Genomic DNA, 288,358 nt, shown 5'->3' on the forward strand with positions numbered 1-288,358 from the left:
CACTGCCCTGGGAGCTGCGAAGGCGCTTGCCCCAGAACAAACCTGGACTGATAAAAGTTGTCAGCCAAAAGAGAAGAGGGACCTGTGGGCTACTCTGTGGGGTCTGCCTGCTGTTCGGGGTGGTCGAGGGGTCCCGGCTCAGCCAATACTCTCGCAATCCGATCTGCGGCGGGAGTTGGAAACTTTACCCTCCTCAAACAAAGAACCGGAAGTTTCCCCGTCTGAGTCTCTGGGGCAATGTGAGAAGAAAGCGGAAGTGCAACTAGGGGACTGTCCGGATGTGGGAGGCCCTGAGTGCCGCCCTCCTCCTACAGCTCCGCCTCTGCCCTATCCCGAGTCAGACACGCCCCCCTCTGAGACTATCGCGTCAGCCAGGCTGGGCCCGACCGGGCCACGGCACCAGGGGCCACCCCCCAAAAGAACCTCCAAAAATACATGTGGAGGGATCCTGTGAGCCTCCTTCTACATCATTGGGCTCATCACAAGGAGTAGAGCAGTTACTGCAAGTCATTACCAGTAAGCTTGAACAACTTGACTTGCGAATGTCAGATGTAGAGAAAAATAAGAGACAAATCAAGTATCAAAAACCAGGTTGCCTTCCGCAAACAATGCAACCAAAGGTACCCATAGAACCTACTGACCGGCCACCACCCCGATCTGGCAGATGGTCAGGGGTCATCAAAGATGCCATTCTAGAAGGTGATTGGTCTCCAGCAAAATTAGCCCTACCGGTAATTCAAAATATGAACACCCAGACAGCGGTATGGGAACCACATGAATGGAAAATTTTACAGCAAGCCAAACAAACAATCACGAACTATGGGATACATTCAGAAGCTACCAGACAAATACTGCATTGGATTTTTACTGCTGACTTATTGTGTCCCATGGACTGCCAAAATTTAATGTGCTTATTACTAACTCCAGCACAATTCCTCCTGTGGGAATCGGCCTGGTATCAACGAGCGCAGCAAGAAACAGCCAAACACACCAGTCCAAATGACCCATTAACCAATGTGGTACCCGACACCTATACGGGTCGCGGACAGTACGCTACAATAGAAGTTCAACTGCGATTTATTGCTGAAGTTCACCGGAAAGCTGCACAACTTGCCCTAGATGCTTTCTTAACTTTACCAGGACCCTTAGCTCCCTCATTCAGCGGAATACGCCAAGGCACTACAGAAAATTTCACGCATTTTATTGACTGGCTACATGAAGGAATAATGCAAAACCCAGATTTATCAGAAGAAATGAAAAATCAAATGTTTCGGTTGCTGGCTTTCGATAATGCAAATTCAAAGACTAAACAAATACTAGCAACCCTGCCACCAGGATCTTCAGTAGAAGAAATGCTGACACGAGTAGCCAGGACAGAAGAACAGTGAAATGCAGAAGTGATGCCTGTCGCTTTCGAAGGGGTCATGCAGAGATCTCTTCAACAAGTTAGCCAGCAAGTCTCATCTACAATCCAACCAGTAGTGGTAGCAGTTCAGCGACCCCACCACTAGAATGTGGAAGGGACCGGCACCTGTTATTGTTAATGGTAGAGGGTATGTGTGTCTCTCCACAGATCAAGGTCCGTTGTGGGTTCCAAGCCAAGCAGTAAAGCCGGAGTTGAAGCAAATTCAACCGAATCAACTTCCTGCAACAGAACCTTTGGAGGACACAGAGTGAGGTGTAACCTTCGCATTAATTTAGCTGTGACATGTATGTGTAATATAGTTATATAACTAGGTCTTAATGATAAAGTGTTAAGCATGTGGAAAGTTTGTATCTTTTTCATTCTCTTGAGAAGCAGTCTAGTTCCTGGGTTTTTGTTAAGAACTGCTTTTGATCCTCGACAAAATGTATGGTAATGTTAGGAAGGTCTTTAAACACCACTACCTTCTGGGCAGGTTGATCAACACCCAGCACACTGTTTGTTACATGTTGAGTAGGAGTACCATTAAATAAAAGTTCTTGGAATTTGTTTAATCAATCCATTGCAATATTAAAACAGCAATGGAGTACCTCAAGTTTACTAAGAGGAAAAATATTAGCGCATGGTTTGACAACTATGACAATTGTGATGATCGCCTTCCCGTAGGGCCAGAGCCGTAGGAAATCGAACCAACTGATTTTTTTGTTTAGAAAGTTTAACAAATTGACTTGACCTAAGGGGGTGGATTAAGGGTTTATTGCAAAGTGCATTGTTTATGTTGATTGTTGTTGTAATTGATATGTTATGTATAAGTTGTTCTTCATCACGTATCAAAGATGGGTTAGAACGCATAGATAATCAAGCCTGGCTTGTCCAAAAAGAAAAAAGGAGGAACTGTGGAGAGTTTTTGGAAGAAAGAGGACATGGGCTGTGTGCTGTGAACAAGCCAGAGTTTGATGTGGCTGTGGTGCAGGCTAGGACCTACACGGAAGGTTTTTCTGGAGACACCAAAGACAGAACGGAAGTAAACAGAAGCTGGTCTATCCTCGACCCAGGCTGCAGGAGGGGCGCTGTCGTCACTGCGCATGAACAGTTCGTGGACAGTGACCTGCAGCTAATCACCATAGCGGGGGGGGGGAAGAGTGACTGCAGAGAGTAATCAATCATAGCCTGCACTTGCCACGTGACCACTGGGTAAAGACTATATAAGGGTTTCAAAAACGTGCACTGGCAGACATTGATATTCAGTGTTGTTAAAGGTTCATTAAAGGGCATTGATGTTAAACTCATATTGAGCCCGATTCTTTGTCTTCGCCAGTCCGCCCGTCGCACTCAAAGAGTTCTACAAGTTTTTCATTCTCCAACATAAGGATAGATTGGATTTGTTGGTGGCCTGATCTCAAGGTACCTTTATAGTAGATGGATCACAGTATGTATCACAGTATGTTTGGGATTGGAAGGGACCTCAAAAGATCATCTAGTCCAATCCCCCTGCTGGAGCAGGAACGCCTACGTGAGATCACACAGGAACATGTCCAGGCGGGTTTTGAATGTCTCCAGAGTAGGAGACTCCACAACCTCCCTGGGCAGCCTGTTCCAGGGCTCTGTCACCCTCACTGAGAAGTTTTTTTCTCAAATTTAAGTGGAACCTCTTGTGTTCCAGCTTGATTCCATTATCCCTTGTCCTATCATTGTTTGCCACTGAGAAGAGCCTGGCTCCATCCTCATGGCACTCACCCTTTATATATTTATAAACATTAATGAGGTCACCCCTCAGTCTCCTCTTCTCCAAACTAAAGAGACCCAGCTCCCTCAGCCTTTCTTCATAAGGGAGGTGCTCCACTCCCTTAATCATCTTTGTTGCCCTACGCTGGACCCTCTCCAGCAGTTCCCTGTCCTTCTTGAACTGAGGGGCCCAGAACTGGACACAATATTCCAGATGGGGTCTCACCAGGGCGGAGTAGAGGGGAAGGAGAACCTCTCTCGATCTACTGACCACCCCCCTTGTAATACACCCGAGGATGCCATTGGCCTTCCTGGCCACAAGGGCACAGTGCTGGCTCATGGTCATCCTGTTGTCCACCAGGACCCCCAGGTCCCTTTCCCCTACACTGCTCTCTAATCGGTCGTTCCCCAACTTATACTGGAACCTGGGATTCTTCCTGCCCAGATGCAGGACTCTACACTTTCCCTTGTTAAATTTCATCAGGTTATTCCCCGCCCAACTCTCCAGCCTGTCCAGGTCCCGCTGGATGGCAGCACAGCCTTCTGGCGTGTCAGCCACTCCTCCCAGCTTAGTGTCATCAGCAAACTTGCTGATAGTACACTCCATTCCCTCGTCCAAATCGTTAATGAATATATTGAATAATATTGGCCCCAGTACTGACCCCTGAGGCACTCCACTAGATACTGGCCTCCAACTAGACTCCGCACCATTGACTACCACTCTCTGGCTTCTCTCCTTAAGCCAGTTTGCAACCCACCTCACTACTCTATTGTCTAGACCACACCTCCTCAACTTAGCTGTGAGGATGCTGTGGGAGACTGTGTCAAAGACTTTACTGAAGTCAAGGTAGACCACATCCACCGCTCTGCCATCATCCATCCACCTTGTTGCATTCTCATAAAAGGCTATGAGGTTGGTCAAGCATGACTTACCCTTGGTAAAGCCATGTTGACTGCCCCTAATAACCCTCTTATCCTTGATATGCCTTGAGGTGGCACCAAGATGGATGCTGGTAGCTAAGTCAGAGACATCCTATGAAAGCAATTTGTGCATGCACGAGTGTGTGTATGTGTACATAGAGCTGAGTTGGCAAAGTGACACGCTCTAGCCTGCTTCCTCAAGATACTGTACAGATACAACCTGATCCAGTCAGCTTTCAGTTCAACTTTTTGATGAGAGATATCAGACAGATCAGGCAGGTGGTGTCAAGATAACTTCTGGGTGTGCAAGAGATAGCCATGTGATCATTTTTTTTGCTATACTGAAAACATGACAGAGATGGATTTTAATGTCTATGGTAAACAAAATGGTGATCTTAGTTTAGTTCCTTATGGCTGTCACGGAGGCACCCCAAAGTCAGTTTTAGGTGGACAACAAGTTCCAAAACAGATTTTATTCTGGCTGGAAAAGTGCAGCCAATAAACTGATCAAAACAGGGTTTATACAATTAGTTAGCACTCTGACAACATAAAATACAGGTTCATATATCAGTTGAAGAGATTATTGGGGTGCAGCAAAATAAGAGTAATGAGGATCCACAGCGTGCATGCACACACTCACAAGAAACAAACCAGAGCCCTCCGACTCCAGGGTACCCACAAGAAATAATCACTCGCCTGGGTTAGGCAAGGACTCATTTAAGGATATATCCAGTAAATAACCACTCACCCAAACGAGGAGGTGAGGCACTCTCAATTCCAAGAAGTCTCTGTGCTGCCACCCGGGTCCACCCATCCCATTTCACGCCCGTAGGTGACTAAATTGTGCAGGATTTCAGCCCAGGTTAATACATGTGCAGGCAGATTTCCAGGGTTCTGCTTGTTACAGTCAATAGCCTCCTGAATTCTCTCCCTGAGGGACTGGACATGTATCTTTAAAGCGTCCGGCAGCCCTCTGATAAGCAGCCGAAGGTGGGTCAGGTTTACTGGTGCAGCCATGGCAATTCCTTGCCGCCCTCTTTCGTACATTGTCTGTATACAAGCAGCCTTTTGAACGCCCTCAACCAGCTCCAGCAAGCCTCTTATCCTAATGGTGATGGGCTCCCCACGTTCCTTGGGATCCACACCACCAGCCCAGTAAGCCACACAAGATGTTATGGGCTGATCACCATTCGGACCATCACTTGAAAACACACCAGGTCCCCAAAAGCCTGCAGCTTCCTCATTACTCAATAGTATCCGATCACACCCCGTAAGGGAAAGATATTCAGTTTCTGTTTCGCCCGGCTAACGTGAGAATTTAGATTGCAAGTCGCCAAGTTCAGGTCCCGTCCATGGGGTAGTACAAACAGCAGTACAGGAGTTTCCACCCTGTGGACCTGTACATGTCTCAGTTTTAATGAGAGGGCCTACATCCTTTGTCTCTACCTCCTCTTCATCAACACTGTTTTCAGAATCTCCCCAGATATCTCCATCCCAGTCCTCAGGTTCTGTGTCCACAATCAATTTCCGAATTTGGGCAATACTAGGGGAAATTTTGCTTGGGTTAACATGAGTTCAATCCTTTGTCCTAAAAATGCACTCACTTTCTCTCTCACCGTAACTCTGCTTTCAAACAATATATTTCCAGCTCTTTTCTAGAATCATGCCTCTCCAACTGGCTACAGCATTTGTGCTGGTCTCGGGCTTGCTTTAAGCAGGTGCACAGAACAACACCAAGAACAGCATCGACAGCAACACAAACAGAAGCACAGAAAACAGCACACGCAGCTACGGTCACTCTGGGACCACATCAGCTTGCTTCTGCCCGATGTGTGCAGGTTGCCACAGAAGGATTATTACAGCTGTAGCCCCATAATAATTTCTCCATTTCTGATATCCTGCCGACTACACCATTTTAAATGTCATGGAGGTACCCCAAAGTCAGTTTTAGGTGGACAACGAGTTCCAAAACAGACTTTATTCTGGCTGGAAAAGTGCAACCAATAAACTGACCAAAACAGGGTTTATACAATTAGTTAGCACTCTGACAACATAAAATACAGGTTCGGATATCAGTTGAGATTATTGGGGTGCAGCAAAATAAGAATAATGAGGATCCACAGCATGCATGCACACACTCACAAGAAACCAACCAGAGCCCTCCGACTCCAGGGTACCCACAAGAAATAATCACTTGCCTGGGTTAGGCAAGGACTCATTCAAGGATGTATCCAGTAAATAACCACTCACCCAAACAACGAGGTGAGGCACTCTCAATCCTGGGAAGTCTCCTTAGACGGCATCCCAGTCTAAGGAGAGGGTTCCAGTTCACAGACCCGCTACTCCAAGGCCACTCCAAAGAGGGTCTTCAGTGGGAGCCCCATTTATAGTCTGGTCAGATCTGGCTGTGGGCATTGAAACACGGTCCAGAAGCTTTGCAGCTACTCTGGGCACCTCCTCTGCTAACGACCCTGTCAACTGACTCAGGGTCCCATTAAGGTGCTAAAAGAGCCATTAACTGCCCCATTGAAGGATCCAGATCTCAGGGGGATGTGCAACTGCCACAATGGCCAAAGCTATCAATAAGAACTAGTGCTTTTGGTTGTAATTCCAGAAGTGAAATGGAGACCTAAAAGGAAGTGACACTTTGGAGATTAGACTTAAAGAACTTTGTTTGATCAGTTTGCACTTATGCTATATGTCCTGTGTATAGTGGTTATGTACTTTTTTTAGATAGAGTCAATCTGATGCAGTTAGAAAACATTAATTCAGTGTTTGAACAATGTTGTCAAAGAGTAAGGATTGCATATTTACCCTGGGCTAGTGCCAAAGATGTTGAGATTTGAAAGGTAGATGCTACAGTGCCCTGCATCTTTGTCTTACTAAGCCCTCTACCACACTAGTTTCAAAAGGAGAAGATGAAAATCTACTGGTCAGCCTGGTAGTGAAAGAAAAATATGCACTGAAGTGCAACCTGTGTTCCATCAGTTCCACTAACCTGTTCTCTGCTGATTTAGATGTGTTGCTTCCCCATACAGTGCCTTGTAAACTAACCTCCTAGGTGCAAAGGGAACTCATTAAAGGTAGCCAGTAACTAACTGACAACCAGGCATGTTTTCAGCTTGTCTCTTCTCCAGATCTTGAGGCAGTAAGCAGGAAACTATCCATTTGAGATCTACAGCTCAAAGCCTCTCAAGAATGGGCCAGGGAAGTAGGGTCCACTTTTCTCTTCCTAACCTGTTTTTTCCCAAAGTGTGTGAGCCAACGCAGGCACATTGCTAGAAGCAACCAGAGGCCATAAACGCAATTGCAAAGAGCAAATTTATTATAGTTACCTCACTTCCAGGGGATATCCAAAGCAGCACCTAAGCTCCTGGGCAGAGGCGACACAAGTAGAGATGCAGACACTGCAGAATTCAACCCTGGTAGAAGATCACGGGCCTGCTGCATTTGCCTGTATTTCAAGGTTTCAAGCAGGCACAGCCTTGCACTCTTTCTCACAACAAAGCAGGAATCTCAGGCATAATGATAAGGTGCCTTAAGAGTTTCTCACAGGCCTATGTTTTTTAACACAGAGGTTCTACCTGTCAAGCACAGAAGGTCAGTAAAACAATTAGTGTGATGTATGTGCTTTTTCTACATCCCAGGTGCAGTTGCTTGAGCGTATTTACAATGAGCCTTCTTGCCATTCTTGCACAATTCCCATACACAAAGCATACCAGACCTGCTGTTTCCATCAGTCAGGAGAATCCTCTTTTTTTTTTGAAAGTCTGCCTCTATGCAATAAAGTCAATGTCTGGGGTATTTCCCACAGAAGGAAGAAACTTGTTTTCTAACTCTTGATCTGTATCTATGTGATGCCTGAAGAGAGTTTAATGCAAAATGGCCATTAGAGTGCCCAAAATCTGGGTCTTCCTTGTCTCCCTAGAATATTCTAAATACCTGGCTGTGGAGCTAGGTTACTTCTTCCTCACTCTCTTTGTATTTTGAACTCCTTGTTGGGTAACAGCAGAGATTCAGTTGTGAAGATAAAGTGTGTCCCGCTGACAGCAAACAGAAGGAGATGCTCTTGGGACACGTATATTTGTCTCCCATCTGACTGAGGTGATAATCTTGCTTTCTTGATTCTTGGATTAATGCTTTAGCTTTACAGATGTTTTATCAAAGAATCAGGGCAGAGGACAAGTACTGCTGCTGCATTTGGAAAGAAAGCTGAAATAACTGCATTTTATCAGAGCCTGAGCCTACTTGCACATGAAATAAACTAAGAACAAAACCTACCAAATTCGGTTCTCTGGGAGACACAAGCTAGTTTTTAAATTTCACTCAGGTTCAGGTGAGAGAGGTGGAAAAACAGGACTTGGGTAGAAACACTACATCCAAAAGTAATGTGCTTTGTTCACCTAAGCTCATTACCCACTGCCCTACTCAACTCAGTGCCAAGACCCCCATTCTGTAACACGTGCTTAAAACGTGCTATGCAAAAGCTACCTACCACTTACTCAAGCAGCAAATTCATAAAAAACTGTACTTCATTGTCAATAGTTGCTGCGTGCCACTTTGTTTTTCAAAAAGACTAAGATTGTTCTTCTACACTATAGAACATGGATAATCTGTAAGTACAAAGTGTAGTTACTATCCACTGCAGGTATAATTCATCGTGCCATGCATAAAGCAAAAAAGTTGAATAATTATTGATCACACTTTATTTAAGAATCCAAATAGGCCATCTAGGAACTATATATCATAGTGTTTCATTTCTACTAAAAACTCTATACTGTGCTGGAATTTCTAGTGCTGTGTGATTCAATAGTATATGTGAAAGACAGGGCCACATAGATCTCTATCTCAGATAGCTAGACTAGGAAAGTGCTTACCCACCTCTGCTGTTCTACAAAGTCTCACACAGAGTAAAATTCAGCAGGTTTTAGTGATGGCATTGAACCAGCTTGCTCTAGTTATGTGTTGGTCTAAGTGTCAAATTATGAACGAAAACAAAAAGTTCCACATTTGTCATGGTTCTCTGGAGTTAACTACAAACAATTAGTTATGCCCCACAAGTTAATAAGTATTCTAGTAACTGTGGTTTCTGAAAAGTGGTTTCTGTAAATTCTTTGCATTCCTGTTTTTGAAAAGACTGAGTAACTTAGGATTTTGATTGTCATTTCACATTTTTGACAGTTTAAATGCTCGTCATGAGTTTACTTCCCTGAAGTAGGTACACCAAATACCATGTTTCTGCTGAGCCTGTTGTGAATCAAATTAGTAACCTTCACTTCTTAATCTTCACATGGTCCTTCAATTCTTTTTGTCACAGAGATTATTGAAGTTCAGCCATGAAATTATGTTAACAAGTATACTTTTTTCAGCTTAAAACAAAGATTTTTGGACAATGATTTATTCAGAAAGCAGCCTACTCCTCTGCCCTTTATCCAGTCTCTTTTACGCACAGCACTTATTTCTAAATGGTTTAAAACCAAAGTAACAAGAAAAAGTCCTCAGATTCTTCCTGCAGACACAGATGTAGAGATACGAAAATAAAATCTCACCACTGTACTAAGTACTGAGGTGGTCATAATGCCTCTCTGTTATCAAGTCAGTCACGTTCATATATCACAAAAATCTGCAAACTCAAAGTGTTTGTCAAAACAGTTTTATTAGTTATATCTGCCCATATTGAAGAAAAATAACATAAAATTCTATGAATCTCAGTAGAAAAATGGGTCATTTCTAAAATAACCTTGAGCAGAGAGTCCTATTTGTGTTTGGATGTAAATAAGTTTGATTCAGAAGCCCTTGCCTGGAAAACTCTTATTACTGAAAGAGAACAGAAACTGGCAAGATTTGAGTGATAATTCTGGGTTTCTGTGGATGCAACTGTAGGACAGATTTGGAAGGGAAACAATTTAGCACTGTATGTTTTTCAAAATATGAATGGCAACATGCTGAAAGCAGTCAATTTTTTTTTCTTCCTCTGCACTTGCTTCATGCAGAGTAGAGGAAAGGTGTTGCCACTGGTTAGGAATGCTGTTTTGCAGAGGAATTTTTGCTGATCTGCATGCCCTAGAGAAATCATACTTTTAAACAAAACAAGCATTGCTGAAAAATAGGTAAACTTATTTATCTGGATTCACCGCTGTTGATTTTAGCTAGGTTGGATAAAAAACCCTGCCTTTTACTTGAGGAGGTGTTTGCCATAAATACCAGATGATAAGGTTCCTATGCTACGATCATGCTTTAAAACTGAGATGTTGCTATGCAATTTTCTGTATGAAACAACATGACAACTGTGAGCCTTCACTCTTTGTTTTCACTTAGTCATTAGTAGTGTTAAAGTTAGTAGTGTTAAAAATGCTGCTTTGATACCACTGCAACTCCCAGTCTTTAGCTGAGGGTTGCTTGAGGGTTAGGCTATGATTTAAAGTGTTATGCACTGTTACTGCTTGATTCAGTTTACTCCCAGCTGGCAGAGATCAGCCTTTAGAGTGCTTTGAGGTTCTGAAGTGCTAGCAGAAATTGCTCGTATTCTTGCAAAGCAGCCTACTGAAATGAGAAGCTGCATGGCTTAAGCCTGATTCTGTGATGTTTGGCTTTTATACCTTGGTTTTGGTTCTCAGCCCTTCCATGACACAAGCAAACATGGGTATAGAGGTATCTCGTTCATTTCCGGGACATACCTAAAGTTAACTCTGTGTTTCACTGTAAATTTGCCTGAGTTCAGTTAGCCACAATGAATGATAGATTAAAAATACATATTGTCAGGAAGTAAATGCCTTGACATGTATTTGAACAGTTAGAAAAAAGTTGATACCTGAGACACCTGAGTCTTTGAAAAGAAGGGGGTTCATAGCTGTGTTGCTTTCCCATGGGCCATGAATAGTCTAGACCAGGAGTTTCAAACTCATTTTCACTGGAGGGGGGCACATCAGCCTCGTGGTTGCCTTCAAAGGGCAAAATGCAATTTTAGGACTGGATAAATGTAACTACTCCTACATTTACCCAGTCCTAAAATTACATTCGGCCCTTTGAAGGTAATGGCAAGGCTGATGTGGCCTGCGATGAAAATGAGCTTGACACCTCTGCTCTAGATGGAGTGGTGACCTCGTGGTTAAAAAAAAAAAAAAGGCAACAACAAAGAAATAGTCAATATATGTGGGAATTTCAGAAGATTCTTTCTGTTTTTCTTTTTACTTTCTACTTCCATATTCTGACTCTTTTCCTTTTCTTGACTCTTGTGTTATATCCGCAGTTACTTTCTCAGTACAAATGCAAAAGCTGATGATTTCAAAGAATAATATATTAAATTTCTAATACAAATGTGTATATAACATTTCTGACACATTTGGCTTCCTAGCATAGAAAAAATGACAAAATATACTATTTTAAACTTGAATATGGCAGACATGAGAGACCCAATCTGAAACATAGCCTGTCTTCAGGCACTCTGTCTCTGCAAGTCTGTACCAAAAATGATCTGAAGAGATTTAACTTCCATAAGTACAAAATAGCACTTAACCTCCAGGTTTTTTCCCAGTCTTTTTTTCTAGGATATCAGAAATTACTGATTCTCTTTCCCTCTGCTTTGCACCACTGAGATGTGTACAGGACCAAGTGAGAAATAAACAGTTTGTAAACTTTATAAATATTTATGACATACATGTATACTGGCTGGAGGGCTAGGCCCAAAGAGTTGTGGTGAATGGAGTCAAATCCAGTTGGCAGCCGGTCATGAGTGGTGTTCCCCAGGGCTCAGTATTTGGGCCAGTTCTGTTTAATCTCTTTATCAATGATCTGGATGAAGGGATTGAGTGCACCCTTAGTAAGTTTGCAGATGACACCAAATTGGGTGGGAGTGTTGATCTGCTGGAGGGTAGAAAGGCCATACAGAGGAATCTGGACCAGCTGTATCGTTGGGCTGAGGCCAATTGTATGAGGTATAATAAGGCCACGTGCCGGGTCCTGTACTTGGATCATAACAAGCCCAGGCAGCGCTACTGACTTAGGAAAGAGTGGCTGGAAAGCTCCCTGGCAGAGAGTGATCTGGGCGTGTTGAATGACAGCCAGCTGAATATGACCCAGCAGTGTGCCCAGGTGGCCAAAAAGGCCAACAGCATCTGTGGGGGACTACGGTGGGTCTGTGGATTCCCTGACGGAGGGCATAGGAACAGAAATTAGCCTTGAAGATACGAAGGCCTACCCGTGAGAATGATGGGAGTAAAGGAGTATCCGGAGAAGTTAAGGATGTACCCGTGAGAGAGAAGGAAGTAGAAGAGTAAAATTAGCCAATGAGATGTTACTGCTGTACCTTGTAACCAATAGTGAAGACACACATGAATTGGTAAAACTGTATAAAAATGCACTTGTGGCAATAAATGGCATCTACTACTTTCATCTTGGAAGAACTTGGTCTATGTCGTTTGTCCGTCTCAACCATGACAAGCATCCTGGTTTGTATCAGGAATAGTGTGGCCAACAGGACTAGAGAAGTGATTGTGCCACTGTACTCGGCGCTAGTGAGGCCACTGTGTACACATACACAGGTACGTTGCAAGAAGAGCCAGAAGCCACAAATACATTGCAAAGAACAAATTTTATTTTAGTTACCTCTCTACTGGGGAATCTCCAAAGTCGCACCTAAGCTCCCAGGCAGAGATGACACAAGCGAGGATGCAGGCACTGGTAAGTTCAGCCCTGCTGGAAGATCACTGGGCCTACTGAGCTCGCCTGTATTTCAAGGTTTCAAGCAGGCACAGCCTTGCACTCTTTCTCACAACAAAGCAGAAATCTCAGACTTAGTGATAAGGTGCCTAGAGTTTCTCACAGGCCTATGTTATCTAACACAGAGGTTCTACTCATCAAGCACACAAGGTCAGTAAAACAATTAGTGTGATGTATGTGCTTTTTGTACAGACAGTTGCAAGTCACTTGAGCGGATTTACATTTAAACAACCTCCTCACCAAATCTTCCACTACATTCCCATACAGCTGCACCTTGAATACTATGTTCAGTTTTGGACCCCTCATCATAAGAAGAACATTGAAATACTAGAGTGAGTGCAGAGGAGGGTGACAAAGCTGGTGAGGGGCTTGGAGCACAAGTCTTATGAGGAGCAGTTGAGGGGACTGGGGCTGTTTAGCCATGAGAAAAGTAGGCTGAGGGGAGACCTTATCACTGACTACAACTACCTGAAAGGAAGTTGTAGCATGGAGGGTGTTGGCCTCTTCTCCCAAGTAGCAAGTGATAGGACAAGAAGAAATGGCCTCAAGTTGTGCCAGGGGAGGTTTAGATTGGATATTAGGAAAAAATTCTTCACGGAAAGGGTTGTCAGGCATTGGAACAGGCTGCCCAGGGAAGTGGTAGAGTCATCATCCCTGGAGGTGTTTAAAAGGTGTTTCGACGAGGTTCTTAGGGACATGGTTTAGTGCTAGAGTTACGTTAGGTTATGGTTGGACTCAATGATCATGAGGGTCTCTTCCAACCGAAACGATTCTCTCATTCTATGATTCGAAGTCATGCAAAAGAAAGACTTTCCCTTGGTTGAGAAAGAACAGGTTAGAGATCATTTACAGAAACTGGACATCCACAAATCCATGAGCCCCGATGGGATGCACCCACAAGTGCTGAGAGAGTTGGCAAATGTTACTGCAAAGCCACTCTCCATCATCTTTGAAAGGTCTTGGAGAACAGGAGAGGTGCTGGAGGACTGGAAGAAAGCCAGTGTCACTCCAGTCTTCAAAAAAGGCAAGAAGGATGACCCAGGAAACTACAGGCTAGTCACCCTCACCTCCATCGCTGAAAAGGTGATGGAACAGCTCATTCTGGATGTCATCTCTAAGCATGTGGAGGAAAAGAAGGTTATCAGGAGTAATCGGCACGGGTTCACCAAAGGGAAATAATGTTTGACAAATCTGATAGCTTCTGTGATGGTATGACTGGCTGGGTAGATGAGGGAAGAGCAGTGAATATCGTCTACTTTGACTTCAGCAAGGCTTTTGAGACCATCTCTCACAACCTCCTCATAGGTGAGCTCAAGAAGTGTGGGCTGGATGAATGCACGGTGAGATGGATCATGAACTGGCTGTATGGGCAGGGCTCAGAAGGTTGTGATCAATGGTGCAAAGTCTGGTTGGAAACCTGCAGTTAGTGGGGTTCCCCAGGGGTCAGTGTTAGGTCCAGTCTTGTTCAACCTGTTCATCAGTGACCTGGATGAAGAGACTGAGTGCACCCTCAGCAAGTTTGCTGGTGATACCACACTGGGTGGAAGGGCTGACACACCAGAAGGCTGTGCTACCATTCAGCGAGGCCTGGACAGGCTGGAGGACTGGGCAGAGAAGAACCTAATGAAGTTTAACAAGGGCAAGTGTAGGGTCTCGCACCTGGGGAGGAATATCCCCCGGCACCAGTAAAGGTTGGGGACGGACTTGCTGTAAAGCAACACTGCAGAAAAGGACTTGGGAGTTCTGGTCGACAACAGGTTGACCATGAGTCAACAATGTGCCCTTATGGCCAAGAAGGTCAATGGTACCTGGGGTGCATTAAGAAGAGCGTGACCAGCAGGTCGAGGGTTATCCTCCTCTACTCTGCCCTGGTGAGGATGCATCTGGAGTACTACGTCCAGATCTGGGCTTCCCAGTTTAAGAAGGATAAGGAATTACTGGAGGGAGTCCAGCGATGGACTATGGAGATGATATGAGGCCTAGAGCACTTTTCTTATGAGGAGAGACTGAGAGAGCTGGGTCTGTTCAGCCTGGAGAAGAGAAGGCTGAGAGGCAATCTCATCAATATTTCTAAATATCTGAAGGGTGGATGTCAAGAGGATGGGACCAGACTACTTTCAGTGGTGCCCAACAATAGGATGAGGGGCAATGGGCACAGGCTGACGCATAGAAGGTTCCATCTGAATATGAGGAGAACCTTTTTTCCTTTGAGGGTGACAGAGCACTGGAACAGGTTGCCCAGAGAGGTTGTGGAGTCTCCTCTGGAGACATTCAAGACCTGCCTAGACACATTCCTGTGCAATCTGCTCTAGGTGTACCTGCTTTAGAAAGTGGGTTGAACTAGATGATCTCCAGAGGTCCCTTCCAACTGCAACCATTCTGTGATTCTGTGAGTTTGCATTATCTGGGCTACTGTAAGAGTTGGTCTGAAGATGGAGCAGTATTTACTTGAAACATAGTCATCAGGAACTGAGAGAACTGAGGCCCTGACAGAAAGAACGCATGGACAATGACTTGGAGAGAGCCCTGAGGAGAAGAACTGTGTTGCACAGGTCTCTCCGACCCGGAGGGCTACTGCTAACAATGGCTGCTGTATGGACTTCGCCTGCTGCCTCAGCCAAGCTAGCCCCTGCTTCCTAAAAGGGATTGTTATGTGGGTCTCTCTGACCCAGGGACAATAGCTGCCATCCAGAAGATGGATTCTCACCTGCAGCCTCAGTCACACCTGTCCGCCACCTCCTCCCTCAAACAAAGGCCAATGAAGAAGAGCATGCCCAGAACCTCACCAAGGGTCCTGAGGTCACTCAATGGACCAGAAAGAGACCCCTGAACTTGAGGCCATGCAAGCACAGATGGGTCCTGGCAAGAGAAGCGAGGACTTTTCAAGCCTGTGCAGTTTAAGCCTGGGTTGCAAAACAAAGGCGGAGTCTGGCCTTGAACGATGGGAGCGACGGGGGGTGAAGAAGCAGAAGAGATGACTCCCAAATGGACATTGTTAAGATCTTCCCACCAGAGGATCCTGAACCACAACAGAGGACCGGCAAAACTCTACAGGACCGGAGACCAGAGGGACACCTTTGGAACTCATCTGGTGGTAAACAAATCCTCATTCCCATCTTCTTATTTTTCTTTCCCTTTTTTCTTTTTTTTTCCTTTCCCTTTTTCTTACTCTCTCGCTATCGCATGCCGCTTTATGGGCAAAATAATTAAGTAACACTGTTTGATTGAATTATAACCCCTCGGCATTTTGGTTGCCATAATTTTGCATTTCAAGATCAAGGTAAACGAACCATCATGAGTCCATCACCGAATGCACCGTGACAGCTACATATAAAGATAATGGTGGCTTAATAGCAGGATAATTTCCTTGTGGAAAATAATTATGACTTTGACCCTCCTGGAGTCAGAATAAAATGCTGCAGGGGTAAGACAACTTATTATTGTTATTTCCTAAATCTTACCGTAACAGATGAAATACCTTATATGCCTTGGGTAAATTTTTCATTCAACAAATTACCATGGCACAGATTTTAGAGATACATACATATTATCCTTTCCAAGACTTCTTTAGCTTTTATGTCATTGCAATTTTTTTTTTCCACTGGATCAAGAATTTAGTAATTTTATTTGTTTGGAATTTCATTTTAGAAGTCTTTACTAAATCCATCAGAACCCAAAACTGTGTTAGAATGATTTAATACCCTTATAAAGTTCCCCTATACTTGCTAACAGTTCTAATTATCACATTAAAAGCACTGCAATGGTAGAAAAAAAATGTAACACATTAAAATCACAGAATCACAGAATCGACTGGGTTGGAAAAGACCTCAGAGATCATCAAGTCCAACCCTTGGTCCAACTTCAGTCCATTTACTAGATCATGGCACTAAGTGCCATGTCCAATCTCAGCTTAAAAACCTCCAGGGACGGTGAGTCCACCACCTCCCTGGGCAGTCCATTCCAATGCTTGATCACTCTCTCCATAAAGAATTTCTTTCTAATATCCAGCCTAAATTTCCCCTGGCAGAGTTTAAACCCATGCCCCCTTGTCCTATTGCTAACTGCCTGGGAGAAGAGACCAATCCCCACCTGGCTATAACTTCCCTTCAGGTAGTTATAGAGACTGATGAGGTCACCTCTAAGCCTCCTCTTCTCCAGACTAAACAACCCCAGCTCCCTCAGCCTCTCCCCATAGGTCTTGTGTTCAAGTCCCTTCACCAGTCTTGTTACTCTTCTCTGGACCTGCTCCAGCACTTCAATCTCTTTCCTGAGGGGAAGACATTTCCTGAGGGGCCCAGAACTGAACACAATACTCCAGGTGTGGCCTCACCAATGCAGAGTACAGGGGAAGGATCACTTCCCTTGTCCTGCTGACCATGCTCTTTTTGATACAGGACAGGATACCATTGGCCTTCTTGGCCACCTGGGCACACTGTTGGTTCATGTTGAGCTTCCTGTCAATTAGTACCCCCAGGTCCCTTTCTGCCTGACTGCTCTCCAGCCACTCTGTGCCCAGCTTGTAGCGCTGCAGGGGGTTGTTGTGGCCAAAGTGCAGGACCTGGCACTTGGCCTCGTTGAATTTCATCCCATTGGAATCGGTCCATTTTTCCAGTCTATCCAGATCCCTCTGCAGAGCCCTCCTGCCTTCCAGCAGGTCGACACTCCCTCCCAACTTTGCTGATGATGGTCTCAATCCCTTCATCTAAATCATCAATAAAGCTGTTAAACAGGACTGGACCCAACACTGACCCCTGGGGGACACCACTAGTGACTGGCCACCAGCTAGATGCAGCCCCATTCACCAGCACTCTCTGGGCCCAGCCCTCCAGCCAGTTCTTAACCCAGCAGAGAGTACACTTGTCCAAGCCATGGGCTACCAGCTTTTGCAGGAGTATATTATGGGAGACAGTGTCAAAGGCTTTGTTGAAGTCTAGATAGACCATGTCTACAGCTTTCCCCTCATCCACCAGGGGGTCACCTGATCATAAAAGGAGATCAGGTTGGTCAGACAGGACCTGCCCCTCCTAAACCCATGCTGGCTGGGTCTGATCCCTTGTCCATCCTGAAGGTGCTTTGAAAACTGGAAAACATTCTTTTTGAAAGGGGAAAGTGTGGCTGTTGAAAGAACCTTTTAAATTCCTATTTAAGAAGCTATTTAATCTCTTTTTGTTCAGTTGTTGATTGCATTATTGGAAATAACTGCTTATTTTTGTTTTAAAGGGATGGTTAAAACAGATTACTCACTTTAGCATCTCATAAGCTTACTTCAGAATATATTGTGTTGTATACCTACAATGTTAGAAGGACTTTAAAATCACTAAATAAAGTAATTAATTTTGAATAGGTTGGAATAATGATTTCCTGAGTAACTGTATGCAATCATATGCATTATGATAGTATTAAAAAACAGACTCATGTTATAGGTTACATGTGAAGTCCTCTTTGAGTGGATATCTTTTTTATATTTCTTTATATTCAGTTGCCTCATGGGTGACCTCAGGCCTGACATACCTCATAAAACCCAGTCTTTATAATGAACATAGAATTATTAATTTTTGCCTTCTGTTTTCTGTGACATTCATTGCAGTAATACAAGAGTGTTTTGTAAATGAATTAATTGCTTACTGCAACAGTTCTGTGAGGGAAATAGAGTTTATTCGGGAAGAACAGGAGTTTCAACTTCTAGAGACACACTGATTTGGTGAGTTTTGATGAAGATGCAACAGGCAAATTTTTCAAAGTGCTTGGGAAGGCTTATTTAAAATTTTCCAGTGGATTTTTCCAATTAAATTCCTTTTTAACAGTATTGATTGAAATTAAACTTTGTCTTTGGGAAAGAAAAAAAAAAAAAGACTATCCTGACATTTCTCCAGGGTATTCTGATTCAGTTTTTAATTTTGCAATTACTTTGTTTCGAGGTATCTTTTTAAAGTTGTATTTGAATTGTTTTTAAATACCTTCATGGTATTAAAGCATAGTAATAAAGCAAAGTATAGATTTTTATAGTTTAAGTAACACAAAGCAGTCAAGGAGCAGAAAGCTCCATATTTACATTTTAATTGTTGCATGGGAATTTCTGTTCTTTTCCTTCTGCATGGTTGCAGTTCTTGCCCAGCTCTAAGAGTTTTAATTAGACAGCTTTAGTGACTGCTTGCTTTCTGTCTAGCACACTTTTTCGCAGTCCACTTATCATTCAGTAAACATTTTCCAGCTTCTGTTACAGTTCCAAGACACCTATGTGATTGTCTCATTCCCCACCCAAATCCAATTAATTCCTGGATTATTGTCTTGCAGTGCATTGAATGGGGCTGAGTCTTTTTGAAAAGACCGGATATGTAAGATTTTTGGGACTGCCAAAAAGGGAAGGGTTGTGAAGCAGTGGAACAGGCTGCCCAGGGAAGTGGTTGAGTCACCATTCCTGGAGGTGTTTAAAAGATGTATATATGAGGTTCTTAGGGACATGGTTCAGTGCTAGAGTTAGGTTATGGTTGGACTCAATGTTCTTAAAAGTCTCTTCCAAACAAAGTGATTCTATGATTCTATGTTGAATACATCCTTAAAGATCACAGTAAAGCACACGCATACTGACAGAGGCAAGCTAAGGTTACCAGGGAAATCTCAACTTAGATATTTCCTAAATTTGGGATGCTTAACTATGCAACCATACTGCTCTTCTGTACAGGTTGCATTGTAGAAAACCAACACAACCTGCACCTGCCATGAAAACCTTGCTTTCTCCCTTTTCAACCTCCATCTCAATGGCTTCTTGTTGAGCTACTTTGCCCATTGTCACGCTCCACAATACAGTCTTCACTCACTTGAATTCATATGGTAACTAAAACCAGTAGGGTACTGAGTGTGGGTGGCACAGGGTTGGTAGCAGAGGGCTGCAGGGGTGGTGTCAGTGAGAGGAGGCTGCAGCTGCTCTGTGCCAAAACCAGCTGATTCCAGCCGGCTCCACACCACAAGACACAACTGAGCCCACCAGCCGTGCTGGTGGTGCCTCTGGGAAAAGGTACTTAAGAAAGGGTAGAAAATGCTATATAGGCAAAGGAGGAGGAAAAATAGAGTGAGAAACAGCAGAAGGAACACAGAGGTCAGAGGAGGAAGAAATGTGTTTTCCCCTAGTGTTTTAATGTTTGCTTCATTACTCTTTTTGTTTCCCAATACCCAAATCAGTAATTAACTATTTATATTAATTGGCAATAAATTAAATTACCCAAAGTGGGGTCTATTTTGCCCATGACAGCAATTGGCAAAGTGATCTCCTTGCCTGCATCTTGACCCACAAGCTTTTTCCTATTCTTTCTGTTTTCTTTCCTGTCCTGCTGTGAGGAAGGAAGGGGGAAGCTAGCTGCCAGCCAGGGCCAACCTACCACAAGCATGTTACCTTTTATGTGAATGAACCACTAGCAGGGAAGAAATGTACTCCTTACACAAAGGATTTGCTACAGCTGTTTGGTCTCAACCCAATTGTAAGGTTTCACACCAATTATTTGACAGAATTATTAACAGAGAGTGGGAGATTTTGGGCTTGCCTGCAGGTGCCAGTGCAGTTTACGCCCAATGGAGTCTCAATTCCCCTGTCCTTGTCTCCTATGGCCTGTAGCATTTTTGACCTAGTACTTCTCTTCTTGCCTGACATCCTGTTTTTCCTTCTTTCCAATAGTTTCTGCACATATTCATTGCACCTGCCACACTTACTTCCATGTTTTTGCTCTGACCCACTTTCTACTCTTCTCCTTCCTGTTTCTGGTGTCTCATCTCCATTCTTCCTGTGCTCCTGCTCTTCTCGCTTCACTCCAGTTTGGCTCTTCATGCCCCTTGCTATGCAGATTCAGCAGCAAAGGCAATGAAAGAACAGGAAAGACAACCTGCAACAATTTTTGGAATTTTAAAAAGCAATGTCAGTAAAAGCCTCTCTCAGGCTTTGTGACTCTCTTATACATGGGTGAATAGCAGACAAATGATGATTTATCTGTCATACACAAAGATGTTTCTAATGGTCTGTATGAACTAAGAGAGGTCTATCATCAAACTTGGCTAGATTCTCATAGAGATGGTAAAATCACATCCCTGACAGCAAGGTGATCCTTCCATCAAATTTTGGTTCTGGTTCTAAAGCATAAAAACACAAGATATTTGTATTGAATGGCTCTGAGAATTTTATAGTGAATGAACAGTGTATTTACTCTGATGTTATTCTTGGAAATGGCTGAATTGTTTTGGTTGAAAATTCCACAAATTAAAAAAAAAAGGGGAGGGAGGGGCATAATAAAATAGCCACAACAATAACAACAGAAAAAAAACCCAAACCAAAATAAAACATATGGGTGATCATAACCTCATCTAAATTCTCATCATAGAAAACTTTGGTCTGAATGGGTGAAATTGTGCATAATTATAAGCAGCCCAACATGGAAAGTGTCCACTACCACATTTTGATCTCATATGAAGAGTGGATCACACTTTCAATACATGTCCTTAACTTTGATATACTTCTTAAATTGTTTGTGTTGGCAAAGCCTAGGCTGAGACAGCGATTCATACAGGCAGCTTTTCTATTAATGTGTATGACTATATTTTTCAATCTGAATATTTTTACCGTATCTCTGAGGTCTGGGAATCAGTGCATCCCCTATCATACTCATTAGTTACAACAGAGAAAAGCTATCATTGGAGCAGTATAATCTCTCTACACTTAATAAATGAAGACGTTTGCTTAAGCACTTGAACTTTATTACATTGTTGCCATAAGCAGGATAAAAAAATGAAATGTCACATGCAAAGACAATTTGGAACATAAAAAACCAATATTTAGAAAGAGTTGCTTAGAAAAGAGAGTAAGACATTGAGAAGGTGCAAATTTGTTCTGCTGAATTATGAAATTAACTATAGAAAATTGCGTTTATATATAAAAATCTTATATTATTTCAGAATACTTTTAAAATTCTTGTTATTAATCTCATTTTGAAGCTCTTGTTCATTTTTGCCTGGGAGAAAAAACTTGTTTCCTTAATGCATTTGACAGCCTGTGTGTATTTCCAGAATCTAGAATGATCTCCTTGGCTAGGAAGCCATCTAGCACTTGCCCTTAATCTTTTCCACAATTCATATTGGCCAAATGAGCAACAATTTCTAATAGTTTCACATCTAGTTGCCTCAAATTAGCTCCCTACACAAAATTAACCTGGTTTCAGATTTCTAAGTGGCCTTTAAGCATCCTTTGTAGGTGTTTAGGAATCTGACTTTAAGTATATCCTTTTTAAAGTATTGATCGTTACTTTCAATCTGAAACATAAAAATGAAATGTTTGAATTGTAAACATGCAGTATTTGGATAAGTTGAGAGTTTCCTACATCCCTGTTAAGTGGAGTTTTTCTTTTAAACTGGCAGTTACCAATATAAATAGTACTGAAATTTTGGCAGTAAGTGAATCTAATATCTATTTGTCAACTTCAGCTCCCAAAACTATACTTTAAAATACTTATTTTTAGAACTAACTGTCCTAATATGAAACTGCCAAGCAGGCAAATACAACAAAGACTAAAAGCTGAAAAATATATGCTTCAGGTAATATTTTCAGCAAACTATGCTAATGATCACAGCATAGTACTAGATTTTGATCTAGAATCTACTGAGTTAGTACTTACTGTTATCTCATGCCATGCATAAAGCCTGGGCAAAGATACACAAGATCTGGAGACCAAGCATCCCTCTTGACAGGAACAAGTTTCCAGTGGAGATAAGGTAAATGGAGAATTCAATTATTTTTAGATAACCATCCTCTCACAGAAGTGTTTATATCATAGTGAGAATGATGGTTACAACAAGTAATTTCCTTCCTGCTCTGTCTCCCCATGGAAATATATAACTCAGTTTTGAATATGGTAGGACACAGATATAATCAACCAAAAATAAGAATAATAGAATAAAGAAAACGAAATCCCTGTGTCATATAGTTTAATTTGAAAATGGGAAGTAGGCCACAAAGGACGTCATTTTTGCTATTAAGATCTTAGGGAGAAAAAAAAAAGTAAAGCAATACTTTGAAAAAAACAAACAAACAAAACAACAAAAAGCCAACAGCAACAAAAAAACCCTACCTGCTTTCTAATTCTGTTAGACCGAACAAGTAAAAATTAGCTTTTAAATATTTTACTTTATGTATAAAGTATATACACCAAAAGTTGAATACATCTTCTTAAGCATGTAATGTCTTCCTAGCTTTAGAGTCATGACATTTTGAGTTTGAAAGAAGATTACCCTAGTTATTAATGGGAAAGAGAACAGAACAGACTGAAACTCAGAATATTCATCCTATGTACATGTACAATGAGGACTTAGTTTTTACTATTTCTATGAGCAAGAATGCTTGAACAAACAAAACCATAGTGTGTACATACCATGGCACCATTTTTAGGGCTCCCACACAATGGTTGATTTCTCAGAGAAAATCACAGCTTTTCCCCAAACACTCTGCCGGTTCTATTTAGGAATTGTGAGGTCTGGGATGAGGGCAGGCAGAGCTTACAAAAACCTTGGGGGCTGACTAAAGATGTTTTGGCCTCAGTTATTGCCATGGATCTTTGGAGAGTTTGACAAATCAGGGCAATCACTGAATCTTATATTTGTTCCCCACTTTCCTGTTGTTTTTCAGAGAGGCTCTGGCTAAACATTTGCTGAGGATAAGTTCTCTCCACAAACTTCACAGCCTATACAAACACTGTCAGCTAAGGCCTTGACATTTAAGGAAGGGATGCTGTGTAGCCAACTGACGACATCTAAACCTGCCCTGGGAATTCTACCACACCCCGGAGCCTGGAAAAAAATGTAGCATTTCTCAGGTTGCAGGTGTAAATTTGGTTTATTTTATCAAGCTAAAGCTTAAAACATAGAATCATAGACTCATTTCAGTTGGAAAAGACCCTCAGGATTATCAAGTCCAACCATAACCTAACTTTAGCACTAAACCATGTCCCTAAGAACCTCATCTAAATGCGTTTTAAACACCTCCAGAGATGGTGATTCCACCACTTCCCTGGGCAGACTTTTCCGATGCCTGACAATCCTTTCCATGAAGACTTTTTTCCTAATGTCCAATCTAAACCTCCCCTGGCACAACTTGAGGCCATTTCCTTTTGTTCTATCACTTACTACTTGGGAGAAGAGGCCAACACCCTCCATGCTACAACCTCCTTTCAGGTAGTTGTACAGAGTGATAAGGTCTTACCTCAGCCTACTTTTCTCATGGCTGAACAGCCCCAGTCCCCTCAACTGCTCCTCATAAGACTTGTGCTCCAGGCCCCTCACCAGCTTCGTTGCCCTCCTCTTCACTCTCTCTAGTACTTCAATGACCTTCTTATGATGAGGGGCCCAAAACTGAACACAGTATTCAAGGTGCGGTCTCACAAGTGCCGAGTACAGGGGACAATCACTTCTCTAGTCCTGCTGGCCACACTATTCCTGATAAAAGCCAGGATGCTGTTGGCCTTTTTGGCCACCTGGGCACACTGCTGGGTCATATTCAGCTGACTGTCATTCAACACGCCCAGATCACTCTCTGCCAGGTAGCTTTCCAGCCACTCTTCTCTGAGCCTGTAGTGTTGCCTGGGCTTGTTATGACCCAAGTGCAGGACCCGGCATTTGGTCTTGTTAAACTTCATACAGTTGGCCTCAGTCCAACGATCCAGCTGGTCCAGAACCCTCTGTATGGCCATCCTACCCTCCAGCAGATCAACACTCCCACCCAATTTGGTGTCATCTGCAAACTTACTCAATACCTTCATCCAGATCATTGATAAAGAGATTAAACAGAACTGGCCCCAGTACTGAGCCCTGGGAGACACCACTCATGACCGGCTGCCAACTGGATTTGGCTCCATTGACCACAACTCTTTGGGCCTGGCCCTCCAGCCAGTTCTTTATTCATTGCAGAATATACCCATCCAGGCCACGAGCTGCCAACTTCTCCAGGAGAATGCTGTGGGATACAGTGTCAAAGGCCTTACAGAAGTCTGAGTACACAACATTCACAGCCTTTCCCTCATCTACTAGTTGGGTCACCTTGTCATAGAAGGAGATCAGGTTGGTCAAACAGGACCTGCCTTTCATAAACCCATGTTGACTGGACCTGATAATACGGTTCTCTTGAATGTGCCATGTGATATCACTCAGTATCATCTGCTCCATGACCTCACCCAGCACTGAGGTAAGACTGACAGGTCTGTAGTTCCCCAGATCGTCCTTCCGGCCCTTCTTGTAGATGGGTGTCACGTTTGCCAACTTCCAGTCAACCAGGACTTCCCCAGTTAGCTAAGATTGCTGACCGAAAATGGAAAGTGGTTTAGTGATCACCTCCACCAGCTCCCTCAGACCCTTTGGATGGATCCCATCTGGCCCAATAGACTTGTGCATGTCCAAGTGGTGTAGCAGGTTTCTAACCATTTCCCCTTGGATTAATGGGGCTTCATTCTGCTCCCCATCCCTTTCTTCTGTCTCAGGGGGCTGGGTACCTGGAGCACAACTGTTCTGACTATTAAAGACTGAGGCAAAGAAGGCATTTAATACCTTAGCCTTTCCCTCATCTTCTGTCACTATATTTCCCTCTGCATCCATCAGGGGATGGAGATTCTCCTTAACCCTCCTCTTGTTGCTAATATATTTATAGAAACATTTCTTATTGCCTTTCACAGCAGTAGCCAGGTTCAGCTCTAGTTCATCTTTGGCCCTCCTATTTTTCTCCCTGCACAACCTCACAGAATTCTTGTATTCCTCTTGAGTGGCCTGCCCCTCCTTCCAAAGGTTATAAATTCTCTTTTTATTCCTATGTTCCAGACACAGCTCTCTATTCAGCCAGGCCGGCCTTCTTCCTTGCTGGCTTGCCTTCCGGCACATGGGGATGGTCTGCTCCTGAACCTCTAAGATTACCTTCTTGAAGAGAGACCAGCCTTCCTGGACTCCTTTGTCCTTCAGGACTGCCTCCCAAGGGACTCTGCCAACCAGCCTTCTGAAGAGGTCAAAGTCTGCCCTTCAGAAGTCCAAAGTGGCAGTTCTGCTGACCACCCTCCTAACTTCTCCAAGGATAGTGAACTCAATCATTTCATGATCACTATACCCAAGGCAATCTCCAACTGACACATTTCCCATGAGTCCTTTTCTGTTAACAAAAAACAGATCCATTGGGGTTCCATCCCTGGTAGGCTCACTAACCAGCTGTGTCAGGAAGTTGTCTTCCATGCACTGAAGGAACCTCCTAGACTGCTTCCTCTCTGCTGCGTTGTATTTCCAGCAGACATCTGGTAGGTTGAAGTCCCCCATAAGAACAAGGGCTAGTGATCAGGAGACTTCTCCCAGCTGCCTGCAAAATATTTCATCTGCCTCTTCATCCTGGTTGGGTGGTCTGTAACAGACCCCAACCAGGATGTCCGCCTTGTTGCCCTTCCCCTTGATTCTCACCCATAGACACTCAACCCTATAATTACCCTCTTCAAATTCCACACAGTCAAAACCTTTCCTAACACACATGGCTACCCCATCTCTTCTCCTTCCTTGCCTATCCCTTCTGAAGAGTTTATAGCCATCCACTGCAGTGCTCCAGTTATGAGAGTCATCGCACCATGTTTCACAGTTTTTCTGCCTCACAAGGGCTTCCAGTTCCTCCTGCTTGTTGCCCATGCTGCGTGCATTTGTATAGATGCACTTCAGCTGAGCCATTGATTCCAGACCAAAGGGCCCCGTTAGCACTACCCTCAGATGCCAGCCTGTCACCCTTGGATGTGTCTCTGCCACACCTGGTTTCCTCCCCCTTCAAAGCTAGTTTGAAGCCCTCTCAATAGTTCCTGCTAACTCCTGCTCCAGGATCTTTTTCCCTTTTGAGACAGGTCCATCCCATTTGTTGCTAGCAGATCAGGTGCTATGTAAGCCGGCCCATGATTTGGAAACTCTGAACACAGTGAGCGGAATACACCACAGGATGCAGCCATGGAGGTCTAGATTATATTTAGCAGTCCATAGCTGACTATGTGTCACGGTTTGATTGCAGGGGGAAAATAAACTGTGGCAGATGCTTTGTTAACCCCCTCTTCTTCCCCCCAGCCCCCTTAGCCCTCCCTCCCCACTAAATACAGGCGACTGGAAGGCAAAGAAGGACAGAGAGAGAGAGAGTTGGAAAAAATTAAAAGTGTTTTACTAATGCTGCTTAATAAAACAGATAAAATAATACAAAATATACAAAACTGATCTTGAAAATCCTGGCAAAGAACTGCTCCGGCAGCAGCAGCAGGCACCCGGAAGTCCTGGGCTGGTCTCTGCAGCAAACTGGAACTGGATTCAGTCTGTCACTAGGCCTCAGTTCACAGGGACAACTCGCAGGGTCCTTCCCAAATGCCGGCCATAATCAAAGAGCGAAAAAAGGGACGAGATCCTTGTGATCTCCCACTTTTATATAAAGTATCACGTGAATGGGATGGAATATTTAATTGGTCAGTTTTAGTCACCTGTTCAGTTCCCTCCTTCTTGCCCCTCTCACTTACGGGACGTGCATCCTTATTAGTGACCTTGCATTCCATTGCTATGTCTACCAAAACATGTATCCTACTTTAGAAAAGTTCAGTTACTAAGAAGACTTTAGCTGAAAGGAAAATTCACTAAAAGAGAAACTTGTCTTGTTTTTAAAAAAAACAGGACACTATGCCTTCCAGCAAGATCATGACACTGGCTACATAAACACAGCACAGGAAGGGTCTCAAGAGCTCTTCTCCCTGCTGAGGCGATTAGGGACAACGCATACTGGGATGCAGACAGAGATGCATGTACAGTCAGAGATCTTGTTCAGGAAGGAGCGCAGAGCCGGGTCAAGCAGAGAGCTGAGCCAGGCTGAGACCCTCTCTTTATTAGCCACTGACAATTAATAGGATTTACAGATAGGGGCCTGGACTAAGATGTTACATGTTTTTCCAGTAATTGTTATTAAAAACACACCACACTCATGTTATCTTTGTTTCAGTTATGTTCCCACTCATTCACAGACCAGGCCCAAGGACATTCACACATCACATACACTTGGGGGCGGTTATCCGGCCTGAGATACCATTCTTGCAAGTCTGGGCTATAACTTTTTATAATTATGAGAAACTCACTTCAAAATAATCTGTCCAAGGCCCTTTATATATTATTATGTTAGTATTATGCCTTTGACCATCCAGATGGTCATGTTAGTGTTGCTCTTCCTTTATCATACAGGTGGCTGGAACCACACATCTTGCTTTCTCACATTTTACTTTCCAACATTTCCCCCTTTTTTGTTTTAAACATCAGGTTCTCAATGAGCACAGTAAGGACCCGGCTTTGTTCTTCTTTGCATTCTGTATCATTCTCCAGATTATTTGAAGGACTACAAGAAAAAACATCACACAAGCATATCCAGTTCCCACAGAAACCCATATATGCAGATTGAGAGCTGAAAATGAAGTTTTAGGATCTAATCACTTTATGCTATTAGATAATGTTAGCCATTTTGTCTTACAGTCCTAATTCTTACAAACTGTGTAATTATTTTGCAGGGTACTGGCTAAATCCTAAATCAGGCCTTGCACATTAGCTAAGACTGTTATTTTACTTCATATCACTCATAAACACCATAATTCAATTTCAGTGGTGTTGAGGGTTAGATTGCGGGGTGACAATAAAACCCTGGCAGATGTATTTTTAGCCTCCTCTCCCCCCCACTTCCCCATTTTGCCCCTCCCTCTCCCCCCTTCCCAGTAAGGACAGGTGATCGGGAGGGAAAGAAGGACAGAGAGAAGAGAGTTGGAAAAATTAAAAAGGTTTTACTAACGCTACTAATAAGAATAGAGAAAATAATACAAAATATACAAAAGCAATCTTGAAAGTCTCAGCAACTGCAGAGCCAGCATCCGAAGTCCTGGATTGGACTCTGCAGCCAACCGGAGCTGGATTCAGTCTCTCACTAGGCCTCAGTTCGCAGGGACAACTAGCAAGGTCCTCTCCTAATGTCGGTCATAAGCAGAAGGGAAAAGGAAAAGAGGGACAAGATCCTCCTGATCTCCCACTTTATATGACGTATTCACGTGAATGGAATGTTATACATAGTTGGTCAGTTTCTTGGTCACCGGTTTCTCGTTGCCCCTCTCACGAGATGTTCATCCGTGCTTATCAATAAGTTTGCATTCCATTGCTAGGTTTACCAAAACATGTATCTGGTTCTCCAGGAAAATGCAGCTAATATGAAGGCTTTAGCTGCCAGGCAAAATTCACTAAAAGAGAAACTTGTTTTTTAACAATACCAGGACAAATGGTATTAGACATATTTAGCACTCCGATAACAGAAAATACACATTCAGATATCAGCTAAGGAGATTATTTAAATACAATATCATAAGAATAATGAGGATCCACAACGTGCATGTAGTCACTCACAAGAAACAAAACTAGAAGCCTTTTACTTCAGGGTACTCACAAGAAATAGTCACTCACTCAAATAAATAAGTGAGGTGTCATTAATCCCAGGAAGTTTCCTTAGATGGTGTTCCTGTCTAAGGAAAGCACTCCAGTTTACAGACCAGCAGCTCTGAGAAGACCACTCAAAGGGGGTCTTCGGCGTTTCATTGTTTGGCCAGATGTGGCTGTGGGCATTACAACATAATCCAGAAGCTTCTCAGCTAGTCTGGGCACCTCCTTTGTTAAGGACCCTGTCAACTGACTGAAGGTCCCACCCCTCCTGACCCACCAGTTGGTAGAGGTGAATCTGATTGACAACACCTTGGTACCATTCTAGGTGTATATATGTGGGGACAGGCACAGTGGGGCACAGAAGGTACTAAAGAGCCATCAATCTCCTCATTGAAAGCTCCAGATTTCAGGGGAATGTGTACTGCCTCACAATCCAGCCTGTGACCACAGTCATCTGACAAACTACTCTGGAGTGGTGGTGCAGTCACCCCTTGTCTCCAAAGTCAAAAGGGGGCATTCTGTTGGTGAGTTCGAATGCCCACTGTGGATCATCATACCTAATGTGTCATTTATGTGTCATTTTCCTGTTATACATTATCATTACAAATCAACCTACAATAGAACAGAATAATACAAATTACAGCAATTACAGTTATTAACAAATATTGGAGAAAGTTGGTTAGCCATACTAATAAGGAAAACAAATGCATTGAAATTTTTTTCACCAGTTAGTCCCTAGTCCAAATAATGTAAATCTGTATCATTCTGATATGCTAGTGACTCTTCCTTTGGTCTCTTCTGTTTCTTTGTTGCCCTCTGCTGCAGGGACAGATGCTGCATCTTTGGTACTGAGTCCTGCATCATGTTTGTCCAACTCATAGAAAGGTTTAACATAGTTCGCAGGAAACCACTTTGGTCCTGTTGGAAGAAGAACACAAGCATACCCCCTCCCCCAGGTGATTAGTTCTACAGGCCCTTGCCACTGACTGTTGTGCAGGGGATCCCGGTATAAAACCTTTGGTCTCTGAGACAGTGAATCTGGAACACGGAAATGTTTTTCCACTGCTGTGATAGAGGAGGGAGGCACTGTACAAATCAAAAAATTTAAAGCATATATTGCATTGTCTAATTGTTCCTGAGGCATCATATTCCCCCTTTTTGGTTTTAATAACATCTGTTTCAGTGTGGAATGTACTCGTTCAATGACAGTCTGTCCAGTGGGAGAATGTGAAATACCTGTGACATGCGAAATACCCCATTGCTGTAAAAAATATTGCGTGGATCTAGCAGTGTATCCAGGACCGTTGTCAGTTTTAATCTGTTGTGGCACTCCCAGCATAGCAAAATAGTGGGTCCAGTGACACTGAACATCTCTGCTTTACTCACTTGTATGCGCAGATGCACAAAGCATACCTGAAACATATACATATTTCAAACGGCCAAAGGATGAAACGTGTAACATCAGACTGCCAAATGTCATTAGCTGAGAGTCCGTGAGGGATAACTCCAAGGGAGGGCGAGCTTGTAATCACGCCTTGACATTCCGGGCAAGAGCGCACTATGTCTCTCACTTGCTCGAGAGTGAGACCAAACATCTTTTTTAAGGCAGCAGCATTCTGATGGAAGAAAGCATGTGAAACCCTGGCAGACTGGAAACAGCCTGTAGCTACAGTATAAGAATCTGCAACTGTGGAGGGGTTTCTGTTAGACGGAGATTGATTACTGAACTAGCCAGGCCTAAAGGAATTTCAAGGTCAACTTGGAAAGCTGAAAACAGGACCTGCTGTGGGAGAGAATCAGTTCTACAATAACAAGGCCTCAACATGACGTAAATCAATGGACCTATCAGCAGTGAGACTTCGGTGCGTGGACAGCTCGTGAACATAGATGCTTGGAGCGTGGACGCGCGATCAGAGAATAGTTGCATATATAAGGAGGCTTGTTTCTGTAACAAATGGCTTTGCGTGATTCACATTGAATCGGAATGCTGAGTCCGTTATCACTCCAACCAATGGTGACCCTGACATGATACTCTGAACGGCGTATCAGTACGATTGGGGAAAAGCCTGGAGTGGCCCAGCTGGAGGCGGATCAGCTGGACTGAGAACCGGGTGGAGGCGTATGGACGTTCCGCAGACAATTTTGTCGAAGAAATCACCGGAAAAGGTGAGCAGCTGGGGCAGGAGGAGGGAAGAGTGAAGCTCCTCCTGATATTTTCTCTGTGAGAGAACTTAAATATGAAGAAAGTAACATACGTAGACTGTTAGTTTGGTGTAGAACTAACGGCTACCTGGCAGAAACCAAGAAGGCTTTTAAACTTGAACTTTGGGACGATATAGGGCAGAAATTATGGGATATGGTCAGCAATGGAGATAAAGAAGCTAAATCATTAGTAACTACATGGAAGCTTATAATTACCACCTTAAAAGATCTTAAGCCTGAATGCTCTGTTGCTGCTGGAATTTTTGTAGCGTTCCAGCCTGATAAGAATCCTGAAAATCGCTGTGAAGTTTACCCAGTTTGTGTCTTTGATACCTTCCCTACTCCAGCCCCTGCTGTGCCTTCAGCACCCCCGAGGGTTCAGCAGTCCGGGGCAGGGGGAGGAAAAATGCCGAGCGGGTGTCCTGCTACACTATTACCCAACTCTGATGAGAATAGCAAGGATTGGAGTCACACAACTTGCCTAAAGAACCTGTGAAAGCTGAGAATGCTAAACTCATAAACAAGTGTACTATCAGTCCTTTTACCAATTTGTATCCGCCTTTACCAGCTTTTAACCCTCCAGCTTCCATGAGAGAGCAGAAGGAGTCGCCGGATAAGAACTGGGCAAAAGAACTGCGTGAAGGATTAGATCAGCTAACAGTGAGTGAATCCAGTAGTCGGCAATGTGATGATGCTGTTCACGACGGGAAAGGGGATGCACCTGGGGACTCAGGTTATACTAATAATTATGATGCTAGAAACTATTGGCGAGAATGTGCACTGTTCTGAACGCCCCTGTTACTAATGTTTCTCCAGCACCATTCTAGTCCACATTATCTGATGACTTGGATGAGAATGGGGGTTTGCAGCATTTTCTTCAAAAGTTAACAGGAAAAGGAGTATGTGTACATGTTGCCCTGTGATCAGATAAAAACCATGAAAGACTCAAGCAAAATTAGACCTATGCAATGTAACAGCTATAGATCATTTAGGTCAGAAAGATGGGGATCCGTTGAAAGCGGCGGGTATCCCCCAGCTCTTGGAAGAGACACTAATTGGCGCACCGCAATTACAGGTGTGATTAGTTTCTGAAATCCTGAGGCAGTCAGCAGACCTTGCTTATTAAGCTATGATAAAGATGCCTGAAACCAACAAAGCAGCCAAATCATTTCCAACTATTAATCAGGGTCCCAATGAGAATTACATGCAATTTATTGACCATCTTCAAGAGACCATCAATAAGCAGGTTGAAAACTTAGAAGTTAAGGAAGCACTGGTGTTGAAATTAGCAGTAGAGAATGCTAATGTTTGCTATCAGCATGTTATTTGCGAGTTTTACAGTACATATTATGTGCTCCTGTGTATTGCCTCTCTGAAAATCAAGCAGCTTGTCAGGAATGTGAGTTAATTGTTTTACTAGTTGTTTTTAAGTGCGCCACAAAACCTTCTCCCCGCTTTTCCCACTCATGCTGCAAGCAGCCCTCTGCTTCCCCCCTCACTCCTCTTCTCAAGGTTTTTACTTGCAAGATGGGATCAGGAATGATCGTTTTCAGTTGTGTTCCTAAGAAATCAGTATTGGGAGGTGTTTTAAAACATAGGAAAGCACTCTGACAATAAATCATTAAATCTTTTCAGACAGTTTTACAGGCAGGGCGATTTGAACTTCAACAAGCTGAGAGAGACTTAACTGATAACACACAGGTCAGAAAACTTGTTAAAGTCTGCAAGATGCTTTCCTTATTAACCTGTTTTCTTTGTGGGTATCTGTTTAAGCATGTTGCAATTTTAGTAGGTCTTTGTTATATTGTACTATAAGTTCACAGTCTGTTAAATCATGAGAATCCATGGACTCAAAAAGTGCGTTTTGTGATAATACAGAAGATCGTGAGTCATTTAGTTCATTACTGCGTGAATGTGATGGTAAAATTTTGAGTGTAGTAGCTGTTATTTCTCTTTCTAGCACGCTAGCTTTATTTCGGTATCCAGACTTGCGCAACTCTGTGATAGGCTCTGTCTCATCTCAATGTGCTGGATTTGGCTCTTTTGTATGCACACCAAGTAAAGAATCCTGATTTTGGGATAACAGTTGTAGCGCACCAGATGAGACACTAATAAAAGCCTTGCCCGATCCAGCTTGCTGCGGCAGCGGGGGTGCAGGTGCCGATGGGGCTCCAGCGCGCACTGACCTGTTTTGTCAGGGAGACCCAGTGGTGCCTCCACCTGGCTGAGCAGTAAGCAGTTCAAAGGTGCAATGCAAAAATTGAGAGATTGTCTTAAATTAGTGTAACTGTGATCCACCTGCATATTTGAACTTGGTATTTGGTTTTCATATCTGAGCTCAGTATTTTAATTTGCATATTTGTATTTGGTACCAAACAAATTTTGTTTGGGGAGATAATTACAAAATGGGAACCCGTTCCACTGCTAAAATGTCACTGCTGAAATTCCAAATTGCTCCCCCTTAGGATGCATCCTTGCGCATTAGAGTAATTGCTTATATTGTCATCTAGTAATTTTGAGACCAGAAAATAATTTAAAATGTTAAACTCTGCTTTGCACTGAAAAAAAAAAAAAAAGAAACAAACAAACACCTAAATGCTATGAGGGATGTGAACTTGGTATTTTATGAAGTTGTATTTAAAAGTTGCTGGAATGTGAACTGATTTGGATCTAGGAAAATGGAATAATGGATTGATGTTTAATATACTGTATTTGACATCTGTAAATTGTGGAAGGTAAATGGGGCTGAGGAATGTAACAACTGTTGAGCTAATTGGAATGGTATATAAAACTCAGCTCATTGTAACCGAGGAGTTTGCCAGAGCCTCCCACTTCGTACCAGCAGTTACGCCAGCTGCGTGGCCTTGGCTATATCTGAACTGCAGCAAGAAGAGAAAGAAGAAAAAAAAAATGGAAAAACCTGGTTGCCCGCTGCTAAGTGGAGAAAGGGGGGCTTTATTCCCCCTGCTCTGTCTTTTTTTTTCCTGGAGTATTGTCATCCATCCTTGTTGTGGCACTGTGTTGCTTTCTCAGCTTTGAATCAGGGGTTGCTGGTGATGTTTCTTTTTCCTTCTGTCTTGTTCCTAGGTTTTGGCACATCTGGGGAAAGAGCTCATAATTTTACCTCCTTGCTGAAGTCAGTCTTTTCATACTGGTCAGCTTTTGGAGGTCAGAGTGCTCAATGCTTCTCTGGGTCAGACTGGTACTGATTTGGGTGTGGAGTGCAGCCAGGTTGGTTTAATGTGGAGTTCGAACCGATCTGTTTTCATGCTGGGCTGGATGTCTTGTCATCCCAGATGGGGGCGAGAGGGAGGTTTTATTCTCCCTCCAAGCAATGCTATTGCTAGAGAACTGTAATACTGCATCAAGGAGTCTGAGGGATGAAATTTAAAGGCATTGCCAGTGGGTCCATAGTTCTAATGAAGCTGGGAAATTAAACAAATTTTTTTTTTTTTTAATACACTTATTCTGTGGTAACTGGTTGTAAGAGACTTCTTAGTAAATTCACCATGCTAGTTTTTGAGATCATGGAAGAGAATGAAAGAGAGGCTGTTTTTTGAAATCAATAGAATGCCAAATTTGGAACAAAGTTTTAATACATGAATTCTTGTATTTGCCATAAAGCTCTATACCTCTCTTGGGTCAGGATTTGTTAAGTAAATTGTAAGCTCAAATAACGTTTTCTGAGAACTCTGTTTAGTTGCATGTCCCACAAGAAGCTGCTTGTATGGCGCAGATCTGCTTGCTGCAAGTGAGAAATCTCCAAGGAAATTTCAAATGCTGTATTTCCACTAGTATTAACAGCCAATGTTTCGATAAAGCAAATACTACACTGATAGATCTGAAACAGGACTTCGATCCGGTAAGGGAAAACAATATCCAATAAAGATGACAGCCAAAATGGAGTTAGAAACTTTGAGGAATAAATTTATGAAAACCTTACAGGCTGACTGCATTCGATTGGACTTGCAGATTTGTCTATTTATAGCTACAACATAGAAACAACCTGTGGCTAGTATGAGACAGTATGATGAGATTGCTAACAGGCTGATATATCAATTGTCACTCTGATCAAGAAAATGCAGGGAATGAATTTAAGTCTTAATAGGCCATGATCCTTTTGTCATATATGTACCAGTTGTGAAATATAATTATGATTTTTTTTTTATTTGTAATCTATGTCTTTGTAAATTGCACTAGCTGATTTTCTTAACAGCACGGCTTTTGGCATGCATAAATGTAAATTTTTGCAGAACCTGCAAGTCTTTAACATCAGGTCATAGGCCATATTTGTATTTGGTCTGATCCTACATACTTGCACAGTTTTTGTTGATGGTTCTGGGAAGTCTCATAAAGCTGTAGTAGTTTGGTGTGAAGATAACGATTGGCATCATTCTGTAAAAACTATTGAAGGTTCAACCCAATTAGCAGAACTTGGCACAGCTTTACATTACTTAGAGCTTTTTAAGGAGGAACCTCTAAATTTGATTTGTGATTTTGAGTACGTAGTCAAGATGCAATGCACGTATGTGATTCCAAACTTTCTTTCTTTGTTGGTTTTAAAAAAAAGGGGGGGAAAGTAGGGGAAACACCACAAAACCAGTTGTCAAAACCATTGTATGTGATGAAATACTTTGCAAGTATGACCCAAAACCGTGCTAAATCAGAAAGAACCTACATTAGTTATGGTCAAATCACTAGTCAGTGGAAAAAGCCACATCAATTGATAACCTGGGGAAAAGGTTATGTTTGTGTCATTACAGGCCAAGAACTGAAGTGGATTCCCACGAAATGGGTCAAGCCATGGCTGAACAAAGACAACAAAGATTCAGTGGATGCAGCTGGACAGGAGGGAGATAAGTTGTGAGGACTGTTTCAGATGTAAACCATGGATCCTAATTCAGTGTTATAGATGCTCACAGACCTGGTGGTCTAGAAGCCTATTAGCAAGCAGGTGCTGTACCTTCTGTGGAGAATGGCAATTTGAACAATCAGCAGGAGAGCCAAAAGGGTGATATTATACTTAAATAGTCAATGCAAAAATGAGGTAAAATTATGAGACATTCCTACAAAATCCACAAAACACGCAGTTACAAATATTCTACTTTTAACATTAGGATTAGGGACAGTCAGCATGGCTTTACCAAGGGTAAGTCATGCTTGACCAACCTCATAGCCTTTTATGAGAATGTAACAAGGTGGATGGATGATGGCAGAGCGGTGGATGTGGTCTACCTTGACTTCAGTAAAGCCTTTGACACAGTCCCTCACAGCATCCTCACAGCTAAATTGAGGAGGTGTGGTCTAGACAATAGAGTAGTGAGGTGGGTTGGAAACCGGCTTAAAGAGAGAAGCCAGAGAGTGGTGGTCAATGGTGCGGAGTCCAGTTGGAGGCCAGTATCTAGTGGAGTGCCTCAGGGGTCAGTACTGGGGCCAATATTATTCAATATATTCATTAATTATTTAGACGAGGGAATTGAGTGTACTATCAGCAAGTTTGCTGATGACACTAAACTGGGAGGAGTGGCTGACACGCCAAAAGGCTGTGCTGCCATCCAGCGGGACCTGGACAGGCTGGAGAGTTGGGCGGGGGATAACCTGATGGAATTTAACAAGGGAAAGTGTAGAGTCCTGCATCTGGGCAGGAACAATCCCAAGTTCCAGTATAGGTTGGGGAATGACCTATTAGAGAGCAGTGTAGGGGAAAGGGACCTGGGGGTCCTGGTGGACAACAGGATGACCATGAGCCAGCACTGTGCCCTTGTGGCCAGGAAGGCTAATGGCATCCTTGGGTGTATTACAAGGGGGGTGGTCAGTAGATCGAGAGAGGTCCTCCTTCCCCTCTACTCCACCCTGTTGAGACCCCATCTGGAATATTGTGTCCAGTTCTGGGCCCCTCAGTTCAAGAAGGACAGGGAACTGCTGGAGAGGGTCCAGCGTAGGGCTACAAAGATGATTAAGGGAGTGGAGCACCTCCCTTATGAAGAAAGGCTGAGGGAGTTGGGTCTCTTTAGTTTGGAGAAGAGGAGACTGAGGGGTGACCTTATTAATGTTTATAAATATATAAAGGGTGAGTGCCACGAGGATGGAGCCAGGCTCTTCTCAGTGGCAAACAATGATAGGACAAGGGGCAATGGGATCAAGCTGGAACACAAGCAGTTCCACTTAAATTTGAGAAAGAACTTCTTCTCAGTGAGGGTAACAGAGCACTGGAACAGGCTGCCCAGGGAGGTTGTGGAGTCTCCTTCCCTGGAGACATTCAAAGCCCGCCTGGAGACATTCCTGTGCGACCTCACCTAGGCGTTCCTGCTCCAGCAGGGCGATTGGACTAGATGATCTTTTGAGGTCCCTTCCAATCCCAAACATACTGTGATACTGTGATACTGTGATACTGTGATTATGGTTGTGTTGTATTAACTTGTTTGATTGTTCTGAATCTATTAATAAGTGGTTTAGGCAAACTAGAACAGTACATTAATAAGATTGCCATGGTAAAGTTAAGGTTTGACATTGTCCTGGTTTTGTTAAAAAACAAGTTTCTCTTTTAGTGAATTTTTGCCTGTCAGCTAAAGCCTTCACGTTAGCTGCATTTTCCTGGAGAACCCAACACATGTTTTGGTTAAACCTAGCAATGGAATGCAAACTTATTGATAAGCACGGATGGACATCTCGCGAGAGGGACAACGAGAAACTGATGTCCGAGAGACTGACCAACGGTGTATAACATTCCATTCACGTGAATACTTCATATAAAAGTGGGAGATCACGAGGATCTCGTCCCTTTTTGCCTTTTTCCCTTTTTTTTCCTCATGGCTGACATTAGGAGAGGACCTTGCTGGTCATCCCTGCGAACTGACGCCTAGTGAGAGACTGAATCCAGCTCCGGTTGGCTACAGAGTCTAATCCAGGACTTTGGGTGCTGGCTCTGCAGTTGCTGAGACTTTCAAGATTGGTTTTGTATATTTTGTATTATTTTCTCTATTCTTATCAGTAGCGTTAGTAAAACATCTTTAACTTTTCCAACTCTCTTCTCTCTGTCCTTCTTTCCCTCCCGATCGCCTGTCCTGAGTGGGAAGGGGGGAGAGGGAGGGGCAAAAGGGGGAAGTGGGGGGGAGAGGAGGTTAACAATACATCTGCCAGGGTTTGATTGTCACCCCGCAATCTTAACCCTCGACAGATAATTGGCGCCCAACGTGGGGCAAGAGAAAGGGGTAAATTTGGAGATTTTTGGCTTTTCTACTGCTCTGACATACCTTTCAATTTTCTTGGCACGGTGCCAACTCATAGAGTTGTGATACTCGCGCGTCTGTTTGCTTCAGATATTATTTAGTGGTATTAAGGCAAAGTGAATTACATTGATTTAAAGATGTTATGGCAAAAGTTGTATCAGTTATTTTCTACATTGTGCTCGCTGATCCCATATCTGTGTTGGTGTTTCTTTCTGAATCGAAGTATTCATTATATAACAACAAGAAACTGGACAGCGGTCATGATGATTCTGTGTGGTTTGGCATTGGTTTATTTCATTATACTGCAGCTGCTAATGAATTTCTACTCGATTTTGCTTTACCTTGAAAAACCTCCAGGAGAGATTAAAGAGCAGAATGGCTCTATATTTGCTAATTGGTCAAGCGAATCTTTAGAAAGGCTGACTAACAATACTTTTGTGATTTCACTAGGACAGTTTGCAAATGTTTTAGAGAACTTTGAATATCCTTGGAGCTTTGATAGAACTGTGATGGTGTTATCTGGTTTGCTGAATGTGTGTCAGTTTGTGTTACTGTTAAGAGAAATGAGGTTCAATAGGAGGTTTGCGTCTCTTCTTAGTCCTGAGATTTGCAGTGCGTCTTCGGAAGCTTTAGCAAAAAGCACTCCTAGCCGCTCGAGAAAAGGCAAAACAGCCAAAGCTGCTGCTGCAGCCACTGCCCCCCCAGCCGCGGCTTCACAGGCTGAAGATACAGCTCCTCCGCAGAGCTCCTCTGCCAAGGTCGCTGCAGATAACGTTACTTCTCCAGCCTCAAAGGCTAACAAGGCAGCCCCCACGTCTTGACACACTGGGCACTGTTGCTGCTGTAACCACAGCAAACACTGTGACAGTCATTCAGACTCTGAAAATGAATCAAATGATGGTGAACCCATATCAGCATCAGTTGCTGGTTGTAAGAAAGTCACTAGAAAGACTACCCGTGCAGCAGGTGATGGCACAGGGCCAACATCAACCCAAGAGGCATCATCATCAGGACAGGGTGGAGATGAAGTGACCACCACTCGGTCCTTTTCTCCAGGTGAGCTGAGAGATCTGCGAAAAGACTTTAGTCGTCGTGAAGGCGAGAATATTTTAACCTGGCTGCTGCGATGCTGGGACAATGGGGCAGAAACAATTGAATTAGAAGGTGGTGAAGCCAGGCAGCTGGGATCTCTGTCAAAAGATTCCACCATTGATAGGGCAATTTCAAGAGAGTCTAATGCCGCTACTCTCTGGACCCGACTCCTGGCAGCTATGAAAGTCAGATTTCCCTACAAGGAAGATTGTATATCCAAGTTAGGGAAATGGAATACTATGGAGAGAGGTATCCAGTTCCTGAGAGAATTAGCTGTGTGAGAGATCATCTATCTAGGACCAAACAGCCAAGAGGGGACAGACCCAGATAGAATCAATTGTACAAAATCTATGTGGCGCAGATTTGTACAAAGTGCACCACCTGCATATGCTAAGTCATTGGCAGGAATGGTCTGGTCAGCTAGAGGTATACAAGAAATTAATGAAGTGATTGAGCAGCTCCGGTACTTTGAGGACAGCCTTGCTGGTTCTCTACGGGCTTGTGTATCCGCTGTGGAGAAACTGTGTGAAAAATCTGATGACCGGTTTGAAAAGCTGTTGCAAGAAATCAAAGAGCTCAGAGAAGACTCGTACCGTTCACGACCTGCACAAACCTATGTTTCAGCTGTTAGGAGAAGGTGTTTCCAATCTCGAGAGAGAGGGCAGAGACAGCCCACAAAAAGAGGTTCACTGTGGTTCTTCCTACATGAGCAGGGAGAAAACATGAATAAGTGGCATGGAAGGCCTACCTCAGAACTTCAGGAACGAGTACGTGAGATAAAAGGAAAAACTCCTAGGAAGGTGGCTGCTCCAGTTTACAAAAGGAGCAGAAGAGATTCTGATGCTCTTGAAGGAACCTCTAATTCACACCCAGAGACTGTGCAAAACAGGAATTAGAGGTGCCCTGCCTCCAACCAGGTGGAGGAAAGGGATAACAGAGTTTATTGGACTGTACAAATACTATGGCCTGGTACAACACAACCCCAGGAGTACAAAGCTTTAGTGGACACTGGTGCTCAGTGCACAATAATTCCTTCTAATTATAAAGGGACGCAATCCATCAATATTGTTGGAGTGACTGGGGGATCCCAGGAGCTGACTGTTGTAGAGGCTGAAATGAGCCTAACTGGAAAAAACTGGCAAAAGCATCCCATTGTGACTGGTCCAGATGCTCCGTGCATCCTTGGTATAGACTACCTCAGGAGAGGGTATTTTAAGGACCCAAAAGGGTATAGGTGGGCATTTGGTATAGCAGCTGTGGACACTGAGAAAATTGAACAGCTGTCTGATTTGCCTGGTCTTTCAGATGACCCTTCTGTTGTAGGACTGCTGATGGTTGACGATCAGCAGGTGCCAATTGCTACCACGACGGTGCATCGCCGGCAATATCGCACCAATCGAGACTCTTTGATTCCTATCCAGAAGCTGATCCGTCAATTGGAAAGCCAGGGTGTGATCAGTAAGACTCGCTCACCTTTTAACAGCCCAATCTGGCCAGTGCGTAAGTCTAGTGACGAGTGGAGACTAACTGTAGACTGTCGTGGCCTGAATGAAGTTACACCACCACTGAGTGCTGCTGTGCCTGACATGCTAGAACTGCAATTTGAACTGGAGTCAAAGGCAGCCAAGTGGTATGCTACAATTGACATTGCTAATGCATTTTTCTCTATTCCTGTAGCAGCAGAGTGCAGGGCGCAGTTTGCTTTCACCTGGAGGGGCATCCAGTATACATGGAATCGCTTGCCCCAGGGGTGGAAACACAGTCCTATCATCTACCATGGACTGATCCAGACCACGCTGGAGCAAGGTGAAGCTCCAGAACACTTGCAATATATTGATGACATCATCGTATGGGGCGACACAGCGAAAGAAGTCTTCGAGAAAGGTGAGAGAATAATTCATATTCTTTTGGATGCTGGTTTTGCCATAAAACGGAGCAAGGTCAAGGGACCTGCACGAGAGATCCAGTTTTTAGGAATAAAATGGCAAGATGGCCGTCGTCAGATCCCAATGGATGTGATCAACAAAATTGCAGCAATGTCTCCACCTACTCATAAAAAGGAGACACAGACTTTCTTGGGCGTTGTAGGTTTTTGGAGAATGCATATTCCTGACTACAGCCACATTGTGAGTGACTCGTAAAAAGAAGCAATTCGAGTGGGGCCCTGAACAACGACAAGCCTTTGAACAAATTAAGCGTGAGATAACTCATGCGGTGGCCCTTGGACCAGTCCGAACTGGACTAGATGTTAAAAATGTGCTCTACACCGCAGCCGGAGATAATGGACTTACCTGTAGCCTCTGGCAGAAAGCACCAGGAGAAACCCGAGGTCGACCCTTAGGTTTTTGGAGTCGAGGATACAAAGGATCTGAGGCCAACTATACTCCAACTGAAAAGGAGATACTAGCAGCATATGAAGGAGTTTGAGCTGCTTCAGAAGTGATCGGCACTGAAGCACAGCTCCTCCTGGCACCTCGACTGCCGGTGCTGAGCTGGATGTTCAAAGGGACGGTTCCCTCTCCACATCATGCAACCGAAGTTACGTGGAGTAAATGGATTGCACTGATCACGTAACGAGCTCGAATTGGAAGTCCCAACCGTCCAGGGATATTAGAAGTTATTACAGACTGGCCAGAAAGTAAAGACTTTGGGATGTCTCCAGATGAGGAGGAAGTAAAACGTGCTGAAGAAGCACCACCGTATAATACGCTTTCAGAGACTGATAAGCAGTATGCACTGTTCACAGATGGATCCTGTCGTCTTGTAGGAAAACATCGAAGGTGGAAAGCTGCTGTGTGGAGTCCCACACGACAAGTTACAGAAGCCACTGAAGGACAAGGTGAATCCAGTCAGTTTGCAGAAGTGAAAGCCATCCAGCTGGCTTTGGACATTGCTGAACGAGAGAAGTGGCCAATACTTTATCTCTATACTGACTCATGGATGGTAGCAAATGCCTTGTGGGGGTGGCTACAGCAATGGAAGAAAAGCAACTGGCAGCGCAGAGGTAAACCCATTTGGGCTGCCACACTGTGGCAAGACATTGCTGCTCAGCTAGAGAGCCTGCCTGTGAAAGTTCGGCATGTAGATGCTCATGTACCTAAACGTCGAGCCACCGAGGAACATCTAAACAACCAACAAGTGGATCAAGCTGCTAAGATTAAAGTAGCTGAGGTGGACTTGGACTGGCAACATAAAGGTGAACTTTTCCTAGCTCGGGGGGCCCATGATGCTTCAGGGCATCAAGGTAGAGATGCAACATACAAATGGGCTCGTGATCGAGGGGTGGATTTAACTATGGACACTATTTCACAGGTTATTCATGAATGTGAAACTTGCGTCGAAATCAAACAAGCGAAACGGTTAAAGCCTGTATGGTATGGGGGGCGATGGTTAAAGTATAAGTATGGAGAAGCTTGGCAGATTGATTATATTACACTTCCACAAACACGTCAAGGTAAGCGTTATGTACTTACAATGGTGGAAGCAACCACTGGATGGTTGGAAACATATGCCGTACCTCATGCTACAGCCCGACATATAGCTTATAAGTTTTGGAATAAGTGGGTATTTGTTTGATCTTAATTACATTATATGTAATTGTAATTATGTTGTTAATCACGTGTTCTATGTTGCAGTATATTTCAAAGACGATTCAGCATGCTGTTTAAGGGGTCTGACTAATTCAAGAACAAAAAGGGGGAATTGTGGAGTGGTTTTGTTAGATGGAGATATGTTGTTGAATTAGTCAGGTCCAAAGGAATCTCAAGGCCACTTCGAGAAGCTGAGAACAGAATCTGCTGTGAGAAAGAGGGGCGTTTCTTCATTAACAGGGCCTCAGCATGGCGTGAGTCGTCGGACCTATCATCGGTGGGGTTCCAGCGTGTGGACTGCCCATGATACTCATTTAGCGAATCCATGCTTGGAGCGTGGATGCGTGATTAGAGAATAGTTGCGTATATAAGGAGGCTTGTTTCTGTAATAAATGGCTTTGCGTGATTCACATTGAATCAGAATGCTGAGTCCTTTATCGCTCCAACACCAAAAGAATTTTGTTTGGGGGAGATAATTAAAAAATGGGAAACGGTTCCATTGCTAAAATACCACCTTTCTCCCCCTTAGGATGCATCCTTATACATTAGAGTAATTGCTCTTATTGTTATCTAATAATTTTGAGATGAGAAAATAACTGAAGTTGTTAAACTCTGATTCGCATTGAATTTATGTGTTTGTTGGAGGTATGGGAACTAAAACTAAATGCAATGATAGATGTGAATTTGGAAGAGGTTGTATTTAAAAGTTGCTAGAATATGAACTGATTTGGATTTAGGAAAATGGAATAATGGATTGATGTTTAATATGCTGGTTTTTGACATATGTAAATTTTTAAAGGTAAATGGAGCTAAGGAATGTAACTATTGCTGAGCTACTTGGAATTGCGTAAGAAGTGTATTATGGTTGTAATGAAATGGTAAAACAAAAAAGCAAAATATCCCAGGCCTGTATTTGAACATAAATGTCAGGCCTGTGTCAAGCTGCAAGATAAACTCAGCTCATTGTAACTGAGGAGTTTGCCAAAGCCTCCTACTTCATACCAGTGATTATGCTAGCTGCATGGCCTTCGCCATATCTAAACCGTAGCAAGAAGAGAAAGGAAAAAAAAAAAGGAAAAACCTGGCTGCCCGCTTTCAGGGCTGTGAAAGGGAGGTTTTCTGTCCCCCCCACTGCAGTGATGTTGTAATACTGAATAGAGCAGTCTGGAGGGTGAAGTTTAAAGGCATCCTTAGCAGATCCACAGTTCTAATGAAACTGGGAAATTAAACTAAAAAAAAAATATTTTTTTTTTTTTAACAGACTTATTCTGTGGTAACTTGTTGTGAAAGACTTCTTAGTAAATTCACTGTGATAGTCTTTGAGATCATGGGAGAGAATGAAAGAAAGGCCATTTTTTGAGACAAATGGAATGTCAAATTTGGAACAAAGTTTTACCATATGAATTCTTGTACTTGACAGAAAGCCCTATACCTCTCTTGGGTCAAGGTTTGTTAAGTAATTGTAACCTCAAATAACGTTTTCTGAGAATTCTGTTTAGTTGCATGTCCTACAAGAAGCTGCTTGGATGGTGCAGATCTGCTTGCTTCAAGTGAGAAAGCTCCAAGGAAATTTTGAATGCTGTATTTCCACTAGTATTAACAGCCAATGTTTCGATAAATCAAACACTACACTGATAGAACTGAAACAGGACTTCGATCCGGTAAGGGAAAACAATATCCAATAAATATGACAGCCAAAATGGAGTTAGAAACTTCGATGAATAAATTTATGACAGCCTTACAAGCTAACTACATTCGATTGGACTTGCGATTTGTCTATTTATAGCTACAACATAGAAACAACTTGTGGCTATTGTGGGACAGTATAATGAGAATGCAAACAGACAGATATACTTGGAATGGATTTTTTTGCCCAATTCTTTTCGTAAAACTATTACTGCGCCCCTGGAATTGATTGTTACTCTGATCAAAAAAGGCAGAGAACGGATTCAGGCTTTAGTAGGTCGCGATCTGTCTGTCATATAAGTACCTTTTGTGAAAGCAGATTTTGATTTTTTTATTCACAATCTCTGTCCTTGCAAATTGCACTAGCTGATTTTCTTAACAGCATAGCTTTTGGCATGCCTAAATGTAAATTGCTTCAAAATCTGCATGTCTTTGATATCAGACCATAGACCGTACTTGTATTCGGTCTTATTCAAAATGCTCACACAGTTTTTGTTGATGGTTGTTGATGAACCAAATTTAGAGGTTCCTCCCTAAAAAACTCTAAGGCATGCAAAACTGTGCCAAGTTCCACTAATTGGGTTGAACCTTCAACAATTTTAACAAAATGATGCCAATTGTTATCTTCACACCAGACCACTACAGCTTTATGAGACTTTCCTGAACCATCAATAAAAACTGTGCAAGTATGTAGGATCAGACCAAATACAAGTATGGCCTATGACCTGATGTTAAAGACTTGCAGGTTCTGCAGAAATTTACATTTATGCGTGCCAAAAGTTGTGCTATTAAGAAAATCAGCTAGTGCAAATTACAAGGATATAGATTGCAGATAAAAAAATATCAGAATTAATTTGACAAATGGTACATATATGACAAAAGGATCATGGCCTATTAAGACTTAAATTCATTCCCTGCATTTTCTTGATCAGAGTAACAGTTGGTATATCAGTCTAGTAGCATTCTCATCATACTGTCCAACCATAGCCACAGGTTATTTCTATGTTGTAGCTTTCCTGGTTGATCTGTTTTTGCTGGTTTCCACATCTTTACAAGCAGCTGTAAATTGGGGAGGGGCAAACCATCCATCAGTTCTCGGGGAATACCTTTATCCAGACCTAATTTCCAACACTGATGCCTTTAACCTACCCCTGTAAAATTCTTAGATCGGGGGCAAGGGAATTTTGCCTCTACTTCAGTTCGGCACACTGCTACTTGAGACTTAACGTCTTTACCGACGAACCCCATACGCTGGCCATAATTAATCAACTCCCGTGCAATCTCTCCCCAAGAGAGACCCGGTCCAGCCTGAGGCCCCCCTGCTGTGGTGGCTCTCAGACGATCTTGGATTTGTATGGCATAGACTTTTAACGAGTCAGGTAACCCTCTAATTAAGGGGGTCATCCTGTCAGGGTCAGCAAACAGCAACATTGGAGAGGGCTGGTGAGGAACCAAATGCCTATCATGCATCAGCTGAAGACAAGCTGCTTTCTGAATGCTCTCAGTAAGCTGGCTTACCCCAGAGGTAGGAATAGCAAGTGGGTCTCCCCTCTCCAAAGGGTCTAAACCACCGGCCCAATACACAGCTCTCTGGGTCAGGGACCAAGGCTCCCTGTCATCTTCTACTGTTAGAAATACGCCAGGACCCCAATATCCTCGAGATTCTTCCTCAGAAAGCCTTATTCTGCCACCACCAGTCAGAGAAACTCTCCACACGTATTCCGTCTCAGTCTCCGTAGCCAGCCTGCTATATTTTTCCTGTAACTTTACTAGCTCAGTGACTGTATACGGTATTTCTTTAGTGACAATGGTGGGCTCGGCTTCCCCACCGTCATGTACAATTTCAGTTTTAACAAGTGGCCGAAGCTTGGGAGTAGGATCGCATTTTGACACAACCTCCAATTCTCTCCACGGGTAAAGAGGAGCTACATCCCTTGCTGTAAGAGAAGTTTCTTTTACTGGGTTGGAAAACCCCGGATCACTTTCCAAATCTTCATAATTAGCCAATTTCAAGCTTATCTGCCTTTCTCTTGAAAAGGCATCTCGTTAATTGTTCTGCAAATTTTCTATGATTCGTTTGTTATCAGCCAACTCTTTTTCTGCTTGTTGCCACTTAGAACACTCTACTGCCAATTCTGTCTGCAATGACTTAATCACCGCCTGGTCAGTTTCTTTATCTTTCTGACCAGCTATCAATGCTGCACCTAATACAGCACACACAATTGCTTTACCTTTTCCGAGCTTAAACCTATTTTCTTTTGCCAAGTTCCTTATTCGCTGAGTTACAATATCTGGACACGACCAGAATCCAGAGGCCCACTTAAGACCCTCAGGACTCGGGCAAGCCTTATAATCTTTTAGTAAATTCAACAACAGGGAACAATCCAGGTATGGGTTCTTATCACACTTCTGACACCAAATAAGGGTACCAACGGTATGCAGAAGAGGCCCAGGTTTAGATTTATTGCTATAGCAGCTAAGGTTAGTGATAAAATTTTGCATGTCCTGTGAGAGGGGAATGGCAGGGGTGATATTATTGTGGGTGTCTATTACAGGCCACCAGATCAGGGTGAGGAAGTTGATGAGGCATTCTACAGGCAGCTGAGAACAGCCTCACAATTAGAGGTCCTGGTTGTTGCAGGGGATTTTAACTACCCTGATGTTTGCTGGAAGGACTACTCGGCCAGCCAGCCACAGTCCAGGAGGTTCCTCCAGTGCATCGATGATAATTTCCTGATGCAAATGGTGGATGAGCCAACTAGGAGAGGAGTGCTACTGGACCTCATCCTCACTAACAAGGAGGGTTTGGTTGAAGCAGTAAAGGTTGAGGGCTGCCTTGGCTGCAGCAACCATGAGATGGTGGAGTTCAGGATCTCATGTGGCAGGAACAGAATAGCAAGCAGAATTGCAACCCTGGACTTCAGCAGGGCAAACTTTGGCCTTTTCAAACAATTGCTAGGAGAAATCCCATGGGCAAGGCTGCTTGAAGGTAAAGGGGCCCAAGATAGTCGGTTAGCATTCAGGAACTGCTTCTACCAAACTCAAGATCAGAGCATCCTGACAGGTAGGAAGTCAAGGAAGGGAGCCAGGAGACATGCTTGGTTAAACAGGGAATTGCTGGGCAAACTGAAGTGGAAGAGAAGAGTTTACAGATCATGGAAGGAGGGGCTGGCCACTTGGGAAGAATATAAGGCTGTTGTCAGAGGATGTAGGGAAGCAACAAGAAATGCTAAGGCCTCCTTAGAATTAAACCTTACAAGAGCAGTCAAGGACAACAGAAAGAGCTTCTTCAAATACATGGGAGATAAAACTAACACCAAAGGCAATGTAGGCCCACTGATGAATGAGGTGGGTGCCCTGGTGACAGAAGATACAGAGAAGGCAGAGTTACTGAATGCCTTCTTTGTTTCTGTTTACACTGCTGGAGGCTGTCCTGCGGAGCCCCGTACCCCTGAGGCCCCAGAGGAAGTCAGGACAATGGAGGAGTCTGCCTTAGTTGTTGAGGACTCGGTTAGGGAGCAGTTAAGCAATCTGGACATTCATAAATCCATGGGTCCAGATGGGGTGCACCCACGGGTGCTGAGGGAGGTGGCTGAGGTCATTGCTAGGTCACTCTCAATCATCATTGCCAAGTCTTGGGAAATGGGAGAGGTGTCTGAGGACTGGAGGAAAGCCTCACCTCCATCTCTGGGAAAGTGATGGAACGACTTATCCTTGGTGCCATCTCAAGGCATATCAAGAATAAGAGAGTCATTAGGGCCAGTCAACATGGCTTCACCAAGGGAAAGTCATACTTGACCAACCTGATAGACTTTTATGAGGACATAACGAGGTGGCTAGATGATGGCAAAGCAGTGGATGTGGTCTGTCTTGATTTCAGCAAAATATTTGACACAGTCTCCCACAGCATCCTCGCTGCTAAACTGAGGAAGTGTGGACTGGATGATCAAGTTGTGAGGTGGACTGGGAACTGGCTGAAGGAAAGAAGCCAGAGACTCGTGGTCAATGGGGCGGAGTCTAGCTGGAGGCCTGTATCTAGTGGAGTGCCTCAAGGGTCAGTACTGGGAACAGTACTATTCAATATATTAATCAATGACTTGGTTGAGGAACTAGAGTGTACTATCAGCAAGTTTGCTGATGACACCAAACTGGGAGGAATAGCTGACACGCCAGAAGGCTGTGCTGCCATCCAGAGAGACCTGGACAGGCTGGAGAGTTGGGTGGGGAAAAATTTAATGAAATATAACAAGGGCAAGTGTAGAGTCTTGCATCTGAGTTGGAACAATCCCAGGTTCCAGTATAAGTTGGGGAACGACCGATTAGAGAACAGTGTAGAGGAAAGGGACCTGGGGGTCCTGGTGGAGAGCAGGATGACCATGAGCCAGCACTGTGCCCTTGTGGCCAGGAAGGTCAACAGCATCCTGGGGTGTATTAGAAGGGGGGTGGTTAGTAGGTTGAGAGAGGTTCTCCTTCCCCTCTGCTCTGCCCTGGTGAGAGCACATCTGGAATATTGTGTCCAGTTCTGAGCCCCTCAGTTCATGAAGGACAGGGAACTGCTTGAAAGAGTCCAGCACAGAGCCAGAAAGATGATTAAGGGAGTGGAGCATCTCCCTTATAAGGAAAGGCGGAAGGAGCTGGGGTCTCTTTAGCTTGGAGGAGACTGAGGGGCGACCTTATTAATGTTTACAAATATACAACGAGTGAGTGTCACAAGGATGGAGCCAGGCTCTTCTTGGTGACAACCAATGATAGGACAAGGGGTAATGGGTTCAAACTGGAACACAAGAGGTTCCACTTAGATTTGAGAAGAAACTTCTTCACAGTGAGGGTGACAGAGCACTGGAACAGGCTGCTCAGGGAGGTTGTGGAGTCTCCTTCTCTGGAAACATTCAAAACCCACCTGGACGCCTTCCTGTGTAACCTCATCTAGGTGTTCCTGCTCTGGCAGGGGGATTGGACTAGATGATCTTGCGGGATCCCTTCCAGTTCCTAACATTCTGTGATTCTGTATTTGCAAAGAGGGGCAAACAGGGCAGGTGACTAAAATCGACCAACTGAGTATTCCATCCCATACACGTCATACACCCTGTATAAGTGGGAGATCACAAGGGTCTCGCTCTCTTCGACCATGGCTGGCATCTGAAGAGGACCCTGCCTTTCACACCTGTGATCCAAGGCCTGATTCCAGACCTTGCATTCCTGAATCTCATTCTGGTTTACTGTGGATTCCAGCCCAGGACTTCTGGGTGCCTGTCCTGCAGCCGCTGGAGCCACACCAGCTCCACCATGGGCAATGCTGCACTACCCTGGGAAATTCAAGATTGGTTTTGTATATTTTGTATTAGTAAAGCATTTAAAACATTTCCAACTTGTAAGTCTCTCTCCCTTTTCCTCCCGTTACCTTTCCTTAGAAGGGAGGGCAGGGGGTTAACAGAGAGCATCTGCCATGGTTTATTGTCACCCTGCAGTAAATGGTGATACTGAGCATGCTTAAAATTGCACTGGAGGTAGGTATCCTTTGAGATGGAGGTGTGTTTTGGTATTGTAGTGAGATTATAATGAGCAAAGTTCATCCACCAGACAAATTTTTCGCTCAGTAACTAGCACTTTGGATGAACATTTATTCTTTTTAACTGACAGCAGCTATACCTTATCTTAAAAATTGGCAGCAGCTATACCATCTGGTTCCTGTACCTGCCTTTTTACACAGGCTGCAGTATCTTCACACCAATCCACTCCCCCATACTTCTTAACTGCCAGTACATTGGGCTTCCCCATGCACTACCATCTAAGAATGCAGGCCAGGTGGGGGAGTGAAACCATACAGAGCAGATTTATTTCTTCCCTGCCGTGCAGCTGCCTTATATGCTGAAGATGTGGATATAACTTCTCAATAAGTGGATCCTTCATAATTAGTTTCTGTAATTTACTCCCTCAGTAATTATTCCACAACCTGTAAGAGCTCTAAGTTCAGATGATCAAAAATCATGGAAGATCAGACTTTCAGGAAAACCATACCCGTATTTACTAAGTTCATCTATCCAGGGAGAAGTCAGGATGATGTTGGTCTTTTTGGCCACCTGGGAACACTGCTGGCTTATATTCAGCCTGCTGTCAATCAACATCCCCAGATCCCTTTCTGCCAAGTAGCTTTCCAGCCACTCTTCCCCGAGACTGTAGCGTTGCATGGGGTTGTTGTGACCCAAGTGCAGGATCTGGCACTTGGCCTTGTTAAACTTCATAAAACTGGCCTCAGCCCAATGTTCCAGCTGGTCCAGATCCCTCTGTAGAGCCTTCCTACCATCCAACAGATCAACACTCCCACCCAACCTGGTGTCATCTGCAAACTTAGCAAGGGTGCACTCAATACCCTCATCCAGATCACTGATAAAGAGATTAAACAGAACTGGCCCCATTAATAAGCCCTGGGGAACACCACTTGTGATTGGCCACCAACTGGATTTGACTCCATTCACAACAGCTCTTTGGGTCTGGTCCTCCAACCAGTTCTTTACCCATCAAAGAGTGCACCCATCCAGGCCATCCAGGCCAGCTTCTCCAGGAGAATGCTGTGGGATACGGTGTCAAAGGCCTTACAGAAGCCTGAGTACACAACATTCACAGCCTTTCCCTCATCTACTAGTTGGGTCACCTTGTCATAGAAGGAGATCAGATTGGTCAAACAGGACCTGCCTTTCATAAACCCATGTTGACTGGACCTGATAATATGGTTCTCTTGTATGTGCCATGTGATGCCCCTCAGGATGATCTGCTCCAGGACCTTCCCTGGCACCGAGGTTAGACTGACAGGTCTCCAGTTGCCCAGATCCTCCTTTCGACCCTTCTTGTAGATAGGCATCACGTTTGCCAACTTCTAGTCAACTGGGACCTCCTCAGTTAGCCAAGATTGCTGACCGAAAATGGAAAGTGGTTTAGTGATCACCTCCACCAGCTCCCTCAGCACCCTTGGGTGTATCCCATCTGGCCCCATAGACTTGTGCGTGTCCAAGTGGTGTAGCTGGTCGCTAACAATTTCCTCTTTAATTATTAGGGCTTCATCTTACTACCCATCCCTGTCTTCTGGCTCAGGGGGCTGGGTACCTGAAGCACAACTGTTCTGACTGTTAAAGACTGAGGCAAAGAAGGTATTTAGTACCTCAGCCTTTCACTCATCCTCTGTCACTGTTTCCCTCTGCATCCATCAGGGGATGGAGATTCTCCTTAGCCCTCTTCTTGTTCACAGAAACACAGAATGTTAGGAATTGGAAGGGACCTCAAAAGATCATCTAGTCCAATGCCCCTGCTGGAGCAGGAACACTTACATGAAGCTACACAGGAATGTGTCCAGGCGGGTTTTGAATGTCTCCAGAGTAGGAGACTCCACAACCTCCCTGGGCAGCCTGTTCCAGTGTTCTGCTACCCTCACTGTGAAGAAGTTTCTTCTCAAATTTAAGTGGAACCTCTTGTGTTCCAGTTTGAACCCATTACCCCTTGTCTTACCATTGGTTGTCACTGAGAAGAGCCTGGGTCCACCCTCATGACACTCACCCTTTATATATCTGTAAACATTAATAAGGTCACCCCTCAGTCTCCTCTTCTCCAAGCTAAAGAGACCCAGTTCCCTCAGCCTTTCCTCATAAAGGAGATGTTCCACTCCCTTTGTGGGACTACGGTGGGTCCTTGGATTCCCTGACGGAGGGCATGGGAACAGAAATTAGCCTTGAAGATATTAAGGCCTACCCGTGAGAAAGATGGGAGTAAAGGAGTATCCGGAGATGTTAAGGATGTACCCTTGAGAGAGAAGGGAGTAGAAGAGTAACATGGATGATAGCAAAATTAGCCAATGAGATGTTACTGCTGTACCTTGTAACCAATAGTGAAGAGACACATGACTTGGTAAAACTGTATAAAAATGCACTTGTGGCAATAAATGGTATCTTCTACTTTCATCCTGGAAGAAACTGGTCTATGTCATTTGTCCATCTCAGCCGTGACATCCCTTAATCATCTTTGTTGCCCTGCGCTGGACTCTCTCCAGCAGTTCCCTGTCCTTCTTGAACTGAGGGGCCCAGAACTGGACACAATATTCCACGTGTGGTCTCACCAAGGCAGAGTAGAGGTGAAGGAGAACCTCTCCCGACCTAATGAATTTATAGAAACATTTCTTGTTGCCTTTCACAGTGGTGGCCAGGCTTAGCTCTAGTTGGGCTTTGGCCCTTCTGATTTTCTCCCTGCATAGCCTCACAGAATTCTTGTATTCCTCTTGAGTGGCCCGCCCCTCCTTCCAAAGGTCATAAATTCTCTTTTTATTCCTAAGTTCCAGACGCAGCTCTCTATTCAGCCAGATTGACCTCCTTCCCCACCGGCTTGCCTTCCAGCACACTGGGACTATCTGCTCCTGAGCCTCTAAGATTACCTTCTTGAAGGGAGATCAGACTTCCTGGAGTCCTTTGTCCTTCAGGACTGTCTCCCAAGGGACTCTGTCAACCAGCCTTCTGAAGAGGTCGAAGTCTGCCCTTCGGAAGCCTAAAGTAGCAGTTCTGCTAACTACCCTTCTAACTCCTCCAAGGATAACTAACTCAATCATTTCACGATCACTGTGCCTAAGGTGACCTCCAACCAACATGTTGCCCACGAACCCTTCTCTATTTACAAACAAGAGATCCAGTGGGGCTCCTTCCCTAGTTGGCTCACTAACCAGCTCTGTCAGGAAGTTGTCTTCCATGCACTGCAGGAGCCTCCTAGACTGCTTCCTCTCTGCTGTGTTTTTTTTCCAGCAGACATCTGGTAGGTTGATCTCCCCCATAAGAACAAGGGCTAGTGATCAGGAGACTTCTCCCAGCTGCCTGCAAAATATTTTGTCTGCCTCTTTATCCTGGTCTGTAAGAGACCCCCACCAGGATGTCTGCCTTGTTGCCCTTCCCCTTTATTCTCACCCATAGACACTCAACCCTATCATCACCCTCCTCAAGTTCCAGACAATCAAAACCCTCCCTAACATACATGGCTACCCCACCTCCTCTCCTTCCTCGCCTACCCCTTCTGAAGAGTTTATAGCCATCCACTGCAGTGCTCCTGTTATGAGACTCATCCCACTATGTTTCTGAGATGTCAATTAAATCATAGTTTCTCTGCCTCACAAGGGCTTCCAGTTCTTCCTGTTTGTTGCCCATGCTGTGTGCATTCATATAGATGCAGTTCAGCTGAGCCATTGATTCCACGGGGTCAGCAGACCCAAGGGCCTCATTAGCACTACCCTCAGATGCTGGCATGTCACCCTTGGGTTTGCCTCTGCCACACCTGGTTTCCTCCCCCTTCAAATCTAGTTTAAAGCCCTCTCAATAAGTCCTGCTAACTCCTGCCCCAGGATCCTTTTCCCCTTTTGAGACAAGTGCATCCCATTTGTCATTTGCAGGCCAGGTGCCATGTAAGCTGGCCCATGATCAAAAAACCCAAAATTCTGTCAGTGACACCAGTCCTGTAGCCAGGTATTAATCTGCTGTCTCTTCCTGTATCTTTCCTTGATGTACCCTGCAAGCTGGCCCATGATCAAAAAACCCAAAATTCTGTCAGTGACACCAGTCCTGTAGCCAGGTATTAATCTGCTGTCTCTTCCTGTATCTTTCCTTGTTGTACCCTGCAACTGTTGGGACAGTGCTCCTGATACCTTGACCAGTCATCCCAAGGCCCTGAAGTCTCTCTTGATTGTCTTTAGTTTTCATCACTGCCTACCTGAAAAATTATTAATGGATAGTAGTCTGAGGGCCTAACCAGGGCAGGAAGTTTCCTTTTTACATCTTTGACCCTGGCCCCAGGGAGACAGCAGACTTTCCTAAGAAGTGGGCCTGCATATAGGACATCTCCTACAACCACAACCCACCTTTTTTTCTTTGTGGGAGCTGTTTTAATGGAGGGTGCAGGGTGACTTATCCTCTGCAGCACCTCCAACTTAATGGAACCACCTCCCTCAATGTTGTTGTTTAGTTCCACTTACAAGGCCTCATACCTGCTTTGCAAGGGAACCTGGAGGGGTGGAGTGGTCACAGTAGGAACCCTCCTCTTTCTGCCCCGGGGCAGGAACTCACTGCTATTTCCCCTTATTCCTCATGTTGCTGCATTCCACATCCTGAGCCTCATGCCTGTTGGACAGCAGCACCTAGGAAGGTGGGGAGGGTGTTTTTCCTGCCACCCTGTGTGTGGACTTTCTTCCATTCATCCCTTTCCCTTGACCTGCTTTCTTCAGTCAGGCAAGGGGAGGACACAGGAATCCCTTGATCTTTGTTTCTTGCTGGTGGTCTTACCCGCCCCTGGGCAGCCAGGGCTTGATCCCACCGGTCAATTTTCTTTTTCAGCTCCCTGATACTTCTCAACCTTTCCACCTCTTCTCTCAGCTCCACTACCAGACTGAGCAGGTCATCCACCTGCTCACACCTCACACAACTGTTTTCTGTATTACCACTCCATACCAGTGAAAGGCTCTGGCATTCTCTGCAGCCTGAGATCTGGGTAGCTGCATGTTCCCATAGCAGCTCTGTCTGAGTTGCTGCCTCTTTCCTGTTGAGTGCAGAGTACTCACCTTTGCCCCAAGTGGATACCATAGTCAGCTCCTTCTGTGAGGGTGACAACAACCAAGTGAGATAAATCACTTGAGCTTGCCTTGCCTGCTTAAACTGCCTGCACGAACTGCTTCTGCCCTGTTCACTAGACCTGGTTACCTGTGCTCCCTAGGAGGACATTTAAATCTTCCCCGGTTGCTCTTGGCAACGCCCCTTCCGGGTCAGCCCCTCTCTCGAGATCAGCACTTTCACTGCGACTCTTTTGGCAGGATCGGAATCTCCCCCTCCTCTCTCCAATCCATGCCCAGCCTCAGTTCTTACCATAGCCACTGCTGTGCACGTCGGTTCACCGCGTTTAAACCTCCCGTGGTTCCTCTGCAGTCACTGCTGTGCTCATCACTTGCTGGAGACTATCGTCTTTGTGGGTTCCTTGACCAGTGCTGTTATGTTACCGCTTATTTGTTCTTTCTTTTCTCCTTGCTGCCTGATTAAACCCACGAGATTTTTGCCTTTATTGCTTTTTTTTTTTTAAATCCTCCTCTCCATCCCACTGGGGGCAGGGGAGGGGTGAGTGAGCAGCATGTGGTTCTAGCTGCTGGCTGGGAAAACCAGGGCTAAACAATGACATACAGGCACGCAGCATTTCCCACCTTCCCTAGTCTCAACAACCAGTTCATTTCTGCACACCACTTTTATTTGAAATTAATACTCCCAGAAAATGCTTTTATTGCCTCTTTGCCTGATAATAAAGAAAATGGTTATGTGTCATTTTTTGGCAGGTGACAGTTTTTTCTAGTTATCTCTACAAACACGTTCACTTCTATTTCATTGATCTTTCTCCTCCTCAACTGCATGATCACATATGCATACCAAAATAAAGTGTGAACTAACTGTCTTCACTTTATATTGTATACAAGTTAAAAGTTGGTTTACCAAATCACTGTTTCTGTAGAGACTGACCACAAAATGAAATAACTCAACCCCCTGTTTCCCAGTTCAGGAGAAAGTCTTTTACTATTGCTAACATTATAGTCTCACACATGCAGATGCCTTCTGTCCTGGTTTTGTTTAAACCAAGACCAGTTCTCTTTCAGTGAATTTTCCTTTTGGCTAAGTTCTTCTAAGTAACTGCACTTTTCTGAAGTTGGCTGCATGTTTTCCAGACACTGTTTGCTCCAGACCTGATAATGGTAACAATGGTATGCAGAAGAGGTCCAGCCAAGGTTGCTGATAATTTTTGCACGTTCCATAAATGAGAGGGGTGTACCTGCAAGGAGGGGCAGACAGAACAGGTGACCGGCATCTGAAGAGGACCCTGCCTGTCATGACTGTGATCCTAGCCCTAGTGTGGGGGACTACGGTGGGTACGTGGATTCCCTGACGGAGGGCATGGTAAGAGAAATTAGCCTTGAAGATATGAAGGCCTACCCATGAGAAAGATGGGAGTAAAGGAGTATCCGGAGATATTAAGGATGTACCCGTGAGAGAGAAGGGGATAGAAGAGTAACACTGATGATAGCAAAATTAGCCAATGAGATGTTACTGCTGTAACTTGTAAACAATAGTGAAGAGACACATGAATTGGTAAAACTGTATAAAAATGCACTTGTGGCAATAAATGGCATCTACTACTTTCATCCTGGAAGAACTTGGTCTATGTCGTTTGTCCGTCTCAGCCGTGACATATGGTGACCCCTACGTGATCCTGTATGAAGAAGGATCTCGCATGAAGAAGAGACAGCGGTGAAGCTGTGACAGCTGAAGACGAGCTGTGGAGACGGAGCCCGGTACAGCTGATAGAGCAGCCGAGGAGAGCTACCGAAGATCCGGATCGTTGAAAAGACACCACACTAAGAGTTGGTGAGCTACCGGGAACGGGGGGGGTATTATATTATCTACATGAAAGTTGCTTCTGAAGAAGCAGGGTATTAGCCCTCTGGAACTGACTTTACGAAGGAAGGACTGTGTTACTATGGGGCAAAGCACTAGTGAAAGATGCAAAGAAACAACTGAACTGTTAACAACATGTCACTTGTTGCTAGAGACTTTCAGAGGATTAAAAGAGCAACGGAAACATGCAGAGACAGTGGGGAGGGATGGTCTTCCTGGCTCTCCTGGGCCAGATTCGGAGGAAAAGGCGAGATTAAGTACTACTCCGACCCCCCCTGTTACTAAAGGTTCGTCAACACCGCCCAAGTCCATATGATCTGATACGGATAAGGATCCGCGACACTTTCTTGGAAAGTTAAAAGGAATAGAGGAGGAGCGTACGTATGTGTGGCCCCGAAATCAGATAAAAGCTATGAAAGACTCACATGAAAAAACAGCGTTGGGTTATATACGATCTCGGGAGGGGCCCCCGGAGCACCGGTCAGAGCAGTGCGTTCAACCGACTGCTCCGCTGTCATCAATCACGGCTCAAACGTCTGCTCCACCATCATCAGTCGCGGTTCCGCCATCTGCGTCACCACCATTAATCACAGTTCAACCTTCTGCCCCGCCGCTATCAGTCGCAGAAGGAAAAAGTGGACATTTTTTTTTCCTATCCCCCCTTGCCTGGAGATTTAGGTGGGGAGGATCCTCCTGTGGTGAGCCAGACTGAGCTAAATAACGTAATTCCTATAAATTTAGGTCCCCCCAGTCTGCCCCCGCCCCCCTCCCACGCTGCTGCAGAGCAAATTCCTGAGGGTGGGGGTAGAGTTTCAGAGCGTAAACCGAACTTACCAAAAAGCTGGGATTTACCCCCCAGCTCTTGGAAGAGACACTAATTGGCACACCACAACTACAGGCACGATAAATTCCTGAAATCCTGAGGCAGTCAAGAGACCTCGCATATCAAGCTATGATAAAGGTGCCTGAAAGCGACAAAGCAGCCAAATCATTTGCAACTTGGTCTATGTCGTTTGTCCGTCTCAACCGCAACACACTCATGTCTCTCTCCCTGCTACAGAAGTTGAATCTGGTTTGACTTCATTAAAAAAATGGTATTTATTTAAATTCCACCTGAAGTTCACTATGTAAGCAGACCTTGTATTAGAGATTTACAACATATTCTTTAGGAACAGGATCCAGTCTTTAGAAGGAGGACCTGAAACAGGATGATAAAGTAATAATTAATTAGAAAAAAACACAGGTGTGGCTCAAATAATAGCTTATATAAGTAGGTATATACTGCACTTGATCGAGGAGTTGCCAACGAGGAGAGGTCATTTGCCAGACACGATGGGAAGACCCTTGAAGAGGAAAATGCGACCAGGCTGTAAGAGTCTGCAATACAAGCTGAAGAATGCTAGATGGCAGCAAAGACCGCAAAATAACTAGATGTTTATGTAATCATTTCTTGGTATAGGTGCACTCTATGTTAAAAATTTCCAAGAACTGTAATGAATATGTAATTTTTCTGTCAATATAAGCAAAGCAAAAATGATCAGTTGTTGGTGCACTCATGGTGGAATATCCCCAGTGGGGTCCCAGTGTGGAATAAAGGAATGCTACTTTTAAAACCTTAAAAGTGGTTTTAAGAGTTATTAATTTGCTGAGTTTACAATATCACCTCAGTCAGTGTGGAGGGTAAGTTCAACTCTTGAAGATGGGGAAAATAAGAGTCTGCCAGCTGACACATTAAAAGACTTAAAATTATGAATCTTGCCACGTGGTGGTGGAATATTATAATATGCATTTACTTAGCTAAATGATTTATATGAAATTTATATGGAGCTCATCCAGTGATCTGTGAGTAGTAAAATATCATCTCCATACAGCCACACTTGTTGAGCAGAGAGAGCTCAAAGTAGGCTGACCCAGGCTGTTATATTTATGGAATAAAGTGGTTGGCTCGTAGTCAAATTGCATACAGTGGGAAAGACTCCTTGCACCCATAACTTACTGGTGTTCACTATGTCATTCTGTTCCTTTGTGGGTTTCCTCAAAGGAATTCTTGGCCTAGTTGCAGCTCAGGCCTTTACCTCCTTTGGAGCCTGTAGCAAACTGCTGCTGGTTTGGTTGGGGGAGGGTCAAGTGCATCTGTCACATTCCACCCCCTGACTACAGTGAATCCACTTTATCAGCTCATAGAGTGGTAGTGCAGTTACCTCTTGCCTCTGTGTCATAAATATGCAGTGTGTTGTAGATCAGCGGTTTAAGTGTTAAATTAATATTATATATATGCAATGATAATGTGTGCAAGCTTTTTTTAAGCAAATAGCTTTAGTAATATTAAATGTCATTGCAGCATTGAAGAATTCCTCGTGATGAACAGGGAGTATTTTTTTAGTCATGTACCAGACTCTTATACATAAAATGTTCTTAACTCTCTCACTTGTGCATTCCCTTCACCTTCTTCTATTACTTGTTCACCAGTGGTAATACTGAATGCAGCAGCCTTGTATTGCCATTTACCATTTATCCTTTTTGCTGAGGCATTGGTAAACCAAACGCCTTCTGTTGGTGTTTCTTCAGTGAGTGGGGGCACATTCAAAACTGGTGAGGGTTTGAAAGTTTGTTGTAATGCTAATGGATCTGCATTTACATGCATTTGTAATTTGGAAACTGTAGCCTGTAACAAACTGCTGCTGGTTTGGTTGGGGGGAGGTCAAGTGCATCCATCACACAGTAGCCCAGGAGGAAGCTAAATGCTCCAAGGAGAACTGTGCCAGCCCCCAGCCTGCACTGGCTTTGCCCAGCTGTGTCCCTGCGGTACTGCTGCTGGCTGCAGGTGCTTATCAAAAGCTGCAGGGAGCCCCCTGGCACATCCGGTCTCCCACATTCAGCCAGAAGCATCTCTTCACCCAGAAAGAGAATCACAGACTCACAGAATCACAGAATGTTAGGGACTGAAAGAGACCTCGAAAGATCATCTAGTTCAATCTCCCTGCCAGAGCAGGAACACCTAGATGAGGATACACAGGAAGGCATCCAGACAGGTCTTGAATGTCTCCAGAGAAGGAGACTCTACAACTTCCCTGGGCAGCCTGTTCCAGTGCTCTGTCACCTTCACGGTGAAAAAATTCCTTCTCATATTTGAGTGGAACCTCCTGTGTTCCAGTTTGTACCCACTGCCCCTTGTCCTATCATTGATTGTCATCGAGAAGAGCCTGGCTCCATCCTCATGACACTCACCCTTTACATATTTATAAACATTAATGAGGTCACCCTTCAGTCTTCTTCTCTTCTCTTCTCTTCTCTTCTCTTCTCTTCTCTTCTCTTCTCTATCTTTTCTCTTCTCTTCTCTTCTCTTCTCTTCTCTTCTCTTCTCTTCTCTTCTCTTCTCTTCTCTTCTCTAAGCTAGAGAGACCCAGCTCCCTCAGCCTTTCCTCATAAGGGAGATGCTCCACTCCCTTAAACATCTTTGTGGCTCTGCGCTGGACTCTCTCAAGCAGTTCCCTGTCCTTCTTGAACTGAGGACTCCAGAACTGGACACAATATTCCACATGTGGTCTCACCAGGGCAGAGTAGAGGGGGAGGAGAACCTCTCTCGATCTACTAACCACACCCCTTCTAATACACCCCAGGATGCCATTGGCCTTCCTGGCCACAAGGGCACAGTGCTGGCTTATGATCATCCTGCTGTCCACCAGGACCCCCAGGTCCCTTTTCCCTACACTGCTCTCTAACAGGTCGTTTCCCAACTTATACTGGAACCTGGGGTTGTTCCTGCCCAGATGCAAGACTCTACACTTGCCCTTGTTATATTTCATTAAATTTTTTCCTGCCCAACTCTCCAGACTGTTCAGGTCTCGCTGGATGGCAGCACAGCCTTCTGGCGTGTCAACCACTCCTCCCAGTTTAGTGTCATCAGCAAATTTGCTGACAGTGCACTCTATTCCTTCATCCAAGTCGTTGATGCATATATTGAATAATACAGGCCCCAGTATTAACCCTTGAGGTACTCCACTAGATACTGGCCTCCAACTAGACTCCGCCCCATTGGCCACAACTCTCTGGCTTCTTTCCTTCAGCCAGTTCACAGTCCACCTCACTACCTGATTGTCCAGATCACACTTCCTCAGTTTAGCTGTGAGGATGCTGTGAGAGACTGTGTCAAAGGCTTTACTGAAGTCAAGGTAGACCACATCCACTGCTCTGCCATCATCTATCCATCTCATTATGTCCTCATAAAAGGCTATGAGGTTGGTTAAGCATGACTTCCCCTTGGTGAAGCCATGTTGACTGCCCCTTATGACCCTCTATCCTCTATATGCCTTGAGATGGCACCAAGGATAAGTTGTTCCATCGCCTTTCCAGGGATGGAGGTGAGGCTGACCGGTCTATAGTTCCCCGGGTCCTCCTTCTTGCCCTTTTTGAAGACTGGAGTGACATTTGCTTTCCTCCAGTCCTCAGGCACCTCTGGGGGTGCCAGTGATCTCCAGCACCCTGCACAGGCAGGCATGCTAGCGGCTGCGCCAGACCGTGCAGGAAGGGGGTTGCATCCAGTGCTGGGAGCCCCCAGCCCTGCCACAGACCCCGGAGCTGGCAGGGGGTCCGGTCCCCCTGAGCACCTGTCTGACGGCAGCCTGGTTCAGGGACTGGAGGCAGTGGTGGGAAGAAAAGACGAGCTTCAACCTGGCTCAGAGGCAGTGGGCGCTGCAGGAGAGGCAGCAGAAGCAAGCCCGGGGTCGTCACAGCCTTTCAGCCAGCTTCACCCCCTCCCTCACCCACCAGTCCGAGTTGTTGGAGCTGAGCTGTCACCGCCGCTCTTCCCCGGCCAGACCCCATGTTCTCCCGGGAAGGTTCTCCGCGGGCGCGGGGCGAGGCAGTCCCCCGGCATTGCTGGCACCCGACGAAGCTCTGTTCTCCTCCCAGAGCCTGCGCTGAGCGGCAGAAGGCACTGCGGGACTACCTGGTAGTGGGGGCCGAATTTCACCCCCCCCGGCAGCCAGGCTAGCCAGCTCTCCATCCTCTCCTCCCAGAGTCAGCTCTTCTCCGCTTCCCAGCCCCGCCACAAACGTCCCTGCATGGGCTTCTGAAGCACCCAATAAACCCCGTCTGGCCCAGCCTTCGCCCCAGGGTCTTTGAGGGGGCACTGGCGGCGGGGAGGGTCGAGTGGGAACTCGAGCTCGGCGAGTTCCTCTCCGGCAGAGGTTCAGCGGGCCGGTGCGTAGGTGATGCCTACATAGTGCTCAGAGGTGTCGACCCTGGGGGCGTGCGGACCCTTTAAGGCGCCGAGGGTCCAGGCATGGGAGTGACAGAGGCGAATAGGTGGTGAGGTGGGCAGGCGCGTGGCTGGGCGATGCGGGGGACTCTGCGTGCAGGGAAGCCGGGGGTTTGGTCGTGCCTTTGCCCTGTGTCTCACTCGCCGCTGCTCTCACCTCGGGGCAAGGTCTGCGGCGGGCATGAGCCCTGCAGTGAGCACCCACACGGCACTGCACTGGGCCTCTGAGCACCCGTGTGTGTCCACCCTCACCTCCACGTGCATCCCCCATAACTCCCATGCATATCACCTCCATGTAAATCGCCCCCATGTGCCTACTGCACCCCACATCACCCTGGCCTGTGTATCTCCCTGTGCCTCCCGCATTCCCCCACCACCCTAGGCCACAGGGTCCACATCCCTATGGGGGGAGGTCGTAAGGCCCGCGTGCCCCTCCGCCTCAGTGGTGCTTAGCGGTGCCCAGCGGGCAGGACGAGGAGGTGGGCAAGGCGCAGCAGGCAGCAGCATGCCTGCCAGAATCCTCTATGACAGGGGTGTCAAACTCATTTTCACTGGGGACCACATCAGCCTTGCGGTTGCCTACAAAGGGCCGAATGTAATTTTAGGACTGTATAGATGTACTCCTGTAGGAGTCCCCGGTGAAAATGAGTTTGACACCCTTGCTCTATGAAGTCGACAAGATAACCAGGACAGCAGAGCACATGTCTGTACGGGGGAGAGGGGGGGGGTGGGCAACACCCATGGGTGCGGGGCTCACCCTGCTCCCCCCAGCAGTGCCTGGTCTTCTGCGACGTGGCTCCTCAAAACCCCGTCCACTTCCTGGTGATCCCCAAGCACCCCATCTCCCGGATCAGTTGAATGGATACCCAGGATGCCGAGGTGAGTCCAGAGTTGTCTCTGGGACGTGGAGGAGATGCACGGTGCTGACCCTCCTGCTCTCTCCCCCCAGCTCCTTGGGCAATTGCTGGTTGTTGGTGGCATGCATGGTACAAGCGGAGGGGCTGGCCAATGGCTACTGCCTCAGTGAGTTGGTGTCCCCTCCACTACTCTGCCATGCTGTGGGATAGGACCCTCACTGGTGGTCCCGCAGGAGCAGAGCTGTGGGGGTTTGTTGGAGTGAATAAAGGACTCAGCATTCCAATTCAACGTGAATCACGCAAAGCCATTTATTACAGAAACAAGCCTCCTTATATATGCAACTATTCTCTGATCATGCGTCCACGCTCCAATCATGCATTCACTAATTGGATATCATCTATGTTCATGAGCTGTCCACACGCTGGAGTCTCACTGCTCATAGGTCCGTTGATTTACATCACATTGAGGTCTTGTTATTGTAGAGCTGCTTCTCTCCCACGGCAGGTCCTGCTCTCAGCTTTTGAGTTGGCCTTGAAATTCCTGGCTGGTTCAGTAACAAATCTCCATCTAACAGAAACCCCTCCACAATTCCCCTCTTTTTGTTCTTGAACCAGCCAGACCCCATTTACAGCGCGCTGAATCATCTTTGAAATACACTGCAATATACAGCACATGATTAACACAACAATCACAGTTACATATAATGCAACTAAGCCTTATTTAATAAGATCAAACAACTACCCACTTATTCCAAAACATTTAAGCTATGTGTCAAACCTTAATTTTACTACGGCAATCTTATTAATGTACTGTTCTACTTTGTCTAAAGCACTTATTAATAGATCCAGAATAATCAAACAAGTTAATACAGCACAACCAGAATCCTGATGTTAAAAGCAGAAAACCTATAACTGCGTGATTTTGTAGAGCAACATGTCCAATACCATCAACATCTATTATTAATTGAGTTAGTACTTCAGAAGTTAGATTAACCTATTTAAAAGACCAATAGCTTAACTTTGATATGTCTCCTAAGGTTTTACCAGCTGCTAGATCAGTGAGAAAGAGTGCATTGACTATCTAAGCGTAATATTGCCTTTTTGACTCTCCTGCTGTTTGTTCAAATTGTCATTCTCCACAGAAGGCACACCACGAGCTTGCTAATAGGCTTCTAGATCACCAGGTCTGTGAGCATCCACAACACCGAACCAGGATTCATGGTCTACATCTGAAACAGTCCTCACAACTTATCTCCCTCCTGTCCATTCGCATTCACCGAATCCTTGCCATCTCCACTCAGCCACGGCCTGACCCACCTCGCAGGAATCCACCCCGATCCCCGCCCTGCAATGCCACAAACACAACCCCCTCCCCAGGCCTTCAATCGATGTGGCCCTCTCCATTGACCAGCAACCTGACCACAACCAATGTAGGTTCCCTCTGACCTACCATGGCCTTGGGTCATACTTGCAAATTATTTCATCACATACAATGACTCCGACAACTGGCCCTGTGGTGGTGTTTCCCCTACTTCTCCTCCCCCCCCCCCTTTTTTTTTTGTTTTGTTTGTTTGTTTGTTTTTTGTTTGTTTGTTTTTAAATAAACAAGCAAACAGCTTCGGAATCAGATACATGCGTTGGACCTTGACTACGTACTCAAAATCACAAATCAAATATAGAGGTTCCTCCTTAAAAAGCTCTAAGTAATTTAAAGCTGTGCCAAGTTCTGCTAATTGGGTTGAACCTTCAATAATTTTTACAGAATAATGCCAATTTTTATCTTCATGCCAGACCACTACAGCTTTATGAGACTTCTCAAAACCATCAACAAAAACTTTGCAAGTATGTAGGATCAGACCAAAACCAAGTATGGCCTGTGACCTGATGTTAAAGACTTGAAGGTTCTGCAGCAATTTACATTTATGAATGCCAACAGCTGTGCTGTTAAGAAAACCAGCTAGTTCAATTTACAAGGACATAGATTACAAATAAAAAAAATCAGAATTAAATTTCACAAATGGTACGTATATAATAAAAGGATCATGGCCTATTAAGACTTAAATTCATTCCCTGCATTTTCTTGATCAGAGTGACAATTGATCTATCAGTCTGTTAGCAATCTCATCATACTGTCCCATAATAGCCACAGGTTGTTTCTTAGACAAATCTGCAAGTCCAATCGAATGCAGTTAGCTTCTAAGGTTGTCAGAAATTTATTCATCAAAGTCTCTAATTCCATTTTGGTTGTCATATTTATTGGATATTGTTTTCCCTTACCGGATTGAAGTCCTGTTTCAGTTCTATCAGTGTAGTGTTTTCTTTATCAAAACATTGGCTGTTAATACTAGTGGAAATACAGCATTCCAAATTTCCTTGGACATGTCTCACTTGCAGCAAGCATATCTTCACCATCCAAGTAGCTTCTTGTGGGCCATGCAACTAAACAGAATTCTCAGAAAATGTTATTTGAACTTACAATTTACTTAACAAATCTTGACCCAAGAGATGTACAGGGCTTTCTGGCAGCTACAAGAATTCATATGGTAAAACTTTGTTTCAAATTTGGCATTCCATTGGTCTCAAAAAAAAAAAAAAAGGTCTTTCTTTCTTTCTTTCCCACAATCTCAAAAACTATCATGGTGAATTTACGAAGAAGTCTTTCACAATTAGTTACCACAGAATAAGTCTATTAACAAATTTTTGGTTTAATTTCCCAGTTTCATTAGAACTACAGATATGCTAGGGATGCCTTTAAATTTCACCCCCAGACTGCTCCATTCAGTATTACATCGCTGCAGTGGGGGGGAGAGAAAACCCCCCTTTCACCGCCTTGAAAGTGGGCAGCCAGGTTTTTCCAATTTTTTTTTTTTTTTTCTCTCTCTTCTTGCTGCAGTTCAGATGTACCAAGGCCACGCAGCTGGCATAATTGCTGGTACGAAGTAGGAGGCCCTGGCAAAATCCTCAGTTACAATGAGCTGAGTTTATCTTGCAACTTGACACAGACCTGGGATATTTTGCTTTTTTTGTTTTCCCATTTCATTCCAACCATAATACACTTTATATGCAATTCCGAGTAGCTCAGCAATAGTTACATTACTTAGCTCCATTTACCTTTTACAATTTACAGATGTCAAAAAACAGTATAATAAACACAAATCCATTATTCTGTTTTCCTAGATCCAAATCAGTCCATATTCTAGCAACTTTTAAATACAACCTCTTCCAAATTCACATCTATCATAGCATTTAGTTTTAGTTCCCATACCTCCAACAAATGCATAAATTCAATGCGAATCAAAGTTTAACAACTTAAATTCTTTTCTGGTCTCAAAATTATTAGGTAACAACATAAGCAATTACTCTAATTTGTAAGGATACATCCTAAGGGGGAGCAAGGTAGTACTTGAGTAGCAGAATCGGTTCCCATTTTGTAATTATCTCCCCAAATAAAATTATTTTGGTACTAAATATATATATATCTGCAAATTAAAATACTGAGCTCAGATATAAAAACCAAATACCAAGTTCAAATATGCAGATGGATCACAGTTACACTAATTCAAGACAATATCTCAATTTTTGCATTGCACCTTTGAACTTGTCCTGGTTTTGTTGAAAAACAAGTTTCTCTTTTAGTGAATTTTGCCTGTCAGCTAAAGCCTTCATATTAGCTGCATTTTCCTGGAGAACCAGACACATGTTTTGGTAAACCTAGCAACTGAATGCAAACTTATTGATAAGCACGGATGGACATCTCGTGAGAGGGGCAACGAGAAACTGGTGACCCAGAGACTGACCAGTGGTGTATAACATTCCATTCACGTGAATACTTCATATAAAAGTGGGAGATCACAAGGATCTCACCCTTTTCCTTTTCCCTTCTGCTTATGGTTGACATTAGGAGAGGACCTTGCTAGTCGTCCCTGCGAACTGAGACCTAGTGAGAGACTGAATCCAGCTCCGGTTGGCTACAGAGTCTAATCCAGGACTTTGGGTGCTGGCTCTGCAGTTGCTGAGACTTACAAGATTGGTTTTGTATATTTTGTATTATTTTCTCTATTCTTATTAGTAGCATTAGTAAAACATCTTTAATTTTTCCAACTCTCTTCTCTCTGTCCTTCTTTCCCTCCCGATCGCCTGTCCTTAGTGGGAAGGGGGGAGAGGGAGGGGCAAAAGGGGGAAGTGGGGGGGAGAGGAGGTTAACAATACATCTGCCAGGGTTTTTGTTGTCACCCTGCAATCTAAACCCTCGACAGAACTGCTTACTACTCAGCCAGATGGAGGTACCTCTGGGTCTCCCTGACAAAACAGGGCAGTGCACGCTGGCGCCCAATTGGCACCCGCTCCCCCGCCGCCGCAGCAAGCTGGACTGGGCAAGGCTTTTATTAGTGTCTCATCTGGTACGCTACAACTGTTATCCCAAAACCAGGATTCTTTACATGGTGCGCATACAAAAGAGCCAAATCAAGCACATCGAGATGAGACACAGCCTATCATAGAGTTGTGCAAGTCTGGATACTGGAATAAAGCTAGCATGCTAGAAAGAAAAATAACAGTTGCTACACACGAAAATTTTACCATCACATTCACTCAGTAAAGAACTAAATTACTCATGGTCTTCTGTATTATCACAAAACGCACATTTTGAGTCAACAGATTCTCATGATTTAACAGTTTGTGAACTCATCGTACCATATAACAAAGACCTACCAAAACTGCATCATGGTTAAACAGATACCCACAAAGAAAACAGGTTAATAAGGAAATCATCTTGCAGACTTTAACAAGTTTACTGTGACCTGTGTGTTGTCAGTTAATTCTCTCTCAGCTTGTTGAAGTTCAAATCGCTCCGCCTGTAAAACTGTCTGAAATGATTTAATGATCTCTTGTAGAGTTTTTTTTTGTCCTGCTCTTCTCGCCTTAAAAACAACATTAATTGCAACACAGAGTTTTACTTCAAGATTCTATTCTCTGGGCGCTTTTCCCATTCATCTAACTTACACAGCAGTTAACACTAATTTCAATACTTAACAAGATCCTATTTTCTCCTATTTCCAAGTGCTTTCCTATGTTGTAAAACACCTCCCAATACCGATTTCTTAGGAACACAACTGAAAACAGTAATTTCTGACCCCATCTTGTAAGTAAAGACCTTGAGAAGAGGGAGGGAGGGAGGGAAACACAGGGCTGCTTGCAGCGTGAGTCGGAAAAATGGGGAGAAGGTTTTACGGCACAAAACAATTAACTCACATTCCTGACAAGCTGCTTGATTTTCAGAGAGGCAATACACAGAAGCATGTAATATGTACTGTAAAACTCGCAAATAACATGTTGATAGCAAACATTAGTATTCTCTACTGCTAATTTCAAGGCCAGTGCTTCCTTAGCTTCTAAGTTTTCAACCTGCTTATTGATGACATCTTGAAGGTGGTCAATAAATTGCATGTAATTCTCATTGGGACCCTGATTAATATCTGTAAATAATTTGGCTGCTTTGTTGGTTTCAGGCACCTCTGTCATAGCTTGATATGCGAGGTCTGCTGACTGCCTCAGGATTTCAGAAACTAATCACGCCTGTTATTGTGATGTGTCAATTAGTGTCTCTTCCAAGAGTTGGGGGATACCCGCCCCTTTCAACGAATCCCCATCGTTCCATCCTAAATGATCTATAGCTGTTACATTACATAGGTCTAATTTTGCTTTAGTCTTTCATGGTTTTTATCTGATCTCGGGGAAACATGTACACATACTCTTTTTCCTGTTAACTTTTCAAAAAAAAAAAATGCTGCAAACCCTCATCTTCATCCAAGTCATCAGATAACGCGGACTTGAATGGTGCTGTAGAATCATTACTAACAGGGGGGTTCGGAAGAGTGCACATTCTCGCCAGTAGTTTCTAGAATCATAATTATTCGTAAAACCTGAGTCCCCAGGCACATCCCCTTTCCCATCACGATCACCATGACCGCATTGCCGACTGCTGGATTCACTCGCTATTAGCTGATCTAATCTTCCACACAGTTCTTTTGCCCAGTTCTTATCCGGCAACTCCTTCTGCTCTCTCGTGGAAGTTGGAGGGTTAAAAGACAATAAAGGCAGATACAAATTGGTAAAAGGATTGATAGTACACTTGTTTACAACTTTAGCATTCTCACCTTTCACAGGTTCTTTGGGCAAAGTTGTCTGACTCCAATCCTTTGGACTTGCTATTCTCATCAGGGTTGGGTAATAGTGTAGGAGACCACCTGCTCGGCATTTTTCCTCCCCCCTGCCCTGGACTGCTGAGCTATAGGGGATGCCAAAAGCACAGTAGGGGATGGAATAGGGACGGTATCAAAGACATGAACCGGGTAAACTTCACAGCGACTTTCAGGATTCTTATCAGGCTGCAACGCTACAAAAATTCCAGCAGCAGCAGACCATTCAACCTTAAGATCTTTTAAGGTGGTAATTATAAACTTCGATGTAGTTACTAATGATTTAGCTTCTTTATCTCCATTGCTGACCTTATCCCATAATTTCTGCCCTATATCGTCCCAAAGTTCAAGTTTAAAAGCCTTCTCGGTTTCTCCCAGGTAGCCGTTAGTTCTACACCAAACTAACAGTCTATGTATGTTACTTTCTTAATATTTAAGTCCTCTCACAGAGAGAATATCAGGAGGAGCTTCACTCTTCCCTCCTCCTGCCCCAGCCGCTCACCTTTTCCGGCGATTTCTTTGACAAATTTGTCTGCGGAATGTCCGTACGCCTCCTCCCGGTTCTCAGTCCAGCTGATCCACCTCCAGCTGGACCACTCCAGGCTTTTCCCCGATCGTAGTGATACACCGTTCAGAGTATCACGTCGGGGTCACCATTTGTTGGAGTGAATAAAGGACTCAGCATTCCAATTCAATGTGAATCACGCAAAGCCATTTATTACAGAAACAAACCTCCTTATATATGCAACTATTCTCTGATCACCCGTCCACGCTCCGATCATGCATTCACTGATTGGATATCATCTATGTTCACGAAATGTCCATGCACTGGAGTCTCACCGCTGATAGGTCCATTGATTTACGTCACGTTGAGGCCTTGTTATTGTAGAGCTGCCTCTCTCAGCAGGTCCTGCTCTCAACTTTTGAGCTGCCCTTGAAATTCCTGGCTGGTTCAGTAACAAATCTCCATCTAACAGAAACCCCTCCACAGGGGTTGGCCTGATCTCTGTCCCTCTCCCAGCAGTGATGAATGATGGTGATACCAAAAATCTGAAATTAGTAATAAAATAATTTAATAAAATTAAGGTTCATATATGTTAGGTGTTAGGCACTTACTAGGCATTAAGTAAAAAGAATGGTATTCATTAAGATAAGCAGGAGAAGGCTACCCTGTTTCCCCAAAAATAAGACAGGGTCTTATATTAATTTTTGCTCCAAAACTTATTACTTTTTTATATGTATAGCTACCTAGACACTATTTAAATTGACATTTTTTAATGAACTGTAACTAGGGCTTATTTTTGGCGTAGGGCTTATATTTCAAGCATCCTCAAAAATCCTGAAAAATCATGCTAGCGTTTATTTTCTGGGTAGGTCTTATTTTGGGGGAAACAGGGTAAGACACAATGCGCTTGCTCTTAGAAGACAAGGTGATGAGACCAGCACAAGGACCAGTTCAGACTGTCTTTGCGGTTACAAGCCAAATAACAAAGGAACTGTGCCTGCCCAGGACTTGAGGTCAAACAGCAGGGCGGCTGAGAAAGACTTACTTCCTCCCAGGACTCTCGCAAGACCCCTGACTCATTGAACTGCGCATGTGCTGGGGACATTTACATATAGAATCATATAATCATTTCATTTGCAAGAGATCCTCAGGTTCACTGAGTCCAACAATAACGTAACTCTAGCACTAAACCATATGTGAAGTGGTTCCAAGAAATGTAATGCATATGTAAAGGATTTCCTGGAAATGTAATGAATATGCATGATTGTGGCAGATGCACTCGACCCCCCCTCAGCCAAACCAGCAGCAGTTTGGTCCAGGCTCCAGAGGAGGTAAGGGCCTGAGCCATAGCCAGGCCAAGAACTCCTTCCAGGAGACCCACAAGGAAGCAGGATGGCACACTGAATGCCAGTAACTTGTGAGCGCAGTGAGTCTTTTGCATACTTTTCCTACTGCATGCAATTTGACTACGAGTCAACCACTTCATTCTATGAATATGACAGCCTAGATGAGCCCACTTTGAGCTCTCCCTGCTAAATAAGTGAGCTGTATGGCAATGGTTTTACTACTCACAGGTCAGTGGATGAGCCCAATTCAAGTTCAGTATTAATCATTTAGTTTAAGTAGATGCACACCAAATGTAATGAATCATTTAGCGGTATAAAGTAGTATGTTTTTTAATATACTCTTTTCTTTATGTTACTTGGTAAGCTGGATTTGCTAAAATTTTAAGCTGTAAAGTTGAAGAGAAACTGCCAAATTCATGTATACCGTGATTAAGTTACAAAAGATGTACCCATCATTAACCAATTGACGTGATAAATGCTTTCTGACCATCTGCAAAACGAGGGGATATTTTTCAAGTTTTAGATCCTTCTGCATGACAAGAGAGAGACAGGAGATTAAGTAATACATTGATTAGAAGCAGAGTTTATATTTAAATAATAATTAATAGATGTATTGTAAGAAACTAAACAATTATAACTAACTTCATCAGTTATTTTTTAGTATAGATGTATGTCAAAATTTTCAAAAATTGTAATACATATGTAATAATTATGTGAATATAAGCAATGCAAGAGCATCCAGTCTTTGGAGCACTTATGGAGGATGATCCCCAGTGTTCCCCAGCACTGATAAAATAAAAGAATGCTGCTTAACAGTATAACTGACTCTGTCGTTAAGTTTATTTCTCCATTTCAAAGTTCTGCTCATATTTACCAAAAGCAACTACAGACTACACTGAACACTTGAAAGATAAGGTCTAGTTTGCACTTTGCTTGGAAAAACAGAACTAATGGGAAAAACGACGATCCAAGGCTAACACGGAGACATTACAGACATCTGCAAAACAGGGCCTATTTTGCACTTTGCTGAGAAGAAAGGATTTATTCAGACAAAACAGTACCTGCAAGGCTATGGACCATAAATAATGTCTAAGCTGAACAAAATAAAGGCCGACATGGAATCAGAGAAAAAGATCCAATGAGAAGCAAGAAGACCTCAAAATGAAATATTGCTATTGGACTGAATCATGGTACGAATGATTTGCAAAGATATAAAAGTCTATGGTTTTCTATGCTCAGGTCGGAACCTCTGTGCAGGTACCCAGCTTGAGCCAGTCCTCCTGCTATTCTACTCCATTAAATTTTTTTTTTCTGAGAATTTGTTTCCTGAAAGTCTGCTCTGCATACGGTTATCAGACCTCGCCTGAAAGTTTGCCTCTGGAGTTCTAAAATACAGACTCCGGAGTGAACGGTTATCAGGGAGAGAAGAATCTTAAGAATTTTAAACTCAAATAACATTTTCTGAGAACTCTGTTCAGCTGCATATCCCACAAGAAAATGCTTGGAAAGCACAGATCTGCTTGCTGCAATCAGAACAGCAAAGTGAGCAAGAAATCTCCAAGGAAATTTTGGATACTGTATTTTCACTAGTATGGGCAGCTAAAGTACCTGGTAAAGCCAACACTACACTAACAGAACTGAGACAGAACTGAAACAGGACTTCAATTCGGTAAGGAAAAACAACATCCAATAAACATGGAAGCCAAAGTGGGGTTAGAGACTTTGATTAACAAGTTTATGCACTATGGACTTTTGCAGGAATGTCAATCAGAATATGTATGTATGTATGTATGTATGTATGTCTGTCTGTCTGTCTGTTTGGGATTGGAAGGGACCTCAAAAGATCATCTAGTCCAATCCCCCTGCTGGAGCAGGAACGCCTAGGTGAGGTCGCACAGGAATGTGTCCAGGCAGGCTTTGAATGTCTCCAGGGAAGGAGACTCCACAACCTCCCTGGGTAGCCTGTTCCAGTGCTCTGTTACCCTCACTGAGAAGAAGTTCTTTCTCAAATTTAAGTGGAACCTCTTGTGTTCCAGCTTGATCCCATTGCCCCTTGTCCTATCATTGTTTGCCACTGAGAAGAGCCTGACTCCATCCTCGTGGCACTCACCCTTTATATATTTATAAACATTAATAAGGTTACCCCTCAGTCTCCTCTTCTCCAAACTAAAGAGACCCAGCTCCCTCAGCCTTTCTTCATAAGGGAGAAATAATACTCATAAGGGAGAAATAATACTCCAATTTTGCCAGTAAAGAAACCACATTCTATGGAATACTGGTTGATACAATATTTGAGAGCCATTAATCCTATTGTGATAAATGTGCACCTGGTAGTGCCAAAGCCCATACACTCTTCGACTAATATAGCAGGAAATAACATTTATTTTACTGTTTTAGACTTGAAAGATGCATTTTCTGTATACGATGGGATTTAGAGAGCCAGAAGCTTTTCACCTTTGAATGGGAAAGACCTACCACTGGAAGAAAGATGCAGCTTGCTAGACTGTTTGCCAAAAGGACTTAAGAACAATCCTGCTTTGTTTGGTGACATACTGGTAAAATAATTAGAAGCTTGGCAGGTATCTGTGACTGTGTTGCTGATTCAGGAGGCAGGGAAATTAACTTTGGGACAGCAGATTACTGCATTTGCACCATATGCTGTGGCCTCAGTGCTGGAACAACAAGGACACCGTTGGCTGTCACCTGGTACAGTACCAAGCAGCATTACTGGAACAGGATGATGTAGGTTTAAAAACAACAACATTTTGAATCCTGCTATTCTATTGCTTATATTTAATCATAACCAACTACTGAACAAGTTTTTTCTAGCAGACCAGACTTAAAGGATTCTCCACTGGAAGATGCAGAGTAGACTCTGTTCATGGGAGCAGTTTTGCTCTGAGTGAAGAACGACCATCTGGATATGCTGTGGTAACTAGAGAATATAACTGAATCACAATCATTGCCATCAAATATGTCAGCACAGAAAGCTGAGCTGATTGCTTTGATTAGAGCCTAAGAACTGTAACAAGGCGAGTGGGTTAATATATAGAGACTCTGCATATGCTTTTGGAATTGTGCATGCACATGAGACAATGTGGAAAGAAAGAGGACTTCTGACTTTACAAGTATCACCAGAGGTGTCAGTAATGCATTGTAAGGCTCACCAATTTGGACAATCTGAAGTTAAACTGCAAAGAAAGTGGCCAATGAAGCGATAATGTGTGCCTTGATCCTACAAAACCTATATGAGAGTAGATGCTATGATAGTAAGTGTTAAAAGATATGCAATTTGACCTAAAATGCAAAGTTGTAAGATCGGGTTAAAGCCTCCACCTGGAGAGGTAAAAAGAGGGAATTTTCTGGGACAATTTTGGTAAATTGATTTTTCTGAATTTTCCAGATGACCTGAAACTTTCCCATGACGGACCAACAAAACTAGGGAAGTAGCAAAGAAATTATTGAATAAAATCATACCAAGGTTTGGCCGTTCCACATTTTATAGTAGAAATAATACAGACCATTTCTACTCTTCTAGGGGTAAGATGGGATTTACATACCCCTTAGAGACTTCATTGTAGTGGGAAGGTAGAAATAATGAATCAATCTATAAAAAGACAATTAGCTAAATTGTGACAGGAATCTCATGCAAAATGGATAGATGTATTGTAAATTGTTTTCCTGAGAATTCACATTACTTCAAGAATAAGAGAAAAAGTAAGCCCTTCTGAAATATTGTATGGGAGACCCTATTCAGTAAACTTGTGTCCTGGTTTTGTTAAAAACAAGACCAGTTCTCTTTTAGTGATTTTTCCTTTCAGCTAAGTTCAGCTAAGTGCCTTCTAAGTAACTGCATATTTTTCCTAGACACTGTACTGGTGCTGATAAGAGGACCAACGGAATGCTGAAGAAGCTCATGCTTAGATTTATTACTATGGTAACCAAGGTTAACGGATAATGGGACATATTTGGAAGGAGGAGTGGATGGAACAACTGACTAAAATTGACCAACTGAGTATTCCATCCCATAATCATCATGTACCCTATATAAGAGCAGAGATCACAAGGGTCTCGCCTCTTCGACCGTGGCTAGAATCTGGAGAAAACCTTGTCTGTCTGCCTGTGATCTATAGGCCTCAGGCCCTGCATCCTTGAAATCCATTTTCTGGTTTGCTGTGAAGTCCCGCCCATGACTTCCGGGTGCCTGCCCTACACCTGCTGGAGCCAAGCTCCTAGCTCCGCCGCTGCTGGAGTGATGCCAACTCCATATCGGACATTCAAGATTGCTTTTGTATATTTTGTATATATATTTATTCTCTATTTATTAGTAGCATTAGTAAAACCTTTAAAATTTTTCCAACTTGTAAGACTCTTTCTAACTTGAAGTCCTTCTTCCTTATCTTTCTATCACCTTTTATGGTGGTGGGGATTAACAGAGGGCATCTGCCATTGTTTATTGTTGCCTTGCTTTAAACCTTGACAGATTTAATTTGTGACCCATACAGGGAGAGATGAACGTATGGGGAAAGAGAAAGTATGGATAGAGAGAGCCATACGGGGATAAGATAAGAAAAAAACTGTAACAGGTTTTGTTTAAAGGATGCTGTTGCAAATTTGGTTGGATTTAATAATGTCTTTTTTGGGATTAATTCTTATTGTTAATATTTTTGTGTGGAATGTCATCTCTGGAAGTCAGAATAAAGTTGTTATAAAAGTTTTGTTCATGGGTTGTGTAGAAGTGATTTATTTAATCCTAATTAAGCCAATGATGTATTTCTATTAATTGTTATCATACTTCAGGAGTATGCATTTTTGGAATTCTTTGGTAGAAGCAGAAGAAATTAAAGAGACCTGTGCCTTTTGTTTTCTCAGTTTCAGGAGTGATATTTTAGGACAGCTATTTAACTATTCTCTGCCTGTGGCATTAGAGCAAATTATAGATGCTTTGGGGAATTTTGAATATCCCTGGACATTTGAGTGAAGAGTCTCTGGAATGTGTGTCAGTCTTTGCTAGTGACAGGAATTGCCGCTCTTAAAGCTACAAGCACTTCAGCCACTGAAATGCCCATGCCAGCTACTGTACCCCCCTAGACAGATTCTGCAACTACGTCAGTTCTTATAACAGATACAATAGCTACTGCACCCCCCTCAACAGACTCTGCAGCAACTCCAGTTCCTGACTTGGATACTGCAGCCACTACAACTGCAACATCAGTTACTGCATCCACTCAAACCCCCACAACATGTGATGTGGCCATTCAGACTTGAACAGTATTAGTTCACAGAATCACAGAATGTTAGGGATTGGAAGGGACCTCAAAAGATCATCTAGTCCAATCCCCCTGCTGGAGCAGGAACACCTAGATGAGGCTACACAGGAATGTGTCCAGGCCTTAATTTTGCTCTTCGAGATCAAGGTAAATGAACCATTGATACAGGGAATTAACAATTAACTAATTAACACTTAAAGAACTAACACTTAAAGACTTAAAGAACTAACAGAGAGCTAACCCTTTAACCCACATCACTATTGCCTAACCTTGCTTAGCTTTGTGTAACTTATTGTATGAGAAAAAGGAGTTCTCTGACGCCTTGCAAAGATAGTAATCCTTGGGTGCATCCTTGGTGCATCCTTGGGTGAACTAGATAACAGAAACTTGGGCACAGGACAGGGGATATGCCAGTTTTAACCAACTCAGCAGTCTGAGTCCTAACCAACTCATCACACTGGACCAAAGGTGACGGTGTACAGAGAAGAGGACCCGGGTTCATGATCACTGCGCAGGTGCAACTAGGAGGAACCGGAGGTGGAGACTATGGAAATGGTCTCCTGGAACTCATTGTAATAAGAGCTGCCTTCTCGGGGACAGGTTATGAATATGTATAGGCATTCCTAAAACTTTCATGAATATGTAACACTTGACTGCATTTAACCAAGCTCACAGCTACTGTAATTTTACACATGTATTAGGTGAAATTATCCCTCATGTGTCCAGCGCTGTAAATACATACCTTCTTTACAATCTTAAGGGTTGTAAGATCATTTCTGCGCCTCACCATCATGAGTCCATCACCGAATGCACCGTGACATTAAATTGGCATCACGGACAGGATTCTGGGAAACAGAGGAGTGCAGGTAGTGTAGAGGGCTCTGTCTCTTGGAATCAAACCAGAAGATCTCAAAGTGCAAAAGGGGTGTTGCTCTCATGTTGATGAGAATTGTCTGCTAGGGAGAGTGAAGGGGTAATCTTATTTGTTAGTATAACTAAGTTGAGCCTTCCCGTAGCAGATTTTTGGCCCCTTCAACCACTCAGGAAAGAGAAGGGTGATGCAGCAGTTGCTGTGGCTTTTGTAACTAAGTTGTGCCTTCCCATAGTGGGTTTTGCCCCTTCGTAATAAGAATGACTGAAAAGGCTAATAATCGAGATGTGAGAAGTCGAGACTCGTTCTACACACTTTTAGCAGAGTATGGGGCTTGACCCTCCGTACCTGGAGAAGACTGGGCTCATGATAATTGGGCTAATTTACAGAGTGTAGTAGACCGAGTGATTTCTTTATAGACTAAGTCTAAGTTTAGATCAAATAAGGATAAAGCTATAGTCTGTGCTGTCCTAGGAGCTAACCTAGTAGCAGCGATTGAAGATCATCTCAGACGATGTAGTAATGAAAGCAAAATTATAGAATCCCTTGAAAATCTGGTGCAGATTTTGCAAAAAACTACCTTCAGTTTAGAACAACAATTAGAAAAAGAGAAGGAAGAAAATAGCTTATTAAAAAAAATATTTAAAAAACACAGGAGTGCTGAGAGAGTGGGAGCTAGAAGAGAAAAGTATCCGACAAATAAATCAAATCAATGAGGAGCATACTGACCCTCACATTACAAGTAAGCAAACACCTTACACTGACACTGAGCTGACCAAACTAAAGAAAGAGTGTGGTCACCTCCCTAAAGAATCTGAAATGGAGTACGTGTGACACGTATCCCTAACTGGGGGAGAACCCCTGGCAATCACTGGCACACCCAATCAATTGCTAGAAAGTGTACACAAAGCAGCCTGCTTGCAAATGATACATGAAAGAAAATTGATTCCCGAATATGAATCCCCAATGATGCTGCCAGTGAATCCTGACATGATAACTCCCTTGATAAGGGGACTTCCAGAGTCTCTCCGAGAAACAGGAAAACTAGAACCTCCATTCCCTAGTAGTGGGCAGGGGGATGGAGGATGGATTTATATCCAACAGCTCACACACACAAAGAGGGGAGATTTATTGATCACGGCTATAGTGGGTCCTAAGCATGCACTTGTAACCTTTTTAATCGATGCCAGTGCACAGATTTCTGCTCTGAAGGAAGAAGATGCTAAAAGGTGTGGGGTTTCTCCCTTGAAGTGACATTTTTGCGTCCTCAGTGCCTTACAGTCCACAGAACAATACCCCCTTCCCCTGGGTGCCAAGAAAGGTATCAAACCGGTTATACAAGAAATGTGAGAACAAAGAGTGGTAATAAATGCCCATTCTCTTTTTAACTCCCAGTGTGCCTGGGAGAAAAGTTTGTTCGTTGCTAGCCTGACTCTAGTAGAAGTAGAGAAGATTGCATGACAACAGCCGATCGTATTAAGAAGCTCATTTAAAATAATAAAAACAGTCACTTCTGGGGCCCGTACCCCTGATGAGGTGGTCCAGGAAGCCTCAGTATGAAAGTGGTATGCTCAGATTGAACACTATTGTAACATTTTCTCAATATCTGAAGGAACTTTAAAAAACCTAGCTATACAAGCTGTGGGCTGGGTAGCTTCTCATCAGGTAGATGGGGGATCCGCAGAAAATGGAATAACTGAGCTGATGAGTTAGCAAGACTGGCCCCCGTACAAAAGGACCAAATTTCAGAAGACTGGGAACGCTTGTTAGAATGGTTACATGTAAAATGCAAACACACTGGAGCTAAAGGCTTGTATCATGAAGCCCTGGTCAGCAAACAATGTCGAAGACAGCTTGAAAGGCACCCTTTAGAAGACAACCCTCTACATTTAAGGGAGGGTAAAGGTTTGTGGGATATCTGGCAGGTGGATTATTTTAGCCCCTTTAAGCAAACAGGAGGTAAACATTTTGTGCTGGTGGGGGGGAATAACCCCAGAATTGGTCCAAACTGAAGCTTTTGGCAGGGCTACAGGTGAAAACACTGTGAAACAATTGTGAGAATGGTTTGGAACTTTTCCAAAACCACAAGCTGCACCCCCGGATAATTGTATCATTTTAATTATTCTTGCCTCAAGGAGACGAGCCCTGTTTGTTTTCCTTTTTGCAGAAGAACTCTGAGGGAAACAGAGAATAACACAAATCATTCATTAATCGAATCTGAAGGCCTAAATTTTTAAAATGACCAATAGTATAAGCTGCTAATGCTTTTCTACATCTTTTCACTTACCTACTGTAGTAATTGAATGGGAGTGGGATAGTAAAGATTAAGTTAAAGACCTAACTGGTGTGTTGGGGACAGGATTGGAAGTCTTAAATGGTATTGATTCAGAAATATTAATGAATAAATTGGCTACCAGAAGTAAATATAAAAGACACACTTAGTGTGGTCCAAAATAACCTTTCTTTGGCTCTCAGTTGTACTCAGGCACAACTGTGGATGCAATCAGTAGCCACCTCAATCATAAGAGAAGCCACTTTACTTTAGTTTACTTTAGTAAACTTCACTTATAACCCCATCACAAACACAGCCACGACCTTTGTGTTAACCATACACAATGCTTCAATATACATAATTTACCCTATCATTGCATTAGGATTGAACCACAACAGAACTATACTCTATCCTTTCGAACACAGAGTATGGGTCCAAAAAGTAGAGGAAAAATGGCAAACTGTCAATTTAGAATCTTGTATTGTGCGAGAACAGCAAGGATTCATCTGTGAAAGTAATACAATCAGTGCTCAAGACATTTGTCTGAACACTGAGCAGAATTTTTGTCATTTTGAGATTCGTCCTGACAATCAAGAAACTGTATTAGTGTATATTGGCAAAGGTTGTGTGTGCTTGAGGACTGCTTGTAACTCTATATTAGTAGATACAGTGATGGTAAATATTAGAAATCATTCAAATTTTTGTGTTTGTAATTTTGTTAAAATTACTGGATGTGATTTTTCTTATTTAGCACCAGTTATATCTCATCAACTTATACAATCTAATGATACACCGATTTACAAATTACTACCTACACCTGTCAGGATGAATCTCACATTGGTAAAGCAATTGTTGCAACACCACGACTTGATCAAGATCTTGGAAGAAGTTCAAGTAAATGGACAGAAAACCTTGATAACCGTTCACCACAATGCTGAAGAAATTCACCGTGTGTTGAGTAGAAAAAGATGTTGAACATAAGTGGTGGGACACGCTTTTTGGGTGGTCACCTACTGCTACAGGCATCCTGAACAAGTTGTGTCACTCCATAGTTGTTCTCTTAGTATTAGTTTTGATAGGTTTTGTTCTGTCCGCCATATTGCATGTTTTCAATTGGAATTTGGTAAAGCGTTTGACACATTTAACATCTGTACTTAATGCACATAATTTGTTTAGTGTACCCTCCAATGTAGACATCCCTAAAACCATTGATACAAAGCGGATCACGTGGATATAAACCACTTTTCCTTTTCTTCCTCTATACCTCTCTTTGAGGATTGTGTTACTGCCACAAGCTCCTGATAATAATGTTCAGCCATGGGGTGGTGCAGGAGTCAGTCCAAAGAACAGTATCTGCTTGAACATTGCCATCAAGAACAGATGGACAACGACTTGGAGAGAGGCCTGAGGAAAAAAACTGTGTTATACAGGTCTCTCCGATCTGGGGACAATAGCTGTTGTCCAGAAGATGGATTTCCACCTGCTGCTTCAGCCAAACCTGCCCCCCCACCTCCTCCCTGTTACTAAGACCAATGAAGAAGAGCATGCGCAGAGGCTCGCCGAGGGTCTTGAGGTCACCCAAAGGACCAGAAAGAGACCCCTGAACGTGAGACCACAAAGGCGCAGACAGGTTCTGGCAGGTGAAGCGGAGATTCTTCGAGCCTGTGCAGTTAAGCCTGGATTGCAAAACAAAGGCGGAGATTGGCCTCGACCCATGGGAGTGAGGGGGGGTGAAGAAGCATAAAAGATGGTTCCTGACTGGACATTGTTGAGGTCTCCCCACCAAAGGATCACGGATCACGACAGAGGACTGGCAGGATGCTGTTTGGGACCTGGGACCATAGGGATGCCTTTGGACCCGTGATGGTAACCAACCCTCTTTCCCCCTTTCCTTTTTCTTTCCCTTTTTCTCTTTCTCTATCGCATGCCACTTTATGGGCAAAATAATAAAGTAACACTGTTTGATTGAATTAAAACCCCTTGGCATTTTGGTTGTCTAATTTTGCGCTTCGAGATCAAGGTAAACGAACCATCATGAGTCCATTACTGAATGGACCGTGACAGTACCCCAAAGACAGTTTTAGGCAGACAACAAGTTCCAAAATAGACTTTATTCTGGCCAGAAAAGTGCAGCCAACAAACCAACTGTCCTGGTTTTGTTAAAAACAAGTTTCTCTTTTAGTGAATTTGCCTGTCAGCTAAAGCCTTCATGTTAGCTGCATTTTCCTGGAGAACCCAACACGTGTTTTGGTTAAACCTAGCAATGGAATGCAAACTTATTGATAAGCATGGATGGACATCTCACGAGAGGGGCAACGAGAAAACTGATGACCGAGAGACTGACCAACGGTGTATAACATTCCATTCACGTGAATACTTCATATAAAAGTGGGAGATCACGAGGATCTCAGCCCCTTTTTCCCCCTTTTCCCTTTTTCCTCATGGCTGACATTAGGAGAGGACCTTGCTGGTCGTCCCTGCGAACTGAGGCCTAGTGACAGACTGAATCCAGCTCCGGTTGGCTACAGAGTCTAATCCAGGACTTTGGGTGCTGGCTCTGCAGTTGCTGAGACTTACAAGATTGGTTTTGTATATTTTGTATTATTTTCTCTATTCTTATTAGTAGCATTAGTAAAACATCTTTAACTTTTCCAACTCTCTTCTCTCTGTCCTTCTTTCCCTCCCGATCGCCTGTCCTGAGTGGGAAGGGGGGAGAGGGAGGGACAAAAGGGGGAAGTGGGGGGGAGAAGAGGTTAACAATACATCTGCCAGGGTTTGATTGTCACCCCGCAATCTTAACCCTCGACAGATAATTGGCGCCCAACGTGGGGCAAGAGAAAGGGGTAAATTTGAAGATTTTTGACTTTTCTACTGCTCTGACGTACCTTTCAATTTTCTTGGCACGGTGCCAACTCATAGAGTTGTGATACTCGTGCGTCTGCTTGCTTTGGATATTTTTTAGTGATATTAAGGCAAAGTGAATTACATTGATTTAAAAATGTTATGGCAAAAGTTGTATCAGTTATTTTCTACATTGTGCTCGCTGATCCCATATCTGTGTTGGTGTTTCTTTCTGAATCGAAGTATTCATTATACAACAACAAGAAACTGGACAGCGGTCATGATGATTCTGTGTGGTTTGGCATTGGTTTATTTCATTATACTGCAGCCGCTAATGAATTTCTACTCGCTTCTGCTTTACCTTGAAAAACCTCCAGGAGAGATTAAAGAGCAGAATGGCTCTATATTTGCTAATTGGTCAAGCGAATCTTTAGAAAGGCTGACTAACAATACTTTTGTGTTTTCACTAGGACAGTTTGCAAATGTTTTAGAGAACTTTGAATATCCTTGGAGCTTTGATAGAACTGTGATGGTGTTATCTGGTTTGCTGAATGTGTGTCAGTTTGTGTTACTGTTAAGAGAAATGAGGTTCAATAGGAGGTTTGCGTCTCTTCTTAGTCTTGAGATTTGCGGTGCGTCTTCGGAAGCTTTAGCAAAAAGCACTCCTAGCCGCTCGAGAAAAGGCAAAACAGCCAAAGCTGCTGCTGCTGCAGCCACTGCCCCCCCAACTGCGGCTTCACAGGCTGAAGCTACAGCTCCTACGCAGAGCTCCTCTGCCAAGGTCGCTGCAGATAACGTTACTTCTCTAGCCTCAAAGGCTAACAAGGCAGCCCCCCCCGTCTTCACACACTGCTCACTGTTGCTGCTGTAACCACAGCAATCACTGTGACAGTCATTCAGACTCTGAAAATGAATCAAATGATGGTGAACCCATATCAGCATCAGTTGCCGGTTGTAAGAAAGTCACTAGAAAGACTACCCATGCAGCAGGTGATGGCACAGGGCCAACATCAACCCAAGGGGCATCATCAGGACAGGGTGGAGATGAAGTGACCACCACTCGGTCCTTTTCTCCAGGTGAGCTGAGAGATCTGCGAAAAGACTTTAGTCGTCGTGAAGGCGAGAATATTTTAACCTGGCTGCTGCGATGCTGGGACAATGGGGCAGAAACAATTGAATTAGAAGGTGGTGAAGCCAGGCAGCTGGGATCTCTGTCAAAAGATTCCACCATTGATAGGGCAATTTCAAGAGAGTCTAATGCCGCTGCTCTCTGGACCCGACTCCTGGCAGCTATGAAAGTCAGATTTCCCTACAAGGAAGATTGTATATCCACGTTAGGGAAATGGAATACTATGGAGAGAGGTATCCAGTTCCTGAGAGAATTAGCTGTGTGAGAGATCATCTATCTAGGACCAAACAGCCAAGAGGGGACAGACCCAGAGAGAATCAATTGTACAAAATCTATGTGGCGCAGATTTGTACAAAGTGCACCACCTGCATATGCTAAGTCATTGGCAGGAATGGTCTGGTCAGCTAGAGGTGTACAAGAAATTAATGAAGTGATTGAGCAGCTCCGGTACTTGGAGGACAGCCTTGCTGGTTCTCTACGGGCTTGTGTCTCTTCTGTGGAGAAACTGTGTGAAAAATCTGATGACCGGTTTGAAAAGCTGTTGCAAGAAATCAAAGAGCTCAGAGAAGAATCGTACCGTTCACGATCTGCACAAACCTATGTTTCAGCTGTTAGGAGAAGGGGTTTCCAATCTCGAGAGAGAGGGCAGAGACAGCCCACAAAAAGAGGTTCACTGTGGTTCTTCCTACATGAGCAGGGAGAAAACATGAATAAGTGGCATGGAAGGCCTACCTCAGAACTTCAAGAACGAGTACGTGAGATAAAAGGAAAAACTCCTAGGAAGGTGGCTGCTCCAGTTTACAAAAGGGGCAGAAGAGATTCTGATACTCTTGAAGGAACCTCTAATTCACACCCAGAGACTGTGCAAAACAGGAATTAGAGGTGCCCTGCCTCCAACCAGGTGGAGGAAAGGGATAACAGAGTTTATTGGACTGTACAAATACTATGGCCTGGTACAACACAACCCCAGGAGTACAAAGCTTTAGTGGACACTGGTGCTCAGTGCACAATAATTCCTTCTAATTTTAAAGGAACGCAATCCATCAATATTGTTGGAGTGACTGGGGGATCCCAGGAGCTGACTGTTGTAGAGGCTGAAATGAGCCTAACTGGAAAAAACTGGCAAAAGCATCCCATTGTGACTGGTCCAGATGCTCCGTGCATCCTTGGCATAGACTACCTCAGGAGAGGGTATTTTAAGGACCCAAAAGGGTATAGGTGGGCATTTGGTATAGCAGCTGTGGACACTGAGAAAATTGAACAGCTGTCTGATTTGCCTGGTCTTTCAGATGACCCTTCTGTTGTAGGACTGCTGATGGTTGACGATCAGCAGGTGCCAATTGCTACCACGACGGTGCATCGCTGGCAATACCGCACCAATCGAGACTCTTTGATTCCTATCCAGAAGCTGATCCGTCAATTGGAAAGCCAGGGTGTGATCAGTAAGACTCGCTCACCTTTTAACAGCCCAATCTGGCCAGTGCGAAAGTCTAGTGATGAGTGGAGACTAACTGAAGACTATCGTGGCCTGAATGAAGTTACACCACCACTGAGTGCTGCTGTGCCTGACATACTAGAACTGCAATTTGAACTGGTGTCAAAGGCAGCCAAGTGGTATGCTACAATTGACATTGCTAATGCATTTTTCTCTATTCCTGTAGCAGCAGAGTGCAGGGCGCAGTTTGCTTTCACCTGGAGGGGCATCCAGTATACATGGAATCGCTTGCCCCAGGGGTGGAAACATAGTCCTACCATCTGCCATGGACTGATCCAGACCACGCTGGAGCAAGGTGAAGCTCCAGAACACTTGCAATATATTGATGACATCATCGTATGGGGCGACACAGCGAAAGAAGTCTTCGAGAAAGGTGAGAGAATAATTCATATTCTTTTGGATGCTGGTTTTGCCATAAAACGAAGCAAGGTCAAGGGACCTGCACAAGAGATCCAGTTTTTAGGAATAAAATGGCAAGATGGCCGTCGTCAGATCCCAATGGATGTGATCAACAAAATTGCAGCAATGTCTCCACCTACTCATAAAAAGGAGACACAGACTTTCTTGGGCGTTGTAGGTTTTTGGAGAATGCATATTCCTGACTACAGCCACATTGTGAGCCCTCTCTATCGAGTGACTCGTAAAAAGAACCAATTTGAGTGGGGCCCTGAACAACAACAAGCCTTTGAACAAATTAAGCGTGAGATAACTCATGCGGTGGCCCTTGGACCAGTCCGAACTGGACTAGATGTTAAAAATGTGCTCTACACCGCAGCCGGAGATACTGGACTTACCTGGAGCCTCTGGCAGAAAGCACCAGGAGAAACCCGAGGTCGACCCTTAGGTTTTTGGAGTCGAGGATACAAAGGATCTGAGGCCAACTATACTCCAACTGAAAAGGAGATACTAGCCGCATATGAAGGAGTTCGAGGTGCTTCAGAAGTGATCGGCACTGAAGCACAGCTCCTCCTGGCACCTCGACTGCCGGTGCTGAGCTGGATGTTCAAGGGGACGGTTCCCTCTCCACATCATGCAACCGAAGTTACATGGAGTAAATGGATTGCACTGATCACACAACGAGCTCGAATTGGAAGTCTGAACCGTCCAGGGATATTAGAAGTGATTACAGAATGGCCAGAAAGCAAAGACTTTGGGATGTCTCCAGATGAGGAGGAAGTAAAACGTGCTGAAGAAGCACCACCATATAATACGCTTTCAGAGACTGATAAGCAGTATGCACTGTTCACAGATGGATCCTGTCGTCTTGTAGGAAAACATCGAAGATGGAAAGTTGCTGTGTGGAATCCCACACGACAAGTTACAGAAGCCACTGAAGGACAAGGTGAATCCAGTCAGTTTGCAGAAGTGAAAGCCATCCAGCTGGCTTTGGACATTGCTGAATGAGAGAAGTGGCCAATACTTTATCTCTATACTGACTCATGGATGGCAGCAAATGCCTTATGGGGGTGGCTACAGCAATGGAAGAAAAGCAACTGGCAGCGCAGAGGTAAACCCATTTGGGCTGCCACACTGTGGCAAGACATTGCTGCTCAGCTAGAGAGCCTGCCTGTGAAAGTTCGGCATGTAGATGCTCATGTGCCTAAAAGTCGAGCCACTGCGGAACATCTAAACAACCACCAAGCAGATCAAGCTGCTAAGATTAAAGTATCTGAGGTGGACTTGGACTGGCAACATAAAGATGAACTTTTCCTAGCTCGGTGGGCCCATGATGCTTCAGGGTATCAAGGTAGAAATGCAACATACAAATGGGCTCGTGATCGAGGGGTGGATTTAACTATGGACACTATTTCACAGGTTATTCATGAATGTGAAACTTGCGCCGAAATCAAACAAGCAAAACGGTTAAAACCTGTATGGTATGGGGGGCGATGGTTAAAGTATAAGTATGGAGAAGCTTGGCAGATTGATTATATGACACTTCCACAAACACGTCAAGGTAAGCGTTATGTACTTACAATGGTGGAAGCAACCACTGGATGGTTGGAAACATATGCCGTACCTCATGCTACAGCCCAAAATACTATCTTGGGCCTTGAGAAGCAAGTCCTTTGGCGGCACGGTACGCCAGAAAGAATTGAATCAGACAATGGTACTCATTTCAAAAACAGTATTATAGACAATTGGGCCAAAGAACATGGTATTGAGTGGGTATATCATATTCCATATCATGCACCAGCCTCTGGGAAAATTGAAAGGTACAATGGTTTGTTAAAAACTGCACTAAAGGCACTTGGTGGTGGAACCTTTAAAAACTGGGATTCACATTAAGCAAAAGCCACTTGGTTGGTCAACACTAGGGGATCAACCAACCGAGCCGGGCCTGCCCAATCAGAAATTCTACGTACTGTAGAAGGAGATAAAGTCCCTGTAGTACACATGAAAAATATCTTAGGAAAGGCAGTCTGGGTTACTCCTGCCTCAGGCAAAGGCAAACCTATTTGTGGGATTGTTTTTGCCCAGGGACCTGGCAGCACCTGGTGGGTGATGCTTAAGGATGGAGAAGTTCAGTGTGTACCTCAAGGGGATATCATTTTAGGTGAAAATATGCAATGTTGAACTGTATGATGTGAATTGCCGCACTAACAATGTTTAATAAGTGTCTTTCAGATCAAGACAATGGTGATGAAACTAGAGCTAGCTTCTTCAAGTGGCGCCCGACACCTTCTTCGAAGTTGGTGTCCTTAACCCACAAACAGTGGTCATGAGATGCACTTGTACCATTTTTCCTGCCCTGGGAGACTGTTGTGACAAAATGAACTTAATGAATTTTTCAAAGGATGGTCCACTGATGTAGTGGCAGAGCCCCCCCCGCCCCAGGGGGATGGGGTTGTCGCCAGCCTGGCTGAGAGGTGAAGCCAGAGACAAAAGAGACTAAAGGAGCACCATTAGAAGGTAACAATGAGTGAGCAATCGCCGGACACATGCGTGCAGAGCGCGTGGACAGTACATGCAGCCTATCATGTTATTGTATAACACGAGTTACAACCAATCACGTTGTTGTAAGGCGCGTGGACAGGGCAGCTTTGCTATAAAGCTAGCCCGGTCCGACAATAAAGCGAACTCTGTGAACATCATATTGGTGTGTCAGGTTCCGTGGCTCGCATGGATAAAGCAACACTTTGGTGACCCCGACGTGATACTTCGTATCGAAGCAAGATCGCCGGAAGTGAAGACGCGAGGACGCCACCTGGGGGCGACACCAGCCCAGCGCTCAATCATAGCGGAAAGTAGGCCTACGAAGAAGCAGGTGGCATGGGAAACACGGCATCCGTGGAAGAAAAAATAATAGTGAGAAGTATTCTGCAGCTGGCTGCAAGAACAGGAAGAATTTTGGAAAAAGACGCGGTGGAGCGCCTTTTACTATTCGCCCAGCGTAAGGGCTGTGTTCGTTCGACGGACGAATTTTTTTCTCCCAGTACATGGGAGGACATAGGGACCGAACTATGGGAAGCGGTTACAAGGGGGAGCCGCGAGGCTTGCGATCTCGCCGGACCCTGGCGGGAGGTCAGGCAGCTAATGCAGGAAGTCTCAGAGGAGCCGGAGCTGTGTGCCGTCCCCTCGGAGCCGCCCGCCGCGAGCTGCCCACCCTCCGAGAACTCCGAAGAATCAACACCGCTGGTATGTCCCGTATCAGATCTGGAGTTCTGGGGCGGAGAGCAAATTATACCCTCTGCGCCCGTTGAGCCATTGCCTGGCTCCGACAACGAATGGCAGCAACCGGCAAGTTTCAACAAGCCAGGACAAGTTAATCCAGCCGACGTGCCTTTGCCGGAGGACCCGATGGAACACCAGGACGGAGCACCGCAGAATCGCCCTGAGTTCCAGGAGGAGAGCCACGTGCAGAGCCTGAAGGACTTACTGAGACGGCAGGAGAGCCAGATACAAGAAGTTCTAGAAGCTATGAAACGACTAGATGGCGGTAACAGTAAAACTTCGCGGTTAATAGCATATAAAAAGGCGTCAGATGCAATTAAGGACGGGCTGGAGGCAATTGGCAGGGAATGTGAAAAACGGGGAAAACAGGAAAGGGAGGGGGTGGAATTAGACCTCACTCCGGAGGAGCTCCGTATCAAAAGGGAGCGAATACAAAAATGGGCTAGACAATGTGTTGAAGATGGGATGTGGTCTGTAAGAGAAGCAGATGAATATTTGAGAGCGCGATATGGAAAAGGGCTGGAGACTGGGTTAGCAGATCGGTTTGCAAATATGCGCCGACTTACTGATCCACAGGGAAAGACAAGGGAATTGTATAGCAGTGATAATAATGATAATTTGGGTGCTGCCCCTGTGCATCAGGGTAGAGATATTCCTCGAGATCATTCTTATAATGCAGGGCAACGTTGGCAAGGAGTAATCAGAGATGCAACTATTGAAGGGATCATGTTACCTGGTAGTATTACAGCAGTGCCAGTGCACATAGATAATAGAGGACAAAGGCAGTGGTCGCCTTTTGATTGGAAAACGGTTAAGCAATTGCAAAGTGCAGTTATGCAATATGGTACGGATAATAAGCATGTGATGCAGCTAATCAATTCATTTTTCAAGGAGCAAGTACTAACTCAAACAGATATTAGGGCGTTGATGGAGTTATTGCTTCCTCCAACGGGGTATTTGCTGTTCTTGGACAAGTGGCAGGGGAAAGTGGAATTGGCAGTATTAGAAAATGTTCGTTTACCAGCTGATGATCCGTTGCGGTTAGCTAGCATGGACCAGTTACTGGGTCGTGGGCAATATGCGGATGGTGCTACTCAGGCAGCACTTCATCCAAGGATTTTGCAGCAAACGCAAGGGCTTGCCTTGGCGGCAGTGAAAGAATTGCCAAATAGAGGTAACCCTGTGCCACCCTATTCTACAATAGAGTGGGATCCTGGGGAACCATATATGACATTTGTGGATCGTTTAAAAGAAGTGATAGATGCCTCTCCTAACTTGACTCCAGAGGCAAAAGCTGCTGTGGGGAAAGATTTGGCTATGATGAATGCAAACACCCAATGCCAACAGATATTAGCCGGTTTGGGAAAAACTGCTTCTTTAGCAGAGATGGTGGAAGCTCGCACACAGGTACTGATTATGCAACAGGAGGTAGAAAAAGCAAAAATACATGCTCAAGCCCACGCTGCAGCCTTGGCTGCAGCACTTAAGCCTGCAATGAAAGGCCGAAGCCCTTCTTGTGGCCTAGCATGTTTTACTTGCGGACAGACAGGACATCTTAAAAGAAACTGCCCTCAATATGCTTAGCAGCATTGCAAAAATGGCATAACTCTCCAGTTAATCTGGTAACAGATTCTCTTTATGTTGTGGGAATTGTACAAAGAATACATAGAGCACTTTTGCAGCGAGTTTCCAATTCCTTGTTGTTTGAAGCATTGTTAGATTTGTGGAACGTATTAGATTATAGGACAGCACCAGTATTTATCATGCATATAAAAAGCCATACTAACATACCAGGTGGTCTAGTAGAAGGAAACAGCACCATAGACAAACTTGTGGCAGTAGCAGATATATCCCCTTTTGAACAAGCCAGACAAGCTCACGAATTCTTTCATCAATCCTCAGCAGCACTCCGAAAGCAGTTTACAATTACAAAGGAACAAGCTCGAGCCATTATTGCAGCTTGTCCTGATTGTGCCCGCATAGTCCCTCTCCAACAAAAGGGAGTAAATCCTCGGGGCTTGCAGCCAGGTCAGTTATGGCAAACTGATATTACTGAATTTGCACCATTTGGCAGACAAAAGTACATTCATGTCTCCATAGATACCTGTTCAGGACTGCTGTGGGCTACAGCCTTGACCTCAGCAAATGCAAAGGCAGTAAAACGTCATTTACTACAAGCTTTTGCTGTCATGGGTGTCCCTACACAAATCAAAACAGATAATGGTCCTGCATACCACTCTGACAGACTTGCAGCCTTCCTCACCCAGTGGAAGGTACAGCACCTGTTTGGAATCCCTTATAATTCTACTGGCCAAGCAATTATTGAGCGTGCACACCGTGCATTAAAAAATCTTTTGTCTGTTTTGAAAAAACAAGGGGGAATTGGTGTGAGCCCAGAAGAGGTATTGATGAAGGCATTGTATGTGCTGAACTGGCTTAATCCTAAAAGTGAAACTGAAATGGAACCAATTGTTATGCACCATATCAAAAATGTCAAAGATTTTTCCGAAAATGTGCCTAAGGTTAGTGTGTTTAATCCGACAACACAACAATGGGAAGGTCCTATGTCACTAATAACCTGGGGAAGGGGATATGCTTGTGTTTCTACAGGTAACCACAAAAATTCATGGATCCCAGCAAAGTGGGTGAGACCTTGGCTAGCTAACAGAGAAGAAACCGATTGCAGTGATGACAACCCTTAACCTCAGACATGTTATCGCTTTAAGCAACGAATGTAGCCAATGTTGAGAATACCACTTTGTAAAACAGAGCAGCAATTAATGTTTTGTTATTGGACATGTTCACAGTTATGAAGAGTTTGATTGTATGTGTTGTTTGAACTTAAAAGTTAAAAAGATAGAAGATTTGCAGAACAAGAAAATAACAGAAGATATTGGGTTTTTTGGGGTGAATGCCTTGTTTGGTTAAAAGGAATATTGAAAACAGGTTTGTTCTTGTTAATTGTAATTGTATTAGCCTTAATGTTCTTACCCTGTATTTCACACTGTATTTAAAGCATGATACGGCGTATTGTTAATATAAAATAAAAGAGGGGGAGATGTAGTGGCAGAGCCCCCCCCGCCCCAGGGGGATGGGGTTGTCGCCAGCCTGGCTGAGAGGTGAAGCCAGAGACAAAAGAGACTAAAGGAGCACCATTAGAAGGTAACAATGAGTGAGCAATCGCCGGACACATGCGTGCAGAGCGCGTGGACAGTACATGCAGCCTATCATGTTATTGTATAACACGAGTTACAACCAATCACGTTGTTGTAAGGCGCGTGGACAGGGCAGCTTTGCTATAAAGCTAGCCCGGTCCGACAATAAAGCGAACTCTGTGAACATCATATTGGTGTGTCAGGTTCCGTGGCTCGCATGGATAAAGCAACACTCTGATTAATTACTCCTGTGTATATATGTACATATGTGTATATATATATATATAGTAGTAGTGATTAATTAGATTGTATTGATAGATTGTATTAATAAGGTTTAAGTATTCAGTGAATGTCATATTATAAGGGGTGGAATGTCCTGGTTTTGTTAAAAACAAGTTTCTCTTTTAGTGAATTTACCTGTCAGCTAAAGCCTTCATGTTAGCTGCATTTTCCTGGAGAACCCAACACATGTTTTGGTTAAACCTAGCAATGGAATGCAAACTTATTGATAAGCACGGATGGACATCTCGCGAGAGGGGCAACGAGAAAACTGATGACCGAGAGACTGACCAATGGTGTATAACATTCCATTCACGTGAATACTTCATATAAAAGTGGGAGATCACGAGGATCTCATCCCTTTTTCCCCCTTTTCCCTTTTTCCTCATGGCTGACATTAGGAGAGGACCTTGCTGGTCGTCCCTGCGAACTGAGACCTAGTGACAGACTGAATCCAGCTCCGGTTGGCTACAGAGTCTAATCCAGGACTTTGGGTGCTGGCTCTGCAGTTGCTGAGACTTACAAGATTGGTTTTGTATATTTTGTATTATTTTCTCTATTCTTATTAGTAGCATTAGTAAAACATCTTTAACTTTTCCAACTCTCTTCTCTCTGTCCTTCTTTCCCTCCCGATCGCCTGTCCTGAGTGGGAAGGGAGGAGAGGGAGGGGCAAAAGGGGGACGTGGGGAGGAGAGGAGGTTAACAATACACCTGCCAGGGTTTTTGTTGTCACCCCACAATCTTAACCCTTGACAGATAATTGGCGCCCAACGTGGGGCAAGAGAAAAGGGTAAATTTGGAGATTTTTAGCTTTTCTACTGCTCTGATGTACCTTTCAATTTTCTTGGCACGATGCCAACTCATAGAGTTGTGATACTCGCGCGTCTGTTTGCTTCGGATATTATTTAGTGGTATTAAGGCAAAGCGAATTACATTGATTTAAAGATGTTATGGCATAAGTTGTATCAGTTATTTTCTACATTGTGCTCACTGATTCCTTATCTGTGTTGGTGTTTCTTTCTGAATCGAAGTATTCATTATATAACAACAAGAAACTGGACAGCGGTCATGATGATATTGTGTGTTTTGGCACTGGTTTATTTCATTACACTGCAGTCGCTAATGAATTTCTACTCGCTTCTGCTGTACCTTGAAAAGCCTCTGGGAGAGATTAAACAGCAGTACGGCTATGTGTTTGCTAACTGGTCAAGCGAATCTTTAGAAAGGGTGACTAACCATACTTTTGTCTTTTCACTGAGACAGTTTGCAAATGTTTTACACAACTTTGAATATCCTTGGAGCTTTGATAGAACTGTGATGGTGCTATCTGGTTTGCTGAATGTGTGTCAGTTTGTGCTTCTGTTAAAAGAAATGAGGTTCAATAGGAGGTTTGCATCTCTTTTTAGTCCTGGGATTTGCGATGCGTCTTCGGAAGCTTTAGCAAAAAGCACTCCGAGCCACTCGAGTAAAGGCAAAACAGTGAAAGCTGCTGCTGCAGCCACTGCCCCCCCAATCGCAGCTTCACAGGCTGAAGCTACAGCTTCTACACAGAGCTCCTCTGCCAAGGTTGCTGCAGATAACATTACCTCTCCAGCCTCAAAGGCTAACAAGGCAGCCCCCCCTTCTTCACACACTGCTCACTGTTGCTGCTGTAACCACAGCAATCACTGTGACAGACATTCAGACTCTGGAAATGAATCGAATGATGGTGAACCCATATCAGCATCAGTTGCCGGTTTTAAGAAAGTCACTAGAAAGACTACTCGTGCAGCAGGTGATGGCACAGGGCCAACATCAACCCAAGGGGCACCATCAGGACAGGGAGGAGATGAAGTGACCACCACTCGGTCCTTTTCTCCAGGTGAGCTGAGAGATCTGCGAAAAGACTTTAGTCGTCGTGAAGGTGAGAATATTTTAACCTGGCTGCTGCGATGCTGGGACAATGGGGCAGAAACAATTGAATTAGAAGGTGGTGAAATCAGGCACTGGGATCTCTGTCAAAAGATTCCACCACTGATAGGGCAATTTCAAGAGACTCTAATGCCACTACTCTCTGGACCCGACTCTTGGCAGCTATGAAAGTAAGATTTCCCTACAAGGAAGATTGTATATCCAAGTTAGGGAAATGGAATACTATGGAGAGAGGTATCCAGTTCCTGAGAGAATTAGCAGTGCGAGAGATCATCTATTTTGGACCAGACAACCAAGAGGGGACAGACCCAGACAGAATCAATTGTACACGACCTCTGTGGCGCAGATTTGTACAAAGTGCACCACCTGCATATGCTAAGTCATTGGCAGGAATGGTCTGGTCAGCTAGAGGTGTACAAGATATTACTGAAGTGATTGACCAGCTCCGGAACTTTGAGGACAGCCTTGCTGGTTCTCTGTGGGCTTGTGTCTCTGCTGTGGAGAAACTGTGTGAAAAATCTGATGACCGGTTTGAAAAGTTGTTGCAAGAAATCAAAGAACTCAGAGAAGACACGTACCATTCACGACCTGCACAAACCTATGTTTCAGCTATTAGGAAAAGACGTTTCCAATCTCGAGAGAGAGGGCAGAGACAGCCCACAAAAAGAGGTTCACTGTGGTTCTTCCTACATGAGCAGGGAGAAAACACGAATAAGTGGCACGGAAGACCTACCTCAGAACTTCAAGAACGAGTACGTGAGATAAAAGGAAAAACTCCTAAGAAGGTGGCTGCTCCAGTTTACAAAAGGGGCAGAAGACATTCTGATGCTCTTGAAGGAACCTCTAATTCACACCCAGAGACTGTGCAAAACAGGAATTAGAGGTGCCCTGCCTCCAACCAGGTGGAGGAAAGGGATAACAGAGTTTATTGGACTGTACTTGCACTGAAATCAAACAAGTGAAACGGTTAAAGCCTGTATGGTATGGGGGGTGATGGTTAAAGTATAAGTATGGAGAAGCTTGGCAGATTGATTATATTACACTTCCACTGTTGGGAAGTAAAATGTGGGAAAGCAAGATGTGCAGTTCCAGCCATCTGGATGATAAAGAAAGATCAATACTAACATGACCATCCGGATGGTCGAAGACATAATACTAACATAATAATATGTAAAGGGCCTTGGACAGATTACTTTGAAGTACATTTCTCGTAACTGTAAAAAGTTATAGCCCAAACTCGTGAGAATGGTATCTCGGGCCAGATAACCGCCCCCAAGTGCATGGGATGTGTGAATGTCCTTGGGCCTGGTCTGTGAATGAGTGGAAAAACAAGTGAGACAAATATCACATGAATTTAGTGTGTTCTTAATAACAATTAGTGGAAAAACACCTTTTTGTAAACATCTTAGCATCTTAGTCCAGACCTGTACCTGTAAATCCTATGGTCAATGGTGAATAAAGAAGGTAGCCTAAGCCTAGGCCTAGGTCAGCTCTCTGCCTGGCCAGGCTCTGCACTCCTTCCTGAACAAGATCTTTGCCTCTGCATGAATTTCTGTCTGCGTCCTGGTATGCGTTGTTCCTAATCGCCGCGTTCCACAAACACGTCAAGGTAAGCACTATGTACTTACAATGGTGGAAGCAACCACTGGATGGTTGGAAACATATGCCGTACCTCATGCTACAGCCCGAAATACTATCTTGGGCCTTGAGAAGCAAGTCCTTTGGTGACACGGTACGCCAGAAAGAATTGAATCAGACAATGGTACTCATTTCAAAAACAGTATTATAGACAATTGGGCCAAAGAACATGGTATTGAGTGGGTATATCCTATTCCATATCATGCACCAACCTCTGGCAAAATTGAAAGGTACAGTGGTTTGTTAAAAACTACATTAAAGGCACTTGGTGGTGGAACCTTTAAAAACTGGGATTCACATTAAGCAAAAGCTACTTGGTTGGTCAACACTAGGGGATCAACCAATTGAGCCGGGCCTGGTCAATCAGAAATTCTTCGTACTCTAAAAGGAGATAAAGTCCCCAGAGTGGTTTGTCCCATATTGAGTGCACACCCCTGGGCTGGCATTCTAAACAATCTAAACCGTCCTCGACACCCCCAAAAAGTGATGGATGTCCTACCCTGTCGGGCAGAGGGGGGAGACCCAAGACAGCCCCTGCCCTATCACTGTTGGGTAGAGGTAGGGGACCAAAAAGATGATGAGGGTTAGAAGCAAGTTCCAGTTTGGTGCCACGGGCAACCCCCCTCCCTAACTGCTTTGCTTCTCCAGATGCTCCTCCGTAATAAGTTCGAGGCCCTGGATCTTGAAGAAGAGGTAGGTGAGGATGTGGTGCAAGGCCCACCTACGAGGTCACATAGGAAGAGGTAGTTGACTCCACGCCTCAAGACTGCCTCTGATAAGAAAGAAAGAAGGGTAATTGCAGTAGGCGATTTCCTTCTGGGAGGAACAGAGGGCCCAACATACAGAGTTGACCCTCATCATAGGGAAGTTTGTAGTCTACCAGGAGCCCGTATCAGGGATATCACCAAGACACTTCCCTACCTGGTGCACCCAATAGACTACTAGCCACTGCTGATCTTCCAGACAGGTGGGGAGGAAGCTGCATCCCGTAGTCTGAGGGGAATGAAGAAAGATTTCAAGGTCTTGGGAGGGTTGGTGAAAGAGTCTGGGGCACAAGTGATTTTCTCTTCCCTCCTTCCATTTTTGGGTGACTATGTGGGATGGAATAGAAGAATTCAGTCCATAAATTATTCGCTACAAGACTGGTGCTACAGAGAGGACTTCGGATTGTTTGATAATAGCTGGTTTTATAAGACACCAGTCCAGACAGTGATACGTGGGAAAGGTTTATCTCACAGGGGCAAAAGGATACTGGGACAGGAATTAGCAGGGCTCATTTGGAGAGCTTTAAACTAGATTTGATGGGGGATGGGGTTGTAGCTGGGCTTGCACCAGTGGGGCAGCACTGTAGTATTGAGGCCTCCCTAGGGTGAAACTGGTGTACTCAACTCACTCCGTGAAATGCCTGTACACCAATGTGTGCAGCATGGGGAAAAAGCAGGAGGAGTTAGAAACCTGTGTTAGGGCAGGAGATTATGATCTGGTGGCGATTACAGAGACATGGTGGGACAGCTCACATGACTGGAATATGGTCATGGATGGCTATGTCCTTTTCAGGAAAGACAGACCAGCCAGGCGTGGTGGTGGAGTTGCTCTTTATGTGAGAGAGCAACTACAATGTATTGAGTACTGGGGCAGATGAGAAGAGAGTTGAGAGTCTGTGGGTGAAAATTAAGGGGCAGGCTGACAGGGGTGATACTGTTGCGGGTGTCTATTATAGGCCACCAGAGCAGGGTGAGGAAGTTGCCGAGGTCTTCTACAGGCAGCTGAGAGTGGCCTCACAGTCACAGGCCCTGGTTGTCGTGGGGGATTTTAACTTCCCTGATGTTTGCTGGAAGGACTACTCAGCCAGACATCCACAGTGCAGGAAGTTCTTCCAGTGCATTGACCATAACTTCCTGATGCAAATGGTGGATGAGCCAACTAGGAGAGGAGCACTGCTGGACCTCATTCTCATTAACAAGGAGGGTGTGTTTGAAGCAGTAAAGGTTGAGGGATGCCTTGGTTGCAGCTACCATGAAATGGTGGAGTTCAGGATCTCATGTGGCAGAAAGAGAATAGCAAGCAGAATTGCAACCCTGGACTTGAGTAAGGCAAACTTAGGCCTTTACAAGCAATTGCTAGGGGAAATCCCATGGGCAAGGCTGCTTGAAGGTAAAGGGGTCCAAGATAGTTGTTTAGCATTCAAGGACTGTTTTTTCCAAGCTCAAGATCAGAGCATCCCGACACGTAGGAAGTCAAGGAAGGGAGCCAGGAGATCCGTGTGTTTAAGCAGGGAACTGCTGCGCAAGCTCAAGTGGAAGAGGAGAGTTTACAGATCGTGGTAGAAGGGGCTGGCCACTTGGGGAGAATATAAGGCTGTTGTCAGAGGATGTAGGGAGGCAACTAGGAAAGATAAGGCCTCCTTAGAATTCCACCTGACGAGAGGGGTCAAGGACAACAGAAAGAGCTTTTTCAAATACATGGCAGATAAAACTAACACCAGAGGCAATGTAGACCCACTGATGAACGAGGTGGGTGCCCTGGTGGCAGAAGATACAGAGAAGGCAGAGTTACTGAATGCCGTCTTTGTCTCTGTCTACTCTGCCAGAGGCTGTCCTGAGGAACCCTGTACCACTGAGGGCCCAAAGGAAGTCAGGACAATGGTGGAGTCTGCCTTGATTGATGAGGATTGGGTTAGGGAACAATTAAGCAATCTGGACATCCATGAATCCATGAGTCCAGATGGTATGCATCAGTGGGTACTGAGGGAACTGGCTGAAGTTATTGCTAGGCCACTCTCCATCATCTTTGCTAAGTGTTGTGAAATGGGAGAGGTTCCTGAGGACTGGAGGAAAGCAAATGTCACTCCGGTCTTCAAAAAGGGTAAGGAGGACCCGGGTAACTATAGACCAGTCAGCCTCACCTCCATCCCTGGAAAGGTGATGGAACAGCTTATCCTTGGTGCCATCTCAAAGCATATCAAGGATCAGAGGGTCTTTAGGGACAGTCACCATGGCTTCAACCAGTCATGCTTGACCAATCTCATAGCCTCTTATGAGGACATAATGAGGTGGATAGATTGCGGCGATGAGGAACGACGCACACTGGGACACAGACCAAGATGCACACACAGGCAGAGATCTTGTGCAGGAAGGAGCGCAGAGCCGGGCAGAGCAGAGAGCTGAGCCAGGCTGAGGCCCTCTTTATTAGCCTTTGATAATTTATAGGATTTACAGATACGGATCTGGACTATGATGTTTTATCAATAATTGTTATTAAAAACACACCACACTCATATTACGTCTGTTTCAGTTACGTTCCCACTCATTCACAGGTCAGGCCCAATGACATTCAGACATCACATGTACTTGGGGACATTTATCTGGCCCGAGATAACATTCTCACTAGTCTGGGCTATCACTTTTTACAGTTATGAGAAACGTACTTCAGCACAACCTGCCCTTTATATTTTGACTAGTTCCTATGATCTAATTATGTCAGTACTACTTCTTCTTTGACCATCCGGATGGTCATGTTAGTATTCCTTTATCATCCAGGTGGCTAGAACTGCACATCTTGCTTTCCCATGTCTTTGCTTTCCCATATACATGGTGGCAAAGCAGTGGATGTGGTCTACCTTGACTTCTGTAAAGCATTTGGCACAGTCTCACACAGCATCTTGCTGCTAAAATAAGGCAGTGTGGTCTGGACGATCGGGCAGTGAGGTGGACTGTGAACTAGCTGAAGGAAAGAAGCCAGAGAGTCGTGGTCAATAGGGCAGAGTCTAGTTGGAGGCCTGTGTCTAGTGGAGTGCCTCAGGGGTCAATACTGGGGCCTGTATTATTCAATATATTCATCAATGATTTGGATGAGGGAATAGAGTGCACTGTCAGCAAGTTTGCTGATGACACCAAACTGGGAGGAGTGGCTGACACGCCAGAAGGCTGTGCTGCCATCCAGCGAGACATAGACTGGAGAGTTGGGCAGGGAAAAATGTAATTAAATATAGCAAGAGCAAGTGTAGAGTCTTGCATCTGGGTAGGAACAACCCCAGGTTTGGGTATAAGTTGGGCAATGACCTATTAGAGAGCAGCATAGGGGAAAGGGACCTGGGGATCCTGGTGGACAGCAGGATGACCATGAGCCAGCACTGTGCCCTTGTGGCCAAGAAGACCAATGGCATCCTGGGGTGTATTAGAAGGGGGGTGGTTAGTAGCTCGAGAGAGGTTCTCCTCTCCCTGGTGAGACTGCAACTGGAATACTGTGCCCAGTTATGGGCCCATCAGTTAAAGAAGGACAGGGAACTGCTGGAGAGAGTCCAGCGCAGAGCAACGAAGATGATAAAGGGAGTGGAGCATCTCCCTTATGAGGAAAGACTGAGGGATCTGTGTCTCTCTAACTTCGAGAAAAGAAGAAGATGAAGAAGATGACGAAGAAGACGACAATGACGACAATGGAGGGGTGACCTCATTAACATCTGGGAAAAAGGAGATTGAGCCCCTGTTTGTCATGTTTGTTTATTATATTTCTTAATGAGCTCATGAAATACAGTTTAGCTCACAGAGTACATTGTCCTGTAAATTTGAGAGATCCGAATGGACCTTGACACCCCTATCACTGAGTATCTGGAGCACCTCCTGTCCTGTGCCCCCCAGAACTGCTGGCTCAGACCACACAAACAATAAGGAGCAGGGGGACACAGACAGTCCCAGCATCCCCGCCACTACAGAGCATCCTCAGGCTGGGCATTTGGAGGGGGACCCCCATGTCCCGGGCATCCCAAGCCCCATGGGGGTGTGCAGTGAGGGAGTGGGAATATCCTTCAGCCCATCTGTTCACTACTGCTCCAAAATGTGGGGACAGTCCCACTGCTACCCCATCTGCCCCCCAGGGCAAAGCATGGTCCCAACCCTCCTCCATGGAGGGAGAGCCCTGGCATGGCCCATCCTCTCCTGGTGCCTGCAGCAACTGACATGCAGCCCCCATCCCTGTCCCCAGGCACAGGTGGGTTCCAGCAAAAGGTGGCAGTAGTGTGGCTAGAGTATGAGCTCAGAGGAATGCACCACAGCCTTCCTGCCAAAGCAAACCCTGCTGCTATGGCTCTACCTTCCCAATACCATCCCAGGCCCTCACCAGCTGCCACTGTGCCACAGCTGCCCTGTTCTGTCTCCTCACACCCACTCATGCTGGAGTGATAAAGGACTCAGCATTCTGATTCACTGTGAATCACGCAAAGCCATTTATTACAGAAACAAGCCTCCTTATATACGCAACTATTCTCTAATCACGCGTCCACGCTCCAAGCATGGATTCGCTAAATGAGTATCACGGGCAGTCCACACGCTGGAGCCCCACCGATGATAGGTCCGACGACTCACGCTGAGGCCCTGTTAATGAAGAAACGCCCCTCTTTCTCACAGCAGATTCTGTTCTCAGCTTCTCAAAGTGGCCTTGAGATTCCTTTGGGCCTGACTAATTCAACAACATATCTCCATCTAACCAAAGCCCTCCACAATTCCCCCTTTTTGTTCTTGAATTAGTCAGGCCCATTAAACAGCATGCTGAATCGTCCTTGAAATACACTGCAACATAGAACATGTGATTAACAACATAATTACAATTACATATAATGTAATTAAGATCAAAGAACTACCCACTTATTCCAAAACTTATAAGCTATATGTCAAACCTCAACTTTACTATGGCAATCTTATTAATGTACTGTTCTAGTTTGCCTAAAGCACTTATTAATAGATTCAGAATAAACAAACAAGTTAATACAACACAACCATAATCCTAATGTTAAAAGTAGAACATTTATAACTGCTTGATTTTGTAGATTTTGTAGGCATGTCTCATAATGTTACCTCATTTTTGCATGGAGTATCTAAGTGTAATATCACCCTTTTGGCTCTCCTGCTGATTGTTCAAATTGCCATTCTCCACAGAAGGTACACCACCTGCTTGCTAATAGGCTTCTAGACCACCAGGTCTGTGAGCATCTATAACACTGAATTAGGAGCCATGGTTTACATGTGAAACAGTCCTCACAACTTATCTCCCTCCTGTCCATCTGCATCCATCGAATCTTTGTTGTCTTTATTCAGCCATGGCTTGACCCATTTCGCGGGAATCCACTTCAATCCTTGGTCTGTAATGACACAAACATAACCTTTTCCCCAGGTTATCAATTGATGTGGCTTTTTCCATTGACTAGTGATATGGCCATAACTAATGTAGGTTCTTTCTGATTTAGCATGGTTTTGGGTCATACTTGCAAAGTATTTCATCACATACAATCCTTTTGACAATTGGGTTTGTGCTGTTTCCTCCACTCCCCCCTTTTTTTTAAAACCAACAAACAAACAAACAAACAAAGTTCAGAATCAGATACACACGTTGGATCTTGACTACGTACTCAAAATCACAAATCAAATTTAGAGGTTCCTCCTTAAAAAGCTCTAAGTAATTTAAAGCTGTGCCAAGTTCTGCTAATTGGGTTGAACCTTCAATAATTGTTACAGAATGATGCCAATCGTTATCTTCACACCAAACCACTACAGCTTTATGAGACTTCCCAGAACCATCAACAAAAACTGTGCAAGTATGTAGGATCAGTCCAAATACAAGTATGGTCTATGACCTGATGTTAAAGACTTGCAGGTTCTGCAGCAATTTACATTTCGGCATGCCAAAAGCTGTGCTGTTAAGAAAATCAGCTAGTGCAATTTACAAGGACATAGATTACAAATAAAAAAAAAAACAGAATTAAATTTCACAAATGGTACATATATGACAAAAGGCTCATGGTCTTTTAAGACTTAAATTCATTCCCTCCATTTTCTTGATCAGAGTGACAATTGATATATAACAGTCGGTATATCAATCTGCTAGCAATCTCATCATACTGTCCCACAATAGCCACAGGTTGTTTCATAGACAAATCTGCAAGTCCAATCGAATGCAGTCAGCCTGTAAGGTTGTCATAAATTTATTCCTCAAAGTTTCTAACTCCATTTTGGTTGTCATATATATTGGATATTGTTTTCCCTTACCGGATCAAAGTCCTGTTTCAGATCTATCAGTGTAATATTTGCTTTATTGAAACATTGGCTGTTAATACTAGTGGAAATACAGCATTTGAAATTTCCTTGGAGATTTCTCGCTTGCAGCAAGCAGATCTGCACCATCCAAGCAGCTTCTTGTAGGACATGCAACTAAACAGAATTCTCAGAAAACGTTATTTGAGCTTACAATTTACTTAACAAATCCTGACCCAAGAGAGGTATAGGACTTTCTGGCAACTACAAGAATTCATGTATTAAAACTTTGTTCCAAATTTGGCATTCTATTGGTCTCAAAAAACAGCCTTTCTTTCGTTCTCTCCCATGACCTCAAAAACTAGCATGGTGAATTTACTAAGAAGTCTCTTACAACCAGTTACCACAGAATAAGTCTATTAAAAAAAAAATAATTGGTTTAATTTCCCAGCTTCATTAGAACTATGGACCCACTGGTAATGCCTTTAAATTTCAAACCTCAGACTCCTATATGCAGTATTACAGTTCTCTAGCAGTAATATTGCTTGGGGGGGGGGGAATAAAATCTCCCTCTCACCCCCATCTGAGATGGCAGGATCTCCAGCCCAGCATGAAAACAAATCAGTTCAACTCCACATTAAACCAACCTGGCTGCACTCCACACCCAAATCAGTACCAGCCTGACCCAGAGAAGCACTGAGCACTCTGACCTCCCCAGAGCTGACCAGTGTGAAAAGACTGACTTCAGCAAGGAGGTAAAATTATGAGCTCTTTCCCCAGATGTGCCAAAACCTAGGAAACAAGACAGAAGCAAAAAGAAACATCACCAACAACCCCTGATATCAAGCCAAGAAGCAACACAGTACCACAACAAGGATGGATGACAATACTCTGGGAAAAAAAAAGATAGAGCGGGGAGAGTAAACCCCCCTTTCTCTGCTTAGCAGCGGGAAAACAGGTTTTTCCAGTTTTTTTTTTTTTCTTCTTTCTCTTCTTGCTGCAGTTCAGATGTAGCCAAGGCCACGCAGCTGGCATAATCGCTGGTAGGAAGTGGGAGGCTCTGGCAAACTCCTCGGTTACAATGAGCTGAGTTTTATACACGATTCCAATTAGCTCAACAGTTGTTACATTCCTCAGCCCCATTTACCTTTCACAATTTAAAGATGTCAAAATACAGTATATTAAACATCAATCCATTATTCCATTTTCCTAGATCCAAATCAGTTCACATTCCAGCAACTTTTAAATACAACTTCATACAATAACAAATTCACATCCATCATAGCATTTAGGTGTTTGTTTGTTTCTTTTCTTTTTTTCTTTTTCCTTTTTTTTTTTTTTCAATGCAAAGCAGAGTTTAACAATTTAAATTCTTTTCTGATCTCAAAATTACTAGATGACAATATAAGCAATTACTCTAATGCACAAGGATGCACCCTAAGAGGGAGCAAGGTGGAATTTTAGCAGTGAAATTTTAGCAGTGGAACTGGTTCCCATTTTGTAACTATCTCCCTAAACAAAATTGTTTTTGTACCAAATACAAATATGCAAATTAAAATACTGAACTCAGATATGAAAACCAAATACCAAGTTCAAATATGCAGATGGATCACAGTTACACTAATTTAAGACAATCTCTCAATTTTTGCATTGCACCTCTGAACTGCTCACTGCTCAGCCAGGCAGAGGTATCGCTGGGTCTCCCTGACAAAACAGGTCAGTGCGCGCTGGAGCCCAATTGGCACCTGCCCCCCCGCCACTGCAGCAAGCTGGACTGGGCAAGGTTTTTATCAGTGTCTCATCTGGTGCGCTACAACTGTTATCCCAAAACCAGGATTCTTTACTTGGTGTGCATACAAAAGAGCCAAATCCAGCACATCGAGATGAGACACAGCCTATCACAGAGTTGCGCAAGGCTGGATACTGAAATAAAGCTAGCGTGCTAGAAAGACAAAATAACAGCTACTACACACGAAATTTTACCATCACATTCACACAGTAAAGAACTAAATTACTCATGATCTTCTGTATTATCACAAAATGCACATTTTGAGTCAACGGATTCTCATGATTTAACAGACTTATCGTACCATATAACAAAGACCTACCAAAATTGCAACATGCTTAAACAGATACCCACAAAGAAAACAGTTTAATAAGGAAAGCATCTTGCAGACTTCAGCAAGTTTTCTGACCTGTGTGTTATCAATTAATTCTCTCTCAGCTTGTTGAAGTTCAAATCGCCCTGCCTGTAATACTGTCTGAAATGATTTAATGATTTCTTGTCCGAGTGCTTTCCTATGTTTTAAAACACCTCCCAATACTGATTTTTTAGGAACACAACTGAAAATAATCATTCCTGACCCCATCTTGCAAGTAAAAACTTTGAGAAGAGGGAGGGAGGGGGGGAAGCACAGGGCTGCTTGCAGCATGAGTGGGAAGAGCGGGGAGAAGGTTTTACGGCGCACTTAAAAACAACTAGTAAAACAATTAAATCACATTCCTGACAAGCTGCTTGATTTTCAGAGAGGCAGTACACAGGAGCACATAATATGTACTGTAAAACTCGCAGATAACATGTTGATAGCAAACATTAGCATTCTCTACTGCTATTTTCAACACCAGTGCTTCCTTAACTTCTAAGTTTTCAACCTGCTTATTGATGGCCTCTTGAAGGTGGTCAATAAATTGCATGTAATTTTCATTGGGACCCTGATTAATAGTTGCAAATGATTTGGCTGCTTTGTTGGTTTCAGGCACCTCTCTCATAGCTTGATATTGCTGACTGTTGGATTCACTAATAGCTGATCTAATCTTTCACACAGTTCTTTTGCCCAGTTCTTATCCGGCGACTCCTTCTGCTCTTTCGTGGAAGTTGGAGGGTTAAAAGGCGGTAAAAGCAGATACAAATTGGTAAAAGGACTTGTCTATGACTTTAGCATTCTCAGCTTTCACAGGTTCTTTGGGCAAGTTGTCTGATTCCAATCCTTTGGACTTGCTGTTCTCATCAAGGTTGGGTAATAGTGTAGGAGGACACCCGCTCGGCATTTTTCCTCCCCCCGCCCCGGACTGCTGAGCTATCAGGGGTGCTGAAAGCACAACAGGGGATGGAGTAGAGAAGGTATCAAAGACACAAACCGGGTGAACTTCACAGTGACTTTCAGGATACTTATCAGGCTGCAATGCTACAAAAACTCCAGCAGCAGCAGACCGTTCAGCCTTAAAATCTTTTATAAGTTTCCATGTAGTTACTAATGATTTAGCTTCTTTATCATCTCCATTGCTGACTTTATCCCATAATTTCTGCCCTATATCATCCCAAAGTTCAGTTTTAAAAACCTTCTCAGCTTCTGTCGGATAGCCATTAGTTCTACACCAAACCAACAGTCTACGTATGTTACTTTCTTCATATTTAAGTCCTCTCATAGAGAGAATATGCAGGAGGAGTTTAACTATGGCTTGTTCCTCAGAGGATATGTTTTGCCCCATAATTTCACTCTTCCCTCCTCCTGCTCCCAGCCGCTCACCTTTTCCGGTGATTTCTTCAACAAATTTATCTGCGGAACATCCGTACGCCTCCGCCCGGTTCTCAGTCCAGCTGATCCGCCTCCGGCTGGGCCGTTCCAGGCTTTTCCCCGATCGTAGTGAGACACCATTCAGAGTATCACGTCGGGGTCACCATTTGTTGGAGCGATAAAGGACTCAGCATTCCAATTCACTGTGAATCACGTAAAGCCATTATTACAGAAACAAGCCTCCTTATATACGCAACTATTCTCTAATCACACGTCCACACTCCAAGCATGGATTCGCTAAATGAGTATCACGGGCAGTCCACACGCTGGAGTCCCACCGATGATAGGTCCGACGACTCACGCCATGCTGAGGCCCTGTTAATGAAGAAACGCCCCTCTCTCTTTCTCACAGCAGATTCTGTTCTCAGCTTCTCAAAGTGGCCTTGAGATTCCTTTGGGCCTGACTAATTCAACAACATATCTCCATCTAACGAAACCCCTCCACACACTCAGACCCTTGCCCCATGCCATGTCCAGAACCCTGGGGTACAATGTTCCAGTATGTTCTGGGCAGCCGTTCCCAACCTAGGCTGAGCTTGATGCCGGGGTCTTCCCTGGCTCCCCCCAACCTGTGTGGCACTCCAGGCCAGAGTGAAGGAGAGGTCAGGGGATGGAGGGGTTTGGGGAAGGCAAAAAATAGTTTGCAGCGACTCTCATATTTACATTTGGGATTATGTATTTACATGACCCCATGGGGCTATATACAGGGATGGGGGAGATTGGGCGGGGGGGAGCCACAACATTGAAGCCTGCCCTGGTGTGGTTGAGGGGCCAGTCCCAGCAGGAGCCTCTGTTTCTCCCCTGCCCCAGGAGGGGGTGATGTGTCACAACTTCTGCCAGGAGCTAGGTACCAATAAGAGACTGCAAAGTGCCCTACGGGGCAGCTAGGTCCTGAGAGCAGCTCAGAGACAGCTGAGCCACTGGGGAGAAGGCAGGGGGGCCAAAGATCCCAGAGGATGAGGGGATATGGGGTCCCCCGGGCTGGATTGGGGCTGGTTCCCCCCTCCAGTGAAGGCTGCAGAGGCAGTTGGACTTTGCTGGTACTGATGAAGAGGGGCAGATGGTGCCATGGCCACTGGCCCACTCAAGCCCTGCTGAAGCAGAGGGGCTGCAGTGGTAGGGGGAAGCTGCAGTGGCAGGGGGCCCTGGTCCATCCCAGGGGCCAGGTGCTGGGAAGCATAGCGGCCCACTGGGGTTGGGGACTCCACCACCGGGATCAAATGACTTTGGGGTCTTTCCTCTCACCCAGCAGCCAGTACATCTACATCTTCCCCTTGCTCTGGGGGCCAGAGGTGGGCGGTGAGACCCTCCCCAGCTCCCGGTGCTGCCTCTCGGGTGCTATGCCCAGCATCGAGTGGGACCGAAGGTCCCAGCCCCCACCTGTCCACCCAGTACATGACCCTGTGGCAGGAAGACAGCCCAAGACCCTGCACCCTAACCTTTCTCTCCACATTCCTGTGCAGTTCCAGCTCAAAGCAGCCAAACTCATCCAGGACTTCCTTAGTGGTGGAAGAGATGTGGATCTTCAGAGTTGGATAGCACAGAGGGGCAAAAGGGACATGACTGCATCTGGGAGCAAGGCATGACCTGTGGCACCGGACCCCAGCTGCCAGTCCTGCGGCTTACCCTGGTTGTTGGACTCCACGCAGAATGCAGTGTTCACCATGTCCCCAAACAGGCAGTACCGCAGCATCTTCAGACCCACAACTCTGGCACACACAGAACCTACAGGCACAGAGATGCCTGAGACTGCTGCAGGGCAGGTGAGCATCCCCCAGCCACAGTGTTAGCTGGTGTAGGGGCTCACCGGTTTGTAAGCCAATATGCAAGCAGAGCTGGTCATTGGGCCAGTGATGGATCGTGAAGGTTTTGACAGCCTCAAGCAAGGCCAGAGCCATGTGAACAATCTTTCAGGCATGCAGTTTCTTCTTGTGCACCAGCAGCCCCAACACCACCATGTAGGCATCCCCAATGGTCTCCACCTGCTGGGTCAGGGGGAGTGAGTAAATCCTGGGCTCCTGCCCCATCCCAACTCAGCTGGGATGAGGTCAAAGGTTAACTTTTGGAATATTCTGTGTGGTAACACAAAGTGACAACAATTACCCAAGAGGTTCAATTAAATCATGAATTTACTAAAAACATCACTCAGAATTACAGGGAATAGTGGTTTGGCAAAAGTTAGTAACTATATCATAAAACTTAGCAATACTTTAACAACAAAAACAATATTACTCTTAAATGCCCAGAATAAAATTAGAAAGAGAGAGAGAGAGGAAAAGGAGAGAGATAGTTTAAGATATCAGAAGAAAGGTAAGATCTCACCACTCCGTTGTTCTAGCTTGTGGTGGGTACAAAACTTCATTAATGCCATGCAGCACACACACACACACTAAGACAAAAAACACACAAACAAAACAGACTAAAAAGTGTCCCAAGTGAGCAAGTTTTATAACCCAGTCCATTTAAATGCGAGTGTGGCGGATGCACTTGACCCCCACCCCCAGCCAAAACAGCAGCAGTTTAGTCAAGGCTCGAGAGGAGGTAAGGACCTGAGCTGCAGCCAGGCCAAGAATTCCTTCCAAGAGACCCACAAGGAAGCAGGACGGCACACTGAATGCCAGTAACTTGTGAGCACAGGGAGTCTCATGCATACTTTTCCTACTGTATGCAATTTGACTACTAGTCAAGCACTTCATTCTATAAATATGACAGCCTGGATGAGCCCACTTTGAGCTCTCCCTGCTAAATAAGTGAGCTGTATGGCAATGGTTTTACTACTCACAGGTCAGTGGATGAACCCAGTTCAAGTTCAATATTAATCATTTAGCTTAAGTAGATGCACACCAAATGTAATGGATTATTTAGAGATATAAGGTTGTACGATTTTTAGTGTATTCTTTTTTGAGCGGCGGAGGAACACGCAGGTCGACTCAATATGAGTGATAAAGCATAGTTTGATTTATTAGCCCAAACAGCATATACTTATACAGTTCACGATAATTATGCATACCTGTCACCTACTAATTGGCTTAAGCTCTAATAGTCACATTTGCATGGTCCTCCTACTTGCAGTTGCTAGCTATGCTTATTCTACATTCTTGTGCTGTTGAAAGCTGTTTGTGAAACTCTGCCAAGGTCGCAGTGACCTTGCTGATTTTACTGAAACAGTCAGTGGTTCCCACTGCGGCCTAGTCTTGCTACTTATGCTAAGGTCTTCAGAACAGGCTCTGCTCGTACAACTGCTCTGCAGACCCATGTCCCTTATTTTTAAGCCGTTCTCCAACATTCTTTGACTCATGTTACTTGGTAGATTAGATTTGCTAAAATTTTAAGCTGTAAGGTCCTGCTTGTATTTACCAAAATCAACTGCAGACTATACCTTAATATCTTCAAGGTCAATCTCTGTTCAAATACCCGCCGCCAGGGAATCCACAGACCTACCATAGTCCCCCACATGCAGCCAAGAGGGAGCACTTCAGCAGGACTAGGAGGGTTTGGTGAGAGGGCTAAACTCCCCACCTGCCACACTGACCTTGAAGTGGTAGGTGTTGGCAAAGATCTGATACTTGCCATGCGTGGTCATCAGGGAGCCGTAGCTGGAGCTGTGCTGCGGGGAAGGAGAGAGCTAGGGGTGGGGACCCTGGGGCGAGAGGTGACAAGCACCAATGGAGGCAGGCAGGGACACCCAGGGGCGTACAGGGGATAGTGCAGGACAAACTCCGATGGGTCAGCACAAGCTCTGCATGCTCTGTAGAGAGGGTAAAGTCTATAGGATGAGGTATGGTGCACTGCAGGGGATGGATAAGGTGTGGCTGCACAGAGGACAGAGGACTGCATAGGGGACAGATGAGGTCTGGTGCTCTATAGAGGATTCAGAGTTGTGTAGGGGATGGAGTGTCACATAGGAGATGGATGAAATGTAGCTTTATAGGGAATGTAGAGTTACGGAGGGAGGAAGGGTTGTGTAGGGGATCAACATGATGCAGCCTTGTAAGGGAGGAGTGTTGTGCAGGAAGGGAGGGTGGCACAGGGTCAGGAGGAAGGTGGTACCCCAGGACTGGCAGCTCAACCAGGGACAGGGTGAGACAGCTGCCTGCTGCCTTGTGGTACTGCTCGGGGCTCTCAAATGGCAGCTCATCCCAGCAGATCCTCCTGAGCATTCTGGCAAGCTCCTTCTCCAACATAAGCTTCCTGGGAGGCACATGGGGGTCAGGTCCCTGCAGGCCCCTGTCCTGCCCACTCCCCCACCAGGTTGAGGGGTGCTCAGGCAGAGGCACTCCCCAGCCCCAACTGACCTGAAGATGAGGAAGCTGGAAATGCTGAATATGATGAAGGTGAGGCCAGTGCCCAAACCCTGGATGACCATCATGGAGAGGGGGCTGCAGGCAGGAAGGGATGTCAGTATGGTCCAGCTGCCTGTGGGAACCGGGTGGCCATACACCCACAGGGAAGGGTGCTGGGGACCAAGGGATGTGGGGACCTGGTACACCAATTTTTCTCACAGGAGGGGTTATCCATGATGAAGACGCAGGGTGAGTTGTTCAAGGCAGGGGGCCTTTCACCCAGAGAATCACAGAATCACAGAATGGTTGGGGTTGGAAGGGACCTCTGGAGATCATCTAGTCCAATGCACCTACTGTGGCAGATGCACTCAACCCCCTCCCAGCCAAACCAGCAGCAGTTTGGTCCAGGCTCCAGAGGAGGTATGGGCCTGAGCCATAGCCAGGTCAAGAACTCCTTCTAGGAAACCCACAAGGAAGAAGAACAGTACACTGAACACTGATGAATTGTGGACACAGGGAGTCTTGTGCATACTTTTCCTACTGTATGCAATTTGGCTACAAGTCAACCACTTCATTCTATAAATATGGCAGCCTAGATGAGCCTACTTTGAGCTCTCCCTGCTAAATAAGAGAGCTGTATGGCAATGGTATTATTACTCACAGGTCAGTGGATGAGCCCAATTCAAGTTCAATATTAATCATTTAGTTTAAGTAGATGCACACCAAATATAATGAATCATTTAGCGGTATAAAGTAGTATGTTTTTTAATATACTCTTTGCTTCATGTTACTTGGTAAGCTGGATTTGCTAAAATCATAAGCTGGAAAGTTCTGCTCATATTTACCAAAAGCAACTATAAACTACACTGAACACTTGCAAGATAAGACCTAGTTTGCACTTTGCTGGGAAGAACGGAACTGACTGCAGAAAAATAATGATTCCAAGGTTAACACAGAGACATTACAGACATCTGCAAAATGAGGTCTATTTTGCACTTCACTGAAAAGAAAGTATTTATTCAGACAAAACAGTACCTGCAAGGCTATGGCCCATAAAAAATGTCTATGGCAAAACAAAATAAAGGCTCATATGAGATCAGCAAAAAAGATTCAATGAGATGTAAGAAGGCCTCAAAGTGAAATATTGCTATTGGACTGAATCATGGTATGGATGGTTTGTAAAGATATAAAAGTCTATGGTTTTCTATGCTCAGGTCGGAACCTCTGTGCAGGTACCCAGCTTGAGACAGCCCTCCTGCTATTCTACTCCATTAAATTTTTTTTCTGAGAATTTGTTTCCTGAAAGTCTGCTCTGCATATGGTTATCAGGTCTCGCCTGAAAGTTTGCCTCTGGAGTTCTAAAATATAGACTCTAGAGCGAATGGCTATCAGGGAGGGAAGACACCTGAAAGTTTGCTTCATGAACAGACACAGGTACCTGGAGAGAAGGTAAGCAGCATTTGGGTTGGTATATTTCCCCCATGCAGTAAATAATAGAGTGAACCTGCCAATGAACTCTTTAAAGTTGCACTTCTATTTGAGAGATCTAAGCATTGTTCTGCAGTAAGCAGAACCCTAAATTACTCCTCTGCGACACTGCTAAAGAAGGTTCACCTAGACCAGATTGCACAGGAATGCGTCCAGGCAGGTTTTGAATGTCTCCAGAGAAGGAGACTTCACAACCTCTCTGAGCAGCCTGTTCCAGTGCTCTGGCACCGTCAAAGTAAATGAGCTTCTCCTCGTATTCAGATGGAACCTCCTATGTTTCAGCCTGTGCCCGTTGCCCCTCATCCTGTCGTTGGGCACCACTGAAAAGAGTCTGGTCCCATCCTCTTGGCACCCACCCTTGAGATCTTTATAAGTATAAATAAGGTCCTCTCTCAGCCTTCTCTTCTCCAGGCTGAAAAGAACAAGCTTTCTCAGTCTTTCCTCATAACAAAGATACTCCAGACCCCTAATCATCTCTGTAGCTCTCTGCTGGACTTCCTCCAGTATTTCCATTTCCTTCTTAAACTGGGGAGCCCAGAACTGGACAGAGTACTCCAGATGCAGCCTCACCAGGGCAGAGTAGAGGGGAAGGATAACCTCTGTTGTGTATTGATAAGGATAATGGCTGAAAACATTGTGGCGAAACTAGTTCATCCAGCCACAACGGATGACACATTCAGTATAGGGTGAACTGCAATTTACATATCAACGACAAGCTAACGAGCCACAGACCACGCTGGCTGGCTGATACCGGAGGTAGGGGATGAGCTGTAGGGCACATAGCTCCATCTTCTGATATGCCCAGCTTGGCAAAGAAAGGGGAAAAGCTGAGACCCTTCAACATGGCCCAGGATTTGTCGAGACTTGACAATCTTTCACAATCACCCCTTCCCCCCAGACTTTCCTCTACTCTGAGAGCTATAAAAAAGCTCACCTAAAACAGCACTAACAGGGAACTCACCCTCAGGACCCTCCGTGCACCAGCCTCGCCGCGGGAACCAGACCAGACACCGGAGGGTGCTGCGCTCCTGAACTACAAACCCCAGCATCCTCCCTGCGGGACACCGGAGGCCATACAACATCGTACAAGTCCTGTCATCCATGCTGCGGAGCCGTAAGAGTGGCTAGATCCCTTACCCTTTTCTTTCTTCCTTTCTCTCTGCTCTTTCCTTCTCTCCATTTTTCTATATCCCTATTTCTGTGTCTCTCCTTCTGTGACTGGTGATATATTACTCTCTTTCTCTCTTTCTTATACCTTAGTTTTCCTTCCCTCTCTACCACTTTCTTTCTCTCTTTTCCTTTTCAACATATAAGAGTAACATCATCTTAAGCTCTGCTGTTGGATTCTTGTTAAATTTTGTGTTATAGCTACTAATGGTTGCCAATACATTGCTAGTAGAAGGACTCTTGCTGTTAACGTATTGATAAGTTCTGTGATATCACAAAATACTTTTGCCAAGCCACTATTCGCTGTTATTAATATTCCAACACGTGCTTCTAGTAAAACTCATAATTAAATAGGACCCCTGGAGTGATTGTCTGTCATTCACTTCACGTAACTGCACAGAATTAACCCAGAGTTAACTCACACCTGGTCTCATCTGTTGAGTAAGGGCGTGTGTCGCGTTCAGAGTTAACTCATCCCTCATCCCATCTGTTGGGTTGGGACAGTTTTATTTGGTGTCAGAAGTGGGATATTCTGTGAGAAGCAGTTTAGAGGGGGGATAGGAGCCAGAGGTTTCAAAGGAGGACTGATTAGTCTGTGCCGCGTTCTCCAGCAGTGGGTCATGGCATCCCAGGTTAAGCCAGACCTGGACTGCTCCCTGCTGTTGAATTTACTAAAAGATTATAAGCCTTGCCTGACCCCTGAGGGTCTTAAGTGGGCCTCTGGATGTTGGTTGTCTCCAGATATTGTAACTCAGCGAATAAGGGACTTGGCAAAAAAAAAAAACCAACACAGGTTTAAACTTGGAAAAGGTAAAGCCATGATCTGTGCTGTTTTGGGAGCAGCATTGATAGCTGCCCAGAAAGAAAAAGAAACTGGGCAGGGGGTTGTAAGGCTCAGGCTGGACCGAGTCTCTCTTGGGGGAAGGTTGCACGGGAGTTGATTAATTATGACCAGCGTATGGGTTTCATTGGAAAAGAGGTTAAGTCTCAAGTAGCGGTGTGCCGAACTGAAACAGAGGTAAAATTCCCTCGCCCCCGAGACAAGAAATTTATGGGGATAGGTTTGAGGCATCAGTGTTGGAAATTAGGACTGGATAAAGGTATTCCCCGAGAAGTGATGGATGGCTTGCCCTTCCCCAATTTACAGCTGCTTGTAAAGATGTGTAAATCAGAAGATACAGATCAACCAGGAAAGCAATACACCCCCACGGCCCCTGTAACTCAGGTGTCAGCCGTGCCAGTCATTCCCACAGCTCCTAGAGAGAAATTCAACAGCCCCTCAAAGCCGGGAAACTTCCTTCGCCGTCCCCAGTAAGTGAGCCGGGGGACGGCGAATGGATATATTTCAGATGGCTCACTGAAAATAAGGGGGATCTGCTAGTAACTGGGACTCTCACAAATATTCTGTGTTTGGATTTACTCAAGGGTAAAGCCACAGCGTGCTCAGTGCTAGGAGCAGCCCCGGGGGCAGCTCAAAGCACCAGGCACCTGGACAAACAAACAGAGCAAGAAACGGTAAAGGTCCTACAGGACCAGTTAGCTGCAGAATGCAATACCACTCAGCAGCTCCTTACAGCTCTGTTAGATGCATTAGACCGGGAGAAAATCTTACAATCTGAATTGGAAGAATATAAGCAGGCAAAATATTACCAGACAAATCTTGATTCTGTTCCAGACAGTGAGCCCGGTTTTACCAGCCCAGCACAAGCGGCTGAGGAAGAGGGTCTTAAACTCCTGTATCCACCAAAATAATTGGAAATCACCCGGGAAGTATCTTATCCCAAGAACAAGCAGGCAACAATGAGGCCCCTCATTAAAACTGAGTCTACTGATAACAGCCAAGCGGGGCGGGGGGGGGGGGGTGGCTCTGCAAGTTGCCACCCTGTGGCCAACTTATTAGAGATTCAGGAGAAATATAGTAACTTAGCCCAAGAAACGGAAACAGAATGTGTTTTAACTGGTGGCGATGAAATTTTGCTCTCAGAGAAGGAAGCACAAGGGTATTCAGAGCCTGGTGTGCTTCTGACTGCTAATGATCAAAGAGAGTTGTTAACTCAACGAGCTGCCTATTGGGAGGGGGAGCTGGACCCTTTAGAAAGGGGAGACCCAGAATGCATTGAAACCCCCGCTGTAAATCACCTAACTGAAGATTTACAGAAGTCCACCTGTCCCCAGTTAATTCACAAGAGCCCCAAGAGCCTTCCCCGGTGTTGGTAAATGTAGATCCTGTCAGGCCTCCTGACCCACTGAAACTGCGTGCAGTGCGGCTGCGGGACCTTTTGGGGGATGCGTCGTCTCCACGGGGTGGAGGGGGTGTGTTTCCCAGGGTGGTCGAGCTGTCACTTGGGTGGAGGTGGCTCAGGAACTTAATTGTGGTAGCATGGGTCTGATAGGGGGAGTCACAAAAACGAAAACTGCTGTACCAAGAGTGGAATAGCAGGTAAATCGAACTTGTCCCCTAGGTGTCCCAGAGACAAAGAGAAACCTTTTGTGGGCTGAGGGAATAGAGAAGGGAATTCCCCAAGATGTAATAGATGGAATGTCTACCCTGGCCTTGTAAAAGCTTATTAGGGCATGGAAGGCACCCCATAAAAATGAACTGCTTGCTTGGGGGGGCATGGAAGCAGAGCCCTGAGCTGGTGGGACAGTGATTATCCCTCAGATGCCCACTGTTCCTGAGGGCGGATAACAGACCTGCCACCCCCAGTCAGTGAGTCAGGGGGCAGCCAGTGCGTTCATTTAAAGAGACTCACAGAAACTGTCAAGGGGGTCTGCTGATCGCCTTTCCTCTTGATTCCTTTAAAATCAATTCTCCACTGCCGAGGTGGTCCAAGACTCAGCCAAAAATGAGTTCAATGGGTTGCCTCTGACTTACTACTTTCTGTCCCCAAGCCCCTGCTATTCTTCCAGAGAAAAGGTAAAACAAGGACCCAGCAACCCTGCTCCACAAAACCAGATGACCTGCCCTCCTGAAACTACCACCACTGGCACTGTACCCCTCGTTTTAAAGACAACAATGAACATTTATGCATGGAAAGCTACTGACACCTATGGGAAAGAGCACCAGATCAGCACTGGTGGATCATCCCTTCTTTTTTTTTTTTTTTTTAAAGAAAAAAAAAGGGGGAGGAAGTAAAAGTTGCCTTTTAGTAATATTGTTATTTTACTATGTTTGGGGATTTTTATTTTGTATGTTAGCTTTTTTTTATCTTACAAGAAAGAAATGGTGTGGGGCTGGTCACACTCTCTTTAATGCACCCAAGGCTACCATTGGCCTTCTTGGGCACATTGCTGGCTCATAGCCAATCTGTTGTCCACCAGGACTCCCAGGTCGTTCTCTGCAGTACCGCTTTCCAGCAGGTCAACCCATAACCTGTACTGGTGCCTGGGGTTATTCCTCCCCAGGTGCAGGACCCTACACTTGCCCTCATTGAATTTCATTAGGTTCTTCCCTGTCCAGTCCTCCAGTCTGTCCAGGTCTCGCTGAATGGCAGTACAACCTTCTGGTGTGTCAGGCCTTCCTTGCAGTTTTTTTCATCAGCAAACTTGCTGAGGGTGCACTCAGTCTCTTCATCCAGGTCATTTTTGAACAGGACTGGACCCAGTACTGAGCCCTGGGGAACCCCACTAACTACAGGCCTCCAGTCAGACTCTGCACCATTGACCACAACCCTATGAACTCTGTTGTTATGGCGGATGCACTCAATCCTTCCCCCCCCGCCAAACCAGCAGCAGTTTGGTCCAGGCTCCAGAGGAGATAAGGACCTGAGATGCAGCCAGGCCAAGAACTCCTTCTAGGATACTCACAAGGAAGCAGAATGGCATATTGAATGCTGGTGGCTTGTGGGTGCAGAGAGTCTCGTGCATACTTTTCCTACTGTATGCAATTTGATTATGAGTAAACCACTTCATTCTATAAATACAACAGCCTAGATGAGTCCACTTTGAGCTCTCCCTGCTAAATAAGTGAGCTGTATGGCAATGGTTTTACTACTCAGAGGTCAGTGGATGAGCCCAATTCAAGTTCAATATTAATAATTTAGTTTAAGTAGATGCACACTGAATGTAATGGATTATTTAGAAATATACGGTTGTATGATTTTTAATATACTCTTTGATTCATATTACTTGGTAGACTAGATTTGCTAAAATTTTAAGCTCGTGTTTACTAAAATCAACTGCAGACTACACTAAACGCCTCCAAGATAAAGTCTAACTTGCATTTTGCTGGGAAAATGGAACTCTCTGGGAAAACAACGATCCAAGGCTAAAGGAGAGACATTACAGACATCTGAAAAGTGGGGCCTATTTTTCACTTCGCTGAGAAGAAAGGATTTATCCAGACTAAATATCACCTTCAAGGATATGGACCAAAACCAATGTCTACAACTGAACAAAACAAAGGCCCACATGGAGTCAGAGAAAAAGGGTCCAATGGGTAGCAAAGAACCTGCTGTTGGACTGGATCTTGGTGTGAATGGTCTGTAAAGATATAAAAGTTTGTAGTTTTCTATGCTCAGGCAGATCTCTGTGCAGGTACCCAGCTTGAGCCAGCCCTTCTTCTATTCTACTCCATTAAATTTTATTTTTCTAATAATTTTGTCTCCTGAAAGTCTGCTCTGCATATGTTTATCAGGGAGGGAAGGTGCCTGAAAGTTTGCTTCGTGAATGGGTACAGGCATCTGGAGAGAAGGTAAGCCGCATTTGGCTTGGCATATTTCCCCCATGCAGTAAATAATAGAGTGAACCTGCCACCGAACTCTTTTAAGTTGCACTTCTCTTTAAAGAAACCTAAACATTGTTCTGCAGTAAGCAGAACCCTAAATTACACCCCGCGACAGTCATCCAGCCAGTTCATGATCGATGGATAGATGGATCACTGTGCACTCATCCAACCCACACTTCCCGAGCTTACCTGTAAAGATGTTGTGAGAGACAGTGTCAAAAGGCTTGCTGAAGTCAAGGTAGACAACATCCACTGCTCTTCCCTCATCTACCCAGCCAGTCATGCCATCATAGAAGGCTATCACGTTGGTCAAACATGATTTCCCCTTGGTGAATCCATGCTGACTACTCCTGATAACTTTATTTTCCTCCACATGCTTGGGGATGACATCCAGAATCAGTTGTTCCATCACCTTTCCAGGGATGGAGGCAAGGCTCACTGGCCTGTAGCTTCCTGGGTCATCCTTCTTGCCGTTTCTGAAGACTGGAGTGACATTGTCTTTCTTCCAGTCCTCAGGCACCTCTCCTTTTCTCCAAAACCTCACAAAGATGATGGAGAGTGGCTTAGCAATAACATCTTCCAGCTCTCTTAGCACTTGTGAGTGCATCCCATCAGGGCCCATGGATTTGTGGATGATCAGCTTGCCTAAATGATCTCTAACCTGATCCTCCTCAACTAAGGGAAAGTCTTCCTTTGTCCTGCCTCTAGGATCTGGGATTCCTGAAGTCTTAGCAGTAAAGATGGAAGCAAAGAAGGCATTCAGTAATTCCACCTTCTCTGTATCATCCATCACCAGGGCACCCACCTCATTCAGCAGCAGACCTACATTTTCCCTAATCTTCCTTTTGCTGCTGATACATTTGAAGAAACCCTTCTTCTTGTCCTTGACATCCCTGTTCAGTTTTAATTCCAAGTGGAGCTTAGTCTTCCTCACAACATCCCTGCATACTCTAATGTTGGAAAGTAAAATGTGGGAAAGCAAGATATGCAGTTCCAGCCATCTGGATGATAAAAGAAGATCAATACTAACATGACGATCTGGACGGTCATGTTAGTGATTGAAAAAGTGTCCAGAGAATAGAACCTTGAAGTATAACACTTTGTTGTTTCTAAAGCGAGAAGAGTAGGACAAAAATAAAACTCTACAACAGATCATTGAATCATTTCAGACAGTTTTACAGGAGGAATGGTCTGAACTTCAACAAGCTGGGAGAGAATTAACTGATAACACACAAGTCATAGAACACTTGCTGAACTCTGCAAGATACTTTTCCTTATTAACCTGTTTTCTTTGTAGGTATCTGTTTAAGCATATTACAGTTTAATAGGTCTTTGTCTGTTATATGGTACAGTAAGTTCATAGACTGTTAAATAATGAGAATCCATGGACTCAAAATGTGCGTTTTGTGATAATATAGAAGATCATGAGTAATTTAGTTCTTTACTGCATGAATGTAATGGTAAAATTTTGTTTAGGGAGATAATTACAAAATGGGAACTGGTTCCACTACTAAAATACCACCTTGCTCTCCCTTAGGATGCATCCTTATACATTAGAGTAATTGCTCTTATTGCTATTAAATAATTTTGAAACCAGAAAAGAATTTAAGTAGTTAAACTCTGATTCGCATTGAATTTATGTGTTTGTTGGAAGTATGGGAAAGAAAACTGAATGCTATGATGGATGTGAACTCGAAGGAGGTTGTACTGAAAAGTTGCTAGAATATGACCTGATTTGGATCTAGGAAAATGAAAGTAATGGATTGATAGTTAATATGCTGTTTATTGACATCTGTAAGACGTTGCAAATGGTAAACGGGGCTGAGGAATGTAACTATTGCTCAGCTAATTAGAATTGCATATGGAGTGTATTATGGCTGGAATGAAATGGGAAAATAAAAAAGTAAAATATCCCAGGCCTGTGCTGTACTGTTTCAATATAAATTTCAGGCCTGTGTCAAGCTGCAAGATAAACTTAGCTCCCTGGCAGCTCCCAGACAGCTCCCACTTAGCACCAGCAAATAACGCCACCTGCGTGGCCTTGCCTGTATCTAAATTGCAGCAAGAAGAGAAAGAAAAAGAAAAAAAAAAAAAAAGAAAAACCTGGCTTCCCGCTTTTAAAGCAGTGAAAGGGGGGTTTTCTCTTCCCCCCCACTGCAGCAATGTTGTAATACTGAATGGAGGTGTCTGAGGGTGAAATTTAAATGCATCCCTAGCAGATCCGTAGTTCTAATGAAACTGGGAAATTAAACCAAAAATCTTTTAATAGACTTATCTTGTGGTAACTAGTTGTAAGAGACTTCTTAGTAAATTCACCATGCTAGTTTTTGAGATTGTGGGAAAGAAAGAAAGACCATTTTTTGAAACCAATGGAATGCTAAATTTGGAACAAAGTTTTAGCAGCTGAATTCTTGTATTTGCCAGAAAGCCCTATACCTCTCTTGGGTTAAGATTTGTTAAGTAAATTGTAATCTCAAATAACGTTTTCTGAGAATTCTGTTTAGTTTCATGTCCTACAAGAATCTGCTTGGATGGTGCAGATCTGCTTGCTGCAAGTGAGAAATCTCCAAGGAAATTTTGGATGCTGTATTTCCACTAGTATGGGCAACCAAAGTATCAGTAAAGCAAACCCTACGCTGATAGAACTGAAACAGGACTTCGATCCGGTAAGGGAAAACAATATCCAATAAATATGACAGCCAAAACGGAGTTAGAAACTTTGATGAATAAATTTATGACAACCTTACAAACTAACTGCATTCAACTGGACTTGCAGATTTGTCTATAGCTACAACATAGAAACAACCTGTGGCTATTGTGGGAGAGTATGATGAGAATACAGACTGATATACTTGGAATGGATTTTTTTGCCCAATTCTTTTCGTAAAACTATTACTGAGCCCCTGGAATTGATTGTTACTCTGATCAAAAAAGGCAGAGAATGGATTCAGGCTTTAGTAGGCTGTGATCCATCTGTCATATATGTACCTTTTGTGAAAGCAGATTTTGATTTTTTTTTTTTATTCACAATCTCTGTCCTTGCAAATTGCGCTAGCTGATTTTCTTAACAGCATAGCTTTTGGCATGCCTAAATGTAAATTGCTTCAAAATCTGCGTGTCTTTGACATCAGACCACAGACCGTACTTGTATTCGGTCCTATCCCAAATGCTCGCACAGTTTTTGTTGATGGTTCAGAGAAGTCTCATAAAGCTGTAGTGGTCTGGCGTGAAGATAACAATTGGCATAATTCTGTTAAAATTGTTGAAGGCTCAACCCAATTAGTGAAACTTGGTGCAGTTTTGTATGCCTTAGAGCTTTTTAGGGAGGAACCTCTAAATTTGGTTTGTGATTCTGAGTACGTAGTCAAGGTCCTGCAGCAGATCCCCTCCACTTTTCTTAAAGAAATCTCACAACAGCAACTTATTGATATGTTTGTATCATTGCAAACTGCATTACAGCTTCACAAACACCCACTGTTTGTTACTCATATACGCTCTCATACAGCCTTACCAGGTCCCATAACTGAAGGCAATGCAATTGAAGATTCTTAGACTGTAGCTACAGTCTGTTTCCAGTCTACCAGGGCTTCACGTGCTTTCTTCCATCAGATTGCTGCTACCTTAAAAAAGATGTTTGTTCTCACTCTCAAGCAAGCGAGAGACATAGTGTGCTCTTGCCGGGAATGTCAAGGTCTGATTACAAGCTCGCCCTCCCTTGGAGTTAACCCTCGCAGACTCTCAGCTAATGACATTTGGCAGTCTGATGTTACATGTGTTTCATCTTTTGGCCGTTTGAAATATGTCCTTGTTTCTATACATACTTTTTCAGGTATGCTTTGTGCATCTGCGCATACAAGTGAGAAAAGCAGAGATATTCAGCGTCACTGGACCCGCTGTTTTGCTACGCTGGGAGTACCACAACAGATTAAAACTGACAATGGTCCTGGATACACTGCTAGATCCATGCAATATTCTTTACAGCAATGGGGTGTTTCACATCTCACAGGTATTCCACATTCTCCCACTGGACAGGCTATCATTGAACAGGTGCACTCCATGTTAAAACGGATGTTATTAAAACAAAAAAAGGGGAATATGACACCTCAAGAACAATTAGACAATGCAACATATACTTTAATTTTTTTGAATCGTACTATGCCTCCCTCCTCTATCACAGCAGTGGAAAAACACTTCCGTGTTCCAGATTCACTGTCTCAGAGACCACAGCTTTTATACTGGGATCCCCTGCAAAACAGTCAGTGGCAAGGGCCTGTAGAGTTAATCACCTGGGGAATGAGCATACTTGTGTTCTTCTTCCAACAGGACCAAAGTGGTTTCCTGCAAAATATGTTAAACCTTTCTATGAGTTGGACAAACATGATGCAGGACCTAATGCCAGAGATACAGCATCTGTCCCTGCAGCAGAGGGCAACAAAGAAACAGAAGAGACCAAACGAAGAGGCACTAGCATATCAGAATGATACAGATTTACATTATTTGCACTGGGGACTAACTGGTGAAAAAACTTTCAATGCATTTGTTTTCCTTATTAGTATGGCTAACCAGTTTTCTCCAATATTTGTTAATAACTGTAGTAGTTGTAATTTGTATTGTTCTGTTCTATTGTAGGTTGATTTGCAACAAGAAAATGACACATAAGGTATGATGATCCACAGTGGACATTCAAACTCACCAACAGAATGCCCCCTTTTGACTTTGGAGGCAAGAGGTGACTGCACCACCACTCCAAAGTAGTTTGTCAGATGACTGTGGTCACAGGCTGGATTGTGAGGCAGTACACGTTCCCCTGAAATCGGGAGCTTTCAATTTGGAGGTTGATGGCTCTTTAGCACCTTCTGTGCCTCACTGTGCCTGTCCCCACATGTATACACCTAGAATGGTACCAAGGTGTTGTCAATAAACTTCACCTCTACCAACTGATGGGTCAGGAGGGGTGGGACCCTCGGTCAATTGACAGGGTCCTTAACAAAGGAGGTGCCCAGACTAGCTGAGAAGCTTCTGGACTATGTTGTAATGCCCACAACCACATCTGGCCAAACAATGAAACGGGCTTCCCGCCGAAGACACCCTTTGAGTGGTCTTCTCGGAGCTGCTGGTCTGTAAACTGGAGTCCTTTCCTTAGACAGGAACACCATCTAAGGAAACTTCCTGGGATTAATGATACCTCACTTCTTTATTTGAGTGAGTGACTATTTCTTGTGAGTACCCTGAAGTAAAAGACCTCTAGTTTTGTTTCTTGCGAGTGACTACATGCACATTGTGGATCCTCATTATTCTTATGATATTGTCTTTAAATAATCTCCTTAGCTGATATCTGAACCTGTATTTTCTGTTATCAGAGTGCTAAATATGTGTAATACTGTTGAAATTGAATTATAGTGTTTATGAGTGCTATGAAGTAAAATAACAGTCTTAGCTAATGTGTAAGGCCTGATTTAGGATTTAGCTAGTACCCTGAAAAATAATTACATAGTTTGTAGGAATTAGGACTGTAAGTCAAAATGGCTAACATTATCTGATAGCATAAAGCGATTAGACCCTAAAACTTCATTTTCAGCTCTCAATCTGCATATATGGGTTTTTGTAGGAATTGGATATGCTTGTGTGATGTATTTTCTTGTAGTCCTCCGAATCATCTGGAGAATGATACAGAATGCAAAGAAGAACAAAGCCAGGGTCCTTACTGCACTCATTGAGAACCTGATGTTTAAAACAAAAAAGAGGGAAATGTTGGAAAGTAAAATGTGGGAAGGCAAGATGTGCGGTTCCAGCCATCTGGATGATAAAGGAAGATCAATACTAACATGACCATGTGGACGGTCAAAGACATAATAACATAATAATATATAAAGGGCCTTGGAGAGATTACTTTGAAGTACGTTTCTCGTAATTGTAAAAAGTTATAGCCCAGACTCGTGAGAATGGTATCTCGGGCCAGATAACCGCCCCCAAGTGCATGGGATGTGTGAATGTCCTTGGGCCTGATCTGCGAACGAGTGGAAAAACAAGTGAGACAAACATCGCATGAGTTTAGTGTGTTCTTAATAACAATTAGTGGAAAAGCACCTTTTTGTAAACATCTTAGTCCAGGCCTGTACCTGTAAATCCTATAAATCATCAATGGTGAATAAAGAAGGCAGGCTAGGCCTAGGTCAGCTCTCTGCTTGGCCAGGCTCTGCGCTCCTTCCTGAACAAGATCTCTGCCTCTGCGTGAATTTCTGTCTGCGTCCTGGTATGCGTCGTCTCTAATCACCCCACTCTAACAGTCACCTTATCTTCCTCTCAGGTGGTCTGTCCATTTTTCCAATTACATAAACATCCTCCTTCCACCTGAATTTTTACTGGAGTTCCTTATTCATCCATGCTGGCCATCTTCTCCCTTACTTGATTTCTTGCTCATAGAGGTGCATCAGTCTTGAGCTTGGAGGAAGTGATGTTTGAATATTAACCAACTCTCTTGGATCCCCCTACTTTCTAGAGTCCTAACCCATGGCATTCTTCCAGGTAGGACCTTGAAGAGGCTAAAGTTTGACCTGCAGAAGTCCGTGGTTGCAATCCTGCTTATTTCCCTGCTTCCTCCACGCAGGATCCTGAACTCCACCATCTCATGGTTGCTGCAGCCGAGGTTGCCCCCAATCCTCACATCTTCAACCACTTCTTCTTGGTTTGTTAGGAAAAGGTCCAGCAGCACACCTCTCTTCATTGGCTCCTCCACCACCTGTGTCAAGAAGTTGTCATCAATGATCTGTAGGAATCTCCTGGACTGTGCGTGCTTAGCTGTCTTGGCTTCCAGCAGATGTCAGGGTGATTGAATTCCCCCATGAGAACCAGGGTTTGTGATTGCGAGACTACTTTAATCTATCTGTAGAAGGCCTCATCAATTTCCTCTTCCTGATCAGGTGACCTGTAGTAAAGACCTGCAATATTGTCACCCTTGTTAAGTTGTCCCTTAATTTTTACCCATAAGGACTCTACTCATTCTTCATCCCCCCCAGGCAGTGTTTGATACATTGGAGTTGCTGTCTCACATAAAGTGCAACTCCTCCACCTCGCTTTGCTGGCCCGTTTTTCTGAAAAAGTACATAGCCTTCCATGACAACATTCCAGTCATGTGAGCTATCCCACCACCATGTCTCTGTAACTGCATAAAGATCATGGCCCTGTGACCGCATATAGATAACTAATTCTTCCTGTTTATTCCCCATGCTACATGTGTTGGTATATAGACACTTCGGAGGAGTAGTCGAGCATGCAGGTTTCCCATGAGAGGTGCAGAAGGATCATCCATAGCCATAAATACCCTTGAGGTGGTTGGCCTTCTGGTTCTCATCTTGGGATACAGCTAAGGAATATTTGTTGCTGCTCTGGTTGGCCTGGTCACCAGGTTCATCGGTCAGGGTGTACCTTAGTACACCCACAGCCACATGCATGGGGGCACCTCAGCCCTGGGACCTCCACAATGGGACTGCATATGCACCCACGGCCCTATAACCCGCCACTGGGGACATGCACGCACCCTGCAGAGATGGCACTGCCTGTGGCTGTTCCCACCAGGGATGGACCCTTTGGCATTTCCTGTGCCCCTGTCCCGCCCTCTACACCCTGGGGGAGGGTCTCCACCACCCCATCATGCAGGGTTCACAGGATGAGCTGGGTTTGGATGTGCTGGTACTTGAGTTTTTGAGGCTCATTGTTGCTTTTCCATGCAAGAGATGGAACCTGACACATCAATATGATGTTCACAGAGTTCAACTTTATTGTCCGACTGGGCTAGCTTTATACCAGAGCTGCCCCGTTCACATACCTTGCAACAATGTGATTGGTTACAGCACGTGCTATACAATAACGTGATAGGCTGCATGCACTGTCCACACGCTCTGCACGCGCGTGTCAGTGATTGTTCATTGGTTGTTACCTTCTTATAGGGTTCCTTTTGTTTCTTTTGTCTCTGGCTTCACCTCTCAGCCAGGCCAGCGACAACCCCATCCCCCCGGTGGGGGGGCTCTGCCACTACATCTCCCCCCCTTTAATTTAATACAATGTTAACAATACGCTGTATCATTCTTTGAAGACAGTGCGAAATACAGGGTAAGAACATTAAAGCTAATACAATTACAATTAACAAGAAAAGACCTGTTTTCAATATTCCTTTTAACCAAACAAAGCATCCAACCCAAAAAACCCAACATCTTCTGTTATTTTCATGTTCTGCAAATCTTTAATCTTTTTATGCATAGATTCTGAATGTTTTTTAAATTCAAACAACACATACCATCAAAGTCTTCATAACTGTGACCATGGCCAATAACAAAAAATTAAACGCTGCTCTGTTTTGCGAAGTGGTATGCTCAACACTGGCTACATCCATTGCTAAAAGCGATAACACCTCTGAGGTTAAGAGTCATCATCATTGCAAGTGGTTTCTTTGTTAGCTAACCAAGGTCTTACCCACTTTGCTGGGATCCACGAAATTTTATGGTTACCTGTAGAAACACAAGCATATCCCCTTCCCCAGGTTATTAATGACATAGGACCTTCCCATTGTTGTGTTGTCACATTAAACACACTAACCTTAGGTCCATTTTCAGAAAAATCTTTGACATTTTTGATATGGTGCATAACAACAGGTTCCATTTCAATCTCACTTTTAGGATTAAGCCAGTTCAGCACATACAATGTCTTCATCAAAACCTCTTCTGGACTCACACCAATTCCCCCTTGTTTTTTCAAAACAGACAAAAGATTTTTCAAGGCGTGGTGTGCACGCTCAATAATTGCCTGGCCAGTAGAATTATAAGGGACTCCAAACAGGTGTTGTACCTTCCACTGGACGAGGAAGGTTGCAAGTGTATCAGAACGATATGTGGGGCCATTATCTGTTTTGATCTGTGTAGGAACTCCCATGACGGCAAAAAACTTGTGATAAATGATACTTTACCGCTTTTGCATTTGCTGAGGTCAAAGCTGTAGCCCATAACAGTCCTGAACAGGTATCTATGGACAAATGAATGTACTTTTGTCGGCCAAACAGTGCAAATTCAGTAATATCAGTTTACCATAACTGGCCTGGCTGCAAGCCCCGAGGATTCACTCCCTTTTGTTGCAGAGGCACTATGCGAGCACAATCAGAACAAGCTGCAATAATGGATCAAGCTTGTTCCTTGGTAAGGGTAAACTGTTTTTGGAGTGATGCTGAGGATTGATGGAAAAACTCATGAGCTTGTCTGGCTTGTTCAAAAGGAGATACATCTCTCACTGCCACGAGTTTGTCTATAATGCTGTTTCCCTCTACTAGCCCACCTGGTAGGTTAGAATGTCTATTTATATGCATTATAAATACTGGCGCTGTCCTATAATCTAACACGTTCCACAAATCTAATAATGCCTCAAATACAAGGAGTTGGAAACTTGCTGCAAAAGTGCTCTATGTATTCTTTGTACAACTCCCACAAGATAAAGAGAATCTGCTACCAGATTAACTGGGTAGTTATGCCATTTTTGTAATGCTGCTATCACCGCTTGCAATTCTAAAATTTGAACTGATCCTTCAGCCACAACAATCTGTGAATGCCACTGACCGTTCTCAAACCATACAAAACCTCCTTTGCGTGAGCGACTACTCACATCCGTGAAATGGTTATGGCATCTAATGGACGCTCAGTAACAATTGACATAGGCTCCAAGGGGAGGTTGGTTTTAAATATGGGATACGGTGGATAATGACTGTCCACCTGCACCGGAATCCAGGTAAGAGCTAAGGCAAGATTGTCATGTTTGAGAAGGATCTGTTGAAACAGATTGCGAGAAATGGGGATCACAATTTTAGCAACATACGACCCAGACAAAGTCAGATATCAGCTTAGTCCTTTCACTACCACTTGGGCAATGGCTTCCCACCTTTGAATGATGGTTTTTTGTTTTTGACTGTGTCATGGAGACACCCCAAAGATAGTTTAGATGGACAACAGGGTCCAAAACAACTTTTATTCAGTAAAGAAAGTGCAGCAGATTAGCTGGTGGAAGACGGGGTTTTAGCTCTCCAATAGTGACATAAATACAGGTTCGAATATCAGTCGAGGTAATTATTAAAGGTGCAGCAAATATTAACAATGGAGATCCACAGTGTGCATACACATGGCTCACCAAAAACAATGCCAGAGCCGTCCCTGACTCCAGGAAAAGTATACACTTGCCTGAATCTGCAAGGAATTATTAAAGAAAATACACGTGCTTATATTTAAGCACGGAATAAGCACCTGTGATCCTGTGAGGAATTATTAAAGAAAATTTTATCACTCACCCACGTGGTTCGGTGGGGTGAATCCCGGTCCCAGGAAATTACCTTAGGCAGCCATCCTGCCTAAGGGGGAGGGCTCTTGGCTGCAGACTTTGGCCTGCGCTCCAAGAGGTCCGCACAACCGGCGGCTGGCCTCGTTGGGAGTCCTGTTTAAACAGCCTTGTCAGATCTGACTGTAGGCATTCCAGAAACTTCTCTGCACCCCTACTCTGGCTGTGGGGTTCCCTGAAGCTTCTAAGCACCCCCACTCTGGCTGTGGGCACCCAGTTGCTCCTTGACACCTCTATGCCCCCATCCCTTCTCTCTCTTAATGACCCTGATCAATGGGTTCCGGGGTTAAAACAAAAGAAGCTGTTAACCCCATTGCAGGAGAGGGGGGGGAAGATGTGTCTGCACCTTCCATATCGAAGGAAGGAAGGGAGGGGGAGGGGGGTGTGCATCTGCCACAGACTGTTTAGAAATATCCATTCTAATAGTAACAACGGATCTTTTTCTTCCGTACTCCACTGGGCCAAAAGTCCTGCCACCTCCTTATTGGTATTATAGACATAAAAAGTAACAGGCAATTCTGATCTTATCTGCTGAGCAGTATTCTGTGAAATTTTTCTTGCAATTTGCTCAAGCGCTTTTTGTGCTTCTGGTGTAAGGCACCGTGGTTCTTGGGGGTCTCGTCCCCCACGAAGGAGACTAAACGACGGTTGCAAATCTGTAATTCCAACAACATTTCTTATCCATTGCAAGTCCCCTACCAACTTCATTGCATCGTGAAGGGTTGCTACCTTTGCTTTCATAGCAAGCTTCTGAGGTCTAATCATGGCCTGAGTTAGTTCATATCCTAAATATTTCCATGGTGCGGTTCGCTGTACCTTTTCTGGTGCCACAACCAGACCCCACTGACCTAATTGCTTCATCAACTGAATTATTGTATCCTGACTAATTTCCTTTTCATTGCACAAAAGGATATCATCCATATAATGATAGATGATCATCTGAGGGCGTTGTTGCCTAAATGACTTTAAAGCCAAATCTACATACCATTGGCAAATAGTAGGAGAATTTTTCATTCCCTGAGGTAACACTACCCAATGATATCTTTTCGTGGGAGCTTGGTGATTAAGCACTGGAACAGTAAAGGCAAACTTTTCACAATCCTCTGGGTGTAACGGGATTGTGAAAAAACAATCCTTCAAATCAATGACAGTTATATCCCAATCTTTTGGAAGCATGGTTGGGGTAGGAAGACCTGGTTGCTGTGCCCCCATATCTTTCATTACTGCATTAATTGCCCTGAGGTCCTGTAACAAATGCCACTTCCCTGATTTCTTCTGGATAGTAAAAACAGGTGTATTCCACGGGCTGGTGGAAGGGACCAAATGTCCGAGACGGAGTTGCTCTTCAACCAACTCCTCTAAATGTGCGAGCTTTTCTTTTGGTAATGGCCATTGATCCACCCAGACAGGATCATTTGTTTCCCAACTCAGCTTCATACTCGGCCGGGTGTCGCTCGCCGCAATGGCCATTATCAAAAAGGTGACTGCATGACTATTCCCCACTGAGACATCACATCTCTTCCTAATAATGCAATTGTCGTGTTTAGAACATAAGGCCATACCCATGCCTCTAAGCCCTCGACCTCTTATCTTAACCATATGTGTGCTGATGTGGGTAGGAGTGGCCCCCCCTATTCCCACTACCATGGTATTTACTGCTTCTAAAGGCCAACACGGAGGCCAATCAGTGCGAGGGATAATTGTCACATCTGCGCCTGAATCTAAAAGCATTCTTTTTCTTTTAATCTCACTTCCAGGCCCATATATGGAAACTACCCTAGATGGTTTGTCCAAAGTCAGTTTTTCTGTGAAAGCAACCACAGGGGCTCCGGTAGAGCCAAAACCTTTCTGATCTCTTTCCGCATCTAAAGCCTTTGGGACACATACTCTGAAGGGTACCAATTGCGCTATACGGGTCCCCTGTTTAATAGTCACAGTGGGCATTAAGACTTGCAACATAATGCCTAATGGTCCAGCATAATCAGAGCCTATTAATTCAGGCAAAACAAACAATCCCTGTCTTGAAGCAGAAGAGTGGCCTATTAAAAGCGCACTCAATCCATACCCTAGGGGCCCCATTACTGTAGATGGAACTACATGTACAGACTGGTCTGTTATTGTGACGTCTGTTCCCACGGCCAGATCAACACCTGCGCTTCCTGAGGTTGCTGCCCTGAGCTCGGACAAGCAACCATGGCTGTTCCCCCTCTCGGCTGGTATTGTGGTGTCATCGCACCCCAGCCCCTGGCGCTGGCCCTCCCGTTTCCTGACAGCGGTGTCCCATCTTTTTAAAATTTTGATCGACACTGCACTGCTAGGTGTCCATACTTATCACACCGACTGCACATGCCATTGAAGCACGAATAATCGAGGGCAGCTGGCGACTGGCTAGTGCCATTACTAGGTCCCCCTCTCCGAGCGTACTGAGGGCAATTTCTTTTAATATGTCCTGTCTGTCCGCAAGTAAAACATGCTAGGCCGTGAGAAGAAGGGCTTCGGCCTTTCATTGCAGGCTTAAGTGCTGCAGCCAAGGCTGCAGCATGAGCCTGAGCATGTATTTTTGCCTTTTCTACCTCCTGTTGCAAAATCGGTACCCGTGTACAAGTTTCCACCATCTCTGCCAGAGAAGCAGTTTTCCCCAAGCCGGCTAATATCTGTTGGCATTGGGTGTTTGCATTCATCATGGCCAAATCTTTCCCCATAGCAGCTTTTGCCTCTGGAGTCAGGTTAGGAGAAGCATCTATAGCTTCTTTTAAATGGTCCACAAACTTCATATAGGGTTCCCCAGTGTCACGGAGGCACCCCGAGGTTAGTTTAAGGGACAACAGGGTCCAAAACAACTTTTATTAAACCGGTCAGAAACAGGGTTTTAGCACTCCAAAAGTGACTTAAATATAGATGCGGATATCAGTTGAGGAAAATTATTAAGGGGCAGCAACTAATACAACAGGCGGTCCATAGAGTGCATGCACATGGCTTCACCCAAAACAATGCCGGAGCCGTCTCTGAGTCCGGGAGAAGTACACACTTGCCTGTACACGGTGTGGGATTATTTTAAAGAGATACACGTACTCATAGTGAGTACGGAAAGTCTACACTCGCGATTCTGAGAGGGTAAATTTATAATATGCTCGCAATCCTGCGAGGGTTAATACTCGTGCAAATGTGCATGGAATATTACATGTGCTTATGTGGAAGCACGGGAGGAAAATACACTCGCGATTGTGCGAGGAAATAATTTATACACGTGCTTGTATTGAGCACGGAAAGTTACACGTGCAAATGTGCACAGAAAGTACACATGCTTGTATTAAACATGGAAAGTATGCATGCAAATGTGCACAGAAAGTTACATGTGCTTATGTGGAAGCACGGGAGGAAAATACACTCGCGATTGTGCGAGGATTAATTTTACACGTGCTCATATTGAGCACGGAAAGTTACACGTGCATATGTGCACGGAAAGTATAAATACACTTGCAATCCCGCAAGGAGAAGTTTTACTCACACCCGTGGCGGCAAGGCAAACGGAGTCTCCATCCCGGGGAGGGTGGGCTCTCGGTGGCAGCATCTCGCTCATGCTCCAAGAGACTCACGACAATGGGCGGAGTCTCAACGAGAGTCCTGTTTTTTTTATTGGCTGATCAGATCTGACTGTAGGCATTCCAGAAGCTTCTCTGCACCCCCACCCTGGCTGTGGGGGTGCCCCTGAATCCTCCAAACATCTCCCACACTGGCCGCGGGCGCCCAGCAGCTCCCTGGTGCCTCGGCACTCCCTTCTCCTAACGGCCCTGGCCAGGGTGCTCTGGGACCAAACAAAAGAAGCTGTAGCAGAGAGAGAGGGAGATGTGTCTACTCCTTCCATGATGAAGGAGGGAGGGGGAGAGAGGGGGGTTTGCATCCTGCCACACCCAGGATCCTGCTTTATTGTAGAATAGGGTGGCACAGGGTTACCTATATTTGGTAATTCTTTCACTGCCGCCAGGGCAAGCCCTTGCGTTTGCTGCAAAATCCTTGGATGAAGTGCTGCCTGAGTAGCACCATCCGCATATTGTCCACGACCCAATAATTGGTCCATGCTAGCTAATCGTAATGGATCATCAGCTGGTAAATGAACATTTTCTAATGCTGCCAATTCCACCTTCCCCTGCCACTTGTCCAAGAACAGCAGATACCCCGCTGGAGGAAGCAATAACTCCATCAATGCCCTAATATCTGTTTGAGTTAGTACTTGCCCCTTGAAAAATGAATTGATTAGCTGCATCACATGCTTATTATCCATACCATATTGCATAACTGCACTTTGCAATTGCTTAACCATTTTCCGATCGAAGGGTGACCACTGCCTTTGTCCTCTGTTATCTATGTGCACTGGCATTGCTGTAATACTGCCAGGTAACATAATCCCTTCAATGGTTGCATCCCTGATTACCCCTTGCCACTGTTGCCCTGCATTATGAGAGTGATGTCGAGGAATATCTCTACCCTGATGCACAGGGGTAGCACCCAAATTATCATTACTGTCACTGCTATACAATTCCCTTGTGTTTCCCTGTGGATCAGTGAGTCGAAGCATATTCGCGAACCGATCTGCTGACCCAGTCTCTAGCCCTTTTCCATATCACGCTCTCAAATATTCATCTGCTTCCCTTATTGACCACATCCCATCTTCTACACATTTCTTTGCCCATGTTTGTATTCGCTCCATTTTTATTTGGAGCTCCTTGAGAGTGAGGTCCAGTTCCACCCCCTCCTGTTCCTGTTTTCCCCATTTTTCATATTCCCTGCCAATTGCCTCCAACCCATCCTTAATTGCATCTGACACCTTTTTATATGCTGTTAACTGTGAAGTTTTACCAGCACTGCCATCTAATCTTTTCATAGCTTTTTAAAACTTCTTGCATCTGGGTCTCCTGCCATCTAAGCAAGTCCTTCAAGCTCTGCACGTGGCTCTCCTCCTGGAAGTCAGGGTGATTTTTTTGATATAAAATATACAAAACCAAACTTGAATGTCCCGGGGTAGAGCAGTGGGCGGAGCTGGCATGGCTTCAGCAGTTGCAGGGCAGGCACCCAGAAGTCATGGATGGGACTTCACAGCAAACCGGAACTGGATTCAGGGATGCAGGGTCTCGGGCCTAAGGTCGCAGGCAGACAGGCAGGGTCCTCTTTAGATGCTGTCCATGGTCAAAGAGACCGAGATCCTCATGATCTCCCTCTTATATAGGATGTATGATGTATATGGGAAGGAATACTCGGTCAGTTTTAGTCACCTGTCCTGTCCACCTCTCCTGTAAACACGCCTCTCTCAATTATGGGATGTGTGGCATCTTATCAGTCTTCTTGGCTGTCATAGCAATAAATCTAAACATGAGCTTCTTCACCATTCCATTGGTCATCTTATCAGCTCCGAGCACAGTGTCTGAGAAAAAATGTGCAGCTAACTTCAGGAAAGTGCAGTTACTTAGAAGAACTTAGCTGAAAGGAAAATTCACTAAAAGAGAACTGGTCTTGTTTTTAACAAAATCAGGACAGATGGCCAACAAGTGCCAAGGCCTGTTTTTCTAAACAACCCATGCCCTCTCATCACATTTACCTTGAGGGGAGCCTGGGCAGAGCCACAGGCAGCAGTACACTTAGGATGCTGGGGTACCTGGGGTGTTGGGGTACCAGGGTGTGTAGAAGCACTCTGCCAGCACTGAGGGCAGCGGAGATGCATGGTTAACCCACTGGCACAAAAACATGGCCTGACACGGAGCAGCCACAGCTGGGATAAATGGCCCAGGAGAGTGCCAAAGGATGATGGAGAGGGATAGAGCATGGGGGCAAGCATGGGAGGATGAGACTGTGCAAAGGAGGGCAAGGGAGGGCAAAAGGGCAAGGGAGCCATGGCATGGGGTTGCCCAGGCTGTGGAGCCCTGCCTGCCACCAGCAGTGGGAAGAAGGCACTCAGCGTGGGGTGGAAAGAGCATGTCCAACAGCTGGGGACCCACAGACACCATCCAACCCAGGCTTGTAGAGCCCCTGCAAAAAACGTTGTGTCCAATCCATGGGGTGGAAATGGCTCTCCCCTGTGAGGAGGATTGGGGTGTGGGTGCCAAGTTCAGGGACACTCGTGGGAGACACAAGGCATGCCAGCACTCCTCCCAGCCCATGCTCCTCTGGTGGCACTAAACTTTATCCAGTGGGCAGCCAGCCTGCAGAATAAGGTGACATCAGGGTTTTGATCATGTCCCCTCTTCGTTGTCCCCTCTTTAGACCAACAACCTCATTGCTTAGTCAAGGTGGGGTTGGCTCTGATCCCACCTGTACTTCCAGCCTCCAGAAGCTATCCCATCTGACTTACCAGCTGTGGGAAGCAGGATGGTGTCACTCCCTGAGTAGCACTTTGTCCCATCCTGTCCCCCTTCCTGGCTCCTGGTTGCACAGCTCTCTCTGAGTTCCCTGCTCAGCTCTCCCCAGGGTCCAGTTGTTCTGGTGAGTGGTGAGTACAGGTGAGCGGACATGGCTCAGAGCTGTCATCTGCCTGCATGCTGCTTGCATGCTACCTGTACACTGCCCGCACTCTGACCCAGTGTCCTGGGGGCTCTGGGGCTGAAGTATCTTCAAGGTGCTGGGCAAGGATACGTGCCCACATCCCATAGCCTCCCTGGGGCCTGAGGCAGCACCAGGGAAGTCAGCCTAGCTATATGTTGGGGTTGGGGTTTTTTTTTCTGTTTAGAGAGAAGTCTGGAGCACAAGTCTTATGAGGAGCAGCTGAGGGAACTGAGGTTGTTTAGCCTGGAGAAAAGAAGGCCGAGGGGAGATCTTATCACTCTCTACAACTACCTGAAAGGAGGTTGTAGCATGGAGTGTGTTGGTCTCTTCCCCTAAGTAGCAAACGACAGGATGAGAGGAAATGGCCTCAAGTTGTGCCAGGGGAGGTTCAGATTGGATATGAGAAAAAATTTCTTTACGGAAAGGGTTGTCAGACATTCAAACAGGCTGCCCAGGGACGTGGTTGAATCATCATCCCTGGAGGTGTTTAAAAGATGTGTAGATGAGGTTCTTAGGGACATGGTTGAGTGACAGTGTTAGGTTAACAGTTGGACTCGATGATCTTGAGGTTGTCTTCCAACCAAAATGATTCTATGATTCCATGAAAATAAAGCACTTGTGAGGAGCTGGAGCCAAGCTGCCCAGTGCCTAAAACAGCAATCACAGCACTTCCTTGGATTTATGGTGTTTGCTTTCACAATGCCAGCCGTGATCCTGGGGCTGAAGGGGGTCCCTGGCACTGCAAAATAGCCCTGGGCAGCACTGCAATGGAGCCAGCCCGGGGCAGGCAGCAGAGTGCCAGGCGAGCAGGGGGAACCACTAGAATGTGTCCCCAGGAGGAGCTCAGCCTCATCCATGCCAGCTGCCCTATCTCAGCTGCAGGAGAGTGGGGTGGGGAGCCAGGTGCCCTGCTAGGGTTCAGGGAGCTGAAGCAATCTGCATGCACCAGAGTGGAGCCAGCCATGCTGGCAGCCTGTGTGGGAGCGGCAGAACATACAGCTCCAGCCACCTGGATGATAAAAGATCAATACTAACATGATTAACAACTCCAGACATCTGGATGATCAAGGAAGACTAATACTAACATGATTAAATCACAGCAATCAGTCAAAATACAAAGCGGTCTTGGACAGGTTATACAGGATGACTGTGTGCTTATGAGAGTGAGAGGCCGGGCTGGAAGACCACTCAAAGAATGCATGAGAGTGAGAGGCCGAGCTGGAAAACTGCCCAAGGAATGTGTGTGAAAGAATGTGACTGAAAACAGTCACAAGACGAGTGTGGTGTGTCTGGAATAACATTTTTTGAAAAAAACATCCTGTTTGACCTCTTGGTCCAGATCTGTAGCTGTAAAATATAAATTGAGAAAGAATTAATTAAAGGGAGCTCTACTCAACTCTGCTCTGCTCTCGCTGCTAACAAGAACTCTGTGTGCGTGTGTGTGTCTGCGTGTGTCATTCTCAATCGCTGCAGCCTGCCCCAGCCGGTTCCAGGACTGTGTTGTGCAGAGCTTTGTGTAGATGTTTCTGTTCTTGCAATAAAGTTTTTAAACAAATAGGAGGTCTCCAGCCTGCGACTGTCGTGCAGGGCAGGCTGCGTCCAGCACCAGGAACGGTGTAGGAATACAGATCTTTGTAAGGCTGAGTTTTGCACATTCAGATGTTTATTAGATTTCCATGCAAAGGGGAAAACTCTTTGAAAGGTTTGGTAGAAATGGGGAACTAACTGTTGAGTGGGGAGATCTCCATTCTAGCTCCTGAATGCACAGCATGCATTCACTCCAGCTCCCCAAGGATCCCAAGACCAGCAGGATGCCTTCATACCCAGGAGCACAGACAGAGAACAGCCCGGGGAACTCAGTGCTCCTCAGTTTTGGATCATCACTATCGTGCTGCCGCAGCATGTGGCTGCATCCATAACACCAGCATGTGCCAGCAATGCAAGGCTGGCCTGCCAGGAGCCTCCTCTGGGCAAGGGTAACAGGAGTACTGGGCTGTGCACATGAGACATCTTTCCCACGAGGCAGGACAGACTCACCTGGTGCCCACCTGGGCATTGCAGATGAACCCAGGGGGACGCTGAGGTGAACACCCCACAGCATGCCAACGACAGTCCTGCCTGACATTCCCACTAGATGCTTGAAGCACCACAGGCCCTTACCAGCTCTCCTCACTTCAGATGGCGATGGAGTTGGTGCAGAACTGAGATACATAGGAAGCCAGGATGGGATTGGTGGGAAGGACTATGATGGGTAAGTCCCAGCTGAAAGTGTCCACTTTAACTTGTTCCCCCCAGTCCAGAGGATGGCCTCCAACTGGCTCCCAGAGGTCACAAACTCAAAGTACAGCTGCCACTTCAGGGACACTGTGGGCTAAAGGAGGGTCAGCAGCCAACACCACAAGGGACAGGGACAGAAGCTGTCTTGTGCTGGCTGTCCTGGTAAAGGGACAAGAAAATAAGCCTACTCACACAGGCCAGCTCCCTCCCACACAACCCAGCCCTGCAGGGCAGTGAAGGCAGGACTGGGGAAATTGCCATCCTCCTACAGAAACCAGCAGGGTCAGGTCCCTTCCCTGTTGGTGAATCCATGGGTAGAGCTGAGCAGAATGGGCAAGCTGAAGCTGCTCTGGGACATGTGCAGGCAGACCTCCTGATGGCGGGCGGGCATGCTGAAGGAGATGGGTTGACCCTGCTGGTGCTGGAACTCCTCCTGGATGCTCTCCTCTGTCTGCAGGCTAATGGAGAACTGCAGGGCAATCAGCAGGATGCTCACTCTCACACACTCACACAGCCCTGGCCAAAGCCTTGGGGCCTCCATTTCCCAAATGAGCTCAGAACTGAGGTTATTCCCCACCTCATCCCCCAAGGGGACCTTGACCTGTCCCAACAGATGGGATGAGGGATGAGTTAACTCTAGATGTGACACACGCCCTGACTCAAGAGATGAGACCAGGTGTGAGTTAACTCTGGGTTAATTCTGCGCAGTTATGTGAAGTGAATGACCTCTGGGGTCCAATTCAATTGTGAGTTTTACTAAAAGTACTTGTTGGAATATTGGTTACAGCGAATGGTGACTTGGCAAAAGTATAACAGAACTTATCAACACATTAACAGCAAAAATCCTACTATGAGCGGTGTATTGGCAACCATCAGTAGCTATAATATGAAATTTAACCAGAAATCAAGAGCAGAGCTTAAAGATGGTGTTATCCTTATATGTTCAAAAGGGAAAGAGAGTGGTAGAGAAGGAAGGAAAACTAAGGTATAAGGGAGAGAGAAAGAGAGTAATATATATATATATGGAAGGAGAGACAAAGAAATGGGGGTATAGAAAAAAGGAGGAGAGAAGGAAAGAGCAGAGAGAAAGGAAGAAAGAAAAGAGTGAGGGATCCAGTCTCTTACGGCCCCACAGTGTGGATGACAGGACTTGTACAATGATGTGTAGCTTCGGTGTTCCATGGCAAGGATGCTGGGGTCAGGAGCGCAGCATCCTCCAATATCTGGTTCAGAGTGAGGGTCCTCAGGGTGCTGGTATTCTCCCGATGAGGCCGAGCTAGTATTTCCTTTGGTGAGACTGGTAGGCTGGTCTTCCCTCGATGAGACTGACAGGCCCTTAGATGAGACTGGTATTCCCTCAACTGTGCTGTTTTAGGTGAGCTTTTTATAGCTCCCAGAGTAGAGGAAAGTCTGGGTGGGGGGAAAAGTGGTGATTGCGAAAGAGGGACAAGTCTGGACAAGTCCTGGGCCACGTTAAAAGGGTCTCAACTTTTCCCCTTTGTTTGCCGAGCCGAGCATATCAGGAGATGGGGCTATGTGCCCTCCAGTACATCCTCCATCTCTGGTCAGTCAGCCAGCCTGATCTGTGGCTCGTTAGCTCATTGTTGATGTGTAGATCGCAGTTCCCGGTGCTCTGAATGTGTCTTCTGGCTGAACTAGTTTTGTCACAATGTTTTCAGCCATGATCCTTATCAATACTCAACAGACCTCAGCTGGGTCCCACTAGAAACCCTACAGCAGCCCAGTGCCACCTCAATTCCTTCTCTCACTCCCCCACCCAAAACCCCTGCCTCTCTCCACAATGACTCCAAAACCAGCACTGACCTGCAGACATGGGATGTCTCCTTCTGAGAAGTTAAAAGGTCCCAATAATATCCTCTTTGATCTTATACACAGTTTTAAAGATGCAGAACCCCACCTTCCCACAAGTGTTACTGATGTTATACAGGTCTGAGGAGCAAGAAGGGGGGGTAAAGGGTTGCAGCAGGATGAGGCTCTGCTCCATACAGCACTTTGGGTTAATAAAAGATCCCAGCAGAAATGACCCCACACCTGTTTCTTGTGTGTGAAGGACAGGTTCTGGAGGCAGCATTCCCTTTGGGAAACACATGCAATGAGCAAGAGCCAATCACATGCTGGATATACTGGGGAGAAGGTCTCTCTGGCTGAATTAGGAAGAGCCTGAGACTGGCAGGGAGAGTCTATGGGAAACTTCGATCCAAGCAGGCCCTGATGGAGCTGTTCCACAGCCCCAGTCAGAACTTTGCTTTGCCAGAAAGAGATTTTTGCAGTGAGCACTGAGCTGTGCTTCGTGCCCAGGTTAGGACAGAAGGTTCAAGCAGGGGAAATGACCTACAAAGGCTGCGTTGGGAGGTGACCACCATGAGCAGTTGTCACCTGGTCTGCCAGGTGAGAATCTTTCTTCAAGTCCTCCTCCTCCTCCAGGAAGGGGTTTGAGGGCACCACAGACTCATCCTGTGGGAACTGGTAATCCTTGAGCCCTGGGGAGAAGGCAAGAGTGTCATTGGGGCAGGGTGCAGCCAGGCCTGTGTCTACAGGTTGTTGTTTGGATTTAGTTTGAGAATAATAAGATAACGAACACTTTGGGACAGAATTAATGTTTTTCTTCAAGTAACTTTCCAGTGGTTTTGAGTTGGAACAAAGAGAATTTAAGAACTTACTGTTAGCCGTTTTCTGAGAGACCAAGGTCTTTCTGGGATTTCTGTCTGCAGGTATGAGGCAGCTAAGAAGGGAGGCATAGATGGGACAGACTTTGACTGACATCCAGGCTGATCAATGAGAATATTCCATGCCATTAGCGTCATGGTATGTATTTAATGAGAGTCAGGTTTTCCAGCTGGGGAGACCTCTTCCAGTTCTGTTCCATTTTGGTTGAGTTCCATTCAGGAGTTCCTTTAGTTTGTCCTTTTGCCATTCTGCTTTTTTTACAGTCAGCCTCTAGACCTTTCTGCCTCTTTGGTCTTTTCTCTCTCTCCCTGGGATCAGCTGTTTGGGACCAGGGTGCTCTCTTCCTGGGACTGACTGCTTGGCACAAACAGAGTTTGTGAGGAATTGCATAGAGCATGACCATGCTAGCTAAGAAAAAGAAAAATTTCTAACTGCATGAAGAAAATTAACTTGATTTCAGTCAAACCAGCACACCAATATATTATGGGAACCTAAAAGCAAGGTTGGGCAGACTGTCTGTCCATTAGACAGTATTAGTTTATCCCTGACCAGTGGGTGAGTAGTGATTTTCCCCGTTGACGTCTACAATAGAAACTAACTGCTAGCTAAACGGAGGCTATCCTTTGTAAGTGTCCTTATCTACCATCAATATTTGGGCTCCTGTGTCAATGAGGAATGTTGTTAGGTAGCAGTTATTAACTGCAACCATCATCTAGGGACTGGGATCCTTAGCAGGGGGAGTAGCAGCTGCCATTACCTCCACTGAATCGAGCTCCACCCTAGTTTCCTGCATATGCATGGTCTAGATTTACTGCTGATAGATTTGGGTATAGCCTGAGCTCACTTCCCTTGCTTCTTCTGGCTCATTATCTCTTAAAATCTTACAGCGTCACCCCCATCTCCTGACACAGACCCCATAGCTATCAAGAGAAGTTAATGAGGAAAACCCAGCCAGTTTCCCTAGAACAGGAGTTGGCAGCCCATTTAACTGACTCAGAGCAAGCCCCTTATCTAAGCACATTTTCCATAATCTCTTACACTCAGCAGTAACTGAGAGCATTTCCCAATTTCCCCCTTTTGTTTTTGTCTTTTGCATGGAGACAGGCTGTCTCTTTTCTATTACATTTACTTTAGTTGAGGTTCTCCCCTGGTTTTTATCCTATGGGGAGTATAGTGGTAAATCTGCTAGCATACTCTTGGAAAGTAGTACTGTTTAAGTTTGTCTTAATGGCCAAAGCTAAAGATTTCAGCACCCCCTCAGCTCCCTTTACGATAGGTCGGAAGTGTACAGGCTCAGGAATCACCTCCAGGGATTCTGTTCTGCAGGAGGGGGCAATGGGTGCTGGTCCTTCTAACAGAGCTAAAATAGTTTTCAACAGGGTGGTTTGCAGGGTTGCTGCTGATTTCCAGGGGCATGCACTTTTTCCTCCACAGTCAGTGGGATGCATAGCATGTCCCCAGCAGAAACCCATAAAAACCACACATGTGAAGACAAAAAGAAGGGTAGTTGTCATAGGGGACTCCCTTCTGAAGAGAACAGAGGGCCCAATATGCCTATCTGACCCAACCCACAGGGAAGTCTGCTGCCTCCCTGGGGCCAGGATAAGAGATGTTACTATTGGTCCTTAATTTTGGCAGAGAAGAGGTAGGAAAAAGAAATCTTAAGGCGATCAAAAGGGATTTCAGAGTTTTAGGGCAGTTGGTCGATGGCTCAGGTGTTTTTTTCTTCCATTCTTTCAGTAGCAGTCAGGAATACAAAATAGAACAGGCAGGCCCAACTAATCAACACATGGTTCCGTGACTGGTGTCATCGGTGGAACTTTGGGTTCTTCAATCATGGGATGGTCTCTTCTTCGTCAGGTCTTTTGACATCTGATGGGATGCACCTCTCGCAGAAGGGGAAAAAGATGTAGGTTCAGGGGCTAGCAAGGATGATCGATAGGGCTTTAAACCAGATTGGAAGGGGGAAGTGGGCAGTACCAGGCCAGTCAGTGATGAGGAATGGGACGGCACACCAAAGCTCGAGGAGGTGCGTGACAGTGAGATTCCTCAGACTGCGCCACGAGGTGAAGGGCACAATCAACCACACTTGAAATGCTTCTACAATAATGCTTGCAGCATGAGGAAAAAGTAAGATGAACTAGAAGCCTTGGCCTGGTCCCAGGGATATGATATAATTGGCATCAGTGAAACCTGGTGGGATGAGTCCTGTGACTGGTGTGCCATGATGGATGGTTACAGGTTATTCAGAAGGGATAGGCAGGGTAGGAGAGGCGGGGGGGTGGCATTGTGTGTAGCGGAGGGGCTGGAATGCATAGAGCTAGCAGTTGTCAGTGGTAAAGTTGAGAGCCTCTGGGTAAGGATTAAGGGACAGACAAATAAAGCAGATGTTGTTGTGGGAGCCTACTATAGGCCTCCCAGCTGGGATGACAACACTGATGAGTTATTCTTTAAGGAACTAAGTGAAGCCCCCAAGACATCTTCCCTTGTCCTTATGGGGGACTTCAACTTACCAGATGTCAACTGGGAATATCATACAGCTGGCACCAACAGGTCCAGAAGATTCCTAAAGCATCTGGTTGATAACTTGTTGGTGCAGGTACTAAGGGAATAGACCAGGAAAGATGCCTTCCTAGATTTGCTACTTGATAACAGAGAGGGTCTTGTGGGAGAAGTGGCAATTGGTGGCTGCCTTGGCAACAGGAGGAAAACTGACACCAAGACTAAACTTTAGATATGAGGAGAATTCTGGTTGCTCAGAAAACTACTTATTAAGGTCCCCTGGTCTCCTGGTTTTGTTAAAAAACAAGTTTCTCTTTTAGTGAATTTGCCTGTCAGCTAAAGCCTTCATATTAGCTGCATTTTCCTGGAGAACCAGATACATGTTTTGGTAAACATGGCAATGGAATGCAAACTTATTGATAAGTACGGATGGACATCTCGCGAGAGGGACAATGAGAAACCGGTGACCAAGAAACTGACCAACTGAGTATAACATTCCATTCACGTGAATACTTCATATAAAAGTGGGAGATCACGAGGATCTCGTCCCTTTTCCCTTTTTTCCTTTTCCCTTCTGCTTATAGCCGACATTAGGAGAGGACCTTGCTAGTTGTCCCTGCAAACTGAGGCCTAGTGAGAGGCTGAATCCAGCTCCAGGTTGGCTACAGAGTCTAATCCAGGACTTTGGGTGCTGGTTCTGCAGTTGCTGAGACTTTCAAGATTGGTTTTGTATATTTTGTATTATTTTCTCTATTCTTATTAGTAGCATTAGTAAAACATCTTTAATTTTTCCAACTCTCTTCTCTCTGTCCTTCTTTCCCTCCCGATCGCCTGTCCTGAGTGGGAAGGGGGGAGAGGGAGGGGCAAAAAGGGGAAGTGGGGGGGAGAGGAGGTTAACAATACATCTGCAAGGGTTTTATTGTCACCCCACAATCTTAACCCTCGACAGCTGGGAAGAAGCTTTTGAATTTGCTGAGGTCCGTCAGTGTTGGTCGCTTTTTAAATACCACCTACTAAAAGCACAGGATCAGGCAAAATGCCAAAAATCTAGAAGGGGAGGCAAAAAGCCAGCTTGGTTGAGCAGGGCTCTTCTTCTTGAACTGCGGCAAAAGAAGAAAGTATATGGTCAGTGGAAGCAAGGTCATGTGTCATGGGAGTACTACAGAGATGCTGCTCACACTGTAGGGAAGAAATTCATGTGGCCAAAGCTCATTTAGAATTGAAGCTGGCCAGTACTGTGAAGGACAATAAAAAGACCTTTTTCAAATATATTAATGGCAAAAGGCAAACTGGAAATAACATTGGTCCATTACTTGGTGAGTATGGTCACCTTATTAACAGGGTGTCACGGAGGCACCCCGAGGCTAATTTAAGGGACAACAGGGTCCAAAACAACTTTTATTAAACCGGTGAGAAACAGGGTTTTAGCACTCCAAAAGTGACTTAAATAGAGGTTCGGGTATCAGTTGAGGAAAATTATTAAGGGGCAGCAACTAGTACAACAGGCGGTCCACAGAGTGCATGCACGTGGCTTCACCCAAAACAATGCCGGAACCACCCCGAGTCCCAGAGGAGTACACACTTGCCTGAACACGGTGCGGTCTTATTCTTAAAGAGATACAGGTAAAGCGTACGCTCGCGATTCCGCGAGGGTAAATTTATAATACACTCGCAATTCTGCGAGGGTTAATTTACTTACACGTGCGAATGTGCACGGAATACTACACGTGCTTATGTGGAAGCACGGGAGGAAAATACACTCGCGATTGTGCGAGGATAAATTTATAATACACTCACAATTGTGCGAGGAAATAATTTAAAGTACGCGTGCAAATGTGCACGGAATATAAATACACTTGCGATTGTGCGAGGAAATAAAGTTATACGTGCTTGTATTAAGCACAGGAAGTTACACGTGCATATGTGCATGGAATAAAGTTATATACTCGCAATCCTGCGAGGGGTTTTACTCACACACGTGGCGACAAGGCAAGCGGGGTCTCCATCCCGGGGAGGGGGGGTTCTCGGCGGTAGCATCTTCAGCTCGCACTCCAAGAGACCGGTGACAATGGGCCCAGTCTCGATGAGAGAGTCCCGTTTTATACTGGCTGATCAGACCTGACTGTAGGCATTCTAGAAGCTTCTCTGCACCGCCACACCATGTGTGGGGTGCCCCTGAAGCCTCCAAACATCCCCCACACTGGTCACAGGTGCCCAGCGGCTCACTGGTGCCTCGGCAATCCCTTCTCCTAATGGCCCTGGCCAGGGTGCTCTGGGCCAAACAAAAGAAACTGTTAGCCTCAAGTAGCAGAGAGAGGGAGATGTGCCTACTCCCTCCATACTGAAGGAGGAGGGGGGGAGAGAGGGGGATTTGCATTCTGCCACACAGGGACACAGACAAAGCAGAGACATTTAATGCTTTCTTTGCTTCAGTCTTCAACACTGATGATGGACTTGGGGGGGCCCAATAGGCCTGGGCTAGAGAACCATGGCTGTAAGAACAATAAACTCCCAGTCAATCCGGAACTTGTGCAGGATTTGCTAATCCAGCTAGATCCCTACAAGTCGATGGGGCCTCATGGAATTCATCCAAGAGTACTTAAAGAGCTGGTTGATATATTGAGACCTCTCTCCGTGGTTTTTCAGTGCTCCTGGGAATCCGGATAGGTCCCAGGTGACTGGAAGCTGGTGAACGTTGTCCCAATCTACAAGAATGGCAACAGGGATGACCCTGGCAACTATAGGCCTGCCAGACTCACTTCTGTGCCTGGCAAAATCATGGAGAAGACTATTCTGGGAGTTATTGAAAAACATCTGAATGACAATACAGTCATTGGTCCCAGACAGCATGGGTTCATGAGGGGAAAGTCCTGCTTGACCAACTTAATTACTTTCCACAACAAGGTTACCCACCTAGTTGACCAAGGGAAGCCTGTCAATGTGATCTTTTTGGATTTCACTAAAGCCTTTGATACTGTCTCTCACAGTATCCTCCTGGACAAAATGGCCAGCATACTGCTGAATAAACACATGATGCAGTGGGTGGGAAATTGGCTGACAGGCTGGGCTCAAAGGGTTCTAGTAAATAGGGTTATGTCAGGCCGGCAACCAGTCACTAGCGGGCTTCTGCAGGGATCCATCTTAGGGCCAGTACTCTTCAATGTCTTCATAAATGACTTGGACACAGGACTTGAAGGAATACTAAGTAAGTTTGCCAATGACACAAAATTGGGAGGAGCTGTCGACACTCTTGAGGGCGAGAAGCCCTGCGGAAGGATCTGGACAAACTGGACAACTGGGTAATCACCAACCATATGAAGCTCAACAAGAACAAGTGCCCAATTTTGCACCTGGGTGTCCCTGGCAACCCTGGCTGTACATACAGACTGGGGGATGAGATGCTGGAAAGCAGCTCCGTGCAGAGAGAGATCTGGGGGTTCTGGTTGACGGCAAGTTGAACGTGAGCCAACAGTCTGCCCTTGCAGCCAAGAGGGCCAACCGTGTCCTGGGGTGCATCAAGCACTGTATTGCCAGCTGGTTGAGGGAGGTGATTGTCCCACTCAGCTCTGCACTAATGCAGCCTCACCTGGAGTACTGTGTGCAGTTCTGGGCGTCACAGTATAAAAAGAATATAAAGCTACTGGAGTGTCCAGAAGAGGGCTACAAAGTTGGTGAAGGGTTTGGAGGGGAAGCCCTATGAGGACCAGCTAAAGTCACTTGATTTGTTCAGCCTGGAGAAGAGGAGACTGAGGCGAGACCTCATTGTGGCCTACAGCTTCCTCACAAGGGGAGGAGGAAGGGAAGACTGATCTCTTCTCTCTGGCGATCAACAACAGAACTCGAGGGAATGGCAGTAAGATGTATCAGGGGAGGTTTAGGTTAGACATTAGGAAAAGGTTCTTCACCCAGAGGGTGGTGGAGAACTGGAACAGGCTCCCCAGGGAGGTAGTCACAGCTCCAAGCCTGAAAGTATTCAAGAAGAGACTGGACAATGCCCTCAGACACATGGTGTGAACTGTGGGGTTGTCATATGTAGGGACAGGAGTTGGACTCAACGATCCTTGTGGGTCCCTTCCAACTCAGGACATTCTATGACTTTATGATTCTAATTTTACATTTAATTCACACAATGTCACATCCTAGTAAAGGTGAGGAACATTATGGCATATAGAGAAATTCACAAGTTACTTATTTCCAATTGTATATTCCATCAATTGTAAGAATGGCCTTAAAGTCTTTTTCCCAGTTGCACCAATAACATGGGCCTTTATTTTACTTGATTGTCCTTTACAATTTGCTACTACAGAGTGGGTTGCCCTACTATCTATTAAAAAAATCTATCATATCATTTCCCAGCTTTACTGGAACCAGAGGATCAGCTGGGGAGACTTAATAGATTCCTCCCGTCCCCTTCAATCTAATCCTATTTCTGCCATCACGATGGGCTCTTTAGTGTTCCCCTGAGTTTTCTTAAGATGAGGGCACTCATTTTTCCAGTGCCCTTCCTGTTTGCAATATGCACACTGATTTGGTCCAAGGGGGGTTTGTCCAAAGGATGTTTTATACCAATTCCTTCCCCCTACGCTCCCCCTTTCTCTCCCTCGCAAACTTTCTCTCCCTCTTCTCCTGCTTTCCTGGTTTTCTGACAAGGCAGCAGCAAACAGGCAAGCTTGCAACTTCATTTGGACCTGCTTCTCTTTTATTTCTATCTCATCACACTAATTATATACTTTATAGGTAATCACTATTAGTTGTGACACAGACATACCACTTGTGTCATCTACCTTCTGCAACTTCTTTCTAATGTCTGGCACTGGCTGTCCAATAACTAACTTGTTAAACATTTTCTGATTGCTTTCCTCTTCTGGATTAAAATCAGTCCATTTCTTTGCCACTTCACCCAATCTTTCATAAAATGCCAATGGACTCATATTAAAATCTTGCCTCACTTCCTATAATTTAGACAAATTCTTTGGCTATTGCACTCCATGCTGTATCCCATATAAAATCAAGTGTTGATATGTTCTCAGTCTTTCCAATCCCCTAGATGTAATGGGGAACTATCGTGGTTCTTCCCTACATAGATATTGATCAGGGTCTGTCCCATGACACTGGTTACTCTCTTCCTTTGCTTTTTCTCACATCATCTGTCTTCCTTCACTAGTAAACAGATATTCTACTAGGGCCTGGATATCCCCTCCAGTTAGGGTTATGGGTTAATATAACAGTTTTAATCATCCCCTACAGTCCTTCTGGATTAATTCGATACAGTCAAACTGATTATTTCTAATTTAACAAATCTGAGGTAGTAAAGGGGATATGTACAAGCACTGGCCCTCCTTCAGGCCCAACAGTTTGTCTGAGAGGGGCCTGAAATATTGGATGTTGTCCTCTAGTTCTCCCAAAACAGGGCTAACATTAGGTTGGTGCAAAATAATTGCAGTTTTGAACCATGAATTTTAAATCATTATAACTAGGTTCAAACACATCTTTACTAATCAAAATAGGAAACATTACAATCAACATAGTTTCGTCAATGAGAAATAAGTTTGTTTATTCCTGTAGCATAAAAATCTGTGTGTTGGGTTTCGATGAACTCTTGGAAAGCATTTTCTGCATCCTGCTGTTTGTGGAAGTGTTTTCCCTGCAAAAAGTTGTCAAGATGCCTGAAGAAGTGGTAGTCAGTTGGTGAGAGGTCAGATGAAGATGGCGGATGAGGCAAAACTTCGTAGCCACAGCCCAATTCATTCAGCTTTTGAAGTGTTGGTTGTATGACATGCAGTCGGGCATTGTTGTAGGCCCTTTCTGTTGACCAATGCTGGCTGCAAGCATTACAGTTTTCAGTGCATCTCATTGATTTGCTGAGCATACTTCTCAGATGGAATGGTTTTACTGGGATTCAGAAACCTGTAGTGGATCAGACTGGCAGTAGATCACCAAACAGTGACCATGACCTTTTTTTGGTGCAAGTTTGGCTTTGGGAAGTGCTTTGGAGGTTCTTCTCAGTCCAACCACTGAGCTGGTCATCACCGGTTGTCATAGAAAATCCACTTTTCGCCGCGTGTCACAATACAATCGAGAAATGGTTTGTTGTTGTTGCATAGGAGAAGACGACACTTCAAAATGATGATTTTTTTTATTATCGGTCAGTTCATGAGGCACCTACTTCTAGAGCTTTTTCACCTTTCCAATTTGCTTCAAATGCTGAATGACCATAGAATGGTCGACGTTGAATTCTTCAGCAACTTCTCATGTAGTTGTAAGAGGATCAGCTTCAATGACTGCTCTCAATTGGTCATTGTCAATTTCCGATGGCCAGCCACTATGTTCCTCATGTTCAAGGCTCTTGTCTCCTTTGCAAAACTTCTTGAACCACTACTGCACTGTACATTTGTTAGCAGTTCCTGGGCCAAATGTGTTGCTGATTTTGCAGGTTGTCTCTGCTTCTTTACAACCCATTTTGAACTCGAATAAGAAAATTATTTGAACTTGCCTTTTAGTCTAACATAATTTCCATAGTCTAAAATAGATATAAAATAAACAGCAAGGAATAAGTCAGTAGTAAAAAAACCTTAAAGCAAGAAAAGTGCATTAAAATTATGTACAACATAACTACATTTCTTTAAGAATGTATTCCAATACCAAGCAGCAAATTTCAACACTGCAAAAACTGCAATTACTTTTGCCTCAACCTAGTAACTTCATTTTCTTCTTCACTAGAAGAACTTGTGTCCACTTGTCAAGGAGTTACTACAAACCAATTGCTCATCCTCCTCAGTTTCTTTTTGACAACCTTTTCCAATTTCACAACCACTACAACAGGAATTTGTCTTTTTCTTTTTCTCATTTATCAAATATATTCCATTTCGATGCTTCGAACCAACTAACCCACATTTCCTTCTAGTGTCACAATCATTTCTAAGAGAGAAAAACAACTCCACATAAGGTACTTCATCCCACTTTTCTAACTTTCTACAAAACAACATTAATTATAATATTGTGTTATATTGCAAAGACCTATTTTCTGGCCATTTTTCTTCATCTTCCAATTTATAAGCAGCCCACCATTGATTACAATATCTTTTCAATTTATCCTTGCTTAGGGGGTCCCCTCCAAATTTTCTCAAATATTTTAAAATACATCCCAAGTGAGAACAAGGGGGTATTTCCTGTGAAGTAGCTGAACCCATATCAGTACTGAAAAGAAATTCTTAACCCCTCTGCTCCAACCCTCAGTTGGTGTCCTGGTTTTGTTAAAAACAAGTTTCTCTTTTAGTGAATTTGCCTGCCAACTAAAGCCTTCATATTAGCTGCATTTTTCTGAAAAGCCAGATACATGTTTTGGTAGACAATGCAATGGTATGCTAGGTCATTGATAAGAATGGATGAGAATGGATGCACATCTCGTGAGAGGGGCAACGAGAAACAGGTGACCAAAAAACTGACCAACTGAACTATTCCATCCAATTCACATCATACTTCATATAAAAGTGGGAGATCACGAGGATCTTGCCCTTTTTCCTTATGGTCGACATTAGGAGAGGACCTTGCTAGTCGTCCCTGTGAACTGAAGCCTAGTGACAGAGTGAATCCAGTTCCAGTTGGCTGCAGAGTCCAATCCAGGACTTCGGGTGCTGGCCCTGCAGTTGCTGAGACTTTCAAGATTGGTTTTGTATATTTTGTATTATTTTCCCTATTCTTATTAGTAGCATTAGTAAAACATCTTTAACTTTTCCAACTCTCTTCTCTCTGTTCTTTTTTTCCCTCCCAGTCACCTGTCCTTAGTGGGAAGGGGGGAGAGGGAGGGGCTGAAGAGGGAAGTGGGAGGAGAGAGGGGTTAACAATATATCTGCCACGGTTTTATTGTCACCCCGCAATCAAAACCTTGACAATTGGCAAAGGGCCTCTCCCTTTGTCATGCATCTACATCTAGATGCATCTTGTGTCAAATGTCGGCTGCTTCCCAATGTAACTTACTAACCCTCCCCTTCTCTTACCTCTTTAAAAATACCTCTATAATGTATTGCACCATTGTGTCGCTTACCGCCCGATGGTTGGAGAGGAGCCAGTGGAGGTCCTGATCAATAGGTCAATGCATGTTGGAGTCCTGCTCGGTCCATGTCTCCTTCTGTCAGAAGCAGTAAGACAGTCCAGGCAAAACCATTACGACTGTCCCACCTGGGTTACCAGAAAATGTTGTCCCAAAAGGTGGGATGTATTAGATGTATTCCTGGGGTGTATTAGAAGGGGGGTGGTTAGTAGGTCCAGAGAGGTTCTCCTTCCCCTCTACTCTGCCCTGGTGAGTCCACATCTGGAATATTGTGTCCAGTTCTGGGCCCCTCAGTTCAAGAATGACAGGGAACTGCTGGAGAGAGTCCAGTGGAGGGCAACAAAGATGATTAAGGGAGTGGAGCATCTCCCTTATGAGGAAAGGCTGAGGGAGCTGGGTCTCTTTAGCTTGGAGGAGACTGAGGGGTGATCTCATTAATGTTTATAAATATGTAAAGGGTGAGTGTCACGAGGATGGAGCCAGGTTCTTCTCTGCAACATCCAGTGCTAGGACAAGGGGTAATGGGTTCAAACTGGAACACAAGAGGTTCCACTTAAATTTGAGAAGAAACTTCTTCTCAGTAAGGGTAACAGAACACTGGAACAGGCTGCCCAGGAGAGTTGTGGAGTCTCCTACTCTGGAGACATTCAAAACCTACCTGGACACCTTCCTGTGTAACCTCAAATAGGTGTTCCTGCTCTGGCAGGGAGATTGGACCAGATGATCTTTCGAGTTCCCTTCCAATCCCTAACATTCTGTGATTCTGTGATTCTGTGATTGTTACCTGGTGTGCAGATACCAATTTATACATGGGGTCAAGGTATTTCCTTTATTTACAGTTCTGCACAGAAAAAGGTGCTAGGCAATCTTTCTCAAAGCTAGCACACTAGAAGTAGGCTGAGCTATGTATTTATACATTTCAACTTTTAACTTTTAACTATTCCTAACATCTTCTGCATATTTATGCCTACTCAGAGTTCATTGGTCTAAACTTTGCTCTCTTTGGTTTAAAGGTACAGTCCACTTTTATTCTTCTATGCATGCTCAGTGAATAGTGGGCTTTTCTGAGTTGGGGGCGTTTTTTGAGTCAGAGGTCAAGATCTTCCCCTGCTACCTTTACTTTTCCCCTAGTTCCTATAGCCTTTGTTTTGATCTTGGTAATTTCCCATCCTTTGGCCACCAAAACTTTGAATTCCTCATTTATCTTCCTTTTTATTCTTCACGGGAGAGTTAAATTTCAACCAAAAGGTTCAACCAAGTGAGCATCTCCACATAATACTAATCCCAAGGTCTAGGCAATCATAGAGCAGCAAAACTGATTCAAATTACTTATTCAACTATACCAAAATTCAAGATCTAAGACATCACACCCATGAGCAAAAAAAGAAATAGCTACCTAGCCGAGAGTGAGAGTGCCCATTCTTCCTCCTCCATCACCATGTGGGCATCCCCTGTATCATACCAGGAAGCATGAAAGCATCAGCAGTCCAGCTGCTGCTGGATCTGCTTCAAATGCTTTTTGGGTAAGCTAATGTTTTATATGCTTCAGCTTGGAGGTTTGGTCTATACCATTTAAATAAGCTAGTGGATCTGACAAAACTGCCAGAAAAAAAGATGATGGCTGCAAGAGACAGCAATTTGCAGATGATAATGGCTGCCTAATGGTCCTTCAGCTCTTCCTGGCCACCTGTCCTGCCTAAGTGGTGCTCTCACCCAGCATATATCAGGCCTTAGCATGAACTGCGTTAGCCAAAATCTAAGCAGGAGTTGAGTGAGCAGTCGCACTCCACCAAATACGTTTGGCATAGACCAAACATCTAGCAAACTCATTGCTTTGGTGAGTGGAGGAGGTACTGTTCCTCCTCTTGCCTCACTGAGGGTGAGGGTAGGGGAAAGTTTTGAGCGCTTAAACTGAAGTCTGGCTTCACAGTTTGTAATTGAGTAACAACTGATGGTACACACTTTCAACACGGCGAGATAAGTGCTAAATATGGATATACAAGCATACTAATAACAAAATAAAATAGAATACAATCCTACAATTATCATAGTATGTAACATAAGATGCAATATGCCAGTTGCAGATGGTGCATTAAAATGTCATGCCAGTGATGACTAGCAGATTGTTCAATTTCTGTTGCAATTCTGATAATTCATTCTTAGGCAGGAGCAATCATTTTGTTCCTGTTGTTCCACAGAACATCACAAAGTGACACCATACATGTACAACTCTGCGATTGTCATACACTGAGTCTAAAACAAGTATCTGAGGATATATTACTGGAACATGGGTCTTATATTACTAAATGCTCAAGGCAGCACCATTCATGGTTTCTCCATTGTTCACATCCAGAAGTATCAATTAGATTGCCTTGGTTATCTATCAGTTTGCTTCCTTGAACTGGTGCCCATATTCTGTTAGCTACAACTATGGGAAACAGGCTATACTGGTAAATCACAAAATCACAGAATGGTTAAGGTTGAAAGGGACCTCTGGAGATCATCTAGTCCAACCCACCTACTAAAGCAGGTACACCAAGAGAAGATGGCACAGGAATGCATCTCTCGTTATTTTATTAAACTGCGTTTATCTCAATCCAAGTTTCTCCCTTCCCTTTTGACTCCCTGGTTGGGGGGGGGGGGTGGGGGGGGTGGGGGTGAGCGAGCAGCTATCATGGTTGTATTGCTAGCTCGAGTTAAAACATGACAGGCTTTTGTGGTGCCCAACATGAGGCTCAAAAACTGCTAAAATTTGGCACTAAAAAGAGGTAAAATTTAGAGATGTTGGTGTTCTTACTGCTGTGATGCAGATTCAATTTTTTTGGCATGGTGCCAACTCATAGGGTTGAGATACAGGTCTGTGTACTTTGGACATCATCTAGTAGTATTAAAGCAGTTTGAATTATATTGGTTTAAAGATGCTGTGACATAAGTTGTATCAGCTGCTCTCTACAATGTGTTCTGCAGAACCTTATTTGTGCTGAGCATATTTCACTATTAGGTTCGTGCATTCTATTACATCTGGAAACTGGATGATGATGATGATGTTTCTGTGTGTTTTGGCACTGTTGTATTTAGAGAAACCACTATTATATCTAGAGAAACCTCCAGTAGAGATTAAAGAGAAATACATCTATGTGTTTTCCAATTGGATGAGCCAATCTATAGAAAAGCTAACTAACTATACCTTTCCTTTTACATTAGGACAGATTACAGATGTTTTTGAGAGTTTTGAATATCCTTGGAGCTTTGACCATACTTTATTGGTATTGTCAGGTCTGCTGAATGTGTGTCAGTTGATGCCAGTGATAAGAGAGATGATGTTTAATAGGAGGATTGCATCTATTCTAACTCCTGAGACTTATGTTCCATCTTCTCAAGCCTCAGCAACAGGCATGGTTATGGTTGCTGTCTGCCCCAAATGGGGGAAGGCAACTAAAACAGCTCCAACTCCTACACAGAGCAAGGCAGTGAAGGCTATAATAGCTACATTACCCACTACCCCACCCCAACTACTGCTTCTCCAGCCTCAAAGATTGACAAGGCAGCTCCAGCTCCTACACAGAGCGAAGCCGCCAAGGCCGTTACCTCCCTGACCGCAGACACTGTTGCTTCTCCAGCCTCATAGACCGACAACGCAGCTATTGCACCCCCCAACACTGTGCACTGCTACTGCTACTGCTGTAACCACAACAGCCACTGTAATTATGCCAATGTTGGTGACAGTCATTTAGACTCTGGAAATACATCAAGAGATTGTGAGCCCATATCGGCATCAGTTGCCAGTTGTAAGAAAGTCACAAGAAAGACTACTCATGCTACAGATGATGGCAAAGGGCCAACACCAACCCAAGGGTCAGTGTCATCAGCACAAGGAGGAGAGGAAATGACTCAATCCTTTTCTCCAAGTGAGCTGAGAGATATGTGAAAAGATTTTAGTCATCATGAAGGAGAGAATGTTGTAACCTGGTTGCTCTGATGCTGGGATAACGGAGCTGAGAGTATGGAACTAGAAGGTGGGGAATCCAGGCAGTTGGGATCTCTGTCAAGGGATTCCACCCTTGATAGGGCAATTTCAAGAGAGAACATCTCCACCACCCTCTGGATCCGACTCCTGACAGCTATGAAAGATTGTATATGTAAACCAGGGAAATGGAATACTATGGAGAGAAGTATCCAGTTCCTGAGAGAAATAGCTGTGCGGGAGATCATCTATTTTGAGCCAAACAGCCAAGAGGGGACAGACCCAGACAGAATCAATCGTACACGACCTTTGTGGCGCAGGTTTGTATGAAGCGCACCACCTGCATATGCTAAAGTCATTCACAGCAATGATCTGGTCAGCTGGAGGCAGACAAAGCATTTCTGATGTGATTAAGCAGCTTTGGGACTTTGAGGACAGCCTTGCTGGCTCTCTACAGGCTTGTGTCTCGACCATGGAGAATCTGTGTGAAAAATCTGATGACCAGTTTGAAAAGCTGTTGCAGGAAATCAAAGAACTCAGAGAAGACAGGTTCCATTCACCACTTGCACATTTCAGCTATTAGGAGAAGGCATTTCCAATCTCAAGAGAGAGGACAGAGGCAGCCCAAAAAAGAGGTTCACTGAGGTTCTTCCTCTGTGAGCAGGGAGAAAACATGAGAAGGTGGCATAGAAGGCCTACCTCAGAACTTCAGGAATGAGTACATCAGTTAAAAGGAAAAATGCAAGGGCGAAAAATCATGGACTCCACACAATCCAATATGAATTCAAGAGAAGCCATTTATTACAGAGACAAACCTCCTTATATATGCCGTTATTTCCTGATCACGCGTCCACACTCCAAGCATGCATTAGCTGATTGGATATTGTCCATGTTCACGGGCTGTCCACGCGCCCGAGTCTCACTGCTAATAGGTCTGTTGATTTACACCACGTTGGGGCCTTGTTATTTCAGAGTTGCTTCTCTCCCATGGCAGGTCCTGTTCACAGCCTTGAAATTCCTGGCTGGTTCAGTAACAAATCTCCATCTAACAGCAACCCCTCCACAACTCAGCCTCAAGAAAATCCCTCAAATCTCCCACAGAAAAACTCCTAGGAATATGGCTGATCCAATTTACAAAAGGAGCAGAAGAGATTCTGATCCTCTTGAAGGAACCTCTAATTTGTACACAGAGACTGTGCATAACACACATTAGAGGGGTCCTGCGTCCAGCCAGGCCGAGGAAAGGAACAACAGAGTTTATTGGACTGTGCAGATACAATGGCCTGGTACAACACGCCTCAAGGAGTACAAACCTTTGGTGGACACTGGTGCTCAGTGCACGATAATCCCCTCAAACTATAAAGGAACACAATCCATCAGTATTTCTGGAGTGACTGGGGGATCCCAGGAACTGACTGTTGTAGAGGCTGAAATGAGCCTAACTGGAAAAAACTGGCAAAAGCATCCCATTGTGACTGTCTCACATGCTCCATGCATCCTTGGAATAGACTGCCTCAGGAGAGGGTATTTTAAGGACCCAAAAGGGTATCAGTATGCATTTGGCATAGCAGCCATAGACACTGAGAATATGAAACAGCTGTCGACTTTGCCTGGTCTCTCAGAGGACCTTTCTGTTGTAGGACTGCTGATGGTTGACGACCAACAGGTGCCAATTGCTACCATGACGGTGCATCACCGGCAATATCGCACAAATAGAGACTCTTTGATTCCTATCCAGAAGCTGATCCGTCAACTGGAAAGCCAGGGTGTGATCAGTAAGACTCGCTCACCTTTTAATAGCCCAATTTGGCCAGTGCGTAAGTCTAGTGACAAGTGGAGACTAACTGTAGACTATCGTGGCCTGAATGAAGTTATGCTCAAGTGGAAGAGAAGAGTATATAGATCATGGAAGGAGGGGCTGACCACTTGGGGAGAATATAAGGCTGTTGTCAGAGGGTGTAGGGAGGCAACTAGGAAAACTAAGGCCTCCTTAGAATTAAACCTTGTGAGAGGGGTCAAGGACAACGGGAAGAGCTTTTTCAAATACGTGGCAGATAAAACTAACACCAGAACCAATGTAGGTAAACTGATGAATGAGGTGGGTGCCCTGGTGACAGAAGATACAGAGAAGGCACAGTTACTGAATGCCTTCTTTGTCTCTGTCTACTCTGCCAGAGGCTGTCCTGAGGAGCCCCGTACTGCTGAGGCCCCAGAGGAAGTCAGGACAATGGAGGAGTTTGCCTCGTTTGATGAGGACTGGGTTAGGGAGCAGTTATGCAATCTGGACATCCATAAATCCATGGGTCCGGATGGGATGCATCCGTGGGTGCTGAGGGAGCTGGCTGAGGTCATTGCTGGACCGCTCTCCATCATCTTTGCTAGGTCTTGGGTAACAGGAGAGGTGCCTGAGGACTGCAGGAAAGCAGATGTCACTCCAGTGTTCAAAAAGGGCAAGAAGGAGGACCTGGGTAACTATAGACCAGTCAACCTCACCTCCATCCCTGGGAAACTGATGGAACTACTTATCCTTGGTATCATCTCAAAGCATATCAGAGATAATAGGGTCATTAGGGGCAGTCAACATGGCTTCAGCAAAGGGAAGTTGTGCTTGACCAACCTCATTGACTTTTATGAGGACCTAACAAGATGGATGGATGATGGCAGAGAGGTGGACGTGGTCTACCTTGACTGGAATAAGGCATTTGACACAGTCTCCCACAGTATCCTCACAGCTAAATTGAGGGAGTGCAGTCTGGATGATCGGGTAGTGAGGTGGACTGTGAAGTGGCTGAAGGGAAGAAGCCAGAGAGTCATGGTCAATGGGGTGGAGTCTAGTTGGAGGCCTGTATCTAGTGAAGTGCCTCAGGGGTCAGTACTGGGGCCTGTATTATTCAATATATTCATCAACGATTTGGAGGAGGGAATAGAGTGTACTATCAGCAAGTTTGCTGATGACACCAAGCTGGGAGGAGTCACTGACACACCAGAAGGCCACACCGCCATCCAGCGAGACCTGGACAGGCTGGAGAGTTGGGCAGGGAAAAATTTAATGAAATATAACAAGAGCAAGTCTTGCATCTGGGTAGGAACAACCCAACTACATTCCATGTAGTTACCAATGATTTAACTTCTTTATCTCCATTGCTGAATTTATCCCATAATTTCTGCCCTATATCGTCCCAAAGTTCAAGTTTAAGTTTTGAGTCACTAAAGCTCATAACAGTCTTTTCAGATTTTAGTTGCTTCAGTGTAGTAATCATCAGTTTCCAGGAGGTTACAAGGCCGAGAATATCTTTTTCACTGCGACTAATTGCCTTCCACAACACAGTTCCCACTTTTTCCCAAATCTCTGTTTGAAAAGCTCCTAACTGATCAGCAGGAAACCCATTGCCTCTGCACCAGATTAATAGTCTTTTGAGGTTACTCTCCTCATACTTCACCCCTCTCTTAGAATATGCGAGAGGAGCCGCAGTATTTCTTCTTCTTCTTTAAAAATATTCTGCCCCATCTCCTCTCGCCCCCAGCTGTTCACCTCTTTGGGTGTCTGTTGCAATGATATCAGATCCTTTATCCCTCCTCTGTTGCTTCTGTAGCGATCAATCAGGAGTCACGCTGCCTGCAGACTGCGTCCCGGTCACAGTCCGGCCGCGCCGTTCCAGCTGGGGCTCTCTCCCCGCAGTGGTCATCCCCCTTCCGTAAATTCTCCTTATGGATCATGTTGGGGTCACCACTTGCGAGGGCGAAAAATCATGGACTCCACACAATCCAATATGAATTCAAGCGAAGCCATTTATTACAGAAACAAGCCTCCTTATATATGCAGTTATTTCCTGATCACGCGTCCACACTCCAAGCATGCATTAGTTGATTGGATATTGTCCATATTCACGAGCTGTCCATGCGCCCAAGTCACTGCTAATAGGTCTGTTGATTTACATCTTCTTGAGGCCCTGTTATTGTAGAACTGCCTCACTCCCACAGCAGGTCTTGTTTTCAGCTTTCGAGCTGACCTTGAAATTCCTTTGAGCCTGGTTAGTTCAGAAATAATTCTCCATCTAATAGAAACCCATCCACACAACAACCTCAAGAAAATCCCTCACATCTCTCACAGGTAATTGCTCCATAATACCATACACCATACTAACAGTATTCAGTAAGTACCTTTCAGGTCAATGAAGAATGAACTTCAACAAAACTGAAGAAAGCCCAGCAATCATGAAACCAGAGCTGTCTTCAACAACTGGCATCCAGCCACCTCCTCAGGGTTGACACCTTTGACCTGCAAACCACAGGCATGAACTACATCAGATACACAAGCTATGAGTTCCAGATGTAGCATGCCACAATGCAACACTCCAACATGGCACTCCATCTTTCTTGCCCCAGGAGACCATCTTGACAGACAGAATACAAAGTCACAGACTAAGTGGACTTAATGAACATTTTAGAGGGATGAGATGATGCTGTGGACTAAGGGAATAATATCTATGTGCACATATATATATAAAGTTGTAGTAATTAACTGAAATGTATTGGTAAGTCTAAGACCTGAGCATGACAGAAAAGGTATAGAATAAGGGGTGGAATATACTGAATCTCTCGCTGCCAGGAGTGTGACAGTCTGGGGCACTCTCGGTTCTCTCTGGACCACACGATTTGGTGCTATTGTGTTTAGGGAGTGAGCTGCTGTCCGGGACAGGGGGAGGTTTTGGCGCAGACTGTGGTCGGGAGGAGGCGAGCTGCAGCCACATGGTGAGAGATTGTGTTGTGTATCCATCGCTTTGTGTGTTCTTTCACTATTGTCATTGTTATTGTTGTGGGTTTTGTTTTGCTTTGTTTTGTTTTGTTTTCTCTGTTCCGTTAAACTGTCCTCATCCCATCCCACAAGTTTTGCCTTTTGTTTCCTGATTCTCCTCCTCATCCTACCAGGGCAGGGAAGGGGTGAGTAAGTGGCACATGGTTTTAGTTGCTGGCTGGGGGTGGAACTGGGGCTAAACTGCGACACTGCAAATTTTGTTTACCTGGACTTTAATAAAGCTTTTAACACTTTCCCACAGCATTCTCCTGGAGAAACTGTCTGGTCATGGCTTGGATGGGCATATTCTTCTCTGGATAAAAATCTGGTTGGATGGCTGGGCCCAATGAGTTGTGGTAAATGGAGTTAAATCCAGTTGGTGGCCAGTCACAAGTGGTAATCCCCAGGGCTCAATATTGGGGCCAGTTCTGTTTAATATCTTTATCAGTGATCTGGATGAGGGGATTGAGTGCACTCTAAGTAAGTTTGCAGACGCCACCAAGTTGGGTGGTGTCACATACATACCTTGACTCAGATTCGCTGATCCCCTTGGTTGGAATATACTCAATACCTGAAGTCCATAAACAAAGGCTTTTATTTTGTGGCTCAGCTCACATGGCAAATAATTTGCTAATAGAAAGATTTACAATGCTTGTGGGGTTTATACTTTACATGACTTATTACTTATTAAAAATAAAAGCAAAAGAATAAAGAGAGAGGGAGAAAAAGAGATATCACCACTCTCAGATCCCACAATGTGTATGATGGGTGAAATAGTCCTCTGGTTCTCAGATTCCACTATGAGAATGATGGGCAAAGTAGTCCTCCAGTGGTGGGTGCGCTGCCAGTGCTTGTATATGTCAAGTTCTTGCTTCCGGATTGCTTGCTTACATAATCCTTGATCTTCTGCACAGATGCCACTGTGGGTGTTGGTCGCAAAAAGTGGAAGGGTCAGTACTGTTGAGGGTGCACTTGGTCTCTTCATCCAGGTCACTGATGAACAAGTGGAACAGGACTGGACCCATTGCTATCATGGAGACGTGGTGGGACAGCTCACATGACTGGAATGTTGTCATGAAGGGCTATGTACTTTTCAGGAAAGACAGGCCAGCAAGGCGAGGTGGAGGAGTTGCACTTTATGTGAGAGAGCAACTTGAATGTCTTGAACTCTGCCTGAGGGGGGTTGACGAGTGAGTTGAATCCCTATGGGTAAAAATTAAGGGACAAGCTAATAAGGGTGATACTGTTGTGGGTGTTTACTACAAGCCACCTGATCAGGAAGAGGAAGTTTTCTACAGACAGCTGGAAGTAGCCTCACAAACACATGCCCTGGTTCTCATGTGTCCTGGTTTTGTTAAAAACAAGTTTCTCTTTTAGTGAATTTGCCTGTCAGCTAAAGCTTTCATATCAGCTGCATTTTCCTGGAAAACCAGATACATTTTTGGTAGACATAGCAATGGAATGCGAGGTTATTGATAAAGAACAGATTCACATCTCACGAGAGGGGCAATGAGAAACAGGTGACCAAGAAACTGACCAATGGAGTATAACATTCCATTCACGTGAATACTTCATATAAAAGTGGGAGATCACAAGGATCTCATCCCTTTTTCCTTATGGCCGGCATTAGGAGAGGACCTTGCTAGTCGTCCCTGCGAACTGAGGCCTAGTGACAGACTGAATCCAGTTCCGGTTGGCTGCAGAGTCCAATCCAGGAATTCAGGTGCCAAAGCAGTTGCTGGGACTCTCAAGATTGGTTTTGTGTAATTTGTACTATTTTTCTCTATTTTTATTAGTAGCATTAGTAAAACATTTTTAATTTTTCCAACTCTCTTCTCTCTGTCCTTTTTTCCCCTCCCAATCACCTGTACTTAGTGGGAAGGGGGGAGAGAGAGGGGCTGAAGGGAGAAGGGGGGGAGAGGGGGTTAACAATACATCTGCCACGGTTTTATTGCCACCCCGCAATCAAAACCTCAACATCATGGGAGACTTCAATCACCCTGACATCTGCTGGGTAGGCAACACAGCTAAGCATGCCCAGTCCAGGAGTTTCCTACAGATCCTGGTGGGATCAAACTCTGGCTGCCTGGGGGCAAGACCACCACCAGCAAGAAAGAAGATCAAGGGATTCCTGTCTCCTCCCCTTCCCTGACTGAAGAAGGCAGGTCAAGGGAAAGGGGTGAAGAGAAACAAGTCCACACTAAGGTTGGCAGGAGAAACATCCCCCTACCCAACCCACCTTCCCAGGTGCCTCTGTCCAACAGGCAAGAGGCTCAGGATGTGGAACGCAGCAACTTCAGGAACTAGGAGAAATGGCAGCAAGTTCCTGTCTGGTGCAGAATGAGGAGGGTTCCTACTGTGACCACCCCATCCTCCCAGGTTCTCTTGTAAAACAGGTATGAGGCCTTGTAAGTGGAACCAAACAACAACATCGAGGGAGTCAGTTCCACTGAGTTGGACGTGCTGCAGAGAATAAGTCACCCTGCATCCTCCATCAAAACAGCTCCCACAAAGAAAAAAAGGCAGGTTGTGGTTGTAGGAGACTCCCTTCTAAAGGGAACAAAAGGCTGTATATGCAGGCCAGACCCACTTCTTAGGGAAGTCTGATGCCTCCCTGGGGCCAGGGTTAAAGATGTTAGAAGGAAACTTCCTGTCCTGGTTAGGACCTCAGACTACTACCCACTAATAATTTTTCAGGTGGGCAATAATGAAAGTGAAAAGGGAAAGCTAAAGATGATCAAGAGAGACTTCAGGGCCTTGGGACAACTGGTCAAGGGATCAGGAGCACAAGTAGTGTTCTCCTCTATCCCCACAGCTGCATTGTATGATGAGGAAAGATGCAGGAAGACCCAGCAGATCAATACCTGGCTGCAGGACTGGTGTCACTGGCAGAATTTTGGGATTTTTGATCATGAATCAGCTTACATGGCACCTGGCCTGCTAGCAACAAATGGGATGCACCTGTCTCAAAAGCAGAAAAGGATCTTGGGGCAGGAGTTAGAAGGACTTATTGAGAGGACTGTAAACAAGATTTGAAGGGGGAGGAAACCAGGTGTGGCAGAGGCACACCCAAGGGTGACATGCCGGTATCTGAGGGTAGTACTAGCGAGGCCCTTCAGTGTGCCAACCCAGTGGAATCAATGACTCAGCTGAAGTGCATCAATACAAATGCATGCAGCATGAGCAACAAACAGAAGGAGCTGGAAGCCCTTGGGAGTCAGAAAAACTGTGATATAATTGCCATCACATGTGGAGAGTCTCTGGCTGTGTGCTGTGAACAAGCCAGGGCTTGATGCGGCTGTGCTACACGGAAGGATTTCCCTGAGACACCAGAGACAAAAGGAAAGTAAACAGAAGCTGCTCTGCCCTCGACCCAGGCTGCAGGAGGGGCGTTGCCGCTACGCATGAACAGTCTGTGAGCAGTGCCCTGCAGCCAATCGCCATAGTGGGGGGGGATGAGTGACTGTGAGTGTAACCAATTGTAGCCTGCACTTGCCGCATGGCCTTTTGGTATAGAGTATATAAGGCTTGGAAAAACGTGGTCTCGGGGACATTGATATTCAGTGTTGTTTAAGAGTTCATTAAAGAGTACGGATGGTAAATTCACATTGAATTAGACTCCTTACTCTCGCCCGGCCCGCCCGTTCGATCAAAGAGCTTATGCCGGCGTCTGGATTCGTCGAATTTACTACCACTACAAATGGTAGCAGAGGATGGTTCGTTAGCAAAGCATAACGCTCCGGATCTACATATGGTAGCAGAAGGATGGATCGTTAGCAAAGCATAACGCTCCGGATCGAAATTACTGCGGTAAGCAGCGTTCATAAAAAACGGAGCCAAGCCGGGGTGTGGGATAGTGTGCTTAGTCCGATATCAAAAGACGGGCACCTGTCGAGCTGGCCACTCGCATCCTACGTTAAGACCGCGCTGATAAGATAATGGATATTGAAACAGCCGCGGCACTGCTGACGACTATTCTCTCTAAGAGAGGTATTGAATCGTCACAGGAAAAGCTAATCACATTGATTTTTTTAGCTCAGAAGTGGGGACACTTTGGAGAAGTTCCACTTTTGTTTTCCCCAACGGAATGGAGATCAGTGGGGGACACTATGTGGGACAAAACTATCAGAGAGGAAGAAGAGAAAGAAATTAAAGCTGTGAGAGAATTGTGGAAAACCGTATTAGAATCATTAGAAGTTATGAAATCGGAACAGCGTGCCGCCCTAAGAGCCGCGGAGGCGCTTGTCCCAGAACAAACCTGGACTGATAAAACTTGTCCAAAAGAAAAGAGGGGCCTGTGGGCTACTCTGTGGGGTCTGCCTGCCGTTCGGGGTGGTCGCGGGGTCCCGGCTCAGCCAATACTTTCACAATCCGATCTGCAACGCGGATTAGAAACTGCGCGGCTCGTAAACAAAGAACCGGAAGTTTCCCCCTCCGAGTCTCTGGGGCAATGTGCCAAGAAGGCGGAAGTGCAACTGGTCGACTGTCCGGATGTGGGAGGCCCTGAGTGCCGCCCTCCTCCTACCGCTCCGCCTCTGCCCTGCCCCGAGCCGGACGCCCCCCCTCCCTCCGAGAAAAACGTGGGGGCCCGGCCCGGCCCGGCCGCGGCGCCGTCGCCGGGGCCGGGGCCGCCTCAAACTTTGCCTCCGCAAGCACCCGCGGAAGTTTTTTGTGAGCCTCCTCCTACATCATTGGGCTCACCCCAAGCAGTAGAGCAGTTACTGCAAGTTATTACCAACAAGCTTGAACAACTTAAGAGTGTCAAATGTAGAGAAAAATAAGGAACAAATTGAGTTTCAAAAACCGGCTTGCCCTTCACAAACAATGCAATCAAAGGTGCCTATAGATTCTACTGACCAACCACAGCTCCGACGTGGCAGATGGTCAGGGGTCATCAAAGATGCCATCCTAGAAGGTGATTGGTCTCCAGCAAAATTAGCCCTACCGGTAATTCAAAATATGAACACTCAGACAACGGTATGGGAACCACACAATTGGAAAATTTTGCAGCAAGCAAAACAAACAACCACAAGCTATGGTATACGTTCAGCAGCTACCGGACACAAAGAACATCTCCGAACCTGTATCACAATCAGTGACCAACCGTGAACCAGGCTTCTTTCACCTCAACAAGCCAAGCACCGCAGGAAGCCTCGGAGTTGATGTGGAGACAGCAGTAGATATAACATTGACCAATACTGCAATTCATAGAATACCAACTAATGCTAAAGGACCTTTATTTCGACAAGATAGTCTCATTGGAGGCCTATTGATTGGCCGTTCTTCTGCTAGTATCAAAGGTCTTATAGTAATACCAGGTATAATTGATGCAGATTTCACAGGAACTGTTCAAATCCTGGCCTACACTCTGCATCCGCCAATTTTTATTCCTTCTGGGAGTAGAATAGCTCAGGTAGTAGCACTGGAAAACTGCCTACCAATGCTTCCAGGAGTTCCTCCAGCATCCTCAACACAAAGGCATGATAAAGGATTTGGATCGACAGGTCCTGCAGTTTGCTTCACCTCATCAATGACTCAGCGTCCCATGTTACGTGTGCAACTATTTCAGTCTGATTCTACTGTTGTTGTAGAGGTAAATGCAATGCTTGATACTGGAGCTGATGTCTCCATCATTAGTCAATTCAAATGGCCACGAAATTGGAAACTTCAAAAATCAATCTCTTCCACTGTAGCTGGAGTAGGGGGTCAAACTACTCCAAATATAAGTGTTGATCCCATTTCGATTAGTTTCCCTGAAGGTCAATGTGTTACCCTTAGGGTGTATGTAATGGAATTGCCAAGCAGCCTTGAGGCGCTTATTGGCCGTGATGTCTTGGGGCAACTTGGTGCTGTGTTAACTACTTTGCCTTTTCCTTAGTGGTCACTGGAAAGCAGTTGCCCAACCTTCCATTGACCTGGTTAACAGATAGCCCAGTTTGGGTTGACCAGTGGCCATTAACAGAAGAGTGACTGCAAAAGGCACGTGAATTAGTAGAAGAGCAATTAGTTGCAGGCCATATCAAGCCTTCTACTAGTCCATGGAATACCCCAATTTTTGTAATACCAAAAAAGAGTGGAAAGTGGCGATTATTACATGACTTGCGAAAGGTAAATGATCAAATGCAAGCCATGGGTGCTTTACAGCCTGGATTACCATCACCTGTAATGTTACCAGAAAATTGGCATATTCTAATTATAGATTTAAAGGATTGTTTCTTTACCATTCCTTTTCATGAACAAGATACACAGCGTTTTGCATTTACACTGCCTTCAGTAAACAAAGCGGAACCAGCTAAAAGGTATGAGTGGGTAGTGCTACCGCAAGGTATGAAAAATTCTCCTACACTGTGCCAAATGTATGTTGCATGGGCACTTCAACCTATTCGTGCATCATGGAAACAAACAATTATTTATCATTATATGGATGATATTCTGTTCTGTCAACAAGCTGAGTTCACAGAAAGTTCCATAGTCCAAATTACGATCAAACTCAAAGAAAAGGGGTTGGTCATAGCTCCAGAGAAAGTTCAGAAGTCTGCACCTTGGAAATACCTTGGTTGGTCCATTTGTGATGCACAGATTCGTCCACAAAAAATTGAATTACATACTGATTTACAAACATTAAATGATGTCCAAAAATTGTTAGGGGACATACAATGGATTAGAAATTGCGTCGGCATTACTAACAATGATATAGCACCTCTTACTTCGCTTCTAAAAGGAGGTGATCCAGCTAAGAAAATAAGCTTAGAGTCCGTGCATCTCAAATGTCTTTCTGATATTATACAAAAAGTACAGACAAATTGGTCTAGCCGAAGACTTTCTGATCGACCAATTTCCCTCCTTATTAGCAATCTAGAACATCCGTGTGCAATCATCTGCCAGTGGCAAAACAAAAACGGGGAATTCCCCATAGATGTTGCTACAGATTCTTCCTTTTGTGCCACTGTCAGATTGAAAACAGAAAATGATTTGCGATTATTAGAGTGGATTTTTCTCAGTGTCCAACCAAAATTCAGTATTCAAACGAGACCAGAAGCAATTGGAGAATTGATTCGAAAAGGAAGATCTCGAATATTAGAAATTAGCGGTCAGGAACCAGATGACATCAGTATTCCGATAAATGGAGCCGATTTAGAATGGTGGCTGAGACATTCGATGCCTATACAGAATGCATTATTAGGATTTATAGGCAAGGTACATTCACGACAACCAAAAGGTAAACTATGGCAATTCCTTAGAACAAATCAGTGGTTAGAGAGAAGCAAAGTAAAAGCAAAACCTGTTGAAGGCCTTACAGTATATACAGATGCAGGAAAACGAAGACACCAGGCAGCATGTGTCTGGCAAGAGAATAGTCAATGGAAACAGCATTTAATTGAAGGTTCAAAAGAGGATTCATTGCAGACTTTAGAGCTCACGGCAGTAATATGGGCCTTAAATAATTGGCTGAAATCTGCTTTAAATGTTGTCACAGATTCTTTGTATGTAGCAGGTGTAATACCCAGAATGGAAAATGCCCTGTTAAGACAATCGAATAATCCTCGATTAGGAAAATTGTTTGTACAATTGAGAGCTATTTTAAATCAAAGAAAAGAACCCTGTTGTGTGATTCACATCCGCAGTCATCAATGGAATCTTGGTCTAGGTGAAGGAAATCAAATTGCAGATAGTTTAGTAAGTTCAGTACAGCACATGCCTCCAACAGATAAATTCCAACAAGCGAGACAAAGTCATGAGAGCTTTCATCAGAATGCCAGAGGTCTCCAAAGACAATTTGATTTAACTTTAAATGAAGCAAGAAGTATTGTACAGGCATGTCCTCAGTGTGGAAGCCAGATGTTAGGTATAGGAATCGGTGTCAATCCTCGAGGTTTAAAAGCCTTAGAAGTATGGCAAATGGATGTGACACATGTGCCAGAATTCGGAAAACTTAAATATGTGCATGTCACAATCGATACTTTTCCAAAAATGATATGGGCTACTGCTTTACCAGGAGAAAAAGCACTACATGTATGTAAACATCTTACAGCTTGTTTTGCTGTAATGGGTGTCCCAGAAAAGATTAAGACAGACAATGGCCCTGCCTATGTTAGCCAGAAAGTTAGAACTTTTCTAATGAAATGGGGAGTGAAACACGTTACAGGTATACCTCATTCCCCAACAGGCCAAGGAATCATCGAGAGAGCACATCAAATGATTAAAGGGTATTTGAGCAAACAGAAGCAGGAAGAGTTAGATTGTCAACAGCGTTTAGCAAAGGTGTTGTTTACCTTGAATTATTTATGTCTAACTGGAGACCATGAGGAGCCTCCTGTGATCATTCATCATTATCAGATCAGACTAGGAAGGAAAAACACTTTACCGGAATTCATGGTGAGATATCGTGATCCCACCACTGGATTGTGGAAGGGACCAGTACCTGTTATTTTTAATGGTAGAGGGTATATGTGTCTCTCCACAGATCAAGGTCCATTGTGGGTTCCAAGCCGAGCAGTAAAGCCGGAGTTGAAACAAACTCAACCAAGTCAACTCCCTGCAGCAGAACCCTCGGAGGTCACAGAGTGAGGTGTAACCTTTGCATTGATTTAGCTGTGACATGTATGCGTACTATAGTTATATAAGTAGATCTTTAAACACCACTACCTCTTGAGTAAGTTTATCAACACCCAGCACATCGTTTGTTATAAGTTGAGTATCTTTAAACCAAAGTTCTTGGAATTTGTTTAATCAATCCATTGCGATATTTAAACGGCAATGGAATACCTCAGGTTTATTGCAAAGTGCACTGTTTACGTTGATTGTTGTTGTTATTTATATGTTATGTATAAGTTGTTTTTTATCACATATCAAAAAAGGATTAGAACACACAGCTAATCAATCCTGGCTTGTCCAAAAAGAAAAAAAAAAGGAGGAATTGTGGAGAGTCTCTGGCTGTGTGCTGTGAACAAGCCAGGGCTTGATGCGGCTGTGCTACACGGAAGGATTTCCCTGAGACACCAGAGACAAAAGGAAAGTAAACAGAAGCTGCTCTGCCCTCGACCCAGGCTGCAGGAGGGGCGTTGCCGCTACGCATGAACAGTCTGTGAGCAGTGCCCTGCAGCCAATCGCCATAGTGGGGGGGGATGAGTGACTGTGAGTGTAACCAATTGTAGCCTGCACTTGCCGCATGGCCTTTTGGTATAGAGTATATAAGGCTTGGAAAAACGTGGTCTCGGGGACATTGATATTCAGTGTTGTTTAAGAGTTCATTAAAGAGTACGGATGGTAAATTCACATTGAATTAGACTCCTTACTCTCGCCCGGCCCGCCCGTTCGATCAAAGAGCTTATGCCGGCGTCTGGATTCGTCGAATTTACTACCACTACAATCACAGAAACATGGTGGGATGATTCTCATAATTGGAGCGCTGCAATGGATGGCTATAAACTCTTCAGAAGGGATAGGCAAGGAAGGAGAGGAGGTGGGGTAGCGATGTATGTTAGGGAGGTTTTTGATTGTCTGGAACTTGAGGAGGGTGGTGATAGGGTTGAGTGTCTGTGGGTGAGAATCAAGGGGAAGGGCAACAAGGCAGACATCCTGGTGGGGGTCTGTTACAGATCACTCAGCCAGGATGTAGAGGCAGATGAAATATTTTGCAGGCAGCATGGAGGACAACTTCCTAACACAGCTGGTTAGTGAGCCTACCAGGGAAGGAGTCCCACTGGATCTGATGTTTGTAAATAGAGAAGGACTCATGGGCAACGTGTCGGTTGGAGGTCGCCTTGGGTATAGTGATCATGAAATGATTGAGTTTACTATCCTTGGAGAAGTTAGAAGGGTGGTCAGCAGAACTGCTACTTTGGACTTCCAAAGGGCAGACTTTGATGTGTTCAGAAGGCTGGTTGGCAGAGTCCCTTGGGAGATAGTCCTGAAGGACAAAGGAGTCCAGAAAGGCTGGTCTCTCTTCAAGAAGGTAATCTTATGCGGCAATGAGGAACGACGCACACGGAGATGCAGACAAAGACACACACACAGGCAGAGGTTGTGTTCAGGAGGGAGCACAGAGCCAGGCAGAACAGAGAGAGCTGAGTCAGGCTAAGGCCCTCTTTATTAATCATCCACAATTTATAGGTTTACAGATATGGGCCTGGACTAAGAAGTTAGACAGGATGTTTTTTCAATAATTGTTATTCCAAACATACCACACTCGTGTTGCGTCTGTTTTCAGTCACGTTCCCACAAATTCACAGACCAGGCCCAACATCATTCACACGTCACATATACTTGGGGGTGGTTTTCCTGCCTGAGATACCATTCTCAAGAGCCTGGGCTATCACTCCTTACAATTATGAAAAACATACTTCAGTACAACTCGTCCAAGGCCCTTTATATTTTGACTAATTCCTGTGATTTATTCATGTTAGTATTATTTCTTTTTTGACCGTCTGGATGGTCATGTTAGTATCCATCTTCCTTTATCACACGTCTTGCTATTCCCACAATCTCAGAGGTGCAGGAGCAGGTTGTCCCTGTGTGCCAGAAGGCAAGCCGGCAGGGAAGAAGGCCAGCCTGACTGAATAGACAGCTGCAACTGGAACTTAGGAAGAAAAAGAATATTTATAACCTTTGGAAGGAGGGGCAGGCCACTCAAGAAGAATACAAGAATTCTGTGAGGTTATGCAGGGAGAAAATCAGAAGGGCCAAAGCCCAACTAGAGCTGAGCCTGGCTAGGACTGTGAAAGGCAAGAAGAAATGTTTCTATAAATACATTAGCAACAGGAGGAGGGCTAAGGAAAATCTCCATCCCCTGATAGATGCAGAGGGAAACATAGTGACAGAGGATGAGGGAAAGGCTGAGGTACTAAATGCCTTCTTCGCCTCAGTCTTTAATAGTCAGAACAGTTGTGCTCCAGGTACTCAGCCCCCTGAGCCAGAAGACAGGGATGGGGAGCAGAATGAAGCCCAAATAATCAAAGGGGAAATGGTTAGCGACCTGCTACACAACTTGGACACTCACAAGTCTATGGGGCCAGATGGGATACACCCAAGGGTGCTGAGGGAGCTGGCGGAGGTGATCACTGAGCCACTTTCCATTATCTATAAGCTAACTTTCAGCTATCTATCTATCTTGGCTAACTGGGGAGGTCCCAGTTGACTGGAAGTTGGCTAATGTGACATCCATCTACAAGAAGGACTGGAAGGAGGATCCAGGGAACTAAGACCTGTCAATCTAACCTTGGTGCCGGGCAAGGTAATGGAGTGAATGATCTTAAGTAACATCACACAGCACTTAGAAGAGAAACATTTGATCAGGCCCAGTCAACATGGGTTTATGAAAGGCAGGTCCTGTTTGACCAACTTGATCTCCTTCTGTGACAAGGTGATCCAACTAGTAGATGAGGGAAAGGCTGTGGATCACAGAATCACAGAATGATAGGGATTGGAAGGGACCTCAAAAGATCATCTAGTCCAATCCCCCTGCCACAGCAGGAACACCTAGATGAGGTTGCACAGGAAGGTGTCCAGGCGGGTTTTGAATGTCTCCAGAGAAGGAGACTCCACAACCTCCCTGGGCAGCCTGTTCCAGTTCTCTGTCACCCTCACTGAGAAGAAGTTTCTTCTCAAATTTAAATGGAACCTCCTGTGTTCCAGTTTATACCCATTGCCCCTTATCTTATCATTGGTTGTCACAGAGAAGAGCCTGGCTCCATCCTCGTGACACTCACCCTTTAGATATCTGTAAACATTAATGAGGTCACCCCTCAGTCTCCTCCAAGCTAGAGAGACCCAGCTCCCTCAGCCTTTCCTCATAAGGGAGATGCTCCACTCCCTTAATCATCTTTGTGGCTCTGCACTGGACTCTCTCCAGCAGTTCCCTGTCCTTCTTGAACTGAGGAGTCCAGAAATAGACACAATATTCCAGATGTGGTCTCACCAGGGCAGAGTAGAGGGGAAGGAGAACCTCTCTGGACCTACTAGCCACCCCCCTCTAATACATCCCAGGATGCCATTGGTCTTCTTGGCCACAAGGGCACAGTGCTGGCTCATGGTTATCCTGCTGTCTACCAGAGCCCCCAGGTCCCTTTCCCCTAAGCTGCTCTCTTAACAGGTCAGTCCCCAGCTTATACCCGAACCTGGGGTTGTTCCTGCTCAGATTCAATACTCTACACTTTCCCTTGCTATATTTCATTAAATTTTTCCCCGCTCAACTCTCCAGCCTGTTATGTACTTAGACTTCATTAAAGCCTTTGACACCGTATCCCACAGCATTCTCCTGGAGAAGCTGGCAGCTCATGGCCTGGATGGGAGTACTCGGTGATGGATAAAGAACTGGCTGGAGGGCCAGGCCCAAAGAGTCGTGGTGAACTGAACCAAATTCAGTCGGCCACAAGTGGTGTTCCCCAGGGCTCAGTATTGGAGCCAGTTCTGTTTAATCTCTTTATCAATGATCTGGATGAGGGGATTGAGCGCACCCTCAGTAAGTTTGCAGATGACACCAAACTGGGTAGCAGTGTTGATCTGCTGGAGGGTAGGAAGGCCATACAGAGGGATCTGGACCAGCTGGATTGTTGGGCTGAAGCCAATTGTATATAGTTCAACAAGGCCAAAGGCTGGGTCCTGCACTTGAGTCATAACAACCCCAGGCAGCACTACAGGCTCAGGGAAGAGTGGCTGGAAAGCTGCCTGGCAGAAAAGGATCTGGGGGTGTTGATTGACAGCCGGCTGAATGTGAGCTAGCAGTGTGCCCAGGTGGCCAAAAAGGCCAACAGCATCCCGGCTTGTATCAGGAATAGTGTGGCCAGCAGAACTAGAGAAGCGATTGTGCCACTATACTCAGCAATGCTGAGGCCCTACCTTGAGTATTGTGTTCTCTTTTGGGCCCCTCATCATAAGAAGGACATTGAGGTACTAGAGAGAGTGCAGAGGAGGGCGAAGAAGCTGGTGAGGGGCCTGGAGCATAGGTGATATGAGGAGCAGTTGAGGGAACTGGGGCTGTTTAACCTTGAGAAAAGGAGGCTGAGGGGAGACCTTGTCGCTGTCTACAACTACCTGAAAGGAAGTTGTAGTATGGAGGGTGTTAGTCTCTTCTCCCAAGTAGCAAGTGATAGGATAAGAGGAAATGGCCTCAAGTTGCACTGGAGGAGGTTTTATTGGATATTAGGAAAAAATTCTTCACGGAAAGGGTTGTGAAGCATTGGAACAGGCTGCCCAGGGAAGTGGTGGAGTCACCATCCCTGGAGGTGTTTAAATGGCATATAGATGAGGTTTTTAGGGACATGGTTTAGTGCTAGAGTTAGGTTATGGTTGGACTCAGTGATCCTGAGGGTCTCTTCCAACATAAATGATTCTGTGATTCTATGATTCTATGATCATTGGTGACAACCTTTTGACACAGATGGTGGAGGAGGCAACGAGGAGAGGTGTGCTGCTGGACCTTGTCCTGACAAACCAAGAAGAAATGGTTGGAGATGTCACGGTTGGGGGCAGCCTCAGCTGCAGCAATGATGAGATGGTGGAGTTCAGGATCCTGCGTGGATGTCAAGGTTTAAGGCACTGGCAACAATAAACCATGGCAGACACTCTCTGTTACCTCCTCACCCTCCATCCACCCTCTCCTTTAGATCGGAAAGATAATAAGGAAGATAAGAAGGAAGGAAGAGAGATTTAGACTTCAAGTTGGAAGGTTTTAAAGGGTTTTAGTAATGCTACTAATAAATAGAAAATATATACAAAATATACAAAACCAGTCTTGAATGCTTGATATGGAGTTGGCGTCACTCCTGCAGTGGTTGAGCTGGGTGGGTGTAGCTGATGTGGCTCCAGCAGCTGTAGGGCAGGCACCCGGAAGTCATGGGTGGAACTTCACAGCAAACTGGAAACTGGATTTCAGGGATGCAGGTCCTGAGGCCTTCCAGATTGCAGGCAGACAGACAGGGTGCTCTTCAGATGCCGACCATGGTCGAAGAGCACTAGACCCTTGTGATCACTCTCTTATATAGGGGTATGACGATTATGGGATGGAATACTCAGTTGGTCAGTTTTAGTCACCTGTTCCGTCTGCCCCTCCTTCCAAATATGTCCTGTTAGCAGTTAACCTTGGTTACCATAGTAATATATCTAAACACGAGCTTTTTCAGCATTCCATTGGTCCTCTTATCAGCACCAAGCACAGTATCCAAGAAAAATATGCAGGCACTTAGAAGGCACTTAGCTGAGAGGAAATTCACTAAAAGAGAACTGGTCTTGCTTTTAACAAAACCAGGATGGTGGAGGAAGCAGTAAAATAAGTAGGACTAAAACCTTGGACTTCAGCAGGGCGAACTTTGGTGTCTTCAAGGTTCTACTTGGAAGAATACCATGGGATAGGGCTATAGAAGGTCAGGGGGTACAAGAAAGCTGGCTAAATAGTCAAACATTGCTTCCTCCAAGGCCAATACTGATGCATCCCTATACGGAAAAATCAAGTAAAGGGAGTAAAAAGCCAGCATGGATGAGTAAGGAACTCCAGTCAAAATTCAGGTGGAAGAAGGATGTTTATGACATGTGGAGAAAGGGACAGACCACCTGGGAGGAAGACAAAGAAGATGTTAGAGTATGCAGGGATGCAGTGAGGAAGGCCAAGCTCCACTTGGAAGCAAATCTGACCAGGGAGGTCAAAGACAACAAGAAGGGCTTCTTCAAGTATATCAGCAGCAAAAGGAAGGTTAGAGAAAATGTAGGTCTGCAGCTGAATGAGGAGGATGTACTGGTGATGGATAATACAGAGAAGGCAAAGTTACTGAATGCCTCCTTCGCTTCCTTCTTTACTGCTAAAACTGGCCCTCAGGTATTCCAGACCCTAGAGACAGAAGAGCAAGTCAGGCAAAAGGAAGACTTTTCCTTGATTGAGGAAGAACAGGTTAGAGATTGTCTACACAAACTGGACATCCCCAAATCCATGGGCCCCGATTGGTTGCACCCATGAGTGCTGAGAGAGTTGGCAGATGTTACTGCAAAGCCACTTTTCATCATCTTTGAAAGGTCTTGGAGAACAGGAGAGGTGCCTGAGGACTGTAGGAAAGCCAATGTCACTCCAGTCTTCAAAAACAGCAAGAAGGATGACTGAGAAAACTACAGGCCAGTCAGCCTCACGTCCATCCCTGGAAAGGTGATGGAACAGCTCATTCTGGATGTCATCTCCAAGCTCGTGGAGGAAAAGAAGGTTATCAGGAGTAGTCAGTATGGGTTCACCAAAGGGAAATCATGTTTGACCAACCTGATAGCCTGTGAAATGGATCACGAACTGGCTGGATGGCAGAGCTCAGAGGGTTGTGATCAGTGGTGGACTCTATACTTGCCCTTGTTATATTTCATTAAATTTTTCCTTGCCCAACTCTCCAGCCTGTACAGGTCTCCCTGGATAGCAGCACAGTCTTCTGGCATGTCAGCCACTCCTCCCAGTTTGGTGTCATTGGCAAACTTGCTGACAGTGTACTCTATTCCCTCATCCAAGTCATTGACAAATATATTGAATAGTACTGGTCCCGGTACTGACCCTTGAGGCACTCCACTAGATACAGTCCTCCAACTAGACTCTGTCCCACAGACCACGACTCTCTGGCTTCTTTCCTTCAGCTAGTTCACAGTCCACCTCAGTACCTGATTGTCCAGACCACACTTCCTCAGTTTAGCAGCAAGGATGCTGTGGAAGACTGTGTCAAATGCTTTACTAAAATCAAGGTAGACCACATCCACAGCTTTGCCATCATCTATCCACCTCGTTATGTCCTCATAAAAGGCTATGAGTTTGGTTAAGCATGACTTGCCCTTGGTGTAGCCATGCTGACTGCCCCTAATGACACTCTTATCCTTGATATGCCTTGAGATGGCACCAAGGATAAGTTGTTCCATTGCCTTCCCAAGGATGGAGGTGAGGCTGACTGGTCTGTAGTTTCCTGGGTCCTCCTTCTTGCCCTTTTTGAAGACTGGAGTGACATTTGCTTTCCTCCAGTCTTCAAGCACCTCTCCTGTCTCCCATGACTTAGCAAAGATGACGGAGAGTGGCCTAGCAATAACTTCAGCCAGCTCCCTCAGTATCCACTGGTGCATCCCATCCGGACCCATGGATTTATGGATATCCAGATTGCTTAATTGCTCCCTAACCCAGTCCTCATCAATCAAGGTAGACTCCTCCATTGTCCTGCCTTCCTCTGGGGCCTCAGGGGTACGGGGCTCCTCAGGACAGCCTCTGGCAGAGTAGACAGAGACAAAGAAGGCATTCAGTAACTCTGCCTTCTCTGTATCTTCTGTCACCAGGGCAACCACTCCATTCATCAGTGGGCCTACATTGCCTCTGGTGTTAGTTTTATCTGCCACGTATTTGAAAAAGATCTTTCTGCTGTCCTTGACCCCTCTCACAAGGTTTAATTCTAAGGAGGCCTCAGTTTTCCTAGTTGCCTCCCTACATCCTCTGACAACAGCCTTATATTCTTCCCAAGTGGCCAGCCCCTCCTTCCATGATCTGTAAACTCTCCTCTTTCACTTGAGCTTGCCCAACAGTTCCCTGTTTAACCATGCAGGTCTTCTGGCTCCCTTCCTTGACTTCCTATGTGTCGGGATGCTCTGCTCTTGAGCTTGGAAGAAGCAGCCCCTGATTGCTAGCCCACTATCTTGGGCCCCTTTACCTTCAAGTACCCTTGCCCACAGGATTTCCCCTAGCAATTGTTTTAAAAGGCCAAAGTTGGCCCTGCTGAAATCCAGGGTTGCAATTCTGCTTGGTATTCTGTTCCTGCCACACAAGATCCTGAACTCCATCATCTCATGCTTGCTGCAACCAAGGCAGCCCTCAACCTTTACTGCTTCAACCAGACCCTCCTTGTTAGTGAGGATGAGATCCAGCAGTGCTCCTCTCCTAGTGTGCTCATCCACCATTTGCATCAGGAAGTTATCGTCAATGCACTGGAGGAACTTCCTGCGCTGTGGATGTCTGGCTGAGTAGTCCTTCCAGCAAACAGCAGGGTAGTTAAAATCCCCCACAACAACCATGGCCTGTGACTGTGGGGCTGCTCCCAGCTGCCTGTAGAAGGCCTTGTCAATTTCTTCACCCTGATCTGGTGGCCTATAATAGACACCCACAACAGTATCACCCCTGCCAGCCTGCCCCTTAATTCTCACCCACGGACTCTCAACTTGCTCCTCATCTGCCCCTGGACAGTACTCAATACATTGTAGTTGCTCTCTCACGTAAAGAGCAACTCTACCACCTTGCCTGGCTGTCCTGTCTTTCCTGGGGAGGACATAACCATCCATGACCATATTCCAGTCATGTGAGCTGTCCCACCATGTCCCTGTGATTGCCACCAGATCATAATCTCCTGCCCGAACACAGGTTTCTAACTCCTCCTACTTATTTCCCATGCTGTGTGTATTGGTGCACAGGCATTTCAGGGAGTGAGCTGAGTACACCGATTTCACCCAAGGGGAGTGGGAGGCCTCCCGGTCTTTATCAATACTAGAGTGCTGCCCCACTGGTGCAAGCCCAGCTACAACCCCATCCTCCTTCGAATCTAGTTTAAAGCTCTCCAAATGAGCCCTGTTAATTCCTTTCCCAGCATCCTTTTGCCCCTGTGAGATAAACCTATCCCACGTATCACTGTCTGGACTGGTGTCTTATAAAACCAGCCATTATCAAAGAATCCAAAGCCTTGCCTGTAGCACCAGTCTTGTAGCAAATAATTTATGGACTGAATTTTTCTATTCCATCGCATGTCATCACCCAAAAATGGAAGGAGGAAAGAGAAAAATCACTTGTGCCCCAGACGCTTTCACCAACCTTCCCAAGGTCTTGAAATCTTTCTTCATTCCCCTCAGACTACGGGATGCAGCTTCCTCCCCACCTGTCTGGAAGATCAGCAGTGGTTAGTAGTCTGGTGGGTGCATCAGGTTGGGGAGTGTCCTGGTGATATCCCCGATTCGGGCACCAGGTAGACGACAGACTTCCCTATGATGAGGGTCAACTACGCATATTGGGCCCTCTGTTCCTCTCAGAAGGGAATCGCCTACTACAATTACCCTTCTTTCTTTCTTATCAGAGGCAATCTTGAGGCGTGGAGTCAACCACCTCTTCCTATGTGACCTCGTAGGCAGGCCTTGCACCACATCCTCACATACCTCTTCTTCAAGATCCAGGGCCCTATTACAGAGGGGCACCTGGGGAAGCAAAGCAGGTAGGGAGGGGGGTTGCCTGCGGCGCCTAACTGGAACTAGCTTCCAACCCTCCTCATCTTTTTGGTCCCCTGCCTCTGCCCAAGAGCAACAGGGCAGGGGCTGTCTTGGGTCTTCCCCCCTCTGCCCGACAGGGCATGGGTCCATCACCTTTTGGGGGGTATCTCTCTGGGACCTTTCTGACTAGAATGCCAGGGATTTACTCCACCAGTCGATCTCCTTTTCACACTCCCTGATGGTCCTCAGTGTGTTAAACCTCCTCCTTAAGTTTCACCACCATGCTGAGCAGATCTTCTACCTGCTCACACCTCACGTAGGTGGAATGCTGGCCTCTCTCCCCCAGCAGCAGCAGGCTCTGGCACTCCCTGCGGCTGAACACCTGTAGAGACACGGTTTGGGGCAGACCCTCTGTATGGGTTGCCACAGTCTTTTTGTGACAAGCTCTCTGTCTGGAAGAGACCATGATCAGCAGTAGTCTGGGACACTGGCAATAGGTGAGATGGTCTAACAAGCAAGGAGGGACAAAACCTCTGTACCCCGCTGCACGAGCTACCACACCCACTGCTACAGCACATTGTGGGTGGTACTCACACGCTTCACACGCTCGTCACCCCTCCCAGTACCTGGTGGACAGTGACGGGTCACTGCCCTCTCTGAGGCTTTTTCAAGGCGAGGGGTGGGGGTGTGATCGCCATCACCGTGGTAATGCCCACGCCATGTCAGCCGCTCTTGCAAGAGTTGCCAGGTGCTTCTGGGTTGCAAAATCAAAACCCAAAAACCAAAAATCTCCCTGTACCACGGGATCTGCCGACATGGCTCCAGCTGAGTTGGCTCCAATCAGCCGACATCGGGGACTGAGTGCTAGTTTTGAGTTTCAACCGATTTTAAATCTCTGGCTGTCACCGTGGTAACACCCACGCCACATCAGCCGCTCTCACAAGGGCTGCCAGATGCTTCCAGGTCGCAAAATCAAAACCTAAAAACTGAAAAAACCCCTGTACCACGGGATCTGCCAACGTAGCTCCGGCTGATCTGTCTCTGATCAGCTGACCTCAGGGACTGAGTCTGTAATCTGTTTGTTCTTTCCACTCTCCCTTTATCTTAAGGGATAGTAGGGGACGTGAAATATTCCTTTGCCTTTTGCCAATTCCTGAACCACCCTGACAGTGAAGTGGATACCGTTATCTGATTGGATGGATTGGGGTTTTGGCAGATAACTAAACCATAGCTTCAAGCCTTTCACTGTGTTATCCCCAGTTACTCTCACAGTGGCTGCAGCTTGGGTAACTCCTGACACCACTTCCACCCCAACAAGAACGTACTGCTTCCCATCTGTCACCATTTATTGCAAGGCAACAATAAACCCTGGACGATGCTCTCTGTAAACTCCCCGCCCTCCCCACTCAGAAGGGTAATAGGAGGAAAAGGGAGAGAGACTTATGAGCTGGAAAAGTTTAAAAAGATTTACTAATGCTACTAATAAATAGAGAAAATAATACAAAATAATCAAAACCAATCTTGAATTCCCCGGTGTAGTGCAGCAGCGGCCCATGGCAGAGCTGGTGTTGCTCCAGCAGCTGCAGGGCAGGCACCCAGAAGTCCTGGGCCGGACTCCACAGTAAACCGGAACTGGATTCAGGGATGTAGGGCCTGGAATTAGGCCTCGGATCACAAGCAGAACTGGCAGGGTCCTCTTCAGAGGGCTTCAGTAAGGCTTTTGACACTGACTCTCACAACCTACTCATAGGCAAGCTCAAGAAGTGTGGATTGGATGAATGCATGGTGATATGGTGTTGTGTATTGATGAGGATCATGGTTGATAACATTGTGGTGAAACCAGTTCAGCCAGGAGATGACACATTCAGAGCAAGGGGAACTGTGATCTACATATCAACGAGGAGCTAACGAGCCACAGATCAGGCTAGCTGACCGCCCAGAGATGGAGGATGTGCTAGAGGGCACATAGCCCCATCTCCTGATATGCCCAGCTCTGCAAACAAAGGGGAAAAGTTGAGACCCTTTTAACGTGGCCCAGGACTTGTCCAGACTTGTCCCTCTTTCGCAATCACCACTTCCCCCCCTCCCCACCCCCCCCACCCCCCCCCCCCCCGACTTTCCTCTACTCTGGGAGCTATAAAAAGCTCATCTAAAACATCACAGGTAGGGCCTACCAGTCTCACCGAAGGGAATACCAGCTTGGCCTCACCAAGAGAATACCAGCACCCTGAGGACCCTCACTCTGAACCAGACATAGGAGGATGTTGCGCTCCTGACCCCAGCATCCTCGCCATGGAACATCGAGGCTACACAACATCGTACAAGTCCTGTCATCCACGCTGTGGGGCTGTAAGAGACTGGATCCCTCTCTTTCTTTCTTTCTTTCTTTCTTTCTTTCTTTCTTTCTTTCGCTCCTTTTTTCTATACCCCCATTTCTTTGTCTCTCCTTCAGTATATATATTACTCTCTTTCTCTCTCCTTTATACCTTAGTTTTCCTTCCCTCTCTACCACTCTCTTTCTCCCTTTCCCTTTTGAACATATAAGGATAACACCATCTTTAAGCTCTGCTGTTGATTTCTGGTTAAATTTCATATTATAGCTACTGATGGTTGCCAATATATCGCTCGTAGTAGGATTTTTGCTGTTAATGTGTTGATAAGTTCTGTTATACTTTTGCCAAGTCACCATTCACTGTAACCAATATTCCAACAAGTACTTTTAGTAAAACTCACAATTGAATTGGACCCTGGAGGTGATTTTCTGTCATTCACTTCACATAACTGCACAGAATTAACCCAGAGTTAACTCACACCTGGTCTCATCTCTTGAGTCAGGGCGCGTGTCACGTCTAGAGTTAACTCATCCCTCATCCCATCTGTTGGGGCGGGACAGATGGATCATGAACTGGTTGGATGGCAGAGCTCAGAGGGTTGTGATCAATGGCGCAGAGCCTGGTTGGAGGCCTCTAGTTAGTGAGGTTCCCCAGGGGTCAGTGTTAGGTCCAGTCCTATTCAACCTTTTCATCAGTGACCTGGATGAAAAGACTGAGTGCACCCTCAACAAGTTTGCTGATGAAAAAAACTGGGAGGAAGGGTTGACACACCAGAAGGCTGTGCTGCCATTCAGCGAGACCTGGACAGACTGGAGGACTGGGCAGGGAAGAACCTAATGAAATTCACCAAGGGCAAGTGTAGGGTCCTGCACCTGGGGAGGAATAACCCCAGGCATCAGTGTAGGTTAGGGGTGCACCTGCTGGAAAACAACACTGCAGATAAGAACAACAACAGGTTGACCATGAGTCAACAATGTGCCCTTGTGGCCAAGAAGGCAAATGGTATCCTGGGGTGCATTAAAAAGAGTGTGACCATCAGGTCAGGGAGATAATCCTACCCCTCTACTCTGCCTTATTTAGGCTACAGGGAAGGAGACTCCACAACCTCCCTGGGCAGCCTGTTCCAGTGCTCTGTAACCCTCACTGAGAAGAAGATTCTTCTCAAATTTAAGTGGAACCTCTTGTGTTCCATCTTGATCCCATTACTCCTTGTCCTATCATTGTTTGCCACTGAGAAGAGCCTGGCTCCATCCTCATGGCACTCACCCTTTATATATTTATAAACATTATTAAGGTCACCCCTCAGTCTCCTCTTCTCCAAACTAAAGAGACCCAGCTCCCTCAGCCTTTCTTCATAAGTACTACCTCTATGCAACCCACAGCTTCAATTTCCAAACCACCAATCTGTTTGGTGTTGCCACTCATATGACTTAGCCAGGTCTCATCAGTTTGGTCACCTGCTTTTTTATTTTAAAAAGTTTTCTTTTTCCAAGGGGCAGCTTTCTACAGATCACAACACACCTGAAATTCCCAAATGAAGCTCTGGTAACTGCTGCGAAACTCAAAAACTGCTCCACTTGGTACCTTTACAGTCCCACATGTTTCAGAACTGGGAAAAACAGCACTGTCACCACACAAGACAAAACCAGAAAGCTAGATGCTTATGCCACAGCTGAATTTGAAAGTTTAATTCAGCAGAGAAGAGGAACCAGGAAGAAAAGATGGAAAGTTAAGGAAGGCAATAAAAAAAGAAGCCCTACAGCAGTAGTACAAGAGATTTCTTTGCTGCTGCTGAGACTGCAAGCACTGGAGATGGGTTCATCAAATAATCACCTGTTGTCCTGGTTACGTTAAAAAAAAAGTTTCTCTTTTAGTGAATGCCCTGGTTTTGTTAAAAAACAAGTTTCTCTTTTAGTGAATTTGCCTGTCCGCTAAAGCCTTCATATTAGCTGCATTTTCCTGGAGAACCAGATACATGTTTTGGTAAACATAGCCATGGAATGCAAAGTTATTGATAAGCACGGATGGACATCTCGCGAAAGGGGCAATGAGAAACAGGTGACCAAGAAACTGACCAACTGAGTATAACATTCCATTCACGTGAATACTTCATATAAAAGTGGGAGATCACGAGGATCTCGTCCCTTTTCCCTTTTCCTTTTTCCCATCTGCTTATGGCCGACATTAGGAGAGGACCTTGCTAGTCGTCCCTGTGAACTGAGGCCTAGTGAGAGGCTGAATCCAGCTCCAGGTTGGCTACAGAGTGTAATCCAGGACTTTGGGTGCTGGTTCTGCAGTTGCTGAGACTTTCAAGATTGGTTTTGTATATTTTGTATTATTTTCTCTATTCTTATTAGTAGCATTAGTAAAACATTTTTAATTTTTCCAACTCTCTTCTCTCTGTCCTTCTTTCCCTCCCAATCGCCTGTCCTTAGTGGGAAGGGGGGAGAGGGAGGGGCAAAAGGGGGAAGTTGGGGGGGGAGAGGAGGTTAACAATACCTCTGCCAGGGTTTTATTGTCACCCCACAATCTTAACCCTCGACAGTGAATTTGGCCTGTCAGCTAAAGCCTTCATATTAGCTGCATTTTCCTGGAGAACCAGATACATGTTTTGGTAAACATAGCAATGGAATGCAAGGTTGTTGATAAGGACAGATTCACATCTCACGAGAGGGGCAACGAGAAACAGGTGACCAAGAAACCAACCGAGTATAACATTCCATTCACGTGAATACTTCATATAAAAGTGGGAGATCACAAGGATCTCGTCCCTTTTGCTTATGGCCGACATTAGGAGAGGACCTTGTGAATCGTCCCTCCGAATTGAGGCCTAGTGAGAGACTGAATCCAGCTCCGGTTGGCTGCAGGGTCCAATCCAGGACTTTGGGTGCCGGCTCTGCAGTTGCTGAGACTTTCAAGATTGGTTTTGTATATTTTATATTATTTTCTCTATTCTTATTAATAGCATTAGTAAAACATTTTTAATTTTTCCAACTCTCTTCTCTCTGTCCTTAGTGGGAAGGGGGGAGAGGGAGGGGTTGAAGGGGGAAGGGGGGGAGAGGGGGTTAACAATACGTCTGCCACAGTTTTATTGTCACCCCGCAATCAGAACCCTCGACACCTGTAAAATGTGTATTTTTCATAAAAGATGCTGAACCTGACAGCTGGAAATGGACACTTCTCAGGAAGGGCCTAAGATGAGAAAGCACTCTCCACCCCCAGGAGAATCAGACAAGACCACACACTCAGTGGACACGGAGGCTTTGGGTGACTTCTTATGATGCGGAGTCACTCCCTGTGAACCAATATAGGAAGCTCCCATCTTCTCATTTTTCTTCACTGACTATTTTGAACATAGTAATGATGAGGGAAGAGGCAGTGTGCAAAGGCTGGGCCATAGAAAATGCTGACACAGAAGTCTGCCTCTTTCTCCCTCTAGGTACTGCTCATCCCTTTGACTGCCAGCTCTGAAGGCAGGGATCACACTGATAAGTAAGCAAGCTGCTACACAGAGAGAGTTCCTTCCATAAATGTAGGAAACAATGACATTGTCTGAATGTTGCCCTGTGAGACTGTCACCCTGGTGTAACTAGATATCCTGCTTCAACAGCCAGTTTGGCTTCATTTTCTGCCAGTAGCCTTGTTGCTGAGGGCTCACCTGAGAGCATCTATAATTGCATACTTTTTTCTTGTCTCTCTCTTGGGGGCATAAAACCAGAATTATTATCTCAGTTTCAGTCCTGAAATAGTGATGGCACAAAGCACCCTTAAGGGAGTACCTCAGGCAGGGAAGTCACCAGTGGTTGAGCTGGCACCATTGCCCCACAAACCAGCCATAACTATACCTGGCTGCTCAGAGGGAGGGCTGTTCCAGACAGCACTGCCACCACAAGGTTTCATGTGCAAAAAGGGGCCCACTGGCATGGGCTGCCATACCTGCTGGTGCAGGTGGACAAGGCTGATAACAGGTTGGTAAAAGTGATCACAAACTCCAGCACCTCCCCTGCCAGGAACACAGGCCCACGGTCCATCTTGGCCAACACCTCAGTCATGGCTTGGACAGCTCTGCTTGCACACCTGCCAAAAAAAAACCCAACAGTGGGCATGGAGAGAGGACTGAGTGCTGTGACAGTAGGGGAATGGCAACATCCAGGCGGGGCACATGCGCTCTCTTTAGGGCTCTGCTTGGCAGCACTCAGTCTGATGCCCTGGAGATTGTGGGCTGCGGCAGGTGTTGGGGCTGGCAGGGCAGGAGGAGAGGTGCAGACAGGTTTCCACAGAGGTGGCTGGTGCGCCCTGGGAGGGTGTTACAGCACAAATCCAGAATGTCTGGGTGATGTTTGGACAGGTTTTAATTCTGCTGCCAATTTGAAGGGAAAAAAATGCCCTCTGGCCCTGGCAGGGCTTTTAGTGTTGCAGAACACAAAGACTTTCTCCTGGTTATTTTGCAGCCTTGGGAAAGCTGTTAATAGCCAGCAATTGGACATCGAGCATCTTCTCCTCTTGGCCTGTGCCATGTGGGGAGAAGCTGTCAGGGGAAGTTTGCTATTGAGACAGCAAAAGAGCTCGAGCAGTGACTATAAATCTCAAACCTCTCCTGCTGTGTGCTCCTGGAATAAATGCTTTTTTAAATCCCTCCGTCTGATACCTAAAATCAGCAATTAGTAATAAAATAAGTCTATACAAATAAGGGTTGTAGATTTTACTAAGTTAATAAGAATAAGGTTCACAGATGTTAGGTGTTAGGCATCAAGTCACAAGAATGGTATTTGTTAAGATAAGCAGGGGAAGGTTAGGAGACAATGCCCTTGCTCTCAGAAGATAAGGTGGTGACACCAGTGCAAGCAGGTTACAAGCCAAATAACAAAGGCATGTAATACATATGCAAAGGATTTCCAAGAAATGTAATGAATATGTATGATCTGGATGGATATAACCTGTGCCTGGAACTTCTTCTGCCCCCCTCCCCGAGGATGGATCCCCTGGAGTTGGCGGCACGCCAATAAAGGATGCTTGCTTTTAAACCCACAAATTTTGGTTTTAGAAGTTTTTTTACGTGGCCGATTTGCAGTATCAATCATGTCCTTTCCAAGGAGCCAGGATGCCCTGCTGGCCTGTGCTGCAGCTGCTCTGCCTGGGTATCTTTTTTCTCTGATACTAGGTTTAAAGAAAATAATAAAAATATCATTTCCTTGAGACAGAGAGCAAGCATGCTGCCATAAACCTCGCCTCAGCAGTGTAAAGCCGGGGCTGTCTCAGCTAGGAGAAGAACACTTGCAGCAGATGTAGCTTGAAGATAGCAGCAGGCCCTGATTCAGGGCGGTCATGCAGGACAAGCAGGTTCTCTTTATGCCCTGGACCTCTGCAGGCAAAATGTCCTTAAACAGTCAAACATGAAGGTGAGTACATAGGAACAGAGAGCAGTCTGCAGTTGTGTCCTATGACTGCATCCCAGAAAATATCATCCCAAGAGGGCTTCGGAGACCTTAAAAGTTGGTGAATAAAGTGAATGTCTGGTTATCACACAGCCAAAAAGGTAAGAGTGGGTTGTTTTTGCTGGGGAAGTGTGTGTAGGAGCAGGGCTTGTTGTGGAAGAGTCTCTCCCCTTTGATGCCCCCATCCCCATTAAACTAGGGCTACATGTCCTGAGGTAATAGTACTCACTGCCCACTGCCTGGCCTTTGCATCCTGTGAGCTGCTGGAGCAGAACAGGCTGTGGGCTCCCAGCTGGGGTGGCTTTCTCCTCTCAGTGATATAGCATTAGTGCTCACGGGTAGCTCAGGGATGTTCCCCACCACAGGAGCTCATGTGCCCACCTGGCACTGTGGAGCCATCACTTGGGTCTTGCCTGTTTGTTTGCTCAGGGGAGTTCAGCAGCTACTTCTAATCTGGTAGCTGGTTTCTGTATGCTAATTGTCTCCAGATGGAAGATTTAACTTGGGGTGGTTCATTAGCAAAAGCCAGTCCCTTATGAGTGCTGACCTGGGACCTCAGCCTTGCTCCTCTTGCCTGGAGTGGTGCTGGCACACCCAGGTGTGGGTGTGCCCCTGTTTGAGTGTCTCTTGATTCTGAGGCCTTTGGGTGAGAAATTATCTGATGGGCAGTGCCTGGCTGCACAGCTGGTGTGAAAGCAGAGGTGAGTCTCTGGGATCCTGCCAGCTGCAGACAGCAGGCATCACTTCCTACAGGGCAAGGCTGCCCCGTGTGATCTTCTCCTGGGGATGTAGCACTGGGATGTGGCAGGGCTGTGTGTGGCAATGGAGACATGGAGGTGGAAGAGCAAGGCTCACATCCCCAGAGCAGTGTATGGCTTCTCCCAGCTTGTGCCTCCGTTCTGAGACTTACCTTAGCAGGATGTGCCCTACCAGGCATGGTGGTGGGGATACCGCAAAATTGGCAAATTGAAGAAACTTCTAAAACCAGGGTTTAAGGTTTAAAAAGCAAGCATTCCATTTAATGACTGACGTGCGTCACTCAGGCACTCTCACAGGATAGCTCTGTCTAGTGAGGGCCCCGAACAATTCCCTGACACAGGTTTTATCCACATGGAACATACATATTCATTACATTTCCAGGAAATCCTTTGCATATGCATTATATTCCTTTGTTATTCGGCTTGTAACCGCAAAACCAGTATGAACCGATCCTTATGCTGGTCTCACCACCTTATCTTCTGAGAACAAGGGCATTGTCTCCTAACCTTCTCCTGCTTACCTCAACAAATTCCATCCTTGTGACTTAACACCTAATAAGTGCTTAAAACCTAGCATCTGTGAAGCTTATTCTTATTAAACTTCATAAGTGCCTAAAATCTATGACCCTGTCGTGGTTTAACAAGCCAAAATTGGAAGGTCCCAACTTCCCTTAAGTCTGAAGCATGATGCTAATGGGATGGAATACTCTTATTGATCAGTCTGGATGTCAGTCAAGCTCTGCCCCATCTCTGCCCCTCTTCCTCGCTGTCTCACACCTGTAAGCAAGGCACTCAGAATGTCCTTGGCTCTCAGACCAGAGCAATTACAAACATTATCTCTGTGCTGGGGTGTTATCTGCTTGTTCTCAAACTGAGTTTAAATAATGAGCATTCTAGCTATGAAAAAGAAAGATTTCTAATTGCACGGAGAAAATTAACCCATTTTCAGTCAAACCAGCATAGACCCTTATTCTTATTAACTTATTTTATTACTAATTGCTGATTTTAGGTCCTTGTGTGTGTGTGTTGCTGCTTCTCAGTGGGGGTGGCTGGGAAAGCTCCCTGCATGAGCTGGGAGTCCTGCTCTTGGGTATTGGAGTGCTCTGTTTTCACACTGTGCCCTTGCAAGCAGCCCTGTGCTGCCTGAGCTGTGCCTACTCACGTCTTCTGATACACACTGCAGATGGATAGCAGGGGATGTCACCCCTCACACCCTGGGACATAGGTCACTTTTGTACATTTATACAAGAGGGGCAGCTGCAATGTGTGCCAGTCAGACCCTGCTGTGCAGTGATGCCAGCTTCTGTCATCTTTCATACCTCTCCTTCCCTTGCTTGCAGATACTTCAGGTGGTGGTACAAGAAGACCCACAAAGAGAAGAAATCTGCCTTCATTGACCTCTTATGTGCTGTTCCTCTAAAGCAAATTTACAGTCAGCCTCCATTTTGGGCACTGGGGTGATGCAGAAGGCAATGCCAGCATATGCTGGCTGGTAAGGGATTTATGTGGGGCCATCAAGGTGCTAGAGGGGGAGACTGGATCGAGTTACTTCTGGGGGGCAGGTGTGAGGGTGAAAAATCATGGACTCCACACAATCCAACGTGAATTCAAGAAAGGCCATTTATTACAGAAACAAGCCTCCTTATATATGCAGTTATTTCCTGATCACGCGTCCACGCTCCAAGCATGCATTAGCTGATTGGATATTGTCTATGTTCAAGAGTTGTCCACGCGCCCAAGTCTCACTGCTAATAGATGTGTTGACTGACGTCGTGTTTTCAGCTTTCCGACGTGGCCTTGAAATTCCTTAGGGCCTGACAAGTTTAATAACAAATCGCCATCTAATAGAAACCCATCCACACATTAACTTCAAGAAAATCCCTCAAATCTCCCACAATTCCCCCTTTTTGTTTTTGAACCAGCCAGGCCTTGTTTACAACACGCTGAATCATCTTTGAAATACACTGCAGCATACAATCACATGATTAACAACATAATTACAATTACATACAATGCAGTTGAGCATAATTTAACAAGATCAAACAACTACCCACCTATTCCCAAGCTTTTAAACCATTTGTCAAACCCTAATTCTACTATGACAATCTTAGTAACATGCTGTTTTAGTTTGTCTAAAGTACTATGAATAGATTCAGAAGGATCAGACAAGTTAATACAACACATTCCAATTCTTCACAACCATGATCTAGTGTTAAAAGTAAAAGATCTATAACTGTGTGATTTTGTAGAGTAGCATGCCTAATACCATCAACATCTACTATTAATTGAGTTAGTATCTCAGAAGTTAGATTAGCCTGTTTAAAAGACCAATAACTTAACTTTGATATGTCTCCTAAAGCTTTACCAGCTGCTAGACTAGGGAGAAGGAGTGCAGTAGATACTATGGTAGGAATGTCTCATAATTCTACCTCATTTTTGCATTGACTATCCAAGCGTAATATCGCCCTTTCGGCTCTCCTGCTGTTTGTTCAAATTGCCGTTCTCCACAGAAGGTACACCACCTGCTTGCTAATAGGCTTCTAGACCACCAGGTCTGTGAGCATCTATAACACTGAATTAGGATCCATGATTTACATCTGAAACAGTCCTCACAACTTATCTCCCTCCTGTCCATCGGCATCCGTTGAATCTTTGTTGAATTCACTTCAATCCTCGGCCTGTAATGACACAAGCATAACCTTTTCCCCAGGTTATCAATTGATGTGGCCTTTTCCATTTACCATTAACTAGTGATTTGACCATAACTAATGCAGGTTCTTTCTGATTTAGCATGTTTTTGGGTCATACTTGCAAAGTGTTTCATCACAGGGCAAATTTGGGCTGCACCACTTAGATATAAGTGATTCATCACATACAATGCTTTTGACAACTGGGTTTGTGGTGTTTTCCTTACTTCTCCCCCTTTTCGTTTAAAAAAAAATACAGTTCAGAATCAGATACGTGCGTTGGATCTTGACTACGTACTCAAAATCACAAATCAAATTTAGAGGTTCCTCCTTAAAAAGCTCTAAGTAATGTAAAGTTGTGCCAAGTTCTGCTAATTGGGTTGAACCTTCAATAATTTTTACAGAATGATGACAATTGTTATCTTCACGCCAGACCACTTCAGCTTTATGAAACTTCCCAGAACCATCAACAAAAACTGTGCAAGCATGTAGGATCAGACCAAATACAAGGATGGTCTGTGACCTGATGTTAAAGACTTGCACGTTCTGCAGTAATTTACATTTAGGCATGCCAAAAGCTGTGCTGTTAAGAAAATCAGCTAGTGCAATTTACAAGGACATAGACTGCAAAAATAAAAAAATCAAAATTAGATTTCACAAATGGTACATATATGACAAAAGGATCATGGCCTATTAAGACTTAAATTCATTCCCTGCATTTCTTGATCAGAGTAACAATTGGTATATCAGTGTGTTAGCAATATCATCATACTGTCTCACAATAGCCACAGGTTGTTTCTATGTTGTACCTATAAATAGACAGATCTGCAAGTCCAATCAAATGCAGTTACCTTGTAAGGTTGTCATAAATTTATTCCTCAAAGTTTCTAACTCCATTTTGGCTGTCATATTTATTGGATATTGTTTTCCCTTACCGGATCGAAGTCCTGTTTCAGTTCTATCAGTGTAGTATTTGATTTATCGAAACATTGGCTGTTAATACTAGTGGAAATACAGCATTCGAAATTTCCTTGGAGATTTCTCACTTGAAGCAAGCAGATCTGCACCGTCCAAGCAGCTTCTTGTAGGACATGCAACTAAACAGAATTCTCAGAAAACGTTATTTGATCTTACAATTTACTTAACAAATCTTGACCCAAGAGAGGTATAGGGCTTTCCGGCAAATACAAGAATTCATATGGTACAACTTTGTTCCAAATTTAACATTCCATTGGTCTCAAAAAACGGCCTTTCTTTCATTCTCTCCCACGACCTCAAAAACTAGCACGGTGAATTTACTAAGAAGTCTCTTCCAACTAGTTACCACACAATAAGTCTATTAAAATAAAATTTTGGTTTAATTTCCCAGCTTCATTAGAACTATGGATCCACTGGCTTAATTTACATTTAAAATTTACAGATGTCAAAAAACAGTGTATTAAACATCAATCCATTATTCAATTTTCCTAGATCCAAATCAGTTCATATTCTAGCAACTTTTAAATGCAACTTCATACAATACCAAGTTCACATCCATCATAGCATTTAGGTGTTTTGGTTTTTTTGTTGTTTGTTTTATTTTGTTTTGTTTTTTTCAATGCGAATTAGAGTTTAACAACTTAAATTCTTTTCTGGTCTCAAAATTACTAGATAAAAATATAAGCAATTACTCTAATGCGTAAGGATGCATCCTAAGGGAGAGCAAGGTGGAATTTTAGCAGTGGAACCGGTTCCCATTTTGTAATTATCTCCCCAAACAAAATTATTTTGGTACCAAACATAAATATGCAAATTAAAATACTGAGCTCAGATATGAAAATCAAAGACCAAGTTCAAATATGCAGATAGATCACAGTTACACTTATTCGAGACAATATTTCAGTTTTTGCATAGTACCTTTGGACTGGTTACTGCTCAGCCAGGCAGAGGTACCGCTGGGTATCCCTGAAAAAACAGGTCAGTGCCTGCTGGAGCCCCATCGGCACCTGCCCCCCCGCCCCCGCAGCAAGCTGGACTGGGCAAGGCTTTTAATAGTGTCTCATCTGGGGTGCTACAACTGTTATCCCAAAACCAGGATTCTTTACATGATGTGCATACAAAAGAGCCAAATACAGCACATCGAGATGAGACACAGCCTATCACAGAGTTGCACAAGTCTGGATATTGGAATAAAGCTAGAATGCTAGAAAGAAAAGTAACAGCTACTACACACAAAATTTTACCATCACATTCACACAGTAAAGAACTAAATTACTCATGATCTTCTGTAATATCACAAAATGCACATTTTGAGTCCATGAATTCTCATGGACTATAAACTTACTGTACCATGTAACAGACAAAGACCTATTAAACTGTAATATGCTTAAACAGATACCTACAAAGAAAACAGGTTAATAAGGAAAGCATCTTGCAGACTTCAAGTTTTCTGACCTGTGCGTTGTCAGTTAATTCTCAGCTTGTTCAAGTTCAAACCGTTCTGCCTGTAAAACTGTCTGAAATGGTTTAATGATCTCTTGTAGAGATTTATTTTGTCCTGCTCTTCTCACCTTAAAAACAACATTAATTGCAACAAGGTGTTATACTTCAAGATTCTGTTCTCTGGACACTTTTCCCAATAATTTAACTTATACCACAGCCACCATTAATTACAATATTTCACAAGATCTTCCTTCCTCATATTTCCAAGTGCTTTCCTATGTTTTAAAACACCTCCCAATACCAATTTCTTAGGAACACGACTGAAAACAGTCATTCCTGACCCCATCTCGAAAGTAAAAACCATGAGAAGAGGGAGGGGGGGCGGGGAAAGCACAGGGCTGCTTGCAGCATGAGTGGGAAAAGTGGGGAGAAAGTTTTACGATGTACTTATACCACAAAGAAACAATTCTAACAACAATCAGTAAAACAATTAACTCACATTCCTGACAAACTGCTTGATTTTCAGAGAGGCAATACACAGAAGCACGTAATATGTACTGTAAAACTCGCAGATAACACCTTGATAGCAAACAGTAGCGTTCTCTATTGCTAATTTCAACACCAGCGCTTCCTTAGCTTCTAAGTTTTCAACTTGCTTATTGATGGCCTCTTGAAGATGGTCAATAAATTGCATGTAATTCTCATTGGGATCCTGATAACAGTTGTAAATTATTTGGCTGCTTTGTTGGTTTCAGGCACCTCTATCATAGCTTGATATGCAAGGTCTGTTGACTGCCTCAGGATTTCAGAAACTAATAGTGCCTGTAAATTGTGGTGTGTCAATTAGTGTCTGTTCCAAGAGTTGTGGAATACCCGCCCCTTTCAAGGAGTCCCCATCATTCCATCCTGAATGATCTATAGCAATTACATTGCATAGGTCAAATTTTGCTTGAGTCTTTCATGGTTTTTATCTGATCTCGGGGCAACATGTACACATACTGCTTTTCCTTTTAACGTTTCAAGAAAATGCTGCAAACCCTCATCTTCATCCAAGTCATCAAATAATGTGGACTTGAACAGTGCTGCAGAATCATTAGTAACAGAGGGGTTTGGAACAGTACACATTCTCACCAATACTTTCTAGCATCATAATTATTCGTATTACCTGAGTCCCCAGGAGCACCCCCTTTCCTGTCACAATCAGCATGACTGCATTGCCGACTGTTGGATTCACTCGCTATTAGCTGATCTAATTTGTCACACAGTTCTTTTGTGCATTTTTTATGCAGTGACTCCTGCTCTCTCATCGAAGTTGGAGGGTTACAAGGCAGTAAAGGCAGATACAAATTGGTAAAAGGACTGAGAGTACACTTGTTGACGACCTTAGCATTCTCAGCTTTCACAGGTTCTTTGGGCAAGTTGTCTGACTCCAGTCCTCTGGACTTGTTTTTCTCACCAGGGTTGAGCAATGGTACAGGAGGCCACCCGCTCGGCATTTTTCCTCCCCCCGCCCCAGACTGCTGAGCTATCGGGGGTGCCAAAGCTACAGCAGGGGATGGAATAGGGAGGGTATCAAAGACACGAACCGGGTAAACTTCATAGCGACTTTCAGGATACTTATCAGGCTGCAACGCTGCAAAAATTCTGGCAGCAGCAGACTGTTCAGCCTTAAGATCTTTTAAGGTGGTAATTATAAGCTTCCATGTAGTTGCTAATGATTTAGCTTCTTTATCTCCATTGCTGAATTTATCCCATAATTTCTGCCCTATATCGTCCCAAAGTTCAATTTAAGTTTTGAGTCACTAATGCTCATAACAGTCTTTTCAGGTTTTAATTGCTTCAGTGTAGTAATCATCAGTTTCCAGGAGGTTACAAGGCCGAGAATATCTTTTTCACTGCGACTAATTGCCTTCCACAACACAGTTCCCACTTTTTCCCAAGTCTCTGTTTGAAAAACTCCTAACAGATCAGCAGGAAACTCATTGCCTCTGCACCAGATTAATAGTCTTTTGAGGTTACTCTCCTCATACTTCACCCCTCTCTTAGAGAGAATATGGGGGGGAACCGCAGTATTTCTTCTTCTTTAAAAATATTCCACCCCATCTCCTCTCGCCCCCAGCTGTTCACCTCTTTGGGTGTCTGTTGCAACAATATCAGATCCTTTATCCCTCCTCTGTTGCTTCTGTAGCGATCAGTCAGGAGTCATGCAGCCCGCAGACTACTGTCTGCCGGTTGCTGAAATCTTAAGCTGTTTGTTGTAAAGTTCTGCTCATATTCCTCAAACTTGTATCTACTTAATGAAAACAAAAGAAGCTACAGACCATCATGGACACCTGCAAGATAAGGCCTGTTTTGCAGTTTTTGCTGGGAAGAAATAAGATTCATTCAGACAAAATAACACCTTCAAGGCTGACACGAAGCGGCTATGGACTAGAAACAACGTCTTCAGCTAAACAATACAAAAGCCTCTCTGAACTCCTTGAAAGGATCCAACAAGAAGCAAAAAGATCCCAGATTCAAATATTGCTATTGGAGTGAATCATGGTGTGAGGGGCAGGTAAATAGTCTGTAAGGGTATAATTACCCAGGGATTTCAATGCTTGTCTGGGACCTCTGCGAAGGCACCCAGCTCGAGCCAACCCTGCTGCTGTACTACTCCATTAAATTATTTATTTATGCAAACTTTGACGCCTGAGAGCTTGCTTCAAGTCACACTTTAAGTGATCTAAACACTGCTCTGTGGCAAACAGGACCCTACATCACTCATCCATGACACTACTAAGAAGAAAAGATTCTAATTGCATGGAAAATTACCTTAATTTCAGCTAACCCAGCACAATGGTCTTCACCATGGGCTGCAGGGGAATTTCTGCTCTGGCACCTGGGGCACCTCCCCCCCCTCCTTCTTCACTGACTGCAGGGTTGTTTTTCTCACATATTCTCACTCCTTTCTCCCAGCAGTTTTTACCCTTAAATGTTATCACAGAGGTGCTACCACCACTGCTGATCGACTCAGCTTTGGCCAGCAGAGGGTCCATCTTGGAGCTGGCTGGCACTGGCTGTGTCGAACATGAGGGAAGCTTCTGGTATCTTCTCACAGAAGCCACACCTACAGCCTCCTCACTAGTAAAACCTTGCCATGCAAACTCACTACACTCATTAGGAAAGAAAACAAACAGACATGTCAAACAAGGGCTCAATGCCCTTTGCATGGACTCCTCTAACGTGAACTCACTAATTCGTCACTTCATCAACTCACAAAGCTTCTAACTCACAAGTTCCTTAATCCCGAACTCACATCTCCTAACTTTGGTGCCCATAAGCACCCCAGGCAGGCACCCATGTGTGCAGGGAGAGGCACAAAGGGCTTCAAGTGGGTGCTGCCTGGGGGCTGCAGGGCTGCCAGAGGAAGAGGCTGTCGGATGGGGCAGGGATTTTGGGGTAGCAAGCACACAGTGCCCTGGGCAAGTGTCAGGGCTTGTCCACCATTCTCTTCCTCTTGCAGGGTGCCCCTACCTGCCCTTCCCCAGTCTTCCTCTCTCTCCTTTCCTGCTGGGCTCTGGGGCTGCTCTCAGGCCTTCCAGCTCCTGAGGAGTGCATAGACCAGAACCTGTCCAGTGTATGCCCCAACTGGCTGAGGTGTCTGGTGGTTCAGCTTTTGATCAAAAGCCACCCCTCCACTCTCATCCTCATCCCCACATCCTCATTCTCACCACTGCACCCTCATCCTGCACCCTCACCCCTGAATCCTCAGGACTCGTTCTCAACCTCACCCTCCCCAAACGCTTGCTGTGGCTGTCACCAGTAGCATGAGTGAGTCCCCACCTCAGCGCTTCCCTTGAAAACCACTTCTCCAAACGGTCTATGAAGTTAAAGCCTCGAGAGCCCAGTGGGAGCAGGAGGATGAGGCTGGGAACCCTGGCAGGGGAGTTCACAGGGGATGAAGGGCTACTGAGAATCATGGGATCTTGGCATGGGGTAATGCTCATATAGGGGATCAGTCAGCCACTCTCCGGATGGAGAAGGAGTGTCTGTTGCAGGGGTTCTTGCAGCAGCTCCAGCAGGGTCAGATGAGACTCCCCGAAACACTCCGTGTTCAGCTCTTGTCCGGCTGTTGGCCATGCTCCAGTGCAGGCATGATCCATCATTACTGCTTGTCTCAGCTACATGGGAAACAGAACTTACATGTCTTAACTTCATGCAGAAGACTGTCCTACATGACCAATTCTGCAATGACTGTTCCTAGCAACTGTTTACAAATGTCTCAACACTGAACATCTCAGTGCCCGGTGTCTCAGTGCTCAATATCTGTCTCAATCCAGCTGTTGTCTCACCTAAGCAGATGGAGCTGGAGAGTTCCCAGGTCACCCAGGGACTCCATGGCTGGTTGGCACCATCACACTGCATTGATGACAGAAGAATAAATCTGATTTTTCAAGGATGTAACTTCACTTATAAATGAAGTCACGTAGTTCCTGCCCCCTCTGCTATGTCTGCATGGTCATCACTCCCACCAGCCCCCTGGTCAGGACCACACACCCTGCTCTGCTCCTCTGCCTCTCTCCTTGGCCCAGCTCTGGCTGCAGCCTTGTCAAGCATGGACCATCATGCTGTGAGGATGGAGGAGCTCCTCAGCCAGGTCCCCAGACATTCCTGGGACTGACCGGGAGCCGGGACACCCTCCCACAAAGCCAGGCAGTAGCCATTTTGGCAGCAAGCTTCCACTCCTGAGGATAATGGGCAGGCTTAGCATCACTCTCCTCACCCTGACCACAGTCTCCCTCAGTGTTGCATTGCAACCATAGGTAAGCTTTGGTGCCAGGTCTGGGCTGACACATTGCATGGAGGCAGACAGCAGGGACGTAGCTCCCAGGGGTGCCTGCTCCTGCTGCCCTGCCTGCAGGACAGGTGCTTTTCCTTTCCCAGCCTTCCTGTGATGTCCCCAGAGCTCCACAGCCTTCCCTGTGGTGTCCTTGATGCTCCCCCATCACCAACCCCAGATTTGTATGGCTGGTGGCTCCTCCCAACTTCTGGATCTTGTCTGAGCAGGTTCTGCCCACGATGAGGTGAGGTAGAGCTGGATGCAGGCTCAGTTGGGCTCATCCCCCCATACCCTGCATATCCCATGCCCATCCAATGCTGCATCCCTAGTCCCAGTGAGGCAGGAAGCTAATGGATGATCACAAGTGGTGTTTCCCAGGGCTCAGTGTTGGGGCCAGTTCTGTTTATATCTTTATCAGTGATATGGACAACGGATTGAGTGCACCCTCAGTAAATTTGCAGATGACACCAAGTTGAGTGGGAGTGCTGAACTGGTTGAGGATAGGAAGGCTCTACAGAAGGATCTGGACCAGCTAGATCATTGGGCTGAGAGTGACTGTATGAGGTTCAACAAGGCCAAGTGCCGGGTCCTGCACTTGGGTCACAACAACCCCATACAATGCTACAGGTTTGAGGAAGAGTGTCTGGAAAGCTACCTGTCAGAAAAGGATCTGAGGGTGTTGATTGACAGCCAGCTGAACATGAACCAGCAGTGTGCTCAGGTGGCCAAAAAGACCAACAGCATCCTGGATTGTATCAGGTATAGTGCAGCTAGCAGGACTAGGGAAGTGATTGTCCCTCTGTATTCAGTGCTGGTGAGGCCCCACCTTGAATATTGTGTTCTATTTTGGGCCCCTCACTACAGGAAAGACATTGAGGTGCTAGAGAGAGTTCAGAGAAGGGCAATGAAGCTGGTGAGGGGTCTAGAGAAAATGTCTTATGAGGAGCGGCTGAGGGAACTGGGGCTGTTTAGTCTGGAGAAAAGGAGGCTGAGGGGAGACCTTATTGCTCTCTGCAACTATCTGAAAGGAGGTTGTAGCATGGAGGGTGTTGGTCTCTTCTCCCAAGTAGCAAGTGATAGGTTGAGAGGAAATGGCCTCAAGTTGTGCCAGGGGAGGTTCAGGTTGGATATTAGGAAAAATTTCTTTAAGAAAGGGGTTGTGAAGCACTGGAACAGGCTTCCGTTTAGCCAGCACTGCTGATAAATAATTGATAAACTGATAAATAATTATGCTATATCCTGGAACCTGTGCAATTAGTTGAGTCGTGTTTAACATATATCTTGAGATTGTTAGATAAAGTGTCCTTTAGTTGAACTTTGCTCATTATAAGCTCATTACAATACTAAAAATCACACCCCAAGGAGGAAAAACACAGACTGCTTTTCCCAACATACTCTTCATTCACATCACAGGGACTTTATCCCCCTCCACAGTGTGTGGAGGCTTCAACTGGGCAGGATCAGCTCGATTGGTAGATCCCTTGGTGTTAACCAACCAAGTGACTTTCGCCAAATTTGAATCCCAATTTCTAAAAGTTCCACCACCCATTGCTCTTAGTGTAGTTTTTAACAGTCCATTGTACTGTTTGATTTTTCCAGCAGCTGGTACATGGTAGGGGTTGTGATATATCCACTGAATGCCGTGCTCTTTGGCCCAAGTGTCTATGAGTTTGTTCCAGAAATGAGTTCTGTTGTCTGACTCAGTTCTCTTTGGGGTGCCATATTGCCATAGGACATGCTTTTCAAGGCCCAGGATGGTGTTCTGGGCAGTGGCATGGGGCGCGGTGTATGTTTCCAGCCATCTAGTGGTTGCTTCCACCATCATAAGCACATAACGCTTGCCATGTCGGGTTTGTGGGAGTGTAATACAGTCAATCTGCCAGGCTGTGGCAGTTACACATTCCCCTGAGATTCAGAGCCTTCAATGGGGCAGCTGATGGCTCTTTTAGCACCTTTTGTGCCCCACTGTGCCTGCCTCCACATACACACCTAGGGTGGCACAAAGGTGCTGATAGTCACATCCTCCCCTACTCCGGGGCAGGGTGACTTCACTTCCACCAGCTGGTGGGACAGGAGGGGTGGGACTCTCTGTCAATTGACAGGCTCCTTAATGGGACCCTGAGTCAATTGACAGGGTTGTTAGCAGAGGAAGTGCCCAGAGTAGCTGCAAAGCTTCTGGACTATGTTGTAATGCCCACAGCCAGATCTGACCAGACTATAAAAATGGGGTTCCCACCAAAGGCCCCTTTTGGAGTGGTCTTCTCGGAGCAGTGGGTCTGTGAACTAGAGCCCTCTCCTTAGACTGGAACACTGTTTAAGGAGACTTCCCAGGACTGAGAGTACCTCACCTCATTGTTTGGGTGAGTGGTTATTTACTGGGTTTATCCTTGAATGAGTCTTTGCCTAACCAGGCAAGTGAGAGTCCTCACCTAGCCCAGGCAAGTGATTATTTCTTGTGGGTACTCTTGAGTCAGAGGGCTCTGGTTTTGTTTCTTGTGAGTGTGTGCATGCATGCTATGGATCCTCATTATTCTTATTTTGCTGTACCCCAATAATCTACTCAACTGATATCCGAACCTGTATTTTACGTTGTCGGAGTGCTAACTAATTGTATAAACCCTGTTTCTGGTTAGCTGATTGGTTGCACTTTTCCGGCTAGAATAAAGTCTGTTTTGGAACTTGTTCCCTGCCTAAAACTGATTTTGGGGTGCCTCTGTGACACAGGCTTCCCCATATTTATACTTCAGCCATTGCCCCCGAACCACATAGGCTTTAACTGCTTGGCTTGCTTGATTGTAGAGCATGTTTCACAATTGTGAATAATCTGCACAATAGTGTCCATGGTCATTCTACCCCTCAATCATGAGCCTACCTATATATTGTGTCTCTTCCCTGATGACCTGAGGCATCATGGGCCCACTGAGCTATGAATAATTAACCTTTGTGTTGCCAGTCCAGATCTACCTGAGACACCTTAATCTTGGCAACTCAATCCATCTGATGGTTGTTTTGATGTTGTTCAGTGAACCGACTTCTAGGCACATGGCTGTCTATGTGGTACACTTTTACAGGCAGGTTCTCTAGCCGGGCAGCAATATCTCACCACAATTCAGCAGCCCAGATGAGTTTGCCTCTGCGCTGTCAGTTGTTCCTCTTCCATTGCTGCAACCACCTCCACAGGACATTTGCCCCCATCCATGAATCAGCATAGAGATAAAGCACTGGCCACTTTACTCATTCAGCAATGCCCAAAGCCAGCTGTATTGCTTTTACCTCTGCAAACTGACTCGATTCACCTTGTCCCTTAGTGGCCTCTGCAACTTGCCGCATGAGACTCCACACAGCAGATTTCCACATCTGATGCTTTCCCACAATAAGACATGACCCATCAGTAAACAAGGCATAACGCTACTCATCCTCGAGTAGCTTATTATATGATGGGGCCTCTTCAGCACATGTCACCTTCCCTTCTGGCAATACTCCAAAATCCTTACCCTCTGGCCAGTCCATGATCACCTCTAAGATCCCCGGGTGATCAAGGTTCCCCATTTAAGCCCATTGCGTGATCAATGAAACTCACTTACTCCATGTGGCGTCAGTTGCATGATGAGTAGAGGAGACTTTTCCTGTGAACATCCAGCCCTATACTGGCAATCGAGGTGCCAGGAGGAGCTGTGCTTCAGTGCCAATCACTTCATAAGCAGCTCGAACCCCTTTGCATGCTGCTAACATCTCCTTTTCAGTTGGAGTGTAGCGGGCCTTGGAACCTCTGTATCCCTCCGACTCCAAAATCCCAGGGGTCAACCTCGAGTCTCCTCTGGTGCTTTCTGCCAAAGGCTCCAGGTGGGGCCATTCTCCCCAGCTGCAGTGTAGAGCACATTTTTAACATTTTGTCCTGCCCGAACTGGCCCAAGAGCCATGGCATGGGCTATCTCCCGCTTAATTTGTTCAAAGGTCTGCTGCTGCTTAGGGCCCTACTCAAAGCCATTCTTCTTCCAGGTTACCTGATAGAGAGGGCTTATGATCTGACTGTATTTTGGAATGTGCGTTTTCCAAAATCCCACAACCCCCATGAAAGTCTGTGTTTCCTTTTTACTAGTCGGTGCAGAAATAGAAGCTATTTTGTTGACCATATCCATTGGAATTTGATGACGTCCGTACTGCCATCTTACTCCTAAAAACTGGATCTCCCATGCAGGTCACTTGACCTTACTTTGTTTTATAGCAAAACCAGCTTGCAGGAGAATCTGAATTATCCTCTCACCTTTCTCAAAAACCTCTGCTGCTGTGTCACCCCACATGATGATGTCATCAATGTACTGCAGGTGTTCCGGAGCTTTGCCCTGCTCCAGTGCAGCCTGGATCAGTTCATGGCAAATGGTGAAGTTGTGCTTCCACCCCTGGGGCAGTCGAATCCAGGTGTACCGGATGCCTCTCCAGGTGAAGGCAAACTGTGGCCTGCACTCTGCTGCCAGAGGAATAGAGAAAAATGCATTAACAGTGTCAATTGTAGCATACCATTTGACTGCCTTCGACTCCATATTGTAGCTCTAGCATGTCCAGCACAGCAGCACTCAATGGTGGCATGACTTCATTCAGGCCACTATAGTCCACTGTTAGTCTCTACTCTCCACTGGGCTTCCTCACTGTCCATATGGGACTGTTAAAGGGTGAGTGAGTCTTACTGATCACTCTTTGGCTCTCCAGTTGACGAATCAGGTTATGGACAGGAATCAAAGAATCTCGGTCAGTGCTATATTGCTGCCAGTGCACTGTCATGGTAGCAATTGGCACCCGCTGGTCATCAACCTTCAGCAATCCTACAACAGAAGGGTCCTCTGAGAGAGGCCAGGCAAGGTAGACAGCTGTCTAATGTCCTCTGTCTCCACAGAGGCTATGCTAAAAACCCACCTGTACCCCTTCAGGTTCTTAAAATACACTCTTCTGAGGTAGTCTATACCAAGAATGCATGGAACATCTGGGCCAGTCACAATGGGGTGCTTTTGCCAGTCCTTTCCAGTCATGCTCACCTCAGCATCTCATACAGTTAGCTGTTGGTATCCCCCAGTCACCCCAGAAATGCTGATGGGTTCTATCCCTTCATAGTTTGATGGAATCAGAGTACATTGGGCCCCGGTGTCCACCAGAGCCCTGTACTCCTGTGGTTCTGATGTTCCAGGCCACTGAATCCACACAGTCCAATAAACTCTGTTATCACTCTCCTCCACTTGGCTGGAGGCCGCGTCCCCTAGTCCCAGTCATGGTACTCATTGCTTCCTCCTTGTAAGAATGAATCAGAAGTGCCTTTCAAGAGGGTCAGAGGCAAGGTCAGCTCTTCTAGTCTGTCTGGGGAACTGCCTGCTGGAAACTGGGGCAGCATTTTTCCTGGCGTAATGTCCTCTTGTGGTTGTCTCCCCTTTTAACTCATGTACCCATGCCTCTAGGACTGAGGTAGGTTGTCCATCCCACCTCCTCACGTCCTCTACGTTGTCGCGCAGTAAAAACCACAGGGTGCCCCATTTTGAATACCCTCTGTATTCTCTCTCTTAATTGGAGAAACGCTCATTCTGAGTAGCTGAAACCCAAGGCCATGCAGGTGGGGAGCGAAACTTGTCTTCAAAATGCTGGAACTCTTGGGACAATTTTTCAGCTAGCACATTGGGCAGTTTCTCCACAGACAAGATGGAAGCCTGTAGGGAGGAGGATAGACTTCCCTCATACTGCTGGAGCTGACCAGCCAACTGATACACCGTTTGTCCCTCGCCTTCTTTCCATGACATTACTGCCAATGAGCTGGCATGGGATGATGGTGTACTTCACAGAAACCTCCACCACATGGGTTGCATGCACTGGATCTCATCGGTATCAGTGAGTGGATCGTCATTATTGGTGTTATTATAAATCACCTCCAGAACAGCTAGCTCCCTCAGGTACTGGATACCTTTCTCCATGGTGGTCCACTTGCCTGGGTGACAGGTAACATCTTCCTTGAAGGGATACCTTTCCTTCACACCTGACAGAAGTCACCTCCAGAGGCTGAGGGTTTGTGTCTTCCTTCCAATCGCCTTGTCAATGCCCTAGACAGGGATCCTAATTGCTTAGCTTCCCTGCCTTCTAATTACATGCTACTTGCCCCATTATCCCTGCATCGGAGCAACCAAGCAACAACGTGTTCACCATCCCAGCAGTTGAAATCCTTTCACATATCTCGCAACTCACCCAGGGATAGCAATTGGGTGACTATCTCTGGTTCTGCCTCCTCCTCCTTTTCCTGTTCTTGTGATGGGCCTGGGTCATCAATTTCCCTCACTAAGCAAACTGATTTCTTTGTGTAGTTCTTCTTCTGGAGAGGACCAACAGGTTGGTTCTCTGATTCAGTTGCAGCACCTGCCACATGGGTCTGAGTAGCCACAGTGCCCGTTGCCTGGCTTTGAGTAGCCACAGTGCCTGTCACTGGCGTCTGAGCAGCCACAGCATCTGGCACAAGGGCAGGAGCAGACGCAGTGCCTGTGGGTTTGTTACCACCCCCTTTGCCCTGGGGGCACTGCATGATGTTGAGCAGTGTTTAATAGATAATGGCCAGGGCCCAATACAGCACAGTAAGTTGTGCCTCTTTAGAATAACTAGAGCATCTCCCTTTTACATATTCTGTCACCTCACCAAGGTCCTGCAGTTGTTCAGGAGTGAAACTCCAGACTGTCAAAGGTGAGAAATTCTCCAGATATCTGCCCATGTTTTCCCACACACCATTCCACCCATGCTCATCCGCCCTTGGGGCAAATCTATGGGTGATATTCCCAGTATATCCTTTTGTAACCCTGTATATGACCTGGCACACATTCAGAAGACATTACAGGAAGATCAGGCTATCTTGAGTATCCCCAGGGTGTCCAAAATCCTCAGAAACTGTTGGACCCAAGCTGGAGGAGAAAAAAGAAGTGAAGAGATGAGGGAAGATTTCACCTCCCTCCGTCTTCTCCATAGACTGGGTGCAATTACTAATCAATTCTGAGAGGTGGCACCTGAGATATGGAAAAATCAAAAATATCTTATAAAAATACCAATATAGCTGTGTAAGGAAGGAAATCACAATCTCATAGGTTGATATCATACAGGACAGCGTTATGATAAACCAAATCCTTTTGTCAGATGTTACCAACAGCACTCCAGGGAACATACGGGGCATGTAGGAATTCAAGTGGCACAGCCACGTGGACAAACAAAGAAACATCATGACCACTTAACTAATAGTGTGAGCTCTAACACACTCCAGTCAGCTCTGTGTTTTTTGGGTTTTTTTGGTGTTTTTTTGTTTGTTGTAGGAAACAATTATTTTGCAAATATAATAGGCTCAGGCAGGATCTCTCAGCAAAGCAATCTTTTTAATAACGATATTGCAAGACGGGATGTTCTACCTGAAGGTAGGCACACATAATAGGGCAAAAAACCCCTGCTTATATCCCCCCAAAATCCCAACCACAATTTCCCTCCCCTGTTCCCCATTGGTTGGGTACTTCATTGTTTACAGACTACCCCGAGGCTTGCCTCAGTTTACATACAATACCCTTCCCCCTAAATTAACTTGTAAATACAGGTATCAGTATGTATACAGGTATCAGTATATATTCCGGGAAGAGACTGTGTTTTACATTAAGGATTCATAGTCTGATGTCTCTCGGTCCTTCTCCCCTGCTGGGGTCAGGTGCCAGGTCCTCAGTTATGTAAAAACAACAGTTCTTCATTAAATGTTCCTTACATTTGTTTTTGGATTTTTTTGTTTTGGTTTGGTTTTGTTGTTTTTTGGGTTTTTTTAATCCCAAACTTTTTTATTCTTTCTCCTGCCTGGCTCGCCAAAAAGGACTGTTGTAGGTTAGCCCCACCTCCCCCTCAGCCGGCAGCTGCTAAAACTACGTGCCACTTCCTCCCCCGCCTCCAGTGGGATGGAGAGGAGAATTAAAAGGAAAAAAAAAAATTAAAAAAAGGCAAAAACTCATGGGTTAGGATAAAAAACAATTTAATGGGGCAGCAAGGAGAAAACAAGGGAGGACAAACAAACAGTAACAGCAGTGACAAAGGAACCTACAAAGACGGTGGGCACACAGTGCTGCGTGACCACCCTCCCCCACTGTATACGCCTTTCCCACCTGGCTGCTCACCACTGTAACAGTCAGCGCTGAAACCACCACTGCTTTCCCCCTCCCTTGTCCCCAATCCCCATTTGCATCCTGAATACCAAGAGAGAGACACGTGGTCCCCGCTGGAACTACGTGATCCCTGCTGGAGCTCTGCCACTCCCTGGCTCACCCCCTCCCCGAAACAGAACCCCCCCAAGAGACAGAGACCGGATATGGTATAGAATACCCAGATATCCTGGCAGCGTGGAAATTAACTCCATCCTGACTGACCCTGCACAAAAGGTAATATCATTGTAAGTTTTGCTGCTAAAGTCTTGTTAAATTTTGTGATATAATAATATACTTTTGCCAAGTCACTAATCACTGTAATTTGAATCCTACCATGGGTCATGTCCGCAGGTCATCTCATAGGAACTCTGCTTCCCCCAGAGGGTGGGCAGAAATGTCTTCACATGCAAATGCACCCTGAAAGATTCTGCCGATCTAGTCTCCATCCTGTGAGGATGCAGCTTTGCCCACCTTGTAATGGTGTGCTTTGTCTGCAAGCTGCCCCAGCAAGGCAAGCAAAATCACCCACTCACATAAAAAAAAAAAAAAAATCATGTCAGCTGTGGTTGTCTTTTTTAAAAAACTGCTCTCACTCCCCCTCTGCAGCAGCTTCTATCCCCACAGGTCCCCCTGCAGAGAGGAGGACTCATTGCTATCTACTGACCACAACTTCCCTTCCCCAGGGACATGTGGATACCCCCCCAATTACCCTCGTTCAGCTCCCTGGGCTCACTTCCCACTTTATCCTAATCCAAACTTCCATCCTGTACCATTGCTCCACACCTGCCCACCGGTGGCAGAGGTGACATCGGCATCCCAAATCCAGCTTCCTGCCCTGTGGTGCCTTCATACCCATCCCCACCAGATGCCTTTCCAGCCCCAGGACTCCCTGTAGAGTTAGGTGATGGAGGCAATGGCATCGATAGATGTGAGATGTTGGTAAAGCACTTCCTTCGTGCTGTACAACATGCTAAGTAAAACATGCAGTCAAAGCCCCCATCCCATCCATTCCATCTCTCTGGGTTACAATCAGGGATTCTATGCTTCTCTGCCACTGCATTTTGGCAGTGCTTCTCAATCTGCTTCTGTGGACATCTGTCAAGCTTGTGCTTTTGACACAAGGTTTTTGGCAGGTCCATGGGTGAACCCAAAGCCTCTTGCAGAAGCATTATAAATATAACCCAGCACCAGGGGTGCCAACACACAAGCCATACAGTCTATCCAGCCTGGCCCAGCCTCAGTGAGGCCAGTGCATGCCACCATGTGTGACATGGAACAGTGTCTGCCACATCCCTGGCACCTCAAACAGGGCAGATTGTCCCTGCCAAACAGTGCAGAAAGGCAGGGGCTGGTGTTAGGCCAAAAGGATGGAGCATGACATCCAGGGCAAGGGCAAGAGAGCCCTAAGGGCAGAATTCTCAGGTCACTGTGAAAAGCTTGTGAGTTTGGGACTGTGTAAAAGGCAACAAGGAGAAGTAATGTGTTACAAGAGGAGTGGTTTCTGCTCACCCCAGCCTTCAGGGCCACCTGGACTGGAGGGAGAGGCACTGAGCAGCAGCAGCAGTGGGGCCCTGGGGTGTGCTGGGGCTCATTACAGGTGCTGAGTGGCACGGGCAGTGGTACTTAACACCCTGATGTGGGGCTCCACCACACTTAGTACACAGACCACAGCCTTGGTGCCATCCAGTGCCCCAGACACTGACATCCCAGAGATGGCATGTATTTAGGCACTTGAATTCCACCTGAATTTTCAGTAGCCCACAGCCCCATGCCTGCTCTAGGCACTGCAGGGAGCAGAACAACAGCTCAGGCACACAGTGACAGTGCACTCCCTGTTGTGTACATCCAAAGCCCCCAAGAGCAGTGATGCAAACACAAGGAAGGCTAGTGTAACGTGCGGAAACAACTTTACGACCTATAAGGCCATAAAACTTTACAACCTGCAGGGTTATAAAGATGGTATGTTTATTCAGCACCGGGCACAAGAGGAATATTTCCTCTAATCTCGCGTGCCTTCTAACAATATGAGGTGTGTTTAAATACAGCAAGGCATTACATATTCATGGTAACCCCAGGAACGCCTATACATATTGTCACGGAGGCACCCCAAGATTAGTTTAAGGGACAACAGGGTCCAAAACACTTTTATTAAACTGGTCAGAAACAGGGTTTTAGCACTCCAAAAGCTGACAGGCAAATTCACTAAAAGAGAAACTTGTTTTTAACAAAACCAGGACATTCCACCCCTTATACCATGCCATTCACGACATACTTAGACCTTTTCAATACAATATAATTAATCACTACTACTATATATACACACACATGTACATATATACACAGAAGTAATCCATCATTCTCTTAGTCTGTGGACCATCCTCTGAAAAGTTCATTAAGTTTATTTATCACAACAGTCTCCCAGGGCAGGAAAAATGGTACATCTAGTGCATCTCATGACCACTGCTTGTGGGTCAAAGACATCAACTTTGAAAAACTTGTCAGGCGCCACTCGAAGAAACTAGCTCTGGTGTCATCACCACTGTCTTGATCTGAAAGACACTTATTAAACACTGTTAGTAGGGCAATTCACATCATGCAGTCCAGTATTGAATATTTTCACCTAAAATCAAATCCCCTTGAGGAACTTCTCCATCCTTAAGCATCACTCACCAGATGCTGCCAGGTCCCTGGGCAAAAACAGTCCCACAAATGGGCTTGCCTTTGTCTGAGGCAGGAGTAAACCAGACTGCCTTTCCTAACATATTTTTAATGTGTACTACAGGGTCTTTATCTCCTTCTACAGTACATAGAATTTCTGATTGAGCAGGTCCAGCTCGATTAGTTGATCCTCTAGTGTTGACCAACCAAGTAACTTTTGCTAAATGTGAATCCCAGTTTTTAAAGGTTCTACCACCCAATGCCTTGGTGTAGTTTTTAACAGACCATTGTGCCTTTCAATTTTCCCAGAGGCTGGTGCATGATATGGACTATGACATACCCATTCAATACCATGTTCTTTGGCCCGATTGTCTATAATACTTTTTTTAAAATGAGTGCCACTGTCTGATTCAATTCTTTCTGGTGTACCATGTCGCCAAAGGACTTGCTTTTCAAGGCCCAAGATAGTATTTTGGGCTATAGCATGAGGTACGGCATACATTTCCAACCATCCAGTGGTTGCTTCCACCATTGTAAGTACATAGCGCTTACCTTGACGTGTTTGTGGAAGTACAATATAATCAATCTGCCAAGCCTCTCCATACTTATACTTTAACCATCGCCCCCATACCATACAGGCTTTAACCGTTTAGCTCGTTTGATTTCGGTGCAATAGTGTCCATAGTTAAGTCCATCCCACGATCGCGAGACCATTTATATATTGCATCTCTGCCTTGATGCCCTGAAGTATCATGGGCCCACTGAAATAGGAAAAGTTCACCTTTATGTTGCCAGTCCAAGTCCACCTCAGCTATTTTAATCTTGGCAGCTTGATCCACTTGTTGGTTGTTGCGATGTTCCTCGGTGGCTCGACTTTTAGGCACATGAGCATCTACATGATGAACTTTTACAGACAGGCTCTCTAACCGGGCAGCAATGTCTTGCCACAGTGTGGAAGCCCAAATGGGTTTGCCTCTGCACTGCTAGCCACTTTTCTTCCATTGCTGCAGCCACCTCCACAAGGCATTTACTACCACCCACGAGTCAGTATAGAGAGAAAGTATTGGCCACTTCTCTAGTTCAGCCATGTCCAAAGCCAGCTGGATGGCTTTCACTTCTGCAAACTGACTGGATTCACCTTGTCCTTCAGGGGCTTCTGTAACTCGTCGTGTGGGACTCCACACAGCAGCTTTCCACCTTTTATGTTTTCCTACAAGACAACAGGACCCATCTATGAACAGTGCATACTGCTTATGAGTTTCTGAAAAGTATTATACGGTGGTGTTGGAACGATAAAGGACTCAGCACTCCGATTCAATGTGAATCACGCAAAAGCCATTTATTACAGAAGCATGTCTCCTTATATACGCAACTGTTCTCTAATCACGAATCCACGCTCCAAGCATGGATTCGCTAAATGAGTATCATGGGCAGTCCACACGCTGGAGCCCCACCGATGATAGGTCCGATGACTCACGCCATGCTGAGGCCCTGTTAATGAAGAAACGCCCCTCTCTCTTTCTCACAGCAGATTCTGTTCTCAGCTTCTCGAAGTGGCCTTGAGATTCCTTTGGGCCTGACTAATTCAACAACATATCTCCTTCTAACGAAACCCCTTCACACGGTGGTGCTTCTTCAGCACGTGTTACTTCCTCTTCATCTGGCGACATCCCAAAGTCTTTACTTTTCGACCAATCTGTAATCACTTATAAGATCCCTGGGCGATTGAGACTTCCAAATAGAGTTTGTTGCATGATCAATGCAATTCACTTACTCCACGCAGCATCGGTTGCATGATGCATAGAGGGAACTGTCCCTTTGAAAATCCAGCTCAGCAACAGTAGTCGAGGTGCTAGGAGGAGCTGTGCTTCAGTACCGATCACTTCTGAAGCAGCTTGACCTCCTTCATATGCTGCTAGTATCTCTTTTTCCATTGGAGTATACTTGGCCCCAGATCCTTTGTATCCTCGACTCCAAAAACCTAAGGGTCGGCCACGGGTTTCTCCTGGTGCTTTCTGCCAGAGGGTCCAGATAGGACCATTATCTCCGGCTGCAGTGTAGAGCCCATTTTTAACAGCTAGTCCAGTCCGAACTGATCCGAGGGCCACCACATGAGTTATCTCACGCTTAATTTGTTCAAAGGCTTGTCGTTGTTCTGGGCCCCACTCAAACTGTTTCTTTTTACGAGTCACTCGATAGAGAGGGCTCACAATGTGGCTGTAGTCAGGAATATGCATTCTCCAAAAACCTACAACGCCCAAGAAAGTCTGTGTCTCCTTTTTATTAGTAGGTGGAGACATTGCTGCAATTTTGTTGATCACATCCATTGGGATCTGACGACGGCCATCTTGCCATTTTATTCCTAAAAACTGGATCTCTCGTGCAGGTCCCTTGACCCTGCTTCATTTTATGGCAAAACCAGCATCCAAAAGAATCTGAATTATTCTCTCACCTTTCTCGAAAACTTCTTTCGCTGTGTCGCCCCATATGATGATGTCATCAATATATTGCAAGTGTTCTGGAGCTTTACGTTGTTCCAGCGTGTTCTGGATCAGTCCACAGCAGGTGGTAGGACTGTGTTTCCACCCCTGGGGTAAGCGATTCCACGTGTACTGGATGCCCCTCCAGGTGAAAGCAAACTGTGGCTTGCACTCTGCTGCTAAAGGAATAGAGAAAAATGCATTAGCAATGTCAATTGTAGCATACCACTTGGCTGCCTTTGACTCCAGTTCAAATTGCACTTCTAGTATGTCAGGCATGGAAGCACTCAATGGTGGCATAACTTCATTCAGGCCATGATAGTCTACAGTTAGTCTCCACTCGTCACTAGACTGGCCAGATTGGGCCATTAAAAGGTGAGCGAGTCTTACTGATCACACCCTGGCTTTCCAGTTGACGGATCAACCTCTGGATAGGAATCAAAGAATCTCGATTGGTGCGATATTGCCTGCGATGCACCGTCGTGGTAGCAATTGGCACCTGCTGATCATCAACCATCAGCAGTCCTACAACAGAAGGGTCATCTGAAAGACCAGGCAAATCAGACAGCTGTTCAATTTTCTCAGTGTCCACAGCTGCTATACCAAATGCCCACCTATACCCTTTTGGGTCCTTAAAATACCCTCTCCTGAGGTAGTCTATGCCAAGGATGCACGGAGCATCTGGACCAGTCATAAGGGGATGCTTTTGCCAGTTTTTTCCAGTTAGGCTCATTTCAGCCTCTACAACAGTCAGTTCCTGGGATCCCCCAGTCACTCCAACAATATTAATGGATTGCGTTCCTGTGGCAGAATGCAAACTCCCCTCTCTCCCCCTCCCTCCTTTGATATGGAAGGAGTAGACACATCTCCCTCTCTCTCTGCTGTTTGAGGCTAACAGCTTCTTTTGTTTGGCCCCAGAGCACCCTGGCCAGGGCCGTTAGGAGAAGGGAGTGCTGAGGTGCCAGAGAGCCGCTAGGCGCCTGCGACCAGTGTGGGGGATGTTTGGAGGCTTCAGGGGCACTCCACAGACAGGGTGGGGGTGCAGAGAAGCTTCTGTAATGCCCACAGTCAGATCTGATCAGGTTATAAAAAACGGGACTCTCGTCGAGATGTGTGGTCTTGCGCACGATCTCTTGGAGTTACGAGCTTAGCCACTGCCGCTAGGAGCCACGGCCCCCCCTCCCCGGGACAGAGACTCTGCTGACCTTGCCACCAAGTGTGTAAGTAAAATTAACCCTCACAGGATTGTGAGTGTATCTACTTTCTGCGCACATTTGCACGTGTATTTATACTTTCTGTGCACATTTGCACACGTACTTTCCATGCTCAATACGAGCACGTGTATAAATTAATGCTCGCATAATCGCGAGTGTATTTTCCTCCCGTGCTTCCACAGAAGCACGTGTAATATTCCGTGCACATTTGCACGTGCATTTCTCCTCACAGGATTGCGAGTGTACTATAAATTTACCCTTGCCGAATCGCGAGTGTACACTTCCCATACTCCATACGAGTATGTGTATCCCTTTAAAATAATCCCACACCATGTTCAGGCAAATGTGTAGTCTTCCTGGACTCAGGAGTGGCTCCGGCATTGTTTTTGGTGAAGCCATGTGTATGGACACTGTGGACCTCCTGTTGTATTAGTTGCTGCCCCTTAATAATTTTCCTCAACTAATATCTGAACCTGTATTTAAGTCACCTTTGGAGTGCTAAAACCCTGTTTCTCACCAGTTTAATAAAAGCTGTTTTGGACCCTCTTGTCCCTTAAACTAACCTCGGGGTGCCTCCGTGACAGTTCCTTTATAATTAGAAGGAATGATTGTGCACTGAGCACCAGTGTCCACTAAAGCTTTGTACTCCTGGGGGTGTGTTGTACCAGGCCATCGTATTTGTACAGTCCAATAAACTCTGTTATCCCTTTCCTTCACCTGGTTGGAGGCAGGGCACTGCAAGGGCGAAAAATCATGGACTCCACACAATCCAATACGAATTCAAGTGAAGCCCTTTATTACAGAAACAAACCTCCTTATATATGCAGTTATTTCCTGATCACATGTCCATGCTCCAAGCATGCATTAGCTAATTGGATATTGTCTATGTTCATGAGCTGTCCACACGCCCGAGTCTCACTGCTAATAGGTCTGTTGATTTACATCTTGTTGAGGCTCTGTTATTGTAGAACTGCCTCACTCCCACAACAGGTCCTGTTTTCAGCTTTCCTTGAAATTCCTTTAGACCTGGCTAGTTCAGTAACAAATCTCCATCTAATAGAAATCTATACACACATTAACTTCAAGAAAATCCCTCAAACCTCCCCCTTTTTGTTTTTGAACCAACCAGGCCTTGTTTACAATGCACTGAATCATCTTTGAAATACACTGCAGCATAGAATAGATGATTAACAACAATGATTACAGTTACATATAACGTAGCTAAGCCTTATATAATAAGATCAAACAACTACCCACCTATTTCCAAGCTTTTAAACCATTTGTCAAACCCTACTTCTACTATGACAATCTTATTAATGTGCTGTTTTAGTTTGTCTAAAATACTATGAACAGATTCAGAAGGATCAGACAAGTTAATACAACACATTCCCCAAAAGGTGATGAACCCCTTGCCCTGTCGGGCAAAGGGAGAAGACCTGAGACAGTCCCTGCCCTGTCACTGTCAGGCAGAGGTAGGGGACAGAAAAGATGATGAGGGTTGGAAGCTAGTTCCAGTTAGGGGCTGTGGGCAACCCCCCTCCCTACCTGCTTTGCTTCCCCAGGTGCCCCTCTGTAATAGGTTTGAGGCCCTGGATCTTGAAGAGGAGATATGTGAGGATGTGGTGCAAGGCTCATTTGAGGTCACATCGAAAGAGACAGTTGACCCCACACCTCAAGACCGCCTCAGATAAGAAAGAAAGAAGGGTAACTGTAGTAGGCAATGCCCTTCTGAGAGGGACAGAGGGCCCAATCTGCAGAGTTGACCCTCATCGTAGGGAAGTGTGCAGTCTACCTGGAGCCCAGATCAGGGACATCACCAGGATGCTCCCCAACCTGGTGCACCCGACAGACTACTACCCACTGCTGATCTTCCAGACAGATGGGGAGGAAGCTGCATTCTGCAGTCTGACGGGAATGAAAAAAAGATTTCAAGGCCTTGGGACAGATGGTAAAAGAATTTGGGGCTCGAGTGATTTTCTCTGCCCTCCTTCCAGTTTTGGGTGATGATGTGGTCGGGAATAGAAAAATCCAGTCTCTAAACAATTGGCTACAGGACTGGTGCTACAGGCAGGGCTTTGGGTACTTTGATAACAGCTGGTTTCACAAGACACCAGTCCAGACAGCAATACACGGGAAAGGTTTATCTCGCAGGGGCAAAAGGATGCTGGGACAGGAATTAGCAGGGCTCATTTGGGGAGCTTTAAACTAGATTTGAAGGGGGATGGGGTGGTAGCTGGGCTTGCATGCGTAGGGCATCACTCTAGAGTTCATGAGGGCTGGGAGGCCCCCCATACCCCTGAGGTGAAATCGGTGTGCTCAACTCACTCTCTGAAATGCCTGTACACCAATGCGGGCAGCATGGGGAATAAGCAGGAGGAGTTAGAAACCTGTGTTAGGGCAGGAGATTATGATCTGGTGACAATTACAGAGACATGGTGGGACAGCACACATGACTGGAATGTGGTCATGGATGGCTATGTCCTTTTCAGGAAAGACAGACCAGCCAGGCGTGGTGGTGGAGTTGCTCTTTATGTGAGAGAGCAACTACAATTTATTAAGTATTGTCCAGGCATGGATGAGGAGCAAGTTGAGAGTCTGTGGGGGAAAGTTAAGGGGCAGGCTGGCAAGGGTGACGCTATTGTGGGCATCTACTACAGACCACCAGATCAGGGTGAGGAAGTTGATGAGGCCTTCTACAGACAGCTGAGAGCAGCCTCGCAATCACAGGCCCTGGTTGTGGTGGGGGATTTTAACTTCCCTGATGTTTGCTGGAAGGACTACTCAGCTGGCCAGCCACAGTCTAGGAGGTTCCTCCAGTGCCTTGATGATAACTTTCTGATGCAAAGGGTGGAGGAGCCAACAAGAAGAGGTGCATTGCTGGACCTTATCATCACTAACAAGGAGGGTCTGGTTGAAGCGGTAAAGGTTGAGGGCTGCCTTGGTTGCAGCGACCATGAGATGGTGGAATTCAGGATCTCATGTGACAGGAGCAGGATAGCAAGCAGAACTGCAACCTTGGATTTCAGAAAGGTAAACTTTGGCCTTTTCAGGCAATCGCTAAGGGAAATCCCATGGGCAAGGCTGCTTGAAAGTAAAGGGGACCAAGACAGTTGGTTAGCGTTCAGGGACTGTTTCTACCGGGCACAAGATCAGAGCATCCCGACACATACGAAGTCAAGGAAGGGAGCCAGTAGACCTGCGTGGTTAAACAGGGAGCTGCTGGGTAAGCTCAAGTGGAAGAGAAGAGTTTACAGATCGTGGAAGGAGGGGCTGGCCACTTGGGGAGAATATAAGGCTGTTGTCAGAGGGTGTAGGGAGGTAACTAGGAAAGCTAAGGCCTCCTTAGAATTCCACCTGGTGAGAGGGGTCAAGGACAACAGGAAGAGTTTTTTCAAATACGTGACAGATAAAACTAACACCAGAGGCAATGTAGGCCCACTGATGAATGAGGTGGGTGCCCTGGTGACAGAAGACACAGAGAAGGCAGAATTACTGAATGCCTTCTTTCTCTCTGTCTACTCTACTGGAGGCTGTCCTGGGGAGCCCTGTACCCCTGAGACCCCAGGTGAAGCCAGGTCAGTGGAGGAGTTTGCTTTAGTCGATGAGGACTGGGTTAGGGAGCTATTAAATAGTCTGGACATCCATAAATCCATGGGTCCAGATGGGATGCATCTGCGGGTACTGAGGGAGCTGGCTGAAGTCATTGCTGGACCGCTCTCCATCATCTTTGCCAAGTCTTGGGAAACGGGAGAGGTGCCCGAGGATTGGAGGAAAGCAAATGTCACTCCAGTCTTCAAAAAGGGCAAGAAGGAGGACCCGGGTAATTATAGACCGGTCAGCCTCACCTCTGTCCCTGGGAAAGTAATGGAACAGCTTGTCCTTGATGTCATCTCAAGGCATATCAGGGATAAGAGGGTCATTAGGGGCAGTCAGCATGGCTTTACCAAGGGTAAGTCATGCTTGACCAACCTCATAGCCTTTTATGAGAATGTAACAAGGTGGATGGATGATGGCAGGGCGGTGGATGTGGTCTACCTTGACTTCAGTAAAGCCTTTGACACAGTCTCCCATAGCATCCTCACAGCTAAATTGAGGAGGTGTGGTCTGGACAATAGAGTAGTGAGGTGGGTTGCAAACTGGCTTAAGGAGAGAAGCCAGAGAGTGGTGGTCAATGGTGCGGAGTCTAGTTGGAGGCCAGTATCTAGTGGAGTGCCTCAGGGGTCAGTACTGGGGCCAATATTATTCAATATATTCATTAACGATTTGCACGAGGGAATTGAGTGTACTATCAGCAAGTTTGCTGATGACACTAAGCTGGGAGGAGTGGCTGACACGCGAGAAGGCTGTGCTGCCATCCAGTGGGACCTGGACAGGCTGGAGAGTTGGGCGGGGAATAACCTGGTGAAATTTAGCAAGGGAAAGTGTAGAGTCCTGCATCTGGGCAGGAACAACCCCAGGTTCCAGTATAGGTTGGGAAATTACATATTAGAGAGCAGTGTAGGGGAAAGGGACCTGGGCGTCCTGGTGGACAGCAGGATGACCATGAGCCAGCACTGTGCCCTTGTGGCCAGGAAGGCCAATGGCATCCTGGGGTGTATTAGAAGGGGAGTGGTTAATAGGTCCAGAGAGGTTCTCCTTCCCCTCTACTCTGCCCTGGTGAGACCCCGTCTGGAATACTGTGTCCAGTTTTGGGCCCCTCAGTTCAAGAAGGACAGGGGACTGCTGGAGAGAGTCTAGTGCAGGGCAACAAAATGATCAAGGGAGTGGAGCATCTCCCTTATGAGGAAAGGCTGAGGGAGCTGGGTCTCTTCAGCTTGGAGAAGAGGAGACTGAGGGGTGACCTTATTAATGTTTACAAATATATAAAGGGTGAGTGTCACAAGGATGGAGCCAGGCTCTTCTCTGTGACATCCAGCGGTAGGACAAGGGGTAAGTGGTTCAAACTGGAACACAAGAGGTTCCACTTAAATTTGAGAAGAAACTTCTTCCCAGTGAGGGTAACAGAACACTGGAATAGGCTGCCCAGGAGGGTTGTGGAGTCTCCTACTCTGGAGGCATTCTAAACCTGCCTGGACGCCTTCCTGTGTAACCTCAAATAGGTGTTCCTGCTCCGGCAGGGGGATTGGACTAGATGATCTTTCGAGGTCCCTTCCAATCCCTAACATTCTGTGTGATTCTGTGTTAACTAGTTGCAAAGGACTTCTTAGAAAATTTACCGTGCTAGTTCTTGGGGTCATGGGAAAAAAAAGAAAGGCCATTTTTAAAATCCAATGGAATGCCAATTTTGGAACAAAGTTTTAACAGATGTATTTGTGTGTTTGCCAGAAAGCCCTATACCTCTCTTGGGTCAAGATTTGTTAAGTAAACTGTAAGCTCAAATAATGTTTTCTGAGAAGAAATGTTGAAGAGAAGAAATGTTCTGACAATTCTGTTTAGTTGCATGTCCCATAAGAAGGTGCTTGGAAGGTACAGATCTGCTTGCTGCAAGCAAGAAATCTCCAAGGAAATTTTGGATGCTGTATTTCCACTAGTATTGGCAGCTGAAGTATTGATAAAACCAATACTACACTGAGACAGAACTGAAAGAGGACTTTGAGCCGTTAAGGAAAAACAATGTCCAGTAAATACAAAACCCAAAATGGGGTTAGAGACTTTGATGAACAAGTTTATGACCACCTTACAGGCTGACTGCATTTGATTACACTTGCAGATTTGTCTATTTATAGCTACAACACAGAGGCAACCTGTGGCTATTGTAGGACAATATGATGAGAAAGCAAACAGATTGATATACTTGGAATGTGGGTTTTTTTGCCCAATTGTTTCTGTAAAACTATTATTCAGCCTCTAGAATTGATTATTACTCTGATCCATATGCGTGTCTGTATGCGTTGTTCTCATCACCGCATACAATAATGCTTTAAATCAGGTGTTCCATTTCTCTTGTCAAGGAATTAAACAAGTCATTCAGCCAGGCATTATCACTAGATTGTTTCCCTTGATGCATTAGTACCGAATATGTTATATGTCATCTTCTATTCTGGCTAGTTTATCAGCTATGCTAAAGCAGCACATGCCTTCAAAATTGAAGCAGCTTTTACAACCATTACCTACTCAGAAAAAACAGCAATAAGAAACATTAATATCAAAATCCCTTAGCATAGTATAATTCTGTAATACAGCTACCAGGGTTGACATGCTAATAAAACACATTTTTAAAATATCTGCAGCCATTAGTCTTCCCTTAATATAAAAGGCAGATGAGTTATTTACAGTAGAGACCAACCAAATCTAAGTATTTACATATTGGTCTTGCAGAAACATATCCAGGGCATATGCTTTTAGTACAAGATAGCAAAGCACGATGAGCCAACCTGTGGTAGGTGAAGAAAACAGGGGTGTCATCACCTTCCAGTAATACATATATGTTGTTCCAGCTTCTGCAGCTAATGTTACTCTGGGTCTGATAACCTGACATGAGGTGATTATCCACACAGTTTGGAGACATCTGGCTTGTACTTTTTCAAATTGAACTTCAATACAATATGTCTTGTTCTCAACATCAATAACACTGTTCCAATGCTGTCTCCTTGAGATAAGGTACAGGTATTCATCGTAGATACCCCAAATAAAAGAACTCGAAAATCTGATATTAGCAAAGGATGTAAAATAAGAGGAGAAGTCAGGGTACAGAACCATACAGCATTGTCTGGAGTTATTATATGAATTTTTACATCTAGATTAATAGGCTGCAGTCCCATGAGGGGTTCAGAAGGATCCACCATAGCCGTACATACCCTTGAGTCTTCTGGTTCTCATCTTGGGAGGCCGCTAAGGAATATTTGTTGCTGCTGTGGTTGGCCTGGCTTGTTCCCTAGTTGGATGTGATGGCATGAGCATTACCACTTAGGACCCCACTCCGCAAGCTCTTCAGTTTAAAGCCCTCCTCACCAAGTTGGCCAGCTTACTGCCTAAGATTCCCTTGCCTCTTTCAGACAGATGGATTCCATCCCTCCCTAACAGGTTATAGTCATAAAAGAATGTCCCATTGTCATAAAAGTCAAAACCCTCACAAGGGCACCAGCCTCAAAGCCAGGAGTTAATGTGCATTATGCATTTATTTCTGGCTACCCCCTTTCATCCAACTACAGAATGGAGGAAAAGGTAACTTGGGCACCAATATTTTTCACTTGTGCCCCTAGGGCTTTATAGTCTTCCTTGATTCTGCCCAGGCTCTGGCTTGCAGTGTCATTTGTCCCCCCATGAAAGAGCAGCAGTGGATAGCAGTCTGTGCTCTTGACAAGTTGTGGAACCCTCTCAGCAACATCTTGGATCTTAGCTCCCAGAAGGCAGTATACCTCTTGTGACTCCCGGTCAGGATGGCAGATGTGCGCTTCAGTGCCCTTTAACAGAGTCACCCACCACAAACACTCTTAGTTTCTTTTTATGGTATCCACTGTGTGCTACCGGTACAGTTTCTTCTTGCAGACCTTGCTCATTGATGCCTATAGCTGTTAAAGCTTCATATCTGTTTTCAGTTGTGATGCTGGAGGGTGGAGACTGAGATGGAGCCCTGCTTTAGTGGGTCACCAGGGTCCAAGGTGCCTCATTCTCAGTGATGTCCACTACATTCTCAGTGATGTCTGCTACAGGAGCATGGTTCTGTAACCACCTATCTATCACCATCTCACCTCCTCTAATACTGCACAGCCTTTTAACTGTTTGTTGCAACTCAACCACCTGACATAGCAGATCATCAGCCTGTGCACACCTTGTGCAGGTATTTACCTTTTCTCCAGGAATAGGGTCTGGGTACTCATTGCAACATACCACCTGTACTGAAGTCTCCTTCCTTACTGGTTCTGTCTGGGTGGAAGCATGAGACATCTCAGGGGCTTTCCCTGCAAGCGCACTGTTTTTAACTCTGAGGCGAGTGCACACCATTATGGCAGAGACCTAGAGCACAAGTACTACCTTGGGTTGTGGACCTACAAGTAGCCTGCAGCGCACTTCCTGCATGCCCTGACTGCAAACCCCCACACCCCTGTTTGCTTGCCCTGATCGCTTGTGCTCCTTAGAACCATTTAAATCTCTCACGGTTGCTCCACTTGCTTGCACGAATGCCACCACAGACTTCTCCTCAGAACTTTTCCCGTGTGACCATGGAGAAGTCATGAGGAGATGGGATGGAAAACCTACCTCAGTCCTAGAGGCACGTGTACATGAGTTGCAAGGAAAGACAACCACAAGAAGGGATTCTGCCAGGAAAAATGCTACTCCAGTTTCCAGTGGGCAGTCCCCCAGAGTAGAAGGGCTGATCTTACTTCTGAACCTCTTGAAGGGGCTTCTGATTCATTCTTGCAAAAAGGAAGCAGTGAGTACCATGACCAGGACTAGAGGGGCCCTGCCTCCAGCCAGGTGGAGGAGAGGGACAAGCTGTGTGGATTCAATGTCCTGGAACGTCAGACTCACAAGAGTACAAGGCTCAAGTGAACACCAGGACCCAATGTACTCTAATTCCATCAACCAATGAAGGGACAGAACCCATCAGTATTTCTGGAGTGACTGGAGGATGCCAACAGGTGACTGTACTGGAGGCTGAAGTGAGTCTAACTGGGAAGGACTGGCAAAAACACTCCATTGTGACTGGTTCAGTTGCTCCGTGTATTCTTGGTATAGACTACCTCAGAAGAGGATATTTTAAGGACCCAAAAGGGTACCGGTGGGCCTTTGGAATAGCAGCCGTGGAGACAGGACATGAAACAGCTATCTACCTTGCCCTGTCTCTCGGAAGACCCTTGTCTTGTAGGATTGCTGAGGGTCAAAGAACAGCAGGTGCCAATTGCTACCATGATGGTGCACCAGTGCCAGTATCACACTAACCAAGACTCTCTGATTCCCATCCATAAGTGGATTTGTTAACTAGAGAGCCAAGGAGTGATCAGTAAGACTCACACAGTCTTCAACAGTCTCATATGGCCAGTGCAAAAGTCCAATGGAGAGTGGAGACTAACGGTAGACTATCATGGCCTGAATTAATTCACGCCACCATTAAGTGCTGCTGTGCTAGAGCTGCAATATGAACTGGAGTCAAAGGCAACCAAGTGGTATGCCACAATTGACATTGCTAATGCATTTTTCTCTATTCCTTTGGCAGCAGAGTGCAGGCCAGTTTGCTTTCAGTTGGAGGGGCGTCCAGGACACCTGGAATCAACTGCTCCAGGAGTAGAAGCACAGCCCTACCATTTGTCATGGACTGATCCAGACTGCACTGGAACAGGGCAAAGCTCTGGAACACCTGCAATACATTGACAATGTCATCGTGTGGGGCAACACAGCAGAAGAATTTTTTGAGAAAGGGGAAAGAATGATCCAAATTTTTCTGAAAACCAGTTTTGCTATAAAGCAAAGTAAGGTCAATGATCTGGATGGGAGATCCAGTTTTTAGGAGTAAGATGGCAAGATTGACGTCATCAGATCCAAATGGATGTGATCAACAGCTATGTCTCCACCAACTAACAAAAAGGATAGACAGACTTCCTTGGGGGTTATGGGTTTTTGGATAATGCAAATTCCAGACTACGGTCAGATCGTTAGCACTCTTTATCAAGTGACCTGGAAGAAGAATGATTTTGAGTGGGACCCTGAGCAACAGCAAGCCTTTGAACAAATTAAGTGGGAGACAGTCCATGCTGTGGCTCTTGGGCCAGTCCAGGCAGGACAAGATGTTAAAAATATGCTCTTCACTTGGTGTGCATACAAAAGAGCCAAATCTAGCACATAGAGATGAGACAGAGCCTATCACAGAGTTGTGCAAGTCTGGATATTGGAATAAAGCTAGCATGCTAGAAAGAAAAGTAACAACTGTCACACACAAAATCTTATCATCACATTCACGCAGTAAAGAACTCAGGGTCTTCTGTATAATCACAAAATGCACATATTGAGTCAATGGATTCTCATGATTTAGCAGTCTGTGAACTTACTGTACCATGTAACAGACACTTATTTAAACTGTAATGTGCTTAAACAGATACCTACAAAAAAACAGGTTAATAAGGAACAGTATCTCGCAGAGTTCAGCAAGTTTTCTATGACTTGTGTGTTATCAGTTAATTCTCTCTCAGCTTGTTGAAGTTTAAACCATTCTGCCTGTAAAACTGTCTGAAATGATTCAATGATCTCTTGTAGAGTTTTATTTTTGTCCTGCTTTTCTCACTTTAGAAACAACAAAGTGTTATACTTAAAGATTCTATTCTCCGGACACTTTCCCAATCCCCACAATCTTAACCCTCGACAGTCAGTTTCTTGGTCACCTGTTTCTCGTTGCCCCTCTCGCCAGATGTGAATCTGTCCTTATCAATAACCTCGTATTCTATTGCTATGTTTACCAAAACATGTATCTAGTTCCCCAGTGTCGAGGGTTTAGACTGCGGGGTGACAATAAAACCCTGGCAGATGTATTGTTAACCTCCTCTCCTCCCCCGACTTCCCCCTTTTGCCCCTCCTCCTCCCCCCTTCCCACTAAGGACAGGTGATCGGGAGGAAAAGAAGGACAGAGAGAGAAGAGTTGGAAAAAATTAAAAATGTTTTACTAATGTTACTAATAAGAATAGAGAAAATAATACAAAATATACAAAACCAATCTTGAAAGTCTCAGCAACTGCAGAGCCAGCACCCAAAGTCCTGGATTGGACTCTGCAGCCAACCGGAGCTGGATTCAGTCTCACTAGGCCTCAGTTTGCAGGGACAACTAGCAAGGTCCTCTCCTAATGTCAGCCATAAGTAGAAGGGACAAAAAAGGCAAAAAGGGAAAGGGACGAGATCCTCATGATCTCCCACTTCTATATGAAGTATTCACATGAATGGAATGTTATACACAGTTGGTCAGTTTCTTGGTCACCAGTTTCTCGTTGCCCCTCTCACGAGATGTCCATCCATGCTTATCAATAACTTTGCATTCCATGGCTATGTTTACCAAAACATGTATCTGGTTCTCCAGGAAAATGCAGCTAATATGAAGGCTTTAGGGGACAGGCAAATTCACTAAAAGAGAAACTTGTTTTTAACAAAACCAGGACATTCTACCCCTTATAATATGCCATTCACGGAAATACTTAAACCTCATTAATACAATCTATCAATACAATCTAATGAATCACTACTACTATATATATATATATATATATATATACACGCAAATGTACATATATACACAGGAGTAATTAATCTTAATCAGTGAAACATCCTTTGAAAAGTTCATTAAGCTCATTTTGTCACAAAAGTCTCCCAGGGAAGGAAAGATGGTACAAGTGCATCTCATGACCACTGTTTGTGGGTTAAAGACATCAACTTCGAAAAACTTGTCAGGCGCCACTCGAAGAAGGTAGCTCTGGTTTCATCACCATTGTCTTGATCTGAAAGACACTTATTAAACATTGTTAGTGCGGTAATTCACATCATACAGTTCAGCATTGCATATTTTCACCTAAAATCAAATCCCCTTGAGGTACACACCGAACTTCTCCATCCTTAAGCATCACCCACCAGGTGCTGCCAGGTCCCTGGGCAAAAACAATCCCACGAATGGGCTTGCCTTTGCCTGAGGCAGGAGTAACCCAGACTGCCTTTCCTAACATATTTTTAATGTGTACTACAGGGACTTTCTCTCCTTCCAGAGTACGAAGAATTTCTGATTGAGCAGGCCCGGCTCGATTGGTTTATCCTCTAGTGTTGACCAACCAAGTGGCTTTTGCTAAATGTGAATCCCAGTTTTTAAAGGTTCCACCACCAAGAAGTGCCTTTAGTGTAGTTTTTAACAAACCATTGTACCTTTCAATTTTCCTAGAGGCTGGTGCATGATATGGAATCTGATATACCCACTCAATACCATGTTCTTTGGCCCAATTGTCTATAATACTGTTTTTGAAATGAGTACCATTGTCTGATTCAATTCTTTCTGGCGTACCATGACACCAAAAGACTTGCTTTTCAAGGCCCAAGATAGTATTTTGGGCTGTAGCATGAGGTACGGCATATGTTTCCAACCATCCAGTGGCTGCTTCCACCATTGTAAGTACATAACGCTTACCTTGACGTGTTTGTGGAAGTGTAATATAATCAATCTGCCAAGCTTCTCCATACTTATACTTTAACCATCACCTCCCATACCATACAGGCTTTAACCGTTTCACTTGTTTGATTTCAGCACAAGTTTCACATTCATGAATAACCTGTGAAATAGTGTCCATAGTTAAGTCCACCCCACCATCACGCTCCCATTTCTGTGTTGCATCTCTACCTTGATGCCCTGAAGCATCATGGGCCCATCGAGCTAAGAAAAGTTCACCTTTACGTTGCCAGTCCAAGTCCACCTCAGTTACTTGAATCTTGGCAGTTTGATCTGCTTGTTGGTTGTTTAGATGTTCCTCAGTGGCTCGACTTTAGGCACATGAGCATCTACATGACGAACTTTGGCAGGCAGGCTCTCTAGCTGAGCAGCAATGTCTTGCCACAGTGTGGCAGTCCAAATGGGTTTACCTCTGCGCTGCCAGTTGCTTTTCTTCCATTGCTGTAGCCACCCCCACAAGGCATTTGCTACCATCCATGAGTCAGTATAGAGATGAAGTACTGGCCACTTCTCTCGTTCAGCAATGTCCAAAGCCAGCTGGATGGCTTTCACTTCTGCAAATTGACTAGATTCACCTTGTCCTTCAGTGGCTTCTGTAACTTGTCGTGTGGGACTCCACATAGCAGCTTTCCACCTTCGATGTTTTCCTACAAGACGACAGGATCCATCTGTGAACAGTGCATACTGCTTATCAGTCTCTGAAAGTGTATTATATGGTGGTGCTTCTCCAGCACATGTTACTTCCTCCTCATCTGGAGACATCCCAAAGTCTTTGCTTTCTGGCCAGTCTGTAATCACTTCTAAGATCCCTGGGCGATTGGGATTTCCAGTTCAAGCTCGTTGCGTGATCAGTGCAATCCATTTACTCCATGTAACTTCGGTTGCATGATGTGTAGACGGAACCGTCCCTTTGAACATCCAGCTCAGCACCGGCAGTTGAATTGCTAGGAGTTGTGCTTCAGTACCGATAACTTCTGAAGCAGCTCGAACTCCTTCATATGCTGCTAGTATCTCTTTTCCAGTTGGAGTATAGCTGGCCTCAGATCCTTTGTATCCTCGACTCCAAAAACTTAAGGGTCGGCCTCGTGTTTCTCCTGGTGCTTTCTGCCAGAGGTTCCAGGTAGGACCATTATCTCCGGCTGCGGTGTAGAGCACATTTTTAACATCTAGTCCAGTCCGAACTGGTCCAAGGGCCACCGCATGAGTTATCTCACACTTAATTTGTTCAAAGGCTTGTAGTTTTTCCTGGCCCCACTCAAATTGGAGGGCTCACAATGTGACTGTAGTCAGGAATATGCATTCTCCAAAAACCTACAATGCCCAGGAAAGTCTGTGTCTCCTTTTTATTAGTAGGTGGAGACATTGCTGCAATTTTGTTGATCACATCCATTGGGATCTGACGACGGCCATCTTGCCATTTTATTCCTAAAAACTGGATCTCTCGTGCAGGTCCCTTGACCTTGCTTCGTTTTATGGCAAAACCAGCATCCAAAAGAATCTGAATTATTCTCTCACCTTTCTCGAAGACTTCTTTCGCTGTGTTGCCCCATGCAATGATGTCATCAATATATTGCAAGTGTTCTGGAGCTTTACCTTGTTCCAGCGTGTTCTGGATCAGACCATGGCAGATGGTAGGACTGTGTTTCCACCCCTGGGGCAAGCAATTCCATGTATACTGGATGCCCCTCCAGGTGAAAGCAAACTGCGGCCTGCACTCTGCTGCTACAGGAATAGAGAAAAATGCATTAGCAATGTCAATTGTAGCATACCATTTAGCTGCCTTTGACTCCAGTTCAAATTGCAGTTCTAGCATGTCAGGCACAGAAGCACTCAGTGGTGGCGTAACTTCATTCAGGCCACGACAGTCTACAGTTAGTCTCCACTCATCACTAGATTTACGCACTGGCCAAATTGGGCTGTTAAAAGATGAGCGAGTCTTACTGATCACACCCTGGCTTTCCAATTGATGTATCAACCTCTGGATAGGAATCTCGATTGGTGCGATACTGCCTGCAATGCACCGTCGTGGTAGCAATTGGCACCTGCTGATCGTCAACCATCAGCAGTCCTACAACAGAAGGGTCATCTGAAAGACCAGGCAAATCAGACAGCTGTTCAATTTTCTCAGTGTCCACAGCTGCTATACCAAATGCCCACCTATACCTTTTTGAGTCCTTAAAATACCCTCTCCTGAGGTAGTCTATACCAAGGATGCACGGAGCATCTGGACCAGTCACAATGGGATGCTTTTGCCAGTTTTTCCAGTTTAGGCTCATTTCAGCCTCTACAACAGTCAGTTCCTGGGATCCCTCAGTCACTCCAACAATATTGATGGATTGCGTTCCTTTATAATTAGAAGGAATTATTGTGCACTGAGAACTAATGTCCACTAAAGCTTTGTACTCCTGGGGGTGTGTTATACCAGGCCAGCGTATTTGTACAGTTCAATAGACTCTGTTATCCCTTTCTTCCACCTGGTTGGAGGCAGGGCACCTCTAATTCCTGTTTTGCACAGTCTCTGGGTGTGAATTAGAGGTCCCTTCAAGAGCATCAGAATCTTTTCTGCCCCTTTTTGTAAACTGGAGCAGCCATTTTCCTAGGAGTTTTTCCTTTTAACTGATGTACTCGTTCTTGAATTTCTGAGGTAGGCCTTCTATGCCACCTACTCATGTTTTCTCCCTGCTCACGTAGGAAGAACCACAGTGAACCTCTTTTTGTGGACTGCCTCTGTCTTCTCTCTTGAGATTGAAAAGTCCTTCTCCTAATAGTTGAAACATAGGTTCATACAAGTCATTAATGGCACCTGTCTTCTCTGAGTTCTTTGATCTCTTGCAACAGCTTTTCAAACCGGTCATCAAATTTTTCACACAATTTCTCCACAGCAGAGACACAAGCCCATAGAGAACCAGCAAGGTTGTTCCCAAAGTCCCAGAGCTACTCAATCACATGAGAAATCCTTTGATTACCTTCAGCTGACCAGAGCATTGCTGCCAATGACTTAGCATATGCAGGTGGTGCACTTTGTACAAATCTGCGCCACAGAGGTCTTGTACAAATAATTCTATCTGGGTCTGTCCCATCTTTGGTCCAAAAGAGATGATCTCTCACACAGCTAATTCTCTCAGGAACTGGATACCTCCCTCCATAGTGTTCCATTTCCCTAATGTGCATATACAATCTTCCTTGTAGGGAAATCTTACTTTCATAGCTGCCAGGAGTCGGGTCCAGAGGGTAGTGGCGTTAGGCTCTCTTGAAATTGCCCTATCAATGGTGGAATCTTTTGACAGACATCCCAGCTGCCTAGCTTCACCACCTTCCAATTCAATTGTTTCTTCCGCATTATCCCAGCATCGGAGCAGCCAGGTTACAATATTCTCGCTTTCACGATGACTGAAGTCTTTCGCAGATCTCTAAGCTCACCTGGAGAAAAGGACCAAGTGGTGGTCACTTCATCTCCTCCCTGCGCTGGTGATGCCCCTTGGGTTGATGTTGGCCCTGTGGCCCCTGTGCCATCACCTGCTGCACAAGGAGTCTTTCTAGTGACTTTCTTACAACTGGCAACTGATGCTGATATGGGCTCACCATCATCTGATTCATTTCCAGAGTATGAATGACTGTCACTGGCATGGGCATAATCATAGTGATTGTTATGGTTACAGCAGCAACAGTGCCCAGTGTGTGAGGAAGGAGGGGCTGCCTTGTTAGGCTTTGAGGCTGGAGAAGTAACATTATCTGCAGCGATCTTGGCAGAGGAGCTATGCGGATGAGATGGAGCTTGGGCCTGCGAAGCAGCAGTGTCTGTGATGGGGGGGAGCAGTGGCTGCAGCAGCAGCTTTCACTGTTTTGTTTTTTCTCCAGTGGCTAGGAGTGTTTTTTGCTAAAGCTTCCGAAGACACACCGCATATCTCAGGACTAAAAAGAGACGCAAAACTCCTATTGAACCTCATTTCTCTTAACAGTAACACAAACTGACACACATTCAGCAAACCAAATAACACCATCACAGTTCTATCAAAGCTCCAAGGATATTCAAAGCTCTCTAAAACATTTGTAAACTCTCCTAGCAAGAAAGCAAAAGTATTGTTAGTCAGCATTTCTAAAGATTCGCTTGACCAATTAGCAAACACATAGCTGTTTTTTGCTTTATCTCTCCTGGAGGTTTTTCAAGGTAAAGCAGAAACGAGTAGAAATTCATTAGCGGTTGCGGTATAATGAAATAAACCAGTGCCAAACCACACAGTATCATCATAACTATCGTCCAGTTTCTTGTTGTTATATAATTAATACTTCGATTCAGAAAGAATGCCCAGCACAAGTATGGTATCACCGAACACAATGTAGAAAATAACTGATATATCTTATTCCACAACGTTTTTAAACCAGTGTAATTCACTCTGCCTTAATACCACTAGATAATGTCTGAAGCACACAGACTCGCGAGTCTCACAACTCTCTGAGTTAGCACCATGCCAAGAAAATTGAAAGGTATGTCAGAGCAGTAGAAAAGCCAAAAATCTCCAAATTTACCCCTTTCTCTTGCCCCATGTTGGGCACCAATTATCTGTTGAGGGTTTAGATTGCGGGATGACAATAAAACTCTGGGAGAGGTATTGTTAACCTACTCTCCTCCCCCCACTTCCCCCTTTCTCCCCTCCCTCTCCCCCCTTCCCACTAAGGACAGGTGATCGGGAGGAAAAGAAGGACAGAGAGAAGAGAGTTGGAAAAATTAAAGATGTTTTACTAATGCTACTAATAAGAATAGAGAAAATAATACAAAATATACAAAACCAATCTTGAAAGTCTCAGCAACTGCAGAGTCGGCACCCAAAGTCCTGGATTGGACTCTGTTGGATTCAGTCTCTCACTAGGCCTCAGTTCGCAGGGACAACTAGCAAGGTCCTCTTCTGATGTCGGCTATAAGGAAAAAGGAAAAGAAGGAAAAAAAGACGTGATCCTCGTGATCTCCCACTTTTTTATGAAATATTCACGTGAATGGGATGTTATACACCGTTGGTCAGTTCCTTGGTCACCTGTTTCTCGTTGCCCCTCTCGCGAGATATGCATCAGTTGTTATCATAACTTTGCATTCCATTGCTATGTTTACCAAAATATGTATCTGGTTTTCCAGGAAACTGCAGCTGATATGAAGGCTTTAGCTGACAGGCAAATTCACTAAAAGGAAACTTGTTTTTTAACTAAACCAGGACAAGTATGCCGAGATGAGACACAGCTCAGCACAGAGTTGCGCAAGTCTGGATGCTGGAATAAAGCTAGCATGCTAGAAAGAAAAGTAATAGCTATCACACGCAAAATCTTATCATCACATTCACGCAGCAAAGAGCTAAATTATGCATAGTCTTCTGTATTATCACAAAATGTACATTTTGAGTCCATGGATTCTCTTGATTTAACAGTCTATGAACTTACTGTACCATATAACAGGCAAAGAATTATGAAACTGTAATACATTTAAATAGATACCTACATAGAAAGCAGGTACATAATGAAAAGCATCTTGCAGACTTCTGCATCTTTTCTGTAACTCCTGTGTTATCAAACTCTCTCTCAGCTTGTTGAAGTTCAAACCGTTCCACCTGTAAAACTGTCTGAAATGATTCAATGATCTCTTGTAAAGATTTATTTTTGTCTTGTTCTTCTCTCTTTAAGAACAATATTAATTGCAACGAAGTGTTGTACTTCAAGATTCCATTCTCCAGACACTTTTCCCAATCATCTAACTTATACAGCAGCCACCATTAATTACATTAATTTCACAAGATCTTCCTTCCTCATATTTCCAAGTGCTTTCCTATGTTTTAAAACACCTCCCAATACCGATTTCTTAGGAACACAACTGAAAACAGTCATTTCCGACCCCATCTCATAAGTAAAAACCATGAGAAGAGGGAGGGAGGAGGGGGAAATACAGAGCTGCTTGCAGCGCAAGTGGGAAAAGCGGGGAGAAGGTTTATGGTGCACTTACAGAAACCATACCACAAAGAAAGAAATGTAACAACATCCAGTAAAACAATAAACTCACATTCCTGACAACCTGCTTGATTTTCAGAGAGGCAATACACAGCAGCATGTAATATGTACTGTAAAACTCACAGATAACACATTGATAGCAAACATTAGTGTTCTCTACTGCTAATTTGAACACTAGTGCGTCCTTAGCTTCTAAGTTTTCAACCTGCTTATTGATGGCCTCTTGAAGATGGTCAATAAATTGCATGTAATTCTCATTGGGACCCTGATTAATAGTTGTAAATTATTTGGCTGCTATGTTGGTTTCAGGCACCTCTATCATAGCTTGATATGCAAGGTCTGTTGACTGCCTCAGGATTTCAGAAACTAATAGCGCCTGTAATTCTGGTGTGCCAATTAGTGTATCTTCTAAGAGTTGGGGGATACCCGCCCATTTCAATGAATCCCCATCGTTCCGTCCTAAATGATCTATAGCTGTTACATTGCATACGTCAAATTTTGCTTTGAGTCTTTCATGGTTTTTATCTGATCTCGGGGAAACACGTACATATACTCCTTTTCCTTTTAACTTTTAAAGCAAATGCTGCAGACCCTCATCCTCATCCGAGTCATCAGATAACGCGGACTTGAACGGTGCTGGAGAATCATCAGTAACAGGGGGGTTCAGGGTTTGGAACAGTGCACTTTTTTTTTTTTCCAAATCTAGTCCAGGGAAGCCACCCCTCTCTACTGTCTCTGCGTGTTCCTGTTGCTCTTTTAATCCTCTCAAAGTCTCCAGCAACAAGTGCCATGTTGTTAACAGTTCAGTTGTTTCTTTGGATCTTTCAGTACTGCTTTGCCCCATAGTAACATCCTTCGTAAAGTCAATTCCAGAAGGCTAATACCCTGCTTCTTCAGAAGCAATTTCCATGTAGATAATATAATACCCTCTTCTTTAGATAAGTTCCACCCCCTCCCCATTCCCGGTAGCTCACCAGCTCTTGGCGTGGTGTCTTTTCAAGGATCTGGATCTTCAGCTGTACCGGGCTCTGTCTCCCCAGTTTGTCTTTGGCTGTCACAGCTTCACCGTTGTCTCTTCTTCATGCGAAATCCTCTTCATGCAGGATCACGTTGGGGTCACCATATGTCTTGGTTGAGACGGACAAATGACATAGACCAAGTTCTTCCAGGATGAAAGTAGTAGATACCATTTATTGCCACAAGTGCATTTTCATGCAATTTTAACAATTCGTGTGTCTCTTCACTATTGGTTACAAGTTACAGCAGTAACATCTCATTGACTAATTTTGCTATCATCAATGTTACTCTTTTACTCCCTTCTCTCTCACAGGTACATCCTTAACATCTCCAGATATTCCTTTACTCCCATCTTTCTCACGGGTAGGCCTTCATATCTTCAAGGCTAATTTCTGTTCCCATGCCCTCCGTCAGGGAATCCATGGACCCACCGTAGTCCCCAACTTTGTTACCTCACTATCAAAAAATTTATTGTTGCTTCTCTCTTACGAGTGAAGTGCATCCCTCTCACTCCATCCACAATAGTCATCTCTCTTGAGCAGGGTAACCAGAGCTAACAAAATTACTACTGGGTGGAGTATCCCGTAGTGGTTGGTGACCACCCAAAAAAGTTTCCCACCATTAGGGTTCTCCATCCTTTTTTACCCTTTCTGTGATGCGATGTATTTCTTCCACATCATGATGGATGGTAATTAGGGTCTTTTGTACATTGTTTCAGACATTTTCTAACAGTTGATACAAGTCATTATGTCTTTGTAGTTTCCTCACCAATGCAGGATTCATTCTAATGGGGATAGGAAGTAGGAACTAAGGTATAATTGGACTGTAACAGTTGATAAGACATAATGGAAACTGGATAACTGAAACCACATCCTACAATGTCAGCAAAGCCACAAGCACAAGTATTTTAATGATTATTTGTCTCTACAGTGATGTTATCTATGGATAAAAAATCGCAAAGGGTTCTTATACAAACACATCCCTTTCCAATATATAGGAGTAGAGTTCCAGGGGGTTTTCAGGAGTTTAGATACCTGCCCCATAAAAATCTATGAACTACCTCCCCTTTAGTCCTGTTAACTTTGTACTACAGTGGGTTACCCATCGATTTTATACTTAGTCATGCTGCAGTGGTCATCATGGTTAAAAGCACCAAGAGTAGTGAGATTTACCACTTAGTCTTTTCAGTGTATGGATTCTTCCAAATATAGTCATTCGTTAGCTGGTTGGCTATTCATGACCTGCTTGACATGAGAATGGTGTATCCAATTTTCTCTTCCTAAAACTTAAAATAAGAAAACAACAACAAAATAAGAACATAGTAGGACAATATATGGCCACTCCCTTCGAGGTTATAATTTGGATTTTTGTGAAAACACCTTAATTAACACTTCTTCCCCAGGCTTTCTGCCACGTAACTATATTTCAAGTGGTGTGGGTTGATACCACTGAGCATACTTCTTTTTCCTTCAACGTCTTGTTGCATATATAAAACATACTGGATCAACCATTCATTTAAGAGTTTAGTCCTAGTGGGACAAAAGTCCCAGATACAGCTAAATGTCTGCTAAACACTGTTTCTGCTAGTGACAACCCTAGAGGTTGTTGAGGGGTATTTCTAATATCACAGTATCACAGTATCACAGTATGTTTGGGATTGGAAGGGACCTCGAAAGATCATATAGTCCAATCCCCCTGCTGGAGCAGGAACGCCTAGGTGAGGTCGCACAGGAACATGTCCAGGCGGGCCTTGAATGTCTTCTCAAATTTAAGTGGAACTTCTTGTGTTCCAGCTTGATCCCATTACTCCTTGTCCTATCATTGTTTGCCACTGAGAAGAGCCTGGCTCCATTCTCACGGCACTCACCCTTTATATATTTATAAACATTAATAAAGTCACCCCTCAGTCTCCTCTTCTCCAAACTAAAGAGACCCAGCTCTCTCAGCCTTTCTTCATAAGGGAGGTGCTCCACTCCCTTAATCATCTTTGTTGCCCTACGCTGGACCCTCTCCAGCAGTTCCCTGTCCTTCTTGAACTGAGGGGCCCAGAACTGGACACAATATTCCAGATGGGGTCTCACCAGGGCGGAGTAGAGGGGAAGGAGGACCTCTCTCGATCTACTGACCACTCCCCTTGTAATACACCCCAGGATGCCATTGGCCTTCCTGGCCACAAGGGCACAGTGCTGGCTCATGGTCATCCTGCTGTCCACCAGGACCCCCAGGTCCCTTTCCCCTACACTGCTCTCTAATATGTAATTTCCCAACCTATACTGGAACCTGGACTTGTTCCTGCCCAGATGCAGGACTCTACACTTTCCCTTGTTAAATTTCATCAGGTTATTCCCCGCCCAACTCTCCAGCCTGTCCAGATCCCGCTGGATGGCAGCACAGCCTTCTGGCGTGTCAGCCACTCCTCCCAGCTTAGTGTCATCAGCAAACTTGCTGATAGTACACTCAATTCCCTCGTCCAAATCGTTAATGAATATATTGAATAATATTGGCCCCAGTACTGACCCCTGAGGCACTCCACTAGATACTGGCCTCCAACTAGACTCCGCACCATTGACCACCACTCTCTGGCTTCTCTCTTTAAGCCAGTTTGCAACCCACCTCACTACTCTAGTGTCTAGACCACACCTCCTCAATTTAGCTGTGAGGATGCTGTGAGAGACTGTGTCAAAGGCTTTACTGAAGTCAGGGTAGACCACATCCACCGCTCTGCCATCATCCATCCACCTTGTTACATTCTCATAAAAGGCTATGAGGTTGGTCAAGCATGACCTACCCTTGGTAAAGCCGTGCTGACTGCCCCTAATGACCCTCTTATCCCTGATATGCCTTGAGATGACACCAAGGACAAGCTGTTCCATTACTTTCCCAGGGACAGAGGTGAGGCTGACCGGTCTATAATTACCCGGGTCCTCCTTCTTGCCCTTTTTGAAGACTGGAGTGACACTTGCTTTCCTCCAATCCTCGGGCACCTCACCCGTTTCCCAAGACTTGGCAAAAATGATGGAGAGCGGTCCAGCAATTACTTCAGCCAGCTCCCTCAGCACCCGCGGATGCATCCCATCTGGACCCATGGATTTATGGATGTCCAGACTATTTAATTGCTCCCTAACCCAGTCCTCATCGACTAAAGCAAACTCCTCCATTGACCTGGCTTCATCCGGGGTCTCAGGGGTACAGGGTCCCCCACGACAGCCTCCAGCGGAGTAGACAGAGACAAAGAAGGCATTCAGTAATTCTGCCTTCTCTGTATCTTCTGCCACCAGGGCACCCACTCCATTCATCAGTGGGCCTACATTGTCTCTGGTATTAGTTTTATCTGCTATGTATTTGAAAAAGTTCTTTTTGCTGTTCTTGACCCCTCTCGCCAGCTGTAATTCTAAGGAGGCCTTGGCTATCCTAGCTGTCTTCCTACGTCCTCTAACAGCGGCCTTTATTCCCATAGCACTATTTTTAAAAACTTTATCTATTTCAAACCCACTTGGCTACATGTTCAAGCCATTTTATTTTTAGGAGTCCTGTTCATTCTTTCTACCTGTTCTGAGGACTGCAGATGATATGGAACATGTAACTGTCACTGTATATCTAAAATTTTATAAGTGTTGTTTAGTACAGTATACTGCTGTGATTTCCCTTGAAAGCTTAATAGCTTCAAACAACATTTGGATTCCAGTTCCTTCAGAAATATTTATTTTCTGCTGTGTTAAGGAATCCTATTCTTTCCATAGCATACTTGTTGCATGACACAATCTGAAGGCATATTTAAAGTCGGTATAAATACTTACCCGCTGATTGGGCACTCACTGGGAGTTGTAGAGGTTCTTCTTCAAGTACTTTCTCACCATTGCATAGCCCGTGTGTCATTTTCCAATCACATAGTATGAAAATCCATTAGTGAAAACGGTTAGATTCAAGTTCTCTAGAGGTTGATCCTATAGATCATAAAATCATAGAATAGTTTAGATTGGAAAGGACCATCAAAGGTCATCTAGTCCAACCCTACTGCAAGAACATCTTCAACTAGATCAAGTTACTCAGAGCCCTGTCCAGCCCAGCCTTGAATGTCTCCAGGGATGGGGCACCTACCGCCTCTCTGGGTAACCCGTTCCAGTGTTTTACCACCCCCATTGTAAAAAAATTCTTCCTCATGTCTAGCCTGAATCTCCCCTTCTTTAGTTTAAAACCATTACCCTTTGTCTTATTGTAACAGGCCGCTTTTAAGTACTGAAAGGCCTCAATAAGGTCTCCCTGGAGCCTTCTCTTTTCGAGGCTGAACAACCCCATCTCTCTCAACCTGTTCTCATAGGAGAGGTGTTCCATCCCTCTGATCATTTTTGTGGCCCTCCTCTGGACCCTCTCCAACAGGTCCATATCTTTCCTGTAATAAGTAATGATGCAGTACTTGAGGTGGGGTCTCACCAGAGCAGAGGGACAGAATCATCTCCCTCAACCTGCTGGCCACGCTTCTTTTGATGCAGTCCAAGATACAATAGCCCTTCTGGGCTGCAAGTGCACATTGCTGGCTCATGTCCAATCTTTCATCCACCAGTACCCCCAAGTCCTTCTCTGCAGGGCTGCTCTCAATCCCTTCATTCATCAACCTGTATTGATACCGGGGGTTGCCCTGACCCAGGTACATGACCTTGCACTTAGCCTTGTTGAACCTCATGAGGTTTGCATGGGCCCACTTCTGAAGCTTGCCCAGGTCCCTGTAGATGGCATCCCATCCCTCAGGTGTGTCAACGGCACCACTCAGCTTGGTGTACTCCACAAACTTGCCGAGGCTGCATGCAATCCCGCTGTCTATGTCACTGATGAAGATATTAAATAGTACTGGTCCCAGTACAGACTTGTAACCAGTGTCCATCCAGACACTGAGCCATTAACCACTACCCCCTGGATGTGAATATCCAGTCAACTCCTCATCCACTGAACAGTTCACCCATCAAATCCATATCTCTCCAATTTAGAGGGAAGGATGTTGTGTGGGACCATGTCAAAGGCTTTACAGAAGTCAAGATAAATGACATCCATAGCCCTTCCTTTGTCCACTGATGTACTCACTCCATCAAGGTCAATAGGTTGATCAGGCAGGACTTGTGTCACTGTTTACTGCAGGGCAACAAAGTGTGGCAGATGCTCTCTATTAACCCCTGCCCTCCCCACTAAGGAAGAGGAAGAAAAGGGAGAGAGACAAGTTGGAAAGTTTAAAAAAAAAAAAAAAGCTTTACTAACAATAAACACAAGTAGTGTTCTCCTCTGTCCACCCAGTTGCACGGAATCATGAGGGAATCACAGAATGGTTGGAGTTGGAAGGGACCTCTGGAGATTGTCTAGTCCAACCCATCTGCTAAAGCAGGTTCACCTAGAGCAGATCACACAGAAATGCGTCCAGGTGGTTTTTTAATGTCTCCAGAGGAGACTCCACAACCTCTCTGGACAGCCTGTTCCAGTGCTCTGTGACCCTCAAAGTAAATAAGTTTCTCTTCATGTTTACATGGAACCTCCAATGCTTCAGCCTCTGCCCATTGCCCCTCATCCTATTCTTGGGAACCACTGAAAAGAGTCTGGTCCCATCCTCTTGATACCCATCCTTGGGATATTTACAAGCACAGAAGATACAAAAAGACCCAGCAGATCATTACCTGTCTGCAGGACTGGTGTCAGGAGTAAAAATTTGGGCTTTTTGATCATGTTTATATGACACCTAGCCTGCTGGAGACAAATAGGTTGCACCTGTCTCAAAGGGGGAAAGGATCCTTGGACAGGAGTTAGCAGGGCTCATTGAAAGAGCTTTAACCTAGATTTGAAGGGGGAAGGGGAGAAAGCCAAGTACAGTAGAGACAAACCCAATGTTTGAGGGATTGGGTGCTAGCAAGGCCCTTCTGTCTGCCATCTCAGTGGAGGTTTGCAAATGGAGAGCAGTGTGGCAGAAAAGACACGAGGGTTATTGATGTGTTAGTGTTCCTAAAAACTGGATCTCTCGTGCAGGTCCCTTGACCTTGCTTCATTTTATGGCAAAACCAGCATCCAAAAGAATATGAATTATTCATACACCTTTCTCAAAGACTTCTTTCTCTGTGTCGCCCCATACAATGATGTCGTCAATATATTGCAAGTGTTCTGGAGCTTTACCTTGTTCCAGCGTGGTCTGGATCAGTCCATAGCAGATGGTAGGACTGTGTTTCCATCCCTGGGGCAAGCGACTCCATGTGTACTGGATGCCCCTCCAGGTGAAAGCAAACTGCGGCTTGCACTCTGCTGCTAAGGGAATAGAGAAAAATGCATTAGCAATGTCAATTATGTCATACCACTTAGCTGCCTTTGACTCCAGTTCAAATTGAAGTTCTAACATGTCAGGCACAGCAGCACTCAATGGTGGCGTAACTTCATTCAGGCCACGATAGTCTACAGTTAGTCTCCACTCTCCACTAGACTTACGCATTGGCCAAATTGGGCTGTTAAAAAGTGAGTGAATCTTACTGATCACACCCTGGCTCGTCAGTTGACGAATCAACTTCTGGATAGGAATCAAAGAGTCTCGATTGGTGCGATATTGCCGGCGATGCACCGTCGTGGTAGCAATTGGCACCTGCTGATCGTCAAACATCAGCAGTCCTACAGCAGAAGGGTCCTCTGAGAGACCAGGCAAAGTAGACAGCTGTTCAATATTCTCAGTGTCCACAGCTGCTATACCAAATGCCCACCAATACCCTTTTGGGTCCTTAAAATACCCTCTCCTGAGGTAGTCTATGCCAAGGATACATGGAGCATCTGGACCAGTCACAATGGGATGCTTTTGCCAGTTTTTTCCACTTAGGTTCATTTCAGCCTCTACTGCAGTCAGTTCCTGGGATCCCTCAGTCACTCCAGAAATACTGATGGATTGTGTTCCTTTACAGTTTGAGGGGATTATCATGCATTGAGCACCAGTGTCTACCAAAGCTTTGTACTCTTGGGGTTCTGTTGTACCAGGCCATTGTATCTGCACAGTCCAATAAACTCTGTTGTCCCTTTCCTCCGCTTGGCTGGAGGCAGGACCCCTCTAATTTGTGTTATGCACAGTCTCTGGGTATGAATTAGAGGTTCCTTCAAGAGGATCAGAATCTCTTCTACCCCTTCTGGAAACTGGAGCAGCCATTTTCCTAGTATTTTTCCCTTTTAACCCACGTACTTATTCCTGAAGTTCTGAGGTAGGTCTTCCATCCCATCTCCTCATGTTTTCTCCCTGGTCACGTATGAAAAACCACAGTGTGCCTCTTTTTGTGTATTTCTTCTGTCCTCTCTCTTGAGACTGAAAACACCTTCTCCTAATAGTTGAAACATAGGTTTGTACAGGTTGTGAATGGAACTTGTCTTCTCTGAGTGCTATGATTTCGTTCAACAGCTTTTCAAACCAGTCATCAGATTTTTCACACAGTTTCTCCACAGTCAAGGCACAACCTCATAAAGAGCTAGCAAGGCTGTCCTCAAAGTCCTGAAGCTGCTTAATCACTTCAGCAATGTTTTGTTGAGCTGCAGCTGACCAGATCATTGATGCCAATGACTTAGCATATGCCAGTGGTGCGCTTTGTACAAACCTGTGTCACAAAGGTCGTGTACAAAGGATTCTTTCTGGGTCTGTCCCCTTTTGGCTGTTTGGCTCAAAATAGATCTCCCACACAGCTAATTCTCTCAGGAACTGGATACGTCTCTCCCATAGTATACCATTTCCCTGGATTACATATAACATCTTCCTTAAAGGGAAACCTTGCCTTCATGGCTGTCAGGAGTCTACTCCAGAGGGTGGAGGGGTCATTCTCTCTTGAAATTGCCCTATCAAGGGTGGCATCCCTTGACAGAGATCCCAGCTGCTTGACTTTCCCACCTTCTAGTTCCAGACCATCAGCTCCATTATCCCAGCACTGGAGTAGCCAGGTTACAACATTCTCGCCTTCATGACAACTGAAGTCTTTTCGCATATCTTTCTGCTCACTTGGAGAAAAGGATTGATTGGTCACTTCCTCTCCTCCTTGTGTTGATGAGGATGCCTCTTGGGGTGATTATGCCCCTTGGCCATCATCTGCAGCATGAGCAGTCCTTCTTGCGACTCTCTTAACACCAGCAACTGATGCCAACATGGGCTCACCATATCTCGATTTATTTCCAGAAAATTACTGTCACCAGTATTGACATAATTACAGTGGCTGTTGTGGTTGCAGCAGCAGCAGTGCACAGTGTGGGGGGGTAGAGTAGCTGCCTTGTCAGTCTTTGAGACTGGAGAAGCGGCAGTCGGGGGGGTTTACAGCCTTAGCTGCTTTGCTCTGTGTAGGAGCTGGAGATGCTTTGTCACTTGCTGAGGCTGTCAGGGGGGTTACGGGTACTGTAACGGTAGCTTTCGCTGCCTTGCTCCATTTGGGGCGGGCAGCAGCCATAGCCATGCCTGTTGCCGAGGCTTGAGCAAACACAACATAAGTCTCAGGAGTTAGAAAAAATGCAATCCTCTTATTTAACCTCATCTCTCTTATCACTAGCATGAACTGACACACATTCAGCAAACCTGACAATACCAACAAAGTACGGTCAAAACTCCAAGGATATTCAAAGCTCTCAAAAACATCTGTAATCTGTCCTAACGTAAAAGGAAAGGTATTATTAGTCAGTTTTTCTATAGATTGGCTTATCGAATTGAAACAAAGGTAGGTATATTTCTCTTTAATCTCTACTGGAAGTTTCTCTAGATACAACAGTAATGAATATCAATTCATTATCGGCTGGAGTATAATAAAATAAACCAGTGCCAAACCACAAAGTAAAATCATCACCACCATCCAGTTTCCAGATGTAATAGAATGCACAAAACTATTAGTGAAATATGACCAGCACAAATAAGGTAGTGCAGAACACAGTGTAGAGACTAATTGATACAACTTATGCCACAGCATCTTTAAACCAATGTAATTCAATCTACTTTAATACTACTAGATGATGTCTAAAGCACACAGACCTGTGAACATCTCAACCCTATGAGCTGGCACCATGCCAAAAAATTGAATCTGCGCCACAGTATTAAAAACACCAAAATCTCCACATTTTGCCCCTTTTTAGTGTCAAATTTTAGCGTTTTCAAGCCCCACATGGGGGCCAATAGATCTGGCATAATTTACTACAGGGCATCAGTAAACCACAGTAGATGCTCTCTGTTACCCCCAACCCTCCCCAACAAGGAAAGGCAATAGGAGGAAAAGGGAGAGAGACTTGCATGTTGGAAAAAGTTAAAAAATCTTTACTAATGCTACTAATAAATAAAGAAAACAATTCAAAATGTACAAATTCAATCCTGAATGTCCCAGGGCGGCGCAGTGCTGCCCATGGCGGAGCCAGCATTGCTCCAGCAGCTACAGAGAAGGCACCTGGAAAGTCCTGGTCTGGACTCCACAGCAAACAGGAACTGGAGGCCTCCCATACCCCTAGGGTGAAATCGGTGTGCTCAATTCAGTCTCTGAAATGCCTGTATACCGATGCGTGCAGTATGGGGAATAAGCAGGATGAGTTAGAAACCTGTGGTTGGGCAGGAGACTATGACCTGGTGGCAATTATGGAGACATGGTGGGACAGCACACATGACTGCAATGTGGTCATGGATGGCTATGTCCTTTTCAGGAAAGACAGGCCAGTCAGGCGTGGTGGTGGAGTTGCTCTTTACGTGAGAGAGCAACTACAGTGTATTGAGTATTGTCCGGGCACGGATGAGGGGCGAGTTGAGAGTCTATGGGTGAAAATTAAGGGGCAGGATGGCAGGGGTGATACTGTTGTGGGTGTCTATTACAGGCCACCAGATCAGGGTGAGGAAGTTGATGAGGCCTTCTACAGGTAGCTGAGAGCAGCCTCACAATCACAGGCCCTGGTTGTGGTGGGGGATTTTAACTTCCCTGATGTTTGCTGGAAGGACCATTCAGCCAGCCAGACACAGTCCAGGAGGTTCCTCCAGCGCACTGATGATAACTTCCTCATGCAGATGGTGGAGGAGCCAACTAGGAGAGATGCATGCTGGATCTCATCCTCACTAACAAGGAGGGTCTGGTCGAAGCAGTAAAGGTTGAGGGCTGCCTGGGTTGCAGCAACCATGAAATGGTAGAGTTCAGGATCTTGTGTGGCAGGAACAGAATAGCAAGCAGAATTGCAACCCTGGACTTCAGCAGGGCAAACTTGGGCCTTTTCAAGCAATTGCTAGGGGAAATCCCATGGGCAAGGCTGCTTGAAGGTAAAGGGTCCCAAGATAGTTGATTAGTGTTCAGGGACTGCTTCTACTGGGCTCAAGGTCAGAGCATCCCGACACGTAGGAAGTCAAGGAAGGGAGCATGGTTAAACAGGGAGCTGCTGGGTAAGCCCAAGTGGAAGAGGAGAGTTTATAGATCATGGAAGGAGGGGCTGGCCACTTGGGGAGAATATAAGGCTGTTGTCAGAGGGTATAGGGAGGCAACTAGGAAAGCTAAGGCCTCAGAATTAAACCTGGCGAGAGGGGTCAAAGACAACAGAAAGAGTTTTTTCAAATATGTGGCAGATAGATAAAACTAACACCAGAGGCAACGTAGGCTCACTGATGAACGAGGTGGGTGCCCTGGTGACAGAAGATACAGAGAAGGCAGAGTTACTGAATGCCTTCTTTGTCTCTGTCTACTCTGCCAGAGACTGTCATGGAGGAACCCCAAAGTTAGTTAGGGGACAACAGGGTCCAAAACAATCTTTTATTCAGTAAAATTGTTCAGGAGATTGACCGGTGAAAGATGGGGTTTTAGCTCTCCAAACTGACTGGAATACAGGTTCGGATGTCAGTTGAGTAAATTATTAAGGGGCAGCAACTAATACAACAGGAGGTCCACAGTGTGCATGCACGTGGCTTCACCAACAACAATGCCAGAGCCGTCCCTGAGTCCGGGAAGAGTACACACTTGCCTGAACACACGTGGGATTATTTTAAAGGGATACACGTACTCGTATTGAGTACAAACGTGTACACTCCCGATTCTGCGAGGATTACTTTATAATACACTCGCAATCCCGCAAGGAGAAATACACTTGCAAATGTGCACGGAATATTACACATGCTTATGTGGAAGCACAGGAGGAAAACACACTCGCGATTATGCGAGGAAATAATTTATACACGCCATGGAAGCAGGGGCTGGCCACTTGGGAGGAATATAAGGCTGCTGTTAGAGGATGTAGGAAGGCAGCTAGGATAACCAAGGCCTCCTTAGAATTAAACCTGGTGAAAGGGGTCAAGGACAGCAAAAAGAGCGTTTTCAAATACATAGCAGATAAAACTAATACTACAGGCAATGTAGGCCCACTGATGAATGGGGTGGGTGCCCTGGTGACAGAAGATACAGAGAAGGCAGAATTACTGAATGCCTTCTTTGTCTCTGTCTACTCTGTCGGAGGCTGTCCTGGGGAGCCCTGTACCTCTGAGACCCCGGATGAAGCCAGGTCAATGGAGGAGTTTGCTTTAGTTGATGAGGACTGGGTTAGGGAGCTATTAAATAGTCTGGACATCCATAAATCCATGTGTCCAGATGGGATGCATCCGTGGGTGCTGAGGGAGCTGGCTGAAGTAATTGCTGGACCGCTCTCCATCATCTTTGCCAAGTCTTGGGAAACGAGAGAGGTGCCCGAGGATTGGAGGAAAGCAAATGTCACTCCAGTCTTCAAAAAGGGCAAGAAGGAGGACCCGGGTAATTATAGACCGGTCAGCCTCACCTCCATCCCTGGGAGAGTAATGGAACAGCTTGTCCTTGATGCCATCTCAAGGCATATCAAGGATAAGAGGGTTATTAGGGGCAGTCAGCATGGCTTTACCAAGGGTAAGTCATGCTTGACCAACCTCACAGCCTTTTATGAGAATGTAACAAGGTGGATGGATGATGGCAGAGTGGTGGATGTGGTCTACCTTGACTTCAGCAAAGAGTTTGATACAGTCTCTCACAGCATCCTCACAGCTAAATTGAGGAGGTGTGGTCTGGACAATAGAGTAGTGAGATGAATTGCAAACTGGCTTAAGGAGAGAAGCCAGAGAGTGGTGGTCAATGGTGCGGAGTCTAGTTGGAGGCCAGTATCTAGTGGAGTGCCTCAGGGGTCAGTATTGGGGCCAGTATTATTCAATATATTCATTAACAATTTAGATGAGAGAATTGAGTGTACTATCAGCAGGTTTGCTGATGACACTAAGCTGGGAGGAGTGGCTGACACACCAGAAGGCTGTGCTGCCATCCAGCGCTGTAGAGGGGTTGCTGTTAGATGGAGATTTGTTACCGAACCAGCCAGGAATTTCAAGGCTGGAAACAGGACCTGCCGTGGGAGAGAAGCATCTTCGAAATAACAAGGCCCCAACATGGTGTAAATCAACAGACCTGTCAGCAGTGAGACTTCAGCACGTGGACAGCTCGTGAACATAGATGATATCCAATTAGCAAATGCATGCTTGGAGCGTGGACGCATGATCAGAGAACAGTTGCATATATAAGGAGGTTTGTTTCTGTAATAAATGGCTTTGTGTGATTCACATTGAATCAGAATGCTGAGTCCTTTATCGTTCCAAAAAATGGTGACCCCGACGTGATACTCTGAATGGCGTCTCACTACAATCAGGGAAAAGCCTGGAGCGGCCCAGCCGGAGGCGGTTCACCTGGACTGGAGACTGGACAGAGGCGTACGGATGTCCCGGGGATAAATTCGTCGACGGATCACCGGAAAAGGTGAGCGGCTGAGGGCAGGAGGAGGGAAGAGTGAAGTTATGGAGCAAAATGTATTTTCTGAAGAACAAGCCGTAGTTAAGCTCCTCCTGCATATTCTTTCTGTGAGAGGACTTAAATAGGAAGAAAGTAACATACGTAGACCGTTAGTTTGGTGTAGAATTAACAGCTACCTGGGAGAAACCGAGAAGGCTTTTAAACTTGAACTTTGGGACGATATAAGGCAGAAATTATGGAATAAGGTCAGCAATGGAGATGTTAAAGAAGCTAAATCATTAGTAACTACATGGAAGCTTATAAAAGATTTTAAGGCTGAACGGTCTGCTGCTGCTGGAGTTTTTGTAGCGTTGCAGCCTGATAAGAATCCTGAAAGTCGTTGTGAAGCTTACCCGGTTCGTGTCTTTGATACCTTCTCTACTCCATCCCCTGCTGTGCTTTCAACACCTCTGATTGTTCAGCAGTCCGGGGCGGGGGGGAGGAAAAATGCCGAGCGGGTGTCCTCCTACAACTATTAGCAAACCCTGATGAGAACAGCAAGTCAAAAGGATTGGAATCAGACAACTTGCCCAAAGAACCTGTGAAAGCTGAGAATGCTAAAGTTGTAAACAAGTCTTTTTACCAATTTGTATCTGCTTTTACCACCTTTTAACTCTCCAACTTCCATGAGAGAGCAGAAGGAGTCGCCGGATAAGAACTGGGCAAAAGAACTGTGTGAAATATCAGATCAGGTATTAGCGAATGAATCCAACAGTCATCAATGCGGTCATGCTGATTGTGTCGGGAAAGGGGATGCGCTTGGGAACTCAGGTTATATGAATAATTATGATGCTAGAAAGTATTGGAGAGAATGTGCACTGTTCTGACCGTTCAAGTCCGTGTTACCTGATGACTCGGAAGAGGATGAGGGTTTGCAGCATTTTCTTGGAAAGTTAAAGGAGTATGTGTGTGAGTTGCTCTGAAATCAGATAAGAACCATGAAAGACTCAAGCAAAAGTAGACCTATGCAATATAACAGCTATAGATCATTTAGGACAGAACGATGGGGATTAATTGAAAGGGGCAGGTATCCCCCAACTCTTGGAACAGACACTAATTAGAGGCACCACAATTGGAGGCGCAATTAGTTTCTGAAATCCTGAGGCAGTCAGCAGACCTTGCATATCAAGCTATGAGAGAGGTGCCTGAAACCAACAAAGCAGCCAAATTATTTGCAACTATTAATCAGGGTCCCAATGAGAATTACATGCAATTTATTGACCACCTTCAAGAGGCCATCAATAAGCAGGTTGAAAACTTAGAAGCTAAGGAAGCACTGGTGTTGAAATTAGCAGTAGAGAACACTAATGTTTGCTATCAGCATGTTACTTGCGAGTTTCACAGTACATATTATGTGCTCCTGTGTATTGCCTCTCTGAAAATCAAGCAGCTTGTCAGGAATGCGAGTTAATTTTTTTATTAGTTGTTTTTAAGTCCGCCGTAAAACCTTCTCCCTGCTTTTCCCACTCACGCTGCAAGCAGCCCAGTGTTTACCCCCCTCCCTCCCTCTTCTCAAGGTTTTTACTTGCAAGATGGGGTCAGGAATGATTGTTTTCAGTTGTGTTCCTAAAAAATTGGTATCGGGAGGTGTTTTAAAACATAGGAAAGCACTCGGACAAGAAATCATTAAATCTTTTCAGACGGTTTTACAGGCGGGGCGATTTGAACTTCAACAAGCTGAGAGAGAATTAACTGATAACACACAGGTCAGAAAACTTGTTAAAGTCTGCAAGATGCTTTCCTTATTAACCTGTTTTCTTTGTGGGTATCTGTTTAAGCATGTTGCAATTTTGGTAGGCCTTTGTTATATGGTACGATAAGTTCACAGTCTGTTAAATCATGAGAATCCGTTGACTCAAAATGTGCATTTTGTGATAATACAGAAGATCATGAGTAATTTAGTTCTTTACTGCGTGAATGTGATGGTAAAATTTTGTGTGTAGTAGCTGTAATTTTTCTTTCTAGCACGCTAGCTTTATTCCAGTATCCAGAATTGCGTAACCCTGTGATAGGCTGTGTCTCATCTCGATGTGCTGGATTTGTATGCACACAATTGATAGGATTTACAGGTACGGGCCTGGACTAAGGTGTTTACAAAAGGTGTTTTTCCACTAATTGCTATTAAAACCACACTCAACTCATGTGAAGTTTGTCTCACTTGTTTTTCCATTCATTCACAGACCAGGCCCAAGGACACATCCCATGCACTTGGGGGCGGTTATCCGGCCCGAGATACCATTCTCGCGAGTCTGGGCTATAATTTTTTACAATTATGAGAAACATACTTCAAAATAATCTGTCCAAGGCCCTTTATATATTATTATGTCAGTATTATGTCTTTGACCGTCCAGATGGTCATTTTAGTATTGATCTTCCTTTATCATCCAGATGGCTGGAACCGCACATCTTGCTTTCCCACGTTTTACTTTCCAACACTGATCTTGAGCCTTGTAGAAGCAGTCCCTGAACACTAACCAACTATCTTGGGCCCCTTTACCTTCAAGCAGCCTTGCCCATGGGATTTCCCCTAGCAATTGCTTGAAAAGGCCCAAGTTTGCCCTGCTAAATTCCAGGGTTGTAATTCTGCTTGCTATTCTTTTCCTGACACACAAGATCCTGAACTCCACCATTTCACGGTCTCTGCAACCCAGGCAGCCCTCAACCTTCACCGCTTCAACCAGACCCTCCTTGTTAGTGAGGATGAGATCCAGCAGTGCACCTCTCCTGGTTGGCTCCTCCACCATTTGCAACAGAAAGTTATCATCAAGGCACTGGAGGAACCTCCTAGACTGTGGCTGGCTGGCTGGCTGAGTAATCCTTCCAGCAAACAGCAGGGTAGTTAAAATCCCCCACCACAACCAGGGCCTGTGATTGTGAGGCTGCTCTCAGCTACCTGTAGAAGGCCTCATCAACTTCCTCACCCTGATCTGGTGGCCTGTAATAGACACCTACAACAGTATCACCCCTGCCCACCTGCCCCTTAATTTTCACCCATAGACTCTCAACTCACTCCTCATCCATGCCTGGACAGTACTCAAAACATTGTAGTTGCTCTCTCACGTAAAGAGCAACTCCACCACCACGCCTGGCTGGCCTGTCTTTCCTGAAAAGGACATAGCCATCCATGACCACATTCCAGTCATGTGAACTGTCCCACCACGTCTCCATAATTGCCGCCAGGTCATAATCTCCTGCCTGAACACAGGTTTCTAACTCCTGCTTATTCCCCATGCTGTGCACAGGCATTTCAGAGAGCGAGCTGTGTACACCGATTTCACCCTAGGGGGGTGGGAGGCCTCCCAGCCTTCACCAACTCTAGAGTGCTGCCCCACTGATGCAAGCCCAGCTACAACCCCATTCCCCTTCGAGTGTAGGTTAAAGCTCTCCAAATGAGTCCTGCTAATTCCCGTCCCAGCATCCTTTTGCCCCTGGGAGATAAACCTTTCCCGTGTATCGCTGTCTGGACTGGTGTCTTGTGAAACCAGCCGTTATCAAAGAAACCAAAGCCCTGCCTGTAACACCAGTTTTGTAGCCAGTTGTTTATGGACTGAATTTTTCTATTCCATTCCATGTCATCACCCAAAACTGGAAGGAGGAAAGAGAAAAATCACTTGAGCCCCAGACTCTTTTACCATCCATCCCAAGGCCTTGAAATCTTTCTTTATTCCCCTCAGACTGCAGGATGCAGCTTCCTCCCCACCTGTCTGGAAGATCAGCAGTGGCTAGTAGTCTGTTGGGTGCACCAGGTTGGGGAGAGTCCTATTGATGTCCCTGATCCAGGCTCCAGGTAGAATACAAACTTCCCTACGATGAGGGTCAACTCTGCATATTGGGTCCTCCGTCCCTCTCAGAAGGGCATTGCCTACTAGAATTACCCTTCTTTCTTTCTTATTGGAGGCCGTCTTGAGGCATGGAGTCAACTGCCTCTTTCTATGTGACCTTGTAGGCGGGCCTTCCACCACATCCTCACCTACCTCTTCTTCAAGATCTAGGCCTCAAACCTATTACGGAGGGGCACCTGGGGAAGCAAAGCAGGTAGGGAGGGGGGTTGCCTGCGGCGCCTAACTGGAACTAGCTTCCAACCCTCCTCATCTTTTTGGTGCTCTACCTCTGCCCAACAGCAACAGGGCAGGGGCTGTCTTGGGTCTTCCCCCTCTTCCCGACAGGGCAGGGGGTCCATCACCTTCTGAGGGGGAACCCCCTGAAGCCTCTCTGAGTGGCACACCAGGGAGTTACTCCACCAGTCGATCTCCTTTTCACACTCCCTGATGGACCTCAGCATCACGACCTCTTCCTTAAGTTTTGTGACCATGATGAGCAGATCTTGCATCTGCTCACACCTCACGCAGGTAGAATGTTGGCTGTCCTCCCCCGGCAGCAGTAGGCTCTGGCATTCCCTGCAACCGGAAACCTGAACAGCCACGGTTCGGAGCAGGCAGTCAGTCTGAATTGCTACAGTCTTTTTGAGACAAGTTCTCTTTCTGGAGGTCACCATGGTCGGCAGCGGTCTGGGACAGTGGCAATAAGTGAGAGGGTCTAACAAGCAAAAAGTGACAACCTGTGCACCCTAGTGCATGAGTTATACACGCGCTGCTGCAGCACAGTGTGGGTGTTACTCACCCGCGTCACAAGCTGGTTGCCCCTCCTAGTGCCTGGCGAGCAGTGATGCCTTATTGCCCTCCCAGAGGCTTTTTCAAGGCAAGGGGCGGGGGTGTGATCGCCCTCACCGTGGTAACGCCCACTCCACATCACCTGCTCTTGCAAGGGCTGCCGGGAGCTTCTGGGTCTCTCGAGAACGAAAGTGCCCAACTCAGAGAAAAAAAAAAGGCTTCTCTGTACCTCGAAGATTTTGCTTAATTGGGACCCGCTGAGCTGGTACTGATCAGCTGATCTCAGGAACTGGATGGATATCTATAAACTCTTCAGAAGGGATAGGCAAGGAAGGAGAAGAGGTGGAATAGCCCTGTATGTTTGAGAGCATTTTGACTGTCTAGAGCTTGATGGTGGTGATGATAGGGTTGAGTGTTTATGGGTAAGAATCAGAAAACCAGCAAGGCAGATATTGTGATGGGAGTATGTTACAGATCACCCAACTAGCAAAAAGAGGCAAATAAAATATTCTGCAGGCAGATGGGAGAAGTCTCATGATCGCTAACCCTAGTTCTCATGAGGGACTTCAACTTACCAAATGTCTGCTGGAAATATAACACAGCAGAGAGAAAACAGTCTTGGAGGCTCCTGGAGACAACTTCCTGACACAGTTGGTCAGTGAGCCAACCAGGGAAGGTGCCCCACTGGACCTGTTTGTGAACAGAGAAGGACTTGTGGGTGATGTGATGGTTGGAGGTTTTGTTGGGCACACCAATCATGAAATGATCGAGTTTTCCATTTTTGGAAAAGGAGGGGGATTCATAGAACTGCTACCTTGGACTTCCAAAGGGCAGACTTTGATCTGTTTAGGAGGCTGGGTGACAGAGTCCCTTGGGAGGCAGTCCAGAAGGACAAAGGAGTCCAGGAAGGCTGAACATTCTTCAAGAAGGAAATCTTAAAGGTGCAGGAGAAGGCTGTCCCAAAAGACGAGCCGGCAGGGAAAAAGACTGGCCTGGTTGAACAGAGAGCTTTGGCTGGAACTCAAGAAAAAATAAAAACGGAGAATTTATGACCTTTGGAAGAAGGCACAGGCAACTCAGGAGGACTACAAGGATATTGTGAGGCTATGCAGGGAGAAAATTAGAAGGGCTGAAGCCCAACTAGAGCTGAGTCTGACCACTGCTATCCTGACAACAAAAAATGTTTCTATAAATACCTGAGCAACAAAAGGAGGGCTAAGGAGAATCTCCACCCTCCGGTGGATGTGGGGGGAAACATAGTAACAGAGGACGAGGGAAAAGCTGAGGTACTAAATGCCTTCTTTGCCTCAGTGTCTAATAGTAAAATCATTTGTGTTCCAGGTACTCAGTCCCCTCAGCTGGAAGACAGGGATATGGAGCAGAATGAAGGGGTAATGGTTAGTTACTTGCTACACCACTTAGACATGCACAAGTCTGTGGGGCTGGATGGGATCCACCCAAGGATACTGAGGGAGCTGGTAGAGATGCTCACTGAGCCACTTTTAATCCTTTGTCAGCAGTCCTGTCTAACCGGGGAGATCCCAGTTGATTGAAAGTTGGAAAATGTGACTCCCATCTACAAGAAGGGCTGAAAGGAGGATCCAGGGAATTACAGGTCTGTCAGTCTGACCTTGGTGCCAGGGAAAGTCATGGAACAGATCATCCTGAGTGCCATCATGCTGCACATACAAGACAACCAAGCGATCAGACCCAGTCAGCATGGGTTTATGAAAGGCAGGTCCTGCTTGACCAACCTGTTCTCCTTCTATGGCAAGGTGACCCACTTAGTGGATGAGGGAAAGGCTGTGGATGTTGTCTACCTAGACTTCAGTAAAGCCTTTGACACTGTTTCCCACAGCATTCTCCTGGAGAATCTCCTGGAGTCTTCTCATGGCTTGGACAGGCATATTCTTTGCTGGGTAAAGAACTGGCTGGATGGCTGGGCCCAAAAAGTTGTGGTAAATGGAGTCAAATCCAGTTGGCGGCTACTCATGAGTGGTGTTCCCCAGGGCTCAGTGTTGGGGCCAGTTCTGTTTAATCTCTTTATCAATTATCTCGATGAGGGGATTGAGTGCACCCTCATTAAGTTTGCAGATGACACCGAATTGGGTGGGAGTGTTGATCTACTTGAGGGTAGGAAGGCTCAACAGAGGGATCTGGACCAGCTGGATTAATGAACTGAGGCCAATTGTATGAGGTTTAACAAGGCCAAGTGCCTGGTCCTGCACTTGGGTCACAACAACCCCATGTGATGCTACAGGCTCAGGGAAGAGTGGCTGGAAAACTGCCTGGCAGAGAGTGATCTGAGGGTGTTGATCAACAGCCGATTGAATATGAGCTATCAGTGTGCTCAGGTGGCCAAAAAGGCCAACAGCATCCTGGCTTGTATCAAGAACACTGTGGCCAGCAGGACTAAGGAAGTGATTGTCCCTTTGTACTGGGCACTGGTGAGGCCACACCTTGAATACTGCATTCATTATTGGGCCCCTCACTACAAAGAAGACATTGAGGTACTGGAGAGAGTTCAGAGGAGGGTGACAAAGCTGGTGAAGTGCCTAGAGAACAAGTCTTATGAGCAGAGGCTGAGGGAACTGGGGTTGTTTAACCTGGAGAAAAGGAGGCTGAGAGGAGACCTTATCACACTCTACAACTACCTGAAAGAAGGTTGTAGCATGGAGGGTGTTGGTGTCTTCTCCCAAGTAGCAAGTAATAGGACAAGAGTGAATGGTCTCAAGTTGCACTAGGGGAGGTTTAGATTGGATATTAAGAAATATTCTTTCATGGAAAGAGTTGTGAAGCACTGGAACAGGCTGCTCAGGGAAGTGGTAGAGTCACCATCCCTGGAGGCGTTTAAAAGATGTGTAGATGAGGTTCTTAGGGACATGGTTTAGTGCCAGTGTTAGGTTAAAAGTTGGACTCAGTCTTGAGGGTCTCTTCCAACCAAAATGATTCTATGAATATTAATAATTAGAGAAAATAATGCAAAATATAGAAAACCAATGCTGAATTTCCCAGCGGCCTGCAGGTGGCTGGCGTCATGCCAGCCAGTGCTGGGCAAACATTGGGGAGTCCTGGACTGGACTTGGCAGTAGACAGGAACTAGATTCAGAGATTCACAGACTGGAATCAGGATCAGGATTGCAGGCAGGAGAACAGGCAGGGTCCTCTACAGATGTGTCACGGTCCATTCGGTGACGGACTCATGATGGTTCGTTTACCTTGATCTCGAAGTGCAAAATTAAGGCAACCAAAATGCCAAGGGGTTATAATTCAATCAAACAGTGTTACTTTATTAATTTGCCCATAAAGCGGCACGCAATAGAGAGAGAGAGAGTAAGAAAAAGAAAAGGGAAAAGAAATGGGGAAAAGTAAAGATGAGAAATGAGGTTGCGTTTATCACCAGTCCAGTTTCAGAAGCATCCCTCTGGTCTCCGGTCCTGTGGAGTCCTGCCGGTCCTCCGTCATGGTTCGGGATCCTCTGGCGGGAAGATCTTCAACGGTGTCCATTCGGGAGTCATCTCTTATGCTTCTTCACCCCTCCTCGCTCCCATTGTTTGAGGCCAATCTCCGCCTTGATTTCGCAATCCAGGCTTGTACTGCGCAGCCTCGAAAGATTCATGCTTTCTTTTGCCAACGCTTACGTGTCCAGCATTCAGGGATCTTTCTCTGGTCCATTGGGTGACCTCAGGACCCTTGGCGAGCTTCTGGGCATACTCCTTTTTGTTGACCATTGTTTGGGGGAGCAGGTGGGGGACACATGTAACTGAGGCTGCAGGTGAGAACACATCTTCTGGACGGCAGCTATTGTCCCTGGGTCGAAGAGACCCCTCATAACAATAACTTTCAGGAGGTGGGGGCTGGTTTGGCTGAAGCAGCAGGCGAAGTCCACACAACAACCATTGTAAGCAGCAGTCCCCCTGTATCGGAGAAACCAGTGCAACACAATGCTTCTCGGGCCTCTCTCCAAGTCATTGTCCATGCATTCTTTCTGTCAGGGCCTCAGTTCTCTAAGTTCTTGATGGCGATGTTCAGGCAAATACTGCTCCATCTTCGGACCAACTCTCACAAGATGCCACATGGATGAAGACAGCCAGTCCTTTGTCATCTTCCACCTTTAAACTGAGTATGTCATGGATGGCATGGAATACCTAGTTGGTCAATTTGGGTCACTTGTTCTGTCTGCCTCTCCCTACATTTATTTGTCATAAGTTTATCAGCAGCCTTGGCTGCTATAGCAATAAAAGATAAACCTGGGTCTTTTCTGCATACCATTCCTACAATTAGCTCAGTAAAACTGGAAATATCAGCTGTTATCAGCTCCAGAGCAAACACTGTCCTAAAAACATGCAACCAACTTCATAAAAATGCAGTTACTTAGAAGAACCTAGCTGAAAGGAAAATTCACTAACCAAAACCAGGACAACTTGCCCTTGTTGAAGCCATGCTGGGTGTCTTGAATCAGATCCCTGTCCTCCATGTGCCTTAGCATAGCTACTAGGAAGATCTGTTCCATGATCTTCCAGGGCACAGAGGTGAGGCTGACAGGTCAGTAGTTTCTGGGGTCCTCCTTTCTACCCTTTTTAAAAATGAGTGCTGTTTCCCTTTTTCCAGTCTCCAGGGACTTCACCTGACTGCCATGACTTCTCACATATCATGGAGAGTGGCTTGGCAACTACATCAGCCAATTCCTTCAGGACTCTGGGATGCATCTCATTGCAAGGGTGAAAAATCATGGACTCCACACAAAACAATATGAATTCAAGCAAAGCCATTTATTACAGAAACAAGTCTCCTTATATATGCAGTTATTTCCTGATCACGCATCCACATTCCAAGCATGCATTAGCTGATTGGATATTGTCCATGTTCACAAGCTGTCTACGTGCCCGAGTCTCACTGCTAATAGGACTGTTGATTTATGTCGTGTTTTCAGCTTTCCGAGGTGACCTTGAAATTCCTTTGGGCCTGGCTAGTTTAATAACAAATCTCCATCTCATAGAAACCCATCCATACATTAACTTCAAGAAAATCCCTCAAATCTCCCACATGAAAGTGTTAATATATCTATATGAATCCTGTTTTTCACAATGAGGTGCAAAACAGGACTTATCTTGCAGGTTGTGTCTATGGTTTGCAGCCATTTTGTTTTCAAAGATAGAATGCAAGTAGATAAAATTTTGGTAAAATATGAGCAGAACTTTACAACATACAGTTTAAGATTTCAGCAAATTTAGCTTACTAAGTAACGTGAAACAGACAGTATATTAAAAATCACATAATTTAATAATTCTAAGTGATTAATTCTATCTGAAATGCACTTACTTAAGCTAAATGATTAATATAAAACTTGGGCTCATCTATTGATCTGTGATTAGTAAAAGATCATTGCCATACAGACATGTCTAGTAGAGAGAGCTCAATGTAGGCTCACCCAGGCTGTCATATTTATGGAATAAAGTGATTGACTCATAGTCAAACGGGAAAGGTATGCATGAGACTCCTTGCACCCACAACTTATCGGTGTTCAGTGTGTTGTTCTGCTTCCTTGTGAGTTTCCTAAAAGGAGTTATTGGGTTGGCTACTGTTCAGGCCTTTACCTCATTTGGAGCCTGTAGCAAACTGCTGCTGGTTTGGTTGGGGGAGGAGTCAAGTGCATCCATCACAGAATTATTATTGTTGCTACCCACTGGCATGCATCCTCTGAAAGAATGAGTAGTCCACCACTGAGAGGGCGAAAAATCATGCACTCCACACAATCCAATATGAATTCAAGTGAAGCCATTTATTACAGAAACAAACCTCCTTATATATGCAGTTATTTCCTGATTACACATCCATGCTCCAAGCATGCATTAGCTGATTGGATATCATCTATGTTCACAAGCTGTCCACGCGCCCGAGTCTCACTGCTAATAGGTCTGTTGGTTTATGTTGTGTTTTCAGCTTTCCAAGGTGGCCTTGAAATTCTTTTGGGCCTGGCTAGTTTAATAACAAATATCCATTCTATAGAAACCCATCCACACAGTAACTTCAAGAAAATCCCTCATATCTCCCACACGCCACTTCAGGTCATGCACAGCCAACCCTGAAGACCTCATATTCAGCACAAGATATGCTATTCACTATCCCAAGCAGCTATACGAAAGAATGGGAGACTAAAGCTGTCCAGGGAATGGAGGCTGAAAAGATCAGTAACTTCAGTCTCACATGCACTAATCACAAAATTGGTTGGCCACAGGGGTTGACTACAGCACTGAAAGAGATGAAGACAGTTAGGTACCTCTGTGTACCCTGTGAAACACTGGTCTGAGAGCGTATAACCCACGCTGCCTTGCTGCCTGCAGTATCAGATCATTCCAGGAAGAAGCTTGCCCCTGGAATACTGGGGCTCCATATCACATCTTACAAGGTCTGTTTTTTCAGTAGTTATTTACTAGCCTTGTTATCTGGTACTAGTTTCGCCAGCAGAGTAGAATTCCACCTTACATTATGTTATCTTCACTGCAGCTTGAATCTCCAACATCCACTGTTGCACAGACAACAAATGCCTTCTCCATCAAATCCAACTGCGTGTGGTTTTTAAACAATCAAGATCCTCTTGACCCAGAAGAGAATGCAGGGGATACCGTTAACTGTGATGTTAAGACTGTAGTGGTTGTGGGTAAACAGCCTTCAGGGTCCTCTTTCCAGCTGTTCTTTCCTGCTGACAACATGACTGACCACATAAAAGATCATCATCAAGGGATGGGTATTTCAGGAATGTCACCATTTACTGCAGGGCAACAATAAAACATGGCAGATGCTGTTAACCCCCTGCCCCCCCACTAAGGAAAAGTAATAAGAGGAAAAGGGAGAGAGACAAATTGGAAAAGTTAAAAATGCTCTACTAATGGTACTAATAAGTAGAGAAAATAATACAAAATCAATCTTGACTTTCCCAGTGTAGCACGGCTGGCCCGCAGTGGAGTTGGCATTGCTCCAGCGGTTGCAGGGCAGCTACCTGGAAGTCCTGGGCTGGACTCAGCAGTAAACCAGAACTGGATTAAGGGATGCAGTGAAACAAAGAAATAAACTTATCAGCAAAGTCAATTATACTGTTAAGCAGGCATTCTTTATTGACAGAACTGGGACTGGATGCTGTTGCACTGCTTATATTCACACAATTATTACATATTCATTACAATTTTTGGGAATTTTTAACATGCTATCATCTATACTAAGAAATAATTGCATAATCATTAGGTTAGTATGAAGTTATTTATTTCACAGTCTTTGCTGCCATGTAGCGTCGTTTACAGTTACTGCTGCCTCTTTCAGGGGGGCTTCTGAGGGTCCACTGATTGACCTCTCCACATTGGCAGTTCTTCATGGAAGTGCAATTGGTACACACTTACAGAAGTAATTGATTACTTTTTTACTTACAATATATCTACTGATTACTAGTCAAACATAAGCTAAGCACTCTGCTTCTAAACAATGTATTACTTAATCTTCTGTCTCCAGCTTGTCATGCAGGAGGATCTAAAATTTGAAAATTATCCTCTTGTTTTGCAGGTGATTAGAAAGCATTTATCATGTCAATTGATTAATGATGGGTGTGTCTTTTATAACTTAATCACAGTATACATTAATTTAGCAGCTTCTCTTCAGCAGGGCCTGGAACTAGGCCAAAGATCACAGGCAGAACAGGCAGGGTCCTCTTCAGATGCCGGCCATGGCTGAAGAGAGCGAGACCCTCGTGATCTCGCACTTTTATGTGGTGTATGACGTGTATGGGATTGAATACTTAGTTGGTCAGTTTTGGTCACCTGTTCTGTCTTCCCCTCCTTGCAAATACACCCCTATAATTTACAGGACATGCAAAATTTATCAGTAACCTTGGCTGCCATAGCAATAAGTCTAAACCTGTGTCTCTTCTGCATACCATTGCTACTGTTATCAGCTCCAGAGTGAACAGTGTCTGAAAAAACATGCAGCCAACATCAGAGAAGTGCAGTTACTTAGAAGAACTAAGCTGAAAGGAAAATTCACTAAAAGAGAACTGATCTTATGCAACGATGAGAATGATGCATACAGACATGCATATGGAAAAGCAAACAGAAATGCAGACACAGAGTTCTTGTTAGCAGCAAGAACAGACCCAGGCAGAGCTGAGCCGAGCTGAGCTGAGCCTTCTTTAATTAGCCTTTCTCCATTTATAGCTTTACAGATACGGGCCTGGACCAAGAGATTAAACAGGATGTTTTTTTCAAAAAATGTTATTCCAAACACAGGCTCAGACCCAACACTCACATGCCATACATCCTGGGGATGGTGTTTTGGCCCGAGATATCATTCTTACTGGTCTGGGATATCACTCCTTCACAAACACACAATCCTGTGTAACTTGTCAAGGCCACCTTTTTTTTTACTGATTGCTGTGATTTAATCATGTTAGTATTAGTCTACTTTGGCGGTTCAGATGGTCATGTTAGTATTGATCTTCCTTTATCATCCAGGTGGCTGGAGCCATATGTCCTGCCATTCCCAGTCTTGTTTTAAACAAAACCAGGACATTCCACCCCTTATTCCATACCATTTACATCATACCCAAATCACTACTGCTTTTTACCTGTCTTCAAATGTATATACACACACATATCACTAGTTCATGATTCATCTTTCTTCACAAAAAGTTTGTTAAGATCATTTAGTTCATGGCTGCAGGTCTCTGTCACAGTAGTCTCTCTAGGCAGGAGAGATGGTGTATAATCTGGTGCACTTCATGCCCAGGAACTGCAGCTTAGGGATGTCAGTCTTGAGGAAGTTACTGAACGCCACTCAGTGAAGCTAGCTCAGGTTTCATCAACACTGCATCAACCTAAAAGATAGTTACTAAACACTTAGTATCATGCAGCAATTAACATCATACAGTTTGAAACTGAGTATTCTCACCCAGAATCAAATCTCCTTGAGGTATACATTAGACTTCACCATCCTTCAGCATCACCCACCAAGTACATCCAGGCCCTTGAGCAAAAACAATCCCACAGATGGGTTTGCCTTTGCCTAAAGAAAGAATAACCCAGACAGCTTTTCCTAACATATTCCTTCCATGCACCACAGGGACTTTATCCCCTTCTACTGTGTGTAAAAGGTCTGACTAAGCAGGGCCAGCTCGACTGATTGATACCGTGGTGTTAACTAACCAGGTGGCTTGTGCTAAATGCTTATCCCAGTTTTTAAAAGTTCCACCTCCAATTGCCTTCAGGGTAGTTTTTAACAAGCCATTGTATTGCTCAATCTTCCCAGAGGATGGTGCATGATAGGTGTCACGGAGGCACCCCGAGGCTAGTTTAAGGGACAACAGGGTCCAAAACAACTTTTATTAAACCAGTGAGAAACAGGGTTTTAGCACTCCAAAAGTGACTTAAATATAGGTTCGGATATCAGTTGAGGAAAATTATTAAGGGGCAGCAACTAGTACAACAGGCGGTCCACAGAGTGCATGCACATGGCTTCACCCAAAACAATGTCGGAGCCGCCCCTGAGTCCCAGAGGAGTACACACTTGCCTGAACACGATGCGGGATTATTCTTAAAGAGATACAGGTACAGAAAGTGTACGCTCGCAATTCCGCGAGGGTAAATTTATAATACACTCGCAATCCTGCGAGGGTTAATTTACTTACACATGCGAATGTGCACGGAATACTACACGTGCTTATGTGGAAGCACGGGAGGAAAATACACTCGCGACTGTGCGAGGAATTAATTTAAAGTACGCGTGCAAATGTGCACGGAAAGTTACTCATGCTTGTATTAAACGTGGAAAGTTACTCATGCATATGTGCACGGAAAGGATAAATACACTCGCGACTGTGCGAGGAAATAATTTTATACGTGCTTGTATTAAGCATGGGAAGTTACACGTGCATATGTGCACGGAAAGTATAAATATACTCGCAATCCTGTGAGAAGTTTTACTCACACACGTGGCGGCAAGGCAAGCAGAGTCTCCATCCCGAGGAGGGGGGCTCTCGGCCGCGGCATCTCGCTCGTGCTCCGAGAGACCCGCGACAATGGGCGAAGTCTCGACGAGAGTCCCGGTTTTTATAGGCTGATCAGACCTGACTGTAGGCATTCTAGAAGTTTCTCTGCACCCCCACACCGGCTGTGGGGTGCCCCTGAAGCCTCCAAACATCCTCCACACTGGCCGCAGGTGCCCAGCGGCTCACTGGCACCTCGGCACTCCCTTCTCCTAATGGCCCTGGCCAGAGTGCTCCGGGACCAAAGAAAAGAAGCTGTTAGCCTCAAGTAGCAGAGAGAGAGGGAGATGTGCCTACTCCTTCCATACTGAAGGGGGGGGGGTTAGGGGGGGTTTGCATTCTGCCACAATAGGAAATATGATATACTCATTCAATGCCATGCTCTTTGGCCCAGTTGTTTATGAGACTGTTTTTAAAATGAGTCCCATTGTCTGACTCGATTCTTTCTGGAGTGCTATGTCACCACAGGACTTGCTTTTCAAGGCCCAGGATAGTGTTCCAGGCAGTGGCATGAGACACAGGATATGTTTCCAGCCATCCTGCAGTTGCTTCCACCATTGTGAGGACATAGTGCTTGCCCTGGCAGGTTTGAGGGAGTATAATATAGTCAATCTGCCAGGCCTCCCCATATTTATTTTTCAACCACTGCCCCCCATACCACACAGGTTTTAACCTTTTGGCCTGCTTGATTGCAGCACATGTTTCACAATCATGGATAACCTGTCTATGGTTAAGTCAGTCCACCTCTCGGTCATGAGCCCATCTATTCTTGCATCCCTTCCTTGATGACCTGAAGCAGCATGGGCCCACTGAGCTAGAAGAAGTTCACCTTTACATTGCCAGTCAAAATCCACCTCAGCTACCTTAATCTTAGCAGCCTGATCCACTTGCTGATTGTTTTGGTGTTCCTCAGTGGCTCAACTTTTAGGCACATAAACATCTACATGATGTACTTTTACAGTCAGGTTCTCTAGCCAAGCACCAATGTCCTGCCACAAGGAGGCAACCCAAATAGGTTGGTCTCTGTGCTACCAGTTATTTTACTTCCACTGCTTTAACCACCCCCACAGGGCATTTGCTACCATCCATGAGTCAATGTAGAGATAAAGTACTGGCCACTTTTCTCTTTCAGCAATGTCTAACGCCAGCTGTATGGCTTTTACCTCTACAAACTGGCTTGATTCACCTTGTCCCTCATCAGCCTCTGTGACTTGTGTAGAACTCCATAGAGCAGCTTTCCACTTTCGATGTTTTCCTACAAGACAACAGGATCCGTCAGTGAACAGGGCATACTGCTTTTCATTATCTGGTAATTCATTATATGGTGAGGCTTCTTCAGCACACATCACCTCTTCTTCTGGTAACATTGCAAAATCTCTGCCTTCTGGCCAGTTTGTGATCATTTCTAAGATCCCTGGGCAATTAGATTTTCCTCTTTGAGCCTGCTGTGTGATTAATGCAACCCACTTACTCCATGTAACACTGGTTGTATGATGAGTGGAAGGAATCTTACCCTTGAACATCCAGCTCAGTACTGGTAATTGGGGTGCCAGGATGAGCTGTGATTCAGTACCAACCACTTCTGAAGGAGCTCAGACCCCTTCATATGCTGCCGGTATCTCTTTTTCAGTTGGAGTATAGTTGGCCTCCGAGCCTTTATATCCTCTACTCCAAAACCCTAGAGGTCAACCTCAAGTCTCACCTGGTGCCTTTTGCCAGAGGCTCCAGGTGGGACCATTGTCCCCAGCTGCAGTATAGAGCACATTCTTAATATCTTGTCCTGTCTGGACTGGTCCAAGGGCGACTGCATGTACAATCTCTTGTTTAATTTGTTCAAAGGCTTGTCGTTGCTCAGGACCGCATAGAAAATCATGTTTCTTTCGAGTCACTTGGTAGAGAGGGCACACAATCTGGATGTAGTCCAGCATATGCATTTTCCAGAAACCCACAACACCTAAGATAGCCTGTGTTTCCTTTTTGTTAGCTGGTGGGGACATAGCTGTTATTTTGTTAATCACCTCTATCGGGATCTGGCGACGCCCATCTTGCCATTTAATTCCCAGAAACTGAATCTCTTGGGCAAGCTTCTTGACCTTACCTCTCTTTATGGCGAAACCAGCTTTCAAAAGAATTCGAATTATTCTCTCACCTTTCTTGAAGACTTCTGCTGCTGTGTCACCCCATACAATGATGTCATCAATGAACTGCAGGTGTTCCAGAGCTTTACTTGGTTCCAGTGCAGTCTGGATCAGTCCATGGCAGACAGTAGGGCTATGCTTCCACCCCTGCAGCACTCGATTCCAAGTGTACTGGATACCCCTCTAGATAAAGGCAAACTGTGGCCTGCATTCTGCTGCCAAAGGAATAGAGAAAAATGCATTAGCAATGTCAATTGTAGCATACCACTTGGTTGCCTTTGACTCCAGTTTATATTGCAGTTCTAACATGTGCGGCATGGCAGCACTTAACAGTGGTGTAACTTCATTTAGGCCATGAGAGTCTACTATTAGTCTACATTCTCCACTAGGCTTTGGCACTGGCCATATAGGACTGTTGAAAGGTGAGTCTTACTGGTCACTCCTGGATTCTCTAGTTGTCAAATCAGTTTATGAATGGGGATCAGGGAATCTTGATTGGTGCGATATTGTTGTCTGTGCACCATCGTGGTAGCAATCGGCACCTGTTGCTCTTTGACCTTAAGCAGTCCTACAACAGAAGGGTTGTCTGAGAGATCAGACAAGGTAGACAGCTGTTTAATGTCCTCAGTCTCTACAGCTGCTATACTAAAGGCCTATCGATACCCTTTTGGATCCTTAAAATACCCTCTCATGAGGTAAGCTATACCAAGAATGCATGGAGCATCTAGGCCAGTCAGAATAGGGTGCCTTTCCCACTCATTTCCAGTTAGGTTCACTTCAGCCTCTAACACAGTCAATTCTTTGTTTCCCCCAGTCGCTCCAACAATACCGATAGATTCTGACCCTTTATGATTTGATGGCATCATTGTTCACTGTGCGCCAGTGTCTACCAGGGCTTTATACTCATGTGGTTCTGACATACCAGGCCATCGAATCCACACAGTCAAACTCGGTTGCCATTGTCCCTCTCCTCCACCTGGCTAGGGGCAGGGTCCCCCTAATTCTCTTTGATTGACTCTGGTAGGGAGACACAAGAATCCCATCTACCTTGGCTGGAAAGCTGCTCACTGGAAACCAGAGCAACTTTTCTCTTGGGAGCTTTCTTTTTCAACTCACGTACTCATGCCTCTAGGTCAGCAGTGGAATTACTCATATATTCCCCCTGGTCACACAGGAAAAAACATAATTCACCTTGTGATGTGTTCCATTTCTCTCGAGCTGGTCCTGCAGAAGGGCATCTTCTCCTAATAACTGTGACTTGCACCCGTGCAGGTAACAAGTAGAATCTATGCTCCCTCTTGGACAGTTTGTCACACAGTTTCTCCACAGCTGAGACACAGGCTTGCAGGGGAGGTGTGCTGGTTTTGTTAAAAACAAGTTTCTCTTTTAGTGAATTTGCCTGTCAGCTAAAGCCTTCATGTTAGCTGCATTTTCCTGGAGAACCCAACACATGTTTTAGTTAAACCTAGCAATGGAATGCAAGCTTATTGATAAGCACGGATGGACATCTCGCGAGAGTGGCAACAAGAAAACTGATGACCGAGAGACTGACCAATGGTGTATAACATTCCATTCACGTGAATACTTCATATAAAAGTGGAAGATCACGAGGATCTCGTCCCTTTGCCTTTTCCCTTTTTTCCTCATGGCTGACATTAGGAGAGGACCTTGCTGGTCGTCCCTGCGAACTGAGGCCTAGTGAGAGACTGAATCCAGCTCCGGTTGGCTACAGAGTCTAATCCAGGACTTTGGGTGCTGGCTCTGCAGTTGCTGAGACTTACAAGATTGGTTTTGTATATTTTGTATTATTTTCTCTATTCTTATTAGTAGCGTTAGTAAAACATCTTTAACTTTTCCAACTCTCTTCTCTCTGTCCTTCTTTCCCTCCCGATCGCCTGTCCTGAGTGGGAAGGGGGGAGAGGGAGGGGCAAAAGGGGGAAGTGGGGGGGAGAGGAGGTTAACAATACATCTGCCAGGGTTTGATTGTCACCCCGCAATCTTAACCCTCGACAATCGTCCCAAAGTTCAAGTTTAAGTTTTGAGTCACTAATGCTCGTAACAGTCTTTTCAGGTTTTAATTGCTTCACTGCAGTAATTATCAGTTTCCAGGTGGTTACAAGGCCAAGAAAATATTTTTCACTGTGACTGATTGTCTTCCACAACACAGTTCCCACTTTTTCCCAAGTCTCTATTTGAAAAACTCATAACAGGTCAGCAGGAAACCCACTGCCTCTGCACCAAATTAATAGTCTTTTGAGGTTACTCTCCTCATACTTCACCCCTCTCTTAGAGAGAATATGCGAGAGGAGTCGCAGTATTTCTTCTTCTTCTTTAAAAATATTCTGCCCCATCTCCTCTTGCCCCCATCTACTCACCTCTTTGGGTGTCCGTTGCAACGATATTGGATCCTTTATCCCTCCTCTGTCGCTTCTGTAGTGATCAATCAGGAGTCACACAGCCCGCAGACTGTGTCCCGGTCACGGTCCAGCCAAGTTGTTCCAGCTGGGGCTCGCTCCCTGCAGCAGTCGTCCCCCTTCTGTAAATTCTCCTTATGGATCACGTCGGGGTCACCAATTGCTAGGGGAAATCCCATGGGCAAGACTGCTTGAAGGAAAAGGGACCCAAGAGAGCTGGATCGCATTCAGAGATTGCTTCTTCCATGCTCAGGATCAGAGCATCCCCACACGCAGGAAGTCGAGGAAGGGAGCCAGGAGGCCTGTGTGGTTGAATAGGGATCTGTTGGGTATGCTCAAGCAGAAGAGGAGAGTTTACAGGTCATGGAAGCAGGGACTGGCCACTTGGGAGGAATATAAGGCTGCTGTTAGAGGATGTAGGAAGGTAGCTAAGACAGCCAAGACCTCCTTAGAATTACAGCTGGTGAGAGGGGTCAAGAACAGCAAAAAGAACTTTTTCAAATACATAGCAGATAAAACTAATACCAGAGACAATGTAGGCCCACTGATGAATGGAGTGGGTGCCCTGGTGGCAGAAGATACAGAGAAGGCAGAATTACTGAATGCCTTCTTTGTCTCTGTCTACTCTGCTGGAGGCTGTCCTGGGGAGCCCCATACCCCTGAGACCCCGGATGAAGCCAGGTCAATGGAGGAGTTTGCTTTAGTCGATGAGGACTGGGTTAGGGAGCTATTAAATAGTCTGGACATCCATAAATCCATGGGTCCAGATGGGATGCATCCGCGGGTGCTGAGGGAGCTGGCTGAAGTCATTGCTAGACCGCTCTCCATCATTTTTGCCAAGTCTTGGGAAACGGGAGAGGTGCCCGAGGATTGGAGGAAAGCAAATGTCACTCCAGTCTTCAAAAAGGGCAAGAAGGAGGACCCGGGTAATTATAGACCGGTCAGCCTCACCTCTGTCCCAGGGAAAGTAATGGAACAGTTTGTCCTTGGTGTCATCTCAAGGCACATCAGGGATAAGAGGGTCATTAGGGGCAGTCAGCATGGCTTTACCAAGGGTAGGTCATGCTTGACCAATCTCATAGCCTTTTATGAGAATTTAACAAGGTGGATGGATGATGGCAGAGCGGTGGATGTGGTCTACCCTGACTTCAGTAAAGCCTTTGACACAGTCTCTCACAGCATCCTCACAGCTAAATTGAGGAGGTGTGGTCTAGACAATAGAGTAGTGAGGTGGGTTAAAGAGAGAAGCCAGAGAGTGGTGGTCAATGGTGCGGAGTCTAGTTGGAGGCCAGTATCTAGTGGAGTGCCTCAGGGGTCAGTACTGGGGCCAATATTATTCAATATATTCATTAACGATTTGCACGAGGGAATTGAGTGTACTATCAGCAAGTTTGCTGATGACACTAAGCTGGGCGGAGTGGCTGACACGCCAGAAGGCTGTGCTGCCATCCAGCGGGATCTGGACAGGTTGGAGAGTTGAGCAGGGAATAACCTGATGAAATTTAACAAGGGAAAGTGTAGAGTCCTGCATCTGGGCAGGAACAACCCCAGGTTCCAGTATAGGTTGGGAAATTACATATTAGAGAGCAGTGTAGGGGAAAGGGACCTGGGGGTCCTGGTGGACAACAGGATGACCATGAGCCAGCACTGTGCCCTTGTGGCCAGGAAGGCCAATGGCATCCTGGGGTGTATTACAAGGGGAGTGGTCAGTAGATCGAGAGAGGTCCTCCTTCCCCTCTACTCCGCCCTGGTGAGACCCCATCTGGAATATTGTGTCCAGTTCTGGGCCCCTCAGTTCAAGAAGGACAGGGAACTGCTGGAGAGGGTCCAGCGTAGGGCAACAAAGATGATTAAGGGAGTGGAGCATCTCCCTTATGAAGAAAGGCTGAGGGAGCTGGGTCTCTTCAGTTTGGAGAAGAGGAGACTGAGGGGTGACCTTATTAATGTTTATAAATATATAAAGGGTGAGTGCCATGAGGATGGAACCAGGCTCTTCTTGGTGGCAAACAACGATAGGACAAGGAGTAATGGGATCAAGCTGGAACACAAGAGGTTCCACTTAAATTTGAGAAAAAACTTCTTCTCAGTGAGGGTGACAGAGCACTGGAACAGGCTACCCAGGGAGGTTGTGGAGTCTCCTTCCCTGGAGACATTCAAGGTCTACCTGGACATGTTCCTGTGCGACCTCACCTAGGCGTTCCTGCTCCAGCAGGAGGATTGGACTAGATGATCTTTTGAGGTCCCTTCCCATCCCAAACATACTGTGATACTGTGAAAACACACCCTAATACTGATTTGTTAAGAACACCACTGGGAACAGACGTTCCTGAGCCTATCTTCTAAGTAAAAACCATGAGAAGGGGTAAGAGGAGAGGGAAGCACAGAGCGGCGTACAGCGTAAGTGGGAGAAGGGGGGAAGAAGCCTTACAGTGTTTTTACACAAACAACACCATAAAGAGAGAGTTGTAACAACAACCAATAAAACAATTTACTTACATTCCTGACAAGTTGTTTGATTTTCAGAAAGGCAATACACAGAAACACGTAATATGTGCTATAAAACTTGCAGATATAGCTTATGTACAGGGGAAGCAGCTTGTCCCATACTAACTCAGTCCCACAGCTCTCTCATTCAGTGAGGACTGCTTATCCCTGTTATACCCAGGGATGTGTGGCCACAAAAATTTACTCACCCACTGGATTGCATGGTTACCGCCATACACACTCTGCTAGATGAAGAGCCTCACAGGGGTCAGACACTCACACGGGTCACCATTTGCGGCGATGAGGAACAATGCATACAGACGCAGACAGAGATGCACAGATACAAGGCCAAGCTGAGCCAGGCTGAGATCACTTTTATTAACAGTTCTCAATTTATAGATTTACAGATATGGGCCTGGACCAAGAGATCTCCTTAAGTATGAAGCATGACGCTAATGGGATGGAATACTCTTACTGATCAGTCTGGATGTCAGTCAAGCTCTGCCCCATCCGTACCCCCCTTCCTTGATGCCTCACACCTGTGGGTAGAGCACTCAGGTGTCCTTGGCTCTCCGACCAGAGCAATTAAAAACATAAACTCTGTGCTAGGGTGTTATCTCTTGTTCTCAAACTAAGTTCAAATGATGAGCGTGCTAGCTATGAAAAAGAAAGATTTCTAACTGCATGAAGAAAAATAACCCATTTTCAGTCAAACCACCACAAGTGGCAAGCACCATCTCTGTACTACTCCCATGTTGCCTGACCTTACTTCCCCTGACCATGTAATTTCTTTTTTTGCTGTATTTCAAGAAGAAGATCCCTGCTCAACCAAGCTGGCTTTTTGCCTCACCTGCTAGATATTTGGAGTTTTGGAAAGTACTTGGAAATACAAGGAAGGAGGATCTTGCGAAATATTGTAATCAATGGTGTCCGCTGTGTAAGTTAGATGACTAGAAGAAGTGGCCAGAGAATGGAACCTTGAAGTATAATACTTTGTTACAATGTATGTTGTTTTTAAAGTGAGAAGAGCAGGACAAAAAATAAATCTTTGCAAGAGATCATTAAATCGTTGCAGACAGTTTTACAGGTGGAATGGTTTGACCTTCAACAAGCTGGGAGAGAACTAACTGATAACACACAAGTCACAGAGAACTTGCAGAACACTCTGTGAGATGCTTTTCGTTATTAACCTGTTTTCTTTGTAGGTATCTGTTTAAGCACATTACAGTTTCATAAGTCTTTGCCAGTTATATGGTACAGTAAGTTCACAGACTGCTAAATCACGAGAATCCGTGGATTCAAAATGTACATTTTGTGATGATATGAAGACCATGAGTAATTCAGTTCTTTACCACGTGAATGTGATTATAAGATTTTGTGCGTGGTAGCTGATACTTTTATTTCTAGCATGCTAGCTTTATTCTGGTATCCAGACTTGCGCAACTCTCTGATAGGCTGTGTCTCATCTCGGTGTACTAAATTTGGCTCTTTTGTATGCGCACCAGGTAAAGAATCCTGTTTTTGGGATAACAGTTGTAGCACGCTAGATGAGACACTAATAAAAGCCTTGCCCAGTTCAATTTGCTAGGGCACCAGGGGGGGCAGGTGCCAATGGGGCTCCACCGTGCACTGACCTGTTTTGTCAGGGAGACCCAGCGATACCTCTACCTGGCTGAGCAGTAAGCAGATCAAAGGTGCAATGCTAAAATTTGGTTCAGGTACTAAAGTACCACCTTGCTCCCCATTAGGATGCATCCTTACACATTAGAGTAGATTTGTGGGGGAATCCTCTAAGAAAAGAAAGTTTGAAACAATATTGTATTCACGTGTGGCTTGAATGTGGGATTCTGGGTTATAGTGCTGTATTGCAATTACTGTTGTTCTGCAGATCTTTGGAAAAAATGGGATGAAGTACAGTACTGTAAGTTAATTTCCTCTTATTTTTATCTAACAATTTTGAGACGAGAAAAGAATTTAAGTTGTTAAACTCTGATTCACATTGAATTTACATGCTAGCTGCAGATATGGGAAAGAAAAGTAAATGCTATGATGGATGTGAACCTGGGAGAGGTTGTATTTAAAAGTTGGTAGAATATTAACTCATTCGGATCTAGGAAATTGAAAATAATGGATTGGTGGTTAATAAGCTGTTTATTGACACCTGTAAGAAATTGCAAAAGGTAAATGGGGCTGAGGAATGTAACTATTGCTCACCTAATAGGAACTGCATATAAAGTGTACTATGGCTGGAATGATATGGTAAAATAAAAAAGCAAAATATCCCAGGCCTGTGGTGTACAGCTTGAACATACATTTCAGGCCTGTGTCAAGCTGCAAGATAAACTCAGCTCATTGTAACTGAGGAGTCTGCTAGGGCCTGGCAACTCCCACTTGGTACCAGTGATTATACCACCTGCATGTCCTTGCCTGTATCTAAACTGCAGCGAGAAGAGAAATAAAATTAAAAAAAAATTAAAAAAAATAAAAAAAAAGGAAAAATCTATCTGCCCACTGCTAAAGCGGCGAAAGAGGGGCTTTAGTCCACCCCCCAGCAATGTTGCTGTTGGAGAACTGTAATTCTGAATGAAGGAGTCTGAGGGTGAAATTTAAAGGCATCCCCAGTGGATCCGTAGTTCTGATAAAGCTGGGAAATTAAACCAAAAATCTCTTAATAGACTTATTCTGTGCTAAATGGTTGTAAGAGACTTCTTCTGCTAGTTATGGAGGTCATGGGAAAGAAAGAAAGAAACCGCGACATATGGTGACTCCAACGTGATCCTGCATGAAGAGGATTTCGCATGAAGAAGAGACAGAGGTGAAGCTGTGACAGCCGAAGACGAACGAGATGTGGAGACGGAGCCCAGTACAGCTGATAGAGTAGCAGGGGGGAGCTGCCAAAGATCCGGATCCTTGAAAAGACACAACACCAAGAGTAGGTGAGCTGCTGGGAACAGGAGGGGGAACTTATATTATCTACATGAAAGTTGCTTCTGAAGAAGGAGGGTATTAGCCTTCTGGAATTGACTTTACGAAGGATGTTACTATGCGGCAAAGCACTACCCAAAGATGGAAAGAAACAACTGTTAACGCCATGGCACTTGTTGCTAGAGACTTTGAGAGGATTAAATGAGCAATGGGACATTGGCTTTCCCACAAAGATTTCTCAAATATCAGGCTAAATCATCGTCACTAACATTGTCAATCCAGCTTCTTTCCTCAGTGGTTACATTGGAAAACCAGTTCATCATAATTGCCTGGAAACCATCGAAGCAACATACTCCAGCCGACCAGATCTAAAGGGCAATCCTATGGAGAAAACTGAGAACTGCTTTATGTACGACAGCAGCAATATCCTGAACGGTGAAAGGCATGCTGGTTATGCTAGAACTACTAGTCATGAAGTGATGGAATCTGGACCTCTGCCTAAAATACTTCAGCACAAAAGGCAGAAATAATCGCCCTTACTTGTGCTCTGGAACTAGCTGAAGGTAAAACTGTGAACTTTTATGCAGACTCTAAGTATGCTTTCAGGGTTGTGCATGCGCACGGAACAATTTGGAAAGAAAAAGGACTCTTGAACTCTCAAGGCAAACATATCAAACATGCAGAAGAAATACTGGCAGCTCAACTTCCTAAGAAGGTGGCAATCATGCATATCAAGGCGCACCAGAAAGTGAGCTCGGAATTGGAAAGAGGAAATGAGCTGGTGGACAGAGAGGCAAAACTGGTGCCTAAGCAAAAGATAAAAGTAGAAAGTGCCCTAGTCCCCGACGGGCAGGTTATTTTAGAAGGTAAGCCAGAATATACTAAGGAAGGCCAGAAACTTATTATAGATTTAGAGGAATCATATAATGAGGAAGGGTGGGCTCACACCCCACAAGGGAAAACTTATTGTTACCTCCTATTTAGTTTGGCCTTTAGTAGCAGAAGCATTATATAAACATATGCAATAATGGCAAATTGATTTTTCGGAACTCCCAAGAAAAGGGGGGTGCCGATATTTGTTGGTACTGATACCTTTTCAAGTTGGTCAGAAGCACTCCCTACCAGAACAGCAAAAGCTCGGCAGGTAACTAAAACATTAGTACAAGAAATAATACCAAGGTTTGGAGTTCCAGCTGATATATCCTCTGATAAAGGGCCACATTTTATTTCAAAAATTGTACAGCAAATCAGTCAGCACTTGGGAATAGTGTCTGAATCAAAGACTGCTGCTACTGTTGTTGGAGTGCCGTTTAAACCATTTTAGCATTAACTTAACAATATGTTCTTCATATTTTATTCTCTGCTTTTGTAAAATTCACAAAAATAGTTTCACTATAGCTTCTTCTTCTGCAGACAAATTAGATCCCATATTTAACTATCCAGCCGCTCACCTGTATTCGTGAGACGGTGATTGCCCAGGCGTGTTTCTCGATCAGTCCAGCTGTCGAGATGATCGTTCGGCTGGAGTCCCTCCAGACGCTCGCTTCAGTGTTTCTGTGACCCTATCACGTTGGGGTCACCATTTGAGGGATTGACGACACGGACTCCTGGTGCAGGTGAACCAAAAGACCCTTTATTTAGGCAAGGCACTTACATTTATAGCTGGTAGCTATCGTACACACATTTAACTTTCTGTTTCGATTGGTTTATGCTAGCTGTTCATGCACTTAAAGCTATCTCGCAATTGGTTTATTTAATCTTGCACACGCTCTGGCAGTTTGGCTAACACACTGTAAATTGTTGGAGCGAATAAAGGACTCAGCATTCTGATTCAATATGTGAATCATGCAAAGCCGATTTATTACAGAAACAAGCCTTTTTATATATGCAGTTATTTTCTGATCACGCGTCCACGCTCCAAGCATGCATTAACTGATTGGATATCATCTATGTTCACGAACTGTCCATGCGTCTGAGTCTCACTGCTGATAGGTCTGTTGATTTACGTCGTGTTGCTGCCTTGTAGCTGCTGAATTGTTTTGCTTCTACAGCAGATCCTGTTTTCAGTTTTCCAAGGTGGCCTTGAAATTCCTTTGGGCCTGTCTAGTTCAATAACAAATCTCCGTCTAATAGAAACCCATCCACAGTAAATATCATGCTGACAGTGTTTCATCGACCTCCTCTTATCTTGTAGAAAATCATCCTGGTTCCTCATTCTATTTTAGTCAAGGACGTTCCAATAACTCAAGGTGACTGTCTGTAAGATATTCCACAAAGAAGGGCTTCTTCAAGTACATCAAGAGCAAAAGGAAGGCTAGAGAAAATGTAGGTCCAGTGCTGAGTGAGGTGGGTGCCCTGGTGATAGAGGATACAGAGAAGGCAGAATTACTGAATATTGCCTTTGCTTCCATCTTTACTGCTAAGACAAGCCCTCAGGAATCCCAGACCCTGGAGGTAAGAGAGAAAGACTGGAGAAAAGAAAACTTTCCCTTGGTTGAAGAGGATCAGGTTAGAGATTGTTAGGCAAACTGGACACCCACAAATCCATGGCCTCTGATGGGACGCACCCATGAGTGCTGAGAGAGCTGGAAGATGTTATTGCTAAGCCACTCTCCATCATCTTGGAAACGTCATGGATGAGAGGTGCCTGAGGACTAGAAGAAGGCCAACATCACTCCGGTCTTCAAAAAGGGCAAGAAGGAGGACCCAGGAAACTACAGACCAGTCAGCCTCACCTCCATCCCTAGAAAGGTGATGGAACAACTCATTCTGGACATCATCCCCAAGCATGTGGAGGAAAAGAAGGTTATCAGGAGTAGTCAGCATGGGTTCACCAAAGGGAAATCATGTTTGACCAACCTGATAGCCTTTTATGATGGTATGACTGGCTGGGTAGATGAGGGAAGAGCAGTGGATGTTGTCTACCGTGACTTGAGCAAGGCTTTTGACACTGTCTCTCACAACATCCTCATAGATAAGCTCAGGAAGTGTAGGTTGGATGAGTGCGCGGTGAGATGGATCAAGAACTGGCTGTATGGCAGAGCTCAGAGGGTTGTGATCAATGGTGCAGAGTCTAGTTGGAGGTCTGTAGTTAGTGGGGTTCCCCAGGGGTTAGTACTGGGTCCAGTCTTGTTCAACCTGTTCATCAGTGACCTGGATGAAAAGACTGAGTGTACCCTCAGCAAGTTTGCTGATGATACAAAACTGGGAGGAGTGTTTGATACACCAGAAGGCTGTGCTGCCATTCAGTGAGATCTGGACAGGCTGGAGAACTGGGCAGAGAAGAACCTAATGAAGTTGAACAAGTGTAGGTTCTTGTATCTGGGGAGGAATAACCCCAGGCACCATACAGGTTAGGGGTTGATGTGTGGGAAAGCAGCATTGCAGAGAAGAACCTGGGAGTCCTGGTCAACAACAGGTTGATCAAGAATCAGCGATGTGCCCTTGTGGCCAAGAAAGCCAATGGTATCCTGGGGTGCATTGGGAAGAGTGTGGCCAGCAGGTCAAGGGAGGTTATCCTCCCTCTCTGCTCTGCCCTGGTGAGGCCGCATCTGGAGTACTGTGTCCAGTTCTGGGCTCCCCAGTTTAAGAAGGACAAGGAATTACTGAAGGGAGTCCAGCAGAGGGCTCCAACTATGACTGGAGCATCTTTCTTATGAAGAGAGACTGAGAGAGCTGGGTCTGTTCAGCCTGGAGAAGGCTGAGAAGGGATCTTAGTTATGCTTATAAATATCTCAAGGTTGGGTGTCAAGAAAATGAGATTAGACCCTTGTCAGTGGTGCCTAACAATAGGATGAGGGGCAATGGGCACAGACTGAAACATAGGAGGTTCCATATGAATATGGGAAGAAACTTCTTTACTTTGAGGGTGACAGAGCACTGGAACAGGCTGCCCAGAGAGGTTGTGCAGTCTCCTTCCTTGGAGACATTAAAAACCCACCTGAACGCATTTCTGTGTGATCTGCTCTAGGTGAACCTGCTTTAGCAGGTGGGTTACACTAGATGATCTCCAGAGGTCCCCTCCAACCCCAACCATTCGGTGACTCTGTAAATTTTTGGTTTTTACTGTAAGAACAATCATCCACTGGAACAGCCTCCCCAGGGACATGGTAGAGTCCCCATCGCTGGAGGTTTTCAAGATGCCTTTAGATAGGGTGCTAGATAATCTCATCTGTGCTCCTGTTCTCACAAAAGGTTGGAGCAGATGTTCTTTCCAGGTCCCTTCCCACCTGGGCTGCTCTAGGACTCTACGATTCTTCATTGGATCATTGTTTAACAGCCCTTCACTCTCTCTGGTTTGGAGCCCAGTATCAGCAACAATGTCTGCGAGGCAAGACAAATTCCACCAGGCACCACAGACTTCTAAAACCTATGATAATCATCCAATCACCCAGTCTCTCTGAATGTATAAGTCATACTTTCCTTCTTCAGAATTCCCCTGCCCCCAGAAGAAGGAACACCTTCTAGATACCTTAGGGAGTTTACACTGACAAAACAATAGATCGCTACCTGGCTCAGTCAGTCAGCAAGCAAACACTGCACCAGTGTAATTTCAAGGAAACGTCATTGTCACGGAGGGACCCCGAAGTTAGTTTTAGGCGGACAACCAGGTCCAAAACGGGCTTTTATTCTGTCCGGGAAAGTCCGGGAAAACAACCAATTAGAAACGGGGTTTATACAATCAGTCACTCCGGTAACATAAAATACAGATTCGGATATCAACTTTGAGGAAATTATTGGGGTACAGCAAATAAGAATAATGGAGATCCACAGTGTGTATACACGTGGCTCACCAAAAACAATGCCAGAGCCGTCCCTGACTCCAGGAAAAAAATACACCCACGTGTTTAGGGAGAAATTATATTAAGGATATACGCTTGCCTGAATCTGGCAAGGAATTATTAAAGAAAATACACGTGCTTATATTTAAGCATGGAATACACTCACGTGTCTAGTGAGGAAAACATCCACCCAAGTGGCGAGGAATTATTTAATACACTCGCTTATCTGGTGAGGAAATATCTAAGTTATCACTCACCCACACGTGGAGACGAGGCAGTCCCATTTTTCTTTCGGGAGGTTACCTTAGACGGTATCCCAGTCCCGGGAAGGTTCTCGGCGGCAGCATTTGGCCCGCGCTCCAAGAGGACCACACAAAAGGCAGCCTCGGCGGACCCCATTTATAGCCGTGTCAGATCTGGCTGTGGGCAGTCTAGAAGCTTCGCGGCTTCTCTGCACCCCCCTACTGTGGCTACGTGCACCTCTGCACCCCCCTACTGTGGCTACATGAGCCCCCTCCTCTCTCCTAATGACTCTGGCCTGGGTCTCCCAATAAGGACCATTAACTTGCCCCATTGAAGGAGAGGAGGGAGGTGTGCACACATGCAGCTGCCACATCAGTTCTCAGCGAGGGGGGGGGAGGGGGGAGAGGTAGGGGGACAGTGTACTGCCACAGTCATGTGTCAGTTTCCACCTACTTCAGGTAAATAATTTCCATCTCCTCCCCGGGAAGATGAAAGATAAGTGAAGCCCTCAGCTTACTTAACACGCCTGTGTCACCAAACTTCACCTGATGGCTTGGGGATATAGAAGAGAAGAAGATGCCTTCCAGCGGGCATCTCAGATGCCTCAGTAATATAGTGAAGGATTGCCCTGCTTTGCCATGCACATCTCCCTTTTTTAATAGCTGTTAAAGATTAAATTTGCCGTCTCGTGATGTACTTCTGATTTGCTCTCACAGCATGAAGACGGTCTCTCCAACCACCCCCACCTCCACCATCCAGTGAGCTGGGGGTGGGCAAGAGGTTGGGAGGGGACAGAGCCAGGACAACTGACCCAAACTGACAGAAGAGATATTCCACTCTGTCAGAGAAGCACCAGAACTGCCATTCGGACCAATTGTTTTCTCCTACCATATCCCTCCTCACCAGAAAAGGGATACCAGAACCATAGAATAGAATAATATAAAAATAGAATCACTTTGGTTAGAAGAGATCCTTCAAGGTCATTGAGTCCAACCATAACCTAACTCTAGCACTAAACCATGTCCCTAAGAACCTCATCTATATGCCATTTAAACACCTCCAGGGATGGTGACTCCACCACTTCCCTGGGCAGCCTGTTCCAATGCCTGACAACCCTTTCCGTGAAGAATTTTTTCCTAATATCCAGTCTAAACCTCCCCTGGCACAACTTGAGACCGTTTCCTCTTGTCCTATCACTTGCTACTTGGGAGAAGAGACCAACACCCTCCATGCTACAACCTCCTTTCAGATAGTTGTAGACAGCACTGAAGTCTCCCCTCAGCCTTCTTTTCTCGAGGCTAAACAGCCCCAGTTCCCTCAACCACTCCTCATAAGACTTGTGCTCCAGGCCCCTCACCAGCTTCATCGTCCTCCTCTGCACTCTCTCTAGTATTTCAATGTCTTTCTTATAATGAGGGGCCCAAAACTGAACACAGCATTCAAGATGGGGTCTCACCAGCGCCAAGTACAGTGGAACAATCACTTCCCTAGTCCTGCTGGCCACACTATGCCTGATACAATCCAGGATGCTGTTGGCCTTTTTGGCCACCTGGGCACACTGCTGGCTCATATTCAGCTGGCTGTCAATCAACACCCCCAGATCCTTTTCTGCTAGGCAGCTTTCCAGCCGCTGTTCCCCGAGCCTGTAGTGCTGCCTGGGGTTGTTGTCACCCAAGTGCAGGACCCAGGACTTGCCCTTGTTAAACCTCGTACAATTGGCCTGAGCCCAACAATCCAGCCGGTCCAGATCCCTCTGTATAGCCTTCTGACCCTCAAGCAGATCAACACTCCTACTGAACTTAGTGTCGTCTGCAAACTTACTAAGGGTGCACTCAATCCGTGGCGATGAGAACGACGCATACAGAGATGCATAGACAGAGACGCACAGACACAGAGTTCTTGTTGGCAGCGAGAGCAGAACCAGGCAGAGCAGACCTGAGCTGGCCTGAGCCTTCTTTAATTAGCCTTTCTCCATTTATAGCTTTAAAGATATGGGCCTGGACCAAGAGGTTAAACAGAACGTTTTTTTCAAAAAATGTTATTCCAAACACACACGCCCAGGCCCAACACTCACACGCCATACATCCTAAGGGCGGTGTTCTGGCCTGAGATATCATTCTCACTGTTTTGACTGATTGCTGTGATTTAATCTTGTTAGTAGTATTTCTTCTTTGACGCTCTGGATGGTCATGTTAGTATTGATCTTCCTTTATCATACAAGTGGCTGGACCTGCATGTCCTGCCGTTCCCACACAATCCCCTCATCTGGATCATCGATAAAGATATTAAACAGAACTGGCCCCAATACTGAGCCCTGAGGAACACCACTCATGACCGGCTGCCAACTGGATTTGGCTCCATTCACAACTCTTTGGGCCCAGCCATCCAGCAAGTTCTTTATCCATCAAAGAGTACACCCATCCAGGCCATGAGCTGTCAGCTTCTCCAGGAGAATGCCGTGGGATACAGTGTCAAAGGCCTTACTGAAGTCTAAGTACACAATATCCACAGCCTTTCCCTCATCTACAAGGTGGGTCACCTTGTCATAGAAGGAGATCAGGTTGCCTGCCTTTCATAAACCCATGCTGACTGGGACTGATCGCTTGGTTGTCTCGTATGTGCTGTGTGATGGCATTTAGGATGATCTGCTCCCTGACCTTCCCCGGCACTGAGGTCAGACTGGCAGGCCTGTAATTCCCTGGATCTTCCTTTCGGCCCTTCTTGTAGATGGGCATCATGTTTGCCAACTTCCAGTAAACTGGGACCTCCCCAGTTAGCCAACATTGCTGATAGATAATGGAAAGTGGCTTAGTGATAACCTCCGCCAGTTCCCTCAGCACCCTTGGGTGTATCCCATCCGGCCCCATAGACTTTTGGGTGTCCAAATGGTGTAGCAGGTTGCTAAGCATTTCCCTTTGGAGTATTGGGGCTTCATTCTGCTCCCCATCCCTGTCTTCTGGCTCAGGGGGCTGGGTACCTGGAGCACAACTGGTCTTACTATTAAAGACTAAGGCAAAGAAGATATTTAGTACATCAGCCTTTCCCTCATCTTCTGTCACTGTTTCCCCTCACATCCATCAGGAGATGGAGATTCTCCTTAGCCTTTCTTTTGTTGCTGATATATTTATAGAAACATTTCTTGTTGCCTTTTACAACAGTGGCTGGGATTAAGTTCTAGTTGGGCTTTGGTCCTTCTAATTTTCTCCCTGCATAACCTCACAGAGTTCTTGTATTCCTCTTGAGTCACCTGCCCCTCCTTCCAAAGGTTATAAATTTTCTTTTTATTCCTAAGTTCCAGACACAGCTCTCTATTCAGCCAGGCCAGCCTTCTTCCCCGCCAGCTCGCTTTTGGGCACATGGGGACAGCCTGCTCCTGTGCCTCTAAGATTACCTTATTGAAGAGAGACCAGCCTTCCTGGACTCCTTTGTCCTTCAGGACTGCCTCCCAAGGGACTCTGCCAACCAGCCTCCTAAACAGATCAAAGTCTCCCCTTCGGAAGTCCAAAGTAGCAGTTCTGCTGACCACCCTCCTTACTTCTCCAAGAACAGAAAACTCAATCGTTTCATGATCACTATGCCCAAGGTGACCTCCAACCAACACATTGCCCACAAGTCCTTCTCTATTTACAAACAACAGATCCAGCGGGGTACCTTCCCCAGTAGGTTCGCTGACCAGCTGTGTCAAGGAGTTGTCCTCCATACACTCCAGGAGCCTCCTAGACTACTTCCTCTCTGCTGTGTTTTATTTCCAGCAGACATTCGGTAGGTTTAAGTCCCCCACAAAAACAAGGGCTAGCGATTGGGAGACTTCTCCCAGCTGCCTGCAAAATATTTCATCTGCCTCTTCATCCTGGTTGGGTGGTCTGTAACAGACTCCTACCAGGATATCTGCCTTGTTGCTCTTCCCCTTGATTCTCACCCATAGACACTCAACCCTATCATCACCCTCATCATGCTCCAGACTATCATAACACCCCCTGACATACATGGCTACCCCACCTCCTCTCCTTCCTTGCCTATCTCTTCTGAAGATTTTATAACCATCTAATGCAGCACTCCAGTTGTCAGAATCATCCCACCATGTTTCTGAGATGGCTACTATATCATAGCTTTTCTGCCTCACAATGGCTTCCCACCCCTCCTGTTTGTTGCCCATGCTGTGTGCATTCATACAGATGCACTTCAGCTGGGCCATTAATCCCGCCACCTTTTTCTGGTGAGAAGCCCTAAATTCCTTGGTGGCCATCCTCAAGTGCTTCCACGATTTCTGACAGATCATTAACCCTTGTGTTTATCCTACTGCGTGGCTCTCCATTCCCTACCTCCACTGGGATGGCAGTCTGAAGGGCCTCGCTAGCACCCCTTCCCTCAAATGCTGGCATGCCGCCCTTGGGTATGCTTCTGCCACATCTGGTTTCCTCCCCTCCCCGCTTCAAATCTAGTTTAAAGTCCTCTCAATGAGTCCTGCTAACTCCTGCCCCAGGATCCTTTTCCCTTTTTGAGACAGGTGTGTCATATTTCTTGCTAGCAGACCAGGTGCCGTGTAACCCAGCCCATGATCAAAACCAAAAAATTCTGCCAGTGACACCAGTCCCACAGCCAGGTACTGATCTGGCGGTCTTCCTGCATCTTTCCTCCTGAAACCCTGCAACTGTGGGGACAGAGGGGACACTACTTGTGCTCCTGACCCTTTGATCAGTCATCCCAAGATCCTGAAGTCTCTCTTGATTGCCTTTCGTTTTCCCTTTTCACTTACATCATTGCCTACCTGAAAAATTATTAGGGGATAATAGTCTGAGAGCCTAACATGGGCAGGAAGTTTACTTTTTATGTCTTTAACGCTGGCCCCAGGGAGGCATCAGACTTCCCGAAGAAGTGGGTCTAGCCTGCATATAGGGCCTTCTGTTCCCTTTAGAAGGGAGTCTCCCACGAACACAACCCACCTTTTTTCCTTTGTGGGAGCTGTTTTGATGGAGGGCACAGAATGACTTATCCTCTGCGGCACTTCCAACTTAGCGGAACCGCCTCCCTCAATGTTGTTGCTTGGTTCCACTTGCAAGGCCTCATACCTGTTTTGCGAGGGAACCTGGGAAGGTGGGGTGGTCACAAAAGGGACCCTCCTCCTTCTACGCCGAGCAGGAACACGCTGCCATTGCCCCCTATCCCTCGTGTCACTGCATTCCACATCCAGAGCCTCATGCCTGTTGAACGGAGGCACCCGGGAGGGTGGGGTGGGTAAGGGGGTGTTTCTCCTGCCAACCCAAGTGTGGACTTTATTCCATTCATCCCTTTCCCTTGCCCTGATTTTTTCAGTCAGGCAAGGGGAGGATACAGGAATCCCTTGATCTTCATTTCTTGCTGGTGGTCTTATCTGTCTGTGGGTGACCAAAGCTTGATCCCACAGGTCGATTTCCTTTACCAGCTCCCTGATACTTCTCGACCTTTCTAACTCCTCTTTCAGTTCTACTACCAGGCTGAGGAGGTCATCCAACTTCTCACACCTCACACAAATGTTTTCTCTACTGCCACTCTATACCAGTGAAAGGCTCTGGCATACTCTGCAGACTGAGGTCTGGGTGGCTGCATGTTCCCATGGCAGCTCTGTCTGGGTTGTTACCTCTATGTTGTTGAGTGCAGAGTACTTACCTTTGCCCCGAGTGGGTACCATAGTTGGCTCCTTCTGCGAGGGTGACGAAAACCAATTGAGGTAATCACTTGAGCCAGCAAAGCTTCCTCACCCTACCCACTCACCCTTCAGCGCAAACTGCCACACTAACTGCCTCACCCCTGTTTGCTGGCCTTGTTTGCTACGCTCCCTAGGAGGCCATTTGAATCTTCCTTGGTTGCTCCTGGCAATGCCCCCTCTGCATCAGCCCCTCTCACAAGATCAGCTGGTTCACAGCAATTCTCTCAGCATGACCACAGTTTTGCCCGGCTACAGGATTCCCTCCTCATCTCCTCAATCCGTGCCTAGGCTCAGCTCTTAACATAGCCACTGCTGCGCTCTTCGTTTCACCACGTTAAAATATCTGGCAGTTTCTCTGTAGCCGTTGCTGTGCTTGTTGCACGTCGCTGACTGAGAGGCCATAAAACACAGCCATTGATAAAGCACTCCAACAGGAGTTGGATGCTTCCAACACATTGCACTGTGCCGAAACCACCCTTGTATGGCACACCTGTAGCGTCACATATGGTATTTTCTACCGTTTTAGCAGCAGCCTACACTGGTGTGCTGGTTTGACTGAAAGTGAGTTAATTTTTTCATGCAGTTAGAATTTTTTTTCATAGCTAGCACGGTCATCATTTAGATTTAATTGGAGAACAAGAAGATAACAGCCTGGGACAGAGTAAATGGTTTTAATTGCTCTGGTCCGAGAGCCAAGAACAGTTCCGAGTGCTCTGCCCACAGGCATGAGGCAGCTAGTAAGGGGGGCATAGATGGGGCAGACCATGACCGACATCCAGACTGATCAATAAGAATATTCCACGCCATTAGCATCATGCTTCATACTTAAGGAGAGTCAAGATCTTGCAGCTAGCTCTTTGTCAGAGCCGGGCCAGAGACCCGTTTGGGAGAGTTCTGTTCAGGACTTTATTTTGGCCTCTGGCCATCCTGCCATTTTGCACAGGCCTCTGGACCTTACAGTCTTTTTCTCTCTTCTCTCTCTCTTTTATTTTAGATTCTATTTTCCATTTTCTATATATGACTATTAGTACATTGGTGTTATTTTATTAAACTGTGTTTGTTTATCTCAATCCAAGTTTCTCCCTTCCCTTTTGATTCTCTCACGCATGCAGGATGGGGGGAAGTGAGCGAGCAGCTATGGTGGTTATATTGCTAGCTTGATTTAAACCATGACAGCTGGCTTCAAGTACATTTGCATACTACTTCCAAAAAGCAAAGAGTTTGCTTCCTACAAGATGCAGGAGACTATTGCTAAGCAGTTCCAGCATCACGTTTCAAATGACTGGGCAAATCATTATCTATCTATAGAACACTGTTAACGGACTGAAATGTTCCACATACTTAAGCTCAGGGGAGACACCATTTTAACTCATACAACTATTTCCCTCAGTAAAAACGCACAAGACAGAGATGATATCCCCATGCTAAATCTTTATTGTGCAACCGCTGCTCAAAGCTTTTAGTACTTTCCACAGACACACATCACACAAAATCAGACATCAACTGTGTCGAGATTGACGGGCAACAAACAAAATCCATTCAGTGGCCACTCGTACACATGCAGCAACTCCCGCGGTGCAAAAATCTTAGCCAGGCGGCCAGCCCAACTCACAACCACCTAGAATAGGTAGATGTACGCGACAGACAGACTGCCCACACTCAGGCCCTTCATCCACAACCATCCGGAATCCATTGGTCAGGCCCAGGTGAGCAGCACGCTTCTTGCCCACAATCATTAAATGCCTAAGAAGCTGGAGAAGGAAGTACAGAACCATAAATAAATAAAATAAAAAGCCACACGCAAAGAGGAGAAAGGGCACGAAGGGAAGGAATGAGAACAGATAACCACACAGAGAAACCAGTTAGCCCATTCCTACCAATTCAACCATTGCGCTTCAAATTACTGTCTGTCCACCCACCTGCAACTGACATTTTCCAAGCAAAGCTACAAAGACCGATTATGCACACCACTGTGGGGGAAAAACAGAGCTATGCCATTTTCTTCAGGCTAGACACTAGCAGGCTGCATAACAGTCACAAAAGCTAAGTTTGTCTCTGGGTTAAAGCCCCCATTATAACTTCAGGCAACATAAGCAATTCTGGTGCAAAATAAACTTTAGGCTGCCTTTTGCATGGGTTTACAGAGTCTTTGAACTTGACTTTCATAGCTAAAAAAAAAACATCCAGCACCTCTCAGCCAGTTTTGCCCTTCCTCACCCCTGACCTACCAAAGACCCCAAGCCATTTTCTCCGTATTAGAAAAAGTACTACTAGTAGTAGTACTCTTACTCTATAAACCATGACAAAAGGCATCAGACTGCGCTCCGAAACAACGCTGCATTTTGCACCAGAAGTACATACTCAGAGGTGAGCATTGCTTTATATCACTGCTTTTAGTCAAAAAGCTCAATTGCATTGCAAGCTAGAGGCAAGAAACTATAGCGTCAGAAAACCCAAAATAGCCTGTTGTGCCCTATCAAGAAGAAAAGAGGGGATAGGAAAGAGTCTAATAAATTAGGAACTATTTACAGGTACAGTTTAGCATACAAAAAGCTTCCACAGTACTTACAGAGTCACCAGAATCTTCTGCTTCAGATAACCTGATAATTGGTTCCTTAGGCATGGCTAGAAAAAGTGTCCAAGCTTGGGGTGAAAGACCATGGAACGCAAGGCACTGGAGGAAGAGTAAACAGTTAAAATGTAATTGGCTTCAGAGAAAGGTAATAGCTTAAGCAAATCAATATGCCGCACTGGACTTGTACAGCAGCAGATTACCAGATAGCCCAAACGTTGATTTTTCTTATGTGACATTAATACTTTCTATATGCATAATAAAACACATTTACAGAGTCCCCTCTAGAAGTGGGATTCAGCATGCAAGACAATGGGGGCAAGGAAATGGGCCAGTCCTTCAGATTAGCAACCTCCACTATGTTTTCATTTGGGTTGATTGTTTCTTAAGCAGCTTTTCTATTCAATGCGGTCCACGCAGAGGCAGGAGACAAATGGCTTAACTCAATCAGCAAATAATTTAGCAAAGTGGAAGATCAGCGGCCACTCATTTTCCATGGTACAGGGGGAGCTCAAGTATGGAATGAAAGCATAATCGCAGAAAAAATAATAAGAAAAATAAGAAAAGCTGTAATTCTTTGCTTTAATAATCCAGTTTTGGGCTTCAGAACCAAAGCCTAGCACATCAGAGCTGTGAAATCTCTATAATACTATTATGAGGCACATCAAGCCCTGCATTTCTCTGTTGGAAAGTAAAATGTGGGAAAGCAAGATGTGCGGTTCCAGTCATCTGGATGATAAAGGAAGATCAATACTAACATGACCATCTGGACAGTCGAAGACATAATACTAACATAATAGCATATAAAGGGCCTTGGACAGATTACTTTGAAGTACGTTTCTCGTAATTGTAAAAAGTTATAGCCCAGACTCGTGACAATGGTATCTCGGGCCAGATAACCGCCCCCAAGTGCATGGGATGTGTGAATGTCCTTGGGCCGGGTCTGTGAATGAGTGGAACAACAAGTGAGACAAACATCACATGAGTTTAGTGTGTTCTTAATAACAATTAGTGGAAAAGCACCTTTTTGTAAACATCTTAGTCCAGGCCTGTACCTGTAAATCCTATAAATTGTCAATGGTGAATAAAGAAGGCAGCCTAGGCCTAGGTCAGCTCTCTGCTTGGCCAGGCTCTGCGCTCCTTCCTGAACAAGATCTCTGCCTCTGCGTGAATTTCTGTCTGCGTCCTGGTACGTGTCGTTCCTAATCGACGCATTTCTCCTATGTGGAACCAACTCATTACGGTTGTGAAAAATATGATAATGATTTGTGCTAAGTGGAAAATTCTGCTAAGCTGCAGAAATGACTCTTGTTGACCAAATAAGGCATGGCACCTGTTTAATTTGGAAAGATTGTTACAGTTGGTCGTTGGGCAAACTGTTGTGAGGGGGGACACTGAGGAAGAAGGAACTCTTCAGCCACCAATGAGAAAGAGAGAAGACCCCTAGTGACAACCAACCACGGAGTCTGAGTGCAAGAAGGACTAGCCGAGGCAATAAAAAGAGTTCATCAGAAACCTAAGGCATGCATGTTGGCAGAGCGCAGACTCCCCATGCACCCAGTGCTGTTTTGCTTATGCTTTAATGAACACGTTTTTAATGAGTTGTATTAAACGTTGTTATTCATGAGGAAAAAGCGTGAGTTATTTCAACTGGTGACCTCGATGTGACAACCTTGGATAGCTCTGTGTTACCCCAGGTTCAAGGGGGGCGCCTCACTTTAATAGTGGCTCTTGGACTCGGGTGTGCGAAGAGCTACCAACGTTATTCAAAATTAAAGCATAAGCAAAAGAATTGAGCTCCCTCCCTCCGAATTACAGCAGTACACCCGTAATTCAAGGTGCACGAAGACCCCGGCAGAAACAGCGGACTGTAAGCACTGCCGGGTTGGGTGGTCTAAATGGTGCTGAATGTGTGAGACATTAATGCAGTTATGAAGCGAGTGCGGAGTCCTTCTAGGTGCGGTTCCAACACCCCGCGAGGGGCTTGGCCACCGAAGGGACGAAGCGAAAGGACAAAGGAGTGAAAGAGCACCATTTGGGATGGGCCAGGGAAAGAGTAAATCCTTAAGTTCTCCTTTCTGGGATCCCCTAGAGGGATCCCAAGAGAAGTTTACGGGATCTCCAGAGAGATCCCAAGCGGGACTAAATCCCAAGAGGTCAAGAGGGAGCGACCTTCCAGGTATACCCCCAGACAGTCCCCTGGGGATGATGTTAGAGTCCTGGAGAATCCCAGGTCTTCAGGACCCTAGAAAGGGTGGTCCCAAGAGGTCGAGAGGGAGCGACCTTCCAGGTATGCCCCCAGACAGTCCCCTGGGGATGATGTTAGAATTCTGGAAAGATGAGGAAAGTACAAGGGAAAAAAGTAAAGAAAAGATGATCCAATATTGTATGGTTGAATGGGCCAAAGAAGAAATTAGGCCAGAGCATTTATTTTGGCCCATTTTTGGATAATTTGACGATTGGATGTGTCAAGCTTTAAATTTATATGTAAACAGAAAGGAGTCTTTTAGTCAAGAAGAGAGTGATTATGTTTCATGCTGGAAAGGAAGTTTGAGAACTGTAGGAATATATGTATTTGAGAAAAAGGATAAACGTACTCGGGAGTGGACCCCCCAGTTTGTAGCAAAATCCTGAGGAGATATAAGAAAGAAACTAGAAAAACTCGAAGAGATGAGGAGAAACAAAGAGCAAAGGAAAAAATCTTAGTAGCCGCAGTAAGGGAGAGTCAAAAGAAAGAAAAAAAAAAACAAAAAAAAAAAAACAAAAAAAAAAAACCTGCCCTCGTAGTGGAAGCAAAGGGAGAACCCTTTAAAGTTCCCATACTGGATAATGTGGAAATTGAATCTGAAAAAAGAATTTACCCAGAGGCTGAAAATAATCTATTGGGGAGAGATTTAATTGTGGCATCAGGCATGACTATAGAAATTGAACAGGGAACATTAAAAGTAAAACTTTATGTGTTAACACCGCAGGACAAAGTTAAAATCAACCATATATATTGATTCAAAGTATGCTTACATAGTAGTTCACACATTTGGGAAAATTTGGAAAGAGAGAGGGTTAATAAATACCCAAGGAAAGGAATTAGTACATCAAGAACTAGTGGTTAGAGTTTTATAGGTCCTTAGAGGATCATCAGCAGTAGCAGTAGTCCATGTAAAAGGACATCAGAGAGGAACCAGGTTTAAAATTAGAGGAAACAACTTGGTGAATCATGAAGCTAAACAGGCAGCAATGTTATCTTTAAAACCTATTGTCCTACAACCTCTAAGAGACAAACAAACAAAAAGGCAGAGAAAAAGTTCACTATAAAAGAAAAAGCAAAATTAGAGAATATAGGTGCAGAATTCAAGAATGGGGGATGGTTTTTTTTTTTACCAGATAGTAGAGAGATGGTCCCCAAAAATTAAGTTAGGGGAATTCTAAATTTACTACATCAGAAAACTCATTGGGGAAACAGAGCTCTCTGTGATCAGTTTTTGAAGTGTTTTGGATGTTTTGGGATATTTGAAATAGCTAAACAAATTACGTATGGGTGCTTGACTTGTCAAAAAGTAAATAAAGTAAGTATGAGAAAATCACCCGCAGGGGGAAGAAAAACAGCATAGATCTTTTGAAAGGATTCAAGTGGATTATACTGAATTGCCCAAAGTGGGAATATATAAATACTTATTGGTTATAATAGACTAACTAACGCACTGGGTGGAAGCCTTTCCTGCCATGAGAGCAACCGCCTAATTTGTAGAAAACTTGCTGAACTCTGCGAGATACTGTTCCTTATTAACCTGTTTTCTTTGTAGGTATCTGTTTAAGCACATTACAGTTTAAATAAGTGCCTGTTACATGGTACAGTAAGTTCACAGACTGCTAAATCATGAGAATCCATTGACTGAATATGTACATTTTGTGATTATACAGAAGATTTTGTGATTATACAGAAGACCGTGAGCTCTTTACTGCGTGAATGTGATGATAATATTTTGTGTGTGACAGCTGTTACTTTTCTTTCTAGCATGCTAGCTTTATTCCAGTATCCAGACTTGTGCAACTCTGTGATAGGCTGTGTCTCATCTCAATGTGCTGGATTTGGCTCTTTTGTATGCACACCAAGTAAAGAATCCTGGTTTTGGAATAACAGTTGTAGCACACCAGGTGAGACACTAATAAAAGCCTTGCCCAGTCCAGCTTGTTGCGGTGGTGGGGGGGCGGGTGCCGACTGGGCTCCAGCGCGCACTGACCTGTTTTGTCAGGGAGACCCAGAGGCACCTCTACCTGGCTGAGCAGTAAGCAGTTCAAAGGTGCAATGCAAAAACTGAGATATTGTCTTGAATATGTGTAACTGTGATCTATCTGCATATTTGACCTTGGTATTTGGTTTTCATATCTGAGTTCAGCATTTTAATTTGCATATTTATATTCGGTACCAAAAGAATTTTGTTTGGGGAGATAATTATAAAATGGGAACCGATTCCGCTACTAAAATACCACCTTGCTCCCCTCTTAGGATGCATCCTTATACATTAGAGTAATTGCTCTTATTGCTATTTAATAAAGTTGAGACCAGAAAAGAAGTGAGGTTGTTAAACTCTGATTCGCATTGAATTTGTGTGTTTGTTGGAGGAATGGGAAAGAAAACTAAATGTGGAGGGGTTTGGTTAGATGGAGATATGTTGTTGAATTAGTCAGGCCCAAAGGAATCTCAAGGCCACTTTGAGAAGCTGAGAACAGAATCTGCTGTGAGAAAGAGAGAGGGGCGTTTCTTCATTAACAGGGCCTCAGCATGGCGTGAGTCATCGGACCTATCATCGGTGGGGCTCCAGCGTGTGGACTGCCCATGATACTCATTTAGCGAATCCATGCTGGGAGCGTGGATGCATGATTAGAGAATAGTTGCGTATATAAGGAGGCTTGTTTCTGTAATAAATGGCTTTGCGTGATTCACATTGAATCGGAATGCTGAGTCCTTTATCGCTCCAACAAATGGTGACCCCGACGTGATACTCCAAACGGCGTCTCACTAAGATCGGGGAAAAGCCTGGAGCGGCCCAGCCGGAGGCGGATCAGCTGGACTGAGAACCGGGCGGAGGCGTACGGACATTCCGCAGATAAATTTGTTGAAGAAGTCCCCGGAAAAGGTGAGCAGCTGGGAGCAGGAGGAGGGAAGAGTGAAGCTATGGGGCAAAATATATCCTCTGAGGAAGAAGTCATAGTTAAACTCCTCCTGCATATTCTCTCTATGAGAGGACTTAAATATGAAGAAAGTAACATACGTAGACTGTTGGTTCGGTGTAGAACTAACGGCTACCCGACAGAAGCTGAGAAGGTTTTTAAAATTGAACTTTGGGATGATATAGGGCAGAAATTATGGGATAAGGTTAGCAATGGAGATAAAGAAGCTAAATCATTAGCGACTACATGGAAGCTTATAATTTCCACCTTAAAAGAATTTAAGGCTGAACGGGCTGCGGTTACCAGAATTTTTGCAGCATTGCAGCTTGATAAGAACTCTAAAAATAATTGTGAAGCTTACCCGGTTCCTGTCTTTGATACCTTCTCTACTCCATCCCCTGCTGTGCTTTTGGCACCCCCGATACCTCAGCAGTCCGGGGTGGGGGGAGGAAAAATGCCGAGCGGGTGTCCTCCTACACTATTAGCAAACCCTGATGAGAACAGCAAGTCAAAAGGATTGGAATCAGACAACTTGCCCAAAGAACCTGTGAAAGCTGAGAATGCTAAAGTTGTAAACAAGCCCTTTTATCAATTTGTATCTGCTTTTACCACCTTTTAACCCTCCAACTTCCATGAGAGAGCAGAAGGAGTCGCCGGATAAGAATTGGGCAAAAGAACTGTGTGAAAGATCAGATCAACTATTAGCGAGTGAATCCAACAGTCAGCAATATCAAGCTATGAGAGAGGTGCCTGAAACCAACAAAGCAGCCAAATCATTTGCAACTATTAATCAGGGTCCCAATGAGAATTACATGCAATTTATTGACCACCTTCAAGAGGCCATCAATAAGGAGGTTGAAAACTTGGAAGTTAAGGAAGCACTGGTGTTGAAATTAGCAGTAGAGAATGCTAACGTTTGCTATCAGCATGTTATTTGCGGGTTTTACAGTACATATTATGTGCTCCTGTGTACTGTCTCTCTGAAAATCAAGCAACTTGTCAGGAATGTGAGTTAATTGTTTTACTAGTTGTTCTTAAGTGCACCGTGAAACCTTCTCCCCGCTTTTCCCACTCACGCTGCAAGCAGCCCTGTGCTTCCCCCCCCCCCCCACCCCTCAAAGTTTTTACTTGCAAGATGGGGTCAGGAATGATTGTTTTCAGTTGTGTTCCTAAAAAATCAGCATTGGGAGGTGTTTTAAAACATAAGAAAGCACTCGGACAAGAAATCATTAAATCTTTTCAGACAGTTTTACAGGCGGGGCGATTTGAACTTCAACAAGCTGAGAGAGAATTAACTGATAACACACAGGTCAGAAAACTTGTTAAAGTCTGCAAGATGCTTTCCTTATTAACCTGTTTTCTTTGTGGGTATCTGTTTAAGCATGTTGCAATTTTGGTAGGCCTTTGTTATATGGTACGATAAGTTCACAGTCTGTTAAATCATGAGAATCCGTTGACTCAAAATGTGCATTTTGTGATAATACAGAAGATCATGAGTAATTTAGTTCTTTACTGCATGAATGCGATGGTAAAATTTTGTGTGTAGTAGCTGTTATTTTTCTTTCTAGCACGCTAGCTTTATTTCGGTATCCAGACTTGCGCAACTCTGTGATGGGCTGTGTCACATCTCGATGTGCTGGATTTGGCTCTTTTGTATGCACATCAAGTAAAGAATCCTGGTTTTGGGATAACAGTTGTAGCACACCAGATGAGACACTGATAAAAACCTTGCCCGGTCCAGCTTGCTGCGGTGGCGGGGGGGCGGGTGCCGGTTGGGCTCCAGCACACACTGACCTGTTTTGTCAGGGAGACCCAGCGGTACCTCTGCCTGGCTGAGCAGTAAGCAGTTCAAAGGTGCAATGCAAAAATTGAGAGATTGTCTTAAATTAGTGTAACTGTGATCCATCTGCATATTTGAACTTGGTATTTGGTTTTCATATCTGAGTTCAGTATTTTAATTTGCATATTTGTATTTGGTACCATGACAATTTTGTTTGGGGAAATAATTACAAAATGGGAACCGGTTCCACTGCTAAAATTTCACTGCTAAAATTCTACCTTGCTCCCCCTTAGGATGCATCCTTGCGCATTAGAGTAATTGCTTATATTGTTAGCTAATAATTTTGAGACCAGAAAAGAATTTAAATTATTAAACTCTGCTTTGCAAAAAAAAAAAAAAAGAAAAAAAAAAAAGAAACAAAAAAAAGAAACAAACACCTAAATGCTATGATGGATGTGAACTTGGTATTGTATGAAGTTGTATTTAAAAGTTGCTGGAATGTGAACTGATTTGGATCTAGGAAAATGGAATAATGGATTGATGTTTAATATACTGTATTTTGACATCTTTAAATTGTGAAAGGTAAATGGGGCTGAGGAATGTAACAACTGTTGAGCTAATTGGAATCGTGTATAAAACTCAGCTCATTGTAACCGAGGAGTTTGCCAGAGCCTCCCACTTCGTACCAGCGATTACGCCAGCTGCGTGGCCATGACTATATCTGAACTGCAGCAAGAAGAGAAAGAAGAAAAAAAAAAGGAAAAACCTGTTTGCCCGCTGCTAAGCGGAGAAAGGG

Source organism: Patagioenas fasciata, chromosome W (genome assembly GCF_037038585.1).
Source record: "Patagioenas fasciata isolate bPatFas1 chromosome W, bPatFas1.hap1, whole genome shotgun sequence".
In the NCBI taxonomy this organism is placed as follows: domain Eukaryota; kingdom Metazoa; phylum Chordata; class Aves; order Columbiformes; family Columbidae; genus Patagioenas; species Patagioenas fasciata.